Below are 285,752 nucleotides of genomic sequence, written 5' to 3'. Positions count from 1 at the left end.
AACCAGTTGGCAACAATCTGGCAACCATCAATCATGAGAAAAAAAGTGTACTCTCTGAGTGGTTGCTGGCAGTTTTTGTGAAACTTATTGCTAAAGGCCGATCCACACAGGTGACCAGTGACAGGCCAGTGACACCCTGGTTACTACTGGTTGCTAGAGAAAAAAGTGTATTCTACAACTGGTTGACGAATGGTTGCTTGAGGTTACTTGACGGCACTAGGATGAAATTGGTTGAAAAGAGGTATACTGTGTTGCACCTCGAAAACATCCTTGTTATTGCTTTGGTAGCTAGCAGGTTACCATGGTCACCAGTAGTTTGAATGGAAAATGCAGACTTCTCTGCAAATGCTCGTCAACTAATCGGGCCAGTCACTTTCAAAGCAGTTGCAGCAATAAAGCACAAATTTCGGTATGAAAGAAACATTCTCATTCTGGTTTGCATCAAACTTTTTCAAGTTTTGCTACTGCTCTGAGAGTAAATGACGGCTATTTGCAGACAGGCCAGTATCTACTGTGCAAACTAGAGGCAACCCCACCCCACAGGGACGTTTTTGGTGCAGCAACCTCTTTGCAAATGATTTCACATACTAAAAGCCAGCAACCTCTCCCCAGCCAATCTGGAAATATGCTTTTTTCCCCCAGCAACCAGAGGTTGCCAGCGGGTTTCTGACTGGTGTGACTGAGGCCTTAAACAAGTGAATTACTTATGAATGGGGGGAAATAGTTAAAAAGCTTTTTTTGCACTAGTTTTTAAACTTTTTTATTTCTGTTGTAAATTTGAGCATTTTGATGGAGACCCTGGCTCAAGTGGCTGTGAAGAATGGACGGATTTAGAAAGCTCTAATGCAGCAGAAGTAGAGATATATTCTTTTTATTTTTATTCTTTTTTGTCAAAATGCCAGCCCTAATTCCTGCTAATTCAGGCATGTTAGGCTAAGTAGCTGCCGGTAACTGAAATCTGGAAAGTGTTTTAGTAACCCGACCCCAACACCGACTTCATATCTAATTTATTTCTCTATCCAGACATGGTTCAAGCAAAGGGGGGACCTTAAGCGTTTGGATTGTTTTTCTTGAGGCCTTTGGGGTGCGAGATGAGGATCACAGGGTGAGGAGTCAAGGGGAGGACAAGGTGACTGATTGACTCGAGGCGTTAGGTCACCATCAGGCAGCTGAATGAAACCCAACCAAGACCCTCCTCGCAACTAACTATGATCAAATACATCATGCAGCTTTGTCAACACATGTGTCCAGCTGGACGCGATATTGCTTCCACATGTGCATATGGACCCGGCTACGCAGCAACACACAGTAATAGGCTTATCAGCACACAGCTCACAGCGGAGCGCTGACAAAAGCAGCATTTTGGCGGAATAATGGATGCGTGAAATCAATCTGCGAGTTTCAAAAGGTCATCATGTGCAAAGGAAGCCCTATCATCTGCACAAAAAGAGCCTCAACAACGGGACATTAATTGAAAACGGATGAACACGAGTTGTTTTAAAATTCAAAACGTGTGTGCTTTATACATTAGCCGGATAATTAATGTGACGTGGTCATCACAAGTCGCCACTGGGACGAGAATTAATGGACGGCAATCGCTCCATTTCAAAGAAAATGTATGGCGGAGTACATGATTTCTTCTCCGCAATCTTTAAACATTCATCCAGCAGTATTTTCAATGTAGAATTCAATTATGTGGAACACCTGAACAAACAATATCTCACACCCAATTATTCAGCGCCCTGGAAACCATCGGCAAACAAATTAGCAATGTTAATGTGAGAGAGAGACTTGATATTTTTGACTGCGTGCATGCACAAAAGCAGAAGCAGAGGACACCCCCACCACCACCCACCCACCCACCCTGCGTGCTACCAATTCTGGGCTATTGTTGACTGATGAATTAAACAGGGTGGATTTGATTTGAGAGCAATAAAGGAAATTTCAGGTGTCAACCCTCCTGCTCGTCCTCACATTATAGTGCTGTTTAGACTGCGATCAGTGTTTTCATTATTGCCAGAAGCTTCCAGGTCATAACAGCAGTGTTTTTGACTACAGACAGACATATTTCAGCTTCACTTTGAGCAGTCCTATCCTGGTTGACATTTCAGCTTCCAGACAGAACAATGAAAAGTTACCATGAGAAATCTTGGCAAGGCTATTGCCCTGTGTATTGATTGGGCAAAGGCCCAACATCCTCTCACTAAAAAGAGATTAAAATATCAGACTTGTCTAAGACATTTATAGAGTCTATGACCTCAGCCAATGCTAAAGTGGAGTACATACATCATAGTCCATCTCTGTGAGCTACACCGACTCTCGAGTAGCACTGACAGAAAGAAGAAAGAGGGTGAAAACTCAACTGCACCTTCACGGGCTAATGCAAGGAGCAGGGGGGTAGGTTTAGCTACAAATCGTGGGTGTAAATCAATCGTGTTGCTGTTTCATTAAAAATTCACACCACGTTGTTGCATGTAAATGTTAAACACTGTGAGCTGTTGTCTCAGATGCTTCTCTTACACCTTCCTCTTTGGTTAAAATGGATGAGAGAGATTCTGTGGGAAAGGCGGGGAGACAAAAGCTTGAAAGATGTGCGCATCCATTCACAGCTCCAGAAGACCTTCATTACAGAACAAGCAGGTCCTGTCAACGTCTTTTCATTACACGGCCCCATATATCCACCCCTGGTGTCCAAACAGTCCTCTCTGTCGCCTGTCAAGGAAAGGCACTCTCGGGGAAAGTCCTCCTATCTCCCCGATCCCCCTCGCCACGCCTGATTCCAGACTGCGAGGCGGGAGAGGCCAGGCAGAAAGGGAGGAATCGTGTTTGCCATCAACAGCTCAAGAGAGTAGCATGGCAGCAAGATTGATGACACCCTCCCCGAAAGTAACAAAAGAACTCCTGTGCATGAGGGCCCGCTTATGGGGCTTGATAGAGTTGTCATCCTCTTAATAAACAGCTCTGATATGTCAGCGGCAGTGGCAGCAGGGACTATACCAAGCTCACCCACCAAGCCACGAGGCAGGACCACCCACTGGCATCACAGCACTCTCACTCCAGATCTGGTGAGACACAGTAGCGGTACCTCCAGATGGGAGGCCTCTGAGGGAATTAGCAGAGCAATTTGTTGAGAAGAATAAATAAATGACAAAACATTAATATCATTGTTGTGTCACAGAGACTGGAACGAGTGGTATTTGTTGATGATTTTAAGCTTCGTGCATAGAAAACAGCAACAGGTTTTTCTCTGTTTAGAGCAAGTACAAGTAAGAGGCCAACTGCTTCACTCCTGGCAAGAAGAAACTGGGCATTAGCTCAATGCAGCAACTTCCTGATGCTCTTGCGCTGCTAGGCACCTTGAAATGATCCATAAGCAGTTGAAATCTACGTTAATCCCAGTTAATATATGTATGCAATGTTGAAATGTTCAAGCTAAAGAACTAGAGTATCAAAGAATTTCTTTCGAATAGGGGCTAACACAAAGTGCTTTACACTTTGTTCCTATCATTAGATTAGAAAATATCACGGACAATGGAAATGTTTAGCTTAGCCTAGCTCAGAATAAAGAATGCTAGCTATTTGGTGCTGCTTGTTTTTACCCTGGGATTTCTAGGACTTAAGTACTAAACAATTAAGATTACCATATATGTGACTCAGCATGGGGAAAAAGCTGAAGAAAGAAAAAGGCAGAGAATCCCGGCTGTGCATAACACTGCTTGAAACCAATGGTTTCTGGGAACCTTTAGTTAAACCTTTAGTTTTCTGCAGTATTACTAAACAGCAGTAATTCAAAGATTACACCAAGTTTGACTTATTCAATATAAGAATTTATAGAAAATAAACCAATGTAGGTAAATGAAATCTTTTGTATATACTGTTCTGGAAATTTAAAAATCTACATGTGACAGAATGTACATTTTGAAATGTAAATTATGCCACATATTATACCAATTCCATGTCTTTTGTAAATAGAAATATAAAGTAGCAGCTGGTTACAGATCAAAGAACCCACCAAACATCTTTTTATTCCAAAAAATTCTCCAACATTAGATTAAAGATGTAGTACATGTTACATGGTGAGCTTACACATAATGCCTTCATGTTTTTTTCTACAGTATTACACAAATAATAATACTTTTTGTTGCCACTGAAGGCAACATTTAACTTTGTGTTTTGTTCTTACAAGTAAAAATGATCAGCACAGCTAGCGAATCTAAAGTATCTCTTTACAGAAATATAGTTTTTCTAAAATAATTAATCAGATAAAACATTTAAACTTTTAGCCTTGATTCGGTACAAAGTTAGAAAACTGAATTTGACATGAAAGCCAAGTGCTGTGGACATCTTAGAAATAAAGCAAGTAACATTACAAGTCTCTGTCGAATATTTTATAAAATATTAAAAAAACAGAACAAAGCTGCAAACACGCCGTGTCATTTTGAGGAATGAAGATGACAAAATGGCATGAAAATGGAGCAAAAGAAATCATTTTATATAGTCTGCCATGAACAGTATTCACTTATTTTTCACCAGAAATGTTGTTGTCTCTGTCACGATTCAATCTGCAGCACACTCCCCATACGCTGTATAATACCTAGTTAAAGCCAGCAGGGTGTGAAATGGTATTTGGAAATAAATGAAACTGACTATGAAACAGTGGAGTTGGGAGATATTGCCGTGTCAAAATGACAGACAAGTGCTGGAATGGAGCAAAAAAGTTATTATCCCAAAGAACAGCAAGGGTGGATTAAATATAACCCATGATACCTCTCACATTTCTGCCTTCATCCTCACCAGAGGAGAGAGAGCGTGGACAAAGATCTGGCGGAGGCAAAAATCCCAACAGCAGCCGTGCTCCTGAGCAGTCAAAAGATCTACGTGCTGCCGTGCCAATAACTGCGATTGCAAAGTGTTTGGTTATTGATGTTCCATATAAAGTGTTTTGAAGAAGCTTTAGAGAAACACAATCCCTCGAGGCTACTCTTGGCCTGATTTACAGCTGAACTGATGAGTCACAGAGGACACGCTGGGCATTGAAATAGTGACAAGTATGTTGTGAGCCTTATTAATTTTTAAAGTAGAGTGTTGTCCTGTGGTTAGCGGAGGACATGGTGATATATGGCGATAGAGGGAGCGCGAGGGTTGGGCCTAATTGTTAAAAGGTTGAGTGGGGTGAAGGTGCAAGGAGGGTGGAGGGGAGTTATTCATCAACCTCAGTGCTGAATGACTGAGCTGCAAACAAGAAGGTGAACACACCTTGTTTTACTCCATAAATCTTCTTGCATTTAATATCAGTATAGAAACTCTATTAGCTATAATGAACCTAATGTAACTTCAGTCTTCGGTGTCCTTCGGTTATATTGCAACAGGCCAGTCTGAATTTCATCATGTGAGATCTGACATACAGTCCATCAAATGAATTGTGAAGGTTAAGCACACAGGGCTGCACTGTCTAAAAAGATATTGCAGGTGCTTTGGTTTGTATGTTTTCTTGTTAAATACATTTAGCAATCTTAGTTACTGACTGATTTAAATAAGCAGCTCTGGACTCAAGAGTTGCTAAAGGACGTTTTAGACTGGTAGCCACTGCCCTCTGCTGGAATATCGGGTGAATTTTGTGAACAAGGATTAATTCTTTCTATGCACATTTCATTCACTGCCATTGGTTCGTTAAATATAAAGGAGAATTTAAATACTTTGAAGATAAAGTCTTGGTTTAGAAAAGACTGTAGTATGAGAGGTGTGCATTGACACATCAAATTTAAAACCCTTCTCCACACATACAAGGTCTTGAATAATCAGGGCCGGTCTTATTGTACTGCTACTAATCCAGTTAACTTAAATGAGGTAAAACTTTTTGGTTAAACTTTTAACCATCAACCTTTTTAAGGATTACTTTTTATAATTTGAAATCTATTCTGATGCTGGCGGGAACTGAGTAATTTTTTGCACTTGAACGAACCAACCAAAGGGCGGTGCGTTCAAGTGCGTTATTATTATTCAGGAAACGGTTACTGAGAACAAAAAAGTGGATGTACACCATGAGATATCTTATAAACACAACACACAAAAAAAGATTAAAAACATTACTAGTACCAACATTATGAAATGCCAGTTACACTAACTGGGCACTTCATTAGGTACACCTAGCTAATATGGATCCCCCCCCCCCCTTCCCCTTTGAATTCAAAGCTGCTTAATTCTTCATGACTCAGATTCAGTAAGGTGCTGGAAAGCTCAGAATTTGAGGTCCATAATTATATTTTAGCATCATACACCCATGATGTGAATCTCCCATCTCATCATATCCCAAAAGTGCTCCATTGGAGGTCAAAAAATGAACGTTAACAACAATATTCAGGTAGGCTCTGATGTTTAAACAAAGCTAAGGGGCCCGGTGTGTGTGAAAAAAATATTTCCAGCACCATTATACACCAACTGCAGCCTGAACCGTAACCATATGAATCATAATTGACATAGATGGTTCTTAGCTGACAGTAATGGCACCCAGTCTGGCCTTCTGCTCCTGCTGCTCAAGATTCAACATGTTTTGGATACTATGGTTGTAACGAGAGGTTATTTGGGTTACAGTTGCATTCCTATCAGCCCAAAGCGGTCTGGCCATTCTACTATGAGAACAACAAGACTTTTTCACTTAGAGAACTGCATATTTTCTTTGTAAACTCTAGAGATGGCTGCGTGGGAAAATCCCAGTACATTAGCAGTTTCTGAAATTCTCAGTCGAGCCTGCCTGTCAACAACAAACACACCATGTTAAAAGTCACTAATAAGTCACTAATATCACCTTTCTTCCACATTCACTTAACCACGTCTCTATCCATAAATGTATTAATTTGCTGCCATGTGATTGGATGATTAGATATTTCTGTTAACACACAGTTGAACAGGTGTAGCTAATTAAGTGACTGAAAGTATTTATTGCAAAGAATTCATTTTTATTATGTGAAATTTGGTATTTAGGCACTTTTATGAAACGGGTTAAACAGACACTTTCAAATAATAGAATACATCATATTTTTTTTTCCCTTAAAACAAATTAGAAGAGAGACTTCTGTGCCCCCCCCCCCAATAAATAACTAAAACTCTAAAAAAAACAAATGATCTCACCATTAAAAACAAAATCTTTGGAACAAGAAATAATACCACTAAGCATATAGCGCTCTATTTAAATCCACACTTTGCTCTGAGGATCAAGGGGGATTTGGGGAGAGCTTCTATCTGTGTTCTGTTTTCTAAAAATTGCATTAGCTGCCTAATTTTGTTATTCAATTTATAATTTATACCATTTGCCATATTTGATTTTCTATAGATCTGCTTTCTGTTATGACGCAGAGACAGTTGAAGTTTTAGTCCCACCTCCTTCCCCAAAACAGACAAAAAGAGAAAAATGGTCACCAATAATACATCAATTAACTAAAAAAGTGCTCTTTTCTATTAAATTATTATCTACTGATTATTTATTCTGAGGTTTCTATTTACTAAAAGAAGCCAATTTATTGTTTTTGTTGTCTGTTTTTTGGGATTGCCTGTTGCAGAATGATTTTCCTCCTTTGGGAGGTAATAAAGTAATATTTTCTTGTGTTGTGTTGTATCACATCCTATAAGTCAGTACGAGAAAACCAGTTGGGAAAATGAGGAAAAGAACTGTGTCATAGGGATAGTACTACTACTACGTTCTTCTTCTCTCCTTTTATCTAAACATCCTCACTCCCTCACCATTTTAGTGCAGCTGGCTTGTTTTTTCAATATTTATTTTAAAAAGTCATATACACCACCAAATACATTCTCCAAGGGATTAAGGGAGCTCTTACATCACACACTGAGGCTTGAAGAATGAAATATTAAAGCTGGTTATTGTTTACTGATATACATTGTGTAATATGTTGAAAACAACATGATGTAACGGCAGCCACTGGAGTCTAAAAACATCAACCCTTTGAGGGCTGGAATCAAAACTCAAAGTAAAGTTTTTAGATCACAGGATGATCCAACATGCATTATAATGTGGCCCCCATGTACCTGTAATGCACTCCTGACATGTCCGGGTGGGCATGCTCCCGGGAGATCTCCTCACAGACCTGGTTCAAGGCAGAGATGATCTGCTGGATAGTCTGTGGTTCTGCTGATACTAAAATACTACCCAGAGGTTCTCAGAGTTGGAGTCAGGTCTGGGGGACCTGAGGGCCAGTCAGCGACATCAGTACCTCCATCATCCAGGAACTCTCTGCACAGGATACTGTTGGCTAACACGTGGAGTTCTGTGCGACCTTCCAAAGATATGCCACCCTGGACCATCGCTGACCCTCTGCTGAATCACTCATGTGGGACTCATGCTCCAGACTCCTTTTAATCACATGAACCTGCTCTCATCTGTGAGGAAAACAGGGTGAAGGTGGTGGACCTGCTAATTATGGTGTTGTCCGGTGACCGCCAAATAAGCTGCATTTTGCTGTACTGCGACCAGAGATTCCTCTAAATGATGTTATACTCTCCTGCCACCCTCAGGGCACTGGATGTTATTATGTAATGCACTGGCATTGCTCCTCCTGTCCACATATCGTTCCTGCTGCTGGTCCGATGTCCTTCTCCTGATGCCTGGGCCATCTCCTGCTACCTCCTCTGCACTCCTGAGGTGTGCTTGAAGTCTGCAGACCTTGTGTCTGCACATATGAATGTGCCATGCTGGAGGAGCTGGTTTACCTGTACCACTAGTAACAAGGGCAGTAGCAAAAAGGAGAACTAGAGAAAAATCCATCAGGAGGGATGAAGAGGAGAGATGATGGATTCACTGGGTTATCCTTCCTAACCGGACAGACTAATATGCCTCAGTCTCAATTGTGTTATCCTGTAATGATTAACTGTTTCTTCATTTTTTGAGCAGTCTACAGTTAATTGATCCCCTAAAAAGGCTTTAGTGACAGCAAAGGTCCATTTTTAATCAATCTTTTCTCGTCAAGTAAAACTGAATTTATTCTACATGGGGAATAATGTGTCTCTGTTCATGAGGGTTATCCTCTTTAAATATTAGAGCTGAGTTCACAGAAAACTCACAACAGACTGGTGGAGCAGCTTGCATTGTGCCTCTGGGCAAATGTGACAACGATGAATCTGTGAAAACTCAAAGTGTTCTGTCTGTTTGGGTGCTGAGATCTGCTGAACATGGGCTGCAAGCTTTACAGCACTGTTGGGGTACTTCTGACCTAGTTTCCAAAATGAGCTGATACTATTAAGAAAAATTCGATTCAGAACTGAGGACTCATGCTGTGACTTTGTATTTCAAACACACTGTGCCAATGTTTTGCAGAAGTCTTTTAACCAAAATAATAACTGAGACTTTAAAAAAAAATACAGAATGAAGCTTTTTTCCTTTGACACAGTAAACTTGACCAAAAATATTATATTCCTGAGCTTTCGCTTCCATCTCACAGTATTCACAGGTGTTTTTGCTATGACTTTGTTTATCATTGCAGACGGGATTGTGTAAAATATTCTCATCAGTCTAACGTTAATGATTTTCAACTTGTGCATCAGGTGTATTCATAAAAATCACAAAGATGCTTCAGAAACTTTAGAGACTCCAAAGGAAAACCGAAGTTTTCCAGCAACCCTCTGGTCGAGCAAAGGTAAGGAGAACTTCTTCTTATCAGGTTCAGCAATCTTCAACATTGCAGGTCTCAGGAGAGTCAGAGTAAGTCAGGCTTCAGGAAGCCTCCATCAGTCTCACTCATCATCTTCACTCCTCTGAAGCTCCAGCAGGTGGTGGTGTACACCAACTAAATGGAGCAGAACAAGAGGATCTGCTTCTGATGAAGATTTTAAATTGTAGTTATGTAAGAAAACTGTTGTTCTTGTTTAAGGAGCTAGACGCTTTTGAACCAGAACAAAAGTCTGAAGGGTGTAGGAAAGGGTAAAGATGTCTGGTGGTTAATGTGGTCAATTCAACACTTTGGATAAGGGACACAATGTTCCCAAGAGGTTAGCAGGATTTCTGGTGTCAGAAATAGCTGCGGGGCATTTCCTCCTCTCAGTCCACAGTCCCAGGTGGTGCAGGTTGGTATTTCAGCCCCAGGTTCTCAAGAAGTTCTCATAAGAACTTTCATCATCTGCCAGGACAAAGTCTGGTCTGGGCACAAGAGGCAGAAGGGATGGACAACAGATGACAATACATCAATTTCCTGATAACAATTTTTGCGCTCTTTGGCTGTACACAGTATCCTCGTGCTCACCCACATTAACCACAACAGCTGACCTATTCATGCAGCGCCACCTTTACTTAAAAGTTCAAAGTGAGCTTAATGCCGCGAGGCGGAAGGGTCTCTCAAGGATTTAGTTCTAAGGTTACATCTTCGTGTGTTTTTTCCCCTTAAGGGAGAATGGTTATTTTTTTGATTGTTGGCCACTCTTTTGCTATCACAGGATTGGCATCTTATTAGAGCGTTGAATGATACATTATTCACCTCAAAAAATAATTAAAGATGAAATTATTCGCTGTTTAAATAGTGGCCAAGAGAAAATAAAGTATTTTGATAAAGAAAAGTCTGCAGCTTCTTTGAATGTGATGATTTGCTGATATAACCATTTACTGATATGATATATTATTAGATATTTGGACATGATGCAAATGTCCCAACTTTTCCATTATTTTCACTATCAAAATGACTTAAAATGTCAAAAATTAACTAGATTTCTCACCACTGATCACGTAGACCACCGCAGAAATCACCAAATGTGCAAAAATCTTTTGTGAAAAGTGCTTTTAAGTAGAATTTACCCGTCAAAGAGCTTGTTTTTAGCAGCTCCCCTCCTGAGCCAAAACATGCATTCAGTTAGAAAGGCACGCCAAGGCCAGTCGTTCATCTTCTAATTCAAAAGAATGTAAAGGTAAACAGGTTACCTGTTTGGTAGTTTCTGCATAATACTGCTGACAAAGGCACTGCAAATTCAGATGGGTGAGAAATTAAAATGAAACACCGGTTGTTAACACCTACAGTGAGGTGGCTTTGTTATGCTGCAGGAAGCAGTTTGCATGCAATGGTTCAGTCCTTATCGTCCCCCTTGGAGGGAAAGGCCACTGCAAATCAATACAAGGTTGCTCTGAGCGATCACCTTTATCTTGTGATGAAACATTTCTATCCTGTTGGGAGCAGTCTCCGTCTGGACAATACCTCCTTTTCAAAGGCCACTGAATGGTGTGATGACTATGAAAATGTATGCAACTACAGCCTCAGGACATGGCTGCCAGGAGGTCAGAGAGTATTTGCAGTAACTGTGGCATTAAGATCTTTTAAAATAATCTGCCCAGAGGGGCTTTTAATATACAGCTTCTATCTGATGCTTTGCCAGCTGTGGCTGTTTTATCCAACTGTAGAATGAAAACTAAACTAATAAAAACAACTGGTAAAGAGGCGCATGGTATACATCTGCACATGAGTGTATCATGAAGAAACTTGAAAATCCAGTTGAAAACCTCACTGCACCATCAGATGTCTGGTTGCGGGATTACATAACCTCCCACTAAAACCAGTTCGTTCATGGCACTGATTTCCACCACTCGGTGGCGTCTTGGACCGGAGACGCACCTGGCGGTGTGAGCGGAGATGAACTGCACATTTTGCCCGTCACTGCAGCGTGTTTTCAAAGAGTTTGCCAGCCTCCGTGTCAGGCTCCTTCTTTCTTTTTGTCTCGCTTCAGCTTCAGATTAAGCGCGAAGATGAGGATGCCCTCACGAGGGGGAGACTCACGCATAGTAACACGCGGCTCAGCTCCGGGTAGAGGGCGTTGCGGCTCTTCTTTCAGCCCTCCCCCTCCGACCAATCAAAGGCCAGATCCCGCTCTTATAAATTCTCCTGGATCCGGGAGCTCAGTACCGGAGAATGAGAGAGCCACTAGTGAGATATCATTCAACAACACATTGGACCTGCCAGTCCTTTAGTTTTTATTTCAATTTTCTCGTTTCTCGAGGTAATTCGTCTTTATTTTTCCTACCTTTGTATTAGTTTACCTCCAGGTCAGGCAGCTCTTTGTGTGAGACTTCCCATTGTTCCAGACTTTGTGCAGTAACTTCTTTCTTAACCCGAGCTTCTGCCTTTCTTTGATTGCTTTGTATGGATGCTCAGTTTATTTTTCCTAGGTGTGTTTGTCGGATATAGGTGTAGGTCAGAAGGTAATGTGTATGAAACAGGAAGCAAATGATGTAACATTGCCTCACCTGTTTTCGGCGATCAGCTACTGCGTGGATGGATGAGGTGTGTTTAGGGGAAGCCGTTTGTTTCCTTGTGTTTTCCACGGTGTGAGGTGGCATCTGCGGCGTTAAATGTAATCTTATCAGTAAACACGGATGGTGTAAAGTCGCCTTTTCTTTTGTGGCCAAAGCAGAAAAAAATAGGAAAACGCTGGAAATGTGCCTTTTTTTAAAAACACATCCTCGATGTGTTTTTTCACCCCCCTCTTTCTGGAAGAAAAAACAAAACAATGGGGCTGCTTTTGTGTGTGTGTGGGGGGGGTTTGCGCCCCCGAACCCGGTTATGCAACATGTGATCCAGAGCGCAGCGCAGTCTCATACCTGCTCTCATCTCCCCCTCTTCATCCTCAGGTGTAATATAGTAGCAAATAAGATGGCTACGTCCGCCAGCGCCAGTTTGAGTAAAGCTGTCAAACAGCAGTACATGGAGCTCCCTCAGGGGGACAAAGTCCAGGCCATGTACATCTGGATCGACGGAACCGGAGAGGGGCTCCGATGCAAAACCAGGACGCTTGATTCTGAGCCCAAAAGCATCGAAGGTAAGCAGCATCTTCCTGACGCAGTCGCAGAAAGCCAGAGATGTTCTGCAGGCTATCACACTGCTCTGCTCCTCTTGTAGATCTTCCTGAATGGAACTTTGACGGATCCAGTACCTACCAGTCCGAAGGCTCCAACAGCGACATGTATCTGATCCCCGCAGCCATGTTCCGCGATCCATTCCGCAAAGACCCCAACAAGCTGGTGCTGTGTGAAGTCCTGAAGTACAACCGTAAACCTACAGGTAAACGGAGCTCCTGTTTCTGTTTTTTTTTTTATTTTTTCTTTTTCTTTTTTTTTTATTAAATTTTTTAATAAAAAAAAACAAAACAATTTTGGGTGATGGATGGTGATGTGCGTGTAAGAGTGCATCATAAATGTGACCACTTCAACGAAATGATGGCTATAAAAATATTTGAAAATCTGATAGATGAATATTAAAACTGATAGGTCTAAAGGTGTAAAATGGGCGGGGCATACCTTTAAAGGAGAACTCCGAGGGAGAGGGGAAAGGAGCCCAGCAAACTGTTTGTCAGCGTCGCTAAGCAACTATTTTGATAAAGTTGTGACATGACATAAAATTAGATATGCTTTGACCTAATGGTTCTTGGTATGAAAGCACAATTAGTAGTTCTAATCAATTTAATGATTATTGCAGTCATGGTTGAAATATGCCACCCACTCATTATGTCTCATGAGCCAAAATTTGAGGTGTGTACATACCAGAGATACAGTATTGGTGATTATGGCAAATGAATGGGAATAAATAAAACATAACTGAAGAATTGTTCTGTAGATTTACACTCATTTTATTTGAGATGAGAGAAGCTCACAATTACAGATCAGAGACCCTAAAAATGTGCACTGTTGGTGGCCAAAGTGTTTTAGAACATTGTGTGTAATTTGCCATGTTGGTCTCTGCAGAAACCAACCTTCGGCTCACCTGTAAGAAAGTGATGGATATGGTGGCGGATCAGCATCCTTGGTTTGGCATGGAACAGGAGTACACCATCCTTGGAACGGACGGGCATCCATTTGGCTGGCCATCTAATGGTTTCCCCGGACCACAGGGTGAGAATTTTTTATTTATTTTTTTTTATTTATTTTTTTTTTTTTCTCCCCTCAATGACTTAATGTGCACGGATACACGGATCCTTGCCTGGATGATGTAACACTTTCAATGTTTGCAGGGCCGTACTACTGTGGTGTTGGAGCTGACAAAGCTTATGGCAGGGACGTAGTCGAGGCCCATTACAGAGCTTGTTTGTACGCTGGAGTCCAGATTTGTGGCACAAATGCTGAAGTGATGCCTGCTCAGGTAATTAAAGAAGCCAAACATGAATTTGGATTTGAAACCTGGTTTTTCTGGTTCTTAAGAGACAGTTAAAAGTATCACTTGTAATGCTGAGCTGTCTCTCCGTGTGCAGTGGGAGTTCCAGGTCGGACCTTGCGAAGGCATTGACATGGGCGATCATTTGTGGGTAGCGCGCTTCATCCTGCACCGTGTCTGTGAGGATTTTGGTGTTGTCGCCTCATTTGATCCCAAGCCAATCCCTGGAAACTGGAACGGTGCTGGCTGCCATACGAACTTCAGCACGAAAGAGATGAGGGAAGACGGTGGATTGAAGTGAGTGGCAAAAGCTTCATGGACTTGTTTAAGTTATTTCTTTAAAAAGTTATTTTTGCATTTCTGATGCGACACTTGTCATTCCTGCTTTCAGAGCTATTGAGGATTCCATTGAGAGGCTCGCAAAGAGGCACAACTACCACATTCGTGCCTACGACCCCAAAGGGGGGCTCGACAACGCCCGCCGTCTCACTGGCCGCCACGAAACATCAAACATCCACGAATTCTCTGCAGGTGTGGCCAACCGTGGTGCGAGCATTCGCATTCCTCGTAATGTTGGTCAGGAGAAGAAGGGCTACTTCGAAGACCGTCGCCCATCAGCCAACTGTGACCCGTACAGTGTGACCGAGGCCCTGATCCGCACCTGTCTGCTGAATGAGGAAGGAGATGAACCCGTGGATTACTAAATCCACAACTGACTCCGACTGTGTCGTCCCCCCCCCCTAATTTCTTTTAAACTAGTACTGTATTTTTTTTTTTTCCTCCCTTTCTCCCTCTGAGATGATTTTTAACCCACATTTTTAATGGCTTAAAGTTGACTGGTCAACTGAAAACATGACAAGGTGTTAGATCCTTGGTAGTTGTGAGCTGGTCATGGCAGGGTATGCCTTTCCCCTCATGTTTAGCAGGGATTGGCTTTTGTAACACTGTTTTGTAACCCATGTCATATCATTCCCTGTTTTGTCAGTGACTAAAACGAACTAAAGCACATGGACACTGCAGAGTAGCGCTGCTAAGACTGGACAGCATTTGTAATTGAATAAATCTGACTAGTTAGTGTACTGTTAATATGTTGAACTGCCTTTCAACTATCCAGTCTTCATTGTTACTAATTCTGTCATTTTATCAAGTGTCTACTTTTAAATGGCAACATTTGTCTTCAGAGTTTTGACACACTGGGTCATCTTTGTATCGTACACTTTGTAGAGGTCTGTACCCAGATGTAAGTTGTGCAAATGTGGTGGATCTGTCCATAATGCCATTTGTAGATTTCCTCAAGGAGTTTTATCCTTTTGTTAACTGCGATATTATAATGCACCTGATTTGGTAAAACATTACATTTACTGAACATGGTGATTTTTATTGAAACATTTAAAACTTTTATTTTTATCACAACACTGCTGTGTGACTCTTTGACTTCCCACACTTCCAACCGACTTGCTTCCTTGTAGAAGCTCAGACAGGTAGTGGTGTACTATAGCTGGTTAACCTCATCTGTTATTGTCTACCTTAGACTTTAAGGGGTGGGGGGGGCAACTAACATTTTAGGACTTCCGGTTTAACAGGTACATATCTAGACCAAGGTGTAATGATCCAAATAATATGGGTGCCAGTCGTTGTTCACAGCCCAACTATTAACCCAGAAAATTGTATAAAAAGCTATGAGCTTGCCAAGTGTTGTGAGATTGAGGGGAAATTCCAAAGTGTTAGGAGTATAAATGGAGACCGGAGGACTCAAGTGCCAAAAAATATATTGCTTTTTGCCTACAGGTTCTATATGCAGATGCAAACATTGTTTATACCAGCGGTCTCCAACCTTTTTTGCGCCACAGACCGGTTTATGCCCGACAATATTTTCACGGACCGGCCTTTAAGGTGTCGCGGATAAATACAACAAAATAAAACTAGTACCGGTACTGAAAAAAAGAAGATTTATTCATAACACACGTGAAAAGACCCAGGAAAACCGAGTAAACGATAAAAACGATAACAAAATAACGCTGAAAACCGATAAAAACCCTGAAAACCATACATTTCACACCTGAGCCTCAACTCTTGCGGCCCGGTACCAAACGACTCACGGACCGGTCCAAGGCCCGGGGGTTGGGGACTGCTGGTTTATACAGCTTAAGCTTGCATTGCAGACCCAGTGGCAGCTTCTATCTTCTCATCTAACTTTTAAGAATAGTGTGCTTGCCAAAATACTGAATAATCAAAGTTGTCCAGCTATGGACAGCAAAGCATCAAGTTTTCATTGATAAACTTAGTTTAGACCGGAGCATTCATAAAGCTATCATGACAGTGTGAAAATCATGATTGATCCAAAGGTTTCTAGCTGCAGGAGGAGCTCGGGCTGCTCTTCACACATTTGTGCAAGCTGTTAAAACAGCTGGCACTGCTGTGTTGTTACTGTGAGTGTTAAAAGGAAATACACCAAGAGGAAACACTAGTAAAGGCTCTTTGGGTGTGCTTTCTTCAACACGTCAAATCTTCTGATGTTTCAGTCTGGCTGATGCCTTGGCAGGAGCTCAACAGCAGCTTTGTTTGGGCTCGTTTTTAGGAATGAGAAGTAACTGAAAACTGGTGCACTCATGAGACAGTTATTAAACTCCTTCAGTGAAACAGCCAGAGGCCAGTCTTCCCAGAAGTGCTGTGTCATTTAACAGCCAGACAGCACCGCAGATTGTTGTGGCTTGGATGTACTTTGTCTGCACACCGTTATTAACTTAAGAAACAAACTAGAAAAACAAGTCTTTCCTTTGTTGAGTTTAGAGGGTGGCAGGTTTGGGGTAAATTTCCACTAGTAGCAAATTTCTAGGTGCTGCCAGTTGATGCAAAGTAGTAAATTCAGCATATTTCTGGTGATTACATATATTGTTTACCCTTAAGCATTGCGGTCTGTAGAGAACACGTGTAAATTCAGCTGTGTTCAAATCCAACATGATGTCAGGAAAGAGTTGGGAATCTGCACTATACAGAGAAAATAACAGGATGGAAAATAAATCCTTTTTTTTTGCGCTAGTATAATGAGACAAAAGAGTGACCCAGTTTCCTAAAAAAGCACACAACATGTTCATTTCACGTGACAGAACCTTTACTTCTGCTGTCCTCTCCTTTCTTGGGGGCAGGGCTTTGAGACCTTTCCCCTACATCCCAGCTGCCCTTACAACACAATGCTAGTCAGATCCCTGATTGGCTTTGCATGGCGCAGGTTAGCCAATCATAATGCCGAAAGCAGGTTTACTCATATTTCAGAAGACGGTGAATGGCTTGAAGCCAAGACATGTACTTTGTTTTTGTCTTTTCTGGGAAAACACGAAACCTGTCCACCCTTTTAAACTTTGTTTTGTAGAAGACTTTTCTGAGTTCACTGAGTTCGTAACAGAAAACCAATAAGGAAAACATGTGCAGGATGTAAAGTTTGAAGGGAAAAACAAGTATAAACTGTGCTTTAAAACTTTAGAAGATAAAACCTTCCATCAGCAATCACTAAGTTGCTAATTGGGCATTGAACTGTATCTTTTATTGTGAGTTTATTTAGAGACTGTTGTGCACTACAGCTAAAAGTGTGTGTGTGTGTGGGGGGGGAGTCATGAATTTATTCTTGCCATTTAAGCAAAAGGAGAACCAAAACACCAAAACAAAGAGCATTCAGTTTACAGTTTTAATAGACAAGCAAAAGAAGGCAGATATGAACAAACATCCAGTAAAACACAGAAAGAAGGGTGCAAAAATGAAAAACACTGCATATCAATATAAAAAAACCCACAAGCAAGACAGTCAATAAAAATATGACAAAAGCTTCGCTATATAAAAGCTTGCCTATAAAAAATGTGATCGGAGAATTAAAAGGCAATCACTGATTCAGCAAACCTTATCTCCTCAGGCAGCTTGTTCCAAAGCTGAGGGACTTGTTGATAAAAGCAAACAAACATTCCCTGACTGGCACACACACTGCAACAGTCCAGTTCTCCCAGTAAAACTTCATGCTTTCCCAGAACCACACAGTGACACCATGTTCTCCTACCCAGACTTAAATCCCATATAATTAAAGCACGTCATTTAGCACCAGTCCCTCCCTTAGCTGTGTTTCCATATGCATATGTGACAAAAAAGAAAACTTGATCAGTACGCTGTGTTCAGTTCCTTTCCTCTTACTCGACACGTGAGTGTTGCCATGTCGTAAGAGGATGCTGGGAGTTCAGTGCACCGCTACAATCTGTGAAAGCCACCTAATGGCATTCAGTCACCATCTAAATGAGTAAATCCCTTCTACTTCCTGGCTTTGAAGCTCAATTAGGAGTGTTTCCATTTGCATGCAGAATCCAAACCTCCTTCTGCCTGGGAAGCTCAAACGATGGGGAGACACTGGACAAAGGATGGAGCGGGATGCTGCCCTGTTGCTATGGCAACCACCGGAATGTACAGGCTGGATCGTGGCGGTTCTTGTGTGGAGTGCCAGAAAACCCCCCACACATCCATGTTATGTAAGTAGGGGGGAAAAAACATCAAATGGGGTCTCATAAATGGAGCTGCGCAATAGCCCCCTGGCCAAACACAGCTTTATGATGCTGGTCAGCTAGCAAGCACTCACAGTATGGCATCAATCAATGCAAATAACTCTTATTCCATATTCACAGTGACAGTTTCTGAGATCTAATGTAACAACGCACGGGGATCTGCAGGAAAATCGGTCATTGTTAGAGGTTACTGCTCTGTTGTCAGTGCATGCACAGTACAATCCTACTCATTTCTGCTGTGGTGTTGTGTAACAAATCGCACTGGTTCAAACCAGTGCTGGCGCTTCTTGTAGTCAGTGCGAAATGGATGGAGAGCTCCCTGCATCATAAAGTCATGGCTCTAGAAGGACGAGAGAGTGATGAAATTTGCAAAACAGCTTCGAAAGAAACCAATGCAGCTTTTTGTTTTATGCAAAATGCATCTTAAGAAAGCTGCAAGAGAGGAGATGTCAGTGGAGGACACATGTGTCTCCTGGCTCATTTCTTGGTGGGAAGCATGAATAATCCTATTTTAGAGAGAAACATATAGAACAAGAAAAATTCTTTTGAGTGTGAGAAATCATCAGAATTTATATCTTTGCAGGGAATAACTCCATCTTTTCTTTCTCTTTCTCCCACACATTCACTAAATATTCACTCTCACATACATTTACAAGCTGTGCTTACAAGCTCTATCAGAAATAAACATGCAAACTCATCCCTGTCTGCATGAGCAGAGATAACATGCAGCTGCATATTTTGTCCAGCTGCACATATACTCATATAATTTGGTATGTTCCCACAGACGGGCTCTGTGCACTTGCTACGAGGATCCTGATTGGCTGAGCACTCTGGTGTGATTGGACTTATGTTAGATCCCCAACAGCCACTCAAACTTACCTGTGCTGTGATTGGTCACGCCATTACATATGACACAGTGACACAGTTTTGGCTGTGCTCTGCTGCAGGAAACACAGTATGCTTTTGTCTCTCGTCGATGGTAAAAACATGGAATAGATGGAAGCATGATAAGAGAGGAATGGGGAGGTGTGTTTGCAGTCTTTTCGTCGGTAAAAGTGTCAAAGACAAACATATAAATGTCCACATTTAAAGTAAAGAGAAAAATATATATATACAGTGCTTGCACGTCCACCAGTTTATTGCTACTCTTGCTTATTAATCTACTTGTAAGATTTAGTTGGACTTCAGGGTAAAATATCTGCACTTTAATTCTGCACTTGAGTACTTCTGCTCAGTCATCCAGCATCTGTTTAACTTTTCTTCTTCGCTGTTGCTAAAAATTACTGTTCATCCATTCAAGTGTCAGGAACGTGTTGAATTCATAATTAAACATCCTGTCACAAACAGTTCTGTGCAGTTTCACCAGAGTTCAAACTGTCCACACTTCCATGGCTTGAAAAGGGGGCTGAGGAATGGCCAAATGCCAGTACTCTTCCACCTCAAAATTCACAAGGGTTGCTCCCCTCCCCCAAAGACTCCCTGCTGATTTATCAACAGGGGGTTGTCCCTTCTTTAGCACATAAAACAAAGGATGGCCGGCAGACCCCTACAAGTCCTTTTTCTTGGTAATTTTCCATTTAGTAATAAGGCACGCAAGGAAAAAAAAGCTTCCATGTGCTACTGAAATTTGGGGACAGGGACAAGTTTTTTTTAAAATGACAATGCTCAAAACAAAAAAGCACACACCACAGCCTGCACTGCATATTATACAAGATTCAAAGACATTTGAAGGGATCCTGGACATCCTTTAAGGAATTTTGCTGGCAAACTAACAGAAGACACTCATCAGATCTGGGATCTAACCCTCATGTTTACTTTTTTAAATAATGTAAAATAAAATCTTAAGTTGACTTAATAATTCATTTCAAAGAAAACTTTCAATGTGTACATCACATTTTGTGGTTTCCAGGAGTGTAAAGAAGTGATCTTCAAGCTGACAGTCACGTGGCAGTCACTACCTCAAACCTGTTTGCTCAAAAATTTGACTAACAAAAAAAAAAGTGTCTCGTTCACATCAGCCAAACACAAGCTTATTGAAAAGCAACACTTTCCAGATGGCTCAACCAAAAACACCCTCCTTCACACCCTTTCTCCTTGTACACATTTGTAGCTATTGTGTGTATTAAAACCGAGCTGAATCAAAGATAGAAGATTTCTCGACGTATTCAGCACATTTTGCGCCATTTGAAATGTACCTTCTGTAGCTCAGGAACAACTTTACTATTACTGATGAGTAAAAGTATTATTAATGTTAATGCAAAAAAATAGTCCTTTAAAACTGTATACAAGATTCAACTCAGGAAAAGAACAGAAAACTTAAAGAATAGATGTCGGAGTTTATCCTGATGTCACAGGATGAAAGGCGGTGTATTGCATCACAGGGCTAATGCAGAGAGACAGACAACCATCCACACTCGGTCACCAGTTAACCTATCGTGCATGTCACTGGGCTGTGGGAGGAAGCTAAAGTAGCCTGGGAGAACATGCAAACTGCACTGACCACAGTGTGCTGAGAAAAAATACTCTCTAATTCTAGCATATGATTTGCTGTAGCTGTTGGAGTTGGGCCGGATTCAACCACAGAGACTCCTTTATGTGTGCTCCAAAGCCAAAAGCATGTCGCACAGTGTTGACAGTACAATGCAAATACTGGCCATTTAAAAAAATTGATCGAGAAAGTTTCTCCCGGAGGAGTTTTTCACAATGAGCGAGTATCTGGAAAGAACACCAGCAGATGTTTTAAACTCTCGGTTTACTCCACCACAACACAAAGACATTCTTTGTCTTCTCAGGAAGGGAAAAGAACACAAGCACAAATATAAATGAGCATAGCCCACAGTACCAGTTGTTCCACTTATTTTTGATGTCGCCCCCAGGTGACAGTACACAACTAAAACAGGAAGATGTGGGTCTGCAAAGCTTTGCTTGGCACCTACAGTCCACCAAAGCACATGCTGAGCTTTTTACCATGTTAATGGGAAAAGTTGCTTACACACTGGAAGTCCAGTGGTTTCACATCTAGGGATTAGTAAGATCACTCTGACGGTCATGAGAGGCTTATTGTGGAAGGATAGATGACAAAATAAAAACACTGCTTCCAAAGGTTACAGTTTTTATTCTTTTCTTAAAAACAGAATTGCACTTTTAACCCATTTATGGGTCATATAGTTAAATAAAACCATCAGGGGAAACTTATGTATGATATAACTTCTAACACATTACATACAGTTGAAATGGTGAAGAATCCAAACAATGTGCAGCTCTTTTGCAAGAGGTCAAAAGTCAAAAATGTTCAGAGCCTAAGGTCCAGTGTTTAATATTAGTTTAAAAATGCTCCCAGTAAAATGTGGTGGAACAGAAACACAAAGCAGCCTGAAATACAAAGTACAAAACTGTAAAAAAGTAAACAACTTAAGTAAATTCACAGACTCACTTGGCCCTTCTGGGCAAGATCAAATTATTATTTGTAGAGTAACACTTAGAGTCAGCAGGTTTGAGCTTTAAAGGTTGGGTGAGACGGAGAGGCAGATGACATCACTTAACATGTAAAACTTTGTGAAACTGTACGCGTATAGATGTTTTCAGGTAGTAAGAGCAAACAATAAAACCATAAACGTCTTGAGAAGACAGATTTCCACCATAGTAAGCAGCCCCGGACCTTTAGACGCGTCACATGATGTTAAACTTAAACCAGCCTGCGTCCTGCGTTGACCTGTAACAGCCGAGCACACTCATAAGACTTCCTGAAAAGCATGTGAAACTTGAACCTATGAAAAATCTTTAAATAAGCTTATCATAATCATCTACATGTCTTCTATGTGATGCTGGCATTTCCCATAGCGCTTACTTGTTTGCACTAAGCTGGCTGATCCTGCCTGACAAACTCTATGTGCTTTTGTGCAAACAATAATCAGGTCACGACTAATGCAAAAATTATACACCCTCATAAGAGAGAGTGTTGTTCAAGGACTATTTTTTTTCTTATATAGGAAATAAGAAAGCAACTAGAAATACTTGGCAAAATCGGTTCTCTATAAAACTATATACCAGCAAAGGGAGTACTTTCATTTTCTGTTTCCACTTTTTACGATTAAGATTGTCTCATTCAGATTTGGCTGTTTTTGAAAGACACGCTTAAATTAAACAAGACAAAGTATTAGAACACTTTAAGAGGATGACAAGCTCAATCAACACAGCAGGAGCTTGGATATAGAGTCAGCAACATCACTAGTATTGCTATCAGCTTATCAGATGGATAACAATACTAGGAGTAACTAAAGTACCTAGAAGAAAATCTGTAGTATCGTTTAACTACTTCACTTCTTCTATTTATTTAAAGCTGATTTGTTTCATACAAGTTCTTAATCATCAAAACCAAAGCCTGAAGAGAATTTAGGTCACAGTTTCAGGACACTATTTAAAAAAAAACACCCCTTCAGCAAATATTAAAATACTATCCAAAAGCTTAATAAATCAATAAAGCAGACATGATGTGTTAACTACTTACATGTGCCCCCAAAAGTTGATTCTGCTCATCTGGACGTATTTTTTAGTGGGAGAAACGTTTCCCCAAGATTGTTTATAAGGTTGGGGAAACCTGCAGTCAGCTGAGACTGAAGAAGTCACTTGGATGAGTGACGAAACGTTTCTCCCACTGAAAACGCTACGTCCAGATGAACAGAATCAACTTTAGGGGATTTACTTACCTGGATGATTGAGCATGCATCGAGATACTTACATGTGGTTTCTCAAAGGAGTAAGATTGATGAGCTGAACTGACTACAACGGCAGTTCGAGCATTCAGACATTTAGCAAATAACATGTAAAAAGGGCGTTATAGTGTTCTCTGTGGTGCATTATGAACTTGAATATTTAAGGTTTAAAAAGTGAGCAAAACATTAACAACAAATATCACTAATTTTTCTTTCCAAAGGTAACAACACAGAATAAAAACTTCACACTTATCATTCGAGTTTACTTTACAGTAAATACTTTGCAGGAAGTAAAGGGCAGTGTAGGACTACAGGAGTTTGAGAAGAGATGTGTCCAGTGAATTAAAGCACAAGAGTTCAAAAGAACTTCTATGGTGGAATAAAATGTTGACTGTATTTAAAAATATTTACAGTGCACTACCTTGAACTTTTTGGATCAGGGCTGTGTCATAAAATATGACTTCAACTTCTACAAAGTTTTAATATTTTTCTGAACAGCAAACTCCAGGGCTGAAACAAACAAAACACGGCAGGGCAATTCCTCAGGAGGTGTCTATAAAAGGTGAATGTACATACTGTGGCATTTCCCACTGTGAAATCTCGAGGTGAGCATTTTAAATATGGACGTTAGGGTTACACATGACCGTGACACTCATACAGTAGCAAATCATTAAAACCTGTCCTTTTTGACTCTTGTGGGAACCATGATTTAGAAACCGAATGACACGTTGCATGCAGCAACTCATGAAACTAGCAATTAAGACCATAAACTAATCAGGAAAGTTATTACTGTGTTTACTGGAAGCTGAGGGTCCGTTTTCCCGTACACTTCTACATAATCAGAGTTCTCTTTGAAACCAGAATGCAACTTTAATGCCCTTTTCCGCTCCCTTCACTTTTCAGACCACAAAGCTACATCCATCTTTTATATACAATCTATCCTCGAAACTGGGTGAATACCAACAGACCCAATGTTAAAGGTTTTTAAGAAGAAATAAATATTTTCTCAGATTCAAAGTTATTGGGATTCTAACTCTAGTCCTGCCCTTTGCCTTTCCATCCTCTCCCCCTGCATCACACACCCAGGACATGATAAAGGATCTTAAGACCAGGCAGAATTTTGCATAAAACAAACAACCTGGTTAAAGTCCGTTGTTGGTTATAATGAGGCCCAGAGCAGGACCTGAAGGAAGAACACAGAGGTAAAACCCAGCTGCTTTACTCTATGTTTTTTGTGCGTTCACCAGAGCAGCTAAGTCTGTTTCTCTATTGAATCCTCATCTTTGTTCATAAGTGTTACAAAGTGTATGCTTATTCTTCCAGGATTTCTGTTAATCTTTTTTCACCTCCCTTTAAGCATACATACACAATGCATGCACAACGCACACGCATGTCTCTGGCGTCATAAAGCCGGGGTGTGTTTATTAAGTAAGCTCAGTGACGGTGCTCCAGGCTGCGGAGATCAAACCACAGAGTCAGACTGTTTCTTCATATCTAAGTAATGCAGTACAACATGTCTGACCTGAGGCTTTGATTACGTGCACAGTTAGATGGAAAACACAATATTAAACATTAATTTATTTAATCTTGACTGTGTTTGTCTTGGCTTTTAAAAGGCAGATACCACAGTTTGTGTTACATAAGATGACGTGGTGACAGATGACTTGTAAATGACTGAGTTTAAAATGTTAAAAGGATTAAATGTTCTTCAATTTTGAACTTCCTTTCATGGCTGACTGAACATGAATTCACACGAAATCTGTGATTAAATGTAGCAACAGTTGGCAAGCCAGTTTTCTTTATGACCATCTGACACAAGTTTTCCTCCAAATTCTTTGAAATCTCTAAAACTGACAAAACTTCCGTCTTGAGTCACTATTTAAAAGAAGCTGAAAACAATGTTGAGTAGGAGAAAAGACGAGCCCTATTGCAAGTAACTTCCATGTAGCACAACCCATCATTGGTTATTCATTCTTTCTTTGATTGTCATGGATCACAGCCGAGTATTATTAATAAAACCAATGCATCACACCTTATGGGAACTGCCCTAGTTAGTCATGCTGGGGTGGATAGTTTATGGCAGAGTATTGACTCTGAGTCATCCTAACCAAAGAAACAAGACCGGCACAGGTTTAAACATTGATGATAAAATTACATGTGTAATAACAGCGTTATTAGAGCCTTGTGTGCTCTTATTAATTTTTTTAAAATTTTTATTTTAAATCCATTTAGTTTCACTTAGTTTCCAGGGTGTTGTTTTTAGTTTAAAAAAATCTGCCCAAAATGCTGATTTTAGCAAATTTATTTACATATAAATTTTCTGTGTAATTTTGTTACATAAGTAAAATCTAAAATTGAAAAAAAGTTCAGTTTAAAAACAACCACATTTTCATTTATTATTGATTATTTGAATAAATAAACCTTTGATTTTATATATTTCAGTTGCAGTTGCTTCATGTTTATTAAGAGTGAAGAATCTTTTTTGTAAATGTATTTAATGATGTTTTTATTAGTTTTCATGTTTAGTCATTTACATTATTATTGAATGGAGGACATATGTCAGAGGTAAGATATAGAAAAATCACTATCAGTATCATTTTTAGTTTAGATTTAGTTAACTATAATAAATATGTGTGATGGTTACATTCAACAAATCCAAAAAATAAGCACTTGGAACATCCACGAGTAATGGCGACCTGCACGCAAATTGTGTAACCCTGTGGATGTTTGGTGTTGTGCGCGGGCAGACTTTACACACACGATTAAAAGTGTAAAAATACACTAACCCTTTGTGTTTAGATCTACTGGATTTCGTACCCATTCACGTAACTGTCACGTCTCTTGCCATTCACTTGTACATAATGAGAAAGACATTTTATTGTCCATGTGAGATGACACAAAAGCTCATAGCTTAAATGGTGTTTTTAATTGGATTGTTATGTAATGTTTAAATTGTGAAAGCAGTGCATTCTGGCACAGCCTGTTATCGTTTCGGTGTTTTGGCTCTTGATAATATCTTGTTTATGTGTAAACTCAACACAAGTTTCAATTTTTAACAGCTTATATCGTTAACTTTACATTACTGCTGCATTCATTTAGCAAATTAAGGTTACACTTAGCAGTCAGAGTATTTTTCTGCTCACACACAGTATTTTGTAAAGTGTGAAGAAAACATGGTTTTAAATTGGAGTTAGGAATGCTGATGTCTGTTTGTTGGTCATATAATTATATTATGGAGAGGTATATTTAGCGATAGCTTAACTTTTCATCATGTAGTTTCACAAAGTTGAAGTTTTGGCAGTTTTAGTTAACAAGCAAATACTTTACGAGCAAATAAAAACCATAGCCTGAAGGAAACCTATCAAACTTACTCAAATATTAATAAGACTGATTAGAATACAGCCTCAGCTATGTAAATGTTTCCTCACTAAAATAAGATGGTAAACACTAAACCTAATAAATGTGTCATGTCAATGACATTAACATTTGTCTCAGAGCACAACAGCACAACTCTGTGAGGATGTAAAATTCATCAAGTACACCTTGATAACAAAGGCCTGGATTCCCGTTTGTCTTCAGAACAGCCTTTGCACAAACTCAGTATAATTCAGAAAATATTCCTCAGGGATTTTGGTCCATATTGGCATCACAGCATCACACAGTTGCTATGGTGTTTAAAGTTGGTACTAAGGGGCCCAAAGTGTGACAAGAAAATATCCTTTGCACCATTATAGCATCAACAGAAGCCTGACCAGCTGACACAAGGTAGGACAGATCCATGCCCATCCAAATTTTGCAGCAGAAATTCATCAGACTCATCAGGTCATACATCGTTTCTCTAATGCCCTATTGTCCAATTTTGGTAAGCCTGTGTGAACCGTAGCATCAGTTTCCTGTTCTTGACAGGAGTGGCACCTGGTGTGGTATTCTGCAGCTGTAGCCTATCTGCGTCAAGTTTGGACATATTGTACCTTCAGAGATGTCCGTCTGTATGACAGTACCTTAGTTAGAACAAGTGGTTATTTGAGTTCATGTTCCTGTCCTATCAGCTCAAAACACATTAGCACTGTGGCTCATTTTCTCTTTTTTGGACCATTTTTGTAAACCCTAAAGACGGTTTTGTGGGAAAATCCCAGTCAATCACCAGTTTCTCAGTTACTCAGCCCAGCCCAAATCACACCAACATTGCCATGTTCAAAGTCACTTAAGAGGTCAGATGCACAGCAACTTAAGAAAGACCAGCAAACAGAAAAACGCTGCAAAAGCACACATTACACAACCAAAGTTCAACCTGTGGACCTTTATGGACTTTATGCTTTATTCAACTTTTGTTTTCTGTGCATTTATAGGGTTTTTCTATTTGCAAGTGTTTTCTTAAGGTGCAGTGTATTTGACCTTTCAGGGCCACCGTATATATATATTTTTGGTCATTCTGATGTTCAGTTTGAACTTCAGCAGGTCATCTTGACCATGTCTCCATTGTCTAAATGCTTTGAGTTGCTGCCATGCAATTGGTTTGTTAAATATTTGCATGAACAAGCAGTTGAACAGGTGTTCCTAATAAAGATGAGTATATAGATACTTTAAAAGGAATATCTAACAACTCTGACTTCATTACACAAGAATAGTCGCATAAAACAGTATTCAATGTGATGTTATGTAATTTCATATAAAAAACTGCTGGACTTACAATGTTGTACTTTTTAAAAACTGCAGCAAAGATTAAAAACAGTAATACCAAAAACTTATATATACAGTCAGTGATATAAAATGTATTGATGTTGGCATGAAAGAAAACCTGTCTCAGTATAATTCTCTTGTCTCAGTCCCCCATCAAGTCCTCATACACAGATTAGTTGGTGGTGTTGCATAATTGTCTGCAGTGTGTCAGGGCCTGCAAGTCATCTCATCCAAGCACGCACACACACACACACACACACACACACACACACACACACACACACACACACACACACACACACACACACACACACACACACACTTCAGAGGACCTCACATTGCTTTCCAGTAATTTCCTGGAGACTTACCCAAAACCAACCAACCTTAAACTAATCATTTATCCTAAAATGAAATGGTTTACAGAACGATGACCTGCTTTTTCCATTAAGCGTAGAGGCAGGTACTCACATTTTGATTATGTAAATAAAAGATATAACATATACAGCAGAAATGCACACATGTCACAAGCACAGGGGTGTGCTGTTTCTATGTCTTTCATTCTGCGTGCTGCTTTTACGTCACTGTTTACTTCACAGAGCTGTATCAATTCTCTCTGAAAATGTAAAGATGAGGACAAAAACAGCAGATAAACTGCTCACTAAGCACTTGAGGCTTGTGTCTAACCCAGAGATTTAAAAATGATTGCACAAAAGCAGTGCCCTCTCCAACCCCCCCGTACCCCATTTAGCTTCTGCAAGATTAAAGGCTGATCATGTATATGATGGTGCCACAGCAAGTTTCTTACTGCCATTAGTCTGCTGCAAACGCCTAATCCCAGCAAATCCTTTATTTTCCCCAGTACATCCAACACACACACACACAATGCCAGCCTTAAATGAGGCACAACAACAAGTAGGATAAATAAGTGAAGTAGGACCAAGGAATGAAAACTGCTGTGTTGCTGCTCAAAGGATTGTCATCACGGAGAAACAATTTTCTTCTAATCCACGGCCAGTAATCAAGGCAGACGACAATGACGCATTTGCCCACGAGGCTGTGTTCTTGGTGTCCGTCTGCAACCTGTTCAGAGTAATAGGATCACTGCAGTGGAGGGCAGGGGTTTTAGGGAGGTCAAAACAGTGGGGGTGTAACAGGCTGCTGAGACAACATTGTTTAGACAGATGCATGTCTCTCAACGGTGAAGCCAAGAACAGAAACAAGTGTGTACAACTGATACAGCAGACTGAATGTGGATCACGTGTGCAGTTTGAGTTCATTTAAACAGGTTTTAGGTACTAAAGTCAAATCATGAGTAAAAACTTTATAGCTATAAAACTTATAACCTTTCTTATAAAACACTTCACAAAAAGAAGATTTTCAGAGACAAAAACATTTTTTAACCTTAAACATAATTCGCATCAATATTTATTCATAGCAAATAATCAAGTTGGGATGTGGGTTTTAACAGACTTCCTCTCCCCAGCTTATGACCTTGTTTCCAGAACGAGATATCTGTGCTTTAGAAACAAACAAAAAACAGAACAAATTCTGAATTTGAAAATTAGGGCAGTAGTCTGTTTACAACTCTGTTACATCATCTCTGCTTTTACAGCACTGCTAAGGATGTTTTTAACTTCATTTGAAATTCACATTCTTCCTTATTATCATATTTGGGCTGTTCAAAAGCTCTTGAACTCCTTTTTCATATGTCTTATTTAATGATCTTGTAGTACCATATCACCCCATTAGAGCACTTCGCTCTCGCACTGCAGGCTTACTTGTTGTTCCTAGAGTATTTAAAAGTAGAATGGGAGGCAGAGCCTTCAGTTTTCAGGCCCCTCTTCTGTGGAACCAGCTTCCAGTTTGGACTCGGGAGACAGACACTATCTCTACTTTTAAGATTAGGTTAAAAACTTTTCTTTTTGCTAAAGCATATAGTTAGGGCTGAATCAGGTGACCCTGAATCCTCCTTTAGTTATGCTGCAATAGGCATAGGCTGCTGGGGGACTCCCATGATGCATTGAGTTTTTCCTTTTCAGTCACCTTTCTCACTTACTATGTGTTAATAGACCTCTCTGCATTGAATAACACTTGTTATTAATCTCTGGCTTTCTTCCACAACATGTCTTTTGTCCTGTCTTCCTTCTCTCACCCCAACCGGTCGCAGCAGATGGCCGCCCCTCCCTGAGCCTGGTTCTGCCGGAGGTTTCTTCCTGTTAAAAGGGAGTTTTTCCTTCCCACTGTCGTCAAAGTGCTTGCTCACAGGGGGTCATTTGATTGTTGGGTTTTTCCTCGGTATGTATTATTGTAGGGTCTACCTTACCTTGATTTGGCGCTATATAAATAAAACTGAATTGAATTGAATTATTTTGTAAAGCGCCCACTCTTTTAAGTGAGTCACATGGTAAACTACAAATAAGCCAGTTTTGCACCCGACTATCTCACTGTGAAGGTATTTTGCTGCAGGTTAGCAGCAACGTAGTATGATGAAACTTTCCAGGTCACGGGTGGTGGGAAAGGGGCGAGACGTCCTCAGTGACGTATCACACCCTCTTCATAATTAATACACCTTACTAACATCAGGACAGAGGTACAGGTAACCACCTTTGTGAACATCTCATACTCTGTTGAACAAACACTTATGATATCGTGTGATGTCACTAGCACATCATATTATTAGTAACATTGCTGAATTCCTTTTTTGTTGTTAATGTGTGCAGCTGCGATGTCTTTATTGTTGCAGTTATATCTGTCTGATAGTCACCTTTAAGAATTCCCCAAAAAGACAATAAATACAATAAATACAAATATGCTCCATGTGGACAAATGTGCTTTGGCATTTTCTTGATGAAATAAGTAAGATCTTTCTTTATAATAAAATTGTGTGGACAGCATATGATGCTTCTCAAATCTGGATTATTGTTTAACAAATATGTTCAAGTTACCCATGTCACATGAATCAGTTGCCCCATACATCATAATCAGAGAAGGTGATTACAAATCCTGTTTAAATTTTGTTTTGTCTCAACATTTGTAGGTTTTTAGTTTGTTTATGGATGAAGGGGCTGATGAAGTTCTTGTGTCTTCCCGACCCCATGCTATGATTTCGACTACAGAATTATGTCAGTTTTTAATACCTTTGAAAGCCCCATCATCCTATTTTATGCCTAGTCTTTAAAAAATGCAATTCAGAAAAAAAATTGTAAGCTAAAAAACAAACTAAATATGATATTTATTTCCTTGGTTTTAATATTCTGACAGTATGATTTGATGTCAGCGGTTTACCTAGCTTTAATTGTATTCCAGCAGCACTTTCGCTGTGTTGTAATTTGGTTTTTTGCTGATAATATATTCCAAGCTGACAAATGTTTAAAGGCCCAGAGGTTCTAGTGTCCTTTATTGATGGAAATCCTCCGAAAACATCTGTTAATCAGCTATCAACCTGGGAACAGCTAACCTGACAATCTTTGCTATGCTAACAACGTCATAAACCATATGGTGGAGGGAATTATGTGCTGAACAGCTGCTGAGTCAACTGACTTCCTGAAGCCACAAGTCAGGGTTGACCTAAGTTCACAGTGAGGGCAAAACTCCAGTATGTGTCATAAGTGGTGGTGTGATATGTTTGATCTGCAGTTTTTATGTTAATCTGATAAGCTAGTTATTTTTGTCATATTAACCAACAACACATCACATACAGTTTTGCAGTGCCTTAGCCACAAAGGTGATGTCACTGGAAATACTGGAAATAAGAATGTACACAGTGACGTGGATTACCGCGCCATTTATTGTTCGAAAAACCTAAATCTGTTTGTGACTTGCTTGTCCAACACATCCCACAGATCTGAGGAATCTGGAGGCCATGTCATCATGTCAAACTTGTTGTGCATCTCAAACAATTCCTGAATCATTTTTGCTTTGTGCCAGGACCAATTATTCCGACGAAAGAAGCCATAGTGATCAGGGAATACTTTTCCCATGAAAGGGTATACATGGTCTGCAACAATGCCTAAGTGGGTGGTATGTGTCAAAGTACATGTGTCCCAGCAATACATTGCCCAAAGCATCACACTGCCTCCGCTAGCTTGCCTTCTTCCCCTAGTGTATCCTGGTGCCAGGTACCTAGTGTTCCCCAGGTAAACGACACAAACACACCCAGCCATCCACGTTATATACTCCCTGATCCATTTCTGATCGTCATGTGCCCGTTGTTGGCGCTTTCAGTGGTGGACAGTCGTCAGCATGGACACCCTAACGGATCTGCAGCTATGCAGACCCATACCTAACAAACAACAATACACTGTGTATTTGGTTATTTGTCTGTTGGATCGAGCCACAGGGGCCAACCTCACTACCCACAACCTTCACTCAAGGAGCCTTGAATGCCCATGACCCTCAGTCACCACTGTTTGTTTATTGGACCTCTCTTAGTAAATAAGTTGTTTGCCGTTTCTGTTCTAATCATCTGGTTATTAGTTTTATCCATTATTATTGTTAGGCATGCATATCTATAGCTGTGTGAATACAGATAGGCTGTATAAAGTTTAGTTTGTAGTGTTGTTCGTTTTTACATGTGGGGGTGGTTTTGATAAACTTCTTAAACTTCTACCTACAAACCTTCTAGACTTAAAGCATTTATTTACACCAACATGAGTTGGTGAATGTCTGATACCAACATCACTGATGTTTTTTTGCTTAATTGTATTTATTAAATATTTTTAAAGTTTAACTGTTAATTGTCATTGCACATCTGACTCTTTTTTCCCCCATCTAAGTGTCTCTTTAGCTCTATAGACCAGTTAGTGACAACTAGTTGTCAGGGAAAAATAAGCATTTGCCAACCGGATAGTGAGCTAACAAATCTACTGTGCAAACTACTGTGTTGCTGTGTTGTAATTTGGTGTTCCTGTAATTATATATTCCAACCAGACAAATGTTTAAAGGTGCAGATGTTCCAGTGTCCTTCCTTGAAGTGTTTTTTATTAATAGGTTAATCAGAACAAAGACTTGAGTAGGGAAAAAGCTAACCTGGCAATCTTGCTATGCTAACAAAGTTATAAATCATGTGGTGGAGGGAATTATGTCCTGAACAGCAGCTCAGTCAACTGACTTCCAGAAGCCACAAGTCAGGGTTCTCCCACGTTCGCAGTGAGGACACAAAGCCAGTGTGTGTCAGTGGTGGTGGTGTGATATGTTTGATCTGCCTTTATGCTAATCTGATCATCTGGGTATTTTTGTCTGATGATGTTGTTACTGTGTCATATTAGCCAACAACTGTGTCATACAGTTTTGCAGTGCCTTAGCCACAAAGCATGACAGACTACAACTTCAACAATATAAGCATACTATCTGCGACAGCCTTAGTGTTGTCACTGGGATCTGCCTGAATACGGGAAACGAGAATGTAAACAAAAAGTGACGTGGATAGTCCTCGCCAATTATTGTTTACGAATCCTAAACCTGTTTGTCTGTTTGACCTGTGTTTCATTTCTTTCGTGGCAAAATCACTTTAGGCTTGTATGGATCAGGATACAGGACACACGTCACATAGCAGGTTTTAACATGCTTCTCGTTTTTCTGCTCTAGATGCATTAGATGTTTTTGGTAGATGAATTGGGTCACCATCATTAACCACCATAAAAACAGTACATAAATTAGTATTTGAAAAATATATTTAGGCTCCAATCAAATATGACTCTATATTATCTGGAAACTGCCAAGTGAGCATTTACCAACGAGCTGGAAAGTGGTTGCTGGAAGTCTTTGTGTAATCAATTGCTAAAACCACAACCGCCTAGGCAGGGAACCCCTAGTAACCAGTGGCAGCCAGTGGGAAAAATGCTAAGTTGGTCTCACAGAGTTATTGCAAAACTTCAAGTTTTACTACTGCTCAGTGGTTAGTGAGGGAGCAGTTGCAGACAAGTTGTACCTTCAACGAGAGCTAGTGGTGATTGATGCAATCAGATAGCGAGTAATTAACAAGGAGGGTTTTTGTGCAGTTCTTTGCGACTAATACCTCCTGGCAACATATTAAATTTGGCAGGTTTTTCTGGTTGCCAGATAGCTGCCAGCCTGCGTGACTGGGGATTTACATTATATTCCAGTTAAAGGGATTGAATTCAAAGTTTAGCACTAACCTTGATGGGAGTGCTGGACCAATCCAGGGCTGGTATTTAAACAGTAAATGAAGAAAGTACATATCACATTGATAATCACTAATGTGAACAGCCATGTAGAGCAGGTTTTGCTGCAAGACAACTTGCGTCAACAGTGAATTGAAATAACTAAGATTACAAGGTCAGTAGACGGACCACAATCTGTGTCACAAATATTTGGCTTTTCAAACAGTGCTCTCAAGAGACGGAGACAAACTGCTCTACCTTTAAGATAAAGAAATCTAATCAGTTCTTTAATGCAAACTGTTCCTTAATATGTATGTTTTCTGCTTTAATACTGTTTGTAGTTAGTACCTGTCAAATGGCTTACACCAGGGGTGCCCAATCCTAGTCCTCGAGAGCTACTGTCCTGCAGTTTTTAGATGCATCCCTAATGGTTTGATTACCTCTTCAGCATGCCATCAAGTTTGGCAAAGGCCTGATAACAAGCCATTCATTTGATTCAGGTGTGTCAAAACAAGGATGCATCTAAAACCTGCAGGACGGTAGCTCTCGAGGACTGGGATTGGACACCCCTGGCTTACACAATATTCATAATAGCTATGAGAGCAAAGCAGTCCAATAGTCCAGAGCAGCCTCCACTCCCAAGTTCATTTCATCAAACAAAAATGGTTTTCAGTGTGAGAACCACCAAGAGGCTCCAGACTTAAAAAAGAAGGCTGAAGGTTGAATCGTTCATTTCCTCACATACAGTACGGGGGTTTTGTTTTCTTTTTTTGCACCTGTTAGTTTCTGCTTCTCTCATCAGGAAGTTTCAGAAAATTTTCGTAGCTTTTGCTAAACAGACTCTCTTTGTACTAAGAAACAAAGGCTCGTATTTTGGAAGAGTATTGGAAAGAAACATGCTGAGATCGCACATACAACCGAAATTTCAAAAAAGTTGGGATGCTGTGTGAAACGTAAATCAAAACGCAATGCAATAATATGCAAATTTTATTTTAAATTTTTACATTTTATTAACAATAGAGAAAACAAATTAAAAGTTTTAGCTGAGAAAATTCGCCATTTTAGGGAAAATAGTAGCGCCTTCTGAGGCACTAACAGCTTTAAAAAAAAGTTGGGGCAGGGCCATGTTTACCACCATGTGACATCCTCTCTTCTTTTTGCAGCTATCAACAAATGTCTGGGAACTGAAGGAGACCAGTTTCTGGATTTTTTGAGAGGAATGTTGTCCTATTCTTCTCATCATGTTTCCTGATCAGCCAAATGTTGTCAGTTGGTGAAAGGTCTGAACTGCCTGCAGCCCAGGTCAGCACCCAGATTCATATGCTATGAAGCCATGCTGTTGTAACAGATGCAGTATGCAGTTTAACATTGTCTTGCTGAAATATGCAAGTTAGGGTTGGTTTAGGGCCCGGATGGCTTGGGGATAGAAGCTCCTCTTGAGTCTCTCTGTCCGGATGATGCAGAACCTTCTACCGGATTGCAGAAGTTGGAACAGTTTGTTGCCAGGATGGGACGGGTCCTTCAGTATCTGCGCTGCTGTAGTCCGGCATCTCCTGGTGTAGGTGTCCTGAAGCGGGGGGAGAGCAATCCTGCAGCAGCGTTCTGCTGTACGGATCACTCTCTGGAGAGCTTTTTGGTCCTTAACACGGCTGTTCCCAAACCAGGATGTGATGTTCTGTGTGAGGATGCTCTCCACAGCGCCTGTATAGAAAATCCTGAGGATCTCTGGAGAGACCCTGAACTTTCTCAGTTGTCGTAGGTGGTACAGGCGCTGCCTAGCCTAGTATGTTGCTCTAAAATCAGCATAGCATCGACCCCTGAAATTCACGGAGGTTATGTTCCTAAAGCACCTGCGAATTGTGAAAAACCACAAATTTTGTATGAAGTCAAAGAAATACCTAGAAATGCCATTTTTATAGGTTAAACCGTGCATATGCATTTGGGTGGCAAACAAAACAGAAAACACGAGAACACTCACTGAAACCCTCAAGGCGAGGTAATCTGTTATGATGTGGGTATGCTGGACTGCAACTGCTAGAGATGCAATAAGGAGAGATGAATGGCTGAATAGCTGATGGATGAGTACTGGGGTATTTCCTCCAAAAAATCCAAAACAACAAAAAAAAAAAACAACTGCAGCACGTTCTTGCAGAGGGACTTTCTGCAAACATTTATAAGTTAGTTTCCAAGGAAAAATCTGAGAACAACTGATGTCACAAACTCTGAACAGCAGTTTTCAGCATTGATGCACCTTTTCAGATATGCAAACTGTTAATTTCATAGGCACTTATGCACCCCCGTACCATCAGAGAGGCAGGCCTATGACCCGATTGCTGATAAAAGGGTGAACGCTCCCTCTCCCTTTAAGTCCAGAGGACGCAGTGTCCATGGTTTCCAACACTGAATTTTAAATTTCAATTTAACCATGGGACAGTTTTTCTTCTTTGCCTCAGTCCATTTAAAATAAGCTTTGGCCCAGAGAAAACAGCAGAATTTCCATGTCACATTTAATGGTCTGTTACTGTTTGCTATGCCAATGGTGGATGGCACAGTGAAGTGTGGTCACAGACAGAGATTTCTGGATGAAACAGTGATTTCCAAGAGAGAAATGTGTCTGTTTTTAATGCCTGAAGATCACAGGCATTCAGGATTGATTTTTGGCTTCATCCATTGCGCACAGAGATTTCTCCAGATTTTCCAAATCTACCATGTACTATACTATGTACTTTAGATCATGAGATATTCTAAGTCTTTGCAATTTTATTATTTAGATTAGATTTAGATTATTCTGAAATTCAACTTTGATATTTTGAAATTCAATTCAGAGACAGAATAAGAAAGTAGTAACATTTGATACGTTTCTATGCTCTATTGTGAATAACACTTAGATTAAGGTTTGCAGATCATTGCATTGTGTTTTATTTATATTTTAGACGCCATCTCAACTTTTTTGAAGCACTATTGTCAAACTTAGAAAACATTATGGATATTAAAACTCTTTTACATGTTGCATGACTTCTAATCAATGCACTTAGATAAAATCAGCCAATGCAGGTAATCCAATTCAACTTTCAAGGCTTCTCAGATACTAAATTAATGGGATTAATGGGGACATGGGATTTTTTTAATTATGAAAGATTAGCAAATCTAAACACAGCAGTTCTAGGGTAAACAGCACAAGCAGATGGCATTACACATTACAAAGAAATCTACCAGGCCTAATTGGCCAGTGCAGTGTGTTGCCGGTTGGCATCATATGGCATTGTGGAAAAATTTAATCCAGTTAAACCTTTTTGTTCAATGACCCTGCCTGTTTTCCCCAGAGGACTGTGAACTAGAGACTGGCCGCACCACCAGACTGATCTCAAAGAAATGAATGAAAGGGTTTCGTAAAGCTGGACTGAACATTGCTTCACTCACACGCTAAGCGAGGTTACACAAGAAGACACAAAGAGAAGCACCATGCATGCTCACTGCATGCATATTAGAGGAGGAGTTATGCAGCACAGGATGTAAAGTTTGCTTGGGCATATTGGTACTTTTGCATGTGTAATGCCACTTGTTGCCACTGGAATCCAAACTAATGGTCACAAATTTTACACAATCTCTCCTTCCAGCTAGAGAAAAAAACTAAAAACTGTTTAAGTCGATAAGACTATAAGTGATTGGTCTCAGTGTGGTGGGTCCATTATAGTAAACTACAGACCCACCTGCTCAGACAACCTTTGGTACAGCTCTGTTACAAGACTGAACACTGGGCCAAAATCATGAGGAGAGTGAACATGGGTTACAGCAAATGTTTTTGCAGACCAGATGTGGCCCAAAAGTCACAGTACACCTGACATCCGACTCACAGAGGAGCAGCTCTGGCTGAATTTAGGCAAACAGAAACTCCCTGAGTCAAGGGCAAGTACAGGTCCAGAAAAGAAATCAATTATGAGTCAAACAATAAATGCTGTGTGAGTAAATATGTAAGAAAAAAAAGTGTAGAGAACAAAACTTTGTATTGAGTTTGTACAGGAAGCCAACCGGCTGAACAAGCATGTGGCATCTCTGTACACGCGGAAATAGAATAGAAAAAGTTAAATATTATAATAGCATTCAGTGAAGCTCATTAAACTGATACAAACAGCTGCATCATACTACATTTTATTTTACCAAGTTTTATATATATATATATATATATTTTTTTTAATTTCCATTACATTTTTATGTGCCATTAGATGAGTAGAAAAGAAAAAAAACACTCAAGATAAAAAAGATACTCAAAAGCAGGCCGAAAAAACATGTTCAGGTTTAGTGTACATGGTGTTTGCACTATTTGAGTTCTTGCCGTGAGCAGCACAACTAGAAGTGTCAAGGATAAAGACCAGTACACCCACTCTGAACTCTGAAGCTAGGGATTGCCCTCCAGTGGTGAAAGGAGAGGGAGTTTCTCAGTAAATAGGGCAGAGCAATTATCCATACCTTACTGCAAGTATTCATACATCAAGAGAGAATATAATTATATAATTGCACCGTTTTAGCAAAGAGCATGATAAAACTATCTTTACAGAACTTTTAAAAATTAGTTTTGTTAATCAGATATTTAACAGTGCAGTTTTGTTTGGTGTCTCAACGGCAACAAAAGTTAGTGAAGTTCGGGGTTTTTATTTGCTGTAATTGAAAACATAAATAATGTGGACTCATTGCACACATCTGGATTTCCTCTGGATGAATTGGGGGGGAATGAAAGAAGTCACCCAGAAGTCACCAAAGAGTTTAAAGCTCCACACAAAATAAAAGACACATTCTTCCCCGGTAGCATACAGTATGTCTGGAAAGCAAATACCTTGACTTAGATTCACTTTTCTTCCTCTTCAGCATTTTCACATCTTCTTCTGGTTCCCTAAAGACAGTTTTCACAATAGCATACCAAAAAGAGGTCATTACTAAAGCTCCACCAGTCCTTTTGAACTCTCATAGTGGCATTTTTGTAAAGGTTTTATTGTCTGCTTTTTATTCTTTTCTATCTTAAAACTTGTCATTTAATCACTTCCCATCCACGCAATGCTGCTAAAAAGACACTCAGGTAAGCACACACTGCTGCCCTCCAGCCGAACAATGTGTCCCAGGTTCCCTGTCGTACCGTGGGAACTGTTCCTGTGGAGAGCACTACATTGTGGCAAAGAAATTGTCAAGAGGGACAGTGGGATAAAACAGGAGCTGTTCTTCGGCGTGGACCCAATTCATTTAGCTGACACACAGTGTCCTGTTCGTGTAACATCACCCGTCTCGACCTGAACTGGGCCGGAATGGAAGCATCTGATTGTTCCTCTCTGGGGTGCAACCGCAACTACAGACTGAAGGCACTATTATTCAAGCCTCTCTGCTATGCTGACATTTAGCTGAGTCATCTCAATTAAAGCCTGACACAAAAGACAACAAATAGCCTCTTTATGTTTCCAGGATTGGGTGGAAATCTCTTGAATCGTTGACAATAGCACCTGTTTTCTGTGAATGCATTTGGCAGGATGTTATATAATGTATATATGGGGTCAAGCTCAATTTAACTTTTCCTTTTATTGGAACTGCTTGTCATTATTAGCAGGTTGTGATTGTAATTAATTTTTAGAAGTTGTAACAAAAAAGAAGAGGAAAAGGTGTGTCAGTGAAAAGGTAGCTTGCTGTTATATACAGCTTTTTGCTTTTTCAGTATATATAAGTATAAGAAAAGGAAAAAGGCTCAAAATACAACAGGCACTTGACACTTTGAGAATTAATAATTCAAAAAATCAAAATATCAAAAAATAGTAAAAAAACAAAAAGGTAGTAAAAATGTTCCTTTGCAACATTATTACAAATTACACAGTAATTTAAAATTACTATGCTGTTTTTAATGTGACAATCCATCTTTTTTATTTGTTTTTCTATGTAATGTGAAACAATTTGGTACAACCCCAAAAACTGAAGGCATCCGCTTTGTCACAGTCTTTCTTTTTTAACAATCACACTTTTCCAGTTAATTTTCTAATCATTTAAGTCTATATAATATAATTTCAGGCTTGAGCGCATATGAAGAGTTTTGTTTTAAACTTGTTTTAAAATTTCAGATAAACCCCCCCCCCACAAACTTTCACTGCAGTTTGACTCCTGAGTTAACTTTGACCTTAACTGCTGGTGTGCACCCTACTCTACTTGGGTCAACAGGAGGTTAATTAAACAGCATGAAAAGGTGCCAACAGCCATGCAGGAAATTAAATAAGCGACTTTGCTCTTTGAGCTTTGGACTAAGCTTTACCTGCAGGAGCACTGAACACAGATGTCCTGCAGAATTTATAATGAGCTTGTGGTGCAGAGAGGTACACGTTCTGCTATCAAAAATGCTTTGAAATCAGTCAATACCTGGTAATCATATTATTGCTCGGAAACACTGGATGGAAATCCATACACACTGTGTTTCCCTCTCAGATGTATCTTTGATTTCATGACTGTTTCACAAAGCAGCCAATAAATGTTGTCAATAAATGTCCAAAGCCATCATAAGACAAAGACCCAACCAGTTCTGACACCATGAAATTCAGCTCGCAAGCCGATTGTTTGAGACTGTATGATAATTGGGGTTGGCCTTGTTTGCTATTTATGTAAGAGGGGCTTGTTTATTCATCATGAGTTCAGCTTGTACAAAAGCCCCATCAGATCTCAATGGCTTCATTATGGTGTGAGTGGCTAAAGCCTCTTTCAAACTTCAAACATAAGGAGCCTCCCGCTCAGGCAAACCGGCCCGATGATCTGCAGAAACTGAAATGTAATCATTCTGCACAGGCTAAAGCGGAACAGTGAGGAAATTTGAATATCATGAGGCCTGCTGTCTATTACTGTAACCCACAGTGTTATGCAAGCTCTATTCTCCTTTACATTTGATGATCAGCCTGGGGAACACATGAGCACATTGTATTCCCAGTGCAGTGAGGGCAAAAAATAGTTTCATCTGCAGCCATAGCACCACAGAAATGTACAAACAACTGGCTGAGGACTTGTTTCATTTCCACTGACCTGTTAGCAGAGCTTCCATGTGTTGTATGACTCCAAAGAGAAAAGGGCCACACACACAGCTCATTGTTCTGAATGGAGGGGGCCCAGAGTGTGCAAAACCTCTTTGGTAGCGTATGGCCATAAGCCTCTTTGACTGTACTCTCTGCACTGGCAGACTGTGAACCAGGTGGAGTACAAGCATCACTGTAACACCATAAACTGCAGGTTTAAACCCTGCAGAAAAAGTTCAGTACACATTCCAGCACAGGCTCAATATACTGTTTTATTTTAAGTTTTATTGTTAAGCTGTGCATGAGAAGCTAATGCACATCCCCAATGATGACGTGAAAGGTGATGGGGATTATCTCAGTGAGGAAATTGGACAGGTGCTTCTCCTGGCCTGACTCCCTGAGCACACTGCTCTCCCAAAAGGCCAATTCCATCCTGTTTTACTCTGCAGATCATACTGGTTCCCAGTAGAGTCAGCCATGCCAGAAAAGAACATAATCCTCATGCAATGAGCTGCTCTGCAATCACTTTGTTCTTATTATTAGGGTTTCTTTGCACCAACAACGACAATGAAGCTCTGGCAAAGCTTAAATGTGCTGGTACATCAAGTCACGCTGTAATGTTTTAGCTTATGGTCTATGACAGGAGCCACGGACGTAGGAGAGAAATGACAGCGACCATTCATCGCATGCTTCTGTGAATGCAGTGTCTCTTTACGGCTTCTTGATTAAGCTGATCTCACCATCATGCTGGCTGTGTCACATGGCTTGCCATATGCCAATCACCGGGTAAGTGACACAGACACCGGGCACAGTAATCCTGGCAGCCCTCAAAGCCCTTTGAGCTCAGCTGAGAGGGAAAGTGCTCAGCCCCAAGTTATGTGAGAGGCACACACAAGGTTAAGAAAATGTTGAGGGGGATTTATCTACACATTCGGTAAATCGCCTATACACTCTGTTTCAAAGTCACAGTTTAAATCTCATCCATAACTTAACTTTGATTTTTTTATTATAACCCAATGATTGCATTGATTGCACTGGTTGGATTTTCTCTTGATTAGTATTTATATTTTCAGGCTTTTTAGTTTAGCTATCTAGGCTCTGCAGCTCTGCACAGGGTTCCAGTTTACATTCAGTGCTTTGTTCATCGTCAGTCAGTGTGTTTTTCTTAGGTTTCAGTCCATTTTGTTTAATCCGTGAGCTGCCAGCAAATGAAGCTGAGGGATTTTTCGAATTAGTTCTGTTTTTAGGTCCTAACCTGCCTGCTGCATGACAAAGCATCACATCAGTTGTTTATGATGTATTCAACATTTTTTGGAGCATTGGAGAGAGCAGTTGTTTCCATTCATGTTGCCCTGCTTTCATTTGTGTGGCTCTCTACACATGCGAACAGGTACGTCAGGAGGCCAGTGAAGGTTCAGCCTTTCATGAGCCCTACCATCTAGACTGAGATGATGCAATGGAAAGATCATCCATCCTCTTACCAATGAAATGTCACATGGGTTTGAAATATCCACGTGGAGTATGCTTGAAATTTTAGGGGATCACTGAGCAGCTTCCATTAAAAAAAATAAGAATGTTGCCGCCTCTTCCTGCCTGTGAATACAATACTTACTTGGGTCGTTTCAGACGGTGGAAACCACAGACGGATATGATTGTTTACTTTAAGGGTTTGCTGGGAAAGGTAATTGCTTACTGTACTGTTTACTTTGTTGTGTAATCAGAAGCAGGTAAAACTGCAATTCTTTTTTACCGAAGCTTTTATGTAAACGTCTTTATCGCAGCATTTGTGCTTTATATCATATTGAACACTTCATTTCAAATTATATATTTAATAATCAGTGTTGGGAAGGTTACTTTTAAAATATATCCCACCACAGATTACAGAATACATGGACCAAAATGTAGTTTGTAACATATTCTGTTAAGTTACTCAATGAGAGTAACGTATTCTAAATACTCTGGAATACTTGATATATTGTCATGCTTTTTACAACATGAATGTACTATTGCTGCATGATTTATTACTGTTACTGAAGGTTACTCCCTACTGAGCTAGCATTGTTAGCTGGCGTTAGCTGAGGTCAGTTCATAGACTGCAGACTTGATGGATAGCATTAACAACCTGCTCGCTGCAAATAATCATGTGCAGTTCTGAAAGATTTACCAACTAGATTTTTAAATCTTAATATAATATGAGTAACAGTAGGGTGGACATTAGGTAATGCTGCACTTTTTGCAGTGATCTTGTACAGAAAACTATTTCTGTATCAGCAATATGTTTTCTTTCTGTCTCCTTTCAGAAAGCACATGATCATTTGCAGCTAGCAGGTTGTAACGCAGCCTTCAGTAATAGTAATAAATCACACAGCAATAGTACATTTAAAATATTGAAGTGGGACATAACCCAGGTAGCTACCACAACTAAAACAAAATAGTTGCAGCAGGGAAATGTTTTTTGTTTTGTTTTTTCAGATGATTCTTTAGGTTGGAGGTGGACGCTATGTGTATTCCGTTACTCCCCAACACTGTCAACAATGTAATTCATTATTATCGTTGTTATATTATGTCCTTAAACTCCCTGAAAAGCCTTCAGTTGATCCAAACTACTGCAGCAAGAAGACTGACAGGGACTAGAAAGAGAGAGGATATTTCACCTCTTTTGGCTTCTCTTCATCGGCTCGCTGTTAAATCCAGAATCAAATTCAAAATCCTGCTCCTCACACGTCTTGTATAATCAGGCCCCATCTTATCTTAATGACTTTATAGTACCGTATCACCCCATTAGAGCTCCTCCCTCTCAGACTGTGGGCTTACTTGTGGTTACTAGAATATTTAAAAGTGGAATGATTGTTGGGGTTTTCCATTTATTATTGTAGGGTCTTTACCTTACAATATAAAGCACCTTGAGGCAAAACAAAACAGCGAAAGTAGGTGCAATCTCAACATCTCTCAAGATCACTCACAACAGTCATAACAAATTCCAAAAATTATAAACCAGGATGAAATGGATCCATTATGATATTAGTCTTTTTGAGGAACTATGTAGATTCTCCATGATAGGGAGGGGATATCTATGGATGGTATTGTTAGCCCTCTGGAGCTGATTTTTCTGTACAGCTGTTATTATTTGAGAAACATCTTGTTTACATATATTTTTATGTGAAATATTGGCATGAATATTGATTTTTTTTTTAATTGTTTTTCTATCAATTTTACATGGAAACATCTTGGTAGTGTATGGGACACTAGTTGTTGCACTTAATTTTCCACTTGAATCAGTGAGAGAAGTTCTTAAACCTTCAGTGGACTGAAGGTTTAAGAACGTAAACTTTAAGAAATGTTGTTTTTTTAAGGTGGAATTGAACATCTTTTATTTTTAAAACTTTTTTCCTGAGCAGTCAGTGAGGTATGTTGCCTTCATGCTACATTGCAAAAATTAATTCATAAGTAAAGACAAATCCAAAAAGAAAGCATTAGCTTAGACAGGGAAACATGATCACACACAAGAATGATTGCTGATAAGAGACAGGTGGGAAGCACACACAGGTGAAAGCAATGAATAGCAGGTTAAGATAATCAATGAATACAAAGGCCAATAGTAAAAAGAACTTGAAATGAGAGAAAATAACTTTTAATGTAAAACAGGAAGTAATCAAAAGATTACAGACAGATTCGTCTAACAAGTCAAGGATCCCATTTTGATAGAAAACAGAAAAAAGAGAATGATTTAAAACCTAGAATGTCAAGCACTTGCTACAGAGAAAAATGTTGATGTTTGTTGGTTGGAACCAAACCAGCAAAGATTAAGAGTGTGCTGTTTGCTAACAAATTAGCAAGTATGAGCGCTAAAGGGGCAGAAAGGTGGACCATGGCAGAAATTGAGCATATGCAGCATGAAAAAGCTGCTCATTCTGTAATTAAATGTAAATATAATACTAAACCCTATTCTAAACCCACTGCTCTGAGTCAGTCCTAGCTAACAATAACATTTGAATGCCTATCCTGTAAGACATAAGGTATAGTCTACCACAGCGGTCCCCAACCCCTGGGCCTCGGACCGGTACCGGTCCGTGAGTCGTTTGGTACCGGGCCGCGAGAGTTGAGGCTCAGGTGTGAAATGTATGGTTTTCAGGGTTTTTATCGGTTTTCAGCGTTATTTTGTTATCGTTTTTGTCGTTAACTCGGTTTTCCTGGGTCTTTTCACGTGTGTTATGAATAAATCTTCTTTTTTTCGGTACTGGTACTAGTTTTATTTTGTTGTATTTATCCGCGACACCTTAAAGGCCGGTCCGTGAAAATATTGTCGGCCATAAACCGGTCCGTGGCACAAAAAAGGTTGGGGACCGCTGGTCTACCAGGTCATCCTCTCATTTGAAGCTGGCTTTCTCGTGCTGATATATTTTTAACAGTACAAACTTGGGAGGCAAAAGTCCGCCACCTCCATTGTCCTAACAGCATCAGACTTCTAAGTAAGCACTATGTGCACATGGTGAAAGCAGCCTGAATTCATGAGTCAGCTGTGATGATGCCATGAGTCAGGGCAAATGAAGGAAACAGCTGCTTCCCTGTGTCACCCAACTGTTCTTTTTTTTCCCCACTGTGCAGCAGAAAATTTGACAACCATCTATTGCTCTTGTGAAGCTGTAAGCACTCGAGGTCTGCACTGACTTCATTCACACATGGAAAACCACAAGCTGCATTATTTACAAGACAACTGTTTTTTTCAGTTCTGAAATATGTGCTGGACAAATGCAAGATCAGAATGTTGTTTCCTTACACAATGTGCAAACAGAATAAATCAACAATAAAATAAAGTGCTATGAGGATATGAGATACAGACACAAAATTAAATATAAGGCATCAAGGAAGATAAATTCATGAAGACAGAAAAAAAGTGGAGTGCTGGGTTTGAACTCTGATGACAGTAGTTTTTTGGGTTTTTTTTTGGTTCATTGTTTGGACACCTTATAGTGACTGGTTTCTAATTTCATGGGATTTCTTCATCCCTTCATCCCCGCATCTTATACACGTGCTTGTGAATCACAGGTAATCGGAAGAGAGAGGGAAGTTGCTTTGTTTGTTTGTTTTACGTGACTATCTACCACTATCTTGCACTGAAAGCAAATTTGAACAGGGACAGCATTGATTTCACTGCCTGCTGTTCAGTTTTGAACATATTAACTATCAAGGTAATTTCTCCCTCTACTTCATGTTATTTGTGCTCCATTGTGATTGTGGTATTAAAATCTGTGCAAAAAAAAAAAAGTATCGTCCCTTTTAAGATTCATAACTCTGCACTAACAAAACAACTAGTGTGAGCAAAACATTAGCAAAGCAGTCGCTCTAATTGTGTCTGGATACAAAACTTAAAATATTAGGGTAAAGAACATTTGGTAACTGAGAATTTTGGCAGCCAATGATTTTAGCTAGAGTCTAATATTAACTACTAATATGCTTACGGTGACTATGTTATTATCTTGGGCAGATATTGTACTCATAAACCAGTAGCATTCTATGAGGGCAATCAATGCAGGCAGTGCTTGTCCAAAGAAAACTAAAAATAGTTATCAATTAAAAGAACTCTAGTTAAAGCAATCTCTTTCCTTGTATGTCCAACAGAATTGTCATTAAGCTTTTCATGGTTTTGCGCTCATTCTTTAAATTGCTGCCATCTTTTTGTCACAGTTGCCTTTTGTCTCTGAAAGCAAGCTTAACTCCACTTCCTCTGAAATCTGTAGTTTGTATCGTTTTTAAGTTGTGCCTGCGTCCTGTTGACGAGGTCTGGATCTGGGTAAGCTGAAAAGCCAGCAACTTTGCAGTATTAGCAAGTAAATAATGCGTGTGTTATTTTTCTTTTAAAAGATAATTTTCCATTTACTAGTCATCTTAGCCAGCATGTGTGTAGAGGAGTTTTTGTAAGTTCTTTAGCACATTAGTGAGGAAAACCTTGATGATGAAGGAGGACACCAAATCCTAGCATGTGCGGCTTAATGAAACAGGCAAGTTGCACCAGACTGGATCAACAATTTCAGGTTACAATTTATGACCCCTGTAATCTCGTTGACTAGCAACTTGTAAGTCTCACAGTAATTCATATTCTTCTTTATCATCTATTTTAACTCAAAAAGGGATGATAATCTACGAAATAAACATTATGTTGTATTTGCTAAGATACTGGTGATTACCGTTATATAATGATTTCTGTCTCAAGGCTTTTATAGGACGTGCTTAATCTTATTTCGTGCATTAAAAATATTTTTCAGATTTGCCAATTTTTAATGCAGCTGTTCACAATGGCCACATAATTTCACTGGACAATTTTTTTTTTTTCCAACCAAACTCGATTTTTCGCATTCAAATAAAGGGAGCTGACCAATCAGATCACTGCATTTGGCAACAAGCACACTAATAACTCAAAAAGCTTAACTGGAATTGTACATATGATAATAAAAACAATCTTATTTAACCTCAGACACGCAGCTACACGCTGCTCCACGTCAGTTGGCTCTCTAAAATGACAAAAAGAGCTCAAACTGTCCCACTGACCTGAAATATGTATGTGTGGTCGTGATACAGCTCCAACTCGCCGAACCCAGAATATCCATATCTCCCTTTTCTTGTTTAGAAACATGGCGACCAGCACCTCATGGCTTAAACAATTCAAAAGATCTGCTCTAAAAGGCTGTTACACACTGAACACTTTGTGATTAAACAACATTAAATTAAGAATTTTTCTGGATGCAAACATAACGTGAAAAATATATTTACACCGAATGTGTTGCGTTTATGCAGCAAATTCATCCTGAAAAAACGGACTGTGGGGAAAAAATGAAGTCAACATTAATCAGGACAAACAGGTGTAAATAATGGCTATTTAATTAGGGTGTGCAGCATTCGTGTTTCTGTGTTTTCATTGTGGCTCAATGACAAGGCTTCATTGAATTACCTGAATTGAACAGTCATTGTTAACGTGATTAGTGACACCTGTGCTTCCCTCGATAAATGCCTCAAAATATCTGCTATAAGGTCTTTCATAGTCACTGCCATTGAGCACCTGTCCACCAGGTGCATGGTCACCTGACACATTTATCTTATCACCTGTTCCAGTTTTCTAATAATCCACACCTGCTTCTCATTATCGCATCAGTCCATTAATGGACCAGCTGCTTTCCTCTTACCCACGTTTGAACTTGAACTTGATCCGTTCTCAGCATGTTGTTGTTTATCTCAGTCATTAAGCCTTTGCTTTTGTGGGCAAGAGGATCTTTTTCCATTTTAAAATTAACTGATCTCATCCTGCCTTCCTGGGCGGTCTGCATTTGGCTGTTAAACCTGCGCTAAAATGAAGGCCACCCTAACAATATGGTCATTTAAAACAGTGAAATGTATTAATTGATAATTTAGTTGAGTATATTCATTATTTCTTTTCCACAATTTAAAAAAAAAAACTGAAAAAAGCTAAACGAATGTAAATAAAGCCAAGACCAACTTAAAAAAAGAATAAGTAGTTCGTCATTCTGTCTTATTTCTTTTTCGTCTCTAAGTTCAAGGCCGGAGCTGGACTTCTTTTCAGTATGCGTTAGATGTCTTGTCCTGCAATGTCCTGGACACGTCAGCTGTCCATCATAGGTTGTTTTGGATGACAGATTTAAAGGTGACTCACCAGCAGCTTACTTAATGATGTGGCAGATGTAAGGTTGCTTTGTAGCTGTAGGTTGTTTCACTGCAGTGCCCTGCATGTTCTGTGACTCTCCTTGTTTTAAAAGAAAGCTTGCAGAGAGCACATATGTAATAGATTGTAGTGCACACAGATACACACCACAAGCTGACCAAGGAGTTACAGCTATGGGGGGAGGGGAGGATATTATGTTTTATTATACATGCCGTCACTAGCTGTAATCCACTTTAACAGGGCTTTGCTTGCTGACATGCTTTAGATAGGGCACACAACTGAAAGACAGAAACTATCCACTCAAAGTCATGCCTAAAATTAACATTGTTAACTTGTTAAACTTTAGCCCATGCGTCAGTTATGACCACACAAAAATGACCGTGTGGATTTTGAAGCTGAATCATCAACAGTGTAACTATGGGAATGAACAAACGAGAAGTAAAACAGTTTAATAGAAGAAGAAAAGCCTCTCTTTCTCCAACCACTTACTCTCTGTCCTTTTAATCAGCCAGTGACTGATCTTACTGACTTTTTATTACAATGATAATAATGATAAGGAGTTGAACTCCCAAAGTTGGAATCTTAGGTACATCTTAGGCCTCTGCAGGGTTCTTGTCTATATCAGATGTTGAGATGTTATACAACTAACTAGCAGTGAGCTCAAAGGACACATTCTTTGGATTTATCCACTTGTATCACCTTATAAAAGCATCATATTGTGTTTGATTTCATGACAGTAGCATTTTATTTATATTAGCAAATGCTGAATTATGCATGACACATACTGATCGCTTCACGTTGCTTAGCAACCACCTAACCATGGGGTAACATGGCCTGTTTTTTAACTTTTATGCATCTACAACACCTTATAACTCCTATAGTTTTAATTTCAGAGCAAAAACATCTCATTTATGGATGAAAAAAAATGTAATATACATTTCTATCAGCCACTTAGTTACCATATGAACCACATCTTTTCTCAGCAGTGTAGGAACTGGGCATGCAGTATTCGTACTAATATATCAGTGTTTCAGAGTGTCAGGAGGGTTTTGCATAATTATGGGAAATATGTGACGAGATCAGCATAATCGCTGTCAACAGACTCATGTTTTAATAGTTTAAAAATACCTGTTTATGCTATTTTCATTAAGTCCCTGGAGAAATGAACCAAGGCTGCATAACTTCACACATCTCAGTGGCTACGTAACTGGCTTTGAAAACAACTGTGATCTTGTGAAGCTGACATGTGAATTCTGTTGAAGCAGCTATGGTTGATATTAGTTTACCGTTCCCACTTAGAGTCAATATTTATAGTCTGTTCGCAGTGTTATACTATCAGTATCACGTTCTTGGTAATCAGTTGCTTTGTCAACAGTCTGTTCCAATAAAACAGAACAGCGTTTTTTGGAAGGACAGAGTGGTCGTGTGAGCAAAGGAAGCCACGTAAATCATATTTACTTTTACAAACTTGCCAAGTAAAGATCCAAATGAGGCCAAGTACCTGGTAAAAGACTGTAATTAAATTCAAACTGAGAACACACTGATGCCTCAAATATTTGCTTTAAAGTGGCCGGCCACCGGCTGCTTGGTTGGAACAAGTAGATGCACAAACCTTAGTCTGGGTTGTGAGGGTATCTCAACAAGATCTTGTGATAGATCCAGAGGAACAACCGAATGGAGGGAGGGCAGTAGGGACAATACTGAGGCTGTCCCCTGTAGGCCTCATACCACATAAAGATCTGATTATTCCCTCCTTTTGGCTGGCTTTGCAGAGTGGACAGACAGTGGACTCTGTATTTTTTTTTTCCTCTGTTGAGCAGTGTGGACTCTCCTCCAGCCAGTGCCCAGCAATTTAAGGGAAGCTGTTGTTTTGGAGAGCCACTGTGGGAAAGTCATTAAAGTGTAAAGCATCTCTCTTTTATTTCTTTCTAAAGGAGTCCTGGAAGAGGCTTCCACTAAGGCGGTGGATGTTAATGAGTGCTGACACAGATCGGCCACCCCCACAGTGCCGTGTGTGCCGATAGCCGCTGCCATGGCAAACGGATTCTCTGCAAGAAAAACCAGCCTGCCGGACGCTCACTGAAAATGGCTTCAACTCCTCCACAGGTGGCCAGTGTCTACATATACCAGCAAGCTACTAAATCAGGCCTTTTGTTCCTCCAGGAAAGTGCCTTTGACTCGCTGAGGTGGTGGTTGTTGGTCAGTACTGTGCCATGTGCTCCAAAGATCAGCTTGTCAGTATTTATTTACAGATGATCAAGAGAATATCTGATACCCAAAACATGACTCCCCCCCCCCCCCCCCCCCCCCCAAAAAAAAAGTGTCCTCTCACTAATCATGTCATCATTATTTCATGCAATATATAATTAAGTGGCACAGTAGACATTGCACAGGTAATCAGAAAAATACCTCTCATCCTTTCTCCGGTGAAATGACCCTCATTAACAAAGCATTACAAACCCACAAAACAGACCTAACAACATGCTGCGATCAATGTACAAGTAGCAATTTGCACTGACTCTAAGGCCAGAAGATTGCCTGTACTGCAGAAACCCATGAGGGCAGTTCCCTTTTATGCAACCTTAACTGCTGCGTATAAAACAATTAGATGTGGCAAACACTGAAAAAAGAAGCTGACATCAGTCTAATGTTGATTTCCGGAGTTTGACAGTGACACTCAAATGTAGAGCAGAGAAACCGGTCTGAAGCAGTCTGCTGGGGAGAGTGGTGTTTTTCATCGTCTGCATTTCTTTTAAAAAGAGGGGCCTCTGCTGGAAACAAGCGGTACCACATGTTGTTTACCAGCCATTTTTTTTGCACCCCAGGACATCCCAATACAGTATTCACTTGGCCCATTCTGTTCTGTAACCAGAGCATGTTAGCTGTCTCATTAAACATAATCCTTAAATACAGACTGTATTCTCACGAGACACCGGGGGTGCAGTGCTCGCAGAGCTCTAGACAGCACGTGAATATCACCACAGTGTGTTATTTTGACTTGCATGACCCATGAGTTGAATATTTGCAGAGTAATCAGCCTTAAATATCAGCATGCACACACAGCACTGTTCTATTTTCAGTTTGTCTATTGATCTGCTCTGTTAAACAGTTGATCGCAGGCTAAAGGATAACATTCACAGAACAGTTCAAAGACCCATACCGGAGGTAAAGAGACACTGTCCACGCTGTGTGCATGGCAGCCAAGCATTATTGAAGCAAGTGAAAGCAGCATTGATTGGCTTTGGTAATGGATGGATATAGGAGAGAATGATTGATTTGACTGCTTCTGCGCTGATGCTTTTCACACGCGTTCTGCTCGTCACTAGAGTTGCTGTGCTTTGTTTTGTTCTTCTTCCCAGTACTGCGCCGTGCTCCTACTACTGTGTACGTTTCCTTTTTGCCAGGGCCCACGTAGATTTGTGAAAAGCCAGGTTACGTAACAGCCCCGGCCACTTGAATATGCTGCCATTTACTGGGGGGTGAATGGAGGAGTTAAGAACAGCAAGGGAGCCATTGTCAGGGTCATTGGTATGCAGAACACTGCGGCATTACTATTAGGACCATCGTCAGTTTTGATGAAAATCTGCTGTATCTTTGCCCCCTGATCTGTGAGGCGCTTTCTTCTCCGTGTCGCCCTCGGACTATTCCTGTTGGAGACCAACTGAAACAGCCAGGCAGTCACGAGGCCCGCCCATACAATGCACTTGGAGAACCAAAACAACCTTATCCTATCAGCACCGAGAATAAAGTCAACTTTGATATGTTTTCACGTTAAATCACATGTTGAAAGGTACTCAGTGCACAATCTTTAGTAAACACTTGACTTGCAAGGTTGCACAAGGGCTGAAGTATTTTCTCAAGTGGACTAACTGAGCCTTTGAAGGTGGCCACACAGCAGCAAAAGTCATCATTTTCTCCTGCATTAAACCTGATTGCTTTATATTCTGAAAGAGCAGTCTGTGATATCATTATTGACATGGAGAATAATAAGAATTCAACATGCATTTTCATCCTTATGAAAATAACCACCCTCCTGGTTCATTTTAGTCTAAACACAAAGGTTCACCCAGCTCCTCCATCTTCCCTCTCCTCCCTCCCTGTCTGTCTTTTGGAAGCGGCGCGAACTGGGTTAGGGTTATATAACCAATGTCTGTTCTCATAGATCCTCAGCAGCTCGTCTTCCCCTAATCTTTTCAGCTTGATTACACCCTCCTTTCCCTCTCCTCTGCCGACTCATTCAACTGAGAGCCTTCCCATGCTCAAGCACATCCACGCGGGAGCACACGAGCAGTGCATCAGGATCCGCCACGCTCCGGTTTGGAGCGGATGGGACGCTTGTGTTTTGCAGGTGTGAGCACGAGTGTGTGCAAAAGCTGTTTTGTCGCTGTGCCACATCTTGTCATGATGAGGAAGAAGACGAAGGCTTCGTCTGAGGTCAGCTGTGTATGCTCAGCAGTCCTGCCTCGTTTTAGCATCACTAACAATCAATATTGGTCTGGTTGATGTTTGTGAGGGTAAACAGTTACATTTTTACTGTGCACTCTTAATATCTGACATACCAACACACAGCGGAGCTGAAAGAAAGCAGCTGGCAATGGATGTGTTCTCACAGTTTATCACAGTGGATGTAACGTGCAAACAAAGCAATGTTTCACAATGTGTCAACATTTACTACCACTTGTTTACTGCGTGCCTCTGCTTCTATGAATGTTCTTTCACTTCAGCTTTCTGACAGACTTTAGACATACCGCCTTATTCTGATAAAGCAAAAGTCAGCAGTCACAAGGTACACATGCAGGATGAAAAAAAAGAAGAAAGAAATCCAGGTCACAGGCTGAAGGCGGTGTGTCTGCTAAGGGTGTTTATCATTACCCCTAATCTGGTACGAAGCACTGATGCAAAATCTGTCCAAGAATTATATCTTGATTTCAGCAATAAGGAAGACTTCCTTCTTGTACTGTGGAGCTGTAAAACCACTATGTGGCTGGTGATGAAAACCCCAAACGAAAATGATCCACTTTTTATAGCCTCCCCATATTACAGTGGACATTGACTATGTTGAGGAAATCACAGCTTTAATCACTATAAAAATGACTTTAAAAGCAGTCTGTGTGGACACAGGTGAGTTCAAGGGTCAAAGGGCGATACCCATTTGTTTTTTTCATGGCATGTAAGCTGAACTAGTGCAGTTAACGTGATCGTCCCATTCCTGAACTTTGCCCCCACAGGCCATAAAAATGTGAATATTCCTACTCAGCCTGCAGCTTTGCCACAAACCCATTCACCTTCAAAAGGTGGTAAATCTTCCAGCCTTCAGGTGGATAAAGGTTTAACGTGTTATACAAGCCTCTTCACTCCAGGCCAAGATGCTGGGAACATGTTTGACAGAGGTCCGAGGGAAATGTTTGGGACAACATAAACCTGGAGTGGTTTTCATGTTTTTGCAATATACCAACTGTTCTGCCGCAGGTTTAATCACAGAATCCCATCATACGCAGTCGATGCATGACTGACACGGCGTCTTGGCCGACGTCCTTGTCTGGTTCATCCAGTAACTGTGACCAGCCTCAACCAACCATCTGCTGCTTCAAACTCTTTCCAGCACTTTACCTCACTGTCACTGTAAACGTATGTCTCGGTGCATCAGGCATCATTCGAAATGCATTTATTAGAAAACCAAAGTATAACGAGATTTTTATATTTTTGCTACATACTAATGCCTCAAAATCTCTTTAGGGTTTCATTAGTGGTGCTGCCAACCCAAGACTCACTGTATCAGGAATTCATCAAAGGTATTGAGTCGCTTTTGGAGTCTGAGGAAAACATCCTGGGTCCATTTTGTCATCTGTGAGCTTCCACGGAAAGTAGAGCACCCCAGATTTGTGCCTTGATCATCCTGTGTGTACAAAAAGGGAGTGGGGGCAAGCGATGGTCTGCTACCCTGATTAGAGGTGATTATCAGGTGAGATTGCCAAAAACAGTTTCTTGTCACGTTTTCATACTCTTTCTAGGAATATGATGGAGACTGCAGACATTTGTGACAGCTTCCTCTACTGATCTTTGAATGCCAGTAATTTTTATGTGGATTCAAATTCACTTAAATATAACCCACTATAAGACTGGTTAGTGTGATTTCCACAGGAGAGGCTTGTTATGAGCGACTGACATCTCTTGGCTTGTTGTAAAATGACAGCCGCTTTTCTGTAACCTCACTGAAACGCATACATGTGGTTCTAGCGACCTCCAGTGGTAGCAGCTTTGAGCGCATACGCAAACACTTAGCAGAAGAGCCAGATGGACCTCATATGGAGTTCTTCACTCAAGGCCATCTTGATGTAATGTGTTCGGGTAGATGCAACATTTCTGGTTCCTCACAGCAGATTTTCAGCCAGGCTGCCTGACTGAAACACTCAGTTATTCAATCAATTAGTCAACTGACAGAATTTAACCACAAAAATGGTAAATAACGCAAAAGCTTGCAGATTTGACCCCCTGTTCTTCGTCTTCAGGCTTTGCACTGCGGCTGGGAAAAATAAAACAAGCAAAGAAACTGGGGTGGACACTCACCTCTATTTTCAAATGTGCCATAAACTTAAAAAAACAATTGTTATAATTAGTATATTAACAGTAATGCAGGTTTTTTTAGTGGAAGAAGACTGCACAAGAAATATAAACTTGAAAAGTATTTTTTTACAGAAAGAGCCTTTTTATTTATGCCTTTTGAAGAAATCACATTGGGTTAGGGTCCTTTAAATTAGAGTCTTGACAAAAATATTCTATCCTTTACATGTTTTTTTGTTTCACATTTTCTATAGGTGCTACACAATTTAAAACACACAGACAACATTAATCATTCACATCAGGGTGTTTGCATTCCCGTAACCCATTTTCTGAACATGCAAAATTAAGCTTGACACTCTAATTTGGCATCAGAGGCGAACTCTGAAGGAACACCAACTGGCTTTTTTTTTTTTTAAATGTCAAACAGTGTCTGTTTGTCTGTATGTATGCAACTGCTACCTCATACAGACTTCTGAGAACATCCTGCATGCATTTATAACACAAAAAAACACAAAATCACTGAGTCTTTCTTAACAATGCTGAATAGAAATCTGGAGCCAAACAAAGGCTTTCTGCAGAAAACTGCTGTTGTGCACTTTTTATAGCCCTCATTAGTTTGATCCTGATATCTCAGTCTAAGGCAACTTTTCCTTTCAAAGGAAATCAGGGGTTGAATGTCTACTAGGCAGATTTAAACTGACACGAAGCCATCACAGTGACGGGGAACAGATGCATTTTATATAATTGGAATATCTAAACTTCTTGGCTTTCCAGTGCTGTCAATGTTAGGTCCATAGGAGGAAAACATCTCCTGTGAAATTCCTTTGTTCACATTTAGAAAAGATGCTCTTATAGCACTCTAAAAAAGTAATGAAATGCACGCTGAGTAAGAGGAGAAAGAAATCCTTGCTCCGACTGGATTATGCATTAGGAACTACCGAGTAAAGCTCTGATCAACATGACCTTAAACTGATGGGGTTGCCTTCGATTAAAAGTTTAACATGTCATAAACCGCCAGATGAAAAGAGAGAAACATAATATTCACAGCATTGATGATGGTATTCGTTACATCAAACTACAGAAATAATGACTTCGAATGACACTGTATATAGTTACACGTGTATACATTGCAATTGGCTATTGTGTGGTGCAATCCCTTTGCATTTCAAGGGAATATTGCTTTGGCACATGTATGACCTATAATAGCTTACACCCCCAAAACAAGCTGAGCACTGAGCATGGCACACAAAATGCCAAATGTCATTAAATGCGTTTCCGTCCAGTTTAGCTACTGACCTTTCACGTGTAAAGTTTTCAGAAGAAATAAATAATCAGATGTTTAGTCTTTTTTGTTAGTTAGCCCTCTAAAGTCACTGCTGAGAGTTGAGGTTTCCATTAATCAGAACAAGAGTGAAAAAGAGTGTTTAAGGTTTCAGACTCTTTGACTTCTTCATGAAATCAGTTCATAATGCCCCACATTAAAAACAAAGACCTGTAAGAAAATGACACGAGAGAGGTAGGAATTTGAATTCCGAAACCTTTGATCCACAAATACTTGCATGCTATTTACCAGTTGGCACGGCAAGAAAGTAAATAAATGAATAAATAAAAGCATAACTTTTGACACCTTTTCACAACCAGAAATATGGCAGTACGTAAACTAGAGAATACAATCACACCCAGCAGCCCCTCTGCCCAGAAGGATATTTACACTGCTAGCATAGACTAAGAGTTTCTGCCCTGCTAGGTGACCACTTCTTCACGTGGTAGGTTGAGCTTCACCTCCCCTCCTGCTGCTGCGGAGGTTGAGTAGACTGCGGTGGCAGAAACACAAGACGGGCCGTTTGTCTCCATGGTGAAGAGCTTGCAAGGTCCCGGCAGGGCTGCATCAGCATCAGGAGCCTCCTTTTCTGAGCTGGATGCCTGGGATGATGCAGGGGAGGATGTGGGGCTCAGCTGCACAGCTGTAGTGTCCTGCAGCGTGTGCTCGCTGGTCTCTATTTCAAACGCTGCCCCGCCAGCCAGCCCGCCGTGTCCCATCAAGCCAGCTCCTCTGCCCCCAACCTTGGACCTCCGTGAGCTGTGTGGAGGCGGGAGTCGACTGCACACGCAACACGCTCCGAAAAAGGAAAAGGCCACAAGCAGCAGGATAGGTCCGATGATGATTGGGGGGTTGGCAGAAGGCATCAGTGTGCTGAAGGCGAATGCTCCCACCAGGGTGATGTTGAGTCCAGCCAGCATGATGCATAGGCCACAAGCACAGCAGAGTGCCGGAGAGGGCAGGCCATGAGGGCGAGACTTCCTTTTCTTCTGGGGCTCCTTTTTAGGCACAGGGGTGCCGGTGTTTCTATCAGCGATGACCATGGTTTCCCCTCCAGGCTCTCTGGCTTTCTATCTTCTATCTTTTTGTAGATACACAAAATAAAGGAAAATAAGCTTTTTTAAGTCATTACAATGGCACTGGTGTGCACATGTAGAAAAGCTCTGTCAATCAGTGAGCTTTGATCTGTCACCTCATTGCGCTGCTACACCTACAGAATACAGACATGAGAACAGATTGTAAAAAGTTGAGTGAGCAGCACTCAGGTAGTGGTCATCTATTGGTGACACCTGCATAACATGTGAAGACAGCTGGCCACTGACATCTTCCTAAATCAATTACACTTCTGTTTAAAAAAAAAAAAAAAGGGGATCTAAACAGCACCTGTACAACAGACGCATTGGACGGGCAATTCACTCTAGATAGCCTAAAATAAGCTCCGTTAGCAAAAAAGGGAAGCATGAGCCCATTAAGAAAAATCCTCAGTGGTACTTAATAACATGTCTTTAAGATGGCATCCCTATTTATTTTCTCTTAAACTGTGTACAGTCACCGTGCAGCTGCTTCATTCATGCCACCCAAGCCACTAGAGGAAAGGCTGTGAGTGTTTAGTTGCAATCAAATGAGCCCTTTCATTCCAGCATGCGCCCATTCAAGAGCAGACAGGAGACCTAAGCAGAGGGGATGTGTGAAAAATATATTTTTGTAAATATGTGTCTGTAAATGTGTGATATATCGCAGTTGGCACGTTTATAAAACGGGTTTTGCTTGAGAGGCGTTTAAATGCGCCTTTACTTCCACTGATGTTGCATTTCTGCAAAAATTAAACCATGAAAGAAGGGGGGGAGACACTCACCCTTTAGGTTGATGCACTGAAGGTCTTTGCATTGTTTGATCAGCAGATTTTCACCGCGGTTACCGGTCTTCTAATTAAGGGGCGAAATAACTGAGACGCTGAAAGGGCGAATCAGCACCAAACGAACGATTTTCATCCTGTTCTCGTGGCTTCACAGTCCTGAGGGCACAAGTCATGAAAGCCCTTCAATCACTGGCTCAAGCAAACACACACACACGCACAGACACACATACGCGCGCACACACGATTCAAGGCGACCAACAAGATAAAATCCGAGAGTGGAAAAGAAGAAGAAGAAGAAGAAACAGGCAGAAGATCACTTAGGTGAAATGGCATTTCTTAGGAGCAGACACGCAGACACACCGCGCGCTGCTGCTCCAGATGTGGACCGAGCAGCACGTAACACCTGACAGGTCAGCCCGAACCGGAAATGGTGTTCCAGACATCTCTGTCTGTGTAAAGCTGTCATATTTTCATTCATTCATATCTGAACTGAGCATATTCCCTCCGTCGCCGGACCGCTGGATGCGAAGCTCGTTCCCGAGCCACCCCTGTGTGCGCGAGCGAGTGTGCAAGTGGAGGAGGGGGTGATGAAGGTGAAAGCTGTTGCTCTCTGCCTTCAGCCCACACCGCAATGTTGCTGATTCTTGAAAAAGGATTTTAATTTATTCCACAGCTCTCTCGATTATAAAAATGTTTTATCTAAATTATTATTTATTTATGCTGTGTATTATTTTATCATATAATTCAATATGAATATTTTTCTGTTAAAATATTTATTTATTTAATATTATAATTTAATAGAAAAATAGAAAAAATATTATATTCATTCATTTTGTATTATTTTGTGTAGCTATTTATTATTTTACTATAATTCAATATGAATATTTTTCTATTAAAATATTTATTTATTTGTTTATCTATTATTTTATATTATAATTTAATAGGCAAAAATATTGTATTTCTTTATGTGACTATTTGTTATTGTATATTATTTATATGAATATTTTCTATTTAAATATTTATTTGTTTATTCATTTTGATCTTTTTTTGATCATGTAGCTCATGATGATGATAATGATCCAGTGTCTACATTGTTGGCTATCAGCTTAACTGGTAATAAATCGAGGACAGCTACTATTGGACCAACTTTTGGCTTGCTGTGGTAAAAGATGAGTCATCAGAACTCAAAAGGGTCACAACCTTTCCAGTAAGTCACCTAGTTTGCAGCTACTGAATCTATACATGACAGCAAAAGTGTGTTAGTAACAAAACAGTCCTTTAAATGTTTTAAAATGGTTTAAACCTTCTTGTTGCCACCCAGGTTATTTACTTATCTTGTAAAATATGGACTATATTTGTGTATGCAGTTCATTACGTGCTCCTCCACTGTCTAACTCCCAGACACAGGGGGATTGTGGTGTTGTGATTTGAGGCTTGACAATCAAGCTGCACCGCAGACTCCTCGGGGCTCCTGTTGTGCACAGCTCATGAACACAGCTCGGCATTATTCAGCCTCACAGCACGTTACACTTTTTTTGTTGCGCTTTCTGCCGGTGTTGTCCTGAATATCAATGTATTACGTTTCACTGCGGAGGGGGTGGGTGGGTCGCAGGTCACTGTGTGCACGCCATGGATGTTGCCACGTGTGTGTATGTGCATTCATTTATTTGTGTGTGTGCTACTCATGGAAATCACAGGCAGGGGAATTGAATAATATCCAAAACCCATCATCGCTTAATGACTGTCATAATTTTATAATTGGTGGCATAGAGCATTGTACCATGATTAGAGGAGCTGCACAGGAGTTGTACTATTGGGCCTAATTTGCTTCACTCAGTGTCAGGATGTAAAATAGAAAAAAAACTCCACTAATGATCACAATCTCTGGATGTTTATTAGATGACATGCTGTTTTATATATATATATATATATAATGAGGTGATCTCAGCTAACATGATTAGCTGATATCACAAATGAACAGGAAAACGAGATTTATAAAGATCTACACAGCAGAGAGATTTACACAGCAGTACTTTTTTGTACTAAGTGTGAAGGAAGATCAATACAGAAAAATTAAGCTTCTTCTGCAGAAGTTGCAACCTTCTGCATCCGGCTTCCTTCACATGGAGCGGCCAGTCTTGCTACGTGATGACCTCATGGCAGATCTTGATCTGAAGGCTTTAGTTTCCGTCTCGATAAGACATCCGGCATGTCCGCAGAAGTCCTGCAAAAGACAGACGGATCAGTCATGAGGGAGGTTTGCGTTGTGCTCGCTGAACTAAAACCTTTTCCTTGAGATAACTGAGATTTTAGATGATCTGCACTATGTAATTCCTCATCTGTTAAATAACTGAGCCAAACAGTGCATCAGTGTGTTATCTGGTTTGTTTTTCTTGTTTAAATGAGACTATAGTGCTGAAGTGTGACTTCAGTTGTCTGGCTTTCAAGATGCTACACATTGAAAAGTACTCTCTTTCACAAATGTCAGTGAAGACCTGAAAAACTGCTTCGTTTTGAAGGTCAGTGCAGACTCTGCTGTCTGTTTGTTGTCACACAGGACAGCGCATGAAATGCATGATGACATGATTGAAATATATGTGGTAGCGCCATTGCCATAGTAACAAAATTAAAAGTGAGTGACTTTGAAAAGGAGGTGATACTTGGTAATGTTCACTTTCAAAAGCCCCCCATTCTCCTCTAAATTGCTTGTAGTCAGCCAACAAAAAGCCCCACGTCATTATGTAAGGCGTTTTGTTGATTCTTTTCTTGACAGTTTGGCTATGGTTTTAAAAAAAATGTCTTTAACTCTCAGAAATAATAAAGGTAACCCTTACCTGTCTGGATAAACCTAGTTATAAAGTCATTCAAATGGAAAAGTAGAGACTGAAGTGCTGAAAGGAAGTCAGCATTCTCTAAGTAGCGCATGTCATCAGAGTGAGACTGTCACATAGTAACATTTCAGTGTTTTTTCTCTATGTTACTTTAACACCTTAGTATTTATATTATAGTTTTAAAAAATAGCAAACAGTTAATTAATATAAGGCATAAAGAGCAACAAGAACTACCAATCAGACGACACAGCAGATCTGTACGTATCAAGATTCTGAGTAAAGCCCATGATAGTACTGCATGTGAGATATACTGCACTATTATGGAGCTGCTGGCTTGTGTATTATCACAGCTCTCAAAGGTTTTTGTAGTTTTTCCAAGATCCATTCATGCCCAGATTAGATTCTTATAAGTCTATCAACATGCTGACTAGTTTCTGCAAAATGTGATTCATACTGCAAAGCTTAGGAAATTAAAAGTACTCTTATATCCAGGAAACATAGCATTACAGTCACAGGAACTATATTCCAGATAAGGTATATTGAAATGCCTTTCTGCTGTACTGTGGTACCATTCACATCCCTATTTTGATCATATATAATTATCAAAGGAGACAGACCCCTCATCCGGGTTGGCTTCAGCTATTGTTCCAGCCTCCACAAAGGTTCCCATACGACTCTTAGACCGTTCCAGATTAATCTGACTGTGAGTCCCTGGCAAGACAACAAGAGAGCATGGAAGCATTAAGTGTAACAGTACATGTTTAACTAGCACGTGAAACAATGAGCACTAGATCAGAAGGGTTATACAGAGGGAAAAACACTTATTTGGATTGTATAGTCACATATATGTATATAACATGGGCCTTAACAATTAAGGCAGATAGTTTTAAATTAACGCTTAACTTAAACTAAAAAGACCATAACAGATACAGGTGTGGTTAAAAGTTTACATACATTCATTCACTCCTCATGGGCATGAATATCATGGTAGTTTGGGCTTTTAATGATTTCTTTGAATTGTTCTTTTTCCAGATTGGAATGATTGTACAGCATACATGTACTTTTCAGTCGAGCTTGAAGTTGATTTTGGACCCGGGGCTTCTTTCTTGGTCACCACTCTCTCAGTCCATGTTCTCGTAACACTCACTTCACTGAACAGTAACACTGGTGTTCCAGCAGTACCCAGTTCCAATGTTGACACATCTGAATAACTTGCATTTATGAAAATTGCTTGAACTGATTATGTTGGAATCTGCGGTTGTCTAGAAATCACTCCAAGAGACCTTTTCAACTTGTGTAAATCTACAATTCTCCTTCTTAGATCTTCACTGAGTCCTCTGGACTTTGGAGTGAGTGCTATCAAACAAATACATTTTAAGCTGGCAAAGATGATCGTGATCGTGATGACTACTGAAAAGTAAACAGACCTTGGCCTTGTCAAGTTAAAAGTAAACCTATGATCATAAGTGTAGGTATAAGCAGCTCATCTAAGTGCAAGAATATAGCTTCAGAGAGGGAATTTTAGGACGGGAATGCAGGCATTCCTGAATTTTCCTGTGATTTTGACCTTCACATATGATTTCAATAAGTTTTAATATGCAACATTTAACTCAAACTGATAAAACGAAACAAAAACACATAATTTGCAAATGTTTCACTCAGTCTGGTAATAGTTTCCATGTTTGAAGTCAGAATGTCAAAAACATGAACCTACTTTCACTGGAACACAAACATGCACAGATGCACAGTTGGCTGCACAGCGCAAAAACTGTATGCAGACAAACGTTTCCCCTGGCTCATATTTGTTAACAATTAAGTGGGAAAAAAAGCAGTTAGGAAAGAAGGAAATTATATTAGTTTTTTTAAGCGCACTCAGTGAGACATTAGACAGATGGCTGAAGCGCTCTCTCTGATAACAGCCTGAGCACAACATCTGCCTCGCTGCTGTCAACTCTGCAGTGTTTCTACAGGTGTCTGAGTTTTTATCAAACAAATAAGGCGCATAGACTCAATGCAGATCAGTATCAAGTGCCTTTGAGTGTTATACGATAGCATTATTAACTCACTGGCTCGCTCTTTCATTTCACCCACCTTCTCGTCTCAGTGTCTCAACTGGCTGATCGGGAGCAGGATTGGCAGGCGCGGGGTGCACTCTGAAGTTCGCTGAGGATTTTAGCCAAAATGCCTTTTATTATTATCGTGAACACACTTACAAATAATAGCATCAAAAAATATACAGGTATATATCAAACTGCTTACCAAAGGATGGAAGGATGTGGTTGACGTTCAGCCAAGCTTTTATGAAGGGGTAGATTGCTATTAGCAGGCCTGGAAAGCATAACAGTCCAATAAATTTATTAATTAAGGCCTGGCTTTACTCTAGTTCCCTTATGGTTGAAAAGCAGCAGATTTACTGCAGTGTTAGTGCAGATAACTGTCACCACGAGAGAGGAAAGCATTTGGTGCTGCAGATGCAATGAGAAGCCTCATTAAAAATGGGCATAAATTGTAATAGTGTATTAAAAAATACAAATTCAATCACCTGCATGGACTAATTCACACCAATCAGTGTAATTTATTTTGTTCAGTTGTTTGAAATGCAATCTCACTGCCTCCGGCTCCCGTGAGCCTTAACGGCTCATAAAAATAACAGTTTTTAATAGAAGTTTCCATACTTGGAGACTTTGCGGAGAAACAATAAGGCTGTTTGATGAAATATCTATTCCCAAACTGAAATCCACTCGACAAAGCCTTAAGATTATTCTCAGCGCAGCAGCTACAGTGTGCGATGTTTCGTTCAGTTCGACTCAAAGTACAAAGTAATATCTGAACCGCTGGGCTCGTGTGCCTCTCTGTGGCACTGCGCTCCAATTCAAACGTTATTGATTTCCCTCTATAAGCCAGAAGATCTGGCATTACACCCCCGGCAAGTCCTGAGGGTGGCTGTGATGCATGTTTGTGCTTAAAATGTCATGAAACTGCGGAAGGAGTGAAAACAATCTGCTGAGAACACTCTGTTCATACTCATTAGTCAGCCTATGTGTTGGAGGCAGCATCGCAGCACACAAGCCCCAAAACACATAATTAGATGCTACTCAGCTGCACAAATGCTGCCAAAGCGAATGTTTCTGTCAAGTGGCTGTGCGCAGTGTTGATTTGTCAGATTCTTAGCACACATTACAAAGTCAAATTAGTTACTGAAAGATGATCAACTCATCAGAGAGGATGTTTTTTGCATTAACTATGCATGCACTCTGATGCCGTCGTCCTGTGATTGAAAACCCTGCCCTTTTGCTCCTTCTCTCCAGGAAACCGGTAAAGACACTCCTTTATCTTTACCAGCCCAGTTCCTCTGGCTATCAGCTGGCTCCAGTTACAGCACTGTATCAAATGAATGAGGGATGGAAAACTGACACTGACCGCTGATCTTTCACCTGAGTTTTTGACATTTCATTTAAAATGGATATTCCAGCGAGATATAAATGTGCGCTCCCTCACTTTTTTGGCCTTCTTGAATTGGATTTTTAGTGAATTAACAAATTAACTCACTCACAAAGAAATGCACTGTGTAATAATCTCTCCGGTGACGCACCTTAATGTTTAGATACAACTATTCCCTAAAATCTTCTGTTTAACCTCTTAATATACAACGTATCACTGGTAAACCCTCCCGGGCTAAGGTTGGATTTTATTTTAGCTACATGCTACATGTTAAATCAGAAAACTGTCTGAAATGTTGCATTCTAAATTTTGGCACTACAGTTTTTCTTTTAACGGCTTTTCCCAGTTGAGCCACATACACAAACAGAAACCGATACCCATATATTAGCAAATAGCTAATCTTGGCCAATATATCGATCGGACTCTACCCCTAACACCACATGGGTCACCAGACGACCAGGTGGCTGCTAAAAGGTGAAAGCCACAGAAATAGAGCATAATAAAATACACTGTATGGTAATAGCAGAAGTTTTAGCATCAAAAACTGCTTAAAGTACCTGAAGTAAAACTACTAATTTTGCAAAACCTTAGCCAATATTATTGTATTAATAATGTGTATTAATATGTATCAAATGATGCGTATAATACGTTATTTTGGGGGGCACAGAGAAGGCCAAACATATCATATGTGCTCTCTCAAAAGTGTGCAGTTGGACATCACAAGGAGTTTGTACTCAGTTATAAATTTCTTGCATGAACCTCTGTTGTATGAAAGTTCAGGGCTGCAGTGCATGAGAGACAACAGATCTGTCATGACCTCCTGAAAAATGTCATAAGTTAAAAGTTACACACAGCAATAGCAAAAAGCAGGTTTAATAAACAAATGTAATCCAAATATCCAGAATCAGCTTACTACCCTCCCTATAACTGCATCACCTAAAAAATCTTAAGACACACTCACCGAGGCCCCCCGCTCCCAGGAAGATACCTCCGACTGCATCAGCATCGCATTCCCTGGATACCCCAATGATGATGCAGCCCGCCACAATGCTGAGCAGGGCTGAGCCTACCCGTAGCCCGTGGTACTCTCCGGTGCTGACAGGGTTCATTCAGCACGTGGATGCTCCCCGCCTGCTCCCCCCACCACATGCACTGAGGAGCCCCGACACTGTGCTCTGCTTTAACTTGGGCCCTCAACTTTAATGTCCCCGAGCCTCACCCGCTTCGTCTTTCACTCTCAATGATGCAGAAACACTTTCTCTAGTTAAGCCTCAGTCGCTATATTCTGTTTCTTAAGATACCTCATGCATCTTTAAAGATAGAGCTCTGGTTTCCATTGACATAGAAAATTAGAAAACTAGTGGCTCTGACTCTTTTGACAGTGAAACCCATGCTACAAATCTGATCATAGTCCTCCGGCATCAAGTATCAGGGCTGCAGCAAATACCCTAATTGCAATTCTCAAACTGTTAACAAGTCTTGTAGAGTTGCAATGTGCTGAAACTTAAAGGCGAGGTATGGCAGCATGACTACAAAGGCAGCACAGAGGAAACTGTGACAGAGAGACAGTTAGATTATGCTACTTGTCTGATTTGCCTGTGAGCTTGAAGGGAATGTGTAATGAAAGGTTCAGAGAGTTCTCCATGTGGTGGGGGCCCGAGGCCATCCACAAAGGCATGCAGTTGCCATAGGAATAGCATATCCATGGCAACGGGGGAGGAAGGGTGGGTAGGGGGTTAGAAGGATTAACACCGGTGAGTAGGGTAACAAATGAGCATACTGGGTGGAAGAGAAACTGTGACACATTTACTGTTAAGAAAGTAAACTCCATCTTTTCTGGATGATTGCATGTATTTTTAATCAATGCTGGTAATGCGGTTCCTATGTGTGTGTGTGTGTGTGTGTGTGTGTGTGTGTGTGTGTGTGTTAGTGACACAGCAAATAATGGCTGACAATAATGACTCTTGACAGCCTTTGTGGCATGTCAACCTTTAAAATCAAGCTAACTTGCAAGGGGCTGCAAATCCCCAGGAGTGAACCAGCCTTCCGAAGAGATTTATCAAGTCCTTTGGGGTCATCCGTCCCCCAGCAGACCAGAACATAAAAATGCCACATTACACCAGAGACTCATGAAACATCCCCATCATGGTGTCGCAGAAACTGAAGGAGCACTTCTGAAGGACAGAGCTGTAGCTTCTGCTCAAGGTATTTGTTTTTCCTTGCTGTCCCCCAGCAGAAAGAGAAGCACTAGAAGTCCTGAATCTCCTGATGTTTACAGATTCTGATGGGCTAACAAACTGAATAATAATACAGAGTCCTGTATACATCTGATCATTCATTAGGGAAAATAACCACAATTGTCCATGTATTTCTTTTCTGATTATACAATTCACAGAGAGGTTGGAGCCAACTGAGCTCTTAGAAGGTGAAAGGCCATACACTATGGACAGTGTTGGGGAGTAACGGAATACATGTACCACCGTTACGTATTTAAAATACAAAATATGAGTAACTGTATTCTGTTACAGTTACCGTTTAAAAAGGTGGTGTTCAGAATACAGTTACTTTGTTGAAATAAAGGGATTACATGGCGGTCTTTTCCTGTTTCATATGTTAGGCTATGCCCTCTCTATTTTTTGTAATTCCATGCTGGCAGTGTTGGGAAGGTTACTTTTAAAATGTATTCCATTACAGAATACATGCCCTAAAATGTATTCTGTAACGTATTCCGTTACGTTACTCAATGAGAGTAACGTATTCTGAATACCTTGGATTACTTAACATATTATCATGCATTTTACAACTACGTGAATGTACTATTGCTATGTGATTTATTACTATTACTGAAAGTCCGCGGCTCCGAACCGTAGTAAAGGGACCTCTGACTAATACGGTTCTGTGTTGGGCTCGTAGCCGAAAAATAGTTTTACTTTGTTGTGTGGATAGGGATGGGTATTGATAAGATTTTCACGATTCCGATTCCATTTTCGATTCTGTTTAACGATTCGATTCTTTATCGATTCTCTTATCGATTCTTTTTAAAAAAGAAGAACACTAAGGTCAATTAGCTTAGAACTTTGTTTTATAGAAATTTAGGAGTAACATGGCCTTACAAACCCAACAGTGAGATCTTAAGAGATCCAGCCTACAGCTCTTCAATGGGGTGTCACAGGGTCCCCAGGAAAAAAAATTGTAAATGTAAAATAATAAAATAAATATTCTTCTGTAGCAATAACAAAGTATAACATAAATTATTCTGTAGCAATTACACAAGAATATCCAGTAATGTCCCTGCCTACAATTAAACACATTCACTTACCGAAAATTGGGGGCATCTGCTGTGGCAAATGGGTGCAAGCCTTTTACCACAAACTTAGTCACTGCTCGGTGACATTCGTCTATCCTGGCCTGAAAGGAGACGCTACCGGTAGACTGCAGCGACAACTGCCAGCATCTGAGCCAGCCAGACTTTGTCTGTCTCTCTCATCATGGTCACCTAAATGCACAGTAATGGCAGGTTTTGTAATAAGGCAGATCGCGCTAACATAATATGCACTGTTAGTTGATTATTTACCTGCCGCATTAACGGGAGAGGACGTACAAACGTTACCGCTGCTGCTGGGTTGAGATTCACGAATCCGGAGCGGAATTAAAAACACAACATTCATTTAAGGTTATCGCGTGTTTTGTGAGCAAATGCTTTTGCATATTCATAGTGTTTCCTCCTTTAAATGAAATATCTACTTTGCAAGTATTGCAAGTTGCCTTGTTGTCATCCGTTCTCGTAAAGTATAACCAAACTTTTGAGCATTTGAGCCGTGTTTCCTGCCAGGTAAGCGACGCTCCACAACGTGGTGATGTCATTCGGGGCGACTGGAATCGATAAGGGAATCGTTTGCAAAAATGGCAAACAATTCCAAGGAATTGAAACAGTGGTTTCGATACCCATCCCTATGTGTGGATCAACTCTGCTTGCGAGAGACAGAGAGAGGCGTTGAAAGGCTGCTCCAACGGAACTTATTATTTCAGAGGAAAACACCAACAAAGCATACAGTCGAGTTTTAATAGCTTACTTACAACTGGGCTCGTCAGGCACTCTTCTTGGCTACAGTGGTTATTATTATATTTACATGCTTCCAGCTCCCGTTTCTGCTCGTACTTTTCCACTCTCCTTTTTCTCCCTCCCTCACGCTCACAGACACATAACGGGTATGGCAGTCCATTCTACACTGCCCATGAGGCTACATTCTTTAGGGCGATGCCTGTAACACTCTGCCTGTTGCCTTCATATTAAATCATTTTTAAAAATATTTCTTCATGTCATTATGAGACACGAGATTGAGACACAGGCATTTGAGCCTCTTAATGCGTGTTTTGTTTGGGTTTCCACCAGTATGCAGTGTTGGGGAGTAACGGAATACATGTACCACCGTTACGTATTTAAAATACAAAATATGAGTAACTGTATTCCGTTACAGGTACCGTTTAAAAAGGTGGTATTTAGAATACAGTTACTTTGTGGATTACACGGCGGTACTTTCCTGTTTCATATTGTGGCGGGTCAGGACTGTTTCGGTTTTGTTTGACAGCTACGTTCTGTAGTTCCAGGCGGCAGCGTTGCGGTTGCCATGGTTACAGGGTGACGCTCTCGCTCTGCGTGTTTCCTGGGTGAGAGAGCGCCTTTTTGTTGTTGTTGTTGTGCTAAGCTAATAGGCAGAATGCAGAATGTAGCTTCATGGGCAGTGTAGTCCGTGCTGCAGGGAGAATGGACTGCCATACTCCTCATGTGTCTGTGAGCGCGAGGAGGGAGAAAAAGGAGAGTCGAAAAGTACAAGTTGTCATCGAGCAAAAACGGGAGCTGGAAGCATGTAAATATAATAATAGACCCTGTGCACGAGAAAATGCTAACTTCCTGGTTTGAGACCGGATGTGGGGTTGTACATTTCCGGTTGCTTTACTTTGCGGTCAATCGCTACTGCGAAGATATACTCCAAAATCATGTCCAAAACTCGAAAACGGAAAGATCGTGTTAAGTTACAAACAGGGTTTTAATAGTTTTGCAATTTTCATTAGTTTTTATTTTTATTTAGTTTTGACTTCAGATTTTCAATTTTATATCAGTTTTAATTAGTTTTTACCAATTGTTTGCTAGTTTAGTTTAGTTTTTATTTTTTTGAAAATCCTTAGTTTCAGTTTAGTTTTGATTAGTTTCAGTTATAGTTTTAGTCGTGTTTGCAATAATTAAGTGTAACAGAATCCCAGTTTCATCATATCAGTCATTCTCTTCTGCTTATCCTTGGGTATGTTGCTATTCCAGCTACTATACTGCACCCTGGACAGGTCGCCTGTCTGTCGCAGGGCTAACACGCAGAGACAGACAACTCACATTCCCACCTATGGGTTCTTTAAATAAATAAATAAATAAATAAAGGCAGATGAACAACCATTGATACCAGGCAACTATAAAATGTATATCTTGGCCCCAATGAGACTATTAACTCTCGCAGCACCGGGTGTTCGTAATTTTGGTTCAAGTGAATTGATAAACTTTTTGAAGGCAATTGACTCACACAGTTATGTAGATATCCCCGTCCTGTTGTCTCGGGATGCATCACGCTGCCTTGCCTGGGGTTAGCTTCTGTTTCTGGGGATGAGGGTTGAGTGTGCTCCCTTACCTTCTCAAGGTAAGCTAGGTTAGCCTTCTTGTGTGAGCTTTTCAAGTGCACTTTAAGGTTTGTGGGATTTTTCCCTCTAAAAATGTCCCTCATAATTTGTCTCTTTCCACTACAAGACACTTGCTTTATCCAAAACACAGTCATATTCAAAGTAATCCCAAATTGGACTCTGGCGCTTTCTCCCGACCTTTCCTGGGAGACCTTTCCACAATGAACACACCCGAAACTCTGGCTGATTGGGACCCACACCCAGTTTCACACCTTGGCTCAGGCGATTAGAGGATCATCAGGGGGTCCTTTTGTCCCTCTGTGGGGGGATACTCCCACTAGGTTTATATCTGGGACTCTCCACCATTTGACCTTAGAACTGAAGAAGCTTCTCAGATGAGAGGTGAAACGTCTTCAAGTAACTTAAAGAAGTCCAGACGCTTTTCTTTGCAAGCTCCTTTGACTACGATGACCTGGATGACTGAGAACCTTCACAGACATAACGTGCACATAGTCTATAACCACTGCAGCCAAGAAGAGTGCCTGACGAGCCCAGTTGTAAGTAAGCTATTAAAACTCGACTGTACGCTGTGTTCCTGTTTTCCTCCGAAACAATAAGTTCCGCTGGAGCAGCCTTTCAACTCCTCTCTCTGTCTCTTGCTAGCAAAGTTGACGTATTAGCCAGAGGTGTCTTTACTACGGTTCTGAGCCTCGGAATAATTTTCTATATGAGATCGCTGCAAAAAGCGCAGCCTTACCTAATGTCCACCCTACTGTTACTCATTTTATATTAAGATTTAAAAATGTAGTTGGTATTGGTATGGCGAGTAACCTTCAGTAATAGTAATAAATCACACAGCAATAGTACATTCATGTAGTTGTAAAGAAGCATGATAATATATTAAGTAATCCAAAGTATTCAGAATACGTCACTCTCATTGAGTAACGTAACGGAATACGTTACGAAATACATTTTGGGGCATGTATTCTGTAGTGGAATACATTTTAAAAGTAACCTTCCCAACACTGACCATGAACAATGTTGCCCTTTTATCTATCACAGGGCTAACACAGAGAGACAGATAAACCATTCATGGTCATATTGACACGTCAGCTAACCTAACCCATTCACTGTGGGAGGAAACCGGAGTAAATCCACACAAGCTTTCACACAAGAGAGCATGCAAACTCCACACAGAAAGGAACAGCCAGCTAGCTGAGTCACACCCAGAACTGTCATATGTGTTATATGAATGTTAACATATGCACATGCAGTAACAACCTTACGATAACAGTTTCAACTACTGTATTTTTATGGATGTGGAAGAAATTAATTTAAAAAGAAAAAGAAGAAAAAATAGCCTGCGTTGGCCGGGAATCGAACCCGGGTCAACTGCTTGGAAGGCAGCTATGCTAACCACTATACCACCAACGCCTCGTTAGAGGAAGGCTACTCAAATTCACTTCAATCCATACCGATTCATATGAACTATATGTATGTTTATATTTTATATATACTGCATATTATGGCTTTTCGCAGTCTGTCTACAAATATTTGGCGTCCTAGAAGTGTCTATATTTGGCCATAACATGGGGCTATTTTATTCTATTTTTTCGCCGAACCAAATACATCCATACTGCTGACACGGCTTGTTTTCACACCGTAATAAAATCGAGCTCGTTATTTTCAAGCAGCAAAATAATGTTCCCAAAGAAGGGAAAAAAGAATGCAACTGTGGCCCGTACGGGGATCGAACCCGCGACCTTGGCGTTATTAGCACCACGCTCTAACCAACTGAGCTAACCGGCCACTTACCAAAAGCACTGTGCTACACTATATACACTATATACAAATGACTAATGGCTGGGCCCACTATACAATAGCAATATGGACAGCCAGCCCCAAAGTTTTTACTGTCTTACTTAAAAACAGGCCTTTTGATTAGGACTTATTACGAAAGAGGATTAGGGCCACTGGAAAAAAAAAGTGGGCACTCTTTCTTTTCCAGAATTCTGAGAAAAAAGTCAGAATTCTGAGGTTTTTTTTCTCAGAATTCTTACTTTAATCTCAGAATTCAGACTTTTTTTTCTCAGAATTCTGAGTGTACTGACACTGTTTTAGTTTATCACAAGAGAGTAGGTAAAGCTTATAATTCACATAAACTGTGTAACACTGCTCCGGAATAAGTTAATCCCCCCTCCCATCCAATCACCAATGCTTATAGCTAGCATGCTAACGGGTTAGCCAACTGGCTCCACGCGGCCTCCCGAGCAGCCTGGATCGACGACTACCTGAGTGTAAAGTCAGAATTTTCACATTTCGACGTTTTTCATAAAATATCACTTAGTGACACAAGCTAAAGACCATATGTAGCCACAGCACAGCATGCCCACCTTTATGACAGGCATATACGAAGTCTAGGCCACAGACCTCGTGGCGCAACGGTAGCGCGTCTGACTCCAGATCAGAAGGTTGCGTGTTCAAATCACGTCGGGGTCATCCCTTTTTTGTTCCACAGTAAAACGCACCCTTAAATTGTAATCTTCTGTCGATGACCTGGATGACTGAGAACCTTCACAGACATTCTGTCTTACAAGTTGCTACTTACCGCGTTTGCACGCATGGTAATTAAGAATACAGTTTTTTTCTTAAGAGATCGACATTAGATTGAGTGCTGCAGCGGTGAAGCTTCTCACTCTGAAGAAGCTTTGTCTTATAATCCTAAATATCATCGCAACTGCATTTAATTACGTATCTGCGAAAGCGATATTGGCAACGTTAACAAGGAGAATTATTAATAGCAATTCAAAATAACAAAGTAAAACGGTGGGCTCGTCCGGGATTTGAACCCGGGACCTCTCGCACCCTAAGCGAGAATCATACCCCTAGACCAACGAGCCAGCTCGGATTGCGGCATCGTCGTAATCCAACAAAACCAACAACAGGTCCTGAGCTCACAATTAGTAGTAGTTTAAAAATTAAAAATCTTATGTTACGTGTAACTGCAGTTGTTTTTGTTAGCTATAGATCTCTACATGAGTTGGTAAAAACAAAGCAACCAAACAAATAACAAACTGTTGTTATTGTTCGGCCGACTGGCTAGTAAAAATGGATACAGAAAGTGTCATGCTAGGGCCACGGGAGGATTCATCTCAATACAGATAAATAAGGCTCATTAAAAAGTGTTTACCAGTCCGACTAACTTTACCTGATTTATTTTACCTCGAAGTTTGCCCGGGGGCTTGGCTTTAGCAAGCAGCTGGCTCATACTCTTACATAAACTTTATAATTACTCAGCACCACATGCATTTCGGGTCTTGGGGTGGATAAATCCGTGCATTGAATCCAAAAAGGAAAATCACATACCTAAATCCACCATGCTATTTTGCCCTGCAGGGTCGACAGCGCCAATATTAACACTCACTGGTCTCACTTGGCTAAGCACTAGCCTGCATTAACCAGTGACCAGGCCTACTGGTATAACCTGTTAGTTAAGCATTATGTAAGAGTGACACATCAATGCTGAACTGAATGTAACTGAACTGAATTGTTTATTGTCTAAGGAGTCTTGGATACCATATTCAGCCTTGCACTGTAAAATGTGGTAGTTCTCAAAGCTGACCAAAAAAAGGAACCTTGTCTGGCTGTGACACCTTTGTCATGACTGTGTTGCAACTCTGAGTTGGAGGACCACAAAGCAAATTTGGCCTTTACTGAACCCCCTCATTTCACTCTCTCTAGCTCTCTGTTTAGAGTGTCAACTCCAAATTTTTGAGAAGTACCTTTTTATACATGGGGATACAATTAAACACAAGTTACCTCAAGCAGCCAACAATAATAACATATTTTAACACAGCTGTATATAGCAAGATGTGCCTTCTCTCTTATTGTGCTTTAGTGGTGCCTTTCCAAAAACAAAACAATGAAAAGTTTGTTTGTTTTGTTGTGTTAACTAATTATTGTGGAAGGTAACACAAGCAGGTATTTAATAGGCATTAAAATGTGTGATTATATTCAGTGCTGCCATCTTCGATTGCTAAATTGGTTTATGTGCTTCTCTGACTTTCGAAATCAGATAAAAATTCCAACTGCGAACTCGGAAAAACTCGAAATTTCTGACTAACTAACCGACCTAACGTGTCGGTAGTGATATCAGTAATATTGGGCCTGTATTTACTTAATATGGGATCATATCAAAAACAGCGCTATTTTCCTATCATTCTACAAATTAATAAAGAAAACAGAAATCAAAATGTTAAGGGCTGTTTTAATGGGATTTATAGTATTCCCATACAGTTGTATTTATTTATGGCAGTAGTCTATACAATTATTGCTGTACAGTGAGCCATTTAAACATGTTTCGTATATGGTGTTACATATGCAAAGTTTGCATTATACTGAGTTCACTGGCTTATTGCGGAGAGGCCCGTGTCACGTCCTTTTCTCAAGATTTTTAAGGGATAAATACAAAGTTCACTTTATTTAAAATTAACATTATGAGCCAGAACATTACCACAGGCTGCTACTGTGTGTAGCAGTCAGCAAATCTTTCCTCGGCATTCGGGTTTATATATCTGCTGTCATGTGACCTGCGCTCAGCCATCTTGTGGAAAACGAAGAGAGAGAGAGAGCCCAGAGAGAGCCACACAGCTCGTATACAAACCTTGTGCTGTCAGAACAAGCGGAGGTAAGACAGCCAAAGTTTGACACACTAGCGAGGAAAAAAAATCATTCGCGTTAGGTAGCCGCCACGTCAGGGGGGCAAATTGCGAGGATCTGGGGCGCTTGGGGTTGTTGGTTCTACCACCATGTTTACTTGGCCTTGCAGCACCGGGCCCCAGTGCCTCCGTGTGCGTGTCTGAGCCGTGCGAAGTGCGGGTCGTTTTGACAAGGAAAGGTAGTCGTCGATCCAGGCTGCTCGGGAGGCCGCGTGGAGCTAGTTGGCTAACCCGTTAGCATGCTAGCTATAAGCATTGGTGATTGGATGGGAGGGGGGGATTAACTTATTCCGGAGCAGTGTTACACAGTTTATGTGAATTATAAGCTTTACCTACTCTCTTGTGATAAACTAAAACAGTGTCAGTACACGCGTCTGCCTTTACTTGTCACACATATACGATAGCTAGATTGGGATTAAACGTTGCTGGCTAATTAGTTAGCTAGCACGCTGGGATAACCACCGGTGGCCATCGTCTTTCTGGATAGCAAAAAATACTCTGCACCAGGCAGTAAAGCGTTTCTTTAACTACAATTCTGCCGCCACCTTTCCGCACGTCTATAACCCCACTATGAGCATTTAACAGTCGGAAAACATGCTGGATAATGACAGTCACGAATGTGCAGTGAATGCTTTAAATATCCACGTTAGGTGTTTACAGGACTTGCTAGTTTGCTGCGTTGGCTAACGCAGTGCTGGCAGCTGAGGGTGATTTGCTGAACCTTCCTCAGTGACCATCACAGCGAGCATTGCAAAGCCAGCTTTAACATTATTCAGCAACATTAACTTCACTTAGTACGTAATCAAGGCTGGGGTTTGACTACTGTAGTTTTGTTAGGAGTTAAACGATGGACTCGGTGACTTTCCCGAAAACTTTATAGGAGTTTAACGCTCACTCGTATTTTGTACCATTTAAGCTGCTTAACAAAATTGTAACGGTACATTGACTTCATAAAACTGATAAGTTATATTGCTGTGTACAGATTACGCGTTAATCATTTCAAACACGCCGTATCGTTATATAAAGCCGGCCAATCAAAGGTCTAGCTTTAAAGTGTGCCTAAACTCACAGAAGAAACACCACAAATGTCGCAAGCCCCTCCGGTTGCTGTATTTATTGCTGTAACTACCAACTTACACGTGGCTTATTCAGGCTTCCATATGGTCAAGGCTATTGTAAGTCTGCTGTCGCCTTTTGTGCCTGATGTTTGAGGAAGGCCTGTGCCTTAGATCTGTGCTTCCAGGTTAAGGGTGAAGGGAAGGTCTTGGTAGTAGGGACACTAGCATAAACAAACAACTAATGATGCTGGCATAACATGATTATTTTGGGGAGAGTTGTTTTTGCTGAAAGAAAGTCCATCTCAGTCATCAATTACAGGTGTCTGCCACAGCCTCCTTGCAGGCTGAGAGATGTCCTAAAATAGCCTTAGCACATTGAAATTGTACACGGGTTGTGTGCTTGTGGGATGGGCTACATAGCCTGAGGAGTTGAAATGCATTAAAGCCAGGGACAAACCCCTAATGTGTTTGACATGCCTGAGTTTTAGTTTTCAAGATTTTCAGCAATTAAAGTAAAAACTGTATATACAGGTGCAGACCAGTACTGCAGTTCCCCTGTCTGTTTATGCCACATGCAATTTTGGAATACCCATTTATGTTTCCAAGTCAAGACATGCACATATCCAATTTTGAATGGATGAAGTAACACTTGTAAGCAGTATAAGGCTGCATGACTGTCTATGTGTTCTTTTTTGCTGTTGTTTTTTTGGGGGGCGGGGATGGCAGATGTTTGGCACTAATCCTTTACCTCCATTTGCAGAACTTCAAGGGAGAATGGCCGAAACCCAGACACTTAACTTTGGACCAGAATGGTAATTGAACTGGTTTGATTTAATAATTAGTGTGGATGAAGTGATTTTTAGGTTGTGAAACTGGTTTTCTGCGTGGGCCTAGTGCAGGTTTTCTCGTTCACGTTGAGACCTGTTGCTTGATTGATGTTTCTCTGTCCGTTATGTTTTTACTGCTTTGTCTCTGTCTGCAGGCTGCGTGCCCTGTCTGGAGGAGGAGGCAGCAGTGGTGGTGGTGGTGGTGGTGGAAGCAGCAATGCTGTTGCCTCTCCACCCCTCTCACCTGCATTGCCAAAGTATAAACTTGCAGAATATCGCTACGGGAGAGAAGAAATGTTAGCACTTTATGTAAAGGATAACAAGGTGGGTACGTCCGTAACGTCAGCGTTAGATGTTGACGCAAGATCGTAGCCATTGGGATTTTCATACAAAGTGTGTGACTGCCAAGATTGAATTTCATCCCCCATATTTTGTTGTGCTATAATAGTCTTTGAAAATTGAATGAAATGTATCTTAATGGTGAAAACTCGTACTGTGCGTTTGTGTTGTCCAGATCCCTATAGACCTACACGATAAGGAGTTTCTGCCCATATTGCAAGAGGAGCCCCTGCCACCTCTGGCACTCGTGTCTTTTACAGAGGAGGAACAGGTATCAACCAGATCAGAACAATGACATTAATGTCAAGCTGGCCTGAGGCCAATTGCAATATTATTATTTTAATGGCATATGCATTGCATTTACTAATTTAGCTTTATAATACAGAGCGGATACAAAGACAAGAGCTCAGACTTGGCTTCCCCTCCGTTTGCTCCCCTCCCTTCTGTTTGTATTTGCAGAGAAATTTTTCCATGTCTGTAAACAGTGCAGCTGTACTTCGGCTCACAGGGCGTGGAGGTGGGCTGATAGCAGGGGCACCAAGAGGCCGAAGTACTTCAAGGGGTAGAGGTAAGAATGTATCTAAGCTCATGAATACATGAGTAAGTTGTGTTTCCTTTTATAATTTCAAGGAGAAGTAATATGTTGGATTTAATCTCTAGACAGACAGGTTTAATTCTTTGTTGGAGAAATGAGGCTGTGTTCTTCCAACAAGAGTGTTTTGAGCTACAAGGGTACTTGTTACCAAATGCAGTGGTCTGATTGGTCAGATCGGTTTATTTGGAGCTGAAAAACTGAGCTTGGTTCAAAAAATAAATCCTGCAAATTTGTCCAGGGAAGTTAAAGGCCTTTAGATGCCAGTCCAGAAGCTCCCACATGTTTAATCAGTGAATCAGTATAGAAATGTTTTGTCACAAGATAAAAGTGATCACTCTTGACAACTTTTTATTTGATTTCCCTCTATAAAATAAAGGAAGAAACAGAACCAAGTGCCCCCACAGTATAACAGACACATCTGTGTGTAGTTGATGTGTGTATGCAGTTTCAGGAAAGTCATGACAACTGGATACAGTTAAAGTGCCTTTAAAACAGCCTGGCAGTGTGTCCAGAGTTTGAGACAGTATAGTGTAATACTAGTATCCCGTAGGTGATGTGCTTACTCAGCAAAATGTTGCCTCGCACTGATGTGCCCTAAAGGTGGAAGATTGTCTGTGAAAGCAGACGGACGTTTGTTTAGGCATAGTCAAGATGCAGATCTATAAAAAAAAAAAAAGAGTATTTTCTCACACCAGAGTAAAATAAATTACTGTTAGTCAGCCTTGGAGCAAAGGATATACATTCTGCCTTCTGCTGAGCATAAAGTGTTCATCTGTGAATCCCAGATTATTCCAAAGGAAATTTGTAAAATTTCCTGGTGTAAACCGTTGACTGGAGAGGTGGGTGTTGCTGGTAATTCTCAGCTTTCCATCTACATGGCTTTTCACAAAATCAGTCTACCTCTTCTTTCGCTCATCATTCTTGGAAATTGTAAATAATAAGATGAGGCATTTACATAATGATGGCATGGCTAGCTTGCAAGCTGTAGGCTGCAATAAGGATCGGTGTAATATTTCAAGATTCTTGCATGCTAATGCTAATGCAATCATGTTAAGTTTGTGGCAACAGTATGTCACTATGATTTCACATTGACCTTTGACTTAGTTCAAAGACTTAACCTTTTATCTGCCTAATTTTCTAAAATATAACGTGTTAAGAAACAAACGTCTTTTATAGAAACTGCTATGTTACCAGCTACCAGAGTTTGGTCTTGAAATTCAGATTATTTATTTACATATTTTTTTTAAACAATTTAAGGCCCTGATGTCTGGACTGTTGATCTTTTGCTGTCGACATGTTCAGTTTTACATACACAGTGTGGACGAGGTCAAATATTAATCAGAAATGGCTATTAATATTCATAAACAAAAGAACTGTTGTTACTGGCATTGGTCATGTCAGGTATACTTTTCCTGAACTAATACTTTAAAGTTTGATCAAGAGGTCACGCTATAGCTATATAGATAGGCAGTTTAATTATAAATAGAAAGTTAGTCATAGTGACACAAAAAAGTCTGAAAGTAAGTTATTGTTCTTCACTAGAAGCAGTCAGTGCGCCCCAGGGTGGCTGTGGCTACAATGTAGCTTGCCATCACCAGTGTGTGAATGTGTGTGTGAATGGGTGGATGACTGGTTGTGTAAAGCGCTTTGGGGTCCGTAGGGACTAGTAAAGCGCTATACAAATACAGGCCATTTACTATGGCAGTAAAACATTGCAGAATACTTCATCAGCCAAACTGATTTGTCCTTGTTCAAGGGTGTTGTCTGTGAGTCACGAGAGAAAAGATTCAATTAAAAATCTCAGGAGCTGCTTTCTTGTACACCTCTGGATAAAAATGTGAACGGAGAGTACACCATCATGATTCAGCAGATTTGGGTTTATGGACCATGGTAGAACTCCTGCTGATGAATATAATTCTGAATGCAAATAATTTGCAAGAGGAGTTGCTGGAGTATCTTAGCGGCATTTGTTCCTTTATAACCGTGTTAAATATCCCAACCAAAGGAAAGCCCGTGGAATATGATTATGAGCAACTGAATCTCATTAGTGTTTGTGATTGTTTTCAGGTCGGGGCAGAGGAGATGGAGGGTTTTACCAAAGAAGTTTTGACGATGTGGAAGGTTTTGGTCGTGGAGTAAGGGAGATGCATCGCTCCCAAAGCTGGGAAGAAAGGTATTAAAATGTTCATCTTTTTCTGTCAAAGCTTGAAGTTTTTTTTTTTTTTTTCCTTTCGGCATAACAGTCATAACTTTATATAATGACTTTTCTTTCTATCAATAGGGGAGATAGAAGGTTTGAAAAACCAGGTCGAAAAGACCCAGGTTGGTGTCACATTTTGCTCCTCAAATAATCAATATGTGGTGATCTTTTGGGGCGAATGAACTTAGCTTATCTATTTGTTGCTTTGTTTTTGTGACAGATGCTGCTCCAGGACATTTTCAGATCAATCACAGTAAGTGTGTTTATGCAAGTTGAACTTTTGACCAATAGGAAGTTGAGATTTTTGAAGAATGTCGATGAGGCATGAGTTTGGTAACATAAATTATGATCTCATTGTCGATATAATCATTATTTACCTTTCACTCCATCGTTTTCAGTGCGAGGTAATTATGAGGACGGTGGAGCAGGACTCCCGAGGAAGCACGACTTCACGCGTTCAGAAAGTGAGAACTGGCGTACTTCTCGTGATGATCAGAATGGTGAGGATGATGAGGGGGGTTGGCGCCCGGCAGGTTCTCGGCGGGACAATGACCGGTGGTGCCCCCCAAGCCCAGGTGGGCACTGCACAGTCCACGTTACCGATACATTTATCAGAGATAAATGTATTTGTTGTGACTGCCACTGCCTGTTTGAGAAAAAAGTTTTTTGTTTCACAGCCAAACTGCTGGTTGGTTTTTGGTATTTATGATAGCACACAAAGTTGAATTCTCCAGCTCCACCTCTTTCTGTATCATGGGCATTTTGTTAGCTTGGTTGTCAGTAATTTACTGCTTCTATAAAGTACCAGCCAACAAAGCGTGCTTAGAGTGAGATGAGTGATTCTTCACCATTGATTCTTTATTTTAAACTGTTTTTCACTTGCACAGGCAAATGTATTACTGCTGAACATCTGCATGAAGTTAAAGTATATCGTGAGTAAAATGGTTTTCTCATTATTTTCCAATGTTTTTTTTGTATTTATTTTGTCTTTCCAGATGGGCCTCGGTCAGCAGGGTGGCGGGAACACCCAGACCAGCGTCGCCGTTTCCCATTTGATGCAAGAGAAGACGAGCGTGGCTACAGGAGGCCAAGGTCAGGCAGTGGCAGCCTTGAAGATGAGAGGGACAGCCTGCCAGAGTGGTGTCTGGAGGATGCAGACGAGGAGGCGGGCACCTTTGACTCATCGGGGGCATTTCTCTCACTCAAGGTGATTTCATGCAGAAACCATTATACTGATAAATGGCAAGACTTGACTATCCTCAACTGGCTTCAAAACACTAATGGCTTTAAGGGATATGTGTGCCAAATTTTCAAAAGTGTTTTTTTTTTTTTTTTTCCCTTCATAATAGCAGAAAGCCTCCAAGGAGCCGATCTTGGAAGAGGCAGAGATTGAATTCAAACCCTTGGAAGTGTGTGAAGAGGGCCTGGAGGACGAAGACTGCCAACCCAAGGAGACCAAAGAGACAGAAACCGAGGCCAAAAGAGAAGCTGACCGAAAAGGTCAGTCACGGTTTTTACATAGAAGTACATCTAAATAGACTGTAAGACTCACAGTTTTGTAAGCACTTTGGAAATGAAAGTCTTTTTATGAAGCGCACAAAAAGACTGGGCTGTTTCACTTTTGGGAAATGGCATTCCCCGAAGCCAAGCTCGGCCTTCAGGGTGATGGCGGTCTCTTACTGTATGAACTTCGATGTACAGAAGGGAAAAAAAAAATCTCTTGTAGTTCGAACATTTTGTCTGCAGTTTCCAGAACCAGATTTTAGTGTGAGTGCTGCAGTATGACCAGTAACATAAGAATCCAGAAAAATACTTGTCATCAGTCAGATTTCAGTGATTTATAAGGTCTTGCAGTATGAGCCTAGTGGACCAGCATGTTAACTGGAAACTGGTTGAGATGTACTAATGCAAAAATTTCATATACATCCCAGCAGTTGCTTAGATTAATATACTTTCAGTCAAAGTATTGTCTGTAAGGAGAAATTGTGGGAGTCTTTCAGCCACAGTCTTAAGGACACTAAAAAACACAATGGATTGCACTGCAGATGCTGGCCTGTTTTGTGCTTCAACCATTTTTCTAAAATAAAATGATGGCTGTTTAAAGGCGTGATTCAAACATGACAAAAGAATGTGGAAATTATGTGGATGTGATACAATATCAACTAATCACTGTTGACACAACGCACACATTTTAATACACATTTTTTAATATTACAAAACCTAATTATTATTTATGACAATTTCATATTGTGATTTGTAATTTTTACTTTAGAGTTGGCTAGAGTACCAGAGGAGGCCCCACCTGTTCCTCCAACTGTCTCAGAGCCCCATTCTCCTGCTCAGTCTTTGTCCCCAAACCTGCCCAGCAGGACAGAAGACCCTGAGAGGCCAGCTGAGCGACAGCCACCCCTGGAACTCCCCCCAGAGCCCTGCAAAGTCCCTGTGCATGTCCCCATGTCTAATAGCATACTGGAATCTCTTCCTATGACCCACATTTCTACCACCCTTACAGGTGGGACTTTTATGCAGTTTCACTGTAAATATTACTTATTTTTTTCTGCATGTGCCAAAAATACAAACATCTGTTTTTTGTTTTTTGTTTTTTTCCATACAGAAGTTTCTGCTCCATCACCTACTCTCCATATACCACAGCAAAAGCCCATAGAGGTTTCTGTGCCAATGAACAATCCTTTACCCTTTCCTTCAAATATAATGGCACCTTTTGGCAGGCCCAACACTGTGTCACATGACACTGATGAAGACGAGGGATTAAAACACTTTGAACAGGTAATTATGTAAACTTTTATCATGAAGGTGTGTCAGCAGGACTGTGGTCATCAACCAGAAATCCACAGTCATGAGATCAGTTATAATCTTGTTGCTAAAGGAGAAACTATATCAAGACTATTATAATACCAGACATTTGACTAATTTCATTAACCCTCTGGGGTCTATGGACGCGCCGGTGCGTCAAATTCACATGACCAATTTAAGACGACGCAGCGACCCAAAGTCTCCATTTCAACTTACAAACTATATACCAGTTTTTAAATTGTGTCGATGGGCCACGTAAAACCAGAGTTAAGATAAGAAATACACGCGATGGGGTTTTTTTTCTGAACAAAACAGTGGTGTTTACGGCGGGAAGAAACGGTAAAAACAGCGTTTTCTAAGGACAGCGCTACCAAACACGCTCCGCTCCCTATTGGTGTTAAAGCGTACCATGTTAGTCAATCAAAAAAAAAAATGATATGGTAACATGTGGCACTTGGTTGTTTAGGAAGAGAGGGAAGTTTTAGGAGTGGCACTGGCAAGAGAAAGCGGGCGAGCGAAAGAAAGAGACAGAGCAAGTTTTCATATGTGAGACATTAGTGACGTTAATTGTGTTTGGAGGCTATAGTTAGTGTGTTGTGTGTCAGTTATACTGCTAAATGTCACAGTTGATCCAAAGAAGCCACAAAAGGCAGATTCCAGTGTAAATGCTGTCTCCACATGGAAGAGAGGACTGATACCCCTCCTGTTGTCAGACCTGCAGGGTTTAGGCCTGTGGAATTCTGTCTTATAGTGGATAGAAACTTTGGAGTTGCATAAATAATTTGCGTGCCTTCTTATTTGATGCTGCACACCTGATTGTTCTGTAAATAGTTTTAAATGGTTATATAAAAAACACTTGAGACCTTGGCTGCATTTTTAGGTAAATAGTACCATATAACTTTGTTGTTTGCAGAACTTGTGCATAATTTTTAGAAATTTGCAATTTCTATTTGCATTTCAAGTTATGAAAATGATTCGTTAAACATATTTGTGGTTTGTACAGTAAAAAATAACTTTTTTCTACTCGGATAATTAATTTTTTTGTCTTGATTTAGATCAATTGTACTAATATAGTATGTCAAAATATTGATACCAAACAAGGCAAGATAAAAGGTTTTTGAAGGTGAAATATAGGTAAAATCAAAAGTAATCAAAAACGGCCCCCAGAGGGATAATGACCAAGTTTTTAAAAGCAACTCTTTGCTCAGAAAGAAGCTGTTATGTTTTGGGGTTTTTTAATCATCTGAGACAAGGCAGTCTTTTGTGTCAGTTTTGATTTGGCTTAGGAGTAATTTTAGTGCCTTTCTTTAAAAAAAATAAAAAATAAAAAATCCTTTCCAGGAGGCGGAAAAGATGGTAGCGTACCTACAGGACAGTGGGGTGGATGATGACAGACTTGCAGCAAAGACTTCAGAGAAGCCCAAGCCTGCAGGCCTGCCCCTGACCCATGAAGCTGCTCTCAAGTGGTTTTACAAAGACCCCCAGGGGGAGATACAGGGTAAGCCTGGACTTCATCTGGTCAGAGTGTAGCTTAGATTGTAGTTTTGTCTTAAAAACAGACTCCTGAATGTTTTCTGCTGTCTTTTTGTGCTCCTTTAGGTCCATTCAGTAACCATGAGATGACAGAGTGGTTTCAGGCTGGGTACTTCACAATGAACCTTTTGGTCAAAAGAGGGTGTGATGAAGTATTTCAGCCTCTGGGAGAGATCGTGAAGATCTGGGGCAGGGTACCATTTACTCCAGGTTCTGCACCTCCACCTCTACAGGTAAGGATCCTGCAAAGTGTGCTCCATTTGATTCTTAAATGTGGAGGGACTGTTTTTCAAATCAGAAGTAGAATCAGTACTACCTTTTATCCTGTAGGTGGTGTAGTAGTCCCTTTTTAAAATAGAAGGGTGTGTATGGAAACGCAAGGAAACCTCCTTGTATTATCTTTTAAAGCACAATATAAGGTGAACTCTTTTCGCAACTCACCTAGTGAGAGGCAACAGTTCAAGCCTCCCTGTGATGCTGAATTAGATGGGCAGCTAGAAAGATGGAGAGGGGGATCAGAAGCTTTTTAATGCTTTGCTTTTTCTCCAACTTGATTTAAAAACATATGATTTTTATTGTAATTCTTTTTTCTTATGTTTTGAAGGGAGATGGGGATCAAGAGAGGTTGAAGAGGCACCAGGAGCTCACTGCTCTCAACCTTTACCAGTTACAGCAGTTCCAATATCAATACCTCCTCAGGTATGCCAGGCTCAGATTTGACACTACATCAGCAAATTCACACAGCTCACTTTGAAGCAGCAAATTGGTTTACATATGAAGTATTACTGCCCAAGACCTGCAGAAAGACTGTGGTGTGTAAAACTGGTAGAGTTCCCGTTTATGTTGAGACATTATTGCTTATTTATTCTTGCTTTCTGTGCAACAATAACTTATTTCGATTAAAAATACTAGTTTTATTGACTCAACACTTCATCAAACATTGAGTTGGTTTAAAAAAAAGTTCCAGTTTAGCTAGTGAGGACAAGAAGATTTATGGCTGCAGTGAAGGACATGCAAGAGGGTGTGGTGTGACAGAAGAGGATGCTAAAGATAGGGTCAGATGATCTGCTGTGGCGACCCCTAAAGGGAGCAGCTGAAAGAAGAAGCAGCTGATCCAATATTGATTTGACACAATGCATAAATATCAGCCTCTGACTTTGGTGAATGTCATCTTATTTATTAATAACTGCCTTGCTTGATGGAACTATGAACTGTCCACATTATTTGTGGTTTTATTTACCAAAAAAAGGTTTATGGAATGCTTTTAATGCCAAGAGAAACAGGAGCTCCCAGACAAAACCTGCAACACAGCAGGAAAAACAGGCAAACTCCACATGAAAGGGTTGAAAGTGTTCAAGCCCATGCTGCTTTTGCTTTGATTCCGCACTACGAAACCCCCAGCCACTATACTGCTTTTTTTCTAATCACTATCTACCCATCTTCCTCCCTTTAGGCAGCAGTATGCTCAGGCCCTGGCCCAGCAGAAAGCTGCAGCTCTTAGCTCAGCTCCTCTTCAGCAGCAGCAGCAGCACCAACAGCAGATCAACCTGCTTCAACAGCAATACCAGGCTCTTAAGATAAGGTTGATAGCATCATTATTATCATAAGTATTTCAGTGTTTAAAAATGTTACCTCTAGAGACATCAAGGGAAACTGAATCCATTAATGTGTTTGCTTTATATTACTGTAGAGCATCTGACAGCCTCCTACCTCCTGTTACCCGATCTCTGTCTGTACAAGACTCTGGTTCTGTGTGGGAAATGCAGAACCCGTCTACTCAGGCTTCCTGCACAACTAACCTCCAACAAGCTTCTCAGAGCAGTGAGTTTCTTACTTTAGTATCTTGAAGTGATGGAAATGTGTTTTTGTGGCAAGTGTAATGTATAAAATTGAATCATTTTCAACAGCGTGGGATAGCAGCAGTGTATGGGATTTACCCATAGACTCCATGGCACAGGCTCCAACTATTGAGCAGATGCAACAGTTTGAGAAGGCAAAGAATGCAAAGGTGATTAAAAATCTTGGTTTGCGAGTGTTTTACAGTGTCTCTACTAACCGCTAAAGATCTCAGAAGTTTGTAATACAGCAATAGAAGTCTGAAATGTCCGACTATTATTTTGAGATCACGTTTCTGTGAACAATGCCTTAAGTTCATTATTTTGCTTTGTGTCAGCTGGAGCTTGAGAGGCGTGAGGCAGAAATGAGAGCTAAAAGGGACGAAGAGGAAAGGAAACGGTTGGAGGAGGCCCTGAGAGCTCGACAGGAGGAGGAACGGAAACGTTTGGAAGAAGAGGAGCTTACACGGCAGAAACAGGTGGAACGCTTTCATAGAAGCACTTAAAAATGGAATGAGTACATGTCTTAGTGGCACTGGGCAAAAAGACAATCTTTGAGGTTTTCTTCTTCACACAGTGTAAGAGGGGGCAGACTCTTCTGCACCTCCGGCCTCTCATTTCTGTCTTTTAAATAAATTCTAACCAATGAAGGGAGTCTTAGGTCAGTACTGTAAAGAGTGAAAAATTCACATGGGCAGCAAAATTCAATGTTAAAGTGGGTTGAGCAGACTTTTTACCCATGAAGCTAGAAATGCGGAATTGACTTTTACTGTATAGAGGGAAAGACGTTTTCCCTCTAGATTTCTGCCTGTTGAAGCTGTAAAGTAGAACCCATTTCCTGATCATTTTTTTGTAGTGGAGACAAAAAACAAAACAAAGGGCAGTATTGATGTATCAGGTGCTTTATACAGATACAGTATGTCAGAGTTGCATTGTAACGTAAAAAAGGTGGCACCAGCTAGTTTGTAAACAGTGTCGCTTGGAATTTGCTAAGCATTCATTGCTTAGTAAATTCTTAGTAATATTGTTTACAGACTAGCTGTAATCAGGCTTTATTCATGTTGCGTTCCAATGACAACAACCACTGGGTAGTCAAAAAAAAAGATATCAGTTGGGTTTTTATGTTTTGGAGTCACCCTTTGATACGGGCGACCGTGGCTCAGGGGGTTGGGAATCGCATCTGTAACCGGAAGGTCGCCGGTTCGATCCCTGGGCTCTCTGTCCTGGTCGTTGTGTCCTTGGGCAAGACACTTTACCCTACCGCCTACTGGTGTTGGCCAGAGGGGCCGATGGCGCGATATGGCAGCCTCGCTTCTGTCAGTCTGCCCCAGGGCAGCTGTGGCTACAACTGTAGCTTGCCTCCACCAGTGTATGAATGTGAGAGTGAATGAATAGTGGTATTGTAAAGCGCTTTGGGTGCCTTGAAAAGCGCTAAATAAATCCAATCCATTATTATTATTATTATTTGATTTGTTCATTTGGTGTGAGGCTTGAACTGACACAACATTGTGAATTTTAAGGAGGAGGCACTAAGACGGCAAAGGGAACAGGAAGAAGCACATCGGAGACAAAAGGAGGAAGAGGAAAGAATGGCACAGGAGGAAGCTCTTCGAAGATTAGAAGAACGGCGGAGGGAAGAGGAGGAGAGGAAGAAGCGAGAAGAGTTCCTACGCAAACAGGTAAGGGTACAAAATCATGTCTAATAATTCCTCTTCTTGAACCCAGCACTGAGCTTATTGGGTTTTTGTATCTGCTTCACCAGGAAGAGGAGCGCAGAAAGCAAGAGGAACTGGAAGCATTGCGGAGGCGTGAGGAAGAGAAGCGAGCAGAGGAAGAGGCGGCAGCTGCTGCAGCGGCAGCTGCCCTGGCCCAACAACAGGAAGAGCAAAAGAGGAGAGAGCAGGAGGCCCAAAGACAGCAGGAGCTGCAGAGACAGAGACAACAGCAACAAGAGGCCCTCAGGAGGCTGCAACAACAGCAGCAGCAACAGCAGCAGCTTGCACAAATGAAGGTATAAACATAACCCTTATTTATTAAAAATACAGAGTACAAGATGACTTTAAAGTTTACAAAATGCCTTATCCTGGTCCACAGCTTCCATCCTCATCAAAGTGGGGCCAGCAGTCACCAAACACTATAAACCAGACTCAGAATGCCCTGTCATTGGCCGAGATCCAGAAATTGGAGGAAGAGAGAGAACGACAGGCGCGGGACGAGGTAAGAAGAGTGGACCAGTTTAATTTTCAGTGAACTGCTGCTGTTATGTGCTTTTCAAAAGTGCAACCTGTCTGTATACACTATATTAATTTTTTCATACACTGAATTGCCAAAAGTATTCACTCACCCATCCAAATCATTGAATTAACATGTTCCAGTCATTTCTATGGCCTCAGGTGTATAAAATCAGGCACCTAGGCATCACCAAGTGCAAGGCAAAGCATCAGATGCAGTGGTGTAAAGCATGCTGTCACTGGACTAGAGCAGTGGAGATGTGTTCTCTGGAGTGATGAATCCCGCTTCTCCATCTTTCAATCTGATGGATGAGTCTGGGTTTGGTGGTTGCTATGAGAACGATGCTTGTCTGACTACATTGTGCCAAGTGTAAAATTAGTGGAGGGGGATTATGGTGTGGGGTTGTTTTTCAGGGTTGGGCTTGGCCACTTAGTTGCAGTGAAAGGAACTTTGAATGCTTCAGCATACCAAGACATTTTGGGCAACTTCATGCTCGCAACTTTGTGAGAACACTTTGTGGATGACCCCTTCCTGTTCCGACACGACTGCCCACCAGTGCAAAAAGTAAAGGTCCATAAAGACATGGATAAGCAAGTTTGGTGTCGAAGAACTTCACTGGCCTGCACAGAATTCTGACCTCAACCCAAGAGAGAACACCTTTGGGATGAATTAGAGCAGAGTTTGCAAGCCAGGCCTTCTCATCCAACAAGTCAGTCTGACATCACCAATGCTCTTCCGAAAAAAAATGGTGCAAAATTCCCATAAACACTGCTAAACTTGTGGAATATCTTGCCAGAAGAGTTGAAGCTGTTTTACCTACAAAGGGTGGGCCAACATCATATCAAACCATATGAATTAAGAATGGGACATCGCTCAAGTTTGTACGTGTGCGAATACTTTTTAGCAATAATGGTCTATCATCTGTCATCAGTACTTTGTTTCTTGTTGTTGAGATGCTGTTTCTATATATGTGTGTATGTGTTTACAGGGAGTGCAGAATTATTAGGCAAGTTGTATTTTTGAGGAATAATGTTATTATTGAACAACAACCATGTTCTCAATGAACCCAAAAAACTCATTAATATCAAAGCTGAATGTTTTGGGAAGTAGTTTTTAGTTTGTTTTTAGTTTTAGCTATTTTAGGGGGATATCTGTGTGTGCAGGTGACTATTACTGTGCATAATTATTAGGCAACTTAACAAAAAACAAATATATACCCATTTCAATTATTTATTTTTACCAGTGAAACCAATATAACATCTCCACATTCACAAATATACATTCCTGACATTCAAAAACAAAACAAAAACAAATCAGCGACCAATATAGCCACCTTTCTTTGCAAGGACACTCAAAAGCCTGCCATCCATGGATTCTGTCAGTGTTTTGATCTGTTCACCATCAACATTGCGTGCAGCAGCAACCACAGCCTCCCAGACACTGTTCAGAGAGGTGTACTGTTTTCCCTCCTTGTAAATCTCAATTTTGATGATTCTCAATGGGGTTCAGATCAGGTGAACAAGGAGGCCATGTCATTAGTTTTTCTTCTTTTATACCCTTTCTTGCCAGCCACGCTGTGGAGTACTTGGACGCGTGTGATGGAGCATTGTCCTGCATGAAAATCATGTTTTTCTTGAAGGATGCAGACTTCTTCCTGTACCACTGCTTGAAGAAGGTGTCTTCCAGAAACTGGCAGTAGGACTGGGAGTTGAGCTTGACTCCATCCTCAACCCAAAAAGGCCCCACAAGCTCATCTTCGATGATACCAGCCCAAACCAGTACTCCACCTCCACCTTGCTGGCGTCTGAGTCGGACTGGAGCTCTCTGCCCTTTACCAATCCAGCCACGGGCCCATCCATCTGGCCCATCAAGACTCACTCTCATTTCATCAGTCCATAAAACCTTAGAAAAATCAGTCTTGAGATATTTCTTGGCCCAGTCTTGACGTTTCAGCTTGTGTGTCTTGTTCAGTGGTGGTCGTCTTTCAGCCTTTCTTACCTTGGCCATGTCTCTGAGTATTGCACACCTTGTGCTTTTGGGCACTCCAGTGATGTTGCAGCTCTGAAATATGGCCAAACTGGTGGCAAGTGGCATCTTGGCAGCTGCACGCTTGACTTTTCTCAGTTCATGGGCAGTTATTTTGCGCCTTGGTTTTTCCACACGCTTCTTGTGACCCTGTTGACTATTTTGAATGAAACGCTTGACTGTTCGATGATCACGCTTCAGAAGCTTTGCAATTTTGAGACTGCTGCATCCCTCTGCAAGATATCTCACTATTTTTGACTTTTCTGTGCCTGTCAAGTCCTTCTTTTGACCCATTTTGCCAAAGGAAAGGACGTTGCCTAATAATTATGCACACCTGATATAGGGTGTTGATGTCATTAGACCACACCCCTTCTCATTACAGAGTTGCACATCACCTAATATGCTTAATTGGTAGTAGGCTTTCGAGCCTATACAGCTTGGAGTAAGACAACATGCATTAAGAGGATGATGTGGACAAAATACTCATTTGCCTAATAATTCTGCACTCCCTGTATATGTATATTAATACTGTGTTCACTTCACAGCATCGACGTCAGCAGCAAGAGATCCTTAAGCTACAGCAACAGCAGGCCCTGCAGCAGGCTCAGCAGCCTCATGCCAAGTTGTCGGGTTGGGGTAACATGGCCAAACAGCCAGTTGCCACCAAGTCTTTGCTGGAGATTCAGAGGGAGGAAGCCCAGCAGATGAAACAGCGGAAGGAGCAGCAGCAACAGCAGCAACAACATCCTATTGTTGCCCCACAAACGCGCACTCAAAACAGAACTGTATGTGACACAAACAATAACACAAGATATTGTTGGCTGAAACAGAATAAGAGCTTCGTAGAAAAGCAGAGCTGTTTATGAGTCGTTAGTGGAGTCAGCATTTTAAGGCAGAATATCATTAATAACATCCAAAATATTGACTTATGAAATTTTCGTTTAAATCCCAGGAGGAGTTGACAAAATTGTGATTTGATTGTTTTTTTTGTTTTTTGTTTTTAAATTAGTGACTTTACAAATCTGCTGTTTTATGCCTCTGCACGAGCAACAGCTGTGATCAGAGGCATACCTCAGATGTTTCTTCAGATTTGGCACAGATTTTTACTTGAAACCAGAGATGAACTGATTAAAAATTGATGGTCTGTTTAAGCAACAGCTGAAGAATTCAGAAGCCAGTCGGGTGAAACTTTGAACACATTAGTCAAAAAAACTAATTAATCATCTGTGGCATCATTATGATCTGCAGAAACACTTTCCTGGCTGTAATGTAGAATGTCTTTCTTTGTCCCTCCCTCCCTATTGGAGGCACTTTAACCACAAGGCAGTAATTGTTGTTCTTCTGGTTTTACGTTTCACTTCTGCAAAAAGGAATTCCAGCAACTACACCAGTTATGATAATCGGCAAAATCCGCAGATTTTCAGAATCAGCAGATTTTCGCATAATCTGTTTGTTTTCTTACTTTGTAACCAAGTATTTGCAACTCATCCTTGTTCTGACTTTTAAGCTGTGAGGTTTTACACTTTTATTTCTTAAGAAATCAATCTGTTTGGGTTCTTGAACTGATAGATGGACAAAACTATCACATCAGTCAATTTCTTTGGAAACTTTAAATTGTCTTTTACCATTTTTAGGCATTTTATATACCAACGAATGTACTGATATCTCATGAATGTAATGGGCCAATTAATCTGAGACGTGTCTGGATCTCTTCACAGACTTCTCTGAGTAACTCTGTGTGGGGATCTGTTAACACCAGCAGCAGCACTAACTGGGGCTCGGACTCCAGCAGCATCTGGGGTGACACCCACAACTCAAATATGGGTTTCTGGGATGAGGCTGTGAAGGAAGTTGTCCAGCAACCTCAACAGACCCGAAAAGGCAACGCGCAGAAGAACAATAAAGGCAACGCCAACCTCAGGTATTTATTTAGAGTGACAAAACTTTACAAACCCTCTTAGTCACAGGCTGTGATGAATAGCATGATTTGCAGCGTGAGGGATATGATGAGTAACACGCAGATCTTAGTGACTTACTTTGTCTTCCTCTTTCATTTGTTTGTGCACATGAAGTAACTCTTTGAGTGGGCGAGCCAATAAGAAGGTGGAGGAGGAGGAGAAGCTGCTAAAGTTGTTTCAAGGTGTCAACAAGAGTCAACAGGACACGTTCATGCAATGGTGTGAGCAGACTCTGCACACCCTCAACACGGCCAACAACCTGGATGGTGAGTCTTTAAATATGATTTACTAAGTCATCCCACCAGGAACTATTAATGGGCCCTTTCTGGAAGCCAAACACAAATATTCTCCTCCTCCTCTCTGCCAGTTCCTACGTTTGCGTCTTTCCTCAAAGAAGTGGACTCTCCGTACGAGGTGCACGACTACATCAGGGCCTACCTGGGGGACACTCCCGAGGCCAAGGACTTTGCCAAGCAGTTCCTAGAACGTCGTGCCAAACAGAACGCTAACCAACAGAAACAGGCACCACAGAAACAACAGCAAGCCCTCAAGCAGCAGCAGCAACAGCAGGTGAGCAGGACTTACAAGAACAAGGGTTGTTACATCAATTGTCTCACTTCCATATATGACTTGCAATGAGGTGAAAGTGATGTTTCACTTCACTATGTGGCTTTTCTGGCTGTATGCAAAAACTAAAACTGTTGCATCACCCTTTAGATGACCCCAGAAAGATGCCATCCATAACAATGTTTTTTTTAATCAGCTAATTTATAAATCTTAAGTCACAGCAAGTGCCAACATGGCACTTCTTTTTTCTTTTTAGCCTGCTCTTTTTAAATAATAGAAAAAGAGATTGTCGAAAAGGTGAATTTTATCACTACATCAATGTTATGAAGGATTAATCCATGTTGCTTTTACTAAAACATGAAGGCAACCTTTCGTCTATGTTGTTTGTAGTCAGAGCAGCACTTCACCTTTTGTTGGTATAAAACCTGACACGCGAATGAAAATCATTTTCGTTTATTGGAAGAATAATCTGAGTATAGTGGTTTCTTTGAACTGTAAACACAGTGGGCACTCTCACGTTGTTTTCCACCACATTACCACAAATGAGGGAGGCAGAATATTAGGAACACTTTTAAATGCAATGCGGTCCAGTACACCAACACCTCCCAATGTCACATCAATATTGCGCATTAACAGTGTTGTTTACAATGGCACTAAAAACTCAGTGTCATAATTTTGTAAAAGTGGAATTTATGGCAAAGTGCTTGATCATATTAACAGGTTTGGTTCTTCTACCATCAGGGTTTGGCTGATTTTAGTAAGTTGTTTTTATAAGTGTTTTTTATTAAAAGGTAAAATACAATTTAGTTTATCAAATAGCCAAAAACATCAGAGAATTCAGTTAAATATGTGTAGCCTTGACTGTATGATCATTCATGCTTACATACACAGTCACTCCTCCAAAGCAAACTCCCATTAATTGAAAAGTTTGATAGCTCATATTTATATAAAAAAAAAAAATTATATTTGTGGATTAAAGTGGACCGAGTGTAGTATATCATAGTTTTACTTTTAAGATGTGATTTTTGAGCATCCAGGATTTTAATCATACTATAATCTGTAAAATTACACTTATGAAGCTCATGCAACACGATGTTGTGGTGACAGACGTGTTACTTTGACACCTTTGTCTGTTTAACACACCTTTGAGCTGGCCTCTTTCTAAGTAGTGAAGAAAAGTGGGGCATCCATTCAGTGAACACATATGTCTTTTGGCTATATTTAGAAAATGCAAGGCTTTCAGTGAACTTTTTAAAGCTAACTGAACAATCATCAGGTGTCTGGCTTGTCCCATCTGTGCAGTCAGATTGTCTGTCGGTAATGTTGCTGTCAATTTTCTTGATATTTATTTATAATCACATCTGTCAACCCTGGATATTTATTATTTGGTGATTTGTATATATTGTGCTATTCCTTATATCGTAACATATTGTATTGTTAAATAGTCTAGTGTGATTCTGATTCTGATGATAAAAGTAGTCGGGGTAGAATTACAGGAGTAGTTTGTTCCTTGATCAGAAGGTGGCGCTGATGGAAAAAATTATATGTAACAAAGGGCAAACTGAGCAGTACATGACACCATTACGCCTTCCTTCACCCAAGTTTATTGTTTCAATTACAGTAGGTTGCATCAGTAGCCTCGTGTGTTTAATGTCTTCAAGTGGAAACTTTGACATGAGGAAAAAATAAATAAAAGGTGCGTTTTTTGGTTTTTTTTAGGCTCATCTTGAGCTATTTAGCACCTCAGTTCGTTTGTGAAAGTTTTAACGCTGTCACTGGTGGCAGTTCCTATTATTTCGCACTTCATTTCCCTCCACAGTGAATTCGAAGCATTAATGTTAGCTCTGGTTTCATCATTATGTTCAGCGATATCTAGTGGGACTGCGTTGAGCCTTTTCCCTGAGAGCTGAGCCGTCTTTTAAGTGCAAGTTTCTCTTTCCAAGGATTCTGTCTGGGGTGGAACAGGATCTTCATCAGTTTACCAGTCCAACCATACGAGTGGGCAGCAGCAGCGCTTTGAGACAGTCACCTCAGGGAAGAAGAAAAAGAAGCAGAAGATGGTCCGGGCAGACCCCAGCCTACTAGGTTAGGACAAACATCCATCTGAAAAATGATTACTTTTTTATGTTTCATGTGCTAATTGAGTTGTTTCTTTTTACATTTTCAGGTTTTTCTGTGAATGCGTCATCTGAGAGATTGAATATGGGAGAGATTGAAACTTTGGAGGACTTTTAAGGGACTGCAGCCAAGCAAACCCCCCCACCCCCACTGACTGTATCCAATTTGAACAGCAGCTGCTTTACCCGAACCCCCAACTGCTTCCTCGACTTTCACCCTTTATTTTTCTGTTTCCCTTTTATCAGGAGTACACTGGCCATTGAGGCAGAGCGTATTTTTCTGGTGTAAATGGACCTTTGATCTAAAAGTTTAACCCTAAAGAGAAACAGACTGGAGCAAACAGTCGAGGGATACCCCCAACCAGCCCAAGTGAGCAAGGAAGTCAAACTAATGGAGAGTCTGCTGATTTGCTGACATCTCTTCAGCTCCTTCATCCAAAATTAACAAATTTAAAATTTGGCCTAAACTGTATCTGATTGTTTTGTTTTGTTTTCTATATATATTTTGAAGTGTGGATACATGAATGGGGTAGCTTGGGAAAGATTGGAGATTATATCCATTGTTTTTTGTTTTTATTTATTGAGTTCCCCCCTACACTTTAGTTCCCCACCCCCCTTCCTCCCCTCCTCCCTCTTTTGGCTGGGTGTTCATGGATAATGACAGTAAAGTAGAGCCCAAGGATTCGTGCCCACTTATGTCCTGTTTTAAGGACAAGTTCAAAAGTTCCAAGTAGTTATCTATTTCTTGTAAAATACTAGGCTGTTTAAAGAATAAACTTTCAATTCTGCATCTGTATTATAATATATGAAAATGATCTGCTGGAGTCATACTTTTTTATTGCAGTATGAAATAATAAAACAGTCTGATGTGTGGGCTGTTCACACCTGTGTCTGAACCATTCAGAAAAGCTGCAAAATATGTGTGTAACTGATTTTTTTTTTTTTTTCCATTAACCCGGTCACACTGCAGGAAACCACATTTTAGACGTCCTGTCCGTGAAGAGCTCGAAATGTATGCATGGAAATTTCATCAGTGCCAGGTGATTAAGAGGGTCTATTAATGAAATTAAATTTAGGAACCATGGGACAAGTTAATTATCTATGCATTTAGCCATGTAGACACGGCCAAGATGACCTGCTGGTGTTTAAGTATAAGAAGGGAGAAGAAAGATGACTACGTGCCATAGAGAGAAAATAACAGCTGAGGCTGTAGCATACACTGACTGGCCACATGATTGTTGATGCAGACAGGCTGGTCTAAGTATTTCAGAAACTACTGATCATCTGGGATTTTCCCATACATCCATCTCTGGGATTAATGGGGAATGATCTGAAAAAGACAAAAGAAAGCGTGACTTCAGTAACTCAAACAACCACGGCATGCAGAAGAGCATGCACAAAATAACCTTGAAGGAGATGGGCTACAGGTTGGATGTTTTGAGCAGCAGAAGACCACACCAGGTGCTGTTACAAAAGCAGATATGAAGATATGAAGCTCTCAAATCTGCAGCAACTGTGTGATGCTGTTATGTGAGGAATGTTTCCAGCACCTTGTTGAATCTACTAATCTATCTAATTGAAGACAGTTCTGAAAGCACATGGGAGTTCAACCCAGTACCAGTAAGGTTTAGCTAATAAAGAGTCCATTTAATGTATTTTGCGTGCAGTAAACCAGATTTTTGCTCCTTTATTTCTTTCAATTTTTTCCCACATAAGCAGTTTGTTTTCTTTTTTTTAAATCAAAACCAACACTTAAGCCTCGAAAGTACAGTATCAAAAACAGCTTAATGATATTGAGGAAGTAAAACTGAATTTTCCCGCAGTGCTGGCGCTAGTGTTAGTTACATGGTCAAGTCATATTTTTAAATCCACAAAGGGGAAATTAAAAATTCTCCCATAAACAACAAAACATTTTTTTAGCACGTGCTCTGGCGAAGCAACATGTGATGAGTATCCGTAAGGCAAAAACAGGAATGATGAGCTTCCCAAGAATGACTTATCAAAACACCACCGACTTATAGTGATCAGCCACAACACTAAAACTATGGCTGAAAAGAATAACAATCATCTTGTTCCAATGAAATGTTTTGCAGAAGTTACTTTGGCTGTGAATCTCTCGGCTACATATTACCACAGACCAAGATCAAGGTCAAATGGTGGACCTTAGAACTGAAGAAGCTTCTAAGGTCCACCATTTGACCTTAGAACTGAAGAAGCTTCTCGGATGAGAGGTGAAACGTCTTCAAGTAACTTAAAGAAGTCCAGACGCTTTTCTTTGCAAGCTCCTTTGACGACAGTGATTAGGCTTGTTGTGTTGTTCTCAGTGACAAAATCAAATCAATCTTCAAAAGGGTAAATAGGAACTGAAATGTCCTCATGCTACGTTGCCAGATTGTTGGCTACACCCATGAGTCATGGTCAGAAATTTATATGTGCTCATCATTGCCATGCGTGTCAAGATAATTTTGGCCTTTTATTGATTTCTTTGAACTATTCTTTTTCCAGGGCGGAATGATTGGACAACATACATCTTTAGTGACTTTACAAAACAAGAATCGGGTGGGCAAGTTTGAATTCATTTTGTATTTTCTCTAATCCTCACAGAGTCAAAGTATATATACAGGCTTAAATACATCTTCTGCTTGTGCTGTGTTAGTGTCTGCATATCATTGGATGATGGTAATCTTCCTGCCCCTGGCTATCATGAGTCTTGGTGAGACGGGTTTCCATGCCAACAGCACCCTCGTAGCCTCTGGCGCCAACAGTAGCGCAAGTCCTTGGGTGTGATCGTGGTCCGCATCTTCGTGCCCGGAGTAGATTATGGTTTCACCTGAAAACGGTCTGGTCTGGCCGCTTCCGATCCATCGGGTCTCACATAGTCCGAGAACCTTGATGCTGTATCTTCTCATCTCATTGGCCACCTGCGCTGACTTGCCACTTTCATTCAGGGTTCTGATGATCCAGGTCCCTATCCTGGTCTTGGCCTTGGTCGTAAGAAGACTTGTCGGCGAGCTTGCTTCCCGAAGGCATTCACCGGCACGCATCATGGGCCCCACTGAAGAGGAGTCTTCCCGTCCAGGTAGTTGTCGGGATGTACTTGTTGTTGCAGTTTCTGTAGCATGGCTTTTTTTTAGAGGATGGGGTTGCTAGCCCCACACCCAACCCTCCTCTTTTCTCATCCTGGACTTGGGACCAGGCAATGGTGGAGTTGGCTCTTATATATATACTCTCTCAAATCTTTTAAGAAGTGTGCTGAAGGTTCTACAAAATCTTTTAACTTGACAAGGCCAAGGCGTATTTACAAAACTTGAGCTATTTGGCTACAATGACCAGAGGTGGGTTTGGAGGGGTAAAGGTGAGGCTTTCAAACATAAGAACACTTTGCCAGCTGTCCAGCATGGTGGTGGTGCTCTGGGGTTGTTTCGCTGCCAGTTGTATTGGTATATTGCACAAAGTGGATGAAATAATAAAAGAGGACTACCTCCATATTCTTCACCTTCACCTCAAACCAACAGCTAGACGGGTGTTGGGGCTTCCAACAGGACAATGATCCCTAATACACATGAAAACTGTTTTTTGTAAATGATAGAGCAGACCACAAGTAAACCGACAGAAATAAAAAATGACCTCACTGGTAGGTCGCCTAACACTGACTGCTCAAGAAACCAGCAATTCCTGCAGCAGGTGACTTAACAGGAACGGAAGAAAAATATCACTGGGCCATCAGCCTGAGCGTACATGTAGAAGCTGGTATTTTATGAAGAGTCCGCCAACTCTTTGAAAGTGCCAGTTTGCTGAAGCACCCCTTTAAAATACTGTCCACATATTTGAAGCAGTATCAACAAAGATATTGTCTTTAGATTTTCTCAGTACGTAGTTTATCACTGACATCCTCCAGTTTGCAGTCAGATATTTCCTTTAAGAATTGAATGTCCAATAGAGGCCTGCGTGATGTGACCAGGCCCAAATGTTTACCTCTCACCCCAACTATGTGACCGGAGAAGTTGTGGAGTGGGTGGGCCCCCGTGATGATGTGTTCACAAGGTCCACACTGTCCAGAAAATCCTGTGCACACCTAGTTCCACCCACCATCCCTCTCTCACTCTCTCTCCTGCTTGCTTTCCCCTCACCTTTCTCCCTTCTGTGCTCCCCCGTACTCTTCTCCTGCTCCCCTCACAGACTTAGCTATTCGTTAAGAGACTCTGCTTGAGGAGTTTTTTTGGAGACGCTCGTCGCTTGCAGCCGCCATGGTTCACAGCAGCAGCAGCATCTGCAGAGTTGCCCTGCTGGTACTCTTCAGCCTCCTGGTAGCCTTCGTCCATGCAGGTAAAACCTCTAGTTCTGAGTAATATTAATATATATATATGTATATTTGTGGAATACATTTGTCGAATACACAATAAAGATCACCTGGTTGCGCAGAAGTTAATGGAGGTGGAAATGTTTCAGAACGAAACATGCAAAACCGTAAAGAAAGCATCAGCCTGTCGCATTTTAAATGTGGGCAAATTAATTTCTTACATTTTTTTAAGTAGGTCGAGGTGATTTCTTTACAGACACTGAGATAATTTCATAATCTCCATAAAGAAGAAAGTATTTTCTTTTATTATAGCTGAGCTTTTCTTATATATGAGTACATTTTTAGGGTTTTTAGACAATGTTGCCTGCGTTTCTCACAGCTCTCAAACAAAAAACTTTGTATATTCATGTCATTTTTCCCACAAAGGCACACTGAGGGCCTGATGTGTGTGTCGGCGGCTTGATGTAAATGATGCAGTTGTGAGAACTGAGAGAGCTGTGAAAGCTGCTCTTTGACGAACAGGATGACTCAGTTGCTTTGCCTGATGTTCGTATGAAACTCAAACCCGCCGCCCTCTCACTCGAGCTAAGCTGAAGTGATTCAGCGTAGTGCTGGTTTGGATTTTGGTACCTCTGGAGTGCATTTTATGTGCGTGAAGAGAATTTAGAGATGGTAAGAAGAACATTTCACACAAAAACTGTTGGTTCTCATTGGATTGACAATCTGAAATAGCCCTTGACAGATTGCCACATCACTGCTCTTTCTTTCACTTTCTCTTACCTCTGCCAGTGTTTCCTTGGAATATATCTCAGATTCACTCGAGAAAACCTCGGGAGACTGTAGACTGGCTCTCAGGCCTAGAGGTCAGAGTAGCAGTCAAGAGGGCAATCGGGCAACAAGGTCTTCCCTGTCTTGTATGGGAAAGAGGCAAAGAAAAATGTGTGACCTGTCACCGATTACACAACACCTACATATATTGTGAAAGACAAGTCTGCAGGAGTTATGACTTGCCTACAGCTTTCTACATTTTGTGGGCTGTTCTAACTTTGGAGGGTGCAGTTGCAAGGTGAAAGCATGTCTCTTATGCCTGCCAACACTGACAAATGAATGCTTTGTTGGATCACAGAGCAAAAAAAAAACTCCCGCCAGGAGAAGTACTAATAAGGCCAAGTCGTCATGGCTACAGGTTGCATCTCTGCTGACTTCATATATAAATTTGCAGTGGCACGACTGCATTGTCATACAGCAGTGTCATCAATTGTTGTCACAAGTCTTGACCACAACATCATCCAAGATGAGCGTGACAGGCAGCTTCATTGGTTGACTCAGCATGGGAAACACACAGAGAAATGTCAAATAAGAAGTTTAAGCAAAAACAGTGTGATAATTACTCACATACACTCAGTGTTGAAAATCGTAGCCTTGACAGTGGTGTAGTTGTGTAATGTGAAAATGGAAAACAAAGTCTCTTCAGGCTGTCCTTGTTTCAGAGTAAAATCCAAAACACACACCAATTATTTTTCAAATATTTTACTGTGGAAAATGTGTCCACCTACTGTGGTATTTTAAGATGGCGAAGCGAGGGCACACAACACCACCGGTGTCATGTCTGGGCTGCATTACTTGTGGTTTTCGATGCTCTGCCAGGTTGCTTTTCACATGCATTCGTCTGCGTGCTTTGTCACCTGTCTGACTTGTGTGAAATCCTGAGCAAGGAGGCCAGGGGCCCCAACAAATGGGCCTCTGTGCTTTTTAGTGTCTGAAATCAGCCCTGCCCACAGCCTGCCAAACGCGTAGCGAGTCTGTGCTATATAAGAAGAAAGGCTAACGTCTGGAGTTGTGTATCTTTAAAAAGAGAGAAACAAGCAAAGATTTTTTTCCACCCTGAAAAACGCGATGTACACATATGCACGCAGTGAGCACTACTACTGTGAGCAGGAAACGGCACGTAAATGACAGATGCAGCAAATATGTTACAAATTAAAATTCATATATGTGCAATTTCATTTGATTTGTTAGAAGGTTCAAAAACACTCCAATTAAACAAAAAAAAAATTCTTGCAATCTTTTCCTGGTTCACACTTCACATGGTTAAATCGGACAGACAAAACTGTCATTTTATATATAGCACACATGTTAACACAACTCAAGGCTGCTGTTGCTGTTTGTTGCTCTGAATGCTCTGTGGGCTTAAAATGAAAATAACTTCTTTCTAAAACTCATTTTTATTTTTAGAAATGAAAACTCCTCAAAGCACTGGTGCGTGCTGCTACTTTCAGAAAACAGTGTGAACTTGCTCTAACAAAAAGGAGAACAACAAATAAGATGTCCAACGTCAGAACTGTTTCACAGGCGCTTCATTATATATATCAAAATGAACTGTGCTGTTTTTTTTAATGGTAGTACAAACTGTGCCATGATGTGCCATTGCAAAATGCAGCTCTGTGAGACTGTAGGTATACCTTAAAAATCATAAATGCTTTATAATGAATTATTCCATTAACTATGAACTAATTATGCACTCATGTATTGCAGTTTAACAGCTAAATGTTGTGCATGAATGGTTACAATATCAAAAACTCTAATAATATAAATCCAAACTTGACTAATTATCACAATAACAATCACCACGTTAATAGAGATTATAATCCATTTATAAGAAAACCATTGGAGTGGTCATGTGAAAGAACTGTGAGTCGAAACATGCTGAGGCACAGACAGTAGATAATATTTTTTTTCTCTAGTGGCTCCCTGACTAGATTCAAACCCTACCTCATGGAAACAAACCCAACGGAAAACATGTTATTATTTTTTTAACCTTCTTATTAAATCATTCTGTCCAGAAGGTGCAGCCTTTCACACATAGAGAATATTTAATAAACAAGTTTGTTTGACATCCAGTGCCCAGCCACTGGCTGGCTAGAGCCTGTCCGGTTGTTACTGGTTGCAGCCTGCTGCCCTGCGTGACCGCACAAGCTGCCTTTTGTGCCCTCGGCTGAAGGCCTCATTGATGCCTGAGCTGGCCACAGGCCCGGGCCTCCAAACCTTCAGCCAGCTACAGGACAGGAAGCTGCACACAACTCTGAGTCAATACTGACATCAGGCTGCGTATCAGAATTTCAGAGATACTGCCGCTAACAAGACATGATATGATGTGCACTAGTTTCAGTAATTTTGTCGTGCTTTCCCCTCTGTTAGCAACTAAATAAGGTGCATTTGAGCCTGAAATAAGGATGAAGGAGCTTCCTGAGGGCATCAAAGGCCACAAAGTAAATATGTAGGGTCAAATAGCTGAGTGTAAATATGTTTGCATTACGGTTTTTTGGTATGCGCAGAGTTGAGGACAGAATAATTGAATCTGTGAGGGTCTGAATGGGTGGGCTTGTCTACATCGAGCTTATTTTTTAAGCAGAGATGATGATCAGTTTTTCCCCCTCTAACTTCTAAAAAACAGCTGTACAGCTGTTCGATTGCCAAAGCTGTTACCAAGCCGTTAAAGTGGTTTAAACTCTCCAAGTGAGCATTTCCTAAACTCTAAAAATTGGTTAGGAAACACAAAAAATTAAGTCCAGAGAGACATCGTGTTTTTCTGACTACTGCAGCAGTGTGAAAAGTCTCAGGGTGACTACATGCTCAGAGCAGAGGAATGCCAGACAAAGAAGATTTGGGATGGAAGGAGAAGAGACGACTGAAGTTGAGAGCAGAGTCGGCAAATCACTTCATCTCCTACAGGATGTTTGTTTGTTTGTTCTGTTTAAGATTGGCTGAACCCTTTTGGGGGAAAAGAAACATGTTGAGAGACTCTACCTGGACCTCAAACGGATAAAATGTTCATCTTCTACAAAGAGATCTTTATACCCAGACCTGAGCTGTTAACCCAGTGAGACAAGAGAGACGCTGTTGGAGTCCTTACAGAAAGCCCCATGCATGCAGTTTTGCATCCCACCTAACACAAAGACAAGCAGGCCCGTTAGCAAACCTGGCGCCTCGTCAGTGAAAGACTTCAGTAAGAAAACATGCAATCATAGCTGATGCAGCACATCAGCCATGTCTTTTCTTTTTTTTTTTTTTAAATGAAAGCTATCCTTGTTGTCCTTTTTCTGCAGACACTGTTTCAGACACTGCCCCAGCAACTAGGGACAACCAAGACACCGTGTCTGGAGATGAGCCACCCAGCGACACCACCCCCAAAACCCACTACTTAACAGACCATCCCTCCACCATCGACTATGATGATGCCACAGAAGTTTTCAACGAAGAGGAAGGTAAAGTTGTCCCATTTTTGACTGATCAACATGCACACAACCACCAAATAAATTTTGTTTCCTAATTGTGTGTGTATATATGCGTGTGTGCAGGGGCCATGGGGCCAGGGGCCATCACAGCCATAGTTATAGCAGTCTTCCTGGGAGCATCTGTCCTCCTCGCTCTCATCGTCATCACACTCAGGAAGTTCACCGCCTCCTAGAGGAAACACATATGGTGTGTGTGTGTGTGTGTGTGTGTGTGTGTGTGTGTGTGTGTGTGTGTGTGTGTGTGTGTGTGTGTGTGTGTGTGTGTGTGTGTGTGTGTGTGTGTGTGTGCGCGTGTAGGTGTGTGTGTTGGTAAACCATGACTGTTTGTGTGCCTGTGTTTCTCTGTTGCTTCTCAGTTCCATCTTTCAACTCCAGGCTCGACCATTGTGTAAAACGTGTCTTTTGCTTTGCTGAAAATTGTGGCAGGCTCCTTATCTGACTATTTGCAGATTTCCTAAATACTCAAATTGTTGCTCAACACGTCCACTTGTTGCTGAAGGAACCATCTTAGAAACTGGCTGGCTCTTCCAGTGCAATGCTGTAGCACATTTGTCACTTGTGGGTTGTTGTTTTTTTTAAACATGTTGTTTTCCAGTCATTTCAATGTTTCGCCTTTCTTCAATACATGATTTTGCTTCTATGTTAGCAGGAAGTGTTTGTGGTTATGTTTGTCTGCGTCTTACTTTTCCAAACAGTGAGAAATATATTTGAATTTTTTTTAGCCGTACATGGAAGGTTTTTATTGGTCTTTCTCAGTAACTGTACCTGAGTAATTTTCAAAAATATTTCCAAGGTGTCACCGTGCAAAAGTTTTCAAGTTTGTATTAAACCATTAACAAACATTTGTAGAGTCAAATTAAGAAGAGAACATCTTTAAAAGGGGCTTTTTCAATGAAAGTAAACAGACGTGTTATTTGTACCTGCAGAGCAAATATGCAGTTAGTGCTTGGATGAATGTGCCTTTTGTCTTTGCATGTTTGTGTGGGGTTTTTTTGTCTCTCTTTTTTTGCAGGAGGAAAATTAGTATAGTATATTATGAGATATTTTTCTGTACAACCCAGAGTCCTCAGTCATACAGCTGGATGCTGCCATTTTATCATCAAGTCAAAAATTATTAAATCATATTTTAATAGTTTAATGTGTGTGTGTGATTGCACATGATTACTGAATTAACTGTAATTTTTTTCTTTTAGACATTATACATTTTCGTGTACAATTACAGACTGTATATAAAAGATTTGGGTTTGAAGATTGAAGCCAATTCAGTTGGGCTTTAAAGCTGTTTTCTTTATATTGGCCAACAGGGCGCCATGTATCTGATTGCTAAGATGAAGTCAAATTCTTTGGGAGTTTATAAGGAAGGGACCCCACTGGTCCCTCGATGTTTGACTACAGTAAACACTTTCCTGATCGGTTTGTACTTAGCTTTCGCTCATATTTACCAAAACATTCACTTTGTAAATTATGGTGCCATTTAGATATATAAACATGATGAAACATGGTATGATCCGTGGCACCTTGTGACTAAAAAGTCATAAGTACCATATGGGCAAGAAATGTCCTTCAGTTCTTATTCACTGCTTGCTCATCACATTTAGTTTCAAAAACTAAACAAGGCAACTGGAAAAAACCTCCTTGCTCAATGCTTTTCATAAAACCAGACAGTGACTCACATCAGAAATTATTCAATTTTAACTTTTACTATAGAACTAATACTGTTATTTCTTCTTAATTCTGAATATTAATTTTAAAATGTAATATGTGTCTTTAGTAGTTAGTAGTCATCCTGTACTATAGTATATCGTCTTTCACTTCTGATGTTTAAAAAAAAAAAATCGGGTCAGATGAACAAATAATAAACAAATAATAAATGAATTAAGACACACACCATGTCTTAATTTATTTAAACTAAACAAAGCCAAAATTCAGAGGTACTTTGTGAAAAAATCAATACTAACTTAACAGAGTTAGTAGATACCAGGTGCTGCAACTCAAATACACTTTCAAACTGATCAAATTAACTCGTCATCAGCTGGTGTGTGCTAACTCAGTGACAAGAATTAAGGACATCAGCAATGATTTTAGGAAAACAGCTGTTGCTTTCCATCAATCTTGAAAGATTTATGAGGCCATTTTCAAACAATTTGAAATTCACCATTCCGAGGAGAAAACATTAAAGACAGTTGCCAGTCTTCCTCACGGTGAACACCCTGGGAAATTCACCCAAGCCCAGACCGTGCAGTGCTCAGAGAAACTGCAAAAAACTACACGCCTCAGTTAGCATATTAAATGTTAAAGTCCATTAAAGCAGAATCAGTGAAAGACTGAAGAAGCGTTGCCTGTTTAGACGGGATGCCAAGAGAACTTTTCTCTAAAAAGAACATGGCAGCACAGTTCAGAACAGCATGGCAACATTGCAAACTCAGCAGAAACAGTTCATACCAGCTATGAAGCACGGCAGTGGAGGGGTGATGATATGGGTTTATATTGTAGCCACAGGCACCTGTAGCCACTGAGTCCTCAATGAACTCCTCTGTGTACCAAAGTATTCTGGAATCAAACGTGCGGCTATATTTCCAACAGCTAAGGCTTGGATGAAACTGGACCAGGCAACAAAGCAAATATCCTGAGGAGAAAAGAAAGAAAAGATTCACGGAGTTGTAATAAGCCCAGTCAAAGTCCAAACCTCAACTCAAATGAAATGATGAGGCGAGGCTTTTAGAGAGCGTAAACAAATGCCCGCAAACCTCAACGAACTAAAGCAAGACTAAAGAAGAGTGGGCCAAAATTTCTCCACAACAATGTGAGAGACTAAGAAAGTCATACCGAAAACACCTACTTCAGGTTATTGCTTCCAAAGGTGATTCTTGAAGCTACTGAATCAGAGGGCGTACTTAGTTTTTCCCACACCGTATCTGCATTCTGGCTTAGTTTGTGTTGAATAAAGACACGGTGTAATATGTCATCCGCTGTTGTTCATTTGAGGTTGTATTTTCTTAAGAACTTGGCAATGACCGAATGACTTTTTATGTCCTGAAAACATTAGAAGTGAAAGAGGGCATACTTTTCACATGACTGCATACAAAGAAACACATTTACAGAAACAAAAAAGTGTCATATGGTTTCCCCAAAAGTGAAAGCATTTTTTTTTCCCAGTTTAAAACTGAAAGCACATTTCGATCTCTTCTTACGTACTTGAATTTAACTATATTTCTCTGCTGACTGATGACGGTAACTTCAAGCTGTGAAGTGTAGCTGTGGGCACATTCTCACACTTTAAATTCAGTTAAGTCATCTCAGTACATGAAACCAGAAAACCCTTAAACATAATCACAGTCTAAATCTGCTTCTGCAGCTTCTCACAGACTTAAAAGGAAAAGGGCTTTGAAAGCAGTGTTCAGAAATTTTCTTTCACATAGGACAACTCATAGCGGTACGTTTACTAATAACAGCACTACTACTGAAATCACAGTATTGGAGGCATCTTGCTTTATTAATAGTGACTGCTGAGAGACTGTAAACAAACTAGTTGTTGACCTAAAAAAAGAAAAACCATGCAGGGAAGTCACATGGACAAGGCCGGGTCTTTATATTCAGCATTAAAGTATTATATTTAATTTTGATCAAATGTTACATCTTATATTATATAAATCTACATTCACATTATATTCATATCTCTTACAATTCATGCAAATCAATTTGTAAATAATGATGTTCACAGATGTTCAGATTTTACTAAGGATAAATAACAATAACACTTCATCTTGAAGTCAAGAAATTTGTGACTTCTCTCACGATCAGACTAGGAAATCTTTCACTTGTTGAGCAAATGTGAAAGTACTACAATATTTACCATGTTAGGTTTTAATTTTTAGGCGATAAATAATATGTCCCCTAGCCACACAAGGGCTGGTCTGGAGTAGGGATAAATGGAGAGGGTTGCATTAGAAAGGACGCCCGTCATAAAATCCTTGCCAAATCAAACATGCAGATCAAGACTAAAACAATAAATACCAAGAAGGCCACACATTTTAGTTAGGTTCTGGCAACAAAGCCATTTATTTTGATTTAGGGAAAGGTCACACTTTGGGTTCTGGTCACAGGCAGGATAAAAGGTGGATGTAGCTGACATGATGCCACCCATTGGTTTCTTAAGTCCCATTTTGAGCAACATTGCCATTTTGGTTGCAACCCCCCCTCCCCCCAGATGTGATGAGGAAAGGGTGGGTCTGACTATGAAACCGTCTCTCCCTGGGTCATGACTTGTCATTCGCAAGTGGTTAGCTAATGACTTTGCAGTTTCATATCACTGACCATCCTCCATTTTAAAACTAGGAATAACCAAGACTTTCAAATGAAACTTCATCTTCTATTCAGTATGACCCAAAATGAGTCACTGAGCTCATAATAGTCATCATTTTTCCTGACCCAGGAGCTATGCCCATGTTTTATACTGTCTAAATTTTTTATATAACCTTTCAAGAGCTTTAACCAAGTCTTCAGGAGCATATCTGAACCAATAACAGGTCCTCTTGTTATCTCTCACAGCGTAAACCAACCCAAACCTAAAACTGAAAGTATTACAAGACAAAATAAACTTTTCTGATTTAAAGCACCAAAGCCACACTTCATAAAGTAGCTACTGGCATAGATTAGCTCATAATGCAAATTAGCTAGTAGTCTGTGTTGCGTAATTCTAACCTTAAAGGCACATTTACCTTAAATTGCAATGTGGTGCAGTGGATTTGTAATATCATAGGCCAGTCATGTAGCCTTACAGGCCTACAACTACTCAAATCAAACATCAGCATGAAACGGCTAAGTCACAGCACGTAGATTTTATCTTTTGTCCAACCCAGTCAAAGTAAAAAAAAAAAAAAAAAAGTCCATTATGATAGAGAGGGGTAAGCAGCCTATCAGGATAAAGCCCACAGTCATTTTAGGAAAATATCTTGCCACTTAAACATAAACATAATCATCGTGAGTGCTGCTGCTCCTTTCTTCAGATGTTTACACAAAAATAGAGTTCCAGCAGACGTGCAGGGCAGGTTCATGTTACTTTGATTTTAAACAGCTATAATGCATATTTGAACACATGCATGATGTGTGGCACAGTCAGGAAGTGGTGATGAAACAACAAAGGTTTGAAAAGGAGAAGTGCGTCTGGCACCGCGCAGACAGTCAGACACACTGAAACTTGACTGGCATGAGGTAAGAACACAACTAGATTTCACATTTTCCACTACATGTTAGCTGATCGTAAAAGAACGCCAGGTTAGATGTTAAAAGTGCTGCAGTTACATGTAGATGATGAGTCAAACGTGAGGAACTTAAATTACAAGACATATTTCATTTATTTATCTATTTTTGAAATTTATTTACTTATTTACTTCTAATTAATGCTTATGTTAAAAGTCAGGTTTCATTGTATATATAATGTGCTTTTTTTTTATCTTCATGCAAATTATTTTGATCTAAGTGCAAAGGGCCTTCAGTTTGCTCGCTGTAAGGAGGGACTCTGCAGCCAGCGACACGTAGCACACGCAGTCAAAACCTGCCTGTTTTTTTAACATTAGGTTTATTTCAGTCGAGTGGCATCTCGATGCACAGACACTCATGTCAGAGATGTATTTGGGATTTCCCTGTAAAACCATGGCTTCACTCAAAATAGAACAGGTGTCAGGTTTGTCCATCACAACCTGACACCAACGCAATGAAGAGTAGAACATGTGACGAACCACCTGCTCATTTGTTTTCAACTGATATTAAATCAGTAAACACTCCGAGGTAAATGGGAATATTGTTAGTGTCTAAACAAATAACCTCAAATAGAGAACCACTTAACTGTGCTGTTGCAGATTGCAAAACTAATACAATAACAGAAAGTCATTTCCTTTGAAATCTTGATCATAATATATTCACAATTTGTTTCTAAATGTCGAAGTAAAATGAAAGTTACTCCGGCCTGTACTTTACTAAGACTACCATTGCTACTACTTTCATGAGAATCAGGAGGCTAAAGGTTAATAATGTTCACGGTGCTCTTATGTTTGCTATGTTGTTTATACCAGAAACAAAAAAACAAGTTCACAGTTCCTGTACCCACACAGCTGAGAGGTTTCTAGTGGCTTGGTATAGTGGCGTATCATACAGCCGTTTCTGTGTGGGAACGAGTAACAAAAACAGGAAAGACAACTTAAACTGTTCTTTGAAATCCTGGCAGAGATGTTGAGATAAAATTGAATCCAACTGTTATATTGCAGTGACATCATGACCAACAACATGTCAGTGAACTGCAGTAAAGAGTTCGACCACGTGGATGAAGTGATGAAAGTTTTGGAGCTGGTCTTCTATATTCCTATATTTGTCGTCGGTCTGATTCTCAATATTGCAGCGCTGGCGGTGTTCTGCGGCCTTCTGCGAAAAAAGACTGAATCTGCTATTTCTGCTATCTACATGATAAACTTGGCTTTGATGGACTTGGTTCTCCTGTTGATTCTTCCCTTCAAAATGCATGCCACTAATCACAAGTGGCCCGCCAGCTTCCACGGACTGTGTTCAATTTTGGAAGGGCTTTATTTTTATGGGATATATGGAAGCATATACATCATTATGTGTATAGCTGTAGATAGATGGGTGGCTATCTGTCATCCGTTTAAATCCAAGTGGTTGCGTTCACCCAAAGCAGCTATGGCAACTTGTATGGCCGTGTGGATGCTTGTGTCTGCATCAGTCATTCCAGTCATCTGGAACTTCAGGAAAAGCAAGAGCAACACATTTCATTGTTTCCACGAGTTTTCACCGGAAGGCTGGAAACCTCCGATCATCATCAGTGTGCAGGTGTTTGGCTTCATTGTGCCTGCACTGGTGGTGGTTTTCTGTTCAGTTCAGATCATCTGGACACTTCAGCAGTCTGGCCAGCACAGCCCACAGAGCCGGGCCTGTGTGAAGATCATCTACAGCGGGCTGTGCGCGTTCCTGGTGCCTTTCACTCCGAGCCACCTAGCCATCTTCCTGCAATTTCTGGTGAGAAACCCAAAGCTCATTTTATGCTCATTTTAAGTGTAAAGAAACTGAAACAACAGCCCAAAGCATATCACCTTAGAGTCCATTTAGTAGCTGTCCTTTTTCACATTTATTTCAGCAGGTAAACATTTAAAAATTTGATGTTTAAAGTCTTGAACTCCTTATAATCCACTGGGTAGCCTGAATCAGAAAAATATAATGTGTACTGAACCTATTTTATAAAGAAAAAAACAAGCTTATTAATATTTCAGTTAAAAACATTTAACTTTCTGCAGGTACTTTACAATCACTTTTATTTAATTCAGCGATACAGCTTTTTTACTTTGATTTGAGATTTATGTTGAGTATTCATCAGAAAAATTCAGGGGGGGGGGGGGGGGGGGGGAGGATGCTGCAAATATTATGACTCAGCAGCGCTTTTTATGTCAGTAGCACATATGGTACGACGAAACAAGCCTAAATGGTTGTAACCACTGGGGTATTTGTTGAGGTGTACTTGTGTATAATTTTGATACTTGCAATAAAATTCTTCTTCAAAAGTTGATGTTATTAGAAATTATTAGAAATTAATTATCAAACTGGAGAGTATGGCACGTGTGTAAGCATGTGTAAGTACTGCAGATATGCACAGAGAGGATCTTCATAGGAAAATTCACAGATAGGACCTGCGCTTCACACTGCAATGCTACTTCTGCTACAAACCAAAAGTGTCACACATGATTCTTTGATGGTAAACTAATGTTTCCTTAACACACATACTCGCAGGTGCATCAAGGAGCATTTCAGGACTGTGGTACCAAGGCCAATCTCAGCCTGTTCATACAGATTGCTATGTGCCTGTCAAACATCACCTGCTGTCTGGACGCCATGTGCTACTACTTTATTGCCCATGAAGTGAGGAACACCAGACACAGCTTAAGGATGTCAATACTGAGCCAAAGGAGAGCCACCAACAGCACTTCTGAACGGGAGAGAGGCGAGTCAAGTTGAGACAAAAACTGTCCCTAGAGGATCACTGATGTGATGTTATGTTGTGTTAATATAGCAAAACGAGGCTAAAACCTTGTTTTGTATCAGAGCAGTAAAGCTGGAGACAAGTCAATAGTGGACCCAGTAGCTGATAAGCATAGTGTCACGCACTAAAAGTAATTAACCTGCTCGTAAGGAAGCAGGTCAGCGTGTAATCTAAATTAACCACACAGCTGAATGCAAGGCTGTATCCAGCAGCAGGAAGCCAGTAGGCACCTCTCTAACCTCAAAGCGCTCTGATGCGTTAAATGAAGGCTGCAAAACAACCCATGAACTAAAAAGCCACAGTCTGACATGCTTTAAAAAATCATTAAAAGCATGAAAAGGTCACTCAAACCTGCAAACCAACAATGAGTGAGAAAGTGACAGGGACAGGCAGCATGACTCATTTTAAAGAACTAAAAACTGATACTGGCGGGCAGTTCAAAAACGCCTTTGTGATATTATCTAGGACTGAAATCAAACATGCACAAAGACGGCTCTTATTAGTCAGAATTCTCATCAAAGACAAAATAGATTAATTGTTTCAGACTAAACGAATTTAACAGATGCATAATTATTTTTTTTATATTCAAAAGAGTTAACTAACCGTAATAATAAGCATATTTTAGTAGTGAATCTCTAATCTATGAAATGCAGATTTACATAAAAAGTAAACAAAACGAATGCCAATATATATGCCAATATATCTAATTAATTACGATTCAAATATGCATATTTCCTTGACGAGTACACAGATGAATCAGGGTTTATAAATCACATCCACTTTAAACATATGAAACTAAAAACGAAACATTAGCAATAATTTCAGTGGTTCATTTCATTTTTTAAAACATTAAATAATACAATGGATCCTAAATGGTTGTAAAGAATTCTCACTGCAAAATAAGTAGCAATATCATCTATATTTATTAAATAATAATTGAATGTAAATGTTTAATCAGAAATACAGCAACAGTCAAATATAGAAATAAACACGGCCTGAGGAAGAGTAGAGAGGATTTTTTTGTGCGTTGTTAATAGATTTTACATTCATTTTCTGTCTTTTAAATCTCATAAATTATACTAAAAAAATATAATATAAAAAAAATATTAAAAGTGACATTATTATAAGAGAGGACTAAAGCATTTATGATTATTGCATTAAGTGATCTGTTTATAGTTTTGCAGATGAAAACTGACTTCGTATGCTTTTTTTGCTTTGTTTATAAACTGGTATTGTTAGCTGTAGCATTTCATATTTAGCTGTACTGAACTTTGTATTTTATTTTTAGATTGCAACCTTAGGTGCATAATAGTTTTATTGAAATGTTTAAAAACCGTAAGTATGTAGTCCCGGCCATGCGTAGGTCACTGCTGAAAGAACTGTTTTCATATTACTGTTTGGGTTTATGTGAATGCTGTCACATGAAAAGTCAAATGGAAAGCTGCTTATGAAGCACACAGAGCTGTCGCTGACCATATGTTGCCGATGCTGAACGGTCATTTTGTTTTATGACAGCGTGCCTCACTGGTGGCTTAACTGTACCATAATGTTGTATTTAATGTATATATCTTTCATAAAAATGTGTGAAAAGCTCTCTTTGAAACCATCATATGCTGGTTTCATTGCATTACCTGCATATTGAAACTTTATTTTATTATAATTTAAGTTTCTGCATTTTGTACTCAATTTTATTTTTACTCGTAAAATACTTTTGTGATCCCTGCATCTTGAGCCAACCCACGGAGTTTGTCGGTCTGGGCTTTTTTCCTTTTCTTCATAAGTTTAAAGTCAAAATAAAGACAATGTGAAGACAAAAACAAAAAGGATTTATGAGTGAATATTATGAATATTTATCCTAAATATTTAATTAATGAAATGCAGCCGGAAACTAAACTTTTACCTAAATATTGCATTTTTGTAACTATAGTAACTGCTGAATATTTAAAAATGTACACTATTAAATGAGACATTGTAAAGTAGGCTGATCAAATCACAAATGTATTACTCATCAGTTTTGAAGGGAAATAACCTGAACAGATTATGTTTAATTGATAACAAAGCTGCAGATGAAAACTTTCAGATAGTATCACTGTATTTTTGTTCCATTTCAGTGAGAATGCCACAAAGGCAGTGTAATGCTGTGTTGTTTCTCCTACTTTTATCAGTACTGTTCAGCCAATCTCCAATTGATCTAACCCACAGCCTACACAGTGATTATGAGCCACCGAAACTGTTGGTGAAGAACATTCAAAACATGACCAAGAAAGTTTGATAATTTATTCTCAAAGCAGCAAGATTTTACAAGAAAAATTGACTGTACAGCGAAATACAGTACCCAAGACAGTGAAATATGATAACAGAATCAGATTTACTCCAACTTATACATCAGAAAGACAGCCCAAAATCTTTTCCTTTTTTAAGCTGGGACGAAACATCAGAGAACATTATAATGCCAAGATAGGAAAGATTGGGAAATGGCAAGAGCTGAAGACAACAGGCAAATCTGAGTGAAGAGGAGGAAGAGCAAGACAACGTGAGTTTTTAGCCTTTGATATCATCTACAGTAAGTGATCTAGACTATAAAGCATTCTTTATAAATAATTCATATGTCCTTAAAACCAAGCTTGTAGCATCCCTGACTGCAGACTTTGGTTCCTTCTGTCCTTCTACAGCACTGCTACTAATTACAGTCTAAAGCCGTTTATATCCAAGGAGTAGGAAAGTGTGAGAAGAACAAAACTAAAAGGCAAACAAGAAAGAAATGATCATCCACAAAACAAGTTGATCTCAGATAAAAATCTATGCATGTAACAATATGAAATTAAGAAGAAAATCAATGTACAGTATATATTGCTTAGGAACAATCAAAGTTATATACACCACTCATTATGATATCAACCAGCAAAGTAATATCTTAACTACATGAGGTATGTTTCGCCATCTTCCGACATTCAAAACAACAACAAAAAAAGTAACTCAAAATAACTTAATTGAAAAAATACGAGGACAAGTATAAAAATGAAATGAAATCAAGTCCATTGATGTAAATGTCACAAACTTACATGCACAGGTTAACACGTTCTGCACGACATGACAAGCTACAGATATATCGAAACAAATCTATAACATTATCCAGGAATCCGTTTAAATTAAAAAGACATTAACATAGTACACGGACGTTTCAAAAAAAATAAAGGCATAAACAAAAACATTCCAACTGGATCTGAAACTAAAACTACGAGACAAACGCTTGCTCTTAAAGTGCAGTTTAACGCTTAAGGAATTCAAGAGGTATGGTTTAAATTGGCTTCAGTGTTGGATGGCTGTGATTTCCACCTCAGATTTAGAACCGGTCGCAGATCACAGTCTCGACCACAAAAGTGTTCTCAAAGTGGCGGATGCTGTGACAATTCTTGGTCTCACGCCTCTCAATACCTGGAAGAGAAAAACACGATGCATTTAGAAAATCTGTTCAGAATCGAAAGCGGACATTTGTTCACATGCTTTCTCAAGCTACTCTGCCTACAACGTCCATTTTGAATCAGCAGAAGCCATCCCCACAAATCACGTCCATATATGTACGCAGGGGGAAGTTTGTTGCATCATTTCTGAAGCTCTAAACCCAATCAAAGGCAGCGACGACACAGATATCACTCATCCGAATCACAAACACCTCCACAGAGTGTGTGGATGTGTCCACTGCACTACAAGTGACTCACATAGCAGGAAGTTCCCAGGCTGAGCCCACACAAACACAAACACACACACAATAATATTCAGGCTCGCAAGCTGGTACAGCAGCATGTTACACTGCAGACGCACTGTCTCAAGTGTTCAAAGGAAGACCCTATATGGTCCTCGTTGATATTTGCTTTTCTGTCACTCTCTCTTTACTCCTACACACCAACTCTGGACACTGGATTCCCTGTGACTCAGTGGAGGAACATCTTCCTCGTCAGGTACAGAGTTTACAGCAAACCAGCACACGTCACTTGACTCAACATCTGACAAGAGCTGGTGTGAAAAAGAGGGTGACGAAAAGCGGAAGCAATCCTGCACATGTCACTACATTATTTAACATTTCATATAACCCGAACAGACTGGAAAAGGAAGTGAATGTGTCAACTCACGTTGGCGCTGGCTGCGGCGTCTGAGGCGGTAAGTTTCTCTGCCGTAACAGAGCCTGTGAATGAAAGGGCCCAGCTGCCTCATGTTCCTCACCCTCCCCGTCACCATCATCTCCTCCTGGATGATGTACGTCTGAGGAAGGTACGTCCCTCTCTGTGGCAAAGAGACAAAAATGAATCACTCGACTGATCGGTCTGTGGGAGGAACCCTGCCAACAGGAAAGTGGGAACACACTGTCCTTCACTCTCAGACAGCCATTTATCTCTTACAACCACAAGTGCCATTAACAGCTAATCCACTGCGTGTCTCACCTTGACATTGACGAGCAGCTCCCACAGGTTGCGTGGTGGCATCACTAAGGTTGTGTTCAGCTCGGTGATGTAGCATTTGTCCAGTGCGATGTCGTGATAAGCTGTAAGGCCCTGGAACAGAGAAAGAGAGAAATTGTGTTATGCCTTAATCAAACGCTTACAAACAAGTGTAATGAGAGGAAAAAACACGCAAAGACAAACACCTACCCTCTGAAAGTCGTGGATGATATCGGCAGGATCGCTGCCACCAAAACGTGGCACGGGTACGCTGATCTGCTCGTAGTTGTCTTCAAGGTAGATGCCGACGTTTTCCTCGAGTTCTTGCCGCCCCCTCAGGGGAGCATACACAGAGTCCTCAAAGATAACCCGACAATGGAACAAACTGTCTTCTGGGATCTGCTAATGGGATGCAACAGAGCTGTGTCAGCATGTGACGTTTACTTTCAGCTGTGTGATTTTTACCCACTGTGTTCAGGATGTTATTTAAGAAAAGAGGGGTAATTGCTGACTAACCTGAGGTATATAGTAGTGGCGATAGATAAAGACAGACGCCAACACCAGTCCTATCAAGAAAACTGCCAGGCCCAAGGCAAGGCAGCACAGGCCGGTTGGAAAAGGCTTCTTTGGCCTGACTGGGTGAACCGACTGCCCCTGTAAAAAGAAAAAGCAGACTGATTAGAATTCAGATCTTAGATCTTATCCTACATCCTGGTTCTTTTCATAGTAGTGTGTGAAAGTTTTTAAGAGTAGTTTAAATGATGCACTGCAACTCTGAATTTGCTCTGTGCAGTGTGAAATATTTGTATCTAATCCTATCACACTCACACTGCTTTACTTTCATACCCAAAAGCCAAATTTGTAACAGAGTTAATTTTGAAAAGAAGCAAGTGCCAAGTTGAGATCTGGTAGACGTACGACGGACATGAATAAAGCACGCCAGATGCCCACCCACAGTCTCTCAGTCAATCTGCTGCCTCTCCCTACTACTGTTGCTATGGTGAGCGGAAGCATGCTCTGACGAAGATGCTGGCACGTGGCCGTCTGGGTCTATTCTTAGAGGCCTACTTCCACGCTCCATATTTGCAGATATTAAGTCTTAACTCCCGTGGTGGGAGTTAAAAATGAGGACAGTTGCGTAGAGCAGGAGTCCCTCAGAGGCGGGCGTATTAATAGATCTACACACATTGGCTCTGACGCCTAGCCTGCCATAGCAGCCAATGAAAATCCACACAGCCTTTCACATCCTTCTGTTGACGTAACGAGCATTGGTAAAATATGTGTGCAGAAGTGATAGGTGCGTCATCTGTGCAGTGTGCTAGGGGGGAAAAAGACGAGAAGCTTTATGCGAACATCCATTATGTGCCAAATATCTAATTATGTTCAACTCTGGGGATGAAGTCCAGAAAGGAGGCTAAGAAAAGCTGGTGACAGATCTGACTTCCCACTCAGCTAACGCAGGTACAAGCCGTTCTGCAAACCCCACTTTACACAAGCAAGGAAAAAAAATCAGTGTTTGAGAAACTACATCTATGTAGTTAAATTACATGTTTGAGAACTGGAGACTGAAAGTGTTGCAGAACTGAAATTGAGACAGAACTAAACTCCTCAATTTTTTTGAAATAAACTCTGAATTTTCCAAGTTTTATCTCCTCTAATATATTCATCGAAAGCAGGATCTATAAAACAGCTAGGTCAAACCGACACTGACTTTTTATACTGCTAGTTTCGGGAGGGTTAAGCTGCCTTTACACACACACTTTGCTGCTAGATTACTACCACTCATTCTCATCTGCTCTCCGGCACTATCTGCAGGACACACGTGGTATAACACCGTGACATTACAGACTGGTGCAGTATCCACATCTGACAGCTCTATTGTTTCCTCACAGCAACAAAAGAATAAACAAACCCAAGGCTATCTGTACGCTGACAGCGAGAAGCCTGAGATTTTTATCTTATACATGCACACTTTATGAACAACTTGGTAAAATTATGTCCTCTTTCTGCCAACTGCACACATGTATACAGGACTGGCTCTTCTGCAGTGTGCCTCCTAGCTGTGGCTAAACAAGGTGATGTAATACCAACATCCCATAGGTGGGATTGCATTGCAATGCTGGGGCTGTTCCCTTGTTGTAATATTAATGCACAATAAAACTTTTTTAGGCTCAGAAACACTACCACTGCCTTTATTAACCTTTAAGCTTGTAGATAAGGGTGTAATTATATTTTTTAAGGAAACAAATGCAATATATAACTTTAAGCAGTTACTGGCTTTTCTTTATAATCATGTTAATCACATAAAATCCAATCCCATTAAATGCCATGATGCATGGACAAAGAAAGCGAAACTAATTATATCAAACTTTATTTGTTTAAGCTATAGCCTATGCAGGAGTAAACATCTACTTATGCTATAACGAGACAAAAGACAAATGCCGCAGCATGAAACAAAGACAAAGTGTGCAAACTCACGTGAGCCTGAGGTATAATGATCTTGTCCTCATCGTTGTCTTTTTCGGGCTTCTGCGCCGACACTGGCTGGAAAGTGATCTTCACCATGTTTGTTTGCTCAGTGTGTGCTTGCTTTGTCTCCTGTCTGATTCAGTGCGCTGGTTTCGTCCACCGGACCGGGAAGATTATATAGCGCCGGACCAGGCTCGCCCCCGGGCCTCGGTGACCTCACAAGAGCGTCTTCTCTGACGAACAAGCAGTGTGTGGGTCTCAGGGAAAAGCCGCCTCGCCGCTGTCAAAATAAGAGCCGCTATCGGACTTCGACTTTTAGAAAAACGCTAAAAATAACAGACTGTGAGCTTAGTTGCTTCCTGGTGAATATAATTAAACATTTAAAGCGGCTTGAGTGGAAAAAATGCTAAATTTACCTCGATTTTGGGGATATTTGGTTACCACGTGCCCTTATTTTGAAGACAAGCGCCCAATATGGAAGTGCTTTCCGTATTTTATTTAAAGCTGAATCTTCTATTCTCAATGTTCTCAACACTATCATCCGGAAATATTGTGATGTTTCAAACTGGCTGATCCAGCTACTACACTGCAATAAAGTTATCAATAGGTCAGCACTACTTAGTAGTAAGAGAGATAATGCTGCTCAGATGTCCATGGCCTCATCAATGCATATATAATATTTTACAAGGTGATTGTGTATGACTTGGTTAATATGCCATATAATCTAATTTAGCCTTTAGTATAATATAAAACTGAATGTGGTTACAAAATGTACTTTGTAAGACAGATTAAGAATCTATATTATGCATAAAACAAGCCTGATGTCATTAATACGATTCTAATATACATAGTAACATTAAATTATTCATTTCTTTCTAGTGAACATCACAAGAAATATGCTAATCAGTAATATATGCACATTTTTTACAGCCATGGTGTACACACAGCTCTCATCTCCTTGCCTCAGTAATCATTACAGCATCTATGAGTCACTACAGACATAAGACTTGCAGCAATGAATTAGACAATATAGGAAATTTGAGCTGATAGTTAGTGATAGAAGCGTGTCCTGAAAGGGTTACAACCCACACCACAGCAAAGTGAAGTCCTAATGCAATAGGGATGATCTACTCTCCACAGTGTCATCACTGTTTTGCGGTCTTGATAACTTTTAAAGAGGTTCCAGGCGCTTTACACATAAGAGTGGTCCATATTCTCCGGGACCCATCTAGTACTATAGATGGGGTGATGCCTCACAAGCTCCAAAAGACATGAATGTGTGGACTGGCAAACATGCGGTCTATAGCCCTAGGGGCTGTGGCTCAAGTGGCAGAGATCAGTGGATCAATCCCAGGATTCTCCAGTCCACATGTCTAACACATACTTGGACATACTGAACCCCAAATTGATGCTGATCTGAATGTGTGTAAATGTTAGAAAAAGCACGTACAGAAAAGCATAGTATGGATGTGTATACGTGAGACTGAGTGAATGAGACTTGTACTAGAAAGCACTATGAGTGCTCAATTTGAGTAAAAAGGTGGCTTTGAGGCAATTGTTATGATTTACCACTATATAAATAAGTGTTTACTTCTTCCCACTCCCTTTCAACATGTAAATTAATCAGAACGGTAGCTATGTATTGATTTTTTTGTATAGTATTTTTTTCTCTCTTATTTTCTTTTCTAAATGTACCTGTATATTGTTTACATGTTTGAAATAAATTACCAATCAATCAATAAATAAATAAAACTGAATTTAATATAAGTAACATGTTTACCAAAACTGATTAAATGTGGTCAAAAGCTAAACCTCCGGTTATGTTTTGCTTTTCCAAGATAAAACTATTTTCATTCACCCACTACAAACTAAAACCTTCAGAGTTGTTGACATTACCTTTGCAGGGACTTTGTCAATATTTTGCAATCTTATGTCTGCATGCTGCTCCATGGTTAAGACATCGTTGTGACACAATTTAAAGTGACCACATGTGTTGGGGGGGTCGTTGCTCGTTCACCAATTCACATGCAAATGAACCCACATATAGACTGCACACAGTGCATTCCCCACCCCACCCAGTTTCCTCCTCTCTGTGCTCACTGCTGCTGGGATCGCCCCGGCCATCTGTCCCACTGACGGCCTCTAACGGCTCTTTGGATTACACACCAACTAACCAACCTCCAGTCTGGTCGGCTCCTGGCAGCGCCTGGGTTAAACTGCAAAAACATGGCCCCCATCAGCAGCAGCACACACGGCCTGGACAGAGTGGATGACTGCGGTGGGGTCAGACCTGACAGAAAGGTAAGATCCCATGTGAGGATTCAGAGCTACTTTTAGTCAGCTTTGAACTGGGAAAAAACAACTCAGTTTTCCTTACTGTTGTAGATAAGAAAACCTCCGGTTGAGAAGAAAAGAAGGGCTCGCATCAATGAAAGTTTACAAGAACTCAGAGTCCTTATCGCCGACGAAGACGTAAGTTGCTGTTGTTTATGTAGCGCCATTGCTCAACAGCAACTAAACCGATGAATGTGTTGTGGCTAAGCTAGCTTGTGTTCCTGATGTTTGTTGCTGCAGTTACAGTCAAAGATGGAGAATGCCGAAGTGCTGGAGATGACAGTGAAACGAGTGGAAGGCACTCTTCAAAGGCGGGCTCAAGGTAAACCGTACATATAAAACCTTATTTAACTTTATTTACTTGAGTGTACAGTATTAACCATAAGCTAATTAAAAAAGAGAGACATATAAACAGCAATACAATTTACAAATCATTCTTCCGCCAAGTAATATAGTTCTTTATAACTAGTAAAACTACTGATTAATTCATTGCTCTTGGCGGATTAATATTTTAATCAACTGTACTGTGGCCGCCACAGGTGCGCTTCGACCGTGGCGCAGCCAATCAGAGCACAGAGTGTCTGTTAGTAATTGCACGTTAGAAACTGAGGTTTAACGGTCGTTTCCATCTGTCTGTCCACAGAAGCAGACGCTGTACACCGGGAGGCCTGTGAGCGTTTCGCTGCCGGATACATCCAGTGTATGCACGACGTTCACACATTTGTGTCCAACTACCCGGGGATTGACCCAACAGTGGCAGCGGAGCTGTTGAAGCACCTTCTGGAGAGTATGCCACTTAACAACAACGAGTACCACCGAGTGATGCTCCCGGACATCGTAGCGGACAGCCCTTGCTATAGCAGCACTTGGTCCCTGTCTGAGAGCATTCACACAGCCCTGGTGTCCCCGGCACCCTCCACCACCTCCAGCGACGACCTCTGCTCTGACCTGGATGAAACCGACTCAGAGCAAAGCCAGGTTTCTTCTGAGGAGGAGCTAGACGGTCAAGAAGCGTTGCCCTGCCTAACTTGCTCTAAAGCTCTGTGGAGACCATGGTAGACAATTTAAGGTGGAATAGGAGTTTGTTTGTTTTTGTCGAAACAATAGCTTGGGTTAGAAATAGGCCAACACTGCCTGAATGGGCATCAGATAAACTCTTCGTAAAGATATTCTAATATATCTTTACAGAGCTTAGTGACCTTGTTTGGGCCTGCTGACTTATGTAAATATGTACTTGTTCAATATAACTGCTGTATAGAAAGTAGACCCCCACCAGAAATGCACTGATATGAGTGTGTGTAAATTATTTCCTAATTAGGATCTGTTGAAAATTCTATTTATACATGTCAGTTGACTGCTAGTAGGCTACCTCATCTAAGTTAAGCTAAAACTTTTTAATAAATATTTTAGGGGGAAAAAAGGACTTGTACTCCATTTGTGCAGCAGACTCTTCAGGAGAAAAAAAACCCTAATTTCACACACAAGAATCCCACTAACCACCCACGGCTGTTTCCAAGATATTTGTTATTACTCTGCAATTGTGGGCCATTTGTGTGCACAGGCTCTCCAAGATCCCTTAGCACGTCGTAGGCATTTGTGAGGTGTGAAATGAGTAATCCACTCACTCCCTCCTTATATAGTCCTGGTTGAGAACTTGACAAATGGAATTTATAACTCTGCTCGACTCGTTTTTTAAATAACGTGGGCATATAACCTGCACAGTCATGACTCTGGAATAAGTTTGGCTTTGTATTGCGCTGTGATATCGAACAAACAGTCATCTTTTTCTTTCTTTCTTTCTTTTTGCAAGTTTGGAGTGGTGCACAAGCCTGTGGAAGTGAACATAATTTTAGGCCTGTGAAATCTAAGCATGTCATCTCGTAGCAGTGGGTTAGGTTGCCATTGCTGCTGACGTTCACAGCTCGCTTGATGTCAGACATCACTTCTGTGGTCTCAGTGAGAGCCACAGACAGTGTTCTGCATCTGCACCACCTAGCTCCTACTGCTAGGCATGAATAAGAAAAGCCAGCAATCCTAAAACAAGTCTATTCATATGCCACGTGGAGTGTGAGTCACGTCTTTACACCCCACCCCCGACTTAATAGGGGACACTGGTGAAATGAGAAGAAAAAGACTAATACACTGTGCATTGAATAGTGGAGCAATTCTCCTATTTAGCATATAGAGTAGTAATTATACATCGAGGTAATGCAATCAGGTAAGATTTCAATCTGCTTTTGTTGTTCTTTGTAATCCCCCTTGCTAGAAATAAGATCGACACACTGTTATAATAAATATCAAACGGTGTGACCATACGATAAAGTTAGAAGGCCTATATTTTAAACTTTCAGCATTGGTATTTTTATAGTTGTTTATTTATGTAAAAAGGTGATATTTCGTTTTAAACCCAGCTGTGACCACTTAAATTAATAACAAGCTTTCTCGAGTGCAAGAAAGCACAAGTAAATTATCATAATTCAAATTATAAACTACTAAATGACGACCCATACATCCTTGTTTTGGTCCTATTATTTGCTAAACTTGATGTAGTCCGCTGTGTTGTGACCAGACCGTATTAAAATATCACCGAAGGTATAGCTGGGGGGGGGGGGGGGGGGGGGGGAGGGGGTGTTCTTTCTTTTTCTTTTTTTTTAAGCATGTTCGCACCTCGCGCTCAGTTTGAAGTAAGTATGAAGGTGTGAACAAGGGTCGCTTTGATCAGGAGGATCTGCGCAGAAGTCTGTTGTTTCGGTGGTCGGACAGACAGACATTTGCATTGCGAAGGTAAAAGTGACGACAGAGAGAAACACGAGTCTTTTTACTTTAAAATTTAAATATGTATAAGACAGGCGGCAGCAGGGGCGTTCCCAGGATTTTTAAATGGCGTGGCACAAGGGGGAACCCATAATAAGGCAAAGAGGGGAGGGCACAGGTAGTCAGATTATTTAATCAGAGTTAAAAATCAGTGTAGGAATATGCTGTACGAAACATGGGGCATGATTTCCATCTGTCTGGTTACAGATTTATTATGTTAAAAGTGAATTTATGCAACCTTAAACATATATGTGTGTGTGTGGGGGGCGGGGGGGGGGGGGGGGATCTAAAAGTTGTGATCCGACTTAAGTAGCTTAACAGTGAAGATATAGTATAGCAAAAATATAGTTAACTAAATGTGTTCATTGTGTGGAATGACACTTTGCAGAATTATATTAAAGCCTTACTTATTTTGCAGATAAATCATATGAAGTACAAGACAAAACATTTGTATCCAAAATAAAACTGTACTTTATTCAAGTAAATATATCAGGTTGCTTTGCTATCCATATATTCATCCAGGGATTTGGGGCACTAAGATTAACAGAAATGTAATTAAACTGCATTTAGGGCTCTGCAGACACTGTTGAGAAAAACTGTAACAAGCTAAGTTTAAGATATCGGAACATTCATTTTAATTTTTTTTTTCCAGTCTGCAGAAATCATCCCGTCTCTTCCTTATTCATTGTTGTTGGACTGGCAAAGAAGGTGCACGACACACTTTGCTTTAAGTTATGCAACATTTTATTTTGAGAAAAGTTAGCAAACATAATGGAATCATTTCCTTTAAAAAATAAGAAAAACAAAAATAAAAATGTGTATGTCAGTGTCTGTTTGAAGACCACCCCCCCCCCCAAAAAACTTGAACAAAAATGTTCAAGTTCCCAAAGAGACTCAAACAACAGCGTGGGCTTCAAAGTGAAAAAACTCTTCAGCCACCTGACGTCCGAGCTGCTTTATAACAGTGAAATTACCCTAAAGTCAGCCTGAAGTGTTTGTTCTGAACAGTAACGAGCGTCAGTCTGTTCAGGATGTTCCTCTCCTTGTTTATGATTGCAACATCAGACTACGTCGAGTGTCATGCAGCACACTTCAAAACTGGGGAAAACCACAATAATCTCTTTACAATAACCACCCACCCTAAACATGCAGCTCGGTACTTTTCAGTTTGTGATGAGCGGCTTTCCTAGTGTTGATTATGCAATTCACATTTTCAAAATAGAGCTTATAATAAATAATATTAATTCTTTTGGTCCAGTTTGCTTTTTAAACTTTTTTTGTTTTTTGAATACTATAACTTAAAAACACATTGACTCATTTATAGAGAAACAGTTATCAGTTATTTTATGTAAAAATATAGCCTATACATATGCCTAGAGTCAGAGAGTGTTGCAAACACCAACACAAGCTTTGAAATACATTAAATATATCTTTTTTCGTTGTTTAAAGTGAGTGTCACAGCTGAAAAACAAAAATGCTGCATTTCACCAGAAACAGGTGAAAGGAAATCTGCTGAATGAAAAAAAAAAATCTAGAGCTGCTTTTAGTAATGTGTCACCAAATGACAGAAGTGTACAAATTTTGAAATGAGATTTTTTTAAAAGTATGAAATTATGTGAATCAGTGTGCCTCACACCCCCATCCCCAACTCAGTGCAAACTTAAATCAACTCCATCACTTGATCAGCAATGCTTGTACTACATTGGACATCTTTTTCCCCTCTATGTTTAACAGCTGAGATCCCCCAATTGACTACAGGCATCAGCAGAATGAATATCAGACCCACAGGAGTCTCATTTACATTCTTCTTTATCCAACCCACAAAGTGCACTTGTGCTCATTTGGTGTCTGATGTATATGAATGACAGAAGTGCCGTTGCAACTCGGGAAACGCCACGAAATACTGAATTCATCAAACACCACAGAGCCACCGAGAGCAGCCCCCAGCTGACTGATGTTTGTTTGACCTCTGTGGTGGTGCCTGGGGTGCGAGCACACTTTCTCTTTCCCTTTATTGGGCTCAGCATCTGGTAATCAAGTCTATATAAAAACCATTAAGAGCCACACGTGGCAACATGCTACAAAAGGGATGACGCAACAAACAGGCGCAGTCTTAGAGACCAACAATTCCTCAAGCAACAACATAGTGAACAATTAAAAAGTAGATTAAAATATAATGTAATGAATCTACTACACATGTTCACATTCTACAAAAATCTGGACTGTTTTATCCAGTTTTCTTGCTGGCACCTACACAGGAAGAACTCACAGAACAGCAAGAGAGAAACAGTAAGAGCACATTTAAAACTGGTCCCTCTTCAAAGGCTGCAAGCCAGTGGCTAACAAAGTCACTCTGGACACTTTGAGAAGCTTATTGTGCCGCTGTCTGTGTTTGAGAGTCGGAGGCCGAAGGAGAGCCGTGGCAGGATATTCCGGCGGTCTCAGATTCATCGAGGTCTTGGTACAGCTGATCTTGTACCGCCGTCGCTGCCTCTAAGGCGTCATCACAGCAGGAGCACATCTGGAAAAAAACATGTTCAGGTGTAAATGAGGCATTATGTTTACATTAACAGTGGATATCTGAACTGGAAGGGGTATTCAATTCTACCTTGATATCTATGGCTTTGGGTAAACCTCCCTTCTTGATCCAGGGGTGAACCTCAATCAGCTCCTTCTTCTGCTCTTCAGAGAAGCGCGGTTGGCTCTTCTGCAGCAGCCTCAGTTTCTCTTTGTCTTCTCTCAGCACCTTTTCAATATCACTGCAGACACATTGAAATGCACAGACACGGTCACGATTCAGCTCACACGTGTGACAAATGCTCAGATAAACAACACTGGAAGCTTTGATTTGCATGCTTATGTTGCACTTTTGGATAATTTATTACTTTTATGTTCAAACAAAGTTTCACTGTCAGGCTCCTCACACCCAACACAGCAGATCTCTTTTGTTGTGAGGATTCCATCTAGTGGTCAATAGTCTTACTACAACCATCAGGGTTGGAGCTTCTGTGTCATGATTACAGATTGCAGTTTCTCTTTTCCTCCACATTTACAAACACTGAACACAAAAAGTTTCCGTGCTCCCTCTTACACAGAGATGATGCAACACAACAGGAAGATGAACATTTGCTACCACAGTTAAGGGAGTGTGTGGTAGATGCAAAATATTATGAGTATATCAAGTGATGCTGCCTGAAAAGGGTGCATTGAAAGAATCGCATCTTCTTTCTCTAGAAGATGTGGTAGTCAGTCAGCATCCCAGTAGAAGCCTTGTAAACTAGCACTAATCTAATCCTATTAGAATAAGGATGCCAGAATTTATATTGAATATTTTCTGGGCAGTGGGCCTTTTTTGTAATTTAACACATTTATTTATTTGTGCTGACAGATTTCTTGCATTTAAATAGTAAATGGCCTGTATTTGTATAGCGCTTTACTTAGTCCCTAAGGACCCCAAAGCGCTTTACACTACATTCAGTCATTCACACATTCACACACTGGTGATGGCAAGCTACACTGTAGCCACAGCTGCCCTGGGGCGCACTGAGGCGAGGCTGCCGGACACTGGTGCCACCGGGCCCTCTGACCACCACCAGACAGCATCATCATACGACAGCATCATTTCTTCATCGTGCAGGAAAAAAAGCAGTCTTACTGTTGACATTGCACTTCTTTTTATATTAAATGGGATTAAATGTGTAGTTAAACATCTATTCAGCCAGTGGTTCACCTGAGATCAAAGCTAGCTAGTGATGAATGTAAAGCAGTTTTACAGGGTGGGTTAAAACTGCGCATACGCTTTCCAGTGGTGGGGACTCGGTTAAACATGTTAAACAGTCTTTTAGCAAGCTGTTGCCTTCAGGCATCCCACACCAAGTTTCTTGCACACGCACACGCACACAGCCTTATCACTAGTGCATTACTGAGGAACCTTCCATTACAAACAGATGGTGAATAACTACCGCACCACAGTGTCTACAGGGCCATTTATCCTACTCCTCACTGGCTGAGCCCCATTCTCCCACTCACTGCGAGGCCAGCTGATAGGTCATCATGACCTTCTCATCTGTGTTAGCCATGAGCAACCACAGCGGGTCCTGCAGTACATACTTTGTGATATGGTCGCTCTGCTCCATTCTGCCACGTCTTCCATCTCTGCCGCTCATATGACCTTTGACCTTCTGGCTGTGCAGCGATGAGTCCACACTGCCAAAGTATTTGCTACTGTTGGTGCTTTCTGAGAAGAGCCAAAGAGCAGAGTATTGTTAGAGGCCAAGTAAGTTGATGATCATATGACAAATTATGTAGTTTTAAAAGCTTTCCATTGGCCTACCTAATAACACGACATTTATCATTGAGGGGACAATGCTTATTTTACACAGGCTAAATGTTAATTTTGCAGAGTTTTGGAAACCTTTCACTTCCTACCTCTACCACGCTCACTCTGTACTGTGTGGTTCTCTTTAATGATGAGATTTCTCAGTTCAGTTCTTGACACTTGGCTATACAAAGTCATCACAGCATTTCCATCTCCTGCTTTTTGAACATCAGCGGTTCTTTTTCTCAAGTCTAAACTGATTTCTTTTTTTTTTAGCAGGATGCTTTCTCAAGTGACAACTCGAACCCTCGCGGAAGTTTTTATACTGTGTGTAAATTGAAAGAAAACCCTCAGTTTTTAACTTGATTTTATTAGCTTTGCAAAGTAAGAAGTTAAAGCACATCATTCCACAGCTGTTGTTTATGTAAACAACATGGATCAATAAAAGGTCAGTTTTTCAGGTGGGCTAATAATACTAACTCTGGTAATTTTTGTCTTTCTTTTGAAATAATTCTGTTATTGTGTGCGAACAGAAATAATTTATGCTTTCTAAAGAACGCTACTGTGTTTAGAAATGTTAAAAATCGCTTGCTCTGTTAAAAAAAAAAAAAGAACTTGGACAAAAACTTCAAATCTGTATAGCAATCACAAGTTAAAACACGTGGTTATAACTGTAGGACTACCTGAGACTCCGCTGGCTGACGTCCTGCCCTCAGACGTCCCGCTATTCGAAGTGCCGCTGGCTGAAGTTCTGTAGCCCATGGACCCTGAGGTGGCTGAGCCGGTGCCCGAAAAGGAGTCCTCTTGGAGGATAATGTTCAGCATGTCACTGGATGAAGAGTTGGCATCGCTGTTGTTAGCGTCACATTGCGAGCTTGTCTGCAAAAACAAATATTGAAGGAACACCACATCAGAGGAGCAGGATTCAGGTCCTCACACTGAAGCATTCATTACACTCGCAGACGCCGTTTCTCTTGCCGTTTTGCATCCTGCCTCAGATTTTAAAGACTCACCTGGGAGCATGTTTCTGCTTAATCATAAAAAAACTGTCATTCTCAGCAAACACACCTTGGTTCACAAGGATCCAAGGAGACCGGTGTAGTTGATTTAAATTAGATACATGATCCTGATCCTTTTCCAGCTAATTTAAAGTGAGGGAAGTCAATAATTCACGAATGCAATATGTATATTATAATTAGAAAAGCATTTGCAAAATACAGAAGATGGCTGCAAACCACTTTTCCTTTCTTCATTATATCATCATTATATCATCTTGGTACAATACAAACGACAATACCCCCCTCCACATGTTTAATTGTGAATCAGGTTCCCACAGCTGTGGAGGTCCTTCATGCTAAAATCAGTGTATGTGCAATGGAAAAAATACGAAGGTGAACCATTTAGAAGTAGCTGCATCAGTTTAAGTGTGGTCTGATCTTCATCAAAGTAATAATTATGAAAAATGCATTTTTTTTAAAGGACTAACACACAAATTAGTGTATCGTCTTCAGTAATATGAAGCACATAGTTCAAACACCCACAGTATAGTAGACCCATGGGCTACAGGCTTTAAAAACCCCACTGGAGATATCCAATCCAGTAAGTCAAACCACACTGTTGGCATGTGTGAAGAGAGAACTTGACCTCTGCATTGAATCACACTTGTTATTAATCTCTGTCTCTCTTCCACAGCATGTCTTCTATCCTGTCTTCCTTCTCTCACCCCAACTGGTTGCAGCAGATGCCCGCCCCTCCCTGTGCCTGGTCCTGCGGAGGTTTCTTCCTGTTAAAAGGGAGTTTTTCCTTCCCACTGTCGCCAAAGAGCTTGCTCACAGGGCATCATATGATTGTTGGGTTTTTCTCTGTATATATTATTGTAGGGTCTACCTTACAACATAAAGCGCCTTGAGGCGACTGTTGTTGTGATTTGGCGCTGTGTAAATAAAATTGAATTGAATTGACTTATTTAAAAAGGTGAGAGATGAAGGATGGGATCTGCAGCAGGACGCCAGAGGAAGCTGATCTTACCATGTGCCTCAACTTGTCAATATGACACTCTATAATGCTTTTTTTGAACTGAGGAAAGTTGGGTTGAATTGTTTGGGGAGAACATACACGCTATCTGCACTGTACGGTAGAAAAAAGATCATGATTTGAGTTTTTCTGGGCCTGGAAATAAACCCACTGCAGAATAACTACAAAAAGAGAAAAATCTGTCCAGTATCCAGTCAAACCCCAGAGACACAGTTAAATGAACTCAAGAGAGCGCTTCACTTCAGACATCTTGTGAATCTGGCTGAGCTGAGGAAGAGAAGTCCAAAATATGCTCTTCAATCCACAGCTACCAAAAACATTTGAAGTTTCTTCTGCCAGAGCATTTCTGACCAGTTAAACATAACATTTTGGGTTATTTTCCTTCTAGCACAACAAATACTTAATGGCTGTGTTGATTGAAAAACAGAGAAAACTTAAATTGTTCGTGTTTTGGTGTTTGTAATGGTCAGTTAAATAAAGATCAGTTCTCATTTTATAACCAATTATTAAAACTGGATTATTCGAAAGGTGCACATACAGAATACTACCCTGCAATTAACTTCCTCAAGAGGGCACGTGCCTCCAGGTTTTATTATGCTTCTCAGGCGGTTTTCATTGTCATGCTTCAGCTAAAAATCAGCGTCTACTGAACAAGCAATAATAATACTCATAAGTCATGAAAAGGAAAACAGTAACTGTAACAGTTGACATGGAATCGGGAAGAAATGGGATTTGAAAAGTGCGGAGGTTTTACGATGATTCGCCTACCTCGTTGCTGAAAGCACTCAGCCTAGAGCACACTTTATCCCAAGACAAACGCTCACAGAAACAGGCTGTACCCCCGAAATACAACGGTCCTGGAGGACCAAGGAGACTGAGAGATGGCTAAAGGGTGTAAGGAATAATAACATGATTAACACACCCTGGGCCACATTTAATCGGAGGAGTTTTTACAATAGCAAAACAGAAGTTATTTAGTGGAAATAATTTTGGATAAAATCACTGTCATAACGCCATTAAAGCCCACAAACTGAGATGCATATATAGTGAACTTTATGGGGGAACATGCCACAGCCTATAAAGGGAGCCCACGACGTTAAAATTCATTAACACTGTGGGCTGCTGACAGATTAAGAAGGATCCAGGTGGAAAAAAAACAGGACAAAGGGAAGTTGTATTTCCTTGTTTACCTGATTCAGTTCCCTCTCCTTAGGCTGGCTGGCACTTGCTGTTTGCTCCCTCTCAGCTGCAGTATTTCCTCGTCCTCCAGAGGGGAGCATCGCACCGTCCTGCCTGTCCACGTTCAGTTCCAGCTCCAGCAGGTTAAGGGGTGAGCTGCAGCGTGACTGGAATAAGCGAGGGGAGGCCTGGCCTTCAGCTCCTCCAGACTGTGGCGTTGAGGACCGAGACTGTCCTTCAACAGAAGGCTTAGGGATTTCCGAGGATGGTGGGAAGCAGAATGATGGAGTTGAGCTGCCTGCTGCTTGAGGAGGAGTGAAATTGGTCTGAATGTTGAACTGAGTCTGACCGCTGAAGGAAGGTGGGAATGGAAAGGCAGCCTGAGCAAAAGGCAATGTTTGGGTGGGGAAGACCCCAGTCTCTGCTTGGTACACTGGCTGCTGTGGTGGAGGACCGGGGCCCATTACAGGGTACAGGTAGTTAGGGAGTACTAGAGCCACAATGGGGGTGACCATGGGGGAGGTGTAGGGAGCAGAATGGATGGATGAGGGGCCAGGAGTGGCTTGAGCACCCTGGCTGTCCCTAAAGTTTTGTGTAGTGGTATCTGTCCGTGGAGCTATGGACTCAGCTCTGGGGTAAACCTGGAGAGGGTAGCCTGGCATCACGGTAGGGTAGGCCATGGGAAAAGCCGACTGCGTTGCCTCAGAGGGAGACCAAGATGTCTGGTTAAGGCTGTAGTTTGGAAAAGAAGGCTGCTGCAGCTGTGGTCCTTGATGGGACGCTGTGCTGTCGGAGGACTCGACCTGTTTAGCACGCTTTGATTTGGTCTTCTTATTCCGCGTGCTTCTCCGTGTGGTTGGCTCTGCAAACGCTCCACCCTGTTTGGGTCGAACAGCAGGTGCAACTAGACGATCAAGAAAATGAAAAAAAATATTTTATTTAAAGTTTTCATGAAAATTTTCCTCATGCATTGTCCGAGTGGACAATTTACAGATTCCTCCTATGAATAATAGGATAGGAGAGAGTAAAAAATATTGTTGTAAATATCATAAAAGTTGGAAGCAGGTGATCTAAACCACATAAAAACATCCTTGCTGCACCGAAACAAATATACTGTGCAGTCATAGCTAGTGGAAATATAACAGATTAAGGTTGAAACAGGGAGCCAGTCAGTAAACTGTAGAGAATATTCCCGATAATATTTTTTTGTCACTTACTTTTTTTTCTTCAAAATAAAACTCCTCTAGCTTTGGGATTGATTTCGAAGTTACTTTGTGTCTGTTACTCTATTTCTAGTCTTTTTTAAAGTCATGTCACCATCTCCGAAGATTTTTAATCAACGGAATGAGTCATAAATTATAAATAGAGATTGAACAGGTTATAAATAGACATGGACGTAAATTGCAGTGAGCCAGAATTATCCTTCCTGTGTCAGTATGGGGTTGGTGTTTAGTTGTACCGTCGCTGCCGATCTGTTCTTTCTGACGCTCCAGGTACTCGGAGCAGTTTGCTTCGAGGGGGGAGAGTCTGCGAAGCTCTCTGAAGTGACACAGAAAGGCCTGCTCCTCCTTCTGCGTATGTGCTGCCAAAACCTGCTTGGTCAAGCCCAGCTTCTTGTAGCACTCTCTCTCCTGACTGGGAGGTGAAAATGCACACGGAGGAGCCGCAAGGTTCTGGCTGGATTCGGCCACTTCCCCTGCGCCCGGTACGTCCTCTATGATCTCTGCATGAATGACAGCAAGAGAATTACTTTAATAAGCTGTAAAGCAACAGAAGGTGGGGTTTTTAATGCAACACAACATTTTATTATTAAAAGCGACAAAGAGAAAAGCAACATAGAGAAAACAATGCAGTAGCCTACACTGGAACATATAATGACACACTGAAAAAAAGGCTCACACAAATTGGGAACCACGTTCAAAGCCAACAGTCTGTAAAGCAACTGCACAGTTAAGACATTGCAGTGAAGTACAACAGTTACAGCCAATGAATATAGAGAAATTGGGCTGAGGTATTAAGATGAAGCGATGCACAATCAGTGAGAGTTTTGCTGCATTTTTGCATAAATAGCTCAGTTCATTTTCAGTCGATTCACTCGGTACAGCACATAGTATGGGGTGCGATATCCTATACTACACGTGTTGTACCTCAGTCCTCTCCTTCAGAGAACAGAAGCTATAGACATAACTGTTGGTTTTGTTATTCTGAACTAAAGGTGGATTATTATGTTACATTTTTGAACTGCAGAGTAGCTTTGCATGGTTTCAGTTTAAAATAATCCTTATTTAATTCATACTGGGCTTTGGTGCAGACAATCGAGCCGTTTTAGCTTTTTGCCTTTTAAACCAGTTTTTCCTACTGACTGACTCTGTCTAAACTCTCTGTAACTGAGTATATTTATGGCAGTCTAGTGTGTTAAACTGCCATAGTGTGTGTGCATGTGTCTTTGCCCCCCCATCATAAACCTTTGCAGTTATTTCAAATAGGACACAAACACACTTCATACATACTGGAACTTGAACTGAAAATTTGCCAGTGTTTTTTTTTCCTGTATTGAAGGTTTTGCTGATAAACTACAGCATCACAAACACACAGACACACATAAATCAGCACGTACACATACAGGCTGCATTTACAGTGCTGTGAGAAGCCATTTTCCTCTGATTTCTTCTATTATTGAATATTTTTCCACACTGAGACGTTTCAGATCTCCAAGAGGCAGAAAAGGATTTTTTGCATACATGAAGTAAAAAGCACTAAAATATCCACAGTAATAGGTTTAAAAAAAAAAACCAAAAAAACAATCTGCTGCATCCGTTACAGTCGCCAATTTCACTCCAAATCAGTGATTTTTTAGTACTCTGTAGTGCTCTTTAAACAGAAATAAGCTGAAGAGTGTGCAATTCACATCGAACAACATTTTTTTGTCTTAATAATCAGATACCTGTAGAGTTCCAGTATATTAAATATGCAACAATAGAGGGAATCTGGTTGGAGGTCAGTACTTTTTCACGTCACTGTACCTGACTCGGGTTGAGGTTTCTTGTCCCCAACATGCACTATGGTGCTACTGTAGCTACACTGGCTGGTTATGGACACCACACTTTCTGGTTTGTTTGGTACAGGTAGGGGCCGCGAAGTGCCCACTACCGCTGTGGCTGCGTCAGTGGACTTTTTATCTTGATCATCCAAAGCAGAGAGACCAGACTGATCCTTCAACAAGGATGATTCTGCCAAAGAGAACAGAGAACAGGAACTACTGACAAGGAAGTGGTATTGTAGAAGAGTCTGATAGAGAAGTTTAAAGGGAAGAGTCTGAAAGCCTTAGAAGGCTGTAACTTTGCATGATAAAAAAAAAAGGTAAGAGGTTTGTGTTAATCTTATTTTAGATGATCTGAAGTAGCGCCACATACCATTAGACACCTGCATGCTGCTGGATCCCTTCTGTTTGTCCTCATCAGAGTTTGAGGACGTGGTGTTAGAGAGAGACTGGCATTTCCTTTTCATGGTGATGGGAACATTACAGCTCTCCAAGTACCTACAGGGATTTTTCAATCACAAAATTAGTGTTTATGCTGATAATACCTGATTGTAAAAGTCAAAGACAATCAAGAACTTTAGGAACTCTGTAAAGGTTGAATTTTATAGTAACAATTCTTTCCAATTCCTCCCTGGTAAAACCATGAATGTGGACAGTAATAGAGAAATATGATACAGAGAACTTGCTGAACTTTCTTTGTATCCATTACGTATTACAGGAACATATAAAGTCCCTCTACATGGGATGAGCAATGCTAATGGCTGGCATTTTCTTCTAATGAGTCATCTCTGTACCTGATAACACTGTCCAGGCAGCTGATCTGCTGGTAGGAGTATACAGTCTGATCATTGACGGCCAGGTCCTCCTGGAAAGAGGCTCTGCTCTCCTCCATAGCTGATCCCGCCTCCTTCCAGTTAACAGGAGCAGCCGAGTCTTTGGGTCGCACCACGGCTTGGCTCTTCTTCTGTACAGACTCTGCAGCAGACAAATTAGGCATTAGTGTCTAAGATTAATATGAAATCACCTCATTGTATCAGCGACTGAACAATGCAAAAAATTAGCTCTGCAACTTAGCAAATATGCAGATAATTATTCACTGGACTTACTGGCATTGCTTTTTTTGTGATCTGGCTTTGCCGTCTGCTGCTCTTCTCTCTTCTGAAGATGAATTCCCTTGCAGATTTCTTGAAAAGTTCGCTGGTAATAGACAAACAAGAGTCAATCATTTACAATCTGCTCAGATTTTTCATTCAAAATAATAATACAAGAATATTAAGACTAAATTCATATTAATCTTGGCTAAATTTGTTTCATAATCCAGAGGCAAAAGTGCTGTTGCCATCTCAACCAATTCTAGCATGACCACATGGGTAAGGATTCACTGTAGTGAACCGTAACAGTGACCTAATTCCCTTCCTTAGTCACTTCTTCGCCATATAATCAAGTGAATAATTTACTTAGTGGTTAGCAGCAACTTGAGGTTCAAGATTCTGAATAGTTTCACTGCCAACTGCTGAATAATCAGACGTCCATAAAGAGAAAGTGAGCATGACTCACTACTCAGTGCGCTTTAGACTACAAGCCACATTTACCTCGTCACACATACAGTGCTTTTTTTTCCATACAACTCGAGAATTTCATATCCCTTACATGCAGGGTAAGACTTGCCAGTGAACCTAACATGCATGTATTTGGACTGTGTTTGATCTGCGACATGCATGCACACGTGCCTTGTTTTCAAGGCTGCTGAACTCAAACTCGGATGCTAAACTAAAATGTCAAACAGTAAATGCAGTGCATGCAGCGTTTAAGAAATAATGCATGTTTGTGGGTTTACTCACAGGTCTGGCTTTGCCCCTCATGTCCTCTTCCTCTTGATGCATCTTGTTGTATGACAGGCTCTCGTTAGAGGAGCCTATGTCAAGAAAGTGGTCGTTGCTGTGCAGACTACCATAGCCACTGGACCCACTGTTATGAACAGGCTGGTTACATAAAAAACAAGACAAAAGAAAAAGATTAAACAGGAACAAATGAAGAGATTATTTCCAGGGACAGAGAGGACATTGCACCTGCATTAACAGTAACTGTTAATCTCCTTCCCTCGATCAATCCTTAGTCTGTGTAGGGTCTTGAAATGTTGCTCTGTCTTCCACCTTCCAACTGAATTTTTTTCCCCTCAGCTTATAAAATTTATATTAGTTTTGTTTTTTTCCCTCACCTGTAGCAGGAGCCGATGGATCTGCTCAGTAATCTCCTGGACGTCAGAGTCCATGGTCTTCACCTCTCTGACGCCTGAGACTGGGCCCATAAAAATGTCTTCATTCACGGGGCCCCTGTAAACAAGCACATCTTATGTGAAGCAGCTTTGTCATCCAATTAAGAACTTGTTTCTACAATGTCACATATGCCGTGGTCAAATATTAATCTAATATCGATTTAAATGTATGTATCAACTTGTTTAGGTAATAAATACTTACATGCGGACTTTGTGTCTCCCAATAACAAAGGAGACCTTGCGGCTCCAAGGATTGACAAAACTGGACCAGCTGGTGTCTAAGATGATGTACTCTCCATTTCTTGCACAGAACCTGATGGACGAGTGGTCAAACGGTTGGCCTGCGCACTGGAGGACTGCAGAGGAAAAACAAACAGATTGAGACAGGCGCTGATTTCCCCTGCTTACACTGGATGTTGATGTTTCTTCTGTCAATTTTCTGTGGGCTCACTCTTTCTGTGAATAGCCAGCATGATCGGGCGGTCACTGGGATGCAGGTGGCAGAGGACTGGGGTGCCAATCAGGTCCTGTGGGAGGTACCCAAGAAGAGGTACTGCCCTGAAACAAAGTGCAGTGTTAGCAGCCAACAGCACCAAATGTTTGCACCTTTTTCAGAGATCGCTTAGTTTAAATTCAGCAGTAAAAGCATTCTTGGCTTACCTCTCATCCACATCCTGGAACACACAGCTTGGAGAGTGAGTGGTGGTGAAGATCCGCTTGTCTGTTGGAATTCTGGGTGCTTAAAGATTAAAAAAAAAAAAAAAATACATAAATATATATAAACCAAGCAGTCAGGTTCAGTTCACTTTAATTTCTATAGCACCAAAACACAACGACAGTCTTCTTAACACTTTTTAAAATTGTATGATGAAGACCTTACGGTGTCAGAGAGAAAACCCCAACAATCTACAAGAAAAAGGGAAGTTTTAAGTCTAATCTTAAAATTAGAGAGGGTGTTAGTCTTCTAAACGCTGGCTGGGAGTCAGTTCCACAGGACAGGAGTCTGAAAGCTGAAGGCTCGGCCTCCCATTCTACTTTCAGAAACTGTAGGAACCACAAGTAAGCCTGCAGTTTGATAGCAAAATGCTCCATTAGGATATTATTGTACTAATAGGGCTTTTAAGATATGACTCTGTCTGATATCTCGAGACCTTTTATAGGAGGAGAAGAAATTTAAATTCAGCTCTGGATTTAATAGGGAGCCGGTGAAGAGAAGCCAAATTAGGAGAAACATATTCATATTCAATATTTTTACCATCATAGCCAGAGTGGACCCTCTCAGCCAGAAGGAGGCAGCAGAACTGGTCTTCAGTGTGCACTGTGTCCTGGACCTTCATCAGGTAAGGCGTCATGCGGAATGGATAGTACTGCAGGTCACCCTCACACTCCTTACCACCGCTGGATATTAGGCAGAAGAGGTAAAGTGAGCCAAACAAAGATGAGACTGGCCTACATGAGTCAAGTATGCACAAATACCCTCTAGTCTAATCACTTTTGGATTTTAGAATCTGAACACATGGGGGCGCTCTGTGGTCATTTTCCACCCATCTCTCTATACAGTAAATAGGAGTGAATGTTTGTGTGCACAACTTTAAATAGCTGTTCTGTTTAAGGTTTTAGACCTCTGATGTGACCCCATAAATCAGACCAATACTCAAATATACAGTTAAATAAAATAATTATTTAAAATAACAGATTTAAAGAATGCTATAGAAGTCTGTGGAACATCCTGACAAATGCTAAGTGTGTTGTTAATATGTAAATGGTCTTTAACGCTGGCCTGGAAAAAGCAGCTGTTTACAGGTTTTTATGCATATGATGTCACAAACTCATTGAAAAAGCATCTAGCCTGGAATGAAAGTATGAATATGAACTAAGAGCAGGTACGAGTAGCAGATGGCCCGACACTGCATTTGACCCAGCACCCACCCACCTGATACGACAGAAAAAGGACTTCTCCTGCATGCAGTCAGGCGGGGACGACTCTGAAATGGGAAGAGAAACGTTTTAATTCAAAAGCAACGCGATCCGGCCAAATGGTGATGAGAGTCTGGTCTCCTGTAGGTGTCCAACGGTTGATTAATTCCATCAATAAACATCATTTGGAAGCCCAGCCCTGCACTTACTTTAAATGAATTTAAACATACATGGTACACCAGCCAAAATAATTCCAGGCCTAATTGGGAGAAAGAGTAAATGATTTATGGAGGATATTTAGTCTTATTGAGCACTTTGTGTTACAAGCACCATATTTACCACCACCCTTCTGAGCTATTCCCCACACAGGGCTCATCTGGGATTTAAATGCAGGACCTCTAAAAGGGTCTTTGTGTGTAAACAAGATTTAAGGCACCACACTGACTGGTGAAGCTGGCCATTATCCGTTACACAGAGTCTCTCTGGGAAAATTAAATGAAGGGTATTCATTATCCGATTTCAAACTGTGTCTTGGACATTTGCACGTTTTGTTCTTTTGTGGACTTTTAAAAGCTTCCCCATTTGGCAACCCATTATAATTTCCAGATTATGCTTTAACGACTGAGACAGCTCGATCTGTTCCATATAGCTGAGTGAAAAGGGGTAAACATCAGCGGTTTTAAATGGATAACTTGAATCCGTTGAACATAAACTGAATAAAGTACCTCTAAGCCTCTTCATTATAGACTCTCAGATGTTTTTCCATTTCTGTGAAGTCTTTATATAGTTCTGGTACTTGTAATGGATGGTCTGACATCATTCTCTTATTACTTGTCTGTATTTAACTTAAACGCTCAAAAGTTAAGCCCTCTTGGATAAACCCATATTTGTACTTATTTGGATTTTCTTTTCCTATACTGTAACTGTTCTTGAAAATATTGTATTGGAAATCTGTCCTTATATTAAAGTAGAAATCCCTTCTGGTGGTCCATAAGAACAATTACTTCAGAGATCTGTGTCGTCACCATACCTGCTCCAGTGCACATGCTCCAGGAGGGCAGGCGATAAGGCGTCGTGAAGCTGTAAAAGACGCTGACATCCTGCGGTGTAAGAAACTCCACAAACTTGGTGTTTCTGAACACATCTCTCTTACAGTTGAGGATGGAGGCAGCCTGGTCAGAAATGTAGACTATCCTTCCAGTGATAAGAGACACGGCAACTGCAAACATATCCTGTTGAAGACATGAAATTGTGGTTTGAGGAAAAAATAATAATTACAAGACTTTTTCTTTGCATCTTTGTTATTGTTTAAGAGCACAAAACAGTTTTAAAAGCTACTTCAAGATCTTACATTGTTTTTGAGAGTGTACTCAGAGGTGATGCTATCGATCTCCTCTATTGTGTATGAAGACACATCCAGGCCTGAAGGCTGACTGTCATTGATCATCAGGAGCTGGTAATACTCCTCATTGGCTGAAAATAGAAATATACACAGAACATTTTTGTCAGAATATGCTCAAAATATAAGCTCAGAGTAGATGAAAACTAGCAAAACTAACAAAATAGTATCAACATAAGACTACCAAGACAGAGCTGATGTAATAGTCTGTAATCCTAAATCTCAGTGCTATGCTGAAATGCGTCGCAAGTAAACATCTGCCCACCCATTAACATCTGCAAGCATTTCAGCAGGAATGAGGTGAGCATTTACAGATCATTACCTGGAAACTGCCTACATAAACATTCCCTCCTGCTCAAAGTTATGCCTTTATTTCTTTTTGGGTTTGGCTTTGAGCAAATTCTGTAAATTGCACAGAGGACATTCTTGTGGAGTCAAAAGCAAACGTTTACACACGAATGTTAAGTGTTTCAATAAAAAAGTAGCTACTAAGAAGGAGGAACAGACCACAGAAACAAGAGAAACTCAGACTGACGCTTTTAGACAGTACACACCTTCCACCTGTTTCACACAGCGAAGTGCATACTTCAGGGTGTTCAGTGTGGTCGACTTGTTATTGTGTCTCTTGTCAGCAGGCAGGTGAAGCTTCAGCTCTTTCAGAGTTTTAATCACCTCCTTCTGCGTCTTGGCTTTGGCAGACTCCTCGCTACTGCAAGTTGCACACATACACGCACAGCGGCGAGTCAGACAAGGAAAACAGTCCCTCAGAAAGCGATTAAATAACAGGCACAATAGCTGGTTGTGTTATTATGTAAGGTGTGCTTGTGGCCCAAAGAGTGAGAATGTCCTGTGAAGTGACAAGAAGCTTCTTCGGTTATACAGCAACAGGTGGTGGATTTACCTGCAGCCGCTGGTTGAAGGGTTGTCCTGCTCAGAGCTCAGCAGGCTGAAGGCATTTGAACTGCTCGGTGGAGATGGACTATGGGAGTTCGAACTGTGTGGGAAAAGAGGAAAGGGACAGTTTAGTTTAACACTGCAAATGAAAGTCGACATCATCTTTATTATTAGCGTGCTGGTGTATATGCTTTGCGTGCAAAGTAATAGATTAAAGTGATCTTTTTGTACTGTAAAGGTGGGCCAAACCAACTCATAATTAAATAATTAAACAACAGGAAACTAATTGTAAAAGAGGTGACTTTCTGTGTATATGTTTTATATTTTATATGCACTTCTTGTCAGGGCTCTGTGGGCGGGCAGGTGGAGATGTGGATCCAAGTGCAGGACTCGGAGACGGAAATGTAACTGAAAACCACAGCTTTATTGCTGGCATCAAACAAAACATAACGTGAACACTGAGACCAAAAACACACAGGCATAATCCGAGGGTACGACACGACACTGAGCACAGGAAAACACAGGGCTAATATACACAGGGTGGTAATCAGGGAATGGGCAACAGGAGGGAGACACAGCTGGGAGAAATTGGACTAACAAGACAGGGGAGCAGTAAAACTGAACACACTCACATGAGACACAGACCTTCACAATAAAACAGGAAACAAGAAACCACTAAACAAAGACGCAGACAGAGAGGCAAACAGACACATGCAACTCAAACAATTCATGAAACAACAAATCCTTAAACACGGATAAACAGAAACATGAAACTAATCATCATCATCATCATCATCATCATCACCACAAGCACTACAAGAGAATAAGAAAACAATCCATAATGCAAAAACACACCAAAATAACTGAAACACAGATTCATCATAAAACCCAACAAAGCACCAGAGAAACATAAAAAACAATCTATCATTCAGAAATAAACCAAAACTTAACAACTCAAAATACTGGGTCAAACTGACGCAGAACCGTGACACTTCTAGAATGATTACATCACCTAAAAGAATATTGGATATCTAATAATAAAAGAATAAGTACTCTATACTCAAGACTCGCAGCATGGGGTGCAAGTTACCTAACATAATGACATGTAACTCTTATAATAAAGGAACAAGTATACTCAAACTCACAACAGGGTTTTTATAATTGAGGTAAAGAAAGCTGCTGTTTTCTGCCTTTGTGAATGTGAATCAGTGATCGGTGTCCCAGCAGCAGCTTCAAAATAGCTGGGTTACAAAAGAAGCTCTCTTCAACTGTAAGTATAGTTAAGGTTAGTTTTCCCTCTGTGGTGACCTTACATAAATCTGCATTGGGAGTGCAGCAAAGGGGTTTGGGTCTTTACATTTCTATATGTATTTTAGTCATTGTTCATGTGGTATCCAACTTTGAACTTAAAATATTTTACTCCTGTAGTATATTAGATCAATCTGTCTCATTTGGTTAGGCCAGTTTGTTAAATGCTATTTCTGATTAGAGTTCTGTTTTGTTGACCTTTTAATGGGCCCATTTAGACTCTGTTTGAATTATTAGGTATTTTTTGTATTATTTGTGTCTGATTTTTTACTCATGGTTTCCTTGGTGATGAATTTTCTGTTAGCTCTTGAGTTTCTATTGTGACTTTGTTATTCCTGCCTCAGCATGAGTTCATGTGTTTAGTAGTTATCCTTTGGGTTCATTCCCGTTTTGCTCTGATAGTTGGTCATTTCCTGTGCCTCCTGTTTCCACTTCCCCGATTACCTCGTTATGCATAAATAGTCATGCCTTCCTCTCAGTCTCTGGCTCAACATCTGTTATGCTTCTCAGTGTGCGTTCCGTGCACAATTCTGTGATTACTCTGGATAAAACGGTGTGCTTTTTTTCCTCGGTCCGTCTTCTGTATCTTGTGTTAGAGCCCTAATTCTGCACAACCTGATGTCAACTGATGCATCTATACTGTATATGTATGACCCAAGGTGTTAACCTACAAGCTTAACACTACACTAATACAATAAAATCAACAGCGCTCGAGGACACTGACTCACTATCACACAGCTTACTGTATATAACAAGCTTACCTGGCCAAGAATAGAAATCACCTTTACAAATAGCCTCTCCAAGCACAGGTGAGTCTCTAATTCTGCTAAATATAAACTCCAGCACCCACAGCTGGTTTTAGATTGGACAGATTGAGCATGTATTAGTGTGTGAGACTTAGAAAGTGTTTTTGAAAGCAGGCTAGATTGCAAAGGAGCACTTACTAAGTCTGTGTGCCACTCTCTGAGCACCGCAGTACATAGTTCATTTTAGTTTCCACATGGATGCTGGCAGTAATTAGAACCTGAGCTGTGTCGCAATTTTATTATTATTCTGAGTTAGCTTCATACTCAAAGGTATCAAATATTTTCAATAAAAAAAGCTGTCAGTGCTCAAATTTCCATGCCAATGTAAAAAAGTGAAGCTAATTTTGTGCAAAAAGTACTCAAGTACAAGTATCTCAAAGGTGTAATCAGTTATTTTCCAGTGACACAATATTTGAAACAGACAGCATTGGTGTAAATAATTTACCTAATAACATTTTATTCTTTAGACGCTTGGTGGGTTTTTTGTTTTTTTACTACGACATGCACCTATTACACTTTGATGCTGCATATATGCATTTTTTAAACCCTCTTTTTCTGAATGACCTACATACATATATGTGTGTCAGCTGGTATTGGTCTGTCACAGATTAACTGGTATCACACCACAATGCAGGCAGCAAGTAATCAGTCAATCCTACTATATTTGTATAGTACCTCCAAAGCAGGTTAGTGCAGTTCAAAGTACTTCGCAGAAGACTGACGTGGAAATTAAGGCTGGACCAGGAGTAATAAAACCTCACAAATATGATGCAATAATAAATTTAAGAGTAAGCTACCAAAAAGTTCATCTCACCATCATTTTCCCATTTGACTATAACTCTGTTAGTATATTATATGCATTAATACATGCAAACACAGTATTGTTAATGGTAGGGAATGAAAAAGGAAAATATATAATGTAAATATTTAGTATTTCACCACACTAGTATCTTCAAAAGCACCAGTATGTTTCTGTGCAATTTGCAGGCACCAGGACACCAAGCTGTACCAAAGAAAAGGATATCAAAAGGCAGCAAAAAATAAAATAAATGTACTCATTGATACTTTTTTGACCAATTTGATTTAAAGATAAGAGCACCTGTTCTGTTGCAACACTACAAAGTCAGAACATAAACAAAGTAGCCAGTCCACTGCACGTATTAGCCAATAAGCTTGTCTAAAGATTATTAACAGCTGTCTGAGAAACTAACTCACCTGAGCTACAACTCAGCAAGCTACTATGAATAACCTCCTTACCTGACTAAGAATAGAAAACATCTTTACGAACAGCCTCTCCAAACACAAGTAGGAGTCTAATCCTGTCAAATATAGCCTTCAGTACTCAGAAATACAACAGCTGGTTTTAGACTGTACAGACTGACCATGTATTTGCGTTGAGCAGCCTAATTCACATTGTGGTAGTAAGTCTGTAGGTCGTTTAAACTAGTTACAATAAGAGCGTGCTCAAAGAGGCTAGTCTGCAGCAGGGACACAAGGTGACAATCAGGGCAATGCCATCCTGTTTAATTAGGAACTGCACAATGACTCTGTGGTTTTCTTATGTTTCACAGACATGAATAAGGCCAGCGTAAGTGGGCCTAAAAGCAGGTTTTAAAATGAACAGTTCTTTACATGAATGAATATAAGTGGAAAACAACCCCAGTTTGGCCCAAACTGAGCCAATCCTGTTTAAGGTTCAGAGTATTAATGGAAAAAGAAGTCACATTTCTGCAGCAGGTGTTAAAACAGATTTATCTGCATTTTTTCCACTCTCTTCCAGAGTTTGTTTAAAATTTAACATAATGGTCCAAAACCACAGAACTGTATTTTCTACCATGTACATACTGGCAAAAGTTAATTCAGATGAAATGTCAATTTTTAATCATTTCACTCTTTTATTTCCCCCTGAGTAGTTGCTGAATAACTAACAGCCAAACTATTGTCAAAAATGACTAATTTAAATCTGGCCACCATTAAATTAATTTGTTTTAACAGGTTAAAGTCACAAACATAATCAAGTTTAGTGATTACAGATTAGGCAGCTGCAAAGAAGAAGAAGAAGAAGGTAAACTAACTGCTTGCCAACTCAGTCCTGTGGCTTGGAGGAGATCAAAATAATGGCTTCAGTTACCGATCGGAAAGGGCAGCAAGGTAAAGTGATGAAAATATTACAAGTGTGGTGTCCACTTTAATGGATGATCATTTTTCTTTAGGTGGGTCTTTGCTGGGATGCAATGGTAAACACCATGTACTCTTAGTAACAGGTTGTAGTGGGTGGTGTTACCTCATACAGACTTATTTAAAACTACTACTTTCTGTACAGGCTTTGTTCTCCCTACCTTTTATGAGGTTTTCTTCCAGGTGCTCTGACTTCCTCCCACAGGCTAAACATTTTAGGCTAATTTGTGATTGTAAATTAACTGTAGGTGTGAAAGTGAGCATGTGTGATTGTCTGGATCTCTGTGTTAGACCAGGGGAGTACCATGTCTCATCTCACTCAAAGTGATCTGGGACAGGCTCCAGATGAACACACAGTCAGAGGGAGAGACAGAGCAAACAGTATCCTGGCAAAGGCAGAGAGGAAGAAAGGGACAGAGAGCGAGAGAGGAGAAAGCAACCCAGAGGAAGCAGAGATCGTAACTTGGAGTATGGATCATTAAATTCCACAATTAACCTAAACTTCAACATGTTTATTATTAATTAGTTTTTGGGAGTGATTTAATGCCCACTGCCCATGGATACAAAGAGACTGATATTAGTTTTCCTACAAACACTGGGGCATATTGGCATTTGTGTGCTAGTTTAGCTCACTGGGTAGAGCAGATGACCTATATTCTGTAAGGCTAATGCAGAGACCTTGGGTTGAATCTGCTATTTGCGGTGTCTTTTCTGGCTCTTTCTTCCAGCTTTTCTGTCCTTTCTCCACTGTCATATCTCAAAGAAGGCTAAAAAGTTCAAGATAAATATGTATAAACTGTCAAATATCAGTGGTGCACTGCACTGTATCAGCCACCAAGCTATGAGATACTGACTCACCTGAACTATAACTCGGCAAGCTGCTATGAATAACCTCATCACTTGGCTAAGAATAGAAAACATGTTATTTACAAAGAGTCTGTCCAAACACGATTAGTCCAATTCTGTCAAACATTGCCTTCGGAAATGCAACAGCTGGTTTTAGACTGTACAGAGTGACCGTGCATTAGTGTCGACACGCTGATTCACAATGTGGCTCTAACTCTGAGTTATTTCAATTAGTTTAAAAAAAAAGAGGCTCAAAGAGACTTGATTTTTTACACTGTGCACCAGAGACAGGAGGTGATGATCAAGGCGAGGTGGTCTTGTTTAAACTGCAGAGCGACAAATTTTTATGCACGTTTGAGAGACATAAATAACCCAGGGAAGCCATAACACAGGTAAGTTTACACTGCAGTGCGCTTAAAATCAGTGGCTCATTCTCTACGACGACTATAAAGCTATATGAACTATATGAATAGTGAGAAAAGACAACAAGAAATGTGAATTCAAATTTTGATTTTCTTTTTTAGGGAGTTGATTAAAATAGCAGTGTACAAGTGATATCCAGTTCTGGCACTACATGGTAATTATTTCTACAGAGGAGTATGCAGACGTGACGCACGTACTCCTACACAGAGAGTGATTGTAGAGATGCAATTTTCTATTCAGAGCCTTTTGTCAAACAGTTATTCATTCACTGATAGCTGTGCAGATTCTTTATATAGTTAAACTATTTAATCCAAAGAAATATATTTTAGAGCCATTTCTGGCTGACTTCCTCTTTGGAGTACTGATGGAAAGTAAATATCTTTACAAATGGAGATTTTTAACCTTTTTATGTCTAAAATCCTGCATACATACATGGAAACACCTGTCCACACTAAGCGATAAATACTTTATACTATATCTTTTATATCTTTCATATTGGTGCATTTTGATACATGTCCTACACATTTGATGCACTGTGATCCAGAGTTGTTAAAGACTAAAACGTGAACCCGTTTCTTACTTTGGACTTTCCCCTCCTTCAAATCTGCGTGCTGGCTTATCTCTGTATGTCTGGCAGATATAAATCTCGACAGAAATGTTAAAAGCTGAAGAACTGGTGGCAGTCACCCACGCTCGCTAAAATGTGGGGCTGTTAACTGAGTTACATCAGCTGACAAAGATTTACTTTTTCTCAGAAGACATTTTGACTTGTCGCAGGAGAAAAAGAACAGGTGACATAACAGTGGCTCTTCTGGATTTGGCTGTACGAATAATTTCACACCTATGCTTTTAAAGGTCAAATGTCTGCTCCTACTCTAACACATATAACACTATTACTTGAAGTACATTCTCCTCCTTGCTTCACTCTCGAGCATCACAGGTGGATAAAGTGGGATATTAAAGGGGAAAATTGAAGGATACTCCTGCAGGTCTCACAACATGAAACTGTCTAACAGACCAGTGATGGACCTGAGCCTGGAGCTACAGGCTCAGAGAGAGTATAGTGTGTATTTATTCATTAACTGCTTTTACTTTTGTCCCCTTTTCATTAATTTTTAGCATGCTTCAGTGTATTAGAAGCATGATTTGACTTGAGTTCTTACTCTTTACACAAAATATGGGGTTAAATACCAGCCACTTAAGTAGGTGCACATGATAACCTGCCTGTTCGTGCAAATATCTAATCAGCCAATCACCAGTTCAAAGCTTTAGATATGCAGACATGGTCAAGATAACCTGCAGAGGTTCAAAGCAAACATCACAAAGTGGAAAAAAGGTGTTGTAAGTGACTTTAAATGTGGCATGATTGTTAGTTAGGCTGGTCTGAGTATTACAGAAACTGCTGATCAGCTGGGATTTTTCCACACAATCATCTCTAGAGTTTACAGATAATGGTCAAAAAAGAGAAAATAATCAGTGAGCAGCAGATCTCTGAGTGAAAATTGTTGGTTGATGTCAGAGGACGGCTTCAGCTGATAGGAAGGCAACTATAACTCAAATAAGCACTCATTAAAACCAAGGTATGAAGGCGAATGAATGCACAACACGCTGAACTTTGAAGCAGATTGGTTACAGCAGCAGGTTGCACTCCTGTCAGCTAAGAACGAGAAACTGAGACTCAAATTTGCACGAGGTCACCAAAATTGAACAGAAGGAAAACGATGCCCGTTCTGACAAGTCTCCATTTCTGCTGAGACATTCAGATGATTGGGCCATAATTTGGAGTAAACAAGTGAAACATGAAAGCATGGATCCATCCTGCCTTGTATCAGCGAATCGGGCTGCTGACGGTAAATTGTGGGGAATATTTCCTTGGTACACTTTTGGCTGCTTAGCATCAACTGAGTATCATTTAAATACCACAGCCAACCTGAATACACAAAGCTGAAATCATCTCACACTGGTTTCTTGAACGTAACAATAAGTTCACTGTACTCAAACGACGTCCACAATCACCAGATCTTAGTGCGATAGAGCACCTTTGGTAAGTTGGTATCCATATCATGGATGTGAGGCTGACAACTGTGCAGCAAATGTGTGATGCTGCCGTGTCACTAAGGACCAACCCCCTTTTGTCACTTAAATTTTGCTATTTAAATGAGGAAGGTGAATGAGAAAGAGCAACAGATGCAGGTAGCAAGGTACTAAACACAGAGAAAGACGGAGTATTTTTAGATGCTGAGGAAAAAAAATAGCAAAAAAACTGGTACAAAAGGTTAAAAGTTCAAATAAAGAGAGCGGCGTGAGTAAGAAGAGAGAGGAAAAAAAGTAATAGCATTTTTTGAGGGAGGGAGCTATTGCGTGCGAGGCACATATGGACAGGAAGAGGAGCGGTTTTTAAACAAATAAAAAAAAAACTCCATAGTGAAAAGATCAAGTGAGGTAAGCCAGTCAAGGCTGAAAGTGAGGCAGTATAACGTCAATGCCTTCCACTTGGCCGGCGCCACCCAGTAAACAAAGACAAACATTTTGTTGCCATAGAAATGTCAAGGAGCTGGCGAGCATGACACAACCCATCTGCTATAAAGAGAGAGCCAGCATCCAGTTTTCCTACTGGAAGGAATGGTTGTTTTTATTTTTTCCACTGCTGTAGTCATGCCTTGGGCAGGCTGCACTGCGTCTGAACATTTTTTAAATCATGATGAAGTCACGTCTGCACGTTTGTGGAGAGGCAGGGGATTTTAAAATTTTTTTGTACTTTAGTCATTTAAAGTTTTCTTTGAGAAATGCCGTAACCAACAACTCTTCAGATACTATGGCTGTGATGTGACTGAACATTAAGTTAAACTTTAAGGTGTGCCGTGGACAGTACGCAAACATTAACTCTCACTCAGAGTGAGAAAAGTGAACATTAGAACACATCTGTAAACATAAATCCAGAAAAACACACAGCATGCTACCCTTTAAATTCTCGTGAGGATCATCTTTAAACATAAAGCTGAAACCACCTCACAATTCATGAAAATAGCCTTTATAATTAACCAGGGCTACATTAAACACTAACCACACAGCATCACAGTACAAGTGTTTGCATTTCAACCTGTTTACTCCAGAAAGAACAGAAGCGTGGAGCACATGGACGCATCTTGCCAAAACATGTTTTTTGTGTGTCCTACATAGAAATCAGATCATGTTTATCATGTTGGATTCTTTTATAAAAAGTGCAAAAAACAGACACCAACTGCTCCTAGTATGACTCACTTGTATGCAATGTGAGCTGGCAATGAGATCTAGTTTAGGGAGTGAGAACATGTTTGCGGTGACACTAAATAATGTCAAATTAATCCTCATTTGGCAAAAGTCCCAACGTAACATTTTATGACAAACAGGATGTGTACAATTACATTTCAATTGGGCTTCTGGGGCCAAGAGCACGACAGCCATCACTGAAGCCTTGGTTCACTCACTCATCTACATGCATTAGCCAATGGGGATGGATACATCAGCTGCTGATAACTGCATTTACTATGACTGTGACATGTTGATGGTCAATTTTTATGCTGATTGTTGTCACTCATCAGCAAAGGGCAAACATAACTACGCAAGAGGAAAAAGGAAAAAGGAAAGAGCATAAATAACCCAGCACAGTTTTTCCCATGAGGAAAGCTGGTGTTATCTTCGGATTGGCATTTTTGGAATTTTCTTTTTTATCTAATGGGGTCTTGAAAAAACATTTATCAGCTGCTACGGTAATTTGTAAGCACAGACACAGACTGCTGTGATCATTCTTTTTGTTGAACTACCTGCAGATTCCCGAGATAGCAACCTCGGGTCTTGACCCCATTTATTATCTCCTACTGCTGGCTTGTCAGACCAGCCAAAGACTTGTCAAAGGCGCAGTACTTTGGTTGATTGTGTGTATGTGTTACTATGCAAACACAAAGAGCAACCCTCATAATGGTTTTATCAGTCCCACAACCACCACTGACCTCTTATTGCTCTCAGAGGATTCAAGCAGTGCCGAGTCCTTGCTGTTGCCGGTGGAGCTTCCCATCGACTCGTGGCCGTTGCTGTCGTTTCCATGACTTTCATTGCCGTGGCTTTCATTGCCGTGTGATTCGGTCCCACTCCCGCTCGATCCGCTACTCTTCATCTCCACATCCTCCTCGGGTAGTGACCGAGAGCGAGCGTTCTTGCGATGGTTGTCTGGTGAAGCGGGAGGGTCCTGACCGCTGCTGTCGCTGCCCTCAGAAGGGAGGCCCAGGTCAGGCCTACCTTGGCTGAAGGCACCCATACGGTGCAGCTGTGCCATGGAGCTGCACCCTGGGTCCCCCCTTGGGATAGAATTGCATGAAGTGGACGCTCTGCAACCCGAGGCTCCATCCTGATCTTCCAAACCTGGGAAGCAGTAGGGCTTGGAGTCTGAATCTTCTGACATCAGGAGATCTACACAGGCCTTGTTCCAGGTTAGTTTACTAGATGATAAAAAAAAAACCCAATCACCCCATTTTTACAAGGGTGATAGCCGAGGGAAATAAAGAAGAAGTGGACTGATCTGCGGAGAGAAAGAGAGTACGCATGTTAGTAATGAAGTAAAACTTGTCCATTCCACATTTTATGACTGCATTATATGTAAATAAATGGGTAATATATGATGGAATGAAGTGATAGTGGAAAAAAAACCCTGAGTCAACTAAGTTTTGATGTGCTATTATATTATTGTTAATACCAACAGAAATTGAAGTCAATAGATGCCTGGGTGAAGCAAGGTCAGTCAAACACATGCTTGCGAGATTGGTCAGGATTACTCCAAACCATATGCAATTTGCATTTAATTAGTCAAAACATAAAGAACCCACCAGCATTTCATTTGCAGACAACAACAACATATTTTTAAAAAGTCTTTGAGACACAAATCAATGCTGCGCCCATCCTTCAAAAAGCTGTCTCGTCTTTGTCTGGTGTGAAATCAGAGCACATTGTGCTCTTTGACCCCTGACCTGTGAAGAGCCCTGCAGATTCTTCTCTGATGTACTGTAAAAATGGCTCTGTGGTACAGACAGCGTGGCCTTTAAGAACAGCGGGTCTGTCCCATGTGAGCCCTCCAACCCTTTCAAAGGATCTTTCACTCTGGGACACATGAATCACCAGACAAGCTGAATGCCATCATACACTGCAGGCCAACAGTGAAGAGGCTTTGGCCTGTTTTCTGTGGTTTTTTGACAAACTGTGCAAAACCTGTGCTCTGTTAAATAATGATGCAGTACAAAACGCCAGATTCCCAAATACTGGTGGTTGGAATTACTTCTGGTTACAGTAAGTGACGCAGAGCTCGGTGAGAACATCAACAGTGTCGTGTTTGGAGTAAACAAGAAAAGGCCATGGTGATGGCTATGATCAGAAGAAGCGGCTAAATGTTTTTTCCCTCAACAGGCCGTTTCTGGAAATTGATTTATCAGCAGCGAAACTCTTTCTAAAGGGCAGCACTTTGAATCACAGCTAAAGACTGGAAATTTACAAGAGAATTTGCACAGTCAAATCAGTCAGGTGAGAACCTTTGTGAGAGTCACGTGTACGACATGTGCAAGACCAAATGGTAAAAAAGGCAGATTAAAAAGGCAGTATGTGCTGCTTCACTCTGTAATGATACAGAATTAAACTAATTACGCACAGTGATGCAGTGTAACCCATGGTTTGTATGATTGCTTTGGTGTGCAAGTACTTTTCACTAAACTAAGTTCAAATATTGTTTTTTTTTTCTTTTAGTCAAAGAAAGATGAATGTTCCCAAAATATATATTCAAACTTGAGATTTACAGTCATTCAGATAAAATCTTATCAGTCACTCAGTTCTGTTTCTGGGCAGCATGTTGAAGTTAAAGCCACACTGTGCCCGTGTTTAACCTCTAGTCTTGGATGCCTTCCAGGAATAATCTCCCTCGTCACTAGAATGCCTTTCCCCAGCCGTGCAATGGAAAATGTCTATATTCTCCTCTGCCTGAAGACACACGGCAGCTCTATGCCCTCCTTAAGTCACTAAGCCCGGAAGCAGAAGTGGATTTAGCCTCACAGAGTTAGCTTTTCAACGTCAAGCCCATAGAAGTGCAACGACTTTTACGTAGGCAGGTGTTTGGATGTCACTAATGTTTGTTGTCTATTGATCTGGTAATGACCTGTTTGAAAGGTGTGTGTGTGTGTGTGTGTGTGTGTGTACAGTATGTGACAAAAAAGTTGCTGGCTTGACAAAAATGTGTTTTTCATGTTGTTTCTGAAGGGTTTTTAAAACTGTAGATTTGTCCTACTTTCTACTCACGTTGCACCTGATCGATAAGTTCGACCATCATCTGTTTGTCTTTTACTTAAAATAGAACACAGGTCAAATTAGACAGAATGACTGACAAGAATTGAGCAAGCGCAGAGGGATTTGATACTTTTCTTAAAGCACGATACAACTAAAAACACAAGGACCACACAAGCAGCACGACTCAGTTTCTCAAATTCACACAAAAATATTATTAAAGTTACGAAAAAAAGAAAAGAAAACAGAAAAATTTGGCTCATTGAGCAGTTTAGAGTTCAAGGCGAAGGTTGCAACACTGACCTCTTGACTTTGCATTAAAAACGTTATCACTTACTAAACTTTTATTGCATGTGTGCACGTGATCGTCTGCAAATCAGGCTGGCCCATCGATTGCGCAACATCACACAGTCATCCTTACTTTGTCAAGGGTACTGAGGTATTTGCATTAATAATGAGCAGATCTGTTGGCCTTTTCAAATGGCAGAAAGCAGTTGGCAGTCAGCAGCCTGCATATCCCTGACATGCTGTGAAGTAGGCATATTCTCTCTGTGAACTGGGTCAACGTACAGCCAAATAATAGGGACAATTAAGGGACAAGTGAGCAACTTGTGTTGTAGTTTTTAGACTGCTTGGCAAGCTTAACTGGAGCAGTGAGTTTGGCAATGACTTGTCATCGCTGCAAAGCGAGATGAGCTTTGTGGCTTTTTTTCAGTCTTTCCTTTCACACAAAAAGTCCATCATGATGCACAGCGGACATTATAAATGAGAGATTTTGTTAAACCCAACATAGTGTACATACTGAACATTCTTCACTGACCGCTGACCGGTTCGTTTTAGTTAAATGGATGGGGTTTTTGGCAGGCGCTGCTGCAGAAGCAAAAAATGCAAAACCAAGTCTGGTCCAAAGTTGAAGAGCTGACTGGCAATGTTTCTAACATTCACAAAGTCCAGGAGTTCGCACTGGTTGCCAACTACCTACCAGACATTGACCTCTATTGCTCACTGTCATGTCAGTTGGCTCAATACCAGCAGACAGTCGGTTGAGAAAGATACTAAGAGAGACGGTTACCAAACAGGAGCAGGATCAGATACTTAAAAAAGCTAAGAGAGAGAAAGTTCATCCATCCTTAAAAATATTCTCCTTGGACTAGATGGACTGCTTTAACTGTCTGTTCTTCACTTTGTTAGGTATTCAACTGCTTCTTAATGCAAATATCTAATCAGCCAATAACATAAGAGAAGCTCGATGCATACCGGCGTGTCGACATCGTCAAGACAACCTGCTGAAGTTCAAACCGAGCATCAGAATTGGGGAGCAAAGGTGATTTAAGTGACTTTGAGCATAACACATTGTTGGTGCCAGACTGACTGCTCAAGGATTTACAGATAGTGGTCCAAAAACAGACGGAGTTTCCAGTGAGCTGCAGTTATCTGGCTGATGCCAAAGCTCAGAGGGGAATGGCCAGACTGCTTTGAGCTGGTTTGGAAGGCAACAGTAGCTCAAATAACAACTTGTTACAACCAAAGTATACAGAAGAGCAGTCATGAAGCAGATGGGCTACAGCAGCAGAAGAGCACACTGAACACCACTGCTGTCATCTAAGAGCAGAAACTGAGGTGGTGGTGTAAAGAATGTGAAAGCATTTTTGTTTTTGTTTGCTTTTTGGATCTAGGCCCCCATAAAATACACTCCATCAAATTCTTATTTGGATGGAAGGCTAAGAATGTCAACAGAGACCTGTCACATGTCTGAAAGTAGGCTACATAGTACATGATGGTCCAGCAATGACAATCCAAGCTACTCTGGCAACACTGAGAAGTTTATGTAATTTATTGCTCAGAACCACTACACTATTTTGTTTATGGAAGCTGAGGACTTACTCAAAATAGATCCCCCGCTCTAATTTTTATTTGCGTAAAAGACAATTAACAAGAAAGAGTCAATAAACCCATGCAATAAAAGTCATTAACGGTGGTTCATTTTCAGCATTTACTCTTGGCCCACCACCTGTTAATCGTTTCTCAAAAAAGCCCATGGATGTCCGTTTCTTCTCTGTAGTCAGGGTTACCCGAGGCCACTTCAGCATCTTTGATTGTTCCTTTTTTCCTGTCATTAACTGGGTCTTTTCCATCCAGTTGAGCTGCCAAGGAAGCAGAGGAGAGAACGAAATGGATTTCCTGCTGCCCAGTAAGAAACTAATCATCATTTTTAACTGGGTAAGCTCGCAGGGACCTTGACTCATACTCGTCCCTCACGTGACATTTGTGCAGGGTTATCTTTTGGTTATCTTTCACCAGCTTTGCATAATCAATACACACAGGCAGTGATACTATTAAGCGTGAGTTACGATGCAGTTCTTGTCAAAGGAAGCGGTCAGGAAGCCTTTATATCCTCCACTGACGTAAGCAGAAGAGGTAACAGGTGACAAACAAGGTAAGATCAGAAACATAATGCAATTACAGCCTCTGTATTAGCAAATCTTCGCCAACACTTTCAATCCATTTAATGCAATCAGATGGTCGTTTTTCCGGGAACACGATGCTCACTTGGCCTTTCTGAATCTTCAAGGACAAAATGTCCCATTTAGAGCTTAAAACATTAAAACTAAGGTTGTAATTAAGGTGGCAAATTAAGATTTGATTACATGTGTTCAGCCCCCTGAATCTATTCATCTCTCTAGTCATCACCGCAGTTTTCCTAGACGGCTGGAAAAACAGACTGTCTGCAACATATTTCCAGATAACCTTGGTCCTTCTTAGAGTTTTTTTCTGTTTTATTGCTGGTCTTATTCAGAGTTACCAGTAATATTAAAACCTCCTGCTGCTGACTTAAAAAAAACCCCAACAGACTCATTGTTTAAAAAGTCAAAACTCTTCCATCCTGAGATCCTAACAATAAGACTTAATAAGATCCACTATGTTAGGTACAAATGTCACCGTACTGGTAATACACTGTGAGTACCAGCTGACTTCCAGATGTTTTAACTGCTACCTATACAGGAACCTGAGATTATATCATAATAACTCTCACCAAAAAAACCAAACCATATTACCCATTCCTTACTGCATATTGCATGCTAGACTTGAAATTGAATATGAAAAAGTCCATAAGATCAAAATGCTCTAGCTTTACAAACAGCTCCATATCAAGCTGTAATTTTATTTCATAACATTCATTGATACTCTGTGCCGCCTGCTCACTATGTTCCCCTTCATGTGATTTTTATGTAATTCATCTTTTCTAGGGGAAATAACCAGCACCAGATTACACAACTGTGCCAAATGAAAGATGTTCTAAGGATTCATTCATAATTAATCTTTACACACCACAACTGCATAATTAATATGTTTATTACACTTTAATTGGACTCAAAACAACTCGTATAACCGCGCAGAAGTAGCTGCAGATTTTTGTGCATCATGCAGCAGGAGTCCATTACATTTCCATTATTATCACACAGGCAGCGTTTCTCAAAGTGTTTCTGGCACTCTGCCCCCCTCATGATGTCTCAGAATCTCAGATTCATGGGGTTGCCCTTGAAACAATGATGCAATAATGACTTTAGAAGCTTAATATAAAAAATAAACACCACTTCAAGATATTTGTCCAATGATTTGTTTTTGTAGGCAAAGTTCTTACACCATCATTTGTGTTACCACAAAATTTAACTGCATGTTTAAATTAGCAGATGGAGGCAGAAAAGCCTCATTTCTAAACTACCTATAAGTACTAAAACAGAGGCTAAAGGATTTAGTCTCAAGGAGTCTGAAGTCTTATGGATTTAATGTGGGGGTTTCCACCAGTGTGTGCATGGTGTGTCTTGCACACTTTAATATGATGGTATGTTTTTTACTTTAACGTCTCAGTTCAAACATGCATGCAAAAAAAGTGCAAAACAATGACTTGTATGCACCATGACTCCACTCACGTGCAGACATGACTGCAGTCGCTCTTTGGGATTATTTCATAATTCCCTGACCTACATCTGTCCTTGATGACAGCTCAAAAACTTGCGGTAAATAAGACTCGCAGTGCGCGCGCGCACACCTGCAGAGACCACCTAAGACTTTCTTTGCTGTAGACCACCCGAGTCCAAGCAGAAAATTCCAACTATTTTCAGCACGACTGCATCAAACTGCTGCACGTTTGCTTTGGCACCTTTCCCTTAGACTGTCCTACAGCACTGTGTGCTTTAAGATGTTTTAACTATTTATCATAACAATAAACTCTGAGTGACATATGGTTAAAAAAAAGAGAAAGAAATCTGCAAATTCATCTCCTGCTCCACTGCGATTGTGGGCAGGGAGTGCTGTGCCAAGGCAACCGTTCTTATTGCAACAGTAAAACAAAAATGCATAAATGAGATCTCCACTGAGCCCTATTTGCGTCACTCATCTTTCTCCTCCCTCCTCAGTCACAAAGGGCAAGGTGAATACACCCAAATTAAGCCTTCCACACAGACACTTCTTCCATTAATTAAGATCCGCATTTGCCTGCCGCATTTTGACTTGTCTTTATCCTCTTTCAGCAAAATTAAAAATCAGCATTTACTTTGTTTTCTCTCCAGTTTCCCTTGTAAGGACTTCTGCTGCTGCTGCTGTTGGAGATGAATGAATGCTTTTATATAAGGATTGTCTCACTGTAGCGAATACCAGCAGCCAGACTCAGCCTATTCAGCCTATAAAAGCGTGGCGCACAGCCCAGAGGTTTTCTAATGGGAACTGCGTGTGAACTTCTGCCATGTGCTGCTGCAGTAGCCTCTTTATGTAAGTCGTCAGGAGTTTTCATGTGTCAGTGACACTACAAACAGTGCGCCATATGCGACTCTGCCATCGCTGCCCTACGCATCTCCGCCGCTGTGAAATACCTGCCAGATTAAACCCTTACGTTAAAGGTCCTCTGGGCGCAGGAAACCACCGGTATTTCACCTTAAAGTGCGGCGAGTTTCGTTCCGCTCCCGCTGTTACATAGGCACAGCCGGTGTCCCGTTGGAGTCTCCTGACCCCCACGGCAACACACAGTTATGCAACTTTCACCTCCCGCGATCCCACAGCAGAGCCTTTTTACACATTCAGAACACAGCTGGATAAAAGTGGAGTCGGCTTCACCCCTACACGTTCTAGACAACCCGGAGAAGCGCTGCAGCGTCTTACGCACCAAAGAAAGAAAGAAAAGAGAAACTCCCACCAACCTGACAGAAGGCTGATCGTCTTTAGCTCCGGGTGTCTCCGGGAAATAAAGGCTGGCCTCTGGTGTAGTTCTGCGGTTGGATCTGTGCTGCGATGATTAGCGGGTCCCGACAGCCCTGCGTTCGTCTCTCAGCGATGCCCTCTACCCAGTCCTGATTCCCACTCACACCGGGACTCTGCCCTGGATCTCCAGCGCTGGCAGTGACCTCATTTCGATAGCTATCCTCCAGCTCCTTCGCTCATTGGCCCACGAACCTGTCGGTCCCTACGTCATTGCGCTCGTATCGAATCAGCGCCAGCCGCCCCCGCATGGGCGGGGGCTCCAACCGCCGCTCCGCACTGTGATTGGTCCCCCCTTATGCCACTCCTTTTATATAAGTGTGTCACCGCTTTCACGTGGAAACCCACGGCTACTGCCGGCGTGAGAGAAGCGAGAGCAAATCACTACGACGCAGCTGCCGGTGAATGAAGCAGTGGCGATGGTTGGCTCACAGCGGCTCACAGCGGCCGACTGTTATCTAAACGGTTATACAAGTGTGCGTATGACCAATGTGGCTGAAGTGCGCAGTCATTCGCCTAAGCAGAAAAGTTCCTTGACTCTCCTAAAATAATGTGATATAACCCAAGGTCTCATTGATCGCGGCTGTTACCTAATTACAGTCACCCTTACATAAAAATAAGTGGGAACTTGTCGCTGAAGCTGCTTCTAAGATATGTCGTAACACAGAACTGTGCAAAATCATCTGACAATGACGTATCAAAATATAAAGGCAGGTTTTGTTCTTTTTTTGTATTTGTTTGTTTTTGTTTTTCCTGTTTGCAGACTAGTCACATAACTCAAGCAGTAAAATGAAATAATAAATGATAATTATATTTTGGTGTGACCACCGTTCCTCTCAGAGTTGTGGTTCCTTCAGGTAGGCATACACAGAGCTCTCTTCCCTTCTGTCTCTGCATATAATGACAGGATGATGTTGAGGTCAGGGCTCTGTGGGGAGGCACACTCTCTGCAGGACGACCTGTCCCCCTTGTGGCTGAATGTAGGTTTTTTCTGCCTTATTTTATTATTTTTAGATATCGTGGACTTAGATACTGAGCTATAGGGAAATAATAATAATAATAATAATAATAATAATAATAATAATAATAATAACAATAACAATAACAATAACAATAATAATAATATGTGTTGAGGTGGCTCAGGAGATCAGGTCACCTATTAAGCTGAAGGCTGGGGGTTCACTCCTTGTCTTCTCCAGTGCCAAATATCCTTGAACAACATACTAACTCCAAGTCTCTCTCTGATGTGAATTTGTATGAATGGTAGATAGAAAGCATAGAAACAAGTGAATGTGGCATGATTTATATTTTAAAAAGTGCTTTGTGTGCTCAGTTAGAGTAGAACAGTGCTATATAAGAACCAGTTTATTTCTTATTTAATAATAATGCACCTAAACATTTTACAAGTCCTCATTTTTCACCAGCCATTTTATTAGATACACCCATTCAACTGCTTGTTAACATAAGTATCTCAGTCATGCAACTGAGCACATTTAAAGCTCAGTTGGACATGTTCAGGACAACCTGCTGAAGTTCAAACTGAGCATCAGAATGTGGAAGAAAGGTGATCTAAGTGACTTTAAACATGGGATTGTTGCTGGCAGAAGATGACCTACTCTAAGTATTTCAGAAACTCTGATTTTCCCGGGTTTTTTTCCACACATCCCTAGGGTTTACAGAGAATGGTGTGAAAAAGAGAACATTTCCAGTGAGTGGCAGATGCGTGAAAATTTCCTGCTGATGTCAGAGGTTAGAGAGGAATAGCCAGACTGCTACAAGTTGACAGGAAGGCAACAGAAACTCAAGCACAGACATGTTAGAACCAAAGTATGCAGAAGAGCATTCTCTGACTGAACAGCATGTCCAGCCTTGAAGCAGATGGACTAAAGCAGCAGAAGTCTGGGTCTGCTGTCTGGGTCTTCTGTCAGCTATGAACAAGAAACTGAGGCTACACGTCACAAAACAGAAGACTGGAAAAACATTGGTGATCTTGATTTCTGATGCAACAGCCAGATGAAGAATAGTATGAACATTCAGAATTTGGCATAAGCAACATGAAAACATGGACCCGTCCTGCTTTGTATCACTGATTCAGACTGGTAGCGGTGTGATGGTGTGTGGGATGCACGCCACAGCCAATCTGCGTATTGTCGTTAACCATCTTTTGATGGCTACTTCCAACAGGTAACACACCATGTCGCAAAGCTCAACACATCTAAAACTGGTTTATTTAATATGACAGTCATATCCAATAGATCACCTTTAGGATAAGTAGGAACAGGAAATTAATCTCTTGGATGTGCAGCAAACAAATCTGCAGCAACTGAGTGGCGCTATCACATCTTTGTGAACCAAAATCTCTGAGGAATGTTCCAGCAACCATAGGAAATCTGCACCATCAAGAAATGGGGATTTTCTGGAGGTAAAAGGAGGTCCAGTCCAGTACTAGAAAGGTGAACAAACTGGTGGTACATGTAGCTTGTACTCATGCTGAAAAGACTCTTGTAAATAAAGTATATCTATATACCCTTCGCTTTTGCGCCAGTTACATTATAAGAAATTTAACTTGTAAATCCTTACAGTTAAACACATTTTGTGGTTGTGTTGATGCTTGCACTGTGATATTATTTCTTCCTGTTCTGTGTTTACAGTAATGTATCACAGGTTGACTGTGTGAGGCAGTGCCAAGTTTTAAATGTGTAGCATTGGAGTAGCTGGTGTAGCAGGCACTTACATTTGTTCCAGTTGCCACTAAGTTGTGTGTGTTCACTTGACTAGAGGCAGGAAAAAATCAGTCACATAGTGGCTTCCCACATTCTTCTTAGTGAAGCTTGGTGACTTATTGGAAGTCTTTTGTGTTAACTGTCTGTGGGTGTATCAAACAGCTCTGTGATTAATACTGAGATTTCAAAAATAGGTTGCATGAATTTAACCGCATTTATTGTTACTTGTACATTATTCATTTTGCAGTATGCTTGCCATGAGAGTAGAGTATGTGGCCTATGGCCCATATTTATGTACAGCCAGTTTGTTTTTCTACAGTTTGCTCCTGTGTGTGATATCAACAACCGATTATGTTTCAGTGAACTAATCCAACTGATTTATGTGAAGCTATCTCTCATCCTACACTGAACATCTCATCATGTGTAAGAGTCTGGAGCATATCCCAGCTAACCTCAGAATGAAGACAGACAGACACATTACACACACCTACAAGTGGTCTGTAGTCTCCATCTGGCCTGCACTTCTGGAAACAGAAGCAGCTGGAGGAAGCCCACACAGACAGAGGGCGACATGTGCTGCTCATCTTTTCACACAGAGTCGCTAACCATAAAGCTACCACGCAGCACTCCCTCATATTCCTTTTGTAGTACAATTTAAGCTAGAAGGCCACTGATCATACATGCATTCACTGTGGCAGGTAAAATGCAATACAAAGTCATATTTTGCCTTTATCAGCTGCTCCCTCTAGGGGTCGCCACAGAGGATGATCTGCCCTCTGGCATCTCACCCTTTCCCTAACATCCTCTTCTGTCACACTAACCCTCTGCATGTCCTCCTTCACAGCATCCATGAACCTCCTCTTTTGTCATCCTTTTTTTCACTTGCCTGGCAGCTCCATAACGTGTCCCGGGCAGTGTTGGTCAAGTTACTTGAAAAAAGTAATCAGTAACTAATTACTGATTACTTACCCAAAAAAGTAATCCAGTTACTTTACTGATTACTTATTTTCAAAAGTAATTAATTACTTAGTTACTTAGTTACTTTTTAAAAACACGATTTACAACCTGAATAGGTAATAAAGCGATAGATCTGTCAGGCTAATTCTACTTTTTCTGCATAATCCATCACAAAATGTAATCAAATGGAAAAGTCCCTTTTTAAAACTTGTTTTATTAGTTTTAATCTTTTAACTTTATGCATCAAGCAAAAATTTAATTATATGCAACATTCTCTGACTGGAAGAAATTAGTTTAACATTTAAACCTATTTTCTGCACATTCCAGCACATAAAATATTTTTTTGTGTGTGTTTACACTCACTCTTTCAAATAGATGCAAGTAAAACACAGCAGAAAATAAATAAAGTCACAGACTAGCGGTCCTGTTGCTCTATTTTCACCTGTAAAACAGGAGCAGGGTAGGCGGAGGTTTACCCTGGTGCAGGTGTGCCGCAGCGGTCAGTGGAAGAATCCGCGAGTTTCTCTGTGAATTTCCCATTACGTCATAGCGCACTCGGTGCTTGCTTGGAAGTTTAGGGGTTTTTTTCGGTGTAAAAAGAAGTTTTCTTCCCACGCACAACGGATACTAATGTTTTTGTCACTTTTTATGGAATCAAACTCAAAGTAAGGTCAGTACTTCCACGCTTTAAACGCTGCACGCTCATACTCTCTCCTGCACTCGATATATGATCCATTGTTGATCTGCACACAGCTGTTGTCACGAACGTCGCACTCGCTTACGTCACTGTCATGAGACATTCTTGCAAAAAAATCACGGTTTTAGTAACGCAGTAACGCAGCGTTCCTACGGGAAAGTAACGGTAATCTAATTACCGTTTTTGCAATAGTAATCCCTTACTTTACTCGTTACTTGAAAAAAGTAATCGGATTACAGTAACGCGTTACAAGTAACGCGTTACTGCCCATCTCTGGTCCCGGGTATCCACTATCCCCCCCTCTGCTCATGTCCAAACCATATAACTTTGTCTCAAAATGACTGAGTCCCTCTGATTCCCAATCAAAATCTGAGCATCTTCAAATTCTGCCACCTGTCTTTTTATCAGTGCCACTATCTCCAAACCATACATCTTAGCAGGTTGTAAACATTCCCTTTCACCCCCGCTGCTATCCTTCTGTCACAAATCACCCCTGACACTCATCTCCACCCACTCCACTATCTTTTTTTTTTTACCTCTCTTCTGTGCTGTCTGGTGTTTTGAATGGTTGGCCCCAGGTATTTAAACCCCTCCACCTTCACTGCCTCTGCTCCCGCAGCTTCACTGTTACAGTGCTAGTGCTAAAAATCCTACTGGTCAACAAACACCGCACCTCATGCACTATTCTGACCTCTGATCACTGATTCAGAGACGTACTGTGAAGCACCAAAATGGTGATAGCACAAGGTATAAATAAGGAAGCACTGTAGAGGATCTCATCCCGTCACAATTTAAAATCTGAAAGTTATGTTGTTTTGTATTCACAAATATAATCAAGAAGGTTTTGAACATCTATGATTGTTGGACATCATTGATTTCAAGATTTGTAAAATGATTGCGTGGTGCACATATTTCCAAATGAGCCAGCCTGGTGTAAACCCTTTAAATAAAAACCAATAGAGCACATAAAAGTTTTTTGAGGTATACTTCTAAACTTTTACTGAAACCAAATCAAAATAGTTGTGGTCTAACTTCCGGTATCATTCAGTTCACCATTATCTGTGTCCACAGATCATCTGTCTGTGCTTACACAGAAAAACTGTTTCCATATAAGGAAGAGAGCAACAGATGGCAGAAAGAACTAGTCAGATTTGACTTGTACCGGGTGGTTTGTGCTGTGCAGAAGGCTGAGCCGGGCAATGTGAAAAGGTGAGAAAGCGGGCGTGCCAGACATGTGCAACCTCCCAAAAACAAAGATGACACCCAGACTCCAGTCACATCCTCTTTCATTCACACATTCGTGCATGACGAATGTAAAAAGACAGAAGGTAGATTTATATTTACGAAGAAAGAAGCTATTCAGAGAGAAAGTCTTTCCATTTAATCCATACAGTATAAACTAAAGATTGAAAGTAACAAAAAGTAAAGTAAAAGTAAAGTAACCCTGTGAAAACTCAGATAGACCACCCACAATCCTGCATTAGGAAGATGGAAGAAAATAGATGGATGGATGGATGGATGATTAAAGTGCTTCCAGTGCCACTGCTACAGAGCTCCTAAACGTAAACCTACTAATCCACTGCTACGCAATCAGTGACGCAGGCATCCTAATAATTCACTGAACTGGGATTAGTAATACCCATGTAAACCGCTGATGGCTGACAAACATTATGAGACATCATGATGCAACATAAGCAGCTCCCTTGTTTGGTCCCTGGATGTAAAAGAGTGAGACTGACGCAAATCAGCTCATCGGTCCACGGTGCTGTCAAGGCCTCCATAAAAAAAAGGGCATCCCCGCTATGTGGGGGTGGTGTGAGACAGCCACTGCATGACCATCAGAATCACTCAAGGCAAACAGTGAGTAATTTAGGATCATACAAGTTACTGTTGTAGGCATGTGATAATATTCTATTACATAAAGTGATCTAAAGGAATCCTGATAAAGTCAAGAAATGAAGTCTGACAGTGGCAACTTCCTGAGCTCCTACAGTCAAAAGTGGCTAATAGACTTCTAGCTGAGCCTGTGGAAGATGCTGAGACCCGAGGTCATGTTTTGTTTTTTAAATTTCAAAGACTTTTATTGGTAAATAAATCAAGTATATGCAGAGAGTCAGGATTTACAGTGCTGACTCTTCTTTGTAACCCCTGTAGTTCTCTGTGGAGATCCATTCCTGCCATATCAACACTCCAAGCTGATCACAGTTCAGTGATTAACCCCTGATCCTTGGTCCCATTAAGATCTGGGTAGTTTTCCGGTCTGAGATATTATTTTGCAGATCTCCGAGCCTCTGTGGTGTCATTCGTGCCTCCATGATGACATGGTGTTCCATGATGCTGGAAAACACACAGACTGTAAATTTAAGCAGGTTATTTTGTTACATAAACACAACATAAAATGCTAAATTTGATGAAATCTGGTCAACTGAAACTTCCTTGATTCGTATTCATTTACCTTAATAATGAATTGTTTGAATTAATTAACCTTTGATTTTAAATATTTGACTTGCATGTTAAATAAAATTGTTATTTTGTGTTTATTGAGGGTGAAGAGTTTTATTTATGTATGTATGTATGTATTAATGTTGAGCATATGCTAAACATTTATGTGGCAATTGAAATTGGGTTGTCAATTTATTAGGGACACCTCACTGACACAATTGCCTTTCAAGAAGGTTGTTGTTTTCTTTTTTTTATTAGTTCCAAAATCATCTGATAGTGCTTCCTAAACTTTGTGCTCACTTTGGTGAGCACTGCCGCCTCACATCAAAAAGGTTCCTGGTTCAAACTTTAGCTAAGGCATCTTTTTATGACATTTCCATGTTTCCACTGCGCCTGTGTGGAGTTTCTCCATATGCTTCTTACTACAGTCCAAAGACAGCTCAGCAGAATAAAGTGCTGTATGACGGAATAGTTTAACGCTTACCATCAGACTTGAAATGCCACTCCATGTCAGTCTTTGAAGGCGACAGGTTGTGTTGCTTTTTAACTGCACTGTATTATACAGAGAGGTGTTTCTGTTATCAAAAGGACCATCCATGTAATGAGCTACACTTCAGCAGCACCTTAAATTTAAGTCTAAAATTAGACCAGTTCTCCAAGAGGGTTAAAAATGGACATTATAACCTTCATGAAGGAAAGTTTATTCAGGCAAAGCAGCATCAGGTTCGACCAAGTGCCCCAGTTTAGCCACCTGTGTGCAAAGAATAAAGCAATGTGATACAGTAAACAACTATCAAATAAAAGCAGTGAATAAGTTGAAAGCAAACATACACCAAAGCTATCAGTATTTTTATTGACACTGTGCCCAAGGTCCTGCTGTGGTCTCAATTGATAACATTTATATTTGCTTAATGTAGGGCAGTAAATGGAGACACAAATGCATCTAAAACGAGTCACTTACTCCTTTAACCCTCCTGTTATGTTGCGAGTCAGATTGACCCAGAACAGAAGAGATGTCACATGTCATCTGCATCACTACAGAAAACGAAAAAAATCAAAATTATAAAAGAAAATTGTAAAATAATTAATGCCAGTGTTTCTGACACTTTTGGATGAGTAAATTTGCCCCGGGTCAAATTAACCCAGGAGCATAATTGGTGTTCCTGGAAACCAACATAACAGGAGGGTTAAGTCATGACCACATCTGACAAAAATCTGTCTATTTAACTGACAGGACAAACTCATAAAGCCTTCTTTTGTTTATGCCCCAGTTACAAACTAAATAATATGCTAGGAATTGATTATTTATTAACATGTATTTAACCAGGAAGTGAAACTTTTAAGATCAAGTATTTATTTTGCATGAAAGATTCTAGTAAAATCTCAACCTGAACTAGGCCTATGGATGCTGTGGCAGCAGGAGGAGAAAGAATCGTACACTTCCACAGGACTAAACTGTCGACATATCCTCCCAGTCCGCCCACTCTCACATGAAGTGGAGCTATTTCCACAGTAACAGCAGTTTGAACTACGTCACTAGTGCAGATCCAGAGAGTAGAGGCAGATGATGTGGGAAAATTTTACATCAGCGTACATATATTGGCAGCACTATGCGGCCAGCTCCCACTCACACTATTTTTCACTTGAGTGGTCCTGATACTTTAAGAAAATGCAGCTGATGGTTAATCAGAACTTAATGATGTGTCTTTTCAGAGGTTTAATAATGACAAGACTACAGAGGAGATGTCAGAGAAGGAAATTCAGAAAAGACTTGATAATCCCATATGGAAAAGAAATAGTAAAAACTTATATGATTTACTCATGAAAGTGGCCACTTTCTCATTACTTTCATATATTGTTTTAGTAAATATCCAAAACATACAAGTTTCATTATATAATTTTTCAAGGGATCTTATATCTGTTTTCACCCTTGTATGCTTTTCATACAAGTTTCACACAAGACAGATACAAACTTTATAAGATTTATATATATCTTTTCCATATGGGATACCACAATGCTTGAAGACACGTGAGGACACTTGTGACAAAAACACACCGTCATCTATCAGCTGGTGAATTACACCCACTGCCACTTCATTAGGTACACCCATTCAACTGCTCTTTCACGTAAATATCTGATGAGTCAATCACATGGCAGCAATTTACTCCATTTAGGCATGGAGACATGGTCAAGATGACCTGCTGAAATTCAAACCAAGCATCAGAATTTTGATAGAAAGATGATAAACATGGCATCGTTGTTGGTGCCAGACGGGCTGCTCTGAGTGAATACTGCTGATCTACTGGGATTTTCCCACACAGTCATCTCTAGGGTTTACAGAGAGTGATCAGAAAAACAAAAATTATCCAGGGAATTAGCTGAGTGGAAATGCCTTCTTCATAGGGGATATTGTGTTGGCACACTTTGGGCCCCTTGGTTCCAAATGAGCATTATTTAAACACACATCAGCCTACGCGAGTATTGCTGCTGTCCATGTCTATACTTTTACAACAACAGTGTATACATTTTCTAATTGCTGCTTCCTGCACGTCCCAAAGCTCCAATGACCTCAGTCTGGTTTCTTGAGCGTGACACAGAAACAGTCACCAGATCACAGAATAATACAGCACCTTTCGGGTGTTGTGGAACAGGAGATTCGGATCATGGATGTGCAGCTGATAAGTCTACAGTAACTGTGTGATGCAATCATGTTAGTATGGAACAAAATCTCTGAGGACTGTTTCCAGCACCTTATTGAAACTGTGAAACAATTACTTAATGCAGCTCTCAAAAGGGTGGTCAAACCCAGTACTAGCAAGGTGTGCCTACTGAAATGGCATGTGAATTTATACATGAAATATACTTCATTTCCCAGACTGCTCTTTGTATATTAATGGCAGGTTGCAAATTTGCCGTTCTTTGTCACAGACTGTTGTTCAAAGACAAAGTGAAAGAATCAAAAATCGTTGTCATACTGCTTGTAGAGGATGATATGCAGAAGCATTTGATTTGCTTTCACTTATCATTTATACAATACATCCTATGGAACGCTACTTATGGCTGTAGAAACAGCATACAAACTTTTGGGCTGGCATAAAGCAGGGAATCGAGCCAACAGGAAGACGAGCAGACCGACCATCTCAAATCCAAGAAAACAGATTTCTGAACAGAAATTTAGCAAAGATATCGTCATCCCAGCAGCAACATATGAGCAGCTTAACTATTTTTAGTCATTACCATTTTTGCTGTCCTATCTATAATCTGCTTCTCTGATGTTTCTCATACCATTTATGGTAAGTTGGAGGTTAAAAAATTGATTTGACCACCTGAATTATATGTAAGGTTTTGGACCTAATTTAAACTTTTTGCCAGGAGGGCATTAATCTATCCCCTTCTCTCAAACTGTCTATAGTAATTTGTTTTTTGTACACTAATTAAAGACTAAAGGCAGGTCCAGTTTTTTTTTTCTTTCATTACTGATCCTTCTTTATACTTTTCATATATCAGCACTTCTCCATTCTACAGCCGGTCAGTCGGAAGTGAGTCAACCTGTGGGCATGAAGGAATCCCCCTCAAACCAGTTCCTAGTGCTGCACGAGAAATACGCGCTAAAAGCAAAAAGTCTTCTCCTTGTAGGAGGCATGTAGGACTACTGCACGTTGTATCCAGTCCAAAATAGTTGAACACTCCGAGTTACTTTTATGACTGTAAACGTGGCATCCCCTTATAGTGCTCAGAGCCCAGGCTGCCTCCGCCTGTGAACGTGCTCCCTCCCACACGCAGTTTGTCAGTGAGGTGTAGGCGGGTGTCGATACACTTATACGAAAGATATGCAGCTCTGCAGCAAATGTGACGTATGCAACAGTTGGCACCGTCTTTTCGTCACAAGATGCATTATAGCTGTTGCCCACAATCACTAAATCTGCTGTTGGCAAATTGCATCAGCCAGCTCAGTGTCATGCCAAACTGGTGGGCAATTAATTTTCCCCATGGGAGCCACACTGAGGGACTGGGACTGTTATTCACTTTATCTCTTTATAAACTCTTTATAAGCTTTGCAGCTCCCCGGTCAGCTCGAATGACTGAGATCAGGTGCTCATTAACATTTTGAAAGTGGAGCAAAGTTGGTGACACTGGGTGGATACACAGCTGTTTGGTGCTGAAGTGGGGCCCTCAGTATTTGTCTTTCATTCTGACTAATCCTCTGAGTGTGATTTCTCTCCATTTAACTGCTGTGTTTAAATCCTTGCCCAGCAATGAGACCTCCAGTAGTCTTTTTGTCATCTCCTCCTCTGTCCTCTGCCTGACTGCCAATGCCCATTGGACTTGTTCCCCACTCAAATCAAGCTGTGCATATAATTACTCTGCATGTTTAAAAGAGCAGCTAAGTAGAGAGTTAGACTCTGTGTGTATTTAACCTGGCTTTTTTGTAATTACATTCAAGAAACCGGCTGTTCTTTTTGTGGCTGCTCATCTCATTCACTGCTCCTGGAGACTGGACCAGGAATCACACACACACACACACACACACACACACACACACGAGTCTGATTGTTTATAAAGATTTAGGTTCAGGGGTGGATACTAGAAGATGTTTTCATTTCTGAAAAAACAGTCAGTAAACATAATTGTTATGTTAGGAGCATTTTTCTTGCTTTTCTTATAACCCCTGACTGGCTCTTATTTGTCATTTTGGACACTGATGTGTCAAGGAAATGTGTGCAGATTTATAATCCTAAAAATATATATAGATTTTTAAGATTTCTAGTCTTTAATTTAGTAATATTTCACGCCTAACCGTCAAACATTGTAATGTTCTACCATAAGCAAGGCTAACAGCCCTAAAATGGAAAGATTTACTGCACCAGAAGCCTGTAGACCAGGGGTGGGGAACTCCAGGCTTCAAGGGTCGGTGTCCTGCAGGTTTTAGATGTGTCCTTAACACAGCTGATTTAAATGGCTAAATTACCTCCTCAACATGTCTTGAAGTTCTCCAGAGGCCTGGTAATGAACTAATCATTTGATTCAGGCGTGTTGACCCAGATGGATGTCTAAAACCTGCAGGACACCGGCCCTCGAGGCCTGGAGTTCTCCACCCCTGCTGTAGACCAATCCCAACATCATTAAATCAATCACGGACAAGAACAAACAGCATAGTACTCCTTTGTATTTTAAGCAATTTATAATTTAAGCAATAATATTTGTTATTTTAGTCACTAATATAGCTTGGAGTCTACCTAATCAAGCATCTTTACTTTAACACTCAGATATCTGCGAGTGTTTGGAGCTCAAGATTAAGCCGTTACAAGCTCTAAAAAATGCATTCATACCCAGTATTTCACACTATGTCAGAACAACAGCACTTTCTTACTTTTTTGTTCATGTACTACAGCAATCTGTATTTAAAAGTATCACAGCCCGGAAGTGTTTTTATAACACTTTTACTGCACCAGCAGTTCTCCCAGCAGCACTGAAGCGAGTCCGACCTTCAGCTTAAAACCTTAAATATAAAAGATGGGCCAGACTCGATGTGCGCCCACACTGTCAGATCACCGTGTGCTGGTGCACTATTGCTTCTTTGTGACTTCTAAGTAAATGCACTCATTAGAAAAGTGGAGAAAAAAGGTGCCTCGGTGTCCTTGGATCTGCTGCCATCTGTGAACAAATTCCCTCCCACATACTGTTTGACAGTAATGTGTAGGTGGGTGTTGTTTTCTGCTGTAAACCCATTAGAATTTCTCTAAATGCGACATGCCGCTGGCTCCTATTCAGTATGCGCCGCCTTACCCACCACAGCATACATGTGCCAAACAATAGTGTCATTCAGAAAATCTTCACTGTATTTTAATTATCTTTTAAAGCAACAGATGAGTTTGCCTTGTTATCAAACAATCTACATCATATTCTTATTTTAAAACTATCCTGTGGCATAAAAACACTTAAAGATACGACATCTGCACACTGGATTTATTCCGAGGGGCAAAAAGTTGCACTACAAGTAAAAATCCCATTATAAAATAATTATAGTACAACACAGTCTGACTGGATAAAACAGTCATGTCTTTAATGATCGTGTTCAGTAATCACTCACAGCTCAGGCTGGAAAAACTAAGTGAAGTCTTGAATTTAGTAGTTCAAAGAAACTTCTCTAGCAACAGCATCATTTCCTGGAGATGCTGATAAGAAGTGCACAATGAGTATTTGGGGGATTTCTTGATTTTCCAGCCTTGCTCAGCTCACACCACATCATCTCAAGGTGGTTATAGACCAAAATAGTTGTTTCTTTTTCTTTAAACCATCTGTTCATTTATTTGTGCACCCCAGGTCAATGTCATGTTGGATGACCCAGCCAGTGGCATAGGGCCCTGACATTGTCCCCTAACATTTCTTGATTTAATTTTAGCTCCCTCAGTGCTAAACCAATGGTGCTTTGGTGTTTGTATACAGCAAACATAATGCTCCTAGAAGTCATATCCAAAATAATAATGAAAACACTTGACTCCAAGTTTAATTTGGAACACATAGGACTCTATTATTAGTTTAGTTAGACTGACTTGGCCCATAATTACGACTCAGAAGGAGATCCTGTCAGCCCTGAAAAGTTTTCAGACGTTTTTCTGGGAACTGCATTCTTTATTTTGGCAAGAGAGCCGATCATAAACAGACCGACCACGTGGAGAGTTCTGAATGAGCAGATCAGTCTATGTTAGCTTATTTGTAGTACACATTCAGTTACATGGTATTTGCACCATTGTGGTGCACTAAGCCTTGTAAATTCTTACTTGTATAGCTGTGATTGTGGGCAGTTTGCTAGGCAAATATCGCCCTCTGCAGGTTCAACAGGAAACACTCAGGTGTAACTTTTGTAAAATACAAGTAGCTAACAATTATTAACTACAAACAGGCCATTCATGTAATACAATCATTTATTTTTCTATAAATCTGTGCAAAATTTAAAGCACACAATAGCAAGATGACACCCAACTGTGGCAGCAATATTTTAGCAAATAAATGAGAATCTAATACATCAATATGTAATCAGCTTTCTACTAATACAATCATCTCCTCTCACACAAAAAAGTGCAGATTAATTTTCTTAATGCCACTATGGCCTAATCTCAGCTTCAAAGGGATAGCCTCAGCTCTCTAAAGCATTCATGTTTGTTGGTGTATTAGTGGGAGGAATAGGTGTGTGTGTAACATTCATGTTTGATTAAAGTTTAAGACTGAGATTTGCAGTATCAGTGTTTTCATCGTTTGTGATACTGTGGTTGACGGCTCTAACATCATGTCAATAAATCGGGAGGCAACAGGCACAGCCCCGTCCATGAACGATACTAGATTCTGCTAGTCGATGACTAAGAGTAAAATTCTAGATGTCAGTCGTAACCACAGGAGTGACTCCGTGAACAAGCAATGTCGGTCCAAGGTTTCGACTCAACAGGTCCACCTGATGCAGGTAGGCACGGTAACGGCTTCTATCAGCTGGGGGGTGGGGCAAATACAAGAAACGCACAGCTGGCTGAGGGACACCATGACGGCAAATCATATCATTGACGGCACAGATGTACTCATCTGTAAGTTGAGAGGCATTATTGGGATATATCTGGTTACAGTCTTCTCTCTCATCTTCCTCATTCTGTTCGGCCCTTTCTCTTTGCCTCTGCCAGTGCAGAGCCACCACCTCATCCCAAGCCACCATCTGCACCTGAGCTGAGATCCTTAGATCCCTAAGCATACCCTGGAGCTTTGCTTCCTCCTTTTCTTGCAGACTATAGCCAGCCTCCATGCACAAGAAGAGTCGGAGTCTCGTCTGGTTCCAGGCACGGGAATCGTGAAGCACGCAAGCCAGCTGGAGAAGAAACAATGAGCAGATGCCAACATAACCATGGCTGTCTGGCTGAAGAAGATTCATAGGCCACACATCAATGAATGGCCCGGCCACACCTCTGATCTTTCTTCCTGACCCTAAGACTCTGTCCCGGTTGAACTGGTCGAAACACCGAGCCAGAGTCACATTCTTTCCCATTTTTACAGCATCAGCAATCACAGAGACGTATTCCTCTTCCTGGAGGTCTTTGGGGTCCTCAGCACCCCGCAGACTGGGAAAGAAGGGAGAGCGTTGCTCTCCAGGGACTTTGGTTGGACAGACCGTATCAAAGCTATGGCCTGTAGACAGGAGAATATGACCTTGGAGGTGGTCATGAGGAGTGCAGTCATCATAGAAACCCAAGACAAGGGTGTTGGGCCTCATTCCACCTAGAATCAAAGACTTGTATCAACTGTGCTTTGAATAAGAAAAATATGAATGATAAAATGATGTATTATATTGGAAATGCTGCCATAACTACTGCTCAGTGACAGACAGGACCTAATCCTACAACAGTAAAGGTAAAGCCACCTACCAAAGCCTGAGATGAAAAGCAAATTCTGAACGCCGTGTCGGACGGAGTCAGCCAGGGTCAGGTTGACAAACGCTTTGATTTTCAAATGATCCACTAAACAGAGCCAGGAGTCATATCGACTCTGCAAAGGATCAGAGGGCAGCTCATCTGCACACACACAGAGGCACACACAATATAACAAGAATCAGACTTTCATAGGGAAAACAAGCAAACTTCTGTTTTAACACTTTTCCCTCTCACTGTGTAATCTCGTTAACGTTAGGATTCATTAAAACTGATTTACACTCAGAAATAACAGCTCTTTCCAACAAAGACTATCACTGAGGTACAAATATCCCCATCTAAGACCTAAAGTACTCAATAATCCACTAGATCGGGCTCCAGCGTACAAATTTCTTACCCAGCAAGCCCAGCTTTATGTGTCCAAGCACATAGAGGCCACTCTTCTTCAGATCATTAATGAAAGTCATGAGGCCTGTACAGCTGCGAGGGTTTGCAACCATCAGAAGCACCTGGGGCCTCCAGAACTTAACATGGTCCTTTCGCACATCCAACATCAACAAGTACTTACGCACCTTGGTAATTACGGAAAAGAGTAGTAAATAATGATTAAATATAAGTGATTCATGCATATTTATGTCACATTTGTGATTCATGTGAGTGAAAAACACTGTTTATGCACCTGGTGGAAGATGAGGGCCTGGCTGATGTAGCCCCAGTTGCTGATGGGCCCCAGGTAGTGGATAAGCATCAAGAGCAGCAGCATAAAGGCTATGCTGGCAAATGCATAAATTGCATTGATCAAAAATATCATGACCAGGCAGCCGAGGATGCCCAGAGTGCAGGTGTGCCATGTAAAGAAACGGAACGAGGGTCTAAATATAAAAATGAAAGAATGAATGTATGAAAATGTTCCATTTTGGTTTTACCTGTGCAAATAAAATCTAAAGCAGAAAGGTAAGCCACTGCCTTATCCTGCAATGTACCTGAAGTTTGGTGCAGAAGCCCATTCAAGAGCCAAACAGGCCAGGTTTACAGCAGCATACACCAACAAGAAGAAGATGGTTACAATACCAGCAATGGTGTTCAATTTACCTGCAAATAGCACCATCTAGTGGAGGCGATTGGAAAAAACAGGTTTTAGTGAAAATTAAGAGTGGCTTTAGTAGAAAATCTCAAACTGATATGCCACTGAGACCAAAAATTCTTCTGTTTTAGTCCAGAAAAATATCCAGTCAAATGATACCAAGTGAACAGGCTTTGACATGCACCATTAAAATGCAACAGAACAATGTTTGCAACAATAAAACTCACCATACGTCGACTATGATAGCTTTGAACCCCCGGCTGCCTCGACACCACAAATTTAAACAGCTACACTGTATCTGAATTTACAGGATAAAATTTAAAATACAAAAATCCTTTCACTCGAGCTAATGAGCTGAAGCTAAGCAGCATGGTACTGTAAGAATTCACTTATTAGTTTGACAACATTCAGCTCCGTCTCCCTGCCAGAACCTCTCAAGCTGTGAGTCCTCTTCACTCGACAAATGAGCGAAAATCTGAAGCTGAGCACAATGATGCTCAAAGTCTTTTTGCATCGCTGAGCAGCGGCTGAAGAATGAGCAAAGTTAAATGAGCTATCGGTTTGTTGTCTGCTCTTGATTTTTCTTCCTCTGTTCCAGCTTTAAGCTTTCATTTACAATCATCTGCAGACAGCACTGCACCTTTAGCAAACAGTGTATGACGTCAGTGCTGATGCAGCATCACTGCACACATCCTAATTTATTTTTTTCCCACCTGTATTAGAAACAGAAGACAGGGTAGAAGTGGAAAGATTTTCTTTTATTTTTTAAATTACTTTTCTTAATATGCTATTACTGGCTTTTTCACTAGTTTCCTCAAATTTTATTCAGGGTCCATAATTCAGACCAAGAGAACAAGATCCCTTCAAAATGTGACTTGGACACTTTAAGTCTGGTTAACTTTTGAAGCCTTCTGCACCTTGGCAAAGCTACAAGAAGCTCGCCAAGCTTCGCCTAGTCACAGTTGCCACTGTAAACATGTTGGTGCATTTGAGGGCGTCTACGGTTTGATGGCAGAGCCATACTTAGTGAATGGGCAATAAGCTGGTCCACTGATGTGCATGACATTGGTCCTAAGTGTTAAGGTATAGACTGAGTAGCACTTTTGGGTCTGTGCAGAAATTATTTTGCAACTTCAATCGTGTCTTCAGGAAGGCAGATGTTATCTGCAAAATCGAGGTTCTGAAGGATAACAGCTGCAGGCTGGGAACCTTCTCTGAGTGGGGCCATCAGTACTGCAAAGCGTATCGAGTGTAATGATATAACTTTAAAGGTGCAAGTGGATTTCCCTGAAGGACACCAGAGTTGATGGTCAATATGCCCATTTCTCACTCTGGGGTTAGTTCAGGAGCTGAGGTGTTGGTTTACATTACCTGACTGCACTGACTGTCGGGGGGGAAACTCTGTACTCCAGCAGGGTCTTCAACAATATATTACAACTGATCTTCAAGGCAATAAAGCATGACTTTGTTAAGAGATGTATTCTAAAACACTTCTTCAGCTGAGAATCAGAGAGGAGAAACACACAGTTTTACTTGTTGCTTAGCAAGGGCAGCACTGAGCTCTCGCACGAGTGTGAGGGCTCAGGGACTCGCAGCTCTGAGACTGCCCTGGTCTTTATTTTATACATCAGTGGGTGTTTGTTCCTTACATTGGAATGTAGAGGTGTATATGTATGTGTGTGTGTGTGTGTGTGTGTGTGTGTGTGTGTGTGTGTGTGTGTGTGTCAGAGTGTGACCCCATAAACGACTTCCCTAAACCTGCTGGTCTGGAAAAACCAACAGTTCATCTAAATGTAAAAAAGGCACTTAGACTAAAACTGACATAGCTACGTTTATCCTACCGTAAAACAATAAAAGAAGGTACGACCTTTCCCATGCTCCCAGGATGTGGGTGTGAATGCCAGAGCACTCTGGAATGCACACAAAGCCTTTGCAGACTATTAAGGATCACACATCCTATCACTACCATATGTAAACTTATATTATTAAAAGATTATACTGACTACTAAGTACAATTTTCTATTGACAGACTTCCTTACAGGGGCCGTGGCCTCTTCCAGGACTCTGCGTTGTCAGAATATGGGCCAATGTTGATCATACTGATGTACTAGTTTGAGCAGAAGGTGGTTGTAAGAAAGGGTGATGGCATCTGCAGTCTTCAAGAAGGGTGAGGTTTCCTCTTGTTAGTACACGGACTATACCTGACAGACCTCAACATCAGTGGAGAGAAGTTTTAGAAAGCAGTATTTTCCAAGTGTTGGGTCTTCCTGCACCTTTATATGAAAATTTCTTCAGTTTTCTTGCCAGAGAGCTCAAAAACTAGTTTTCAAAGTGATGATCAGGCTGCAAGACAGGCTGCTGTCTGTGGTGATGTGAATGAACTCTGCAGCGTTTTCAGTTAGTAGTTAACGAGCATGTCCTACGAAGAGGTTATTAGCCACATCTGCCACCCAGCAGTCTTTTCGTGCCAACCTAAATGTTTCCAGGAGGAGCCCCATCACCTACAGGAACCTACTGAAGATCCTGAGTGTCACCCGCAATCACTGACTCCCTCATGATGGCCATGTGATGCTTTAACATGAGACAACTGGGGCTGCCTCTCTATGGGACACAGATGTTAAGAGGTAGTGGGGCGGACCATCTCTGACGCAAGAAACTGATTGAAGAGGACGTTAGACTGCAGAAAGAAAACCCGTGTGTCATGCTGAACTGAGGTGTTTGGAAGGACTTCATAGTATAACCAAGAAGAATTGGAGGATGATGTGTCTGCCCTTAACCATTCATCTATTTTCATCAGGTATTTTAAATTGGTTGCTGTATCCTAGATTACTGGGTATGCGTAAACAATCAGTGTAAGATGGCTCAGCCTATGAGCTAATGAGATATCTGCTTTCAAGGCGAGACTGTCTAAACTTCAAGCACAGAGGAAAACGCAATTTGATGTAACATATGATGTGATACTGATATCCTACCTGCACAAGCAACCAAGAGACAAGCACTGAGACCCAGGGGTTTCCACTTTGAGAGGTTTTCCTTGCCAGAGCCAGAACACCGCCTGCAGAGATTTAGACAACTAACAAAAGCAAAGTCTCTCTGTCTGTTTCGCTCATCGTCCCAAATCCAATAAATAACTGAGTCACCACACGAAGATTTTTTTTTTTTTCCCCCTTCTGAGAAAGTCAACACCGCGTGCCATCTGTTGTCAAACGAAGCTTTCCAGATTAACATGTCTCCACTTGGAAAATGACACATGATGAAATTAATAACAAGTGACAATTTCTCACATTTGAGATGGAGACCCAGCTCAGCAGATGGCTGAATATTAAAATGTCGACTCAGCTATAGAAGACCAGATGAATTGGATATGCTTTTATATAATCCAGATCAACACTTCAGCCCTGATCAGTAATGAACTCCTTTTTATTACAGGAAAGGTTAGCATCCACATCTGATGGTTTCTTATAGGAAATTGTTAATGTTAGAGACAACAAGAAATCCAAATTACAATCATCAGACAGCAAAACGCATGCTCAAGAATCTCACCAAACAGGTCGTCTTTGGACAGGGCGTACAGCACCCTGGAGGCTCCAATAAGGTTACTCATTGCTGCAGACAGGGCCGAGGAGTAAATGCCAACTGTGACCATGGGTGGCAATATATTAATGTCCCCCAGGAAGCTGTAGTCTCTTTGGAGAAGATAACTAGGAGAAATTGGGAAAATTTGACATGTGAAACTAGTTGTAAAGTCTTTTTGTAAAGTTGTAAAGTAAATTTTAATTATATAGTTCTAATTCACAACAACAGTCACCTCAAGGTGCTTTAATATTGTAAGGTAAGGATGCTATAACATTAGAAAGAAACAATCAGACGACCTCCTGTGAGCAAGCACTTTGTGACAGTGGGAAGGAAAAACTTTTTTTTTTTTTTTTTTTTTAAACAGACACTGTTTTGTTTTCACAGATCCGACTCTGAAAGCAGTGACTGTCAACATCTTAAACAAGAGTAGTTGTTTATACTTGTTTCAGAGTATCTGTGTGTGTTGTGTGTCTAACCGGTCACAGGACCATGCCACCAGCAGACTCAGCACATTATATGTGATGAAAGTTGTAAAAACAGCAGCAAGAGTTCCTCTCGGGATGGAATAGCCAGGGTTTTTCAGATCACCTGAAGGAGGAAAAATAAATCAGCATCCATGTTGAACACATTTAAACATAGTAACATTAAGGTTTGGCCAAACTCAGACCTTTCCCACATTATACACGGCGTGCCGAATCTGCGCCTGGATCCAAGAAAAACCTGCAGTTCTAGAGATGCGTTAGTCAACCCATTATTTTGCTCTGCAAGCAGGCGATTACCTACAGCTTGTTACGTACGCTCTCACAGCATATTTTTCCATTTTTCCTTTCAGGCTGTCAACAGTTGCTGGTAAATACAGTGCTGTGAAAAAGTATTTTTCCCCCCCTCACTGATTTCCTTGCATGCGAGTCACATTTGCATGTTTTATTTCAAACAGAATTTAACAATAGACAGAAATAACCAGAGTAAATACAAAATGCAGTTTAAATGTTTAAATTATTTCCTTTATTAAGAGAAAAAAATGCTATACCACATAGACCCATGCAGATTTGAAATGTAACAAGTTATTTGATGAATAACTTAATTTGATGATCTGTGTGACAAAATGAAAAAAATAAATAAATTAGGAAGGAGGAAAATACTTCTACACACCACAGCAGCTAAAAAACAAAAAAGGTGGTAAATTTTAAAAACCAAATCATTGTACTTTATTTGATATTAATAACTACAGGCTTTTACTCTCTGGCCTCTGGATCCTCTGACAGGACTTTCTTTTATGGCTTTTGCGAGAATTATATGTTAAACTTGTTGTTTTCATCATTCCTGAAGTGACATACAGCTAGAGAAAGCCACCACTGCTTTCCCTTATCTTTTTTTTAATGAAGTTTTACCTGACATGTTGGACCCTGCCATGATTCCAGTGCAGCCGTTGAACATGACCGCAAACACTCTGGTAAAACTCATCATGGCACCAGTGGTGTAGTCCACCGTGTAGGTGGCTAGAGGGAGTAACAGGAGGCTCGACTGTGTCATTTATACAAACAAAAAGGATGTTTGAATGTAAATGTCAGCATTTTTTACTAATTCAAAGCGTTATTGGAAAACTGGATCTGTAATTGCATTTTTCTGTCTCCTTACAAAGCAAAAACTAAATAAAAGCCAATCAACACATCTGATGACATGTCCAATGCTTACAGAACAGGTTTCCCTCCAGCGTGTGCAGCCTGAAGCCTGTATAACTGGCAGTGCTCATGCTGGTGGTGTTCACTGCAGACGTATGTGACAGAGTCACCACGGTGGGCCCCACAATGAAGAAACTAATGAAGATCGAAGCCAGGACCGTCATGACTACGATGAAGATAATGAAGGTGGCTTTTGCATAGATGTGGGCTCCCACCTGTAATCATAAGCTGGTAAAGTTACTCCACTTAAATATCTATACATTGTTTCTATGCATGAATCAAAAATTCAGATATAAATATTAAAAGAAAAGAATAGTTTAAAAAATAAATTTGGAACAGTAATTATTGTTGATTTAAAACATTCAAATTCTTCAGCTCTAAATCTTTATTTGGTTAACTCTCATACAATACAGTAAATATCTCAATAATCTTAGAGTATATCTAAAAGAAGGGCAATTAAAAACTCCAATCTCACCAGACACACAATGAAACACAGGAAAAGCAGGGCGGTGCCATAAAGCAGAGACCACCAGTATCCTGACGGCAGCATGTGATGGTGACCTGCAGCAGCTGCAGCACCCTCTGAGTGACAGTAAAAGTTAGTGCATAAACAAGCCAAAACATTTACATGTCCCATCTTGTCCCAATGGACTTCACCTTCTGGGATCCCGAAGGTAGATGTAATAGCCTCGACCAAACCCAAAATGTAGAGAGCACTACTGCAAATGTTGGCAAAGAAAAACATGATCCCAATGCTGCCACCAAACTCTGGACCCAGGGCTCGGCTGATCATGTCTGGTGGTCCAAGTTGAGGAATTTCTGACTTGAGGGTGGCAGTGGAATAATTAGTTTTCCCCTGGGGGGTCTTAAAGGACTGAAATGACCTAAAGTGTTCAAGTGTCATGAACATGGATGAATGCTCTAAATCAGAATGAAAGTTTCTTCAATGCTTCATTTCTAATCTCCTGTGAAAGAATGCAGTGGACCATCATTACAAGAAAAGAGAAAGAGCTAATGGTCTACGACTGCTGGAACTGATCGTGTTAATAAGGATCTATTTTTTAATGCATCCCAGGACTTATTTAAATAGTCTTCGATTGTCCAGTTTTAGTGAGGCTGTGCAAATTGTTGCCGCTTTCTGATCTCGCGTTCTTTTTGTCCTCCGTAAACCTTAGAGATGGTTGTGTTAAAAAAAAATTAAAATAAAAAAAAAAAAAATCCCAGCAGCAGGTTTTGAATACTCAGACCAGCCTGTCTGCCACCAACACACATGCAACATTCAAACTCACTTAAATCTATTTTGTTACCCATTCTGATGCTCGCTTTAAACTTCAGCAGGTTGTCTGAACCATGTTAAGTTACTGCCAAGTAATTGGCAGGACAGTTATTTGCTGTCGTAAGCAGTTCAACAGGTGTACCTAATAAAGAGGCTACTAAGAATATAAAGTTTGAGACAATTTAATATTTAAAGGTAAGCCATTGCATCGCTTAAAACCTAATTTATGAATTATTTGCAGGCTTTAGGATTATCATGTATTATTTAATTTTGAAAGCATCTGTGACCAAAATGGGAAGGACTTACAAGGGATCATTTCTTCATTTAGAATAAAAAAAAACAAAAAAAAAAACGAGTGGGCCAGTAGGTGAGCAGCAAAGCTCTAAGGAATAATACTGATTTACTTTTGACACTGGTGTCTTTTTTATTTGAATTTTAACCATCTTTTATCTAGCCTGCATGAAAGTACACATGGACCAAAGCTAAGACACGCTTTAAAAGGTGCACAACTCAAGACAACTTGCTGCCATCACACAATTAAGCAGCCTAGTGTGGCTGCATTCTCTTAGCTATCTTTTCCTGAAGTTGAATGACATCTCCTTCACGTCTTCCCTTACATAACCTCAAGACATTTTCAATCAAAGTCAAGAGAAGACCTTTGACTGCAGCCAGATTCTTAAATATAAAACGCCAAACACTTGGTCTCAATACTTCCCCTTTAAGAGGCAGCTAAAGACCTGAAAAGAAACAAAGGAGATGCCTGTGCAGCTAGAGGATATACAGCAATAAAGCAAATCAGAGGGAAAAAAATAAGTGTGTTAATGAATTCATAAACAAGGTGTGATTTGAAAGGCCACTCCCCTTTCTAAGCAATAAAAGGATACAGTAGGCACCTCCAGCATCTAGAGCCCCATTGGTGGAGATTGCACAGATGGAGAGCACCGTCATTGTGATGATGAAGTAGGCCACCAGGAACATGGCAATAGAATGGTACAGCCCTGCTTGGCCCACAACAAATCCTGTAATAAGCAAGTAACAGCACATCTTTCACTGAACATCCATTTCTTTATCACTTTAAACCTTTGAGCATCACATTAAAAATAAATAAATAAAAATGATTGAAACAAGTTTAAAATCTATCAGACGAGAAATATCAAACATTTGCTGCAGTTTGAATACTCACAGCTTGCAGTAGTAACTTCTCCAAACTCAGCGCCCTGATTCATAAGTACGGGTTGGACTGTTTTACAGGCTGACGTGATAACTATCAGAGCCTGACTGCACAGCTTCAGTATCAGTCTATTTTCTAACATGTAAGCATAATTTTCCTCAAACAGTGAGCATGCAGTGCAGAGTGGAGGCCCGAAGTCTACTCAGATTCAACAGATCTTTGAATAGCGAGCCATAATCACTTCAGCTGCATTTGTGTCACTGGGACTAGATTACCGTATTTCCCGATTTACCTTTTTTTTTTTTTTTTTTTTTTTACACATCCAAATAATACAAAACGCTGCAGCCAGACTTCTAACATGTTTCAGTAAGCAAGCCCAGATTATTCCTGTGTTACTTTCCACCTACTTCCACTTGATTTCAGAATTTGAGTTAAAGTAGTCATACTAACCTTAACACCATACAAAGTGCTATGGTCCAGACTACCCATCTCAAATTCTTGCTTTTTGCAGGATTTGCTAACAAGCTCTGAATTTAGTAGTTAGTTAGGGGGACTGGGAATAGTCTCCCACTCCAGCTACGTTTAGGTGACTGTGTTTAACCTCTCTGTTTTTAGGATCTGCTTTTTACCTGTTTTTTGTTTTTAAAATATGGTTTTGTTATTTATTGTCATTTTTGATTATTTACTACGATTTTTCTTTTTGTATCTTATTTTGTTGAACAGCACTTTATGACTACATGTCTGTGGAAAGCATTTAATAAATGTAATCACTTAAAGTGCTTAACAAACTTAGTAGACAACCCAGTGTAAGGTTTATGCCACAGCTGCCCCACATTAACAATATTGGTAATGACCAAAATCAGCTTTTACATTTCTGTAATGGTTAATCCACCAGTTTACACAAGCGATTTAATGGAAATATTTTAAACACTAAAATTAAATAATTATTGTTCTCCATGAAGTTTCAAACTACCTTTAGAAAGTAGAAAATAGTAAAGCACTTTAAAAAAAAAATTAATTTGCCAAATTAGTCATTTTCTTGCATTACTGAAAGACAGAAAAAAACAGAAAAAAAAAAATAGTTTGCGGTCAAATGTTATGCTCAATTGATTTCCTATTCAGTCATTTTTTGTTTCGAACAAGTTTTTCAAACAGTTTAAAAACATTTGTGTTTTCTTGTTTTGTATAAAAGGTGTATCATATATCATAATACACACAGGTCTTCAGACAGCTGCTTTAAAAAAAGGTCCAGGCATTTGTAAAAGCAAATGAATGAGCAGGCGAGACAAGAAGGGTATGACCATTAGCACAAGGTTAAGTTTAATCAGCCCACATCTCCCCTGAATATCCATTAAAAACACCATCTAGAAGATTAGTTGGATGACCTAAATCTTGAGGCCCAGGCTATTTTAGTGAAATGCCACAGGTTTAAACCCCTCGAGGCGTTTGGTATTTTATAAAGTTGTTTCATAAAACAACTTCATGGGAGTTTTTTGTTTTATAAAGTTTCTAAAGGAGAACAAGCCGAGAACCAAACCAAATCAATTCCCTAGTTTGCACCTGTGGATCCTCACAGAGGGCCATAGCACAGGTGAGGCATTGATGTCCAGAGAAAAATGAGGAAATAAGAGTAAACCGGTGATATTAGTGAACTAATCGTCAGTATCAAGTTCAACTCATTTTTAATTGTCCATAACTGATGGAAAAAATGGGTGTGGGGAGTAAAATATCTCCATATTCTGAAGTCGGACATGAATGTTTGAAAACCACTTATTTGGCTGCAAATAATCCACTGAACACGTGTCAGGACTAATTTTTGTTGAGGTAGAGACTTTATTTTTCAGTCTTTTTAAGATCTCCTGCTGATACTCACCAATCCGCAAGAACACAACAACGCTGAACATGGACAGTAAAGTTGGAATGACGACTCCAAACAGCACCCCGAGCTTCTGAGGCGCCCTATCCTTGGATCGTCCGGGGTGTACCCCTCCTCTGACCCCGGTGCGTTTAGATCCATCAGACGGCTCGCCGCTAGTGGTCAGTCGGTAGTGTAATAAAGGCGTTTTTTCTGACATCGTAGATTATCAATAATAACTGGTAAGTGCAACTTTATTTAAATAAAAGACCAGTTCTATATTGTTGTTATGGTGAAACGTGCCATCCACGTCGAGAGCCGCCATTTACCTCCACGCCTCACCTGCACGAGCCCTTCACCTTGGGCAGGTAACTTGCTAATTGAAGACAAAAATGACGTTGCTTCCTGCAAGGGCTCGTCCAATAATGTCCAGTCTCGTCTCCTTATAATTAGCTTCTTTTTTGTTCTTATTAGACAACAATCAATTAAAATAAATTAAATGATTAGTAAAAAAAACAAAAAACAGTTTAATGTCTTTCGTCTATATTATAAAAGTCCTGTATCACAATTATTTTGAATAATGTATCTTTAAATGCAAAATATATGAATTCTATCGAGAAATCTCCAACAATACGGAGATTTCTTGTACTAGAAAAGCAAATAATAATCATATTAATAATAATAATGCTAATAATAATAGTAGCATACTTCTTTAGCAATGCTCTTATTTAAAGGGTAAACAAGATAAGATTTAAAAGTGCAAAGAGAAAAACACATTTGCCTTCTGCTAAAAAGATATTGCAGTATTAGCAGGGCTGAAGAGCAACAAATATGTTGGAATAAGTCTCATTCTGTTTACATCATCAAGCTGAAAAAGATCTGGAACCAGGATTTAGATAATACAGATGCTGTCTGAAGGCATCATAAAAACGCTACATGGCAGATTGCCTGTTGTAGGATCTACCGGCTTACAGTCGTATTTAAAGCATCTGCACTGTCCTGCAGAATGATACAAAGATAAAACTCAAACAAACAAACATAAAACGCCTCAATATCATACATTCATTTTTCTTATATTCATATTACCCTGGCTTTACTTTCTCTTAATGACCGACAGATAGTGAAGTATTCACTGTCTTCTGGCTATGAAAAACAGAACATCCATAACAGTGACTTATGAAAAAGGTGACGGAAAAAAAATGTAGATCAATCCAGTTTTTGCTTTGATGGACCTCCTTCGTTAGCGACCCCCAGCTGCAGTAGCGAAAAGCTACTCCCGTATCACCGGGAATTGGTGCACCTGTGCTCCAGGCCAACCATGAACCACTCCAGCTTGGCTGAGATCAGCAGGTTGTAACTCATCAGGACTGTTCTCAGACTCTGAGTGCTTCGAGGAACACAAGACAGCGATGGAGTCACCACTGGCCCCTGGTGGTTGAAATAGGAAACACAGCAATGATGTGTAGTTTTTAAAATGGAAATGGGGAAGAGCATGAAGCCTGTGAAAATGTTTGGAGTCACCTGGAAATGAGATTGTTGTTGAACTGGGCTATTATTGACAGTAAGTGGTTTAGCCTCGGTGTGTTTTAATACCACATTCTATTACCTAATATTATAGTTAAAAAGATCTTTTATTTCCTATTTGATGACTATTTTTTTATTGTAGTAGCACAGCTGATTTTTTTTTCTGCTGTTTAATTAAACTTTAATTTAGTTAGTCATTATCTGGAGCATCCATCTTTTTTATGGATGATTATAATTGTAAAATGGACCAAAAGTGTTTACCACTCGCTTTATAGAAAAGCACAAACTGATTCTAAACAGCATAAAAATGAAAATTAGATTAGATTAGCATCCAGATAATGGTATTGGAGGCAGAGCTGTAAATTAAAAAATAAAACCCAACTAAGACTGTCCACTAAAAGGTAAAGACGGGCTCACAAATAGGATGATAAAATGGGAGATTTGTACAGGATCAAAGGAATCTTTAATAAGGAAGGCTATCAGTCCTATCGGTCCTCTGGATGCTGCTTAGTTGGAGCCAGGTTGCTCCTATAACAGGACCGAGCAGTAGATCCAAACTATGTAGAGAAGAAGCAGGTAGCAAGTATCCTGATTGAGCGGGCAGCACACTTGTGAGAAGCACTTTATGAGGCTTGAACATGCTGAAAATTGAAAATACTAGCAGTGCTACTCCTCAGCCTGCTAGCACTTATGATATAAATTTGAAAAATCGCAGATGATTTTCAGGAAAGTTGAATGTCTGACTTTGACCTTGAGGTCAACGTCACTGGGATTCAGACTACTTGGAGATTTCTAGCAGATACACCAATCTCAAAATCCTACGTCGCCTCATTCATGAGTTATCACATTCACAATCTTGGGTTACCACACTGCCAGCCTAGCAGGGTGACGACAATACACCGTCAGCCTTTTACATCTGAGGGGTAGCAAGAAGACTGTCAAAGGTTTGACATGCTTTGTCGTTTCTTTGACATAAACAAAGCAAAATATTATTATTATTTCAACTAAAAATAATTATTTCTGTATTTGTTAGTGCTGTACTAAATTTTTTATTCACTTTACACCTGATTGGATGATTAAAATTATGAGTTTTCATGTCAAATATAATTTCTTTTTGGGTGAACAGCAAACCTGTGCTCACGGACATTGAGCTTAAGTTTGTGGTCTTGCCCTTATGACTTCTGAGAACAACTTTCTCACTAACAAAGTATGTGCCGTTATCTTCTTCATGTCCTGAGGAAGGAAAGCTCGGGTCACACAGCATAACATCATCGCTTCCAGTGCACGAAGATTCCAGAAAGACTCACAGACTTACGAGAAACCAGGATATTTCCACGCCAGAGGAAGCTGATAATGCCTCTGGATCACATGCACACCAGTGGTAGAGAACCCCGTTACATGTGTTCCCTCACGATGTGCGAACTTGTATCAACACAACACGTGTCGTAATGTGTCTGATGTGCTTGAGTGACAGAGACACTCAGTCAGCTTTTGGATTTGCAGGTGAGAAGACATGCAGACTTTAGTTTGACAGTGAAAGCTTCTAAGGAGCTGAAATTCTACGTTACCTAAAGAAAATATCTGAATCCAAGACATTCAGAAATTTTGTGGCCAAATTTACAGCTAGTCTACCATTTGCACTTACGCTGAACGGCAAATCAGTGCTTAATGGGAGTGCTTATGAGCTTGTTTGCATGCAATTTGTCACTGTGAGTGCGTCTTACGCTCAGCTGAAGGCGGGTGAGGATGAGCAGGTAGTTGTTGATGTTGTTCTCCAGTCTCTGCAGCAGCAAAGCGCCACATCCTGTCGGTCTGAGGCTCCTTTCAGACTTCACACCCTCGACAAGAAGCCTTAAAGATGCAACTATCTCTCCTCTCTTCTCCCGCTCCTGCAGTTACATGCACATTCAGAAAAGGGAGGAGAGGTAATAAAATGTTTGGCAGCACTTCATAATAAAGCCCATGACTTATGGTGCAATTTTCGATCGTTTTACGTGTAATTTTTCTTGATTTAGGGGGTAATTTTCAGTACCTAAAAATACTTAGAACAAAAAGGTTTTAAAGGAAAGAATAAACAAATTATACTTTAAGTATTTTGCTTAATGTGAACCTTTTGTGTATATCAGCATCCTAATGTTTCCCAAATTACCCAAAGTTGACGATGAACCCTAAATGTCTATTAGTAATATACGAAGGGGAGGTTAAGATATTACATAATGCAGCCCACAGCCTTAATGAGGAAGCAGTGTTTGTCTTTTCCTCTAAAATAGCCCAAAGGTATTTTTCTACATATTAAATTGACAGTGTAATCTGGGCCTGCTTTATAATAACCCAAAATGTGTTCACTGCTAAATGCTCACAGTGCAATTTGTTCCTTAATTAGTTTAAATCCTCCAATTTGATACCAAGTTGTTCTGTTGTGCCTATTGTGCTGAACATTACACCCTAAATTCAGACAAAACACACTGTGAATACTGGGAAATTACACCATAAGCTGTGGGCTGTGGTACAAAGTGCTACCAAATGTTTTACTCAAATCTGCTGCGGTGGAGGATGGATTCATATGTGTGCCAGCATTACCGATTTGTGTTCCCAAGATGCTGCGTGAAGCTCAGTGCAGGGTAGCTGAACCTGTGTGGAGAGGGTTGCCGAGCCATTACAATTACTCTGCAACGGAGGAGACACGGGAGAGACAAGTGACAGAGACAAGACAGACAGGTGGACAGGCTGACTACAGGTAACAACAGACAACAGACGGATTAGATACAGCATCCAGATGGAGGTTGTGAGACAACCCATTTCTTTAAAATAAATTGATCTTGAAGCCAGAGAGAGAGGCAGTGACATTCTTACCAGTGCACTGGACATCTCGGGCACAATATTCAAAGCCTTTCTGGCTGCTCTACTGCACACAAACTCTGTGGACTTGGTCTCACTGTCCCACACTTCAGAGGCTATCATACAGAGCAGCAGAAGTCCTGGATAAGGTCAGAAATACATGCTGAAAGTGAGCCGTCCCAATAAAGTTTGTAAAAAAAGACTCATAAGTCAACCTTTTGTACTCACTGCTTAAAGCCATGCCCTGCTTGGCTTCTCCTTATGAGTCCACATTTGTTCCATTAAAAGATGTGCCCAGAAATTGAAAATGTGGAAAATGCCCAGAGTCTGTTGTGGTGTCCTGTTTGTCTTCTCACCACTTGATTTCCCACCTTCTCATTCAGTAGTGGGAAGTGCGAGTGTTATCTAGCCTGAGAGCAGGATGTGCTCCAACTTCTCTGCTGCGCAGCATAACAGAATGTTATAAACTGAAAGTGGCATTTTATTGATATCAGCCAGACTATTTTGCTTCTGAGTTGGCTGTCGTAGTACTCGGGGAACAGCATCGTTGCTGGAAAACAGGTTAATGATCTATTATTGTGAAAGAATCCATTGACACAGCTGTCCTGAAAGATATTTACTTTTCGTCCAGGTTAGCGCTGGCCAATAGAAGTCACAGCCAGGGTACATAAACGTCCCCAAACTGCAAGCAGGTGGGTGTGTGTAAGCACCGTGGGTGTATAACCTGTGTGTGATGACATAATGCATGCGTGACTTAATGTGTTTAGAGAATTTGAGGCGCCCTAAACGTCCAGCAGATTGCAAATGTTTCATTTTTTAACAAAAGCTTATAGAAAGACACAGCTTGTAACTTCTAAACAGGCTTGCGGTCTTTGCAGGCAGGACAAGGTGACATCACTGGCAACGTGATTACCCACTCGAGGGTCGCTTAATAGCCTGTAAACATGACAGAGAAGGAGAAGTGAACAGTCTGCACCCGGATGCATGCAATCACCCACCGGGTTGCGCTACCTTTAGGGTCGCAGCTGGAGGACGAAGCGGTGAGGCTCCAGTTCAGCTGCCATGTGAGGGTTAAGGTTAAAAGGAGGCGCATTAGCTGTCAACACACATGGACAGGAGACAACGTGGGGAGTGCACCATTCATCCTCATTTTCAGTCACACGCGCTCATCCTCCTACCACCTCAGTCTGGACATTGACTGAGCCCCGCTGTCTTCACCTTCCTGCACCCGAGCTATTTTTGCGTGTCATGATTAAGACGCACGACGCTTAATATGGGACCTTAAAGTGTTTGCGCGCGCGTGTGGTGGTGGTGGTGCCACATGCGAGCAGAGAGGGAGAGAGAGAAAGAGAGAGAGAGGGATGCAGAGCATGACCGAGCATCAACACTCAGTCTATGTTCTATTTTCCCCCTCCAAGCTTCCCTCTGTTTCTGCAGTCGATCCCGGCCGCTGTTAATTAAGACGAATGCGCGACGCCGATCCGCATATGATGAGCGGAGCGCCTGGATTTCTGCACACGAGGAGAAAACTGCGGTCTGTAACATTGACGGTACCCGCATTGCATCACGGACACGACACCCGGTACCCCGCTGTCTCCCTCCCACCTCAGCAGGCGCAGATGAGGAGGCTGTAGCATCTTATCATAGAGTTTCTTTGACTTGTGCAGCCGCGCTCTCAGGCGGCCGGCTGCTGTTGCTCATGGTCTCCAGATTCAGCCAACAGCTGGCTGCTCCTCTGTGCGCCGTTCTGGAGGCGCAAAGCCGGTAATTACGCGCGGTGCTGACAACTTTGGCGCGGCGCTGTATGGAATGCGCACCAGCAACAGGCCATTCTCTGGGATCTACTGAGATTTCCCTTCCTGGGAGTAAAGTGCGATTTTCGGGAGTCATCTGCAATCAGATCGCCTCATCGACTGAGTGAGCGCTACAACCTGTGGCTGTGCGCCACTTTATTTCTGTCAAAATCCTGCTAAGGCGCAATGGAAGGACAGAGCTGACGGTTTTGAATACGTAGCCCGGAGAGCAGGGGAAAAAAGGGAGAGAGGAAGACAGCAGCCCAGGGAAAAAACGTGAGTGCACAGCTGGATCAGTGTCTCTTTTCTGTCTTTTTTTAAAGTATCAAATGTCACAAAATGTTCCAAAGTTTGCTCATTCCAGGGTCAAGGGCAAATTCTAACTGAAGGTCTAACTGGGCTTTGGTGTATTTGCTGGTGTTCAGGTTTCGTTTTGTCTTTATTTCTTCTCAGTTTTCTTATTCTCTATCAGCTGTATCAGCCAACAGGAATGAAAGACAACTGAGAAACTTGGCACACAAAACAGAAGGGGCACAGGTGGTTGCACATCTTCATGTTGCAGAGGAATGACTCAAGGTGCTTGTGGCAGTGTGGCTGTATCACACATCTATGCCAAATGTTCCATAACAAAGCAACTTTGCCAGTGATCCGTATGTATACACCACCTAAACATTCATTTAATTCTAATGACAGGCTTTTTATATAATACGGAAGAGCGTCTTACCTCATGTAGACACCGAGGATCACTGGGTAAGAAACACATCAATCTGTCTGTGGGTTTTTTTTCCTCCTGTATGCTGGTGCCACACTGGCCTCCGTGCACAGGTGATAGATTTCTAAAAACTCCTGTAGAAATGGAGAGATGTGGGTCAGTGTGCTGGTGCTTGGGGCTGCAGAGCACCCAGTTTCTCTGCTGTCAGGACCACAATACACACAATACCTCTGCCCGTTTATTAATGCCAGGTCCTTGATATAATGATGCCAGTGACACATATTGCTCTCAAGGCCGAGTTGGAAGCCCACGGTGCATATGAACACGAAGAGCATGAACAATTGTTTTTTGTGAACATATGTGTTTCTGTGCGTGTGTTTTTAGGTAAAATTCCACAGTGGTCTCTGAGGGCCTGGTTCATTTTGGTGCCTGTGGCCCAGCGCTTTGAACCGGTTGCCTTGCCAACAGCCAATAAGCTGCAGCCTTCTGCAGGACCGTCAGCCAGTCAAACTAGTCCCCACAGGAAGTTATGATGTTTTTTATTCAGGATGACCTGAGACTGGTTCAATTTTTTAATGTGAGAACCACAATTTCAAGAATTTATTAGCAACCTGCCATTTGGTGGTAAAACTTTCTAACAATGCAAGTAGCAGTTTAGAAAAGACTCTTTGGTTTGGCTTAAAAAAAGTTTGAAACGTCCTGAAACCAAACAGAAAAAAATATTGGCAGACATGAAGTTTTTTTTTTTTTTTTGAAGCAGTGAATCCCTGGAACAGTGGTTATCGTTTAGGTGTGAGGCCCACTTGGCAGCACATCTGTCAGGGCAGTAGATTTCACTGCCAGTATGTAGCACCTCTGAAAAGCCTTCCAGTGAAAGCCCAGAGAGATGACTGCTTGCAGTATAATTACACGGCACATGTGGGAAAAGGAAATGATCTGAATGTGTAGCAAGTCTTCTTGTGTGAGCGTTTGGAGGTGGATACTAGCTCTCTTGAGACACACACATGCACAGATGGGTGACAAATTATAGGAAAAACATGAACACTTGTGCAGGGTTTTCTGTCTCAAATAGGCCTTTGTGTGTGACCGTTGATTAATCTGCACAGAGGAACGGCAATGAGCCTGTGTTACTTTACCTAACAGAAATCTGTGCATTTCTCTGTATTTTATAATTGAATAAATTAAACACTACTTAAAATATAGTCAGTACAGTCCTAGTAGTTAACTTTTTTTCCCCAAGTCCACTTCTGCCTTTAGAGGAAAAGGTCACTCCAAAGCATGTTAAAACATCACATCAAGAAACATTTCTATCCTTGTAGGAATGCTCTCTTACTGAATGACAATGCCCATATTCATTAGTATGAGAATGGCATGAATCATAAGCTGTGGCCTTTGGATCAGTGTGTTTGGTAGGACAATGACCCATCCCTCCAACTGAGCTCCAGAGATTTGAAAGTGTTCTGGCAGCACGCGGTGGCCCGACACCTTACTAAGCCACTTTGTCTTCTTTTTTGTTTTATTGTTTCTTTTTATTTCCACCCATCTGTTTATACACACCACAGTTTTATGACTCATAAGAGGAGTGGTTACAAATACTTAAAGGGGATCTGCTGTAGTGTTCATTAGCACAGAGCAGAACTATAAAATACTTCTTGTGGAAATGTTTGGCAGCAAGTTTTCATGCAAAATGCACTTGCAGGCAATGCATATTCTCCCTCAATCCATCCATTTGTCTGTTTTCTTAACCACTTGCCTGATTCAGGGTCGCAGCAGCACCGGAGCCTATTCAGGCTGTTATTAGACCAGAGGTGTGATACACCCTGCTCGGGTCTACTAGTCTGCTGCCTAAATCTATAGGCGTAGAATAAAGTGTGTTAGAGAGGGGAGTATGAGAAGTGAACTGCAAAGTTATGATTATAATTTATTCTATATTCTATAATTTGGTGTTTTAAAGTTGGTGCTGACAGCACTATTCAGCACATTTATCCAGAAAATTGGTTCTTTGAGTTTAAATCTTTCAATTTCACATCATTATTCATGCCATTAGATCACATCCGCTTCAGTTTTGAACCAGTGTCCATGTGCTCGTGTGTGCTTTTACTTCTTTTTTATTTATTTCTTTACTTTTGGACGAATTGTCAGAAAATACTTTTGTTGCGTTCACTGAGTGAAGAATGAAAAAGCTTTGCAGAGAGAAATGTATTTTAGTTTCCAGCACAATATGAGGCATTTCCAGCTCGCACATTTTCCACATAAAAAATCTCTTATATTTTCCTCATTTCATCCTGAGAGTGTGCTGCCTTTGTGCTTCAAAGAGTCAGAGAGTTACTGTCATTTTAGCTCAGATTGCATCAACACGAGAATGTTTAAAAATTTAAGGCCACACGATACAGATTTCTCATGTGAAACTCAGCGTAATTGTTATGGGAGGCGCTAAACGGGCTGAGAAAACAGTTGCATCTTGTCTGTGGCTCCCAGAGGAGATTTCTAAAGTCAGTGAAAACAACTTTGATCATGTCATCAGGGTTATGTTCGGTTTTAGCACAAAAGAGTGCAACACCAACTTAATTACCCCGCAAATGATGGAGGGCTCAATTACACACACTAATGAGTTGCTTTATGGGAATTCACTTTGACCTTGCTTCAATTTTGCCCACTTCACTTTTCATGTTTGAGAGATATTATCACACATGCTGACTTATCTTTTTAAAATATCCATGAAGGATTTAATGCAGTCAGATGCTGTGACATAGACCGACAAACAAGATCCTCTACAGGCTTTGCCAAAAAGTGATTGCTGGTATTTAAACTGATGTAAATGACTTGCTGACCTGTAATCTCTCAAACATATCTCTCTTGAATGATATCAAGCCATTTTGAGACACAAGGTAGAAGCTGCAGTCAGTAATTTTTATATAGCCTTGAAAACGTCTCATTAAGATAAAAAAAAAGAGACAGCCGACCAAAATACAGGATAAAAAAACATGAGTGAGGGAAATAGGTATTTGATCCCCAAGCAAAACATGATTTAGCACTAGATGGAGAAACCCTTGTTAGTGAGTACAGCTATAAGATGTTTCTTGTAGTTGCTCACCAGGTTTGTGCACATCTCAGGAGGGATTTTAGCCCACTCCTCTTTACAGAAGCTTTCAAAGTCTTTTAGGTTTCTTGGCTGGTCTGGAGACTTGCTAGGCCACTCCATGACCTTAATGTGCTTCTTCTTAACGTACTCCTTTGTTTCCTCAATGGTATGTTTTGGGTCACTGTTATGCTGGAAGGCCCATCTATGACCCATCGTCAGTGTTGTGACTGAGGGAAGCAGGCTCTCGACCAAAAGTTTATGGTACATCGGTGCTAATTTTGACAACAAAATTTGATTAAGTTCATCTAAATCTTTTACTTTTAGGCAAATTTTAGTCAACTACAGATCACTAGGTCAAAGTAGACTAAATCTAAAGTTGATTTTGTTGACTGAAATATAATTTTTAAAAGTTTGTTGTGTTTTTATCAGTGAGAAGTGCTCCACACGGTTTACAAAGCGTCTTATTCTCCTTGACATCAAGTACAAAATGTATCCATATGTCTGTTCCTCTCTTTCTCTTACGAGAAGACCAGGTAGTTAGCCCCCCCCCCCCACCGTCAATCCTGTTTCTCAGAGGCAGATAAAATGTGTGCACCTAACCTTACTGCACAAGGAGATTACCTCTGACCAGATCACTTTCACACTCATCCCGCTTTTGTACACTACTTAATAGTTCTGATTGGATTTCATCTCTCCAGAAAAGTTTCATCTTGTTTTTATTCATTGACACAAATGTCAGTACATTTCCATCCCAGTTTTTGTGCTGGTGCATTTGTTTTTATTTAGTTATCGTCTTGTTTTTATCAGAAGAAAAGGTCATTGATAAAAACTGATCAAAATTATTGGTCAGTAAAATGAACACTGTTGTACATGGCTCCGTCCTTTGTCCCCCCAATGTAACAAAGTCGCTCTGTAACCTTAGCAGAAAAACAGCCATAAGGCAGAATGTTTCCACCTCTGTGCTTGATGTGATGTGGGGATGCTGCTCTTTGGGTCATACACAACAGGGAGGATCGAGCTGATGCCAAACAGCTTGATTGTGGTTTCATCTGACTTTCTCCTAAACCTTCTTCCATATATGTTTCTTCCATTTCCAAATAATCACACCAACAGCTGTCACCTTCTCACCAACCTTCCAGAATTCCTGCTGGGTTGGGCATCACTTATTTGACTCAAATGTGTATAACACCTTCAAAAATTCGATTGGTTACAGCCTATTAACCCCAAAATATAAAAAAAAATATACAAGGACATTAAACGTTTAAAAAAAAACAAAAAACAACTACAACAAAAAACAACAAAACACCAGAAATGACTTTTTTGTCACAACACCTCGTCCTGACAGCCTCGCTGGGATATTGTAAGGACTTCTTTCTGACACTCATTGAGCCATATAGCTAAGCCCACTACATTACTCATCACACTTGATCAATCCAGTGATGACTCAAATCAGGAGCAAAGGAGAGCTGGGTCGTCCATGATGTTTGTCCGAAACAATCTCGGCAGAGCCGCAGGCTACCCGACGCCCTCGCACTAAAGCACGAAAAAATAAAGCAGAATAAAATGCGAACATCCTCAAGTCCAGTAAGTCCAAAGAGAGACAGACAGCAGCAGCAGCGGCAGCACAGTGAGAGTGGAGGAGGGAGGCGGTGTATGCAGTCCAGCCTCACCAGCGCAGCTGTGACGCTACAGCCGGCCGTGGCTCTCAATCCGGTGCACCCACCTCGCTTTGCACCATGCAGGAGGTCTTACGATAAAGAAACCTGTTACTCTCTGCACACGAGATGGCAGGCGGCAGCACAGAGTCTTCCTCCTCCTCCTCCTCCTCCACAGACTGATTTGCGGGCGACTCCTGAGAGTCTCGGATTTGTTTTTTGTGGGGGTCTTTAATGAGGATATTGCCGCAATGGTGAAGGACAAGGCCGAAAACAGGACGCTCCAGTACCAGCAAACTTTGGTGAGTTTCACAGATCTCGATTTGAGTCGTGTGGAGGGCTTTCATGGATGCTTGTTTGACTGGAGGACGGGCGCAGCTGGTGCCTGTTCAGCCGTGTCCTGGACGAGAATAGCAGGAGAGTGTGCAGCTCCTGTGTCCAACATTTCTATACAAAACCAAATAAGATATCTATTTTTTTCTTTTAAAATATGAAGAAAGGGTTTCGGTGTGCTCCCCCTCCTGTGATATGTAGCGTCACTCGCTGCTCTCCAGTCATTCACCTTGATCCACAGGTGTTGCATCACTCTCAGCCTCTGCCTGCACCCACCCTCCTAATTAATCCCAATCAATTCCGATGTCACCAAACCACGTAAGATTAATTAGTTCGGCTTGCAGAATCTCATGCTTGCCTGTCTATATTAACCTCATATGTGTCCTAATTGCTTATTATTTAGATGTTAATAACCTTGAAATACATATCAGAGCCTGCTGGGTGCTTTTGTATTCCAATCATGTCCTGTATTTTCTTATCTTCTCCATTTCTCCTGCACATCTTGGTGTCCCCAGTAATGCCCCCACCCTCCCCTCTTTTATCTTCCTCTCAGCCCTCCTGTCTGTGAGAGTGGCCCCATGCACATATGAACTAAAAGTGGAGTGTTTCTGAATATTAATTTCCTCGTGCACTAGTTTTCCTCACTTATGTCATTTCACTTGGCTGACAGTGATACCCTGGAGCACTTGAAACAGTGATATTCAGATAAAGGGAATGAGAGAGACAGACAGATTGGCAGGGAGTCAGTCAGGCAAAGCAGTGGATTAAAGTGTCACCCTTCACTGATTTGTGAGCCTTGGTCTGCAGTTGTCTTTTAGCTTCTGGTGACGTGTTTTTTTGTCTCGCGTGGATTTGCACATTTGGACTTGAGATCTGTTGGTCAGTCTGTGTTCGTGCAGCAGCATAGGTGTTAAGTGGTACAGAGGTGTTTTTGCTGTTCTTGTTTGTGTGGGGGATCGATGCCGCGCCGTGTGCCTGAGCGTTAAGATCAATAGTAATGTAAAATGTAATGTAAAATGGCAGTCGGTGTCTCTGAGGATTGGAACGTGCCATCTATCCCCAGAACCTCCTCTGGCCATAGGACTGCGATCAATGGCTTTATCATTCACTCCCCGTACAGCAGTCCATTACCCCAAAAATAGATATGTGTGTGTGTTTCTCCACATGCTTGCCATGGTGCAGTGTGTCTCGTAATGCTTCCTATAGGTACAAAGTGGCAGCGCTATTCATCACATACTTTCGTGCAGGTGAAACATCTGTGCTTCTCCCGGGGAAAACTGAGAGATGGATACAAATAAAAAAATCTGATAAGTAAAGGCTCGCAGTGTTTCTTCAAAGTGTGGCTGCAGTCTAAAATTGGATTCTAATGTTGACAAAAGGATCTTTTGTGTTTTATTGTTTGCCATCAGCAAGATTCAGAGGATTTTCAGTAATGCTTGGATTTTGGCAGCAGAGGAACACGGGTGCTGTAGCAGGAGTGAGCAGATGACACGGAGCAGATAGAGCGATATAGAGATCTGTTTGATAACTTCTGCCGGATGAGGAAGCGCAGAAACACCATCCCTTCATTTACACGTATTGTAGTCCAAAAAAAGGCTTTCCCCTCCTGTATTTACACTATACTGGCAAAAATCTTTTAATACACCGAGCAGCAGTTTTTACAAGACAATGAGACAAAAATAAACCTTTAATTTATTACTGCTGTTGGAGCTGGAGCTTTTACAGCCTCTCAGCGCTGCTGTGACAATCCATTAAGAAAAGCTGTGCTGGGTATTACAAACTTGTCATATAAATGGTACTAACAACTGAATAATTGATACAATTACATTGCAGATGGCCATGTTTGCATTTCTTATTAGAGCCACCCCTAAAGTAAACTGACTTCTGAGATGTAAATAATACCCACTGATATATTGTGCACCAATGCTGCACAAAACCCCAGCTCTTGGAAATTGCTTTGGAAGGAATTCACAGTCTTCACCGATGTCTCTGAGCTTATTATCCAAAGAGAAGAGCAAAAACTGAGAAAAACAAGTTATTAATAACCATTGAGACTTTCACAAGAAGGAAGCATGAATGAATTTGATCATTTTAGGCAGTAGCGGTTGTTTTCTGCAGGAGGAATCTGCGTGTGACAGTTTGAAAGCAAACAACAATTTGGTGCATGGGTCACTGGCTTCTACAACTGTCAGGTGCAGTGGCATGCTGGGACGGCGTGCGGCGGCTTTCTGCCTCCCCGCTGTCTCGTGGGACGGAGGAACGGAGCAGGTAAAGTGAAAAAGAGGCAGGTCAGAGACTGAAAAGAAAAGAGACAGACGGTGTTGTGGTGACTTGGTTGTCGAGGTGTTGCCGCTTCCATCTGAAGCTTTTTCAAAGGCCTTTCTCAGAGGTGTGGGAGGTCTGAATGTGTCATTGGGTTTGCGTGTGTTTTCTCTTTTCAGAAGCGTGGGCAAGTTTGCTCTATAGGTCCTGCATGTGCAGTTAGTTTGTGATTATACGTGAGTGTGTGTTTGTGTGGGAGGGTATGCACTGCACCTACGCATATGTCTGCCTACGTACACAGTCTTAAACGAGTGCGTGGTGAAGTCGTTGTCAGAGCAGATGTCAGCAACAGCCCGTTCGTGTCCTTCCCGCAGCAGGAGGCTTTTACATTCGACTGCTGCAAGGATCAAAGTCCTCATCCACCTGAGAAGGAGAAGCCAGCCGCGCTCCCCCGCCACTATCACCACCAACACCACCACTAGAGCACTGCAGCGCCGCAGAAATATACAGCACCTACTGTACACATGTTGAAATATCTTTTTTAAAAATGTATGGAAGTCTACACAAGGTGTTTTTTTTTTATTTGTGTCTTTTAGCGATCCAATTCTTGCTATTTTAAAATCACTTTCAGCATGTGTGTGGCCGCTGACTATATAAAGCAACATTACTGCATTTTTATGTAAAGAGAGCACACTGTGGCACACCAGGAAAGAAATCAATTTGATATTTTCCCAGCGAGACCGAATTTTAGCATGTGGATTTCAAATTCTTGTATAGATTATGGAGATTTTCTCAAAAATGTTCCTTTATTTAATACAAAAACCCAACTTACGTGCATCTTTTTCATACATGCATCCATACAAATACAGTGCTAACACACTATTTTCATAGCCTGCTAGTATGCACAGATTGCCTCTAGATCAGCAGCGAGCAGGCGCTCTGTCTACAGAAAACTGGACTCACCAGTGTGAGTCTATTGCCTCTCTTCTTTCTTTTGTATTGTTTGGTGCAAAGTGTCACAGACCAGTTGGGTTGGTAAATATGAACATGCTGCTTGCAGTTTACTTGTGTCACTCGGAAGGATTTCTGCCTTTTGGAATTAACAAAAGTGTTACCATTTCTCTCAGTGCCATTTGGTGCAGCTAGCTTCAAAAGTTGCCTTTGCGCTCTATGATGAGATCTCTTCAGGATTCAAACACTGTATACATTTATATTCATATATTTCAGCCTCTTTCTCTGTTGTTGTTGTACACACACACACACACACACACACACACACACACACACACACACACGCATACACACACATAAAAGCGCTGTCTCTTCAGGGGGGGTTTAGTTGCTCTTAGTCAGCATTCTGTTCGTTCTCCCACACAGACACTGGCTCGAGTCCATTTCAGGTCCTGTCACTTCCAAATAGTGCTGTTACCTGCACACAATTGAACAGGCCACTGCAGAGACTGCAGACAGAAGAAAATCTCATTTTAGGCGCTTCTTAAAATAGCCCGTGCTCATTGTACTGTGTTCATGAGCCAAATGGTATCCATTAAAAAAAATGCATAGTAGCCATTAAAAATGTTTAAATGGTTACATGCTCTGTCGAACAACTTCAAAGTGGATGCAGGGGACAGTAACTTAAAACTCAAATAGTGAAATGTTGACAAACCAAAATTCATGATTAGCAACGTGTAAAACAAAGCGGTGGACGAGTAAATGTGCTCAGTAACTAAAAATACAGTAAAGGTCAATGTCAGAGGCAATATACATTTATCCTATGATAATAACGGCATAGTTGGTTGATGTGGCAATAACTAATTTAACTAATTTATATACTGTTGAGCAATACTGAAAGCACAATATCAGGCTAAATGTGTAACTATGCTGACGGGTGGGTGATTAGGGTGTACGGCAGGTCCTCAGCTCTGATTCCAGGCAACCTGGATATTTTTTGTCTTAACGTCATCCCACTGCTCTCTTTCCTTACACTTCCTGATTTTCTCTCTACTGCAACTCCCCATGTCACTGGATATATTCCTTTTCCTTTCGGCTTAGGAGAGATTGCCGCCTGTGTGGAACGTACAGGAGGCGGCACACATGACAAACACTCGCTTGCTGTGAAATCACTGAGCTGTTACTGCTCTGTTCTTATATTACTGCCGTCAAATGTCATACAGATTTTATAGTAGAGAGCTGGCAGGTTAAAAAAAAAAAACCTTTGTGACAGATCTTAGCCGGGTACGGTCTATGGATGTAGTAATAGCTTCAAGCAATATTTTCATGACTAATTATGAATTATCTCCATGATTTCTAATATTCAAATCAAAAACCTGCTTTTTCATCCCCTGAAAGTTCAAAACCCAAAGATATTTAGACTCATATAACACAAAGGAAATCTTTTTCATTTTCTGACATTTAGGCATCTGTTGATAGACTAATCAGTCGAGTCACTGCAGGGTTGAACTTCAATCAAATCTAAAAGAGCAAAATGAATAAAGTTCAAATAAATAACAACATCAAGGCTTGGCTGAAGAGGTACCGAAGTTTGCAGGATTGACAGTTCAATATGAGAGAGGCCCGAGGGAACCAGATGATTCCAATTGGATGGATCGTGTACGTGTGTGCATGCGTGTGTGCGTGCGTGTGTGTGTGTGTGTGTGTGTGTGTATGTACACCATGAACAGATGAACAAGAGGCATTGGGGAAAATAATATATGAAACACAGTGCAGTATTGAATTTTTGCAGACACCTGACTGCTAACCACATGATGCTGACTTGTCCGTCGTTTTGGAAGTGTTACATTCACGGTGACAATGTAAGGTCAAGTGAATAAGGCCTCAGTCACACAGGCCAGTAACCCCCTGGCAACAATATTACAGTTTGCCTGAAGATATTGTACAACTGGTCGTGAGGGAAATTGTGTTTTGTGACTGGTTGCAACTGGTTTGATCAGTACAAGATTGACACGTATCACCTGTAGTTTGCATGGAGCATGCTGTTTTGGTCTCCAGTTATTCTACAAGTGCAGAGCCATCAAGAAAGTTTCATTCAAATTAAATGGCTCTGTCCTAGCGGTAGTGAAAATGCGAAACATGTGACTCCAAACGGAAATGGTAACCATTTGCTTTCGTAGTAAAAGCTGCACCTTTTGAAACATGCTGGTTGCAGCAGTAAAGCACAGCTTTTATTTTGAAGGGGAACATACTCCGTTAGTAGTTTGCAAGGTCCTCTGTACAAACTACAGGTGACTGCAGCAATCTGTTGGCTGCTGAGGAGGTTTTAGGTGCAGTACCCGCTTTGGCACCAATTTCACCTGGTGACAGTTTTTCACCTCCAATAATCGCTCACCAGGGAATTCATATTTTTCCTTAGCGACCTGAGGTTGTATCACGTTCAACTCTTAAGCAACGTGTGCATGACGGCACCTACGTATACAGAAGCTTTTAAGCATAAAACACCATTAACCACAAAAAGAATGTACACACATTGTTGATTAAAAGTATCTTTTAACAGTTTGAATTGCACTAAATCAAATTTAAATGCTTAACATTTAGTTGCATATGCAAAAAAACAAAAACACCTCCTCTCAACACAAATGAGTCTGTGTTGATGTTTGAGTCTCTCTCAGTCCTTCGGCTGTCTCCCATCCCGTGTTCTGCTTTCCCACCGGTGTAACTGAAGTGTATTTTGTAATTTTTTTCCTCACACGTGTGCACAAGTCTGCTCGACTACAAAAAGGTTTTCTGCTGCGTGGAGCTCTGACTCACGGTTAACTATCCTAAAAGCAGCCTCCGCTACCTGCCTGAATGCAAATGTAGACAGTCGAGTGAGTCGAATGTGTCACTTCGTCCTCTAATTCAATTTTCCTGTCCCTGGAGGCTGCAGGGTCCAGATTAGCTCGAGTGCTTTAGTCCTCTTGTTGTTCTCCTGCTCTCATCAATACACACTCAGCATGCGCTTAAGTAATCACACGGCCTTGGCGGTATGTAGGAGTTTAAGGGTCTTTGAGTGACTTATGTATATATATATATGTATATATTGTACTATTCTTAGTTAGCGTATTGTCTGTCTTGTCTTAATGTTGGTTTATGTTGGTTTATAATGGAGCACTGTAACAAAAAAATAATTTCCCCCAGGGATCAATAAAGTATTCTGATTCTGATTCTGAAAACATCCGTCATTCACAACAGAAGAGATTAAAATCACGCCATGAATATGTGTTAATAAAAAGCAACAAGGATGGAAGTTTTTTGATGTTCCAGCCTTCATCATTACAGAGTCAAATATTTGTCCTTGGTGTCGCCTCCAGGTGAATAAATTGTCTTGCAGCGCTCCTGAGAATTGCTGAATCATATAGAACGTTTTAGTTAATCTGTTGTTCTGGACTCGCACATGGTCGGACTTAGAAAGGCAGGAGAGTGTGGTGTAACAGTAAAGTAGGGGGTCTTACGCAGTAGAACGTCGCAGGACAAGTGGTCCTCGCTTCTTGTTAAAATGTTGGTGGCTTGATTTGTAAAGCTGTGCTCACACTGCCAAAATAGACTGACTACTAGACATTTGAAAGGACATGGGCATTATAAAGCTACAGACTGAAGCTGACACTTGGTGCTGTGTGATGGACACGATGAGGGACTGATCAAAGTTGAGGAGGCCTCAGTTTTTTAGCAGCATTGCTTTAATACTGTAAAGCTCAACGAAGCGCATTTATTCATGTTCGCAGACACACGAGTCCAAATATAATGTTCATGAGTGCTGGAGCAGCATTTCAGTATAGCTAACCATGCTTTTTTTACAACCATTCACAAGTGATTAAAATTTCAGGTGAAGCCAAAAATGAATTAACAGTTTTAATGTTGATTATAAAAAATCAACTGTAAAACTAACAATAGGTTTGTCGATGCTTGCTTACAGTCAGGCTACACAAGTCAAGTGCTAATGGATGATTTTGTTGTGTATAATTGGCTAAAAAAAAGTCACCACCTGGATTTAACTAAGCAAACAGGTTAGAGCCTGCAGTAATTAGATAATTACTACAGTGATTACTGTGTTTTGGCTGATAACAGGGTTTTAAGCTTAACTGATGCAGTGTGTAGCTTCGCATTTCATTCTCATTACATATTCTGTGGTTATGAAAAAGATGTTCCTATGTGTCAGAAGCATCAAATCATTGGTTTTAGAGAGATTGTTGAAACTAAAGCTGGATTAAGAACTGTCCAACACGTTACTAAAACCAGGAAGGATAGTGGAGAAACATTACCTTTGAAGACGTTAAGAAACAAAACCTCATGAGTCGTCGTGATTGATTACTTAAATGTTTCTAGAAAAACAGTACAACTGGTGTTCATATTTAATAGCGAAAGTAAGAACATTTCCACATGCACAGTCCAAAGAGAACTCTGGGGATTGGGACTAAATTAATTATTGGTGACGCTAATTGGAAAGCAAAAGGTCTTCAGTTTGCTAGGGAGCGTAAAGATTGAACTCTGGATAAATGGAAAAAGGTCACGTGGTTCGATGAGTCCAGATTTATCCTCTTCCAGAATGAATAAATGTGATATTGCATAAACTCATTGAAAAGAATCTATGGTGAATACATGCAAAAAAAGGAATGAGTGTTTTCGGCTTACAAACTTTCTTCACATTGATGGGAGAATGTCTTAAATCGGTGCTGCAGGCTTACTGGCACATTGTGATATTATGGATACTAGACAGTAAAATTCTGTTTTCACTTTGCACTGAAATTTTTAAACAAAGTTTCAATCTGTTGCTGATAGAAGCAAATCTACCAAGTGTCATCACACGAACCAGCTTTGCAAAGCACTACATTGAGTCATGCCCTCAATGTTTTGTGTTCTTTACCATAAACGGGACTGGCAGCTGAAATCAGTCAAAAACTCAAGTGCACAGACATAGTGTCAGGCTGGTGAACACAGTGGAACATAAAACAGGCAGCTATGGATGCACGAATAGAAACTGTTAGCGACCAAAAGTATGCAATAGAGTAAACATTGGACTCCATTGTGATGTTTTAGTCATTGGTGTTTTGTTTCATGTGCTTCCATCTTGGTTGCCCCCAAGAAGATACTGGTGAAGGTCTCATCCAGAAATCAAAATACTTATTTGGGCTGCCAGGTTTGGTTAAGCCAATAGAAAATAAAACTTTCAACTTTTACCTGAAATGAAACATTTGAAGTGCAGGTTCAGGTCAGGAGATCACCAGGCATCCCAAGTGTCTTTTAAAGGTTCCAGGTAGAACCAAGTGCAATTGGGATAGCCAAATTAACCCTTAATCATTAACCCTATTGCTGCCAGTTAATATTAGTGAAGGCTTTGTGAAACCCAGAAATTTCAGGATTGTGCGTGAATCATATCGAGTTTTCGTTTTAGAACCCTTCTCCACAGAGACACCTACTGGCGTCTTTTGCTATTGTTACATTTTGGCTGTGCTGTGGCAGGCAGGAAGTGGGTCCAAATGCAGGACTCAAACACAAAAAAGGTAAACTTAGAACGGCAGCTTTATTCGCTGGGAAAACTCCTCCATAAAAATAAACTAAAAAAAACCAAAACAAACCAAAACCCTGAGTAAGAAACTAAGAACAAAAAACACTAGGAAAGTAGAAGTACAGAACAAAGCTAGAAAGCAGAACCATGGAGAGACTTAAAGCACATAAGGAGGTATAACGCAACAAAGGGCAAAGGAAAACACAGGGCTTAAATACAAAAGGGAGTAACGAGGGAATGGGAAACAGGAGGGAAACAGCTGGGACTAATCAGACATAATGAGACAAGAGGAAGCAAAATTAGATACACTGCACACAGGACAGGGACTATCAAAATAAAACAGGTGACAATCACAAAGACAGACTTGACACTGAGACACAGAGACATGACTGACTGGGGAGACAGAGGGAACATGGAGACAAGAGTGACTAGACGTGGAACACAGGAAAGGCAAAGTAACAGAAACCTAAATCCTAGGAACTACAAATAAACATGAGCAAAAAACATTAAAAAGACCCCAAACCTTGAATAACAATAATGAAGGAATATAAATTAACCAACAAACACAAAACACTGGGTCACAGACCCAGTACCCTGACAAAATGCCACTATGTTTGTTGTGATAACCACACAGGTTTTGTGGAAATGAACGTTGTCTTTGTAGGTATGCTAAACGTAGTCCTTGTGGAAGATGTGTCCTGTGCGGTGGGGTGAAGTGTGAACGAATGAGTCATTGTGCTGATTGAAAATGAAGATCAATAAGAGAAAATCAAGTAAAATATGTCTAATGTCTTCATTTGTCATATGTGCAGATTTTTATTCAAAATTATTTCATTTTCTGTTTTTCACTTCTCTCTTAGCAAATTAAGTCACATAACTGAGTTGTTGCAAGTCTACGCAGGAATTTTGTAGTTTTTGCTGAGATGAAAGTCATGGATATACCACAAATCCACTTGCCAATAAACTAGTGGATCATATGCCCTTGGAACAAATGATTAGTGAGGTATCTTTTGACCTCTACAGCAGGATCACCAGTTGCACTGTGGGTAAAATGAGCTTCTCTAACCCGGCTGTCAAAAAAATTCCCACAAACTGTCTCTTGCTGTGGTTTCTGCTAGTGATGATGGCTTTTAAGCTTTCTGGGAGTTTGCGGTGTCATCAAGTTTGCTCTACACTCTGTCAGTCAAGCCTAGTAGCAGCAGGTAAGCTACCTGTCAAAACCGGGGTGAAAAAAACCTCACTGAGCTCTGGTGATGTGACGTGAGTTTGGAGCAGTTTTTTGAAACATCTGCACTTTGTGAACTCGACACAGCATCGAAATGTCAGTACTGAGTGTCTCCTCACTAGTTGACATCAGAAGCTGCTGCTGCTTGTGGGGAAAAACATCTAATTTTGTTTTTAATTCATTGCATCACTCTAAATTTTAATACAATAGTAATAATGTTTAATTTGAGGTATGTTGCTTTTATTGTGATAAGGACAGAGGAAGAAGAGGCAGAAAATAGAGGAGGGCAGTATCTGAAGGCAGGAATCTGCTGCATGGGATATATGCAGCCTAACTGCTGGTTAGCCGTGTTTGTTATATTTAAAATAGTAAAAATTAGTAAATGTAACACTATTCTGTTCTTTTAAAATAAATGATTTTCTGTTACAATCATAGGTGTGTTCATGTTTAAAAAAACAACTTTTTAATATGATATAACAGCCATGATAGTTGCCTCTGACTACTCCGCTCCACTCAGGCTTTTGCTGCTATTTAACCAATTAACTGACACCACCTTATTCATTGGAGACGTGCCTTCTTTCTCTCTGTGAGCACTGTGATCAATGAGAAACCAGTCAATACCAATCAGCAGGAAGCAGGAGCCGAACTGGTTTTAAAGGGTTCAAGTGTGGGATGCTAACCGACTGATGTAGATACAGAGGTTAGCCATGTAGGAGTTAAGCTGGTTACAGATAACAGCTCATTTAACCCACAGGGTCCCACCTGCTGCTCTCACCGGGGGCCGTGCTCCAGATGGCCTGTGATTGGTTTCACACAGGCCGAAGTAAGAAGCACTAACAGGCCCTGTTTATACTCCCAGTGGGAGTTTGTCTGATGCTCATGGCGGATTTGTGTGCAACCATGTGTTTGCATGAAAATTTATTTGCCACCTTATAAAAGTCAGAGGGAATTGAGTTTCTGAGTGTAGTGATTAACATGGAGACGCTACTTTGCTGGTCAAGATCTTTAGACTTTGACTGATATGAGTCATTTAATTTGGGAGGTACTAATCTATTTGAATTTTATCTTCTATCTTCTGTGTCTAAGTGCTTTCTGTCTAAGATTCATATTCTGATGTACACAGCAACTCGGGGTTCAGTATTTTGCCCATGGACACTTTGGTGTGCGGACTGGACTGGACACTAGGGCTGCCACGATTAGTCGACTAGTCACGATTACTTCGACTATCAGAATCGTCGACGACTGATTTAATAGTCGACGCGTCGTTTGAAGCTTTGTAAGATCACAAAAGACGCAGGAATAAGTAGTAGGATTTAAGAGTGTAATAACGGACTGAAACAGAAGATGGCAGCACTGCATGTACAAGGATGCCAGCTGCCGTTAAACCCCGAAGAAGAAGAAGAAGTAGCTCTGTCCCAGAATTCATAGCGCAGCCCAGCTCAGTTTCCAACAATGGCGGCAGGTAGTTGGTTTTAATATTACTCTTATTATTCTTTCTGGGTCACAAAATAAACGTTTAACATATTTTCAGGCGAGAATGTAGCTGTGTAAACCTCAAATATCTGCTCAGTTTATCAAGAGACCACATATTTTCAAAAGCGCTCCGACGTTTTCGGAGACGTCTGTTACCCACTAAGCTCGATAGCTAGCCGGGGGCAAGGCTCACTAGAGCCGTGAGAACACCGGACTCCCGGCAAATTGTTTTCAAACCCACCGCCGTCTTTCGCTACTCAGGTTAAATATATATAAGTCACTTAGATAACTTTAAAATGTTATTGTTTGGCTTTTTGTAGTATTTTATTTGTTCCTGAGTAAATCTGTTTGGCTGAGATTAAAGTTATAGTTTTTACACAGCTGAATAAACGTCAAGCAGACAGCTGATTATCAGAAGTGTGAGATGCTGGAGAATTTACTCCGGTGTCCTGTTATATTTTAGATAGCAAGGAGTTTATTAAACTTCACCGAAACAATCTGCAAATTTCATTAAAATTTAATAAACTATCATCTTGTCTTTATTTTTAGTTAGCACATACCTTAAACACTTAAAGCTGTAAGCTAATGATAGTTATATAAGAGCAGATGCTGCTGGTGCAATAAGCTGTACGTCCAATGGATGATGATCTGATTAGTCGACTAATCGCAAAAATAATTGGTGACTAGTCGACTATCAAAATAATCGTTTGTGGCAGCCCTACTGGACACCCCTGATTCTTTTTGATTACATTAAATTGAAGCTGTCCACACCGCCCCTATTTTGTCAGTTTTTGCAGCACATTGTTTCTTTACACTCATGCTTTGTTCTTTTAGAGGTTTCTAGTGCAGGTGTTCAGCACATGCATGAACAAATATTAAGTCTCCATCGTCACTGAGCAGATCAGAAGCTTTTAGCAGTGGGGTTTCTCTCGCTGGTAACTGAGAGCATCATTGGCACCTCAGCTATGATTCACAGCACTGCTGCTTCCTTATCAAAGGACACTGAAGAATTTTAAAAGCCAAAAGAACAATTCATGTGTCACAATCAAGCACCAGCCTCCAGAGCTGAACAAAGTAGCAAATATGGAATTGGCAGAAACTGCAGTTCCTCCAGTTAAGTTACTGAAAAGGATTTACCTTCCCAGTACATTCACCTGTGGCTGACACCAACAAAAAAAAACAAATACAGACTCGACCCATTCATGTCACAGAGTGCAGAGTTGGACACGCTAGGCTTTTCGGCTAGCCAAGTAAAAACAAAAAGTTAAATATAAACGTAACGTGATGCTAGTACAAGGTATATTATTCAAGTGTCTCTCCCCCACAGTTAAGGCTAGAGTAGCAGATATTTAATCTTTATTATCTGCTCCACTCACCGTTGGAAACGGAGTCATGCATGCCACTTACACCACTAGTGAGTGGAGTCAGGTGGAGCCCCCTGTAGTTTAAAATTGGTCAGCTCTCTTACAGAAGCCCTCCCCCTGTCTGTCTGTAAGGCCTCACTCTTTTGGAACATTTTCATAAAGCAGAATTATCTGAAAAAAAATTAAAATGATAAAACAAATAATAATAATAAAATAAACAAATAAACAAACAACAACCCCCCCATAAAACCAGATGGTGCCAACATGGTCACGAGTCATCTTTTATAGTCAGGTTTCTTATTATTTTTCTTCATTGCACTTTCCAGACTGAACAGAGTTAATCTCATTTACTAGAAACAGATGGAAATGAATTTTCAAAACAATCTGACACCCTATATTTTATCAAAATGAAAGCTTTCATTATCTGGAGTTTCTCATTAAGGACAGAAATTGATCATTTACATGAACAGCTCCATTTTCCCCCCAAATAATAGTTTTCATGACAACTGCCCCCCCACCCACCCCTTGTTTTTCTAATATTTAGCATTCCACACTGCACCTATTTTTAATCTATCAACCCGACAGCATTTTTAACCAGTGGCAAAACATTTTCCACTCTGTTTATATCCACACAGCAGCTGTTACCGCTCGCCCTCCAATGGGCCAGTTCCTCTGAGAATTTTGCAGCGGTACTTAAATGCAATCCTGCCTGAATATGATACATAGCTGCATCATGTTTTAATGATTTCCAGCAGGTTAGAGGTTTAAAAAACAAAAAAAACAAAAAAAACAAAAAATTAGAGTGAGATGGACATCTGACAGCATGGTTCTCTGCACGTCAGACTGAACCTATACAGCTGCTCTGCTTTCCCTCTGCACCTCCTGTTCATGCGAGCAGAAAGACCGTCTGGAGGAGTCGTGATGCCCATCTCAATGAGAGGAGGAGGAATTGAGTGGGACACAAAAAGGGAGGTGGTGCATAGAGCAGTGGAGGAAAGATGTTGCAAGTTGTAGCATAGAGAAATCTACAGGGACCGTTATCAAAAATAAAGTGGAAGCAGAAGAGGGAGCAAGAAGCCTACCAGCAAGTCTTGAGTCATGAGTCTCATCTTAATGAGACATGGTAGGAATTTAAAAAAAACAAAACAACACACCACCAAATCATATATCAATACTCTGCATCTAATGTTGCTAGTCAAGCACATTTCCTGACATGCAGTTTTTCACCACTGAAAGTAAATCTGCTGTGTTATATATTGCTATTGTACATTTCAGTATAGATTTTCCAAGCATCTAGTTGTAATGCAATCTTGCTGCCTTGTCAGCAAGAATCAGGAAAACAGGGTGGCACCTTCATCATGTTACTGGCTTGACTTTGTAGAATATCTACCTCAGCAAAAGTTAGTCACCTTCAAGCAGTGATTTGAGACAAAACCCAGTTGTTCAGCATGAGCTTTTAACAAGCTTTTTATTAAAAGTGACAGCCAGAAATGGCGTGCCAGTGGAAGGTCATCCTTTCAGTTTAGCGTTCAGTGCTGCTGTGGTCTTCTCAGTCAGGATCACTTCACCACTTGAGACTAGGCCCCTCTGGCTCTGGGAAACTTTTCTTGCTGCAGATACTGCTCTTCCTGCAAGGCAGACATTTTTTCCTTTAAGTGCTGAAAAAGAAAATCTTACAGAAGTGCATAAGTGAATATGTAAAGCTAAAAATTCTAGATGCCATTTCAGCTCTTCCAGGGGGAAGCCTTTCTACCTTAGATTTAAGCTTGCAAATGCTAATTTCAGTGCAATCTGCCTTCTTGAAGTGTAAAAGCTCTGGAAAGTTTTGCTAAACTTGCATAAAGCTGCAGTTCTGTCAACTTAGGTCAGAATGCCAGGCAGTTTAAGTATTAGACTACAATCAAGATACTCACGCTGTCGATGACAGTACTGCTCACAAGAGTCCATGCTGGTTGGATAGCAAACAGCTGTGGTGCAGTGGATGAACACCTTTTTAAAAAAAAAAAAAAAAAAAAAAAAGTACATTTGGTCAATAAAACTGTTTCTGTGAAGGGAACCCAATTTAAGTAAGCTCTGCTGTACCCTGTCTTGCTGTGGAAAGAAGTCGTTTGGATCCACAAATGTAAACATCTTTATGACAAAACGTTTGTGGTGCGTTGGGTACTGAAGCCCAGAGGAGCTGTCCACATGAACCACTGTGGTCAGGTATTTATCATCACGGTACGGACACCTGCAGCCAAGAAGAATCCACCTTAGTGCAAAATACAAAAACTGTACAAAGTTGTATCATTGCTTTTATATACCCATTAAACAGAAGGTCCCACTGTGGCAGGCTGTCAGGATTTGGATTGGAAGTGGCCCAGCAGTGCTCCAAGTTCAGAATGATATTTGGGTCGGACCTTGCCAAGATGCGCACCTCAACATAGACGGGTTCCCGTAACACTTTGGTGATTGGGTAGTCTGACGGGGCATAGAAGGAGCTGTACGCTGCCACTTCTGCAAGCAGAGTAATAGTTTTAGTGCATACAAGTTCATTTCTGTACCGCTTCATAGGGGTCGTGCCACTCACCCTCCACACATCCTTTTGTGCGGCACTGTCCACTTCCCAGTCTGAGCTCCACTCTGAGAGGTCCTGCAGCAGCAACCGGTACGGGAGGAGGAACAGGGTTCACCTCCAGGATGAGAGCCTCTGTGGCTGTGCCGGAGTACCGACACTGGAACAGTAGCCTGTCGGCAGAGCACAACTTTGCTGTATTTAAGCAGTCAAAGGCCTACTTAAGTATCAGCCCCTTTAAGAGTTAAATCATAGACTGAATGGAAATCAACTACAGGCTAATTGCTTTGTAGTGTGGCACGATAACAGAGGCACTGGTTCTAGATATTAGTCCAATAGGATCGACAGGTTCTCTTTCAAGTCCAACATGTACCCACTGAACTGCTTAAGCTTTTTGGAAATTATACCTTAAACATGCACTATCAGAAGTGTGAACCTTTTAGGGATGGCTGTCATTTTATTTATAGCACATTTAAACAAAAGCTGACTGGCAGTGCTTTAGAGACAGCACATTTACATCGCAGCTGCCAAAGGAAAAAAGTTTACAATACATGACGCTAAAGGGGGCTTTACATTGAGTTAACTCAAATAAAAATAAATAATCAGTGCTTTTGTGTTGTCATTGTGTTCAGAATTTGCCAATTAATGACAATTCCCATTTGACAGACTCACTCAAAATGGCTGTCCCTGGTGATTGAGCCTTTTAGGCCAACTCCTACTTCATATGACGACGACATGTGGTTTTCATAAACCACAAAACCATCCTCCTCCTGTGGGAAGAGGGGGAAAAAAAAAAAAAAAAAAAAAAAAAAAAAAAAAAAGACGGTTCAAGTGATGAATCCGATCAGATTGTATTTTCATATCAAAGCTGGTCTAGATAACCCTCCACCTACCGTAACTGTGGTGCCACATGCTGTCACAGGGAACTGAAAGATGGCAAAGGCAGAGGTGCTGTCGACAGGGGTACAGAAGACATCGTCAGTCTCCAGCAGGCTGATTGAGTCCAGTTCTATAGGTGGCAGGGTGGCATCTCTAGCCACAACCACCACAAACTGGCCATCCCTGGTACACTGCACAGTCACTGGGAGACAAGACAATACATGGGTGAAGGTCTGCTCAGTTTCACATGTCCACCAACATGAAAAGAAACCTCACCGAAGGACAAATACCTGTTTTCCCATAGTAGCACCGTAGCCCATCAAAGCAGCAGTTCATTTTTTCACATTGTTCAGGGGTCAGATCTGGAGTCCCACACCGGAGCTTCTGAGCCTCCTCTAGCAGGCATTTATCAAGAGGAGCTGTAGTTGGAGGGACATTTGACTGTTGTTGAGACCACTGAAAAGAATGAGAAGTTTGAGGTTTCTGCAGAGGAATCTTCCAGGAATGCTGCGCAGTAACACAACAAACAACCACAACACTAAACAACAGCTTGAAAAGCTTCATTATGGTGTTAATAACTAACTACACACTCTACAACAACCACATCTATGGCTGGGATGCAGTCTTTATACGTGATTGATTGTGTGTAGTTCACTATGAACACCGCCTCTCATTGTTAGTAGTCAATTGTGTGCCAGCCCTGCAGAGTTAATCAGCTGGGAGCTGACAGGTGGAGCTTATTGTCTGCTCATCTGTCTGAAAAGAAGTCATTACACGACTGCTGAGTCAAAGCTGAGTGATTTTTTTTATTTATTTCTAAAGGAGAATTAAAGAGGAAAGCTGTGAATGGAGTTTCTATTTGCAGTCAGTGAATTTTCCACAGCTGGGTCTGTTTACTCAGAGCTTGAACCTTAGCGTGTTTACGCTGAATGTATTATTGTGACCCAACACAGTATTAATTTTTAAAGTGGAAAACATGCTGTATCACACTGACATTTTCTACACTGCCTTCCTCTGTTACTACCAGTGTAAAAACTTTCCTTTTCATCTATTCAGATGTATGGGCGGTACACCCAGGAGCTGGGTGTGTTTGCCAAGGAGGAGGCGGCGCGCCTACGTGATGGAGGGGTGCGGGATGGCGGTGGCATGAGGAGGAACGCCAGCGTTCGTAGTCGTGCTGATCTTCTGGAATATGAGAAGGACCCCTGTGCAAAGTGCCAGTGTAAGTGACGATCACTCTTTTAACCCCTAAACCACATATTAATTCATAAACCACATACAGACGAATTTGATTTTAGGTGGGCCAGACCAGTAAAACGGTAAATGTTTCAGTTTTTCTATTTTCACCTATTCAGTTTATCTAAATGATATTTATGTATCACTAGTTCACAACAGTCACCTCAAGTCACAAAGACACTGCAGTACAAGCTACTGTTGTACAGTACTGTGCAAAAGTCTTGAGGCAGTCCTCATTTCTTTGTATTTTGTTGGGAAAATGGGAAAAAGGTGCAGCAATGTATTAAAACGTGCAAACGTGCCTGGAAATACAGTATATCATGCAAAAACAGAGTTTGTATACTTCTAACAAGCTTGAAAGTCAATATTTGGTATGACCATATTTATTGCTCAACATAGCCTGAACTCTCTTAGGCAAGCTTTCTTGTAATTTCTTCAAGTAGTCTTCAGGAATAGCTCTCCAGGCTTCTTGAAGGACATTCAGAGCTCTCCTTTGGATGTTGGCTGCCTTTTGTTCCATTCTCTGTCACAATGATCCCACACTGCTGCCTGAAGATACAATGGTGCTTTTTAAGTTGTCTGTTACGTGTAGATACAACACTTGTTCGTCCCTTGAGTTTGGTGCCTTTTTATCCTTGAATGATTCATAGGTCAGTGTTGAGTGGCTTAACAAAACAAAACAAAGATTTCCTCTGAAAATGGTCAGCTACAAGAACTGGAGTGAACAAAACCACCAATGTCAATATAAGAAGTTTGAAAGACCTTCAGAAAGCCTGGATTTAAAAAATCATAGAAACACATCGGTATGGTGTAGTGTGGGTAATGTTTTTAAAACTGACAATGATTTAGACTTCAGAGTTTGGACAAACACGGTCAGCTCATGATCTGCTACAACAATACTTTGTGATTAAGAATAAAACCGTCCTTCTCTCCTGCTGGACTCTGCAGAACTCTTTGTAAGGCTGAATGTTTGATACTCCCTCTTCAGACTCAGGCTTGCAAGGAGAAACTGTGCAGGTGCCTGAAGGTCAGACTAATGTAGTGATTAACTAAAGTGAATCGTGTGTGTGCGCACCCCTAAAACTGTGATTTCAGCTTTCCACTGAGCGTTAAAGTCGTGTGAAAGTGACGACTTCTTGAAGTACAGCACAGCAGCTACAAGAGATGGAGAAAAAAGCTCCTACATATTTATGGTTTCCTGATAGTATTCCCGATGGTGTTGGACTTTTACGTCCGATAAAAGTTCCTCAGTTTAAGAGTCAAAAAGGACAAAAAGGCAGAACTGAGGCTGATAAACATCTTAAAGAGTAACACCCCCACATAACCAACAAGAACATCATTTGCATTAAAAAACTAGACTTTCCTTACAGAATAGATCATTTACATGTCACAGTAAGATTTGCTAAAAGGCTCATTTTGAGTGTTTTTCTGCTCACACCGTACTACCTGCATGCGACTTGTATGCTTTATAAATGAAGCCCAAAGAGAAGAATTAAATGTGTCTGATCTGAGCAACGACCTCCAGACACCAAGGACTGTCTCAATGTCAAAGGCAGGGACAGCGTCCTCTGCTGGCAGCCAGTGGCCCAGATTGTGTTTGTCAGTGTGTGAGTGTATCCGATTGCTTCACTTTGTGTTTACGTTTGTTTATGTGAGCAAAACGCTGATCTGAGCTGTCAGGTTATTTTACGTCTAGCCTTCCCAGATGACTGCAGATAAAGGAGTGGCTCCACTTGAGACCGATGTACTCTACAGTAATGGAGTGTTATGTGTATTTCTGTGTGTATGCGTGCATCTTCCAAATGTGTTTTGAATGACTGTCATATTGTTTTTCAGAAAGTCACACTGTATTTGTCATTTTTCAAAGCTTACAGCTCTACAAATGAATTCATCGTATCTTAATCAATCCAGGCGAAACCTAAATAAATAAATACGTATCTTAAAGCTGGAGTGTCTGTGAGTGAGGAAATGTTTTAGTGTCTACTTCAAGTTGAGTCGACCTTCTTTCCAGAGCCTTGTACTACAAAGTGAGTTTAACACAGCCAGGGGATCTTTTTGTTATCTGAATTCACTTACCCTAACACAGGCATTCAGGATAGGCAGAAACACAAGGGTAACGATCTCACTGAGCTAACCCAGGGTTTCCCTGCATATTCACGTGAAAGAGGTGGTGTTGGCAGCATCTGACCATTCACAAGAATGGCTGAAGAACTTAAACTATACTATGGGAAAAATATGACGAGGTTAAACACAGCAACACAGCTCCTGCAGACAAATCAGCAGTGTGAGTTTGCGTGAGAGGAAAAGCACTTTAGAGTAATATTGTATTAAGAGTGTCTGCTTTAAGTGCTTTGGTCAGTAAGGTTGGAAAAGAGCTGCTATATTAATAAAGTGTAGCCTATTTATAGCCAGGAAAGAAAGCCAGTAAAAATGCATAGTGTGTGAGTTAACAGACCTGTCAATAACACGGTTCTGTTGTTAAGATAAGGGAGAGTGGGAGACTCTGATAGATTATAACGAGTATTTGATTAAATTGATGTTTAAAAGATAGTTTTAGTTTTTGTTCTTTTAGCAGCAGCCTCAGTGGTGTTTAACAGCCTGACAGTAAAGAACAAATATAAAAACTGAACTCAAACTTAGGCTTAGTTTACGTGCAAGTTGAAGATGAGGTCAGCCAGAACATGTTATATTATATCAGTAAGAAGTGATCCACAACTCATAGTATTAGGAATCCAGGGTTAACCTGAAAGTTGCCTGGATAAAAGGAAATCATGCCTCGTAGTACAGACCTCTGCTGTGGCATTTTGGTTGGTAAAATGAGGAATCTGATTTATTCAATTTATTGATTTTTGTAATTTCTGATTTTATGGATCAGATAAAATACATTTTTCCAAAGCACTTTATATTATAGAGTAAAGATCCTATGATAATAATAATAATTCTTAAGGTTTTCTTTGCTGCATTTGCATTTATTGCTGACACCATCAGCACTTGCAGCTGTAGGAGAAGTTTAATAAAACTGTCTGTGCCCACTCTACAGTTTGTGTCAAAATTATTTTTTTCTGCTTAGACTCCAAATTTGGTGAAGTGTGAACATGCAAACAAGGGCCACATTTTTAAATTCACTTTGACTTGCACTCCTATTTGTCAAAGCAGACGTTTTGACTCTTTGCGGATCTGGAGCATTCAGATGTGTCTAACACGATGTCATAGAGAGACGGCACGGCTTTTGGAAGTATTGAGAAATGGTTCTCTTAAGTGTTCCTTTGAGTGGCTCAAAGATTACGGCCATTAAAATCTGTTTTTCAGACCTTTTTCTCGTGTATAGAGATTCCTCCCAATTCTCTGAATCTTTTCATGATACTGGCACTGTGGTGCAGTGGTCTTAACTCACAACAAGAACTATCCTGTGTGGACTGCATGTTCTCCTTGTGTCTGCATAGGTTTACTACTGGTGCTCTGGCTTCCTCTCACCATCCAAAACATAGACGATGGGTTAATTGGTGATTCTAAACTGGCCATAGATGTGAGGTGGATAGAGGCCTGAATGAATGCATGGTTAAATATGATCATAGTGTAAAAGAGCTGTAAATGTTAGCCAGTGTCAGTCCACTGTGTACAGAAGATGAAACTCCTTATCAGTATAGCAAACTGTTTAGAGTGGCCAGATCCTCCTTATCTTTACCCATGAAATAAGTAACAATAAGGACTTAATAAGGCAACATGATTGATTATTCCCAGTTTTTGTTGCTTAACCTAATTTCTTTCAAGATATTCCCCACAACACAAGCTTTAGCATCACATACCTTTTCAGTCTTTTGTCTTTATTTTACACTTTTTTTGGAAACAGGATTATAAATACTTAAAAGTTCCACTTGCAGTTTACCTGATTGTTTTTCAGAGGGGACACAGATTTATTGAACTCTATTAGTAACAGGGGAAAAAAGTTATGTAAGACAAATAACAGAAAATAAAGTGTTAAAATAAATAATCACTCTCAGGGATGACTCTCGACAAGGCAATAGGAGGGAAAGGCAGTGTTTGTTTTTACTTGTGCTTGCGTAAGTGAGCCAGCGTGGCGGCTTTCCAGTATCCATCTCTGCCTCTTTGCCCTTGTGACTAGGGATCTGATTAAAGAGCAATAGATTGCACTATAGGTGAAAGCTGCACTATATCAGCACAGCGTTGCTTGCTGGCTGTAATGGAAGCCATTTAAAACAATCAGTCAGATCAGCAGCCAGCCAGAGTGATTTGTGTGTTCACTGTCTGCCGTGTGTGCTCATAGATCAAGAGGTGTTCGTATTTTTAGACTCATCTTTGGAGAGGCGCTCAGGCTGGCCAGGCACCGCTGCTTTCATTCTTAGGTAATGTGTGCTGAGAGAGCCTTCAGATTTGGTGGAAGTGGGAGTTTTAGTGCTTTCCTCTCATGCATCTGTGTGGGAACATCATATCTGTGGGTGATGGACTAGTGTGTGCCTCGGTTCGTATCAGTAGTTGGAGGTTTTTGAACAAGGCAACCTACACATGCAACTAAAGACTGTGCTGCTGAGCTACAAAACATGTACTCCCCTCACTGACTATTTTTGCCTCACAGAGTGAAATTTTGGTGCATTTTTGTAGCAGGTATTAATCAGACCTGGGACTGCAGGTTATTCCAAGGTTCAGCCTCAGTGAATAATATCACAGCTAGTGTTTCACTGTACATTCGAGGACTGTAAATCTTTGAAAAGGGCTGTAGGTGAAAGATCTCCTGCATTTTCAACATTATTAATGATCAGGGTGATGCAATGCAGGACTCGCAGAGGTGGAGAAAGTGTCTGGCGTTGGGTGTGATTTTTAGTGCGGGATCAGGAGAAGACATCTGTGAACGCCACTGAGCCTGCGGATGTGAGTGTGAGCCAAGATGCACATGGAAGTATGTGGTGGTGCAGGTGCCAGACTGTGTGTGTGTGTGTGTGTGTGTGTGTGTGTTGTACTTGTATAGCTGCCTTTATGAGGACCCCTACAAATTCTAAGACCATCAGTATGGGGACATTTTCGCTGGTTTCAAGTCAAATAAGGGACACTTCATACTCCAGTTTAAACGTATGCATTGTTCCCTTTTGCCTGTAGTGCTGTTTATCCATCTAGATTGCTGTTATGCGAGTTGCCCAGTTTTGCTTCAGTATAATGGAGCTAAACAGGACCTGCCAAAAGAACCCTAAAAAGAGGGTAACTCAGCAAAGCAATATAGATTAAATAAAACTACGGGTGCCCTTTTATGATTAGGGTTCATATTAAAAATGTTTAGATTACGCACTTTGTTGTGATAGTTAAGGGCAGGTTAAGTGGCTATGGAATGGATTACGTCAGTGAATGTCCTCTTAAAGATTACGTGTGTGTATGTGTGAGAAAGAGATTAAAGGGAATACATGCAGAGAATCTCTGAGAATTCCCCCTCTTTCTTTTATAAAAGAGTTTCAACTGAACTGTCAAGTAAAATGACACAATCTAGAAAACCATGTCATCTCATATGTTCACTTAGATTTATCTGCTAAATATTTTTCAGAGGCATGTTTTCTTTTTGACTCTGTGTGAGATTGTGTCATGTGTCAGATTACATGCTTATCCCATGTTCATGTGTAGGTTCTATGCTGGCTGTTTGCCATCCAGCAGGTGGCCTGGCAGCTGGACAGCCTGCCCCATCACGCACACAGTTGTGCCTCATTTCCCTCGGGAGACGCTGCATCCCATTGTGACCCGCTTCCCGGCCTAGAAAGACTGCTGCAAAGTCCTTTCATTTATCATTTTCCTTGTTTTGGTTTTTGAATAGCAGCATGCCATTCAAACAAGATTTAACATGAACAGTTCTTTTTTGAGCCATATCAAAACATTATACAAGCAGCATAACCACAAGATATCTTGATGTGAAATAGTAAATATTATCACATTACACGGTGGAGGCAGAGTAATGTGACTCATTGTGAACTCAGTGAACTCATTGTCATGTTCAAGAAACCAGTTCATTCATTTGGTACTAAGAGGTACCAAGTGTGCCAAGAAAACATCCCCCACACCATTAGCTCACTACCATCAGCCTGAATCATTGATACAAGGCAGGATGAGTCTTTCATGTTGTTTACCCCAAATTCTACAATCAGAACTCAAGACTTAGACCAGGCGGTGTTTTTTTTAATCTTCTGTTGTCCAATTTTGGTAACTCTCTGTCAATTATAGCCTCAGTTTCCTGTTCTTACCTGACAAGAGTGGCACCTGGTGTGTTCTTTTGCTGTGTAGCCCATCTGCTTCAAGGTTTGACATGTTTTGCATTCAAAGATGCTCTTCTGAATATCTTGGAGTGGTTCTTGGAGTTGCTGTTGTCTTCCTACCAGCTCTTTGGCATCAATAAGGCATTTTCACCCAGAGAACTGCTGCTCACTGGATCTTTTCTCTTTTTCAGCCCATTCTCTATAAACCCCAGAGGTGGTTGTGTAGGAAAATCCCAGCAGATCAGCAGTTTCTGAAAGACTCAACATCCAATAACTATGCCACGTTAATTTCAGTGCTCAGTTTGACCTTCAGCAGGTTGTTTTTAACCATGTCTGTAAATGAATTGAGTTGCTGCCATGTGATTGGTTTCATTTAAAAATGATAAATCATTTCATAAGACAGGTCAGTACTTAAGCTTTTAGCAAATGTCACAAACAGCATCGTAATGAACATTTATTTCCAATTAGTCACATAATGAGTGACGAATATCAAACTTTTTACTCTACAGCCGTTTCCATTTCCTCTACAAACAAGCTGAACAATTAACAAAAAAGTGTTTTTGGTTTCTCACTTGGCTGTAACGCTGTCATGAAGTGTGGATCTGGCAAATGTGTTAGTAGCACATTTTTAGCTTCTCTGGGGACAGGCACATCTATGAATGCTCTGGATATTTGTGAATTCCAGGCTTTGGCAGTGTCCGCAGACAAGAGAGGAGAAATTAGTCCAGCGATGCTTCTTTTAGCTGACCTAACCCAGAGTTATAGATTATAATGTAATAGTAGAATTTATAACCATGACCTAGCTTTTTTTTTGTCTTGATATTCTCATATTTGAACTGGATGAAGATAATGTGATTCTCTCATGTGCAAACATCATAACATCTCTCTGCTCACTGCATCTTTTTACTCTTGTTTTCTTCATTAAAATACACATAAAATCACTCAAATTTTGTCCAGTGGTGACCTAAAAATGTATTCAGTTTTTTTTTTTATTTAAGACTAGTGCAACCCCATGATGTCTCATGCTCCCTCAACCACTCTTTTACGATTTGAACCCAGTGAATCCTGGCAGTGTCATCTATAAATATGCCTGTGCCACCAGTAAAAGAAAACTCCACTGGTAGAAACACCTTTTTTGGCAAATAATGTTTCTGAACCTAAACTTGACCACCTGAAGCAACTCCAAATCAAAACACCACCCCTACAGGCTTGTACGGCAAGCGCTAGTCACAAGGGGTGCATTGCTTCATCCAGCTCTCTTCTTACTCTGATTTAACCTTCACAGTGAAACAGGTCAAATCTGGAATCATCAAACCACATGAGCCATTTTCCATTGCTCCAGGGTCCAAGCTTTATGTGGCAAATTGAAGCCTTTTTTCCAGATTAGTCTCACTGATGAGTGTTTTTCTTAAGTCTACACAGATGTTTATTGCCAATCCCTTCAGATCTCTTTGCAGTGTATGTGTCGAAATATAGTCGTGAGTTCCATATTTCTTCTTAAAAGACGATAGTTCACCACTATCTTTGAACTGTTATTATAATAGTTTCAGCAGTCTCACCCGAAACTCTGGCTGATTGGGACCCACACCCAGTTTCACACCTTGGCTCAGGCGATTAGAGGATCATCAGGGGGTCCTTTTGTCCCTCTGTGGGGGGATACTCCCACTAGGTTTAAATCTGGGACTCCCCACCATTTGACCTAGAACTGAAGAAGCTTCTCGGATGAGAGGTGAAACGTCTTCAAGCAACTTAAAGAAGTCCAGACGCTTTTCTTTGCAAGCTCCTTTGACTACGATGACCTGGATGACTGAGAACCTTCACAGACAGTCTCCTTAGTTGTTTTCATCGTTTAATGCTGGCCAATAATTTAGTTACTCACTGTCCCATTTAGGGTTAAATAACTTGTTGCCAGCTGAAACATATTAATTAATGCAACCAATGGGTGACTGAGTTTGTAGGACCAAAAGAAATTAAGTTCCTTGAAGGCAACTAGTTGTTGTTTATTTATATAACTGAGTTATTATTTTTTTCCATATGTAGTAGAGTTGAGTGATCATGTGACTTTAACAAAATATGACAATTAGTAGTCAAAGGAGCTTGCAAAGAAAAGCGTCTGGACTTCTTTAAGTTGCTTGAAGACGTTTCACCTCTCATCTGAGAAGCTTCTTCAGTTCTAAGGTCAAAAGGTGGGGAGTCCCAGATTTAAACCTAGTGGGAGTATCCCCCCACAGGGGGACAAAAGGACCCCCTGATGATCCTCTAATCGCCTGAGCCAAGGTGTGAAACTGGGTGTGGGTCCCAATCAGCCAGAGTTTCGGGTGAGCTCATTGTGAAACCTGGCCCCACCTTATCATGCGAATTCCTGAGGTCAGATGGCCCAGGATGTGAGTGGGCATTAAGGCGTCTGGGGAGGGAACTCAAAACTGGATTATAGATGGCAGACAGTCGTCGTAAACCACTGCCTCTGTTCAAAGATGGTCGCTCACAGTGGACATAGATGGCTTCTTTCACTCCTCTTTCAAACCATCTGTCCTCTCTGTCCAAAATGTGAACATTGGCATCCTCGAAAGAGTGTCCTTTATCCTTAAGATGCAGATGGACTGCTGAGTCTTGTCCTGTGGAGGTGGCTCTTCTATGTTGTGCCATGCACTTGTGAAGTGGCTGTTTGGTCTCTCCAATGTAGAGGTCTGGGCATTCCTCGCTGCACTGTACAGCATACACCACATTGTTAAGTCTGTGTTTTGGAGTTTTGTCTTTCGGGTGAACCAGTTTTTGTCTGAGCGTGTTGCTGGGTCTGAAATGCACGGTGCATTTCAGACCCAGCAACACGGCAGGTTTAAATCTGGGACTCCCCACCTTTTGACCTTAGAACTGAAGAAGCTTCTCGGATGAGAGGTGAAACGTCTTCAAGCAACTTAAAGAAGTCCAGATGCTTTTCTTTGCAAGCTCCTTTGACTACGGTGACCTGGATGACTGAGAACCTTCACGGACATGACAATTAGTAATTTTTGTGAGCTTTTTTTTTTTTTAATTTTATTTATTTTTTTGTTTAACTAGCTCACAAAGAAATTTAGGTTACATTTACCAAAGAGAAGTCACACTTCCTCTTTAAAAGCTGGGCTATGGCAGGCAAGCATAGTCCTAACAAGCTGGTTAGTCTTTGTAACAGTGAAGCTGACAGTTTTCACTCTAAAAATGTCCATCCATCTGGTTTTTTACTGCTTCTCTGGTTTTGCGACCCGAACCTGGTTAGGCATATCTATGTAGATATGCCAATATGCCTGTATATGTAGTAGCCATATGTCTATGCCTATTACGTTTAAATGAATGGGTGTATTAATCTTTTATTCATACCTTTTTTAACTCAACCATTCAACATCATATTACAGTTTTGAATCTTTTTTAAAAGTTTTATTATTTAGACTTCCTTTTTTCAGCTTATTTATAATTCAGTTTGATTATTTATAATTCAGTTTCCTTCTCCTCTCCTCTTTTCTCCTTGACACTGATGTTTCTTTGAGTCGCATACAAACAAGTATATCTCTGCAGTCTCATCACACCTGGAATTTCTTTGCTTTTGATTCTCTCTCTCTGTTTCTCTGTGCCCTCAGTGTGTGCATCTCGCTGCCAGAAGTTCTTGATCTCACGGGTGGGGGAGGACTGGATCTTCCTCATTCTGCTGGGGCTACTCATGGCTCTGGTCAGCTGGGTGATGGACTATGCCATCGCCTTCTGCCAAGAAGGTAGGAAAGAGATGCATACCAAAAACGAGAGAGAGATGCTTGAAAGACTGGACAGACAGCAAATGTGATGCTGTTCTCACAGGGGCGGCATTAAACCTCGAAGAGTTAGGCTTCATATGAACGGCTAAGAGGTGCATTGTGAAGACAATTTAATTGTGATGAAATATTGGTTCATAATATTTAGAAATCACTGTTTCTATTGACATTTCAAACAAACTGGGATTTTACAAACATCTGTGATGTGAATAGAAACTATACAGTATTTGATAAAAAAAATCCCAAAATCTCACAATAAATTATAATAAACCAGATTATTTTTCCTGACATTTCTTTCCTAAAAGTGTTCAAACAAAACCAAAACTTGTAAAAAAAATAAAAATAAAATAAATAAAAAGGTTGACACATCATTAACTTTAACGAAACACTACTCAGCCGTGACTGAGCAAACACGCCCATCTTTTCCGCCCATGCTGATGTTTTCCAGCGCATCCTCTCTGAGCATCAGAACATTTTTGAAAAGACCTTTTTTTCAGGTACGAGTGAAGAAAAATAGATGGCGAAATACACAACTGGCTTAGTTTAGTAGCTTTCATTTTTTTTCCTCTGTTTTTGAAACTGTAAATTTGCTCGTAGGATGAAAGAGGAGCTGCTGAGGGTGAGGAAATCAAAGGCAGAGATTTGGGGTTAGAGCACAGAGAAGCAGTCGAAGAGAAGAAGAAGAGAAAAGGAGTCACAGAAAATTAATTGGGAATAGTTTTTGACTAGTTTAGTTTTGTACTGCATGATACTGAAATGAAGTTCCTTATATATGTGTGTGTGCAGCACAGAAGTGGATGTACGGTGGACTGGACAGTAACTTGCTTCTGCAGTACATTGCCTGGATCAGCTACCCCGTAGTCCTCATTACTTTCTCTGCAGGATTCACACAGATACTTGCGCCTCAGGCTGTGGGTAAGACATGCACACAGAATGTGGACATAAACATATGTATTTATATTCATATTCTAATTCATGATCTTATTTCTGTGTAATGTAATTGGCTCTGTAGTGCTCCATAAGGGCTCCAAGGACATGTGCTGTATGTCTTAGTGATTGCATCTGCAGGAAATCCATTAAATATAGCTCTGATGAGATGTGCATACTAAAACTATATGAATATCAATCAGCTTTTCCCCTTACTGTCTCCTCTTGCTCTTCATTTATTCCCCCACCCCCAACCCACCCCCCTCTGCGTAATTGCTTTCTTTCAACTCATCTTTTCTCTGCACTGCATCATCCCACCTGGCATCTTTTCATTTCTTAGGTTCAGGTATTCCAGAGATGAAGACCATACTCAGGGGGGTGGTCCTGAAGGAGTATCTGACTTTTAAGACCTTTGTTGCCAAAGTGATTGGTCTGACCTGCGCGCTGGGTAGTGGAATGCCTCTGGGGAAGGAGGTAGAGAGTTTATTTTCCCCCTAGCCTTCACCCATTAGAGTCTTCTTGGCTTCACAAATTACAACCAATGAATTAAAGGCTTTTTTGTAGGTCTGGAAGATTTAATAATGTTCTCTCTTCTAGTCTCATTAAAGTCAGAGCTGTCAAAATAAAAGTGTGATTTACTGCTAATAGCAGTTACATTTCCCATCCAGGGTGTAATAAAGCAGTTTGAATCTGCATCTGAGCGTGGTTTAATCGTGCAAAGGTTTTTGAATAATGCTCTTGATCTTGGATGCAGCATGCTCTGCTTAGTCTTTAAGTGTGCTTTTAGTCGTGTCCTGTCTTCTAACGTCTGCCTTTCTCTATCCTCCCTCACAGGGACCCTTCGTTCATGTTGCCAGTCTGTGCGCCGCTCTCCTGAGCAAATTTATGGCTGCTGTTTTTGGTGGGATTTACAAGGTGAGGATGGAGAACAACTGATATGCAGATGTCCCAGCAGACTGCAGCACAGCACTGTGTTTGAGGGCTTTCCGCTTACTTCTATAAAAAGTGTCATATTATCATCTGTGATGAAATCTAATTTATGAGTTCTCCTATGTCTGCAGCTCAAGTCCACAAATGTTTTCAGTCAGTTTGAGCCTCTGATTTTAATGAAACAGAAAAGCTGTTTTTGGCTCTTTACAATAAATTAAAAAAAAAAAAAGCTTGAAAAATTGGTGTGAAAAATTTGAAATGTATTTCTGTCTTCTATTCATCAATCATCATCACTAGTTGTTAATTTTACCCCTTTTGTGCTCACATTCAGCAGCAGAGTCACACATGCTGATATTTGCTCAATATTTGGGAGTGTTTGTTTCCCCAAATTTATGAGTGGGGAAAAGTGAAAGAGCCACTTCCTTACATTACTATCAGAAACACTACAACAACAGATTCATTGTAAAGATAACTGTCACTGGTCTAAACTGTATGAAGGGTCACTACAGGTCATTGCTGCCAAAGACCAATCAGTGACCCCCCCTGGCAACCTCCAGTCGCTAGGGAAAAATGCGTGTTTTCTGATTGGTCGTGATGTGGTTGCAGGCATTGGCCAGGGTACTATCTGTAGCAAAGAGAGTGCTACACCAAAACCCTCCTTGTGATTGCTTTGGCCACTAGTTGAGTAAAAGTTGCACCTTTTGAAATGTGTTGGATGAAGTGATGAAGCATAATTTGAAGGCAGGGAGTCTAAAGGGTGCTAGTTTAACTAAGTTAAACTTTTTAGTTCATAACAAGAGCTCGATAACTTCTCACAAGAAGTGGTGGCCCTCCCTCACCTTATCACACTGCCACTTCAAGACCAGCAGGGGTTTCAGAGGGGCGTAATGAGTTACAAATGAACTCGTTAAATTACACATTAGAAAGTGAAGTAAGGATTAATTCATATTTAGTTTTATTTATATAGTTTTAACTCATAACAACAGTCATATTAAGCCACTTTCAATTGTAAGGTAAAGACTATAAGATATAAGATTGGTTGGGAATGGTGGGAAGGAAGAACTCCCCGATAAGAGGAAGAGACCTGCAGCAGAATCAGGTTGAGGAAAGGGCAGCAGATGATATTACAAACTATGAAAAAAAGAAAACACAAGTTAATGATCTTTAGTAGTGGGTTAACATGAACGAGAAGTAAAAAAAAAAAAAAAGTGGTGGTGCTAGCTAAATCACTGTGACTTTTATTTTCTACAGTAATTAACTAACACAATAAAACAGACTAGTCAGATTTTCATGTATGTTGGAACTTTTTTTTGGAAACCTGGACTGTAAACGTGCCTGTCATTGAAGGTCAACTTCTATTGTTTAAATGTGTTATAGGCTATAAATCAAATGGTAAGGACAGTAAACATAAAAGGTTCAGACATTTTCATAGTGCATGCTTGAGGTGTATTTTTTCATTTCTAAAAAAAAATCATTTATATAACACAAGTCAGTGGGTTACATACTTACAAGATGTAACAAAGTATGACACTGATCCAATACCAAGTCCCCGAGAATGAGCCTAAAGCTAAACTGAGCTAAACTACTTTATCATTTCCGTGTGTAAACTCAAACCAGCAGACAAAGAGCTTACATGTGAGTGTGTACCACGCTTTGCTGAAAGAGTGCCGCTGATATGTGCACATACACGTTAACTCACACAAGTGGGAGGCAAATAAAAGCAAATGTGGAATAAATCATGTAAATCCTTAAGCCCGTAATTTCATGATTTATCACCTTCCTCCTTATTTGAGTATAATCACTGTGAAGGGCGATAAGCACACGCACATGCAGTTTTTATTTGAAAAATCTTTGACATTTCTTCGACTTTCTGCCGTTCCCCAGGACGGACTCTCACCTCCACTCATGTGAGACTTCACCCTGAGCTTCTGTCTATTTCTCCACTGGATACTGTGATGTGCCTCTCCTCCTTGCATCAACAGCCACATCAGCGTGGAGGAAGATAGACTGCAGTGATGTGAAGGAAGAAAAACACGTGTCAGCACAGTTAGAATGACTCAAATAGTGCAGGGACCACTAAACCTAATCAGTCTGGGAAAATGTTAATTCAGTTCACAGTAAAATCAGGACTGTGTTTGCTGAAGCTCATTCACTGCTTGTTTGGGTCTGCTTGCTTTGAATAATAACTTGGATGTCTTCCAGGAGGAAGATAAAAAAAAAAACATACATTAAAAAAAAAAAAAGGTAACCACTACACTCACACATGTCTGTCCTCTTTTCACTTTTACTGCTAAAGGAAGAGCCCTTTGAAGGAAGCAAGGTACGAATGCATGACTCGGATAGTTTCTTTATTTCCAATCCCATCAACATTAATTCAAGCTGTCCATTTGAGAGCTGAGACAGATTGATGTCTTTCCATTTGTCTGCGCTGTGTTAGATTCTGTTCAGTGAACCGTCACAGAGAGGCATCGATCTGTGTTGCTTTTGCTTCGACACAAACATCTCATTTCATGATTTCAACCCTCAATCATGGTTTTTCAGTTATAGCCTCCCATCAAACTCCAATCATATATAAGTAATCTCGTCGAATGTGTGCAAACAGCAGCTTTGCAGTCAAACTGCTGCGTTTGTAAAATAAAACTGGTTCTGGATGTACGTTTGTGGCATTTGCAAATAAACGTGCACCTCTTGGGATTTGAATGTGTGTGTGTATTTCCTTGAATGCACTGCTCTGCGTGTATTGGTATGTGCGTGTATCTGACCCTTGTTGGACAGAATGAGTTGAGGAACACGGAGATGCTGTCGGCTGCCTGTGCGGTGGGTGTGGGCTGCTGCTTTGCTGCCCCTATTGGAGGTAAGTCAACACGACTGTAGCCTCTGATTGAACTGGATTTAATTATGTGAGACATTTACAGGAGCTAATTAGATAAAGAGAATATTTACCCCACTAGCAGCCGAAGATGCCAGTCTTAGTCAGTATATTTGTCTAAATCCAAGGTTCTCAAAGTCTGGCTCTCAGTCTAATGGCTGTCCATAGGAAGGAATATTGCGCATTTCATTCATTAACAGCTTATGTCATCCTATGATACAGCAGCACATAACAAGCCCAACTCTTCTCTCCAGCTTTAGCACTTTTCTTTTAATGCTTGATGTCAAAATGCATGTTTTTTAGGCTACAGGTGAACATGCCATGAGGATAAAATATTTATTAATACAGTTGTGGTCAGACATTTACACATACTCATCATGGCTATGACAGTCATGCTAATTTTGGCCTTTTAATGATTTCTTTGAACTGTACTGTTTTTTTACAGAGTGGAGTGAGTGTACGGCATACACCGTTTCTAACTAAAATCTGCAAACACTCCTCTTCAAATGCTCTTTTCAAGCTTTGCTGGAGTTTTAACCTCTACAGACCTTTTCCTCTCCTCCACGCGCTCCTTAATTGGGTGAAGTTGAGCCGGAAACTTTGCTCTATTTGTCATTTAGTTAGGAGAACTTAATTGGTAGACTGACACGTTCTGGCCTTCTCCGGGATCCCAATTAAACATATTACACATAGCATTTTAAATTAGGTTGTAACCACAAAACAACCAATCTTATACAGCCACATATAGATTAAGATATGTGTAACACCATATTTGGTCCTGAGGGTACACGCGTCTTCTTTTAGGCCCTCCACTTTGATTGATTGATTGATTGATTGATTGATTGATTGGCTTAAACCCACATGACTGTATGACCCAACCTACTGTATGTATGCCTCTTTGGCTTTATATGTGTATTTGAATGATCACTTGTTTTGTTTTTCTTTTTTTTTTTTTTTACTTAATACCAATGCTCTTTAACTGCTGTGGGCAACATATTTATTTTGATAGACCGCCACAGCTCTAACAGTGAAGTTAGCACTGCTGAAGTTTTAACACCTTCAGCTCTTCCGTTCTCACCGTTTTAGCAGACCTAAAACCTTCCTCATACTGATAAATTAAGTTGGCTTCAAGTTCAAATGTAAATCTGAACTTGTTTAATATACAATCCCATGTGAAACTACATTAAAACTTTAAAAACTGCTTTTCATTCAGAGAAGCAAACTCTGTCATCTGCCAAATGCTCATGTGTGCATGAATGTTAATGTTTCCTGTAACCTTTAAATAACCTTTTGAGCATTGTTATCAACTTTTTACTTGATCAAATCTTTAAATTACTTTGAAAGTGATCTAAATGATATTTTATAATACTAATGCACCAAACTATAACATGAAAACAGTGAGGAATTGTTGTACTTAGCGTTAAACATACAGATAATTCTCAAATTTGTGGTGCTTTTAGCGACTTTGAGCAGCTGAGGAGCTTCTGCTCTGCAGGAGCTGATAGGGATCAAAGTGGGTTAAAAAAGAGTGATCATTAGATTTATGTCTTTAGATGGATGACGTTGTGTCTTAGTGGTCCTGTTTAACTGTTGGCTGTTGATACTTGTGGTGCAGGGGGGATTAGGATTATGTTTTCTCAAGGGTGAAGATCATAATCATCCACATTAGATCCACGTTAAAATCCTCAGATTAAAGTGATTTTCCGTGGATGCTCACATGATGAATCATACTTGGTATCACTCGGTGGTTGTTCTGCATTCGACTGCATCTTACCATCTTCTTCAACAGATGGACTCGCCCACTTATGCAAATGCTGAAATTTCCATTTTTTTTCCTGAGAACTTCAAGTACTTCTTGACCTTTGCTCCAATTGTTTATTATTAGGGTGAATTTCCATCTTCTGTTTCATTATCAGATTTTTTGTTAGACCTTATTTTCTTCTTTCTTAATTGACGTTCTTCATGAGTCGGGTTGTTCAGAAGATTTTAATTGTCGTGTGAATTCACTTCTGTGTTTGAAATTTGCTTGCTAAATAAAGGTGCCCATTCTTTCACAGCGGTTTGAATAGAGTGACATGTTCTTTAGCATTTTAATCTATGCTTAATGACAATGACAAGACTAATAAAAGCTGTAAAGAGGACCTTAAGTTATAATTATTTTGATCAATGTCTTCTCGTCTGCATCATTTGAGCCATATAGAATGGATGCTTGTGGCCACAAGCGACAAGAGGAACTTGTTTTTGGGGCGTGATTGACACCCTGTCTCATTTATTTAGAACGACTAGACAAACTCATACTGACAACAGTACAGTATGTACTGCACATTCACCGAGACACGATTCATGTAGCTGTGTGGCATTTCCAAACAAGCAAACAAACAGGTCCTGCGAGTTAGAAATCTTTGTTGGGTTTTTTTGCAAAATGCTGAAAATCCATGTGAAAATAAAAGATTATAGCCGTGATGATCAGAGCTGAAGTATTTAATTGATTCACTGAGTCACTGAAGCTAAATATGCAGCTACTGTGGCTTTTTTATGTTTTTCTAAAATGTTATAGACTACATGAATCATTTAAGCAAGGTCACGATTTTTAGAGATCAACTGATAGTTAAATAATTATAAGGTGAAAGCCTGAGAATAGCTCTTTGCTAGAATATCTGATATGAAATAAAGTTGAGAATTTGCTGTTTTCTTGACTGCAGTTGGGCTCTGGGAACGTCTCACTCTCTGCATGTATGTTTGTGCGTTGCAGGGGTGCTGTTCAGTATTGAGGTCACGTCAACATTTTTTGCTGTGAGGAACTACTGGAGGGGCTTCTTCGCTGCCACCTTCAGCGCCTTCATATTCAGAGTGCTTGCTGTCTGGAATCAAGAGGAAGGTAAAGTACAAAACAGAAAATATCTGTTTATCTACCTGTGAGTTTTTGTGACTCTTCCAGTTCTGTTTCAAGAAAAATATCATAATATGCAATTAAACAAGTTAATTTAAACTCACCGACCCTTTTATTAGGTACATCTATTCAACTGCTCGTTAAAACAAATCTAATCAGCCAGTCACGTGGAAGCTACTCAGTGCATTTAGGTATCTAAACATGGTCAAGACGACCTGCTGGAGCATCAGAATGGGGAAGAAAGGTGATTTAAACAACTTTAAATGTTGCATGTTTGTCGGTTCCAGACTGATGCTCAGAGTACTTCAGAAACTGCTGATCTACACAATCCACACAACTACCTCTAGGGTTTACAGAAAATGGTCTGAAAAAGCAAAAAAATATCTAGTGAGAGGCAGTTCTGTGGGCGAAAATGCCTTGTTGATGTCAAAGGTCAAAGGAGAACGGCCTGAATGCTTCAAGCTGACAGGAAAGCAACAGAAACCAACCAAATTTACATCATGTCAGTCATTGAAAGAGAGCGCTAAAGCAGCAGAAGACCACACCAGGTGCTGCTTCTGTCAGCTAAGAACTGGAAACCGAGGCTACGATTTACTCAGGCTCACCAAAACTGGACAATAGGGGATTGGATAAATGTTGTCTAGTCTGATTTATCTCAATTTCTGATGTGACCTTCAAATCATAGGGCTAGAATTCAGCATGGACAACATGGAAGTATGGCTCCAACCTGCCTTTTATCAGTGATTAAGGCTGGTGGTGGTAGTGTAATAAACTTTACTGTCTTTGCACACGACACCACGGCCGACCTGAACATTGTTGCTGATCATTTCCACCATGTCACAAAACTCAAATCATCTTAAAATTATTGTCCCTGAACATGACACTAAGTTCATTGTACTCAGATGACCTCCTTTGGGATGTGGTAAAACAGGGGATTCACATCATGATGGATCAGGATCATCAGGACATGATCAGGATGTGTAGCTGACAAATCCACAGCTACTGTGTGATGCTGTCATGTCATGAGAAGTGTTTCCAGCACCTTGTTAAATCTCTGCCATTAAGAATTAATGCATTTCTGAAGGCCAAAGTGGATCTCTTTCATATAAAAGGGTGAAATTAATCGAAAAGGAACCCCTTTCCAATTCAATTTAACGAGTTACTAGGTGTACCTAACATGGTGGCTACTTTAATGAGACTCTATATAAAATGTAATTCAGTATATATAAGTATATCTTTAAGAGGCGTGATGAGGTAAGTGGTTGTCTTTAGTGGTTCAGTTTAAAAGCCAGTTTTCATTCGTAACAGATTGCTGTATAGCAGAGTGAGAACAGTCTTCTTTTTCTCAGAGACCATCACTGCTCTCTTTAAGACCCGTTTCCGTCTGGACTTCCCGTTTGACCTTCAGGAGCTGCCAGCCTTTGCCATACTGGGGTGAGTGTGTTTCTCTGGACTGGCGCCACATTAAACGGAGCCCTGATCCCCAAGCAGCTTCTGTTACTGAGGAGATCTGAGCTCCTTTTCTGCCGTTCTCCCAAGTCTTTTAAGAGTCTGAAGGTTGATTTGTATTCGATGAACGGGGCATGAAATTAACTTTTTACTCTGCTGATTATAAGCAGAGGCTCTGTCCAGATCAGAACGTGCCAAATGTGATTTGTTTGATGTATCTTAATGGAGAGAAACGATGAATTAACATCGGTTGGCTTCCTTGAAAAGAGCTTCCAACTGTGACTGACTTAACCAGGCATAGCAAAACTGTAGCTTTGTTTCATTTGTGTTAATTCTTTTTCCATGTGGCTGCTTTTGTTTTGCACCACAATGCTGTTCTGTTTTACCTTCACCAGGCCAAACAAGCCGTGTGTGTGTGTGTGTGTGTAGGATTGCGTGTGGTTTTGGGGGAGCTCTGTTTGTCTACCTGAACCGGCTGATAGTCGAGTGCATGAGGAAGCAGAAGACAATTAACAAGTTCTTGCTGAGGAAGTAAGTATCTCATCCCAGTCTTACACAAAATCATTAAACATTTGTAGATTCATAGACCCAACGTCCCCTTGCCCAGCTTAAAGGAACAGTTTGACATATTTGGAAATTACTCACAGAGTTTGATGAAACGATTAATACTGCAACTGCCAGCAGAAAGCTAGCTTATCTGAGACTGGAAACAATGAGTGTGGATCTTTCACAGTGTACTGAAACTAGCTAACCAACTCATCTAAAGCTGACTAATGTATAACATCATTTTTTTTCATGCTCTTACTCTGAGGCACAAACTGTCTCACAAACTCACAAACCTTCTGTGAGTTTCACCACACACACTTTCTCCCTCATCCATCTTCTTTCAGCTGGTCCCTTTATGAGGCTCTAAAGCACTTCATCTGCTTCCATCTCACCCTGCACTTAGCATCCTGTCACACTAACCCTCTGCATGTCCTCCTTCGCCACATCCATGAATTCTTTACCAGACATGTCCACTGTCCCTCATCTGCACATGTCCAAACAATCTCAGCCTTGCCGCTCTAACTTTGTCTCCAAACCACTGATTTACACATTTCTAATTCTGTCCATCCTGCTCACTCCCAGCTCTGCCACCTCCAGCTCAGCCCCCTGTCTTTTTATCAGGTCTCACTACCATCTTGTAAAGCTTTTCTTTAACTCTTGCTGCTGTTCTTCTGTCACAAATCACCCCTGAAACTCATCTCCACCCTCTCCACCCGGCCTGCACTCTCATCTTTGTCTCTCTTGTGTGCAGTCCTTTGCTTTGAATGGCTGACCCCAGGTATTTCAACTCCACCTTCACTACTTCTGCTTCTCCTTCACTGCTACACAAGTTACATCTGCCTCCCTCTCATCTACATACATATATTCTGTCTTACTTCTACTGACTTTCATTCCTCTTCTCTACGGAGCATACCTCCACCTATCCAGAGTTTTCCGCCTGCTTCTTACTCTCACTACAGAACACAATGTCATCTGCAAACATCAGAGTTCACAGAAAGTCCTGCCTGACCTCATCTGTCAACCTATCCAACATCACTGCAAACAAGAAGGGGCTCAGAGGAGATCCCCGGTGTAATCCCAACCCCACCTTCTCATACATGTCCTACACCACCCTCACATACTTTTCTCCCGCTCCACAAAGACACAGTGCAATTCCCTGTTACCTCCTCAAAGCAAACACTGGATCTGTATGAATTCATACTGCTGCTCATTGATCGTCACCTCTCTTCTCAGCCTAGCCATACCTTCATGGTATGCCTCATCAACTTTTTCCCACTGTAGTTACTGTAGCTCTGCACATCCTGTTTGTTCACGAAGGCACCAGTACACTTAATCTCCTTATCTGGTTAAAAGGTCCACTAGCCTCTCTTCTAGACATCTCCATAGTCCCAGAGTGCCTTGCTTCATCTTCTTCAAAGCTGCTGTCAGTTCATCTTTCTTAGTCTCTGCACTTCCTAATTCACTACCTTTCCTCCATCCGTCCTGATCACTTTCATTTTCTTCATCATCTCCTCAAAGTATCATTCTTCCCGCTCAACTCTTTTCACTTTTATCCATACAAAACTAAAGTTTTACAGCATATGAAGAAAGTCTTTCAAATAACTTATTGTAAAACAGCAACTTTTCAGGTTGACTTGTGTACAAAGGAGCCAAATAAAGATAAAGCTTGTAAATCAAGGAGCTTTGAGTGCAAGGCTAGCTGTTTCCAACATAGACTGTATGTAAAAGATGGGCATGGCAAGTGTCGCCTCATTTGGAAGCCTCAAGCTGAGCATTTTTGGGTGTCACCATCTGTGGGAACTGGGAAGCTATAAAATGAGTATCATGTTGTATTCAAGAGGACATAAACTAGTGACTGAAATCATAAATTCATTAGGCATTTTACTACAAGCTTAATTTTCCACTAGTCTTTTTTACAACCCTCTGTGGGAAATAGGGAAAAAAAAGCACTTTGTGTTGTTTTTTTTATTTTCAGACTGCACTGTTCTGTCCGTCATATATATATAATTATACTCTTTAGTTTCCAGTCTTTATACTCAGTTAAGCTATCATCTGTTGGCTTTAACTTCATATTTAACAAGCTGAAATAATAACAGTATTATGTAGGGCTGTTCGATATAACGATATATATCGGATGACGATATAAAAACGTCTATCGTTTCATTTTACGCTATTGTTTGTTTCGTGGTGTTGCAAAATAAACTGTTTACGGCAATATTTTTTCATCGTTTTGATGGTCACTGTAGTGGCTATATTAATTTCTTAAAGTTCTTTCTTTCTCTTATATTTAATATAACCACACTATGGACGGACAAGCGCCTGTTTTTATGCGTTGTGGTTAGCAACAACGACGGTAACAGCATCTCGTGTCCGCTTGTTTATGTTCCACATAAACCTTTCACAATAAAGCTCAAGATCCTGTTGAGACTTTTCAAAATAAACTGAATCACGTGAAAGAGCAGATTATTTACGGATGAGAAGCAAAAAAGAGCCGCCAGGTGCTAAAAAATAAACCTTAGAATCAAACGTTAGAACAGGCTTTTCCCCGCTGCACGCCGTGTAATAAATACTCACAAAGAAAACGGCGGCCGTTACAACTTATGTCTAAAAATGTATAGTTTCATGCATCGGTTAAAACACTCGACTCCAGCTACATGACACGCAGCTGGAAACACTTCCCGCAAGACGAGCTGCCCGAGATTCATAGAATTTACAGAAAATTTTACATTTTTGTGATTTATATCGTTATCGGGACGATAGAATTCTTATATCGGGATATGAGATTTTGGTCATATCGCACAGCCCTAGTATTATGATCTTCTCATCTGACTCTGCCTTAAAACCAATAAGCATATGTCAGATGTTAAAGACACATCTAAAAACACAACCACACACACTGATGCATTTTAGCTGGTTAAACTCTAACTAAACACAAGGATCATGAACATCCTGCCCATGTGCCCCTACGCTTCTATTTAAAATTGACCTCACACTCTATGTCACAAAGCTAATGTAGTCCTGGGAAATGTAGGTAAATCCCTTGTATGAATTGGGTCGGTTTCACACACGTCATCGGGAGCTATTTATACACTATCTCTCTCTTTCCACACCACCAAGAAAGTAGGTATGCACATACAGTGTGTCAAGCACACTCATTAATGACCCCACAGTCCATCTCTTCCTGTCAGGCGTCTGGTGTATCCTGCGCTTGTCACCCTGCTGATCTCCACACTCACGTTCCCTCCGGGCTTCGGACAGTTCATGGCTGGACAGGTGAAAAAATACTTTCACACTCCTTTGACAGTATGGAAGCATGCAGTGACTGTTGTGAGATGATTGATGGTCATTTTAAATGAAGCCTACATAAAGGCTTCATGAGGGCTTAAAGGCTATTCCCAAAGCACGGGGACAGATGTAGTCTAATGGGAATCAGAAAAGGAAGACTGCAGCAAGATCTTAATTTTTATTTATATATAATTTTTTTATTTATTTCAGCAGTGTAACTCTGTATCTGGGAGTGGAGTGGGGATGCTCCAGAACTTTTCTTCAGTATTAAAAGCAGCTGTCAGTTCAATTCTATTTCATTTTTATCGCACCAAATCACAACAACAGTTGCCTCAAGGCGCTTCATATTGTAAAGTAACAATCCCAACAATCAGAAGACCCCCTACGAGCAAGCACTTTGCAACAGTGGGAAGGAAAAACTCTCTTTCTACAGGAAGTGATAGGAGAAGGACAGGACAAAAGATACACTGTAGAAGTCACATATTATTATTATTATTATTAACTAATTATTAAATACAAAGTGATGTATAAACACATAGTGAGTAAAAAGAGATGAAGAAGAAGCACTAGGTCCATCATGGGAAGCCCCAGCAGGCTAGGCCTATTGCAGCATAACTAAGAGAGGATTCAGGGTCACCATACGCCTAACTATCTGCTTTTTTAAAAACAACAGTTTTGAGCTTAATCATAAAAGTAGAGAGGGTGTCTGTCTCCCGAATCCAAACACAGAGCTGGTTTCACAGAAGAGAGGCCTCCCATTGTACTTTTAAACATCCTAGGGGCCACAGGGAAAAAAAATGTGTAATCTTTGGTGTAATTTGGCACATTTAAAGCACAGATGTCAAAGCTTACACATGACGGAGCAAAATTGTTCACAGTTGTTCCTAATGATGTTATGCAACAATGGATGCATCGATCAACACCGTCTCCTCGCAGCCAGTAGACACTGGGTTCGGACATTCCTGTGTGGAGTTTGCATGTTCTCCCTGTGTCTGTGTGGGTTTCCTACCAGGGCTCAAAGACATGCCTGTTAGGTTAGCTAGTGATTCTAAATAAGCAGGAGGTGTGAATGTGAGAGTGTGTTGTTGTCTGTCTCTCTGTGCTATCCTCGTGATGGGCTGGCGACCTGTGCGTCCTGCTGGGATAGACTCTGACGCCTCCCCGCAACCCTAAGTTGGATAAGCGGTGGATGGATGGAGTGTTTCAAGAGATGTGTCACAGTTATCAAAAGTAGTCAGTAAATTTATTGCTACAGATTACAGTTTTAAAGCCTGCAAGATGGATTTTTAAACAGCTACATAATTTCTTCTACAGTTTTTGTGCCTAAATTTGAAAGAAAAAAATCAAAACTACTTTCAAGTGCCAAGTCTCCAGTGTACTATGAATAGGTTTATATCAATATAGAAAGAACTGTGTGGGTGGAAATAGCCCTTTCTAAGACAGAGAGCAAATAGTATGGGTTCACATGTAATTGGACCCCTGGTTACTGAACGTTTCTTTTTCCAGGGGACTTATATTCGAACAGAGCCTTTGTGGCTGACCTTGTCAGACTGCTAGAGTCTCCTAAACAGATCCTTCTGACGTTAGAGAGCCAAAACAGATATTCAGATTCAGGATGCTTCTTTTTTGGGTATGTCTGTGTGTGTTTGCGTTTTCGTGTGTCGATCTGTCAGCTGACGCAGCACGAGTCTCTAGTGGCGCTGTTTGACAATCGGACATGGTGCCGTCAGGGTGTGGCAGAGGAGTTTGACTACATCAGCCACCACCATGCCTGGAAACACCCCCAGGTCAACGTCTTCATCACGCTCATCCTCTTCACTGTTATGAAGGTAGGCGACGTGAAAGGCTTTTTTGTACTGAAATCAAACCGGCGATGCTTTCAAACTTACTGTGACAAGTAGTGCTTGTCGATTACCTTTAGTGTCTTTGAGAGCTTGGCAGAGGTCACAGCAGTGTCTCCTGCCTCTTTGTCTAATCCCAAACTCACTCTGTGATAATATCAGGGCTATGGGAGGGTCAGACAATCAGATGTGGGACTGTTTTCTCTTTTCATAATTAATGATAGTATTTCAAGACTCCATCTGTATGTCTAATCTTGGTGCCTTGTAAGAGTTTCAGAGATGGTTAAGTCTGTAAAACTCTGTCTCCCTCTTTCAGTTCTGGATGTCTGCTGTGGCCACGACCATGCCCGTTCCATGTGGAGCCTTCATGCCTGTTTTTCTTATTGGTGAATTAAACCTCTTTCTCTTTTTTAAATGATTTCCACTGCCCTGGTGAACCTTAAACTAATAAGTTCTTGCTGTGTTGGTGTGCAGGTGCAGCCTTTGGCAGACTTGTTGGTGAGATCATGGCAACCATGTTTCCTGATGGTATACATGCTGCAGGCAGCGTGTATCCCATAGTTCCTGGTGGTTATGCTGTAGTTGGTGAGTGACTCTGTTTCTATATTGATGTTTGTTTTTGAGATTTAATTAGATTAATTACATAGTTTCTTTTTGTGGGGATCCTGTAGTATTAGAATGTATCACAGCTGGAAAAGTCATCACTGTTTTTACTACTTTATCAGTTTGGTCAGAAGATTGTTTCTAATATTGCTTGTACTATGACTCTGTTCTGGGACGTACAAAGCCAGTGTTGGGGAGAGCAGCAGAAAGATTAATTGCTGAGTGTTTCAATTTGCTGTTTTAATTTTTGTACAATTAGCAGTACTGAACAAAAGTTTTAAGCCACCCATCATTTCTTTACATTTCACTTCCGAGCAGCCAGACTTTTATGCCATTTTTTTTTAAAAGTTGTCTTGAGCAATAGTTCTCCAAGTTTCTGTTTTTCTTTGGATTTCGCCTTTTACCCTCATTTTCAGTCCAGTCCTTGTACCTGACTGCGAGGATTGTTTTGGGGTTGTTTTTTCGCTTAACATTGACCTATGATTCATTCAAGCGTTAAACAAAGTAGCTAACTCAATGAATGAACTCATTTTCTGTCTAAAGGTAACAGACAATTTATCAAAGAATCAAATTTAAATTGTCTCTTTAGGCACTTTGTTACTAGGAAAACAAGAAAAAAACAATTTTTTTAGTTAGTTTATTTAGTTCCGTGATAAATTCCCAAACTAACTGCGTTTGATAGCTATAGCATAGTAATTATGCTCAAACAGGGTGATTCCCAAAGAGCTATTGCCTGAAAATTTGGCATATCTCACCATAAGTGTGTCCATAAAAGGAAGCTGAGAAGAGTTGAGAAGTTGAGAAAAAAGGGAAGTAGTGGCAGGCACAAAAAAATCTACAGCATATGAACAGTCTCTGAAAATAGGAAAAGATCCAGCAAACATCTGTCACAGGACCTGAGAGATGCATCTGACTCTTTGGGTGATCCATCTGCTGTTCACTGAAGGCTCATTAGAAATGGTCTCAGTGGAAGGATGGCTGTCAAGTAGCCATTCTTGAGGAAAGGAAATAGAGAGAAAAGGCTGAGGTATGCAAAATTACAGAGGAATTTTACTAAAAAATCAGGTATTGGAGTGATGAACCCAGATTTGAATATATGTATGGTGAAAGTCAGGAAAGTGATACAACACAGTGTGTCTGAAGCCATCTGGAGGCACTGTCATGATTTAGTGCTGCGCCTGACAGGTTTATTTTTTAGTATGAAAACGATCCCAAACACACTGCCAGTACAATAAAATCATACCTGATGGAAAAACACACAGTAGAACTACACATTGTAGAAATGGTGTGAGATCATCTTGACAGAGAGCAAAATAAAAGGCAGCCAACATTCAAAAAAGAGCTTTGAATGCCCTTCAGGAAGCCTTAAAAGCTGTTCCTGTAGACTGTTTTAAAAATTACAAAAGGCTTGCCTAAGAGAGTTCAGGCTATGATGAAGAATAAAGGTGTTCACACAAAATGTTGACTCATTATTACAATTGACTCTCATTAGAATTGTATAAACTCAGATTTTGCCTTATATTCTGTATATACATGTAAATTTTAACTTTTTCTGTGGATCAGACACTCCATCTTTGCCATTTAGCTCCATGTAAATGGCTTCAAGGAGACTGACAGATATAAAAGATTTTCCCTTCATTCACAGGTGCTGCTGCTCTGTCTGGAGCGGTCACCCACACTGTATCCACAGCGGTCATAGTGTTCGAGCTGACCGGTCAGATCTCACACATCCTGCCTGTGATGATCGCTGTGATCCTGGCCAACGCCGTGGCCCAGGCGCTCCAACCATCGCTGTACGACTCCATCATTCGCATCAAGAAGCTCCCTTATCTGCCTGAGCTGGGGATGGGACATCATGAGTGAGTCTGCTGATTCTGCTGCTGCTTTCCTCTTTTCCAGTGATTCTGCACCTTTTTTCACTTTTTTTATTCCATTTCCTCTTCATCTCCTTTCGCTTATCTTCCCGTTCATTTCCTTCCCTTATGTTTGCAGGTGTCTCATTAACCTCTATCTTCTCCTCCATGTTTCAGGAAGTATAATATCCGTGTGGAGGACATCATGGTCAGAGATGTGCGCTACATCACTCTTAACTCTTCCTATCGGGATCTGCAAGAGATGTTAATGACAGGTCAGCTCAAAACGCTGGCCCTGGTTGAATCCAGAGGTAAGAGCATACACAGTATGGGTATGAGCTCATCACTGTGCTTGTGCCTCCTAATTAATTACAAGGTCCCATTAAGAGACATGTCAATGCATTCAGCACAAAGTTATGACTTATTCTAAGCCTGAGGCAACTCACATCAGCAGTACTACAGCACTAAAAAGTCCCAGACGATACCGACCTCTCTTGTCTGATTTTCTTTTTAATATGTGCTTTTTTTGTTTGTTTTCACAGCCCCTAACTAATAATTTTACTCCTCCCTTGCCATTGCCTCTCCCGTGCCCTTCCTTCTCCCTCAGACTCCATGATCCTGCTGGGCTCCATAGAGCGTTTGCAGCTCCAGTCGCTGCTTTCGCTTCAGCTGTCACGCCAGCGGAGGCTGGAGTACCTTCGCCAGCTGGCGCAGGACAACGGCACGCACGATCACCTGCCCAGTCTTACCAGTGACAGCACCCCCAGCTCTCCCTGCACCCACACCCACCTCAACTCCTCGACCAATTCCAGTGCTCGCCAAGCGGTCCGCTTCTTGGTGAGCACTCAACAGGTGTGAGGCGTCCGGGGGCGCCAGGGCTGGGCTGGGGCGAAGTCTGGATTGGGTAGGGGTTGTAGCGGTAGACTAAAAGTGGATCAGCATGTGTGAAGCATGTAGCAGTAGGTAAAGGCACAGATGGAGTTTTTGGACAGCTGTTGTGGTAAGTGCTTACAAGCTGTGTGAATGTACTTCATTTGTATTTTAACATTAAAATGTGTCTTCTGTGTCTCTGTCGTCTGTGCCCTTACCTGTGCTGTCCTGTTCGTTTATGTGCATGTGTATTCGTCCTTTGTGTGTCTCCCTCGTTTTTGTTTTTGTCCTTTTTTTCCTGCGTTAATGTATTTTCCGTGTAGATCTCCACAGAGGAGTCTTCATCCTTCAGCCCAGTGGTTTCCAATGTTCAGCTTCCTTTGAAATCCGCCCTGAAAACTGTGTCTGCCATCAGTGACACAGAGACGCCAAACAGTATGTATTTTACAAAAACAAATAAATTAAAGATCAGAGTTCAGATTCAAATGTACTAAACCTTTTTTTTTGTCCCCTCTCTGAGGCTCTCAGACCCTTTCCTGTGCTGACCAAGACAAGGAGCTGCTGGAGGTGAGGAGAAGCAGCGATGTTATAGATGCATGAGTGCGAGTGTCCTTTAAGAGTGCGACATGCACTGTACGAGCGGGGATGTGTGCGCTCTCTCAGTCCTCACATATATCGTCCACCTCGTCGTCCTCCTGCTGCTGACAGGCAGGATCCACCCACAGACAGCAGGGTTTTCCTGTGTAATCTCATGCTGTGGTCGAAGCTTTTTGTATAAAACTTCTATGAATCATTGCACCCTCACTGCACAGCACATCCACTGCTGGTCAAACGGGTTTTTTTTTAACATCCTACATTTTAGCATTTCTTTTTTCTTTTTTTTTTAGTTTTATTTAAAGCGGTCATGGCGTCATGCGGTGTGGTTTAAAAAATGTTTCTTATCTCTTTTCAACACCTTTCAGCACAGTTCAGTCCCCGGCCACTGCTGTGCTGCCAAACGCTGTTCAAATGCGCATTCTTTTTAAAAATCGGGTGTAGATCAATCAGAGATATAAAATGTGTCACCCTGATGGTTTTGGACATCATAGGAGATTTAATTTCGGGAAACAAAGGCTTGGGTTTGAATATTTCAGTCGGTTCACACATAAAGGATCGAGCTGTTTCTACTGTTCTGGAAATGAAACATTTTTGGTTTTGGACTGGTCAAAATAGTAATATTGAACACGCTCCTGGAGGCTCCTGTAATATGATGGGCTTTTTATTTTGTTTCGAATAGATCATTAATGGCTCAATCAACATTATCAATAATTGGCAGATGGACTGTTAGTTTTAGCTCTTTGTTGCAGACTGTTAGAAATTCTGGAGGAAAGTTTAAAGCATAGAGCAAAGCTGAATTACAACCCTTATTCAAAATATTTGCAAATCTCATAATCCCATATTTTATTCACAACAAAAACATATCAGAGGCTTAAACTAAGACAATTTACCATTTTAATAAAACTATTGGTTTATTTTGAATTTGAAGGCAGCAACACATCTCAAAAAAGTTGGGACAGAGTCACGTTTTCCACTGTGCAGCATCCTCTCTTCTTTTAACGACAGTCTGTAAACATCTGAGAAGTGAGGAGATCAGCTGCAGGACGTTTTTACAAGTGTTGTCCCATTCGTGTCTGATTGAAGATTCCAGATTCTCAACAGTTCTGCATCTTCTATATCATATTTAACTGTCTGACATCAGGCAGATCAGTTCAGCACTCAGACTCTTCTACTATGAAGTTGTAATACATGCAGGATGCAGTTGAGCATTGAATTACTGAAATATTTAAGGCCTTCCCTCAAACCCTCATCTAGATGTTGCTCTAAAATCTGTACAAACCTTGATATGTACGAGTTGTACATCAGCTCTAAGGCACCTCAATACCATCAGAGATGCAGAGGTTTGAATTGAGAGCTGATAACAAGCTGGATGGTCTCACTGCAGGGTTCATGTCTTCCAAAAAGAATTTCCAATTTCAAATCGTATGATCACTTTTTTCCACTTTGCCTGAGTCCATTTTAAATGAGCTTTGGTTCAGAGGAGGCAGCAGCATTTTTGGATCATGTCCACATATGGCTTCTTCTTTGCTGTTTGGGAAGTGTTCCTCAGTTTAAACATTTGATGTATTTTCTGTGTTGTGAATAAAATTTGGGTGTATGAGATTTGCAAATTTCAAAATTAGAAATTATGATTGTAGATTAAAAATTAGCATTGCCCACAGAAAAAAAACCCAAAAAGTGAAAAAAAAACTGACCTCAGTGTCATATCTTTGTTGTTATGTTACTCACCTTTTTTTTTTTTTTTTTTTTTTTGCTTTTGTGAGAGTTTTGTTATCATTGGGGTGTTATCAGGGTGATTTTTTTAAAATCATTTGTTTATTACTTTTACCATCTTGTCTTTTTGGTGTAGTCTCAGTTATTTTATTGTTTTCTGTGTGGAGTTTGCATGTTCTCCCTGTGCCTGCATGAGCTCTCTCCAGCTTCCTCTCACAGCCCAAGACATGCATGTTGCATTAATTGGTGATTCTAATAGCTGTAGGCATGAACGTGAGTGTGAATGGTTTCTGTCTCTGTGTTAACCCTGTGATCGGCTGGCAGCCTGTCCACACTGTAGCCTTCTGCTCGGGCCAAAACGGTAGGCTCCAGCCTTCCTGTGACACTAAATTGGATAAACATTTAAAAAAACAGATACACGGATGGACAGAGAAAAGAAATGTAGAACAGGTATTACAAAAACCCCCACAACCTTTTGTAGAGATACTTGACTGACACTCATGTAGGCCTTAATAGGCAGGTTGTGTTGACAAATGTAACCATAGTATCTGAACCGTGAAATAATTGCCAGAAAATTCAAGTTACTTTGAAAATAAAAAACTTTATTGAATCTTCTGACAATTTTTTGCCAAATAAAATGATGGTGATGATGTAGAAGTCTCAAAAACTCACAAAAACTGTATGTAGCAAATATGATACACTAGGCGTTAAGGCTAAAACTTAAAGACATACTACTGTGTATATTTATTTTATTTTAATTAGCTTATGTTCTTTTTAGATTCATACACTTGTCAGAACATACAGAACAGCCAAGGGATCAATGGTTTAGCAGTTTTTGCAGTGCAGCACTTGCTGCTGTGGTCAGCGGTGGTGGTGGGGGGGGGGGATAAAGTCTTTTCTTTTTTTTTTTATCCAACCATTTGAAGAGGCAGCCATTTGTTCATTAATGAAGCTGATTGAATAAGACATTTGCTTTCAGCTGTAAAGCTCCTAAAGGGATGACACGAGATATTAAAATACTAAAATATAAGATGTTCAGGCTCCTTTTTCCTGGCAGTGCATCATATTGTATTAACCGTTGGGCTTCTTGTACAGCTTCTGTGCCCTCACCTCCATCTGTGGTGTAGTAATTATACCCTTTCAGCAACATTGTGCTCTCATCACAAAGACTTCTCCCAGCAGAAGTCAGACTGGGCTCCAATGTTGCAGTGGCGCGATGTTAAAGGGGGAAAAACTGTCCGCTTCCACTGACGCTGTGTTAATGTTGTGCTGTGTTGATGCCTTCTCTCCCCGGCTGGAAGAGCCCGGCTGGGCCGGCTCCTTCTGAAAAAAGAAAGCCCAAGTCCAAACGTGTGAGGATCTCCATGGCGGTAAGATTGTCTGCCGCCTAGAGACTGTTGCTTAGTAACCGTTGCCTTGCGACACACACGTAGTGAGTGCTGGACCAAAATATTTGTGGTGCACAAACCAGAGCATTAGAGTGCTTTAGCAGAGAGAGCGAGAGAAAGTGTGTGTGTGTGTGTTTTAGAGAGGTGTGAATGTCTGTCAGTGTTTCATCAGCTTTCACTCGGGTCTGAAAGCCTGGTCTGTGCGACTGTGTGTGTGTTTTTTATTTAAAGGTGGTTGATTCTCTGAGTTTTATTGTTGTTGTCAGTGTAATTTTTGGGATTCTGGCTGCGCAGAGATCAATAAACCAAAGTTTTCCTTCAGCCTCGTATTCTCATAGACTGGTAGATATAAATGCTGCACTGGTTTACAGCCTGTGTCTTTACCATACTACACTGAAGCAAACACATGTATACTAGGTTTTCAATCAGGTGTTGCGTTTTGAACATTTACTTTGTATAAATCTGTTTGTTGAAGCAATGAATGAATAACTGAATTTTGGCTTTTTAGGACTCTACCGAGGTGGAAGACTGCATGACCCCCTCAGAGGTGACACCTACACTGACAAAAGATTTAACATATGAAATGAGCTTTCGTTGAATTCAGAGTTTAGAGGTTCCAGTGTCCTCCTTAATGCAGATAACAGAGTGGGAGGAGCAGCAGCTTGACGAACCGGTGGATTTCAAGAACTGCAAGATTGATCCGGCACCCTTCCAGCTGGTGGAGCAAACATCTCTGCATAAGGTGCAATACAAACAAACAACTAGCAACACAAATAAAATACAAATTTTAACTATAAATCACACACACAAAAAATGTGCAGACATTATGCTCCTTCAGTTACATTAGCATGATGCTTTTAAAATATTACGTCAGTGTGAACTCAACACAACCCTTTAATGCCAGCTTCTGGTTTTGTCTCGCTCCTCTTCTGCGCAAACAGTGGTAAGTGTCGTAATTCTGCTCACTTCTGCTGAATACATTTTCTCTGATACCACCAGGACTTTATAGTAGAAGCTTGCATTGGTCACTGGAGGAACAGTTTCACAGTGCAGAACACTGAATGAAAAAATGCAAAAAAAAAAATAAAACAAAGCAAACCGTGCAAGTGGTCATAATGGGACTTCAAGGGATCTAAAAATAGCAGCTGCGCCAGAAGCTGTCTGGACAGGCATGAGAAGATGACCTTTGCGGGCATATAAAGTTTAAATCAGGTATGCCTTTTTATGGGCCGACCTTTTTCATTACGCCTCATAAAATGAAAATGGTCCCTTTAGTCACAGACTAATATGCAGAACAAGTCACTAACACTGCTGATGTTAGAAAATCCATGAACCCACTCTTTTTTTTTTCTTGTTTCTTGAAAGGCTCCATACAAATCTAAGTTACTAGTTTTTGATGTGCTTGTTCTCTTCCCTCTTGTACGAAAACACAGACAGTATGGTGCTCATTTATTATGTATTCTTTTCATCTTCCTTATATCACTGTATATAATCAGAAGGCAGAAACGGCTTCTCATGAACAACAAACAAATTAATATTAAAAATACAGACTTATTGTTCTTCTTTTGGATTTTTGGACTTTCATTGTATAAGTAAATGGACTGGTTCTTGTGTAGTGCTCTTCTGCTCGAACACAAAGCGCTTTATATAACATGTCTGAATCACCCGAGCACTTTATTTTCTGTTTTAAGTGCATTCTAGCTAACGTTCACGCTTAGATGAACCCATCGAGATCAGCATGTTGCACAAAGATGGCACATAGAGATCGAACCACCAACCTTCTGAGTAGTAAATGAGCTCTCTCAAAGACAGCTATGTGCACTGTATATGAGCTTATTATAGTAAGCACTTTGAATGAATGTGTGCTGGTTGCTAAGTAAAAACTCTAAACTGCTGCTCCCATGAAATCAGCCCTTTAATGGTCCAACCCAACACATTTACCTTGAAGGTCAGGAGCGTTATACCAAATTAATCACAGCACCCATGAGCTTACCTGGTTTTACCTGAAGACTGTTGCTTCGATTCCTTAAGCTCCTTTCCGAATACCTGTGATTGTCATGCATCATAAATCGCAGCGAGTTGTGGTTAGTTGGTTCGGTTTTACGACTCGGGCACCGTCTTATCTGACACAGTGTCCATGTTGAAAAGGGAGAAACATGATGCAGTTTCTATAACCCAGATCCAAAATGCACGTGAACCCCCTTTGAGTCTGTATCCAGGGCATGACCCACCTTTTCTCCTCCTCCACAGACTCACACCATCTTCTCTCTCCTTGGTCTGGACCACGCCTATGTGACCAGCATGGGACGACTGGTTGGAGTGGTTTCTCTCAAAGAGGTGTGCAAGTCTGTCTGATGAAAGCTGTTTTATTTATATGTTATATGTTCCACCTCTCCTCTTTCTTCACCTCTTTTCTTGGCTCTCCTTCCTGTCTTTCTTTTTTTTCGGGCTGACCGCATCTCCAGCTGCGTAAGGCCATCGAAGGCTCAGTGACGGTGACTGGAGTGAAAGTGCGCCCTCCGCTGGCCAGTTTCCGTGACAGTGGGAACACCACAAATGTATCCGAGGTAACTGAACTTCACAAGCTGTGCATCCGCCACAGGGGGCTCTCTTTGCCACGGGAACCCAACCCTCCAAATGTGGAGGATCAGCCAGATCTCCAGTACAAAGAGATCCCTGTCAACTTTTCGGACGAAACAAACGTGCAGTTCGAAGCCAGTCCCGGCGACATCACAAATCCCTCGTCAGAGCTGCCGCTCCAGGAAAGCCCCTCGTTCACCGAGGATCAGTCTGAGTTTACTTTTGACTGCAGCCCCTCCCACACTGAGGAATCGGAGCTGGCCTGTGACTTTGACCCCTCCAACCAAACTCCTGAGCCAGACGAAATGGAGCAAGAGGAGGCGCCTCCGTCTCTAAACAACAGCCAATCCGAACCTGGGGGGGAGGGTAGCACAGGCCACACTGAGGATCAGTCGGAATGATCAGATCCACACTGTCGCCTCATGAATGTTGACGTTTCTTACGTTTGTTGGGGTCACACTCACCTCCAAGTCCAGCCTAGATACTCGTGGTATGACAGTGAGCGAGTGAGAGTGAGCAAGTGCTTGAAAGATATATGAGGGATAAAGCTGGTTTTGTTTTATGTTTTTAATGCTGACAGCTAATCTCCTGGAAGGACCAAAAGTAGCACTTTCTGACCAAAAGAGTCAATATTTACAGGGTATAAAATTCAAATATCAGGATTTTTGGTTTTAAAATGTTGCTCTGCTACGCCTGCGGAAGACAATGAAGTTGAATCCACAATTTGTAAACTGGTTTCTCCATCCATACAAACATACAAACATACATACATGTGAAACCAAGAACACAGCACTCAGTAACAGATTGGTGCCCGTGAGCATACCCTGAATAATCTCCGTTCCGAGCTAATAACGACCATATTTTACAAAAAGAGTGTCATATTATATTATAGATAATCTGTAGCTAGCGATTGACCCAAAGAGTCATCAGAAACTTTGGGAAAGGGTCACTTTCACATAGACTATACACTATACTACACTTTTCTAGTGGTCTTCCTGCCACCAGAGGAGTCGCCCCCTGCTGGCCTTCATAAAGAATGCCAAGTCTGATTAGAGGGCTCAGGGGGTTGGAATGAAAGGGCTCTTTGTAGTCTTTTCTGCTGTGTTAAGCTGGATTTATGGTCCAGTAGCATTGGCTTTAATTTTTCTCCCCTTCTTGTTCTTCTTTTCTTTATTTCAGCTCCTTTTTGTTAAATGCCAGCTGCTGGACAAAGAGTTTATACACATACGTGCATCCAGCTGTCAACTTGCAGCTGGTTGTAGTTGGAGATGATGAGTTTGACCTCCTCATCTTCCTCTCTTACCTCTCTCTATCTCCTCTTTCACTCCTCCAGTTCTTTTAATCAGTGTTTCTCTTCTCCTCCTTTTTTACCTTCTTCATAATCCATGACGGCTTGCCGCCTCCTCTTTGAAGCTCACTTCTAGAGCATCACAAGTGTTTATCTGGGGTTGTCTACTCCTTCTCAGCTCCTTGTCTAATTGATTGTGGTCAAGGGTCTAAGCAAGAGCTTTACTGAGTCTGTACTTGTTTTTTCTTTTTCTTTTTCGTGCTTTAAAAGAGCTCAACTTTTTATTTGAGCTCTTCTCTGAGTCGTCCCACTTGCTGCTTTTGCCCATCTTCCACAAGGCCAGTCTGCTCCTTTTGAGATCTGTTTCCCTCCTTGAGACACTTTATCTCTATGATGGCAGAGCAGAGGCCATCTCTCAGTCCCTGCACAGCTGAGTTTTGAGGGGAGTTGGTCAGTGTGCTATTTCACACTGAAGCTGCTCTCTTTAAACTGCATTAGCCCAAATCCCTTAAAGATTCAAACATACTTATCATTAAAGTCCAGGCACACAAACATTAAAATGGCAATATGCCAATTGGATCCTTTTTCTCATCTTATTTTAATGCACAAAGTACAATGAGGACGAGGATGAAATCACAGAAAAAAAGATTTAGGAAGGTTTGTGGACAAAAAACATGAAAAAGGGGGGTGAGTCTCATCTGTGACTGCTGCTTTTGCACTTCCCTTTAGGGCTGAACATTTCCTTTTTTTGTGTGTTTTGTTGGTTTGAGGCAACAACACTTGGTTTATGCTAAAAAAAAACAAACAAACAAAGAAAACAACAACTTTGGATTAAAATACACAATTTACAAAAATACAATGATGCTAAAGGGATACAGAGTGCTTTCACATGTAATGCCTCAGCGTCAGTACATGTGACTGTAGGGATGAGTAGTGCGAGTAGGGACTAAGGTTGTTCTCTATGGACAGCCCTTATTACAGTAAAAGTCATCAAGGAGCAAAAATGTACTTTATTTATTTATTTTAGCTATGGCATGACATCTGTCACCCGCCTGTCTGTCCATCCACAGGTCATAGGAATCGCTCCTCCTCCGACAGTATTAGTCAGATTTTGTTTCATTTAACTCTGATCAAGAATGCTACTGTTGCAGCAAGTTGGTTCATGAAGTTTCTTCCTTCCTGGATATTCCACAATCAACTGTAAGTGGTTTTATTGCAAAGTGGAAGTGTTTAGCAACCACAGGAACTCAGTCCCAAAGTGTCAGAGTGAGGTCAAAGAGCTCCAGTCCTCCTCTGGCATTAACATTTTTCAATTCAAATTTATTTATATAGCACAAAATCACAACAACAGTCACCTCAAGGTGCTTTATATTGTAAGGGAGACCCTACAATAATGCATACAGAGAAAAACCCATAATTATATGATTGTGAGTAAGCATGAGTAAGCACTTTGACGACAGTGGGAAGGAAAAACTCCCTTTTAACAGGAAGAAACCTCCGGCAGAACCAGGCTCAGGGAGGGGCGGGGCCATCTGCTGCGACCGGTTGGGGTGAGAGAAGGAAAACAGGATAAAGACATGCTGTGGAAGATCAGCACAAAAACTGTGCACTGGGAGCTTCATGGTGTCACAATTTGCTATGTGGCAGGCAGGATGAAGGACTCAAGACAGAGTAATAAACTTAAAATGGCAACTTTTATCCTGGAAAAAAACATTAAATTAAACTAACATTAAATACAAAACTAAACTAGAAACAGGAAGCAAGAAACTTCAATTAGAAAACAAACCAGAAACTGTAAACTTGGCTATGGCTGGAAAGACGGAGGGAAACGCAAAGCATAATGAGGGTATGACGCAAGAAAGAGCAAAGGAAAACACAGGGTTTATATACACAGAGGGATAACGAGGGAATGAGACACAGGAGGAGAGCACAGCTGGGAGTAATCAGGCCTAACAAGATAAAGGAAGCAAAGCAGAATACAATGACAAAAGACAGACTGTCAAAGTAAAACAGGAAGTATAACACAGAGACACGGACTTCACAGAGGCTGAGACAGAGGCATGAACTGTGGTACAGGGGGAAAAAAAGCACAGAGAAGACATAACACAGACACAGGGAAGGCACACTGTCTGAAACTAGAACAACAAAATATAACCTCAAGAGAACTGAAACCATGAATAACAAATAATCTAAATTAAATACAAAACACTGGGTCACACCCAGGACTATGACACATGGCATGGGTTTCCATAGACCAGCAGCTCCTGTATGTGTGGTGTGTAGGGGGCCCAATGCTTTTGTCCACATAGTGGACACTACATATCCATATTTAGTTGGAATGTGTAAAAGGGTAACAGCTTAGTCGATGTGGGCTGGCACCAAGACGCAACACGCACTCCTAAGACAGGGTACTTGATTGTTAAAAAAAACATTATATGTCATATATAGCAATATTATATATATATATATATATATATATATATATATATATACATACATATATAACCCAACATCCACAATGACGGCGAAACAACTAGTAGCTCAGTGTTCCAACATTCGAAAGAAGGGACTGCTATCACAGCTAGAGATTGACGAGGTACAACATAAATGCTACGGCAAGGAGGAGTCAGGACGCCAGGTCAGGGAGGAGATATCATCACCCCCACCCGAGATTGGGTACATAGCCCCAAGTGCGATAGGAGAAGGATCGTTGAGTGCGAGAGGAACTGACCTGAGAAATAGGATCATGGCCAAGCTTGAAACCTGGATCCCCCGTAGCCGGTTACCAAGATTACGTGAAGTACCCTCAGAAGGTCTGCTAGATGATGTTAATGCAGCACTACGGACGATACCTACAGCCACGATTACCGACACTAACATCAGTGAGATGCTTGGCTACAAGCTGAACAGCCACAAGGGGCAGTACCCTCCATGGAGAAGGAGGCTAGAGAGCAAGATCAAAGCAGCACGGAGGGAGGTTAGCCAACTAACGGAGTTGCAGAAAGGTGCGGCAAAGAAGGTGCATAAGAAATACAGCAAACTGTCCATACCTGAGGCCTTGGAAACTGCCAAGCAAAGACTCACAGCCTTGGCCAGCCGCTTGAGGAGGTACACCAGAGAGATAGAAGGCAGGAGAATAAACCAGCTGTTCTCCACAGAACCAGCAAAGGTGGACTCTCAGTGGCAAGGGAACAATAAGAGAACAGCACCACCAAGGCTGGAGACGGAGCAATACTGGAAGAGCATATGGGAGAAGGACGCAACCCATAACGGCAATGCTCAGTGGCTAGTGGATCTGAGGGCAGACCATAGCGACCTCCCTGAACAGGGACCAGTAACCATCACAGTGGCAGATATCCAAGAAAGGGTCTCCAGTATGAAGAGTTGGACAGCACCAGGGCCCGACATGGTTCACGCCTACTGGCTGAAGAAGCTGACTGCACTCCACGAGCGTCTGGCAGCACAAATGAACCAGCTGCTAGTTAACGAGAGACACCCGGAATGGCTAACCGAAGGTCGAACGGTCCTGATCCCCAAGGACCCCAAGAAGGGACCGGTCCCATCCAACTACCGACCAATAACCTGCCTCAGTACTACATGGAAGCTCCTGTCAGGCATCATATCGGCTAAGATGAACAGGCACATGGGTCAATACATGAGTGGGGCACAGAAAGGGATTGGCAAGAATACCAGAGGTGCAAAACACCAGCTACTGGTAGACAGAACAGTCAGCCGAGACTGCAAGACCAGACTGACCAACCTGTGCACTGCCTAGATTGATTACAAGAAGGCCTATGACTCAATGCCCCACAGCTGGATCCTGGAATGCTTAGAATTGTACAAGATCAACAGGACCCTAAGAGCCTTCATCAGGAACTCAATGGGGATGTGGCGTACAACACTAGAGGCCAACTCCAAGCCCATAGCACAAGTCACCATCAAGTGCGGGATCTACCAAGGAGATGCTCTGTCCCCACTGCTGTTCTGCATAGGCCTGAACCCCCTCAGTGAGATCATTAACAAGACTGGCTACGGATACCGACTACGGAACGGAGCAGTTGTCAGCCACCTCCTGTACATGGATGACATCAAGCTGTATGCCAAGAGTGAACGAGACATCGATTCACTGATCCACACTACCAGGCTATACAGCAATGACATTGGAATGTCGTTCGGACTGGAGAAGTGTAGTCGAATGGTAACGAAGAGAGGGAAGGTAGTCAGAACTGAGGGGATTGAACTACCAGAAGGCAACATTGCAGACATAGAGGACAGTTACAAGTACCTGGGAATCCCGCAGGCGAATGGGAACCATGAAGAGGCCGCTAGAAAGGCTGCAACCACCAAGTACCTGCAGAGGGTCAGGCAAGTCCTGAGGAGTCAGCTGAACGGTAAGAACAAGATCCGGGCCATCAACACCTACGCCCTGGCTGTGATCAGGTACCCTGCTGGGGTAATAGGCTGGCCAAAGGAGGAGATAGAAGCCACTGACATAAAGACAAGAAAGCTCCTTACCATGCATGGAGGGTTTCACCCCAAGTCCAGCACCCTGAGGCTGTATGCTAAGCGGAAGGAAGGGGGCCGGGGACTGGTGAGTGTCAGCACCACAGTCCAGGATGAGACAACGAACATCCAAGAATACATTGGGAAGATGGCCCCAACTGACCGAGTGCTCAGTGAATACCTCAGGCAGCAGAAACCCAAGAAAGAGGAGGGAGACGAGGAACCATCATGGAAGGACAGGGCCCTGCACGGTATGTACCACCGGCAGATAGAGGAGGTGGCTGACATCCAGAAATCATACCAGTGGCTGGACAAAGCTGGACTGAAAGACAGCACAGAGGCACTAATCATGGCAGCACAAGAACAAGCTCTGAGTACAAGATCCATAGAGGCTGGGGTCTATCACACCAGGCAAGACCCCAGGTGCAGGCTGTGTAAAGATGCTCCAGAGACAATCCAGCACATAACAGCAGGGTGCAAGATGCTAACAGGCAAGGCATACATGGAACGCCATAACCAAGTGGCCGGCATAGTGTACAGGAACATCTGTGCCGAGTATAACCTGGAAGTCCCGAGGTCAAAATGGGAGATACCCCCAAGGGTGGTGGAGAATGACCGAGCTAAGATCCTGTGGGACTTCCAGATACAGACGGACAAAATGGTGGTGGCTAACCAACCGGACATAGTGGTGGTAGACAAACAGAAGAAGACGGCCGTAGTGATCGATGTAGCGGTTCCGAATGACAGCAATATCAGGAAGAAGGAACACGAGAAGCTGGAGAAATACCAAGGGCTCAGAGAAGAGCTCGAGAGGATGTGGAGGGTGAAGGTGACGGTGGTCCCTGTGGTAATCGGAGCACTAGGTGCGGTGACTCCCAAGCTAGGCGAGTGGCTCCAGCAGATCCCGGGAACAACATCGGAGATCTCTGTTCAGAAGAGCGCAGTCCTAGGAACAGCTAAGATACTGCGCAGGACCCTCAAGCTCCCAGGCCTCTGGTAGAGGACCCGAGCTTGAAGGATAAACCGCCCGCAGGGGCGAGATGGGTGTTTTTTTGTTTTATATATATATATATATATATATATGTATATATATATGTATATATATATATATATATATATATGTATATATATATATGTATATATATATATATATATATATATATATATATATATATATATGAATATATATATATATATATATATATATATATGAATATGAATTACCAGTTGTAATTCAAGTAAAAGTAATTTTAATGAGGTAAATGATAAAACTCAACAGTAGCAAACACTACATGCAGAGGTTAACTGCATGAACCAGTAGTCTGATAAAAAAAAAAACACATAAACTGCTATCCTGTAATATCATCATATTACGCCGGTGCATTAATTGTTAGGATTATTTTTAGCGTTGATTAAACACAGTTACATGGCCAGAGAGGTGTGTGAGGGATATAACTCCTGTTGACTATAATAGAGGAACACCCCCACCCCAGCCCCCTGAGCAAGAAGGGTTTTCTAACGCAGCTTGTTTTTAGATAACATTACAAAAACGTAGTGAATAATAAAGAAATCGTATTAGAAGCTATGTACCGTTTCTGATAGATAGATAGATTAGGAAGCGTGTGGTGGAAACTACAACTGCCTCTATTGTAATAGAGAATCACGTCCAGCAGTACAACTCTGTGGTTCATTAAGTTTCCAGACCCACTAACCTACTTCCAACACCACAGGCTGCTTTTGTCAAGTAAGATGGTGTTAGTTTGGTCTTTTTTCTGGGATTTGTTGACAGCAAAAACACAGAACACCACCTCCAGCTTTATCTTTTATGTGTGTGTGATACGTGTGCATATATATATATGTGTGTGTGTGTGTATGTGTGTGCGAGAGTGCAACTTTCTTTGCCACACTCAAATCTGGATCAGACTCGTAACTTTTGGGTCTTCATGCCAAATCAACATCCTGTAAACATGATGCCAAACATTACAAGGACAGAAACGAGTGACGTACGATTAACTGCGAGTGGAAAAATCAAAACAATAAAAGAAAGCACAGAAAAACAAAGAACATTTCTAATGAGCACACGATGGTATGACTTCAAACAACTACCTATTCACGAGCGGTGGGTTTATATATCCGAGGGTCATAATGTTAAGACGTATTGCGGTGTTGTTTTATGTGTTTCGGTGATAGGCAATAAATTTACATTAACAATGCAGTAAAGGTTCAGACTACATTATTTATAACACTCTGCTGTCCTGTCAGAGCTTCATGTTGCAGCATATCATGAGGTTTGGGCGGGTTTTTTTCTTCTTCTTTTTCTGCTATTAAATACTGGTTGCATCAGCCCCCGGTAGTCCACAATGAGCTGGGAACTATAAACACATCGACAAAGGCAGCTTACAAATGTCCACCAAGCTTTAGTACAGGGCTCTAAAGAACAGTGAAGCACATTGTAATTACCATGACTATAATTTAATGCACATGTAGCCTTGTCTGGCTTAATAAGGGCAATGCAGACTGAACTGCCTCTACATTCGTGTCTAGCGATGATGAAAGAACAACGCTTTGGCTCTGAGTTACAGGAATATACTGGCTGTTGTATAGAGAACACACAGACACACACACACACACACACACATTTATACGTATAATACACACATATATCGTACCGTACGTGGCCTGTAGATATTAAACATCACAATATGTTACCACGTGTCTTTATGACATTTAATCCAGCCTGACCTCTAATGCAGCGTTGAGAAATGTACCGTCTGAAGCCCGTGACACCCACAAGTCCCCCCCCAAAAAAGGAAAAAAACCTTGTAGAGCTACAAGCGTGTGTGTGAGTCCTTGTTACGACCTTCAAATGATGTGTAAGTATTTTCGCTTCATGGAACAATTTTGAGCCATATTTCAGTCTCCTGTGATAGCACCGCAGCACATCAACCAGCCCTTTTTTTGTTTTGGTTTGAGTATTTTTTTTTCTCCTTGCAGGCATCTGTGCAGAGATTTATTAATGTCTTAACTTTTTTTCTTGTTTGCATTTAGGAATGTGAAGTAGTGCTTGCCATATAAGATTAATTATAAAGGAGTTAAACTTAGAGAGTGTATAAGCTCATTTGCAGCGTATCTAGTTAAGCAATAAGTCTGTAGTATCTCCCTTTATATGGCACTGGCCTGTATATGCTTTGTATATATATATGAAAGAGTTACACACATGCTATTGTACATAGGAGAATTATGCATTTGCAGTCAACAGCCATTGTTATTTTTCAGAGGACATGAACTTGTTTTTGTACATGAGTGAATGATTAAATTTAAAGGGGAAAAAAAAACTGCATTTGAAGGGTAAACGAGCAGTCGTGTTTCTTTCTTGCTTTTTGGATTGCGGAGAAAAAATAAAACAACAACAACAAAGTATCTTCTTTCAAAAACTCATATTTATATATGCGAGACATTCAGGCATTCAATATCAAACAGAGCCCAACCCACGTGACACAGCGTGACCCAGAGGAAACAACACTAGAAAATATCCATAGAAAACCAATGCAATAGCAACACATGACTGTTCACACACACACAAAAAATAAACATACAAAACTTAGTGAACAACAGCATTACATTCTGATTGAACTCTCTCAACATATTGACTGTTTACAGCAGCGATAAACAGTGGAGCAAGATCAGTATGAAAGGCCTGGAGGATGAGAGACAGGAGACAGAATGAGTGGAGGAGGAAGGAGAAGAGGAGGAGGAGGAGGAGAGGTGTAAGGATGAAGCATAATATCCAGAATCAACACAGACTCAAGGGGACAAAAAGGTGGACGACACATCACATCAAATACTCTTTTTTCCCCTCTGCTTCTTCTCTCTCTTCTTCCTCCTCATCGAATGACGCCACCCCGGAAGACGCCCGGTCAGAGAAAAAGCTCCTGGGGCTGCAGTGCCACACCCGGACCTCGTGAAACACGCTGCCTTCCTCCTCCTCGTCTTCCTCGTCCTCCTCTCCAGGAGACTCGGAGTGAGAGGTGGAGTAGCAGGAGTCAAACCTGCTGCTCCTGCACCTCGGCCTCCACTCGGGCTTGCTGTGGATGCACACTTCGCTGCGGTGCTCCTGCAAAGGAGCCGGCTGCTCCTCGAGGCTGTCCAGCCTCTCCTCCTCTTCCTCCTCCTCCTCCTCCAGGCACGTACTCATGGAGTCGCTGGGCAAAGTGGGTGAGTTGCTTTGTGATGACTGTGGGGCATTTTCAGTTGCTAGCCTGCCACAGGGCAGGCTGCTGTTGTGGGAGCCCAGGTGACCATCGGATGGTGGCGTCTCAGTGCGGTCCACCCCGGGCGGTGCTCCAGAGGTGGAACTGTAGATGGTGGCTTCTGAAGGAGGAACAAAGAGTCAGAAGACCAGGAAGTGGAATCACCGATGAGGTGACAGGGTGCAAAGATGAGATGTTTGATGTAGAATGATGCAAAGTTGGATACCTGAGTTTTGGCTGGATACCGTGTGAGTCTGTCCACTGATGTGGGAGTCTTCATCATTGAAATCTTCCTCATCATCATCATCCACAGATGCCCAAGCACGTAGCTTAGCCTCCGCGATGGCAAACTGCTCGGCCACTCCTAGCAGGAAAACAGGTCCGACAAATGAAGCTAGATTAAGGTGGCTGTAATGTCATTTCAAACTCTAAACTGTGTATTTACTAATGTTGTCTGCAATACGGTGAGAAAAAAAGTGAATCATCTAGCTTATCTTTATCTCACAACATCTTATACGGGACAGAAACAAAGTGAGTATTCTAGTGATGACATGGACCAGCTGATAGCTCAGCTTATACTCATACTGCAAGCCACATTGCAACCCATGGTCCTCTTCATGCCATGTCTATTAAGTTGTTTACATGACCAGGATTCTTGCTGCCTCTCTCTGCCTCCGCCCTTTCACATACACATGTTAAAGTGCAGCGAGGTCCCACAACACAACAAATGTAAATTACTGCAGATGGAAGCAACAATCTTCTCTGGATGTTAATGGTCCAGGCAATACAAAAGGGAGGGGGGAGGAGTAAAGGTGAATTTCTATCCTCCTATTATTTGCTAATATACCTGAGTGTGACATTGTCTGAGTCATCTCTGCCACCGATGTGTCACTATGAGCCTTAAATAAGAGCGTCAAATCAGAATTCACAGGGTTACCTATTCAAACGGCTTGAAAAAATGACCCATAAAAAAGAAACTAACACATAGTTTTCTGCTTTTACTTAAAGTGACCCAAAAAATTCATTACAGAAAATAATTTCATTCAATTTAATGTTATCATAACACAGCTAATTGTTTAAGTTCGCGAGCTTCGCTGTGTGGCATACGCAGCTGCATATCAGTCAGCCTCTCTCTCTCTTTCTCTCTCGATCAATCCACACCGATGGCACTGGTGCCACAGATGATGAGTCACAGCAAAACAACAGGAGCTGCTGTACCATTGGTGGCCAGTGAAGTGATTGGGGAGAGTATCTAACAGGCCACCATCTGCTGCCAAGACAAGCCGTCACCCAGGAGACACGATGGTGGGCGGAGCAAACCGCTGACATGCAGGAGTTTTAGGGCATTAGATGCATGACAGAAGGTGAGAGAAAGCCAGACGAGAGGATGCATGTTCCCACACACACACACAAAAAAATTTACAGCTAATTATCCTGTATGTGTGTCTCGAATAGCATTTTAATCTGAATATCAAACATTCTGCTGGCCGAGAGGTCAGAAGGTCAAAGAAGTGAGTACCTGCAGCAAAACGAGCCTCCTTCTCCCCTTCAGTCAGATTGCAGTAGGAGCTGAACTGGGAGTGTGCGGCCAGTGAAGGAGCTGCAGGTTTAGGCCAACCTTTCCACTCGATGAGGTGAGCGACCCGGCCCTGAGCCAGCGAGGTGGGCTTTGTCATGTGGTCTCTCACTGCCTGAGAGATACCTGGACGGGGGAAAGGTAAAGGCCAGGGTTTCATGTTTAAATTCACAGCATATAGATGATAACGAGGCTAGTGCTAGAAAGGTCATCACCATTCAAGGAGGATCTGGCAAGCGCTGCAAACTCATGAATGCCGGCAGATTTCCGTGAGTCTGCTGGAGATTTTCCGGACTTTGGAATCATTTCAATCTCCTCAAATTTCACCTGTAAAACAAAATTATTAGTTTTTAGAAAGAAAAACTAGATTTGTGCGCCACATTCAGAATTAGTCTGCCATTTCAGTATTCCCACACTTGTTTATATTGTACAGCTTTTATTACAGATGACACCAAATCTGGCGCACAGACCGAGTTCAAGAAATAAAACCTCTTGATTTTCCTACCTCTTCCTCTGTTCTTGTCTCCATTCTTTCTCTACTCCTGGACCTCAGCTTCATCGTGGACGTGCAGAGATGGTATCACGGCACAGCGCACAAACGACTAAAAGTCACAGCTTGCGTTCACTGGTTTAAACCACCAGCCAGACAAGCAAACATCAATGGCCTACATTTACCGCACAGATGCTAAAGCCACGATAAGCCTGTGCAACCGGTTAGAATGGTTGGGGTGGAGGGAGGCGAGCGCAATTGCGGCAGTTTCCATGCGTCTGAGCAAACATATGGCGTGTGACCAGCACGGGTAAGCAGCTCCAGCTGGGCCTCCTCATTGCAAAGCTGCAGATTAAAATGATAGCGCTACCTAACTAACTCCACAACAAACACACATGGCCACACTGAGCAGATGTGATGGGTCAGCAAAATCTACAATGTGGCTTACAGTAGCCGGAGCACAAGATGGATTTGTAATATGTCGTGTTTTCAGGCCATCTGACTAGCAGGAAAGGCAACTGTGAGCACGTGCATGAGTGGACAGATATCCTTAAGCAGATTGGCCTCCAAAGCGGCTAAGAAAGACGAGGCCCCTGACAGCATTTAAAAGCTCACACTGAAGTCAGCCATGAAAGTAAATGTGTGTCAGAGGCAAACAGGTGGGTAGGGACTCTGGGAGGACGTGATATGAAGGTGCAACCAGCTCTGTTCAGAGGAAAGCTTCAGCTGTTAAACACCTGTGAGACGTCACTCATGCTGAAGGCTGATAAACACAACACATGTCCAGCATGTACAGCTCTGAGCAGCTCCCTCCAGCGAGACCGACAGCTCGCCTCTTTAATCATGCAGGCACAATAAATCTACAGCTTTTACTTGAACCTGAATATCAAAGGCAGCCACTGCTGCAAATGTGGATTAGGACATATGGAAATTAAGTCTGCCTTGACTACAAATGGAGACGTGTCCAAAACTGCCTGTGACGTGAGTTTTTGTCCTGCAGTTTTCCCTAATCTGTTCTTTCCTTTAATAATTTCAAAGAAACTGAAAATGTCAGGGAACATTAAGAGTCTGAACAAGATTAAAGGGTACTCATTAACATTTCCCTTATATTTCTGTCAGAAATGTAACAGTGTAACAGTTTCAAACTGTAAGATCAGAACATGTGAGTGTGAGCCAAACGCCTCACCTACCTGCTCAAACCTTGTGTCTGCAAGGGGCCGATAGATAGGTGTCTTAAATGGGAGGGGCAAAGACTAAAACTACTTGTTTCAGAGTGAATATACTGTGCAGGAGAAATAAGGGATATTTTGAACCATGCAAAGCCACTCTAGTAGAATTCTGGGATCAAAAATGTGGTCTCTTATTCTTATTTAAATCTTATTTCCTATCCCATTAATCAGCTCAAACTTATTATGGGAACCTCTAAAAAGGGTGCAGGGTAATAGACGACGATCACATCTCTTCATTTGCTTTAAATTTGTCTGCAGTTTTACTATTTTAATATTCGTCAGCCCACAGGCGACCACAGAAAAATGTAACCTTCAATAAACTTAATGAGCAACTATTTGTGATTAAAAAATGTCAGTTTTTGTTTCTATTCAATAATAAATAATAATAACAGAAGAAAATAAATGATTTAAAAACATCACACATGCATTTGTAAATCTTGTGTTTCATTCTTTTTTCCCCCCAACCAGTGCACCTGCATATAATTTGGCCTCTCTGGAGCAGTTAATTATGTGAGGTGCTTTTAAGCGTGCGCGCACACACACGCAAACACACATCCCCACCCCCCCCTTTTTATTTTTTTTTATTTTTACATCTGACAAATGCTGCTAATTAGCACCTATGATAATAACGGTCACATGTGTAACTGCGCTTCTAATTAACTCGCTCTAGGCCTTTTTCCCCCTCACGAGGTGTTTGGATTATTTTGTCCACTCCCTGCAGAGGCAGACCAGTTTGCGACTTCCTGATATTAACATATGCGTGACTAAACATATACAACAGGGCTGATGTGTCGTCTGACACCTCCAGAGACACTGATTGTGACTTAGGGGACCAACAAGTGGGATCGAGCTACGCCAGCGTGTCTGCAGCCAAACATCTTCAGCTCGGAGGAAGCTGCAGTGCTCATATGTGAGGAGGGTTTTTTTCTTCTTCTGGAAATGGTGCATTCAAGCAACAGAAGCGGAACGCTGATGGCTGAATAACACATCACCCCGCCATTGATGACAGATTACGCAGAAAATAACGCAGGAGAAGTGCGGATGCTGCAGCAGCAGGTCCCCGGGAACCTCTGAAGTCTCCATCTGCATACCAATAGCTCCATACCCGCATCGGGTAAACACCAACAGCACCTGCCCTTTATCTGCACCTCTACCGTTCTGTCGGGGTTCGTGTGGTCGGAATCGTTCCTCGCACAGCCACTCTCGGTACCTACCTGTAAGTCGGACCGCGGCGGCTCATCATAATGCCTGTAACGTCTCCAATCCGATCAACAGATGTCACCGCGCTATTCGTCCTCCAGCTGCAGGGTCTACAGTAGAGCATTAAAGCGACGCTGACGGCGGAAACATCTTCCCAACTCCAGCATCAGCTACATCTCCGACACAGACGGACGCACCATTTGTTGCTCGCTATGTGGGTTACATAGGCTGTCCGAATGTCTCCCGATGGCAAGCGTCATCAACGCAAGGCGGTGTCATTGCACCCGCCCCCCCTCCATGCAGCCAAGAAGACACAGCAACCTGCAGCTTCAGTCTTTCCTAGAAACCGCACGTTTTTAATCCCTTTTCGTCTGATAGTAAGGCACCAGCAGTACGCACGCAGCACGGATGTGTTGAAATTTACTTACTGCAGTAAAAATAAAAAAGGGGGTGATCGTTCCAAAAAACGGGTTGCCGTCACGAGTTTGACCTTATTTGTCCAGTTTTGTGAGCGACAAGATGCACAAATCAGACTTAAAAAAAAGGAGCAAAAGAAAAACATATTAAAACCGTGATCCGAGGTTAAAGGTCAAAACCGTGCAGCCTCCGACAGTGAACTCTCTAAACATTTAATAAAAGGTCCATTCATTCATTTGCATTATAATTCATTTAAAATGTGTTTATATGGCATCATATCCTGATTTGGACAAGGCCTCGACAATAGTCACAACGACATATAACCGATATCTTCTTATAGTTTATGTAGATTGACACTTTAAAATAAAAGTGCATCAGCTGTTACTCTGAAAATCAATTTGTAACATCAGGGTTTAAGTCAGGAAATGTATATTTTAAAATATACATTGGCACAGATTCAAAGTGCTGGAAACATTCCTCATTGATTTCGGTTTGCACTGACATGCTGGCATCACAGAGGTGCTGCAGATCCATGATGCAAATCTCCAAATCCACCACATCCCAAGGGTACTCTTTTGGATTGAGATCTGGTGACTGAGTACAGCGAGCTCATCGTCACATTCACTAAGCCAGTTTGTGATGATTTGAGCTTTGTGCGTCGTTCTACTGGAACCAGCCATCACACTTTTCTATTGCACTGTTGTTTCTGCATCATTCTGTTCTGTCTGGTGTTGCACTCTTTGTTTTTTTGCAGTTTTTGCACACCTGCACTTTATTATGTAGTCCTGTGTTTATTGTCTGTTATATGTAGCACCATGGTCTTGGAGGACCGTTGTCCTGTTTCACTGTGTACTGCACATGGTTGGAATGACAATAAAGCCACTTGCCCTGACCAGACGACGGGTACACTGTGGTCTGTGGTCATTAAAGGATGAACACGGTCAGTAACAATACTCAGACTGTGGTGTTGAAGTCATTCTCAGTTGATACTAAGGCACTTTTCCCATATTTGTAGGTCTGCATGGACAAATCTTCAAAACTAGAAACTGATTGCAATATGGATCAGTAAAACCACAGTGGAGGGACTCGTTTTTCATCTCATCAAACACGTTTCGCTTTCACACACGTCGACCCTGTGTTAACTTACACATGACAAAAAACAAAACAAAAACACAAACTGAAAATAAACTGGTCTGGTTTCAGATGAGAGAGTGTCCTTAGTTCAACGTAAAATCATCATCAGAGGCAAAAACCAAAACTCGGCTCAGCAACTTAATAAGTCCTTTATTTGCAATGTTCCATTACCTTTCCAGTTTCCGATGCAAAAGAAGCAATAATTTTTTTTTTTAAATAACGAAAGCGGAAAAAAAAGAAAAAAAAGGAAAGAAAATATTTACAAAATTCAAATAAAACTAATAATCAATGGATTATCTAAAGCACCTCTCTGCATCTGGACAACTGCGGTTTCTGCTGGATAAGGAGACACTGCAATTACATCAGCAATTTGTTTCTGAAAAATAAAACTGAAAAAGTTTATTATCATCATCATTATTATTATTATTATTATTATTATTATATATTTACAGAACGCTCCTGAAATCCTGAAACTAGTTTCCACTTAAAGTAGAAAAGGCTTTCGGATCATTTCTGTGTCTTTTTTTTTTTTTTTTTTTTTAACTTTATATATTTTATCAAGTCAATTTTCTGTAGATTTCAAGTTTTAACGGTGATTGGGTCGTTAAGTGTCCTCTACAACAGCTCAGGTTTAAGTACAGAAGAGGTAAAAGATGAAGAGTCAGTCAGTGTGGTTCACTACTGGGGGATGGGAGAGAATGGCTTTAAAGAGGAAGCATTAAGACCACCCCCTAGTAGTCAAGGTCAAAGGTCAACATCAGCCCTCTGTGTTTCTGTCCTCTGCTAGTTTATCATGATAGGAAACGAGAGAAAATAGACAACCTTTGCTTTAAAAACTCCGTCAAATTAAGATTAGTTCATGTACACTGTAACGTTTTGTCCACTGGATCGTTAATAGGAACACACTTCAGTCATGCTGCACACTCCGGAAAAGGACAAGGACATAAGAGCCGTGTCGGGACTGAACAAATGTTATGGCATGTTGATAAACCCCCCTCCACCAACCCACCCACCCGCTACACTTCACGCCCTGCTGTTTCCTCTTGTAGATCAGAAAGGTTGTTTGTCATTAGAATCGTCTAGAGGGGTGAAAGAGCAGCCCATTGGTTTGCTTTACTTTGACATAGAAAGTTTCGTAGTGATGTGGGATACTTCACACCTCGCTAATGAGTAATCCTGCTGAAACCTGCATTTTCAAGTTTGCTTTGATGAGGACACTTGCTGTGACAAGCAGGTGGAGAACTAATGAGGAAGCAGGAGAGGGAAGGTAGAAAATAAATGATTGTTTTTCAGAGTCCATCCCTCCAAAAAAAGAAGAAAAAAAAAAAAGGAACACAATAAAGATTTATCCTCATTGAGGATTGATTCGAGTCTGCCTCTCTGGCAATACTGTCCATGACTCTCTGTGGTCGCCTGCAGAGCTCTGGCGGCAGCTTTTAGTTCAGTATTTTAGTCCTTGTCAGATTCCTCTTCGGCCTCGCGGAGCCAGGTGAAGAAACCGGTGACCGACTTCAAGGCCACGCCTTTGCCTGTCTGCTCTGCCGGGTCTTTGCTGGATTCCCATTCGTAGAAGGCCTCCTCTTTAATGACGTCCTCATCATACAAGGCGTCGAAGAACATCCGCAGCAGGTCTGCAGAGACAAAATTAGAGCATTATAGAAGCTTTATTAACAGCTCCATTTTAAAATTGTTTCTATTTGCATTGAGTCAGGGGCACTTGAAAAGCTATAAAGAGCTAATCAGTAGGTCAAATCCTAATTAACACGTTTCTTTTAGTGATTAGGCTTTTCTGTTTCAACCCTCCAATCCAGTTTATAACACTTTAAAAAAACAAATAAATAAATAAAAATAAATAAATAAATCACCCCAAGAATGTGTTATCCTCCAAAATAGACCACTTCCATTACTGTGTTCAGGGAAAAATGACTCAGGCCCTCCAGCAGCAACATTACAAAAACCTTCAGTCTCATCTTTAAATCTTGATACCCTGAATACACAGCTGCTGTATACATGATGATTTTATCCGTTTTCACCCTGAACAAAAACAACCTGGAAATACAGGCAGATCTCTTCTGATAAGGAGCTTTCAGACAAATCAACAAGGTCCATTTTTTTTTAATGCCTGTGATCATCACATGACCAATTACACATTACTTTAGAGCAGCAGCTGTTTTTGTTTTTGTTTTTAGCCCCCCCCAAAGCTGCACCCAACAGCACATAGAGGTAAACATTAAACATCTCTCTCTATGAATGATATCAAGTCATTGCGATCCAGAGAAACATTCCTGTCAGGGATGAAGCTGCAATCCGTGTTTGGCAAAGGGAATTTTACAGATCCTTTATTTATCCAGGTAAAAGGTCTCACAAACATTAAAAACATATTTTTAAAGAATGATCTGGGAAGCAAAAATGACAACATAACATTGCTGATCTATTAAAACTATTTCAAGTGGTCAAAAAGGTCCGGCTTGATTAGAAAGTAGATACAATAATGCAAATTTATAAAGATACTTTGTAACAGTTGATTTTGTAGTTTTTGCTTAAAAACTGACTTCAAGTTTTTTTCCTTTCTTTGGGGAAACATGAACTTGTTATATGCCAACAAGACTGCTTACAGTGACGTGAAGGCTTTTTAAAATAGACGGCGACATAAAGAACCGAAGCATTGAATTTCCAGCAAACAGCTGATTTGGTTACATGTCCCTGCTCGATTACTCTGAGCGACAGCTACTGTCAGCTGAATTTGAAACAAACTCACAGGAAAGATTTCTGCTTGATTTGTGCTCTTCAAACAAGCTTACTGGACTTTAGTAACATTTAAAAAAAATCTTCTCTGAAATAATTCAAAGACAGACTTGGAGGGAGCGAGACTCATCCAGAGAACATTTATCACTAATAGTTTACAAAGGCCAATAAATTTGCCATCTTGTGCCATTATCTGAACCGATTTATGGTATCTTCCTGCTGTGTCTCGACGCACGATCAAGAATCCAGGTTAAACAAAAAAGAAATCTCAGAAAGCTGAGCGACATTATCAGTGGGAGGTACATCTCATCACTCATCCATGTGACTTCTTTAAGTTCTCCCAACCTTATAATCAGCCCAGCTGCACGACTGAAACCAGTATCACCGCATTACAGTAAGCCTTGAGATCAGTTTCGTCTCTGCTGATTCTCAAGAAAATTTGGGATCATTTGCTTATGTTGCCAAAAAGACGCAACAGCTGAGGAAACCACATTAAAATGACACTTTGAATCATTGGCGACTTTGACGCCTGGATTTAACAGATGCTTCAGTATCTAAATATTTATAAGTGAACCAATCAGATTTGTATGTTCGACAGTATTATAGTTCACTGTAAGTGGGGAAACTCACGAGCAGGCTGCTCCATGTGCACCATCAGAGCCTGGAGGGCGTACAGGGCCTGCAGCTCTTTCTGCTCGTCGTACAGGTATCTCTGCAGCAGAGAGGCTCTCTGGCCGATCTGCTGTGCATCCACCTTGTACGGGTTGTCACCTGAAACGAAGTGAACAAGTTTTTAAACCAGAAAGTGTCATTTTTAAAAGTAAGCACTATTAAAATTTACTGTAAAATAAATCCGTTTTAATTTATTTAAAAAACAACAACTATATTTTCCATACTTCAGAATTTGAGCTTGGGTCGTTGTGAAAAGGAAAAAGACTAAATCATAGACACACACACAGAAAAAGAGGCAGCTCGTGGTGTATTAGTCATACTTACATATGATAGCAGACTGGCACACTGATGTCATCAATGCTCGTACAAACTGGTTCGAAGCAGTCTGCTGCTCGTCCAAGTTAGCCTGAAAATAGGAAACAAAACGCAGTTGGAGAGGGGGAACATGAACAACACTGGAAAATAACAGCACGCACAAAGTGTTCAGGTCTGAAAACACTCTGTACTGCCTCACACACTCACACACACCTCGATCCAGTCTCTGATGCGTTGATTGTTGGCCTTGTCCTGGAGGAGTCTGTCCAGCTGTTTGCTGATCTCCTCTCCGCTGAGGACCTTCTTCTTACTGGCCTCTTTGGGCTCCATCTCCTCTCCCACGGTGAACTCCACTTTCTGAAATACACAATACAATGTGTAAAAAAATAAATAAATAAAAAAAAGCCTGAAGACACGGAGTAACTTGTTTCTAATCGTAAATCTCCACAAGCAAAAATCTCTCTTGCTTTCATCTCTGCCCACCAGGTAGACTCCAGCTGTTTGCGCCTGTCTTTGGTGCTGTGCAGGATGTGCTGCTTTCTCGTTACCATTTTAAGCTTTGTTGTTACAAAATAGACCAATTATAGCTGCTTTAAACGTATCCTAACATTTTTAGACCACTAAACAAAACTCCAAAAGTGCAGACAAGTGTTTTATCATCTAAAACCTGAACGTGTTGCACGTACCTGATCGGTGACAAACTTGTTGACGTCTTCATCTTTGGGCAAGAAGTCGTTCCAATTTAGCCCAGCCTCTGTCCACAAAGCCCCGACCTTCTTGGGGGTCTTAAGGGGGGAAAAGGGCCAGATAATCAAATATCTGTGGCTTTTATTTCTTTTTCTTTCTCTCTTTTTTTTTTTTTTTTAACCAAAAAACATGTGCAACTTAAGGTAATAAAACGAGTGTGTTCGGTTACCTTTTCTTTACAAAGCAACTTGAGGATCTGTACCAGCAGCACGCTGGCCTTCCCCAGAGGCACAAGAGGCTTTGAGATCTCCCTGAAGACACAGATGCACTGAATTAAGCTCCCATTTTTCTTACAGCTGGATTATAATTCAGTTTATCTCATTTTAAAGCTGGAAATAAGTGACCTAGTTTTAAATTTAGCTTTCCGAGAAACACCGTCAACAAAAGAATCTCTGGAAAACGATTCCAACACTATTTACAGTTTAAAAACGTCCATTTCCATCAGACTATATTCTAAAGTCAAAGTATTCGAGTTTGCTTTCACTTATTTGAAATGTGACCGCTGACATTAAGCTCTCACCTGAACAGCTGTCCCATAGGGATGCCTCCCTCGTGGAGCATAGGAGTAATAAGCTCAGCCAGGTAGAGCCAGATGTGAGGTATATCTATGGCCATGTCTTCTGCTACCTCCAGAATCTCTAGTAGCCTGCAAAAGAATCGGCTTTAGTTCCATCTGCTCGAGAACATCCATCGAGGGTAGATTTTAGTTGAAACCAGGCGACGTTCTTCCTGTTACATGCTTACCCTTTGTAGTACTGCTGCGTGGGCAAAGTCCCTGCCTTTACAAGCTGGTGCAGCAACAGGCCCATGTGTTCCCGAGCGATGGTGCTTCGTTCAAGCGTCGACTCCAAGCCGTTCCGCACGAACACGTACAGCAGTGATGTGCTATTGAGCTCCACCACACACTGCAATGCCTCCTACAGCACCAGAGTGACACAAAGCAATGCTGTTAACACGGTTCACTTCTAAACATGGAAGTATAACTCTGATTGTTAGAGGCAAGTTTGCACCTTGACATCATTGATGTGGAGGTATTCTTCAATGATGGCATGCGACTTCTTCTCCACTTCCTCTTCAGTCAAGGCAGGTTTAGGGAGAGATGGAGGAGGAGTGGGAGCGCTCTCACGCTTAACTGAAGAAAAAGGTAAAAATACAACTTGAAGCTCATTGTTTATGTCCTTTTCTTTAAACCACATCTTTCTCTATTCAACTCTTTTTAATTCTTTATTTCATACCTGGGACGAAGTCACTACCCTTGTCCCGACTTCCTCTATCTCTGCTTCCTCGGTCTCTGCTTCCCCGATCCCTGCTTCCTCTGTCCCGACTGTCTGTCATGCTGGCGACGCGGCGCACAGATTCAGTCGAAGACCTGCCATCTCCTCCCCTCCCGCCGCGCTCTTGCGACTCTCTGCTGAAGCTTCTCTTGGTGACTTGGTTCGCTTCCCGTCCTTCGCTGCGATCAAATCTGTCAAATCGATCCCTGTTGCGGTCGCTCCTGTCCCTGTTGCTCCCACGTTCGCGGCTCGAACTCGACCTAATGGTAAAGGAGACACAAAGAGGTCATTTTAAGACACTCAATTTGTAATCATGTTGAACGGTACCACTAAACTTTTTGTATTTTTTGAGACCGCAGTAGGCTCTTGTATACAAAGGGGAGGCCAGATGGAGGAAGAATAGTATTCAAGTGGTCGCCATCTGCAACCTCACAACTAGATGCCAGTAAAATGTGTTTTGAAAAACGTGACATCGACACAAAGTAAAAAATAAGAGTGCCTATGACAAGTGATGAACTAAAATTTGTGAATTAAGTACTCAACTAAAGCAGAAGCAGACTAATTAATGAGAAAATATTTGTTGCTTCTGAGTACCTTTGAGGAACTCTGCGATCAGAGTCTGTTGAAGACATCAATGACCCAGACTGTAGGGCAGAGAAGCGGTTGAGAGTGCTGGTACCCGGACGCCCAGAGTCTAGAAAGATGGAAATGAATAGATTAAGAGCCAAACCACAAACAGCCACTAAGCAATGCTGTGTTTTAGAAGAAAGCTGAAGGTCTTACCCTGGTCTCCACTCGCTGGTTTAGCTCCAGTTCCTCCGCTGCTGCCTTTTCCCCAGCTGCCCCACATGCCTTTGCCACCCGGAGCCAACAGCTGGTTGTTGAAATCCATAGCACCAGGCTACAGGGAAACAAAAAAGTTATATTCATTCTCAAGAGGCCTGAGAAAGAGCTCAAGCCTTCACATGAATTTTCGGACGTTACCTTTGTGATCTTGCTTAGGCGGGTGGTGTCGATGGGTCTGTTCTTGGAGATGGGGACTGTGTTCCACCCCTCATCCTGAGGCTGGCTGGTCCGGCCACCTCCTGGTGTGTGAGGGCCTCGGCTGCCCATGTTTCCCGTGAACCTGTCTCTGCTTTCCTTCTTGGTCATGAGCTGCTGCTGGACTTTCATCTGTTCCCTGTGCTCCTCCATCTCTGCTTCCTTGTGAATCTGATCAATTGTCTTAGGACCCTGGTCTCCTCTACGAGGCACCCAGTTATTCTGTGGATCAGAGACAGAAGACAATTAACACCTGTGAGCCACTCTGGGGTGTTTCCTGTCTGTGTTTTGGATTACATTTGTAATAGTACAAATGTTCTGATAGGAGAACCTGAGACAGAAAGCACATCCACCCTCAATAACACAGTTTTACGGGCCGTGTGTCAAAGATTTTCATTTTTAAGCCCTTTGTGACATAAAAGAAAAAGGGAGAAAAAATGAAATCCTTGTTCTATTCTGCAGCTTCAGTATGATCAACATAAACCACTTTCCAGTGTCCCTCCTGTTCACAGCAAATCTCTAGAGCGGAACAAGAATTGTCGTTGCCAACTGCAGGCCAAGACGTTGGAGATGAGATACTAAAAGGGCAAGCAGCTGAATGTTATCAAGAACCACCACACCAGTGACATGGTTTGATATCCAGCAGGTAAGGAAATATGAGAAGGAAAGAACTGGGCCTAGCTGATTTGCAACGTGAACACCGTAAACTTTCAAAATAAAAGTCAGGGGTCTGCTTGCTGACAAATCTATGCCTGATGATGCTGATGATGATGTTCTCACAGACAGAAAAAAAATAAAAGTTTTTTCAAACTAACCCTTTACCCCTTTGAAGCCTACCAGCAGTAACCCGTGACGCCCTTTTCTGAACCGAGTACTCACTGTCTTATTTTAGCACTGCTTATAGAACAAAACAACTGGGTGCACACCAGAAGTTTGTGAGTGTGGTCTCTGCTATGTAGATAGCCTTGTAAAAAAAAAAAAAACCTTCAGACTGTACTGTATATAAACACTGAGATACATACACTACTAACTCAAGTCATGATAAATGCTGGCTATCAGTTCTTTATTGCTCTAAAATGTTGAATATGATTTAACAGTTACCCTTCTGAGGTCCAAAACATCTTGCAGCATGAAGCGGATTCTTGATGAAGTCTTTCTTTCTTTAATGATCTTGTCCATCTGATTAAAATACTGATCCATGCGAGGCTGTCGGGGACACAGAAAAGGGTGCATTTTATGAGGTGCAGGTACCAAATGACAAACTGTGTGTACCTAATGATACATCAAGAACTGCCTCCTCAGTTCCTCAACCCATCACTAATGATCAGTGGCCCAGACACGTGGCACAAAAACAAGGTCATCACAGGAGACATCTTAACGTGTACATATATCAGTGTTAGTCCATGCTTTACTTACCTTTGCCTTCTCAAAGTCCAGGTCTTTACCAATAGTGGACAGCAGTCTGCAGAGACACTCGAGAGACTCCTCATCATGATTCTTAAGTAGTTTCACGACACAGTCGTGCATGATTGGCTCTGTCAGCATCTTAAGCTTAAACAGTTCACCAATGAACTTTATGTTGCCCAGTGAGCGGCGTCGAGCTTTATCTCTGGCCTCCTCCAGCTCCACCCTGAAGCGCTCACGCTCCTCACCCTGCAGGCGGATACAAGTTTGTGCTTAGTGTACGAGTCATATGACAAGTTTACTCTAAATCTGAACGGTGGTTTTGACAGTTCTTACGTCTTTGGCAGCCTCCAATTCCTTTTGCTTTTTCTCAAAGATCTCATCATCATCCTGGTCCTTCTCAAACTCTTTCTGGCAGCGGTTGAGCAGCAGTTTGCGGAAGTTCACAAAAACTCCTGGCTTGTCTGAAGTGGGGACTTTCAGCTGGTGGAAGACAACATTCAGTGTCACCAGGGGGTTTTAACGCACGTTTTCCTATTCAACTGCATTTAATAAATATGTAGCTGAGAGTATGCTCCTTCAGTTCCTCAATACCATCACAAAAAGTTCAGTGGCCCAGACACGTGGCACTAAAAAGAAGTCATCACTAGAGCATATGATCAAAGCACAACATCCAACCTTCACTAGACTCACCCCCATAAGGCAGCGGCACATGTTGGCGTAGGCCACAGAGAAGTTGGGCTCTGAGATGGCCTTCTCAAAGATGAGGTCGATGGCTCCCTTCAGCCTCTCCTCAGTGTCTATCGTCAGCTCTGTCACTTGTTTCATCAGCTCCTGAAACTTCTGTGGCGTCAGCTTGTTGAGGATGCTCCGCAGACGCTTGAACAGCTCTTGAGTCTTGGCCTGTTCTGGGTCTTCCTCTTCAGGCTCATCAACACGGCTACGAGTGGCCTTTTTCACAGAGGGCTTCCAGGCCTTCTCAGCCTTGCTGAGCTGCACGTCGTCATTTAGCGACATGCTGGTGATAATTTTTTTGGTTTGAGAGCGACGGGGCCCGGATGGCTAAATGGAGAGAAACGCATAAATATTTTAAAAAGCTAGTAGGAAGAAACTTCACTAAACAAAAAGTTTACGCTAGAGATCGCTGCCTTTGCAAACAGCTTGTCTGCCAAACGTAACATCACAACTGCTGGCATTCATTGCACTTTTGTGTCATGTCAGCTCATAATACACCTCTTTATCTCAAAAAACATCAGACAAGTACTCCAGCACGTTGTAGGAAGACAGGCACAGAGGGAGATTGTTTTACTTCAGGGCATCACGTCTCAAGTGCAAAAGTATAAAAACGGTGTGCTGACGACACAATTGGTAAACCTATTAACTGTAATGCAAGTTAATGCTTAAAAGTGTCTTTTAAAAACTGTAAAATTAGCTAACCGGGCCACGAGGTCCTCCCACTGATCTGCTCCCAAGGTTCCCTAAATATGAGGGAGTAAAATCAGGACCAGTGTTCATCAGGCGAGATGGGTCAGCAGGTCGTAGTGGAGTCTTGTTCACCTGCAATTAAAGAGGCAAAAATAAATAAAGGAAAAATCACCCGTGTTTTCACACAAAGTTTAAAATACTGGCAGTCGGCAGCACTACCCCTCAGCCTCCTAGTAGATCAACATATGGTATCAATTTGAAAATCCTAGATGACTTTGTTCTCGAGTTTTTGCATTCACAAGATTTTCAGGAAACTTCACCTCTGACCTTGAACTTTAGGACAAGGTCACTGAAATTCAAACTTAAAATTTTTAGCAGATGCACCTACTGATGTGAATTTCAAAATCCTACATCACCTCATTATCGCATTTACACCCGCCCACTCGCTTGCTCTGTGTGGTGACAACAATACCCCGTCGGCCTTTAACAAAGCTGTGACGGCCCAGGACAATGCATCAGGTTACAAAAATCGGGATTTGCACGACTGGCTGAAGCGCCTCAAAAATTGTGGTGCACTTCATGATGTGAGGTCAAAATTTACAGATGAGGGGTAAAAAAAACTGCCATATTCTTCAACTCAATTTGCATCGTTTCTGCGTTCTTTTACACAAAGCTCAACATCACCTACCTTATCCAGCACCACATCACTGATGATAGGCAGGCCCTCAGGCTTGTGCATACTGGCGCTGATGAACTGGCAGCGCAGGAGGAACTCCCTGTCGTACCGCTTCTTGTCCTCCGGGTTTATCGGCTTCCATTCTTCTGCACAACGTACAGGAAATATGCAAAGGCACATGATTAAAGACACAATACAGTAAAGGCACAGCTTTACTGTAGCTGTATTCTGAAAGATGGCTGTGATAATCCACTCTGTCAGTGCAGATTCTTTGAAACTAAAATAATAAAACGATGACGGCACAGGAGCAAAACTATGAGAGAAACTAAAGTCACCATAAAGAGATTTTCACACTGTGCTTAAATCAAACAAGGCCTCATCCTTCCAGCATATAAATGCAGGCACAAGGAAAAAACAGACTTAAAATTTAATGCTGAAATAAATTATATTTGCCCTAAGACCAAAGTATGTACAGAGTTTTATCAGTTTAGCTTTAGGGAAAAGATTAAAACATTTAAAGATTTGTTTAGCCTTTTAAGCTTTCAAAGCGTACCTTGTTTGTACTGGTATTTCTGCTCAGTTGGCTCAGGTGTGGCTTTAGACTTGTCAGGTTCTGCATTCTGCTTGTCCTCTTTTTGCTCCCAGGTCTCATCTGCCACTTCGACAGGAAGTTCAGCTGGTGCTGGAGCTGGAGGGTTGGCCTGAGTGGGCATGGGTTCAGAGGCAGGCTTGGCACCCTGTTCCTGCAAAAAGAAAGAAAAGATCAAGTTTTCTAAGAATCTGTTGTTTATTGAGAGTAAAAGATGGACACCCAGTTTAAGAGCTCTTTGGACTGTCGTCTGATTTAACACAAACCTCTGTGAAGGCATCCAGGAGATTACCAATGGCCTCCTTCTTGTTAAACTCTTTCATGTTCTTTTTCTTCCTTTGCACATGCGTAGCAGCTTCAAAAGGAAAGACAAAGTGATGACATTAAAATTCAGATAAAACAAGATTAGGCATGTGACAGCCTGAGAAGCAAGGGGGGGGATTAACTGTACCTTGCATAGTAGATTCTTCTGGGCAGCTAACAGACGCAGGAGGGGTATCCTCACTTTTCTTCTTGCACTCTTCCTCCTCCTTCTTCTCTTCAGCCTCCTCTTTCACCTCCTGGGCTGCTGTTGCCGTTTTAGCCATAGGTGTGGATTCCTGAGATTGAGAAGCGTCTGGCTGTTTGTGGGGCGTAGTGTCTGAAATTGCATTATCCTTGGGCAGTTCTTCAGTCTCCTGAGGAAGGCCGTTGGGGAGAACAGGCTCTGCTGCCTCAACTTGTGTGGATTCAGGTTCGGGGGTAGAGCGCAGAACGGCGTTCTGGGTCTGTGGACCAACAGGCTCCCGTGCAGGTGGGGGAGGCTGGGAGACTTCAGTTGCCGTTTTTGTAGCCATTTCTTCTTTATTCTTTCTTTCTTCTTCAAGATTGGAAGAACCTGCTGCTGCAGCCTCAGCTGCAGGCTCCAACTTTGTGGTGGCCACCTGCTCTTCTTTTTCCACCTTCTTCACTTCCTCTGTTTTTGCTTCTTCCTTTTCTGGAGCCTTCTCAGCTTGAGCTGGAGCAGCCGGTAGTTCCTCTATTTTCACAGGGGCTTCTGGTGCTTCTGAAGACTGTGAGGTTGCACGAGGAGCATCTACTGTATCAGAAACGGTAGTGCCAACTTTATTTACTGCCTCAGCAGGAGTAGTGGTCAACGTTGCTCCTGGAGGAAGGGAAGGAGGAGACTGCTGGTCCTTTATCAGTGTGGATGGCACCTCAGTAGTAGCTACGGGGGCTACAGATTGTGCAGCTAACTCAGTAGGCAGCACTATTTGGCTGTCCACTTCCTGTTTGCTCTCCAACACAGGCTCAGCATTTGCCGCAGCAAGAGAAGGAGGGGTTTCAGCACTAGTAGGACGCTCTGTGTTATCATCTGGACAGCGAGAGACGTGACAATAAATGACGAGAAAAAATTTACAGTCATTTCTTTTTCACCGAGTCAAACTTAAGAAAATATACTCACCTCTTCTCGTCTGTGCAATCACAGGCTGGGCAATTTCCCCATTGACCTGTGCAGGACTTGCATCCGGTGCCTGCAATCACAAAGCAATAGCGGCCTTTAATAAATAAAATAGAAAACCCACTACACGGGCTTTTAACAATGAGCATCAACACATTTGGTGCAGTTTGTTACAAGTTTTTTTTTCCTCATATTTGGTGGATATTGTCTGAGGTGGTATTGATTCAGACCTGTTTCTTTGAAGGCTGCAGTGTCACTCAACTCTATTAAAAAGTGATTCGTTTGTGTTACCCGTTTCCCCTCCAACTAGCAATTTTCAACTTTGGCAATAGCTCAACGCATCAGTGCATATTTGTTTGCATTTGCTTAGACTCAGCATAGTTTGCTTAGTGAAACTGACCTCAGCTGTGCTGACTATTAGAAAGTACCATGAAGACAAAAAAAAAAAAGACATCAACACAGTCGCAGATGTACTTAAAAAAAAAAAAAAAAAAAATCCACAACGGTGCCTTTCTGTACAGATAAATTCATATTCCTTCCTTTTTAAAGTAAGAAACAATAAAAATAAAAAAGGGAGAGCAATCGTCACCTAACAACATCTTTTGTTGTCTTTTTATAACTTACCTTTGTTTTGTCTATATAAAGCAAAACGTTGGCTTCACATTGAAAAAAATTACTTTGTTCTAAAGCAAATCAATTTACAGTGAAGACAAAATGAACATGAGAAAAACATAATGAAGTTCTGAGCTTTACTGTATTACTTTAAACACAGAGTACCACATGTCAGTACACGATAGCCAACTATATTTTAGATTTCTGATAAAAGACAAATGTACAACACCATCATTACTCTATTTAAATCAGTCACTTCAAATTAAAGTCTTACCTGTGGTGTCGGTGTGGTGGAGGACATTACACCCGACAGGATCTCGTGCGTGATATCGCGTCCACCCTGGTTGGGGTCTCGTATTGTTATCTATTAGAGAAAAGGCAAATGACATTAAAATACAAACAATGTGCAACCATCCTGACACTACTGATCTACAGCTGCCGACCCCCATCATGACAAATACTATTGTTGTTTTCAGGTTAAAAGGGAAAGTTCCACATTGAACACACAATACAGTGTCTCTCCATTCAACATTTTTGACCTCATTCAAGAGGTGTGCTGTGCTTTTGTTGGGACATACTACCGGTCTGCGTTCTCTCTTCATTAGGCCTTGTGACTGTGCAGGGGCTTGCTGAGGAGGCGGGACTTGTAGCTGTTGCTGGGTGGACAGCATGACCGCTGAAGGCTGGACAGATGGGGGATATTGAGGCGGAGTTGGATAGTATGCTCCAGCTGTAAAGTTGAAATGAAACAAAGAATAGAAATTACAAAATAAATCATAAAAACAACTCAAAATAAACAAGAGTTCAAACTAAAAGAAAATTTGTATGTACTTGTTTCATTTGATTGAGATTTTTTTTCCTACATTGCTGATAACTGTTGGGGAAAAAAATGTAAAGGTGCAATAGCAAACATTTGTACGTGTACACAAAGTGTGGTTTCAGATATAAACGTGTACTTAAAGGCTAATTTGTGGGTTTATTTTTAATGTTTATATATACATTATATATTAAGTTAACAACAAAGTCTATGAATTAATGATGGCTGAATTTGACTACTACACAAAACTTTACTTCTGTCTACGATACGTGATGAATTATAAAGATTGAAACAGCCCACTTTACATTCAGTTGTGTAAGGAGGCATAACTGCCATTTGCTCTTTACATTCACATCTGTCCAGACTTTAAAGCAATTTAATGGGCTGACATCAGACGCTGGAGCCACCAATTCAGCATCCAGCCAAATTTAAACATTTATAAGTAGTATTGCTGTACAGAAAATTACTTCAAACTGAAGTTGGTTTTTGTATACAAAATTCCATTTATTTAGCTTCTTAAACAAGAAACAGATGGATAAACAAAAGCCATAAGCTGTCATCACCACAGAGGCATCACTAGGCTACAAGCTAAAAGTTTCAGTTAAAGTTTTTGCTACAACTACATTTAAATAACATCCATCGTCGTGTGTACGTGACCTACACGTACGAAATCAGAGACAGGAAGACACGGTTAGAGACAGGAAGTGCCACAGAAGCCTGCTGACCACCACAAAAGCACACACACTACTCACCGGGGTAGCGCTGGGAGGCGAGAGGCGCACCGTGGAGAGAGAGACGGCCGTTCTCTCGCCCACCCCCTCTCCCCCCACCACCCCGCCTCTCCCTCGCGGCAAGAGAGGGCTCTGAACCAACGCAGCAAAGGAGAGGAAGGGAGTGAGGGACGGGAGAGGGAGGAAAGAAGGAGAGGGCAGGAAGAGACAGATGCAGAATGTGTTAATGAGAGGATCCAGAGGAAGCAGGGTGTTAAGAAGGTCCCATGAAATGAACAATGCCTCTACTGTACACTTACCTTGTGCTCTTGGCATATATTTATTTTCAAATAGTTCAAATTTTGAAGTGCATTACGATCACACAAGGGTCTTTATAAGCAAATACAACGGGGGTTTTAACTGAGCCAACAAACCCCCACTCTTCTATACATATATATAAAATATCTGTGCATTAGTACAAATGTACTAAAGCGAATCAGGTTTTGTAGCAGTTGCGTTTCCTGCTTAAAAAGTGCAGTTCATTCATATTTAAATAGGGTTTCTGGCAACGTTAGCTCCCACACAACTCTTCTGCTGCTGTATGTAGACATGCAAAAAAGGAGAAAACTGCGGTTTCAAAGCCATTTCATGGAACCTACAAGGCAGCGTAAGGTGCAGAAAACGAACACAGGCCAAAGCAGAATTAAGCCCGACTACATGCACATACAGCAGTGTTTGGACTCAAAGGCATATTAAAAAAACGAAACACACACAGAGACAGACATACTACAGCAACAAAGACAATTAACCCCCATCACAGAAAAAAATAGAAACAAGAAAACAACCCACAATCAGCCAAGCAAAACCACCCCACATTCAGGAATACTTTACAGATGAGGAATTCTGCATGTGGATGTGGTTTTAAATACGGGTTAGAACTTCTCCATTAACTTCTGTGTTTAAACTGAACGCGTTTGTGGTTCGGCTTGGTTGTTGTGAGTCTTGGGGTTAAAAACCCTTACCATAAGGAGGGTATTCAGCAGGGCTAGTTCCAGTATAGAAGTTTGCTGTGCCGCTGGTCACGGGATACTGCTGGGTAGGAGGCATGTATGGAGCTCGGTACTGTAGAAACAAGACAAACAACAATTACGTTTTGAGAGCCTCACTCCAAAAACCTCTATTAAGAGGACTTTCAAATATTAATGTAGCTCATCGTAACAGGTTTCCAAACTGCGTCTCTCCCGTCCTCACATAGGATCACAAGCTTCAGACGAATTTCCACACTCGCGCTGGTACAGCAGAAGTCAAAACCGAAAGAAAAGAAACTGCCAAGTTTTGGGTTGGTTTTTTTTTGGTTTTTTTTTTTTTTACATAAGTCTCGTGTTATTACATGTCGTCTGTACAATTTGTGAATCTCTGAGCTTTTGTAAGGTTATCATTAAAACAGTAAAAACCAACACAATTATATACAGTGTTCTCAACTCAGCTGTGATGGCAGCAGCAGTGGGAGATTATGCCAAAATAAATAAATACGTTTAAATTGTGAGGTGCACAACCAGCAGAATCGGCTGTGATGTCACCTTCGTTTTTGGGTGTGGTTCGCCAAGGACTGGAAGGTGGGTATAATGAAACTCTTTAGAAGACACTTTGGATGAGCCATCAGAAGGACTCCTAAAGCACTGAGTGTTTGTTCTTCACTATTAGCGCTTTTTCCACTAGTAAGTACTTGGCGCGACTCGGCTTGGTTTCAGTCGTTTTCCATTACACCTGAGTATCACCTAATGTGCATAGGGTCGTTATACCAACGTGGTCGAAGGGCCTACAGCGTTATTTGTACCCGACACAAACAACACAACAATGGAGGACATCAAGGTGAAGGTATATCCTTGTTGCCGGGTTACAAAAGTGGCCATTTTGATTTTTGTGAAGGAGATGCTCTCATGACTTACAGTGACACTATTAACCAGTCAAACAGTGGCATGCAGTCTACTGACATCACATTTTCTGATCAACGGAGAGCATTTGGAACCCCAGCCAAGTACCAGGTACTAAAAAAGTACCTGGTACTAAAAAAGTACCTGGTAGCGCCACCTAATGGAGAACCCTAAAAACAGAGTCGAGCTGAGTACGTACTAGTGAAAGAGGGCTTTGTGTGTTTATACACCACTATGCATTTAATCATTAGTTATTCTTAATCTCTGGCTTTCTTGCACAGAGTGTCTTTTGTCCTGTTTTCCTCCCACCACCCCCAACTGGTCACGGCACATGGCCGCCCCTCCCCGAGCCTGATTGTGACAGAGGTTTTTTCCTGTTAAAAGGGAGTTTTTCCTTTCTGCTGTCAACAAGAGGGTCGTTTGATTGTTGGACTTTTCTCTCCATTGTTGCCGGATAACTCAACAATATAAAGCGCCTTGAGGTGACTGCTGTTGTGATTTGGTGCTAAATAAATAAAACTGAATTCAAGTTTAAAATGAAATCTAACACTAAAGACACCAAACTGACATGAAGAATACTGCGACCTTCCAACATTAAACATACAAACAATAATGAAGAGCAATAAGATCAACATGTTACTATTAAATTCAATTCATTCAGAAGGTAATGTTACCCAAATATAAGTGTTAAAAAGTGATTGCAACTGTTATGATAAGTATGTATTGATTACTTGGGCTGGCTGCAGAGTAGAGCTCGTGTGTGCACTAACCTGTCCAGAGGGAATGAAGTAGCCTTGAGGAGAGCCAGCAAAAGGTTGGGAAATCATCATCATTTGTGAGCCGGGTGGGTAGACATGAGCTGGTGCAACAGCTCGAGGGCCACTATTTCCCGGTACCCTTGGAGCACTGGTGGCCATGGCGGGTCGGTTCTGATAGTAGCTCTTAAAAGAACAAAAACAAAAAGATGAAGACTGCATCATATCAGCAGCAAACTTATGGTTCTGCCTGTGCATTTCGTAACAATGGTATTCCTAATTCTTGCTTTTACATTTTTCTGTGCGTTTGCTTCGAGTTGCGCACACGCTGATACCCTTCACCTGGAATCTACGCACTCACAGCAACTGCACATGTGCACACTAAATTCAATTCTGGGTAACTTGGGAGTTTAAATTATCCTGAAAGTCATGACTTCCTGCCACAATGAAGTTAGCACAAGTTAACAGGGGAGGGACGAAGAGAAAAGCTGTTACCTGTAATGCTCTGTATCCACCCTTCAGCCGCGCAACACATGAGCAAAGAGCAAGAAAGGGAGTAAGATTAAGGTGAAAATGAGGACCGGACACAATGAGGGGGATGTTTGAATTTACAGAACGAAGGAAGAAGGGAGGAGTATGAGAGGTAGCAGTGTGCCTCGCAGTCATGATGGGTACGCTCAAACAACTACAGACGCACATGCAATCGATTCTGGACAGATCATTATAGAAACACGATCCCCTTCTAGTCCTGCAGGGCCCTACTTCTGGTAGGTTAAAGAATCACATTAAGGGCTGCAGGCACATGCAGTTTAATTCATTTTAATATCTGGTGGCAACAAGGCCCTTTATCACTGTGGGATTAGGACAAATGTGGTGATCAATGCAAAACAGTGGCGAGACGTGGGCTGTTTTCAAATGACAGCCTGCTGCACAATTTAGACCGTATCAGAAATGCTTTCATTTCTCAAACTTTTCACAACAATACAATTCATGTCTACAAACCAGGTATTTAAATAAAAAACGATGTGATGCAAGATATGCTGACTTGGTACTAAATTAAGATGAAAGGGGAAAACAAGGACTGAGGAAAAAGGAAAGAACTTTGGGGGACACTGGAAAAGAAAACTGTGTAGAGTTGAATTTTCAGCTCTTTTTAATTTACATCATAGACTCACTTGCAAAACGTAACTTGCATTAAAGTTACATAATGTTGATTACACAATCTAAGGGCTTGGATTTGAATTTTTTTTTTTTTTTTTAAGTAAACTAATCTAAATGGATGTTTAGAAGGGCAGATCTAAACACTCATCTTATCTTCTTTCCCAATTTGTATCTGAAAGCATGCATTACACTAAGGAGACAGAGGGGATGTGAGGAAAAGTACAGGGTGTTAGTACCTGTTGATGTAAAGTACGGGGCCCAGTAGCAAACTAGGACAGCAGAAGAAAGGAAAGTCAAGATTGACATTCAAGGACAAAGACGGCAAATAGCGGTTATAACACACACGCCGAGGCAAAGCCTTACAGCAGAAGAAGCTATGTCAGAAACTGTTGTGAAAGAGCAAGAAAGAAAGGGGTTCTCAACCATATCAACAACAGAAAGCATGCTGTGAACAATACCTGTCTTGGCTGTGGTGCAGAGTTCATTTGTGGAGGTGGAGGGGTTGCAAAAACAAGAGAAGGTGGCTGTCCAGGGCCGTAGGCAGCCTTAATAGGAGAGAACAGAAGAGGAGGGAGAGGGGGAAAAAAGTTACTAAACTCTAAACTACCAAAATAAATAAATAAACTATGTTAGTGGGTCTCACCTGTGTCAATCCAGGGGAAGGGGCAGGATTGGGGACAGAAGTGGGTCCCGCTATAGGCTGTGGTGGTTTGTTCATTTCACGTTCTTTTATGGTACTGCATTAGGGTGGCGATGTGGTGCCAGCCTTCCTGGGGGGAAAGACGAGCAAGAAATAATGTCAAAATGAGAAGAACATGAAATTACTTTGAGCTGAAATGTAATTTTTTTAACATTTGCAAGCAGGCACTGGTATTCCAGGTCTTTGTTAAAAATGCTAATTACAGCCATTGAGGTTGGATACTAAAGATCACTGTAAGGAGACATGCTGATCCTTTAGTGTAGCAACATCTAACCAAGCAGCCAGGGTGTGGCCTGCAGTTTCGCCTATGATAACACCACCACCTCCCCAATCTCGTTCCCTTGCATTTTTACAGAGCTCATATGAGGATGCAATTAGTGTCTTTCCCTCCTCCATCCTTGATTAAATCAGCTGGTAACACAATTGTGTGTTTTATCTTCCATTCAAAGCTTAGGTTGAGTAGATAAGGGTTCAAATTACTTTCAAATAAAGGGCTGCCTTAGACACCAATGCTAATTTGTCAGTTATTAAAGCTCACACGCACGCTGTTTTTAAGTGAATCTAAGAAAATGGATACCTCAGGTCAAAGTTCATTTACTGTGTGAACAGAAGCTAAGCCCCCCCCCCGTTTGTGCAAATAAACCATACAAAACTCAATACTGACTGCCGTTTTCCCATGAGTAAATGACGGCTGCGGGGGGTTGAAACTAAAAAACAAAAAAAAATGATAGAATTGCTTTTAAAAAATATAAACTGCCGTAATAGCAGGAGACGTGTCATACACCATCCACCTGCTGACACAGTGACTATCGTCAGATGCTAGCTGGTGCCATGCTTCTTTTTGACAGGGCTTCAATGCTTCCATATGGCGCGCCAGAAGCGATGGCTAACGGGCTTATGATTCACGATTAAATGTAAACGGTCTTGTATTAGCTGACATTTACCGTAAAACATATTTTTATGGCCTGCTAACGAATCAGAAATGCCCCGGCGAGGTTGGCTGGATCGTTAGCCCACAGCCGGCTAATGTTACGTGTCCCACCATCACAGACATTTTACTTAGTTACGCTACGTGGCTGAGTCCGCATTTAACCTTAATGTACACAGAGCCCGGTCAAACAGTTTTACTGTGCTGATTATAAGAATACACATTTATACTCAAAGGCCGGGAACAGTGAAGTAGTTAGCTTTGTCAATAATGTTGCAACACGCGACAGCGATTAGGTTAAGTTACAGTCATGCTATTGTTGGTTAACATTGGCTAGCGGTTAGCGGGGTGTTACAGGCCCGGCGACACCAAAATGAAACCGTGTACCTGATGTTCATGGTTAACGTGGCCTAATATTTTGGCACTGAGGGCACCGACTTTAGATTCAAGACAAACTGTAAAGAAATCGATCCAGATCGCAGTAAATATTGATTTCTTTTTATTATTTTTTTTAACCGAGAACCGAAAAAGCGTTAGGTTAGGGTTAGCCATAGCTTTCCCACGAAGCCCACCGAGATAACCAAACCAGCCAACGCTGTTAATTTAGGTAACTTTAGGTTAGCGTCAGCACTAAATAAAAAAAATACTGAACTGACGGAAAACACTAAGATAAAGTAGTTTTACCGGGACCCAGGGGAGGATTAGCCTGCTAGCTCTGCTGGTGTGTGTGGACGGTCAGGGCCTGCTCAGCCCGTGTGCCTTTCACAAAAATGCAGCTCCGCTCGGGGAACTAGCATACCGCCGGGTTTCTTCTTACCAGGAATTATAACAGTTACTGTGTTGCAAGGTAGGAACTCGGGGAATCAGCCTCGGCTCAGTCTTCTGTTAATGAAAGCGGTGGTGCTGCTGTTTCCTTGTCCTTTAACTCCAACAGAAAAATGATGCCCTTCTTGGCTAATGACTTAGCGAGCTAGTTAGCTAACCGGCAGATGGGGGAGAGTGCTAAACTGTCACTTCGGTTTAAACCCCCAGGCGTGCAAAAGTGACAGTGCTCAAAATCAAATAATATAGTCCTTCGGGAATACTATTGACAACTCCGATGGCCCCAAGAAAAGCCTCTGGACCGCAGGTCCATGATCAAGGCGTCGATGGTGATGGATTGCCGGTTAGGTATATACACAAGTATCGTGTGATGCGGCTCAGAGAGAGGCCATAGTGCGATGTTTCTCCTGTGCGAAGCCGGTACGCCTCCGAGTCGCATGGGTAACTTCCGGGGAAATTAAAATTTGATGCAGTTTCCTTGGTCATGTGATGCAGGAGCTTGACTCCTTTGATCAACCGAGGCCTCCGTATTCAAAGTGAGTCATTATCTGGAACAACACTAAGCTGATATCTTTAACTCTTTTACGGTGTTTTAAAAGAGCGCATTTGAGTACTTACATTTCCATCACAGCTGGGACATGATGTTGCTGAGTAGACTGTGATTAGCCTCTTGTTGCAGAAGACAATGAAGTTAGCTTAACTTTATTTTACTGCATCATGTTTGATTGGGAATCTGATCATTTCTATTTATTTAATGTTAATCTGTTTAATACCATGAAATAATTACTAATGTATCTGATATTAATTTTGAGTTGTTTAACAAAGCAGTAGTAAGGGAATATAGTACAGTACTGAGCAAAAGTCTCAAGCCATTTCTCATATATATATGTATATGTGTATATATATATATATATATATATATATATATGTATATGTGTGTATATATATATATATATATATATATATATATATATATATGTATATATATATATATATATAT

At 41.0% G+C, this 285,752-nt stretch overlaps 15 protein-coding genes and 6 non-coding genes across 34 annotated transcripts; 7 read left to right on the top strand and 14 right to left on the bottom strand.

The window, feature by feature from the left end:
- Positions 1-11,872: 11,872 nt before the first annotated feature.
- Positions 11,873-15,542, top strand: glula (glutamate-ammonia ligase (glutamine synthase) a). Its single transcript, XM_084912772.1, has 7 exons — positions 11,873-11,982; positions 12,614-12,801; positions 12,882-13,043; positions 13,724-13,870; positions 13,990-14,117; positions 14,227-14,426; positions 14,521-15,542. The coding sequence occupies exons 2-7, from the start codon at positions 12,636-12,638 to the stop codon at positions 14,831-14,833; spliced, it is 1,116 nt and encodes a 371-aa protein (XP_084768898.1). The 5' UTR covers positions 11,873-11,982; positions 12,614-12,635; the 3' UTR covers positions 14,834-15,542.
- Positions 15,543-55,561: 40,019 nt separating this feature from the next.
- On the bottom strand, positions 55,562-59,235 carry tmem275a (transmembrane protein 275a). 2 transcript variants are annotated; one of them, XM_084913326.1, is made up of 3 exons: positions 58,979-59,235; positions 58,616-58,774; positions 55,562-57,841 (listed from the first exon to the last, which is right to left on the bottom strand). In XM_084913326.1, the coding sequence occupies exon 3, from the start codon at positions 57,801-57,803 to the stop codon at positions 57,183-57,185; it is 621 nt and encodes a 206-aa protein (XP_084769452.1). In that variant the 5' UTR covers positions 57,804-57,841; positions 58,616-58,774; positions 58,979-59,235; the 3' UTR covers positions 55,562-57,182. The 2 variants fall into 2 exon arrangements, with proteins under 2 accessions (XP_084769452.1, XP_084769451.1); XM_084913325.1 differs by having other exon boundaries at positions 58,616-59,235.
- A 1,273-nt stretch (positions 59,236-60,508) lies between these two features.
- Positions 60,509-66,937, bottom strand: kncn (kinocilin). Its single transcript, XM_084913377.1, has 5 exons — positions 65,852-66,937; positions 63,709-63,777; positions 63,541-63,612; positions 62,067-62,160; positions 60,509-60,842 (listed from the first exon to the last, which is right to left on the bottom strand). Exons 1-5 carry the CDS (start codon positions 65,997-65,999, stop codon positions 60,773-60,775), a joined length of 453 nt encoding a protein of 150 aa, XP_084769503.1. The 5' UTR covers positions 66,000-66,937; the 3' UTR covers positions 60,509-60,772.
- A 4,979-nt stretch (positions 66,938-71,916) lies between these two features.
- Positions 71,917-71,988, bottom strand: trnag-ucc (transfer RNA glycine (anticodon UCC)). Its single transcript has one exon. It is a non-coding gene; the product is annotated as a tRNA-Gly (tRNA).
- A 301-nt stretch (positions 71,989-72,289) lies between these two features.
- Positions 72,290-72,363, bottom strand: trnai-aau (transfer RNA isoleucine (anticodon AAU)). The gene has a single exon. It is a non-coding gene; the product is annotated as a tRNA-Ile (tRNA).
- Positions 72,364-72,981: 618 nt separating this feature from the next.
- Positions 72,982-73,053, top strand: trnaw-cca (transfer RNA tryptophan (anticodon CCA)). The gene has a single exon. It is a non-coding gene; the product is annotated as a tRNA-Trp (tRNA).
- A 329-nt stretch (positions 73,054-73,382) lies between these two features.
- On the bottom strand, positions 73,383-73,454 carry trnap-agg (transfer RNA proline (anticodon AGG)). The gene has a single exon. It is a non-coding gene; the product is annotated as a tRNA-Pro (tRNA).
- Positions 73,455-75,120: 1,666 nt separating this feature from the next.
- gigyf2 (GRB10 interacting GYF protein 2) lies at positions 75,121-96,254 on the top strand. Of its 4 annotated transcripts, none has more exons than XM_084912362.1 (29): positions 75,121-75,241; positions 77,091-77,142; positions 77,313-77,481; positions 77,672-77,767; positions 77,956-78,064; positions 80,159-80,264; positions 80,373-80,413; positions 80,512-80,544; positions 80,690-80,755; positions 81,287-81,498; positions 81,641-81,791; positions 82,564-82,803; positions 82,906-83,078; positions 84,447-84,603; positions 84,705-84,871; positions 85,243-85,337; positions 86,092-86,220; positions 86,329-86,459; positions 86,546-86,646; positions 86,812-86,952; positions 87,994-88,152; positions 88,236-88,484; positions 88,568-88,690; positions 91,276-91,515; positions 92,449-92,651; positions 92,803-92,954; positions 93,056-93,258; positions 95,199-95,340; positions 95,423-96,254. In XM_084912362.1, the coding sequence occupies exons 2-29, from the start codon at positions 77,105-77,107 to the stop codon at positions 95,488-95,490; spliced, it is 3,894 nt and encodes a 1,297-aa protein (XP_084768488.1). In that variant the 5' UTR covers positions 75,121-75,241; positions 77,091-77,104; the 3' UTR covers positions 95,491-96,254. The 4 variants fall into 4 exon arrangements, with proteins under 4 accessions (XP_084768488.1, XP_084768487.1, XP_084768486.1 ...); XM_084912361.1 differs by having other exon boundaries at positions 80,690-80,791; XM_084912360.1 differs by having other exon boundaries at positions 80,690-80,866.
- Positions 96,255-99,554: 3,300 nt separating this feature from the next.
- On the top strand, positions 99,555-105,105 carry snorc (secondary ossification center associated regulator of chondrocyte maturation). The gene is made up of 3 exons (XM_084913271.1): positions 99,555-99,698; positions 103,779-103,937; positions 104,031-105,105. The coding sequence occupies exons 1-3, from the start codon at positions 99,620-99,622 to the stop codon at positions 104,138-104,140; spliced, it is 348 nt and encodes a 115-aa protein (XP_084769397.1). The 5' UTR covers positions 99,555-99,619; the 3' UTR covers positions 104,141-105,105.
- Positions 105,106-109,085: 3,980 nt separating this feature from the next.
- On the top strand, positions 109,086-114,387 carry LOC146367635 (G-protein coupled receptor 55). The gene is made up of 3 exons (XM_084913398.1): positions 109,086-109,178; positions 110,231-110,993; positions 111,759-114,387. The coding sequence occupies exons 1-3, from the start codon at positions 109,174-109,176 to the stop codon at positions 111,981-111,983; spliced, it is 993 nt and encodes a 330-aa protein (XP_084769524.1). The 5' UTR covers positions 109,086-109,173; the 3' UTR covers positions 111,984-114,387.
- On the bottom strand, positions 114,272-119,130 carry itm2cb (integral membrane protein 2Cb). The gene is made up of 6 exons (XM_084913399.1): positions 118,923-119,130; positions 116,961-117,098; positions 116,655-116,846; positions 116,448-116,558; positions 116,139-116,289; positions 114,272-115,443 (listed from the first exon to the last, which is right to left on the bottom strand). The coding sequence occupies exons 1-6, from the start codon at positions 119,007-119,009 to the stop codon at positions 115,352-115,354; spliced, it is 771 nt and encodes a 256-aa protein (XP_084769525.1). The 5' UTR covers positions 119,010-119,130; the 3' UTR covers positions 114,272-115,351.
- Positions 119,131-120,911: 1,781 nt separating this feature from the next.
- hes6 (hes family bHLH transcription factor 6) lies at positions 120,912-123,850 on the top strand. The gene is made up of 4 exons (XM_084913400.1): positions 120,912-121,214; positions 121,299-121,385; positions 121,488-121,569; positions 121,891-123,850. The coding sequence occupies exons 1-4, from the start codon at positions 121,140-121,142 to the stop codon at positions 122,304-122,306; spliced, it is 660 nt and encodes a 219-aa protein (XP_084769526.1). The 5' UTR covers positions 120,912-121,139; the 3' UTR covers positions 122,307-123,850.
- A 932-nt stretch (positions 123,851-124,782) lies between these two features.
- On the bottom strand, positions 124,783-158,383 carry per2 (period circadian clock 2). Of its 3 annotated transcripts, XM_084913394.1 has the most exons (24): positions 158,171-158,383; positions 150,668-151,233; positions 141,125-141,217; positions 140,778-140,932; positions 140,176-140,297; positions 139,855-140,056; positions 138,841-138,892; positions 138,163-138,305; positions 137,568-137,646; positions 137,359-137,465; positions 137,110-137,263; positions 136,851-136,965; positions 136,474-136,614; positions 135,739-135,829; positions 135,427-135,607; positions 135,006-135,130; positions 134,616-134,822; positions 133,052-133,315; positions 131,604-132,496; positions 131,182-131,298; positions 129,063-129,258; positions 128,172-128,298; positions 126,670-126,820; positions 124,783-126,582 (listed from the first exon to the last, which is right to left on the bottom strand). In XM_084913394.1, exons 2-24 carry the CDS (start codon positions 151,114-151,116, stop codon positions 126,433-126,435), a joined length of 4,314 nt encoding a protein of 1,437 aa, XP_084769520.1. In that variant the 5' UTR covers positions 151,117-151,233; positions 158,171-158,383; the 3' UTR covers positions 124,783-126,432. The 3 variants fall into 3 exon arrangements, with proteins under 3 accessions (XP_084769520.1, XP_084769521.1, XP_084769522.1); XM_084913395.1 differs by lacking the exon at positions 131,182-131,298; XM_084913396.1 differs by lacking the exon at positions 134,616-134,822.
- A 13,586-nt stretch (positions 158,384-171,969) lies between these two features.
- Positions 171,970-184,320, bottom strand: LOC146367631 (solute carrier family 12 member 9-like). The gene is made up of 14 exons (XM_084912785.1): positions 184,119-184,320; positions 181,959-182,093; positions 180,456-180,593; positions 180,274-180,380; positions 179,812-180,013; positions 179,508-179,615; positions 178,593-178,704; positions 178,084-178,241; positions 177,513-177,595; positions 174,440-174,564; positions 174,136-174,328; positions 173,854-174,028; positions 173,454-173,600; positions 171,970-173,307 (listed from the first exon to the last, which is right to left on the bottom strand). The coding sequence occupies exons 1-14, from the start codon at positions 184,318-184,320 to the stop codon at positions 172,421-172,423; spliced, it is 2,772 nt and encodes a 923-aa protein (XP_084768911.1). The 3' UTR covers positions 171,970-172,420.
- Positions 184,321-185,368: 1,048 nt separating this feature from the next.
- thpo (thrombopoietin) lies at positions 185,369-189,564 on the bottom strand. Of its 2 annotated transcripts, XM_084912789.1 has the most exons (6): positions 189,474-189,564; positions 188,691-189,398; positions 188,478-188,602; positions 188,205-188,291; positions 187,349-187,513; positions 185,369-185,528 (listed from the first exon to the last, which is right to left on the bottom strand). In XM_084912789.1, exons 2-6 carry the CDS (start codon positions 188,701-188,703, stop codon positions 185,382-185,384), a joined length of 537 nt encoding a protein of 178 aa, XP_084768915.1. In that variant the 5' UTR covers positions 188,704-189,398; positions 189,474-189,564; the 3' UTR covers positions 185,369-185,381. The 2 variants fall into 2 exon arrangements, with proteins under 2 accessions (XP_084768915.1, XP_084768916.1); XM_084912790.1 differs by lacking the exon at positions 189,474-189,564 and having other exon boundaries at positions 188,205-188,255; positions 188,691-189,309.
- Positions 189,565-190,414: 850 nt separating this feature from the next.
- clcn2a (chloride channel, voltage-sensitive 2a) lies at positions 190,415-250,977 on the top strand. 5 transcript variants are annotated; one of them, XM_084912783.1, is made up of 25 exons: positions 190,415-190,531; positions 213,350-213,515; positions 223,389-223,520; positions 224,343-224,471; positions 224,824-224,957; positions 225,318-225,398; positions 227,710-227,733; positions 228,189-228,267; positions 231,035-231,160; positions 232,522-232,606; positions 233,051-233,152; positions 236,338-236,440; positions 238,126-238,281; positions 238,610-238,679; positions 238,768-238,878; positions 240,542-240,755; positions 240,927-241,060; positions 241,357-241,601; positions 241,943-242,054; positions 242,140-242,186; positions 245,231-245,299; positions 245,826-245,864; positions 245,955-246,059; positions 247,568-247,654; positions 247,783-250,977. In XM_084912783.1, exons 2-25 carry the CDS (start codon positions 213,350-213,352, stop codon positions 248,296-248,298), a joined length of 3,066 nt encoding a protein of 1,021 aa, XP_084768909.1. In that variant the 5' UTR covers positions 190,415-190,531; the 3' UTR covers positions 248,299-250,977. The 5 variants fall into 5 exon arrangements, with proteins under 5 accessions (XP_084768909.1, XP_084768908.1, XP_084768907.1 ...); XM_084912782.1 differs by lacking the exon at positions 190,415-190,531 and adding an exon at positions 195,549-196,006 and having other exon boundaries at positions 236,356-236,440; XM_084912781.1 differs by lacking the exon at positions 190,415-190,531 and adding an exon at positions 195,549-196,006 and having other exon boundaries at positions 241,357-241,586.
- LOC146367629 (zona pellucida sperm-binding protein 4-like) lies at positions 210,278-212,899 on the bottom strand. The gene is made up of 8 exons (XM_084912919.1): positions 212,584-212,899; positions 212,308-212,495; positions 212,087-212,184; positions 211,430-211,587; positions 211,164-211,356; positions 210,943-211,090; positions 210,774-210,849; positions 210,278-210,488 (listed from the first exon to the last, which is right to left on the bottom strand). Exons 1-8 carry the CDS (start codon positions 212,855-212,857, stop codon positions 210,370-210,372), a joined length of 1,254 nt encoding a protein of 417 aa, XP_084769045.1. The 5' UTR covers positions 212,858-212,899; the 3' UTR covers positions 210,278-210,369.
- Positions 250,978-257,110: 6,133 nt separating the features above from the next.
- On the bottom strand, positions 257,111-262,840 carry fam131aa (family with sequence similarity 131 member Aa). Of its 2 annotated transcripts, none has more exons than XM_084912786.1 (5): positions 262,448-262,840; positions 259,730-259,841; positions 259,458-259,640; positions 258,165-258,302; positions 257,111-258,059 (listed from the first exon to the last, which is right to left on the bottom strand). In XM_084912786.1, the coding sequence occupies exons 2-5, from the start codon at positions 259,818-259,820 to the stop codon at positions 257,521-257,523; spliced, it is 951 nt and encodes a 316-aa protein (XP_084768912.1). In that variant the 5' UTR covers positions 259,821-259,841; positions 262,448-262,840; the 3' UTR covers positions 257,111-257,520. The 2 variants fall into 2 exon arrangements, with proteins under 2 accessions (XP_084768912.1, XP_084768913.1); XM_084912787.1 differs by lacking the exon at positions 262,448-262,840 and adding an exon at positions 260,020-262,440.
- A 1,274-nt stretch (positions 262,841-264,114) lies between these two features.
- On the bottom strand, positions 264,115-285,201 carry eif4g1a (eukaryotic translation initiation factor 4 gamma, 1a). 2 transcript variants are annotated; one of them, XM_084912777.1, is made up of 33 exons: positions 284,748-285,201; positions 282,946-283,072; positions 282,761-282,847; positions 282,539-282,571; positions 281,637-281,657; positions 281,157-281,327; positions 279,475-279,574; positions 278,495-278,605; positions 277,504-277,655; positions 277,200-277,289; positions 276,317-276,386; positions 275,324-276,226; positions 275,139-275,227; positions 274,837-275,026; positions 274,296-274,429; positions 273,620-273,739; positions 272,876-273,244; positions 272,519-272,665; positions 272,195-272,431; positions 271,880-271,984; positions 270,722-271,000; positions 270,521-270,638; positions 270,332-270,431; positions 269,699-269,997; positions 269,474-269,595; positions 269,208-269,380; positions 268,984-269,109; positions 268,633-268,714; positions 268,403-268,501; positions 267,930-268,073; positions 267,726-267,807; positions 267,360-267,500; positions 264,115-265,615 (listed from the first exon to the last, which is right to left on the bottom strand). In XM_084912777.1, exons 2-33 carry the CDS (start codon positions 283,018-283,020, stop codon positions 265,434-265,436), a joined length of 5,151 nt encoding a protein of 1,716 aa, XP_084768903.1. In that variant the 5' UTR covers positions 283,021-283,072; positions 284,748-285,201; the 3' UTR covers positions 264,115-265,433. The 2 variants fall into 2 exon arrangements, with proteins under 2 accessions (XP_084768903.1, XP_084768904.1); XM_084912778.1 differs by lacking the exon at positions 278,495-278,605 and having other exon boundaries at positions 277,507-277,655; positions 284,748-285,200.
- Positions 272,073-272,147, bottom strand: LOC146367626 (small nucleolar RNA SNORD66). Its single transcript, XR_014798052.1, has one exon. It is a non-coding gene; the product is annotated as a small nucleolar RNA SNORD66 (small nucleolar RNA).
- LOC146367625 (small nucleolar RNA SNORD66) lies at positions 272,757-272,834 on the bottom strand. Its single transcript, XR_014798051.1, has one exon. It is a non-coding gene; the product is annotated as a small nucleolar RNA SNORD66 (small nucleolar RNA).
- Positions 285,202-285,752: the final 551 nt, after the last annotated feature.

The sequence above is a fragment of the Perissodus microlepis genome, chromosome 18 (assembly GCF_051167445.1).
Source record: "Perissodus microlepis isolate ML-2025 ecotype Zambia chromosome 18, ASM5116744v1, whole genome shotgun sequence".
Classification (NCBI taxonomy): domain Eukaryota; kingdom Metazoa; phylum Chordata; class Actinopteri; order Cichliformes; family Cichlidae; genus Perissodus; species Perissodus microlepis.
Note: the sequence above shows the minus strand (reverse complement) of the source record. Positions and strands in the feature narration are given on the sequence as shown.

Bases quoted from the DNA above. Each gene is read 5' to 3' on its own strand.
- gigyf2 (XM_084912360.1), top strand. From the start codon at position 77,105: ATGGCCGAAACCCAGACACTTAACTTTGGACCAGAATG. The intron at 80,265-80,372 runs GTATTAAAATGT...TTCTATCAATAG, and splicing joins TCCCAAAGCTGGGAAGAAAG to GGGAGATAGAAGGTTTGAAA. The intron at 88,485-88,567 runs GTATAAACATAA...CCTGGTCCACAG, and splicing joins AGCAGCTTGCACAAATGAAG to CTTCCATCCTCATCAAAGTG.
- per2 (XM_084913394.1), bottom strand. From the start codon at position 151,116: ATGTCAGAAGATTCAGACTCCAAGCCCTACTGCTTCCCAGGTTTGGAA. The intron at 140,933-141,124 runs GTAAATCCACCA...TGCAACTTGCAG, and splicing joins CCTTCAACCAGCGGCTGCAG to TAGCGAGGAGTCTGCCAAAG. The intron at 126,821-128,171 runs GTATGTACTGCA...ATGTGTCTGCAG, and splicing joins CAGAGCGACCATATCACAAA to TGATATTGAAAAGGTGCTGA.
- clcn2a (XM_084912780.1), top strand. From the start codon at position 195,956: ATGGTGAAGGACAAGGCCGAAAACAGGACGCTCCAGTACCAGCAAACT. The intron at 231,161-232,521 runs GTAAAGTACAAA...TCTTTTTCTCAG, and splicing joins TGTCTGGAATCAAGAGGAAG to AGACCATCACTGCTCTCTTT. The intron at 246,060-247,567 runs GTGCAATACAAA...CCTCCTCCACAG, and splicing joins AGCAAACATCTCTGCATAAG to ACTCACACCATCTTCTCTCT.
- itm2cb (XM_084913399.1), bottom strand. From the start codon at position 119,009: ATGGTGAAGATCACTTTCCAGCCAGTGTCGGCGCAGAAGCCCGAAAAA. The intron at 116,847-116,960 runs GTTAGTCAGCAA...GCATCCCATTAG, and splicing joins GCCACTACTATATACCTCAG to CAGATCCCAGAAGACAGTTT. The intron at 116,559-116,654 runs GTAGGTGTTTGT...TCTCTGTTCCAG, and splicing joins TCATCCACGACTTTCAGAGG to GGCCTTACAGCTTATCACGA.
- fam131aa (XM_084912787.1), bottom strand. From the start codon at position 260,073: ATGAAGCTGAGGTCCAGGAGTAGAGAAAGAATGGAGACAAGAACAGAG. The intron at 258,303-259,457 runs GTACTCACTTCT...TTTTCCTGCTAG, and splicing joins GGAGGCTCGTTTTGCTGCAG to GAGTGGCCGAGCAGTTTGCC. The intron at 258,060-258,164 runs GTATCCAACTTT...TTCCTCCTTCAG, and splicing joins GGTATCCAGCCAAAACTCAG to AAGCCACCATCTACAGTTCC.
- LOC146367635 (XM_084913398.1), top strand. The intron at 110,994-111,758 runs GTGAGAAACCCA...ACATACTCGCAG, and splicing joins CCATCTTCCTGCAATTTCTG to GTGCATCAAGGAGCATTTCA.
- snorc (XM_084913271.1), top strand. From the start codon at position 99,620: ATGGTTCACAGCAGCAGCAGCATCTGCAGAGTTGCCCTGCTGGTACTC. The intron at 99,699-103,778 runs GTAAAACCTCTA...CTTTTTCTGCAG, and splicing joins GGTAGCCTTCGTCCATGCAG to ACACTGTTTCAGACACTGCC. The intron at 103,938-104,030 runs GTAAAGTTGTCC...GCGTGTGTGCAG, and splicing joins AGTTTTCAACGAAGAGGAAG to GGGCCATGGGGCCAGGGGCC.
- glula (XM_084912772.1), top strand. From the start codon at position 12,636: ATGGCTACGTCCGCCAGCGCCAGTTTGAGTAAAGCTGTCAAACAGCAG. The intron at 12,802-12,881 runs GTAAGCAGCATC...CTCCTCTTGTAG, and splicing joins TGAGCCCAAAAGCATCGAAG to ATCTTCCTGAATGGAACTTT. The intron at 14,118-14,226 runs GTAATTAAAGAA...CTCCGTGTGCAG, and splicing joins CTGAAGTGATGCCTGCTCAG to TGGGAGTTCCAGGTCGGACC.
- eif4g1a (XM_084912777.1), bottom strand. From the start codon at position 283,020: ATGAACAAACCACCACAGCCTATAGCGGGACCCACTTCTGTCCCCAAT. The intron at 277,290-277,503 runs GTATGTCCCAAC...TTTCTCTAATAG, and splicing joins AGAGAGAACGCAGACCGGTA to ATAACAATACGAGACCCCAA. The intron at 272,432-272,518 runs GTAAGAACTGTC...ATCCGCCTGCAG, and splicing joins AATTGGAGGCTGCCAAAGAC to GGTGAGGAGCGTGAGCGCTT.
- LOC146367629 (XM_084912919.1), bottom strand. From the start codon at position 212,857: ATGAAGCTTTTCAAGCTGTTGTTTAGTGTTGTGGTTGTTTGTTGTGTT. The intron at 212,496-212,583 runs GTATTTGTCCTT...CTTGTCTCCCAG, and splicing joins GTGCTACTATGGGAAAACAG to TGACTGTGCAGTGTACCAGG. The intron at 211,588-212,086 runs GTGAGTCTGTCA...CTCTGCCGACAG, and splicing joins ACCAGGGACAGCCATTTTGA to GCTACTGTTCCAGTGTCGGT.
- hes6 (XM_084913400.1), top strand. From the start codon at position 121,140: ATGGCCCCCATCAGCAGCAGCACACACGGCCTGGACAGAGTGGATGAC. The intron at 121,386-121,487 runs GTAAGTTGCTGT...TTGTTGCTGCAG, and splicing joins TCCTTATCGCCGACGAAGAC to TTACAGTCAAAGATGGAGAA. The intron at 121,570-121,890 runs GTAAACCGTACA...GTCTGTCCACAG, and splicing joins TCTTCAAAGGCGGGCTCAAG to AAGCAGACGCTGTACACCGG.
- kncn (XM_084913377.1), bottom strand. From the start codon at position 65,999: ATGAACCCTGTCAGCACCGGAGAGTACCACGGGCTACGGGTAGGCTCA. The intron at 63,778-65,851 runs GTGAGTGTGTCT...TATGCTTTCCAG, and splicing joins CCTGGGAGCGGGGGGCCTCG to GCCTGCTAATAGCAATCTAC. The intron at 63,613-63,708 runs GTAAGCAGTTTG...TAAAATCCTCAG, and splicing joins CCACATCCTTCCATCCTTTG to CGAACTTCAGAGTGCACCCC.
- tmem275a (XM_084913325.1), bottom strand. From the start codon at position 57,803: ATGGTCATCGCTGATAGAAACACCGGCACCCCTGTGCCTAAAAAGGAG.
- LOC146367631 (XM_084912785.1), bottom strand. From the start codon at position 184,320: ATGTCAGAAAAAACGCCTTTATTACACTACCGACTGACCACTAGCGGC. The intron at 174,565-177,512 runs GTAGGATATCAG...CGCCTCCACTAG, and splicing joins TCTCTTGGTTGCTTGTGCAG to ATGGTGCTATTTGCAGGTAA. The intron at 174,329-174,439 runs GTACATTGCAGG...TTTTATATTTAG, and splicing joins GCTTCTGCACCAAACTTCAG to ACCCTCGTTCCGTTTCTTTA.
- thpo (XM_084912789.1), bottom strand. The intron at 188,292-188,477 runs GTAAGAATGTCA...CCTCCGTTGCAG, and splicing joins CCGAGATGTCCAGTGCACTG to AGTAATTGTAATGGCTCGGC. The intron at 185,529-187,348 runs GTAAGACGCACT...TTCAACCACCAG, and splicing joins TCACCCGCCTTCAGCTGAGC to GGGCCAGTGGTGACTCCATC.